At 47.8% G+C, this 287,190-nt stretch overlaps 3 protein-coding genes, 1 long non-coding RNA gene and 2 other non-coding genes across 12 annotated transcripts; 3 read left to right on the top strand and 3 right to left on the bottom strand.

The window, feature by feature from the left end:
- Positions 1-56,153: 56,153 nt before the first annotated feature.
- TCP11 (t-complex 11) lies at positions 56,154-80,222 on the top strand. 2 transcript variants are annotated; one of them, XM_047795560.1, is made up of 10 exons: positions 56,154-56,290; positions 56,790-56,927; positions 59,974-60,070; positions 68,134-68,254; positions 75,489-75,709; positions 76,933-77,069; positions 77,315-77,532; positions 77,618-77,799; positions 78,397-78,563; positions 79,798-80,222. In XM_047795560.1, the coding sequence occupies exons 2-10, from the start codon at positions 56,804-56,806 to the stop codon at positions 80,028-80,030; spliced, it is 1,500 nt and encodes a 499-aa protein (XP_047651516.1). In that variant the 5' UTR covers positions 56,154-56,290; positions 56,790-56,803; the 3' UTR covers positions 80,031-80,222. The 2 variants fall into 2 exon arrangements, with proteins under 2 accessions (XP_047651516.1, XP_047651515.1); XM_047795559.1 differs by lacking the exon at positions 56,154-56,290 and adding an exon at positions 56,433-56,499.
- Positions 67,387-67,493, bottom strand: LOC125137079 (U6 spliceosomal RNA). The gene has a single exon (XR_007137384.1). It is a non-coding gene; the product is annotated as a U6 spliceosomal RNA (small nuclear RNA).
- Positions 80,223-93,842: 13,620 nt separating the features above from the next.
- ANKS1A (ankyrin repeat and sterile alpha motif domain containing 1A) lies at positions 93,843-275,076 on the bottom strand. 4 transcript variants are annotated; one of them, XM_047794481.1, is made up of 25 exons: positions 274,746-275,049; positions 201,395-201,475; positions 199,163-199,319; positions 197,259-197,321; positions 189,915-190,211; positions 189,103-189,178; positions 188,714-188,815; positions 188,517-188,618; positions 186,289-186,485; positions 182,840-182,932; positions 176,745-176,862; positions 159,536-160,125; positions 124,780-124,846; positions 119,459-119,565; positions 104,248-104,346; positions 103,377-103,529; positions 103,191-103,298; positions 102,179-102,343; positions 101,030-101,155; positions 100,730-100,801; positions 100,500-100,586; positions 99,847-99,984; positions 98,240-98,410; positions 97,348-97,445; positions 93,843-96,024 (listed from the first exon to the last, which is right to left on the bottom strand). In XM_047794481.1, exons 1-25 carry the CDS (start codon positions 274,934-274,936, stop codon positions 96,021-96,023), a joined length of 3,462 nt encoding a protein of 1,153 aa, XP_047650437.1. In that variant the 5' UTR covers positions 274,937-275,049; the 3' UTR covers positions 93,843-96,020. The 4 variants fall into 4 exon arrangements, with proteins under 4 accessions (XP_047650437.1, XP_047650436.1, XP_047650439.1 ...); XM_047794480.1 differs by having other exon boundaries at positions 93,843-97,445; positions 274,746-275,050; XM_047794483.1 differs by lacking the exon at positions 197,259-197,321 and having other exon boundaries at positions 93,843-97,445; positions 274,746-275,076.
- TRNAE-UUC (transfer RNA glutamic acid (anticodon UUC)) lies at positions 140,891-140,962 on the top strand. Its single transcript has one exon. It is a non-coding gene; the product is annotated as a tRNA-Glu (tRNA).
- Positions 275,077-276,243: 1,167 nt separating the features above from the next.
- On the top strand, positions 276,244-285,140 carry TAF11 (TATA-box binding protein associated factor 11). Of its 2 annotated transcripts, XM_047794485.1 has the most exons (5): positions 276,245-276,524; positions 281,811-281,959; positions 282,401-282,488; positions 282,847-282,943; positions 284,503-285,140. In XM_047794485.1, the coding sequence occupies exons 1-5, from the start codon at positions 276,354-276,356 to the stop codon at positions 284,631-284,633; spliced, it is 636 nt and encodes a 211-aa protein (XP_047650441.1). In that variant the 5' UTR covers positions 276,245-276,353; the 3' UTR covers positions 284,634-285,140. The 2 variants fall into 2 exon arrangements, with proteins under 2 accessions (XP_047650442.1, XP_047650441.1); XM_047794486.1 differs by lacking the exon at positions 282,847-282,943 and having other exon boundaries at positions 276,244-276,524; positions 284,503-284,559.
- Positions 276,466-281,888, bottom strand: LOC125134917 (uncharacterized). Of its 2 annotated transcripts, none has more exons than XR_007136869.1 (3): positions 281,754-281,888; positions 279,337-279,389; positions 276,466-276,629 (listed from the first exon to the last, which is right to left on the bottom strand). It is a non-coding gene; the product is annotated as an uncharacterized LOC125134917 (long non-coding RNA). The 2 variants fall into 2 exon arrangements; XR_007136870.1 differs by lacking the exon at positions 276,466-276,629 and adding an exon at positions 279,184-279,214.
- Positions 285,141-287,190: the final 2,050 nt, after the last annotated feature.

The raw sequence follows: 287,190 nt of genomic DNA, 5'->3' as shown, positions 1-287,190 counted from the left end.
ATTCTTAGTCCATGTGAAAAGGTGTTAGCAGTTATCCTCTCCATCTTATTGCAAATGGCTTTTGAAATGAGTGCCAAAGGAATGAATCGTTAAGGGTGGAATTACAAACTACAAAATAAGTTTTAAGATATTTAAGGTGCCAGGGGCAGGTGCTTTCCCTCTCAAAGCCCACTGCCCAGGTGATCATTAACTCAGCCAAGTGGCCAGCTCTGGCCCCTGGAGTCTTGGAGGGAAGAAGCAGCTGTTAGTGCGACTGAATCATTGGTGCTAAAGCTTAGAACCAGGAAGTCTTGGGAGATGCAGATTGCAGATGAGGAAATTGAGGCCTAGGGAGAGAAATTTGCTCATGCATCTAAACTGGGGCAGCCTAGGACTCCCTATTGTGGCTCAGTGGATTAAGAACCTGACTAGTTTCTATGAGGATGCAGGTTCAATCCCTGGCCTCACTCAGTGGGTTAAGGGTCTGACATTGCCATGAATAAGGCGTAGGTCGAAGACGCAGCTCAAATCCCGTGTTGCTAGGGCTTGTGGTGTAGACCGGCAGCTGTACCTTTGATTCGAGCCCTAGCCTGGAAACTTCCATATGCCCTTAAAAAAATAAAAATAAACTGGGGCAGCCTGAGTAGAAAAGTAAGCAGGGGCTAAAATATCTCCAGGGGTGGGAGTGGGGGCCTGGAGGGGTCAGAAGCCATAGGGAACCAAAGCCAGGTGAAGGACACTGCCCTCTAGACAGTGCTGGACCCTCTCAGGGCTTTCCCTGTACCCATGCAGCACAGACAGATAGACAGCCCACTCAGCCCCTCACCCCACCGCTCTTTCCATGTGGAGCACAACCTTCCTTGCCTGGGGCCCCTCTGCCAAGGGGAGGCCTCCCATCCCGGCCCTTGGCCCAGGAGAGAAAGTCCGAGACAATGCCACTAAACTGAAAACATTTTTGTCTTTCTCCACGGAACAATGGCCATTAATAGCCATGGAACTGGAGCAGAAATGGAACATGAACTCCAGGGGCCTGGGAAACCTGGAGAGTTTAGGGGGATGGGATAGCCTCTTCCCACCACTTCCTCCCATCAGCCACCTGCATCGCTTTGAGGCACTTTCAGTGGCAGGTGACTTTTCCATTTGGGACACTGCTTGACCCCAACTCCTCAGGCTCTCATGGGGCTTTGGGGGGCCGCCCAGGCCACCCTCCCTCCCAGCCCAACAGTGTCCTGGACACACCGCACACCAGGAAGATGGGGACCTGCCACCAGGGGACAGCTTAAAGCAGCCCCCAGCACCCTGCATTGGGTAACCCCGGTTCCCTGTGAAACCCTGAAGCCCCCTGCTGGGAGTGGGCAAGGCTGGGTGGGGGGTGACCTGGATGCCGCTGACCGTCCCCAGATCCCTCACTGCGGAACCCCCAGCCTGGGCTCTTTTGAGGCAATGGTCCCCGTGGAGAGCGGGATGACGCATTTTTCTGCGCCCACAAGCCGCTGTTGTTGGGGCCGCCCCATCGGGGAGCAACTGAAACCTCATCCCACCCAGCACGGCTTTTGTCTGCACCACATATTTGTCTTATTTGGAAGATTTTTGTGGGTTTTCCCGTCTTTCTCCAGCACTCACTGCCCTGAGGGGGTCGGAGGCCGTGGTGGGGCTGAGGGAAGACGATCTTGGGCCACCGGGCCTGGTGGTCTTCGGCACCCTGGGAGGTGGGGGGAAGGGTCGTGCCCCCCTGCACCCTCTGCACCCTGAGTGGGTGTCCTGGACCCGCCACGCACCCTTCCCTGTGGGACATGCCCCTCCCCTGGTCCTTCCCAGGCCAGCTTCCTCTCCGCCTCCTCGGTTCCCACTCCAGGATCCCTTTTCACTCCTTCAGGGTCCCTTCCTCCAGCCACTTGGCACCTTGTCATTTCCTACCTCCTGGCCACGGCCATACCTTTCCTCCCCCTTGGGGCTCCCCCTCCACCTGGAGAATTCTGGAGTATCTCTCAGGGCCCGTGGCCACCTCACCTCCTCCTTGGTGCCCCCCTGGACTGCTCTGCTTCTTGGCAGGCTCTCCCGCCTCTGACCACAAACGCGTGTTTTGTAACTGTTGGGTGACTTCAGCGCCCCCTGCTACTAGACCTTCTGACCAACAGTGTGGAAGACAGAGGCCCCGGCTTCCTTTCTTTGGTTCCTCCCCCAAGACGCTCATAGAAAACGATTGCTCGGTTAATATCTGTTTGTGGCTTTTCAAGGGCTGGCCCTGGACATAATTAGAGAATCTCAGTGACAGAAGAGATCAAATCTAATGACCCACTCAGCTTGAATTCCTGCTTGAAGGTATCTGGCTTCAACTCACAAGCCTCTGGTGACAGAGGTCTCACTTCTTCCTCATGCCACTCATTCCCTCTCCTGAGAGCTCTGCCCGTAAGAAAGTTCTTTCTCGGGAGTTTCTATCATGGCTCAGCGGTAATGAACCCAACTAGTATCCATGAGGACCCAGAATCAATCCCTGGCCTCGCTCGGTGGGTCTGGGATCTGTTGTTGCCATGAGCTGTGGTGTAGGTTGCAGACCCAGCTCCGATCTGGCGTGGCTGTGGCTGTGGCTGGCAGCTACAGCTCTGATTTGATCCCTGGCCTGGGAACCTCCATATGCTGTGAGTTCGGCACTAAAAAGCAAAAAAAGAAAAGAAAAAAGAAAGTTATTTCTCTTATTGAGCTAATAGCTGCCACTTCCTGGCTTGCCCCGTCCCCCTCCCAGCTGGACCACGTAAAACTACCCCTTGCCTCACTGTTTGAAGGCAACAATCTCCTGCCTCCGCAGCCTTTTCTTTTGTGGGGGAAACACCTTTTGTCTTGACCTCTGGTGCCCCTATGCTCCGATGACCATGGACTTCACCCCAAACCCTTGCTGAATTCTCCTGACAAGATTTCCCCTCTTCCTGGATCAAAACAGATGTCATAAGCTTTCAGATGGGGCTTGCCTCCGTGTGGTAGTTTGAAAAGTCCTAAAGGAAAGAGCCTCCTTCCTCACTAGATTTAAACAGAAAGGAAATCAGAGGGAGTTCCCACTGTGGCTCAGTGAATTAAGGATACAGCGTTGTCTTTGCAGCAGCCTGGGTTCAATCCCCAGCTCGGGAACTTCCATATGCTGCAAGTGCGGTCAGAAAAAAAAAAGGCCGGAGGAGGGGAGAAGGAATCAGAAGACACCGAGCATCTAGCAGCTGCATTTTTTTTTTTTTTATGGCCACACCTGCAGCATATGGAGGTTCCCAAGCTAGGGGTCAAATCAGAACTACAGCCGCCAGCCCAAACCACAGACACAGCAACACAGGATGCAAGCTGCGTCTGCCAACTATACCACAACTCATGGCAACGCTGGATCCTTAACCCATTGAGCAAGGCCAGGGATCGAACCCACGTCTTCGTGGATACTAGTCAGGTTCGTAATGCTGAGCCACAATGGGAACTCCGCGAACAGCTTCTTTGTCTATGTCCCTGTTTCTCGGAGCAGCTCTACCCGCTCCTGATGCGGTAGCCAGCAAATCTGACTGCAGATTCTACATTAGTGAAGGACTGGCTTTCCACAGCGTCTCTTAGGTCATGTACATGTGTTTTAATACAGGTATTTTGGAGGGAATACCAAGTATTTTTAACCAAAGGTGACTCATCGTGGCATTTCAGGCTGGTGAGATATCTTGGGACCAGCGACTCAGGTGGTGCCCAGCCGGCCTCTCCCCTGAGCCTCTGTGGTGATGGAGAGCCTTCAGGCCCAAGTAGATTTGCAGGAGGACCAGGCACTTCCCAGGGGTTTCCCCCTCCAGCTCCCAGTCCGCATAACCTGCACCAGTTATGGTCCTTATGCTTTGCTGCCCTATATAGTTCACTGTCTTTCGTAAGTGTCTGTGTCTTGTTGCAAATAAGGACTCCTTGAGGAAAATGACAGGGATCTTAAAGTATTCTTATCAATGTTCACCTTGATCATGGCGACGTTTACAAAATTATATGCATTTATTGAAACTCATCAAACCGTATACTTAAAACGGTGGCATTTTGTTGTTTGTGAATTACCCCTGAATGAAGGTGGCTTTTAAACATTGTTTTCAAGTCCCCTAAGAGTCTAGAGTGGCGGTCAGCTCACACCTGAATCCATGTGCATTTGTGGATGGATTTATTTACTCAGTTAAGCTGTACCTAGAGCTATAGCCAAGGGCCACCTTAGCTTATATATCCAACCCCTGGCTTGGTATGGCTCCTCAAGCGACGTGGATGAAGTGACCCTCTGCCTTCTCTGATCTTGCCTCCAACTCGGTCCTTCTACCCAGTGGCTCAGGCCCAAATCGAGGAGACGAACTTAATTCCAGTCACCTTGCAGGACTGCTTTAATATGACCATTGCCATCAGTAGCATTGCTAGGTGGCCGTCCCTCGTACCCCCAGGTCCCTCGTACTCCAGGTCCCTCACCAGTCTTGCCACTTGCTCACATTGAGAGGGGAAGGCTCCTCCCTGAACCCTTGAATGGGAGGCACTATTACCCAAGGCTAATTCACAGGACCATGGCCGTTGCTCTGAGCTTCCCAGCCACCCTCTTCCAGAAGCCACATGGCAGCGTCCTGCCTCATGGGCCAAGGTTCTAGTCATCTCACCCGAGTTGTGGCTTAAGGTGTCTTGCCCTTGGATGCGGGGCCCTGTTCTGCCCAAGTGCCTGAATTCTTTGTCTTGTCCCGAGCTCCTGAGTGTGTCCTGAGATGGTGGCTGACTGTGGGTCACAGTTTGGGGTGATTTCTCTTTGCCTCTTTATGGTTTCTAGTTTCTCTCATGATTCTTGCAGGAGTGAGTCTGTCTTGCCTACCAGACCACAAGCTCGCTGAGGGCAGGGTCTGCATCCTACCCCTCCTCACTGGCCTCAACCCCTCACTGTGTGCCTGGCACATACGTGGTGTTCAATAAATATTTATGGCCTTGGAGTTCCCATTGCGACTCAGTTTAAGAACTGGACGTTGTCTCTGTAAGGATGTAGATTCAATCCATGGCCTCGCTCAGTGGGTTAAGAATCTGGCGTTGCTGTGAGCTGCAGCGTAGGTTGCAGATGTGGCTCGGATCGAGGGTTGCTGTGGCTGTAGATGTGGCTGTGGTTGTGGCGTAGCCCAGCGGCTGCAGTGCCAATTGACCCCCTAGCATGGGAACGTCCATGTGTTGCAGGTGCAGCCATAAAAAGAAAAAAAAAGAAGAAAAAATCATGGACTGATTAATGAGTTCAATTTAATAAAAACTGTAGGGACGATGTTGTGCACCCATCGAACAGCAGCAGGTGCTGCTGAGGAGGCACGGATGGGGAGGCCTCTGTGGGGCGTGACTCGATCCAGCCAATCTGGAGAGCTCTTTCACAACATCTCTTCAAGTGGAAACCACCCTCCGACGTCTTTATTCTTAGAAACGGTCTCTTGCATGTGTTCATGGCAGTGCCATAAATAATCACAAAAACTAGAGGTGACCTTTATATCCATCCACAGTGGATGGGGTGGGAGTCACACAGTGGACTTGGCCCAGAATCAGTCACAGCTTCACTCATCGATGTGGATGACTCAAACACGAAGTAGATCAAAAAAGAAAACTGCAAATGGGCATGTTCAGTATCTATCTGTCTATGTATTTATTTATGGCTTTTTTTATTTGACCCATAGCATCTGGAGGTTCCCAGGCTAGGGGTCAAATTGGAGCTGCAGCCATTGTACACCACAGCCACAGCAACGCCACAACTGAGCCACATCTGCAACCTACAGCACAGCTCACTGCAACGCAGGATCCTTAACCCACTGAGCGAGACCAGGGATCAAACCTGCATCTTCATGGATCCTAGTCAGATTTGTTTCCACTGTGCCACGATGGGAACTCCCAGGATCCGTATATTTAAGTGGACACCATTTATATGGCCTTTAAATAAATGTAAAACCATACTATATATTGCTAGTTATATACACTAGGCCTCAGGACAGGCTGAGGAGAGACTCAGGGCCCAGTTCCTCGGCAAAGGGTTTATGTAATCTGTGCAGTAAGAGAGAGAATGACAAACATCAGATTCAGGAGAGTGGGCACCTTGGTGTGGGAGGGTAGAGAGCTGTACTTGAGTCAGGTAGGCAAGGGCTTTTGCCGGTACTGGCAAGTGATATCTTCCAGGTTGGGTGGTGGTGGGTACCTGGTGCTTGTGATGTGATGATTGTTCACCAGACATTTGTGGCCCCTTCCCTTCTAAGCACATACTAAGATTGCACTTATTGTGGTTGGGAAGGACCCTGTGACCAGTTCTGGCCAATGACTTGTGAGCTAGACCATTAAACAGCCCTTTTGAGACCCTCCAGATTTCTCTGTTGTGTCTGACAATGTTAGCAATGTTGGCTGTTCCTTCACCCTGGGCTCCTGAGTGACTTCAGTCAGCAGAGCCCTCTGCTCATCCTTGAAGCAGAAAGCAGAAGCGAGAGGTAGCAAGTAGCAGAAGCAGAAATGCGTTGCCCCCTGAGACTCTGGGGTCGTTTGTTACTACAACATCCTCTAGACTCTTCTGACTGATGCATACCTTTTAATGTGCTCAAATATTTCAACTAAAAAATAAAAAGGCATGGAGGGAAAACATCCATGCCTTTTGGGCAAGTGCCAAAAAAATGTGTTTTGAATACATAACGCTTTTTCCTCCCTTTTTTGGCCACACCTGTGGCATACATAAATTCCTGGGCCAAGGATTGAATCCGAGCCACATCTGCAACATACACCACACAAGAATGGATCTTTAACCCACTGCCCTGGGCTGGGGATCTAACCTGCAATGCCACAAACACAAGCTGGATCATTAACCCACTGTACCACAGTGGGAACTAGGAAGTGCCAAAATTTGGCAAGAGAAGAGCATGGAGAGAAGAAGGCCTGCAAGTCTACATTTCCATGGCTGCTTCTAAAAGGGAGGAAGGAGGAAAAAGAAAAAAAAAAAACCTTTCCTAACACCCTTTTGCCTCTTGAGGGGTGGCAGTGGACAAGCTCGGCCATGAGTCAGGGAGGCTTCAGGCTGGAGCACTCCTGGCAGTTTACACCTTCCTTAGAAACCCATTTAGCACCACTGGGCTTTCCCTTGGCTGGGCCTCAGCTTCAGGAAACCAGTCCAGCCATGGGCATTAGACGCCTGCAGGGCAGACTTGGCCTGGCACGTTCTCCAGGCTTCCGAGTCCCCCCCTCCCCTAAGCTGCGGGAACATCAGCCAGAGCAGATAGATGAGATCAGAACAGACAGGATATGAGGGACTTCTTGCTGTAGGTGCTTGGCAAGACCGGAAGCCTGGGTTCCCAGGAGCTTGGGGCTGGCCGGCAACTCTATCATCCAGTCTGGAAACCACTGACACTCAAACCTGAGCCTCCTGCCTCCTCGCCTCCGCCTCCAGAGGAAGTGCTCCTGGATTACCTTGACTGGAGGGGAGGGGAGAGGGAGCTGCAGGTAATACCTGGATTTCGATGGTGCTTTTCTTCCTAAAGCTTCAAAAGATTCCCCCTTCTCTGATCTCCTGTGGCCTCCTCCCAAAACAGGGCAAGGAGACGAGGAGTCTCTCATTTCTCAGTCCAGGTGGGGACATGGGGGCCCAGAGAGGGTAAGTGAATGGTCTGCGGTCACAGAGCAGGACAAGGATATGATTCTGGTGGGTGAGGGTGTCTGTCTCCAGTCCCCATATCCCCCGCTCTGGCCCTAGGCCCATCCTGCTGGGCTGGCTGGTCTCTCTCTGTGGGCAGCTGTCTCCGTGCTCTCACGCTACCCTTGCAGAGGGGGGAGCTGGGCCCGAGGGCCCCACAGGCCTGTCCTGTGGCCTGAGTACAGAGGAGGAGGAGGATCGGGGAGAGGCCAACGTCAGCCCCCCTCCCGCAGCGCAGTGACGCCAGATTGGCCCTGAGCCCTGCGGTCCCACCCCTGGGAGGTCAGGCCAGGGAGACTGCCAGAACCCAAGGGCTAAAGCAGGTCCAGATAACGCAACTGGAGCAGCCTCTGTGGGTGGAAATGACATTTCTTGGCTTTAAATAGCTCCATCTCCAGAGCCCCGGAGCCTCAGCAGGGCTATTAATTTCTGGACTCCCAGGGCTGCTCTGCCCCGTCATTCTGTTTGCACAAGTTGTGTAAGATCTCAGGCATTTTTCCTGCCACCCGTCTCCCCGACCTCCCTTCAGTTTCCCTGCACGATTTCAACAAGGGGTTAGTTTATTTCTGGTAGTGGGCCTGGGTTTCCAGCTGACCGCATACATAGTTTGTCCTTCTTACAAGTGACATGGCTCAAGTCAACAGCAAACGCTTGAGGGTTTTCTTTGTAACCTGGTGTCTCCATAATGAAAGGTAATGTGTACACGCGTGAAAGGTGAAAATAGAGGCCATATCTACGCATGTCCACATGGGTATATCAAGTGATTTCAACAGTCGTTTGATTGTTCAACCAATATGTTTATCCCCCAGATATTTGTTTGAGTGCTTACTGTGTGTCAGGCACTGTGCTAGTTCTGGGTGCACAGGGTAAACAAGAGTCCTAACTGATAAAACTGCTGTTATCAGCTCCAGGCCCGCCACTAGCGGTGTCTCCTGCCTGGCTGGGCATCCCAGCCACTAGCTCCATGTGTCTCTAAATCTGGCTCATTGTTAGCAAACTTCCAACTGCGAATGATGATGAGGAAAAGACAGGCAGGTACAGAAGGTACTCAGCACAGAAAACTGACAGGTCGGGAGTTCCCCTTGTGGCTCGGCATTAACGAATCCAATTAGGATCCATAAGGAAGCCAGTTTGATTCCTGGCTTCTCTCAGTGGGTTAAGGATCTGGCATTGCCACAAGCTGTGGTGTAGGCTGCAGACAAGGTTCGGATCCTGCGCTGCTATGGCTGTGGTGTAGGCTGGCAGCTGTAGCTCTGATTTGCCCCTAGCCTAGGAACTTCCATATGCCACAGGTATGGCCCTAAAAAGCAAAAGGAAAGAAAACAAACAAAAACTTCAGAAAATTGACGGGTCAGAGTGACTGACTGGTTGGAGATATAGGGATCGATGGCAATTCCGAGGTATTCTGTAATTTTTTTTTTTTTTTTTGGCTGGGCCCCTGGCATTTGGAAGTTCCTGGGTCAGGGGATTGAACCCGCGCCACAGTAGTGACCTGAGCCACTGAAGTGACAACACTGGATCTTTACCCACTGAACCACTAGGGAACTCCCAGTATTGAGTAAATTTTTAGGACGGGGAGAACTGGACCATGGCAAAGACAGCTGCATGGACTTGGGAAGGGCCATTTGCCTCAGTTAGGAATTGTGTTTGATCACAGATACAAGACCATTTAAGCCTGGGAGTTTCTTCTCTCACATAAAAGTCCACAGTCCTCAGGCTGGTACAGCAGGTCCAGTTGCTAGGATCCTTCTATCTTTCTGCTGTGACATTCTCATATCCTTCTCATGGCCCAAAATAGCTACTGGAGTTCCACTCATTCCATCTGAATTCCAGAAAGAGAGAAAGAAGAAGAACAGTAAGACCAAAAGGTTATATGCCCTCCACCCTTTTAGGGAACCTACCTAGAAATCTCATCACCCTCTTCTTGCCTCTCATAAACTGAAACTTAGTCACATGGCTACACCAAGCTTCAGGGGAGATGTGGAAATGTAATTTTTTAGCAGAGCATGTGGCCCAGGGCTCTGTTATTCGTGAAGAAAGGAGGAGCTGACTCTGGGGGCACTTAGCAGTTTTCGCTATGGCATTCAATAAATGCGTGTTGACGTGAACTGAGTTGGGAGGAAAGATGAGGAATTGTGTTGGGGGCATGAAGAGTCTGCAGTGAAGATGAAACAGATGTGAAGGGAGGGTTGACCAGTTCTCTAGTCAGTAGCAGCCAGAGAAGAAAACTGTGGCTCTGCTGAAAGCCCATAGCTGAGTTTAGGTCAAGTATATAGCGTGCGGAGTTCCCACTGTGGCACAATGGGATTGGCAGTGTCTTGGGTCACAGATTTGACCCCTGGCCCAGCACAGTGGGTTAAGGGTCCAGCGTTGCTGCAGCTTTGCCTTAGGTTGCAACTGCTGCAGCTTAGGTTCCATCTGATCCCTGGCCCCGGAACTCCATATGCTGTGGGGCGGCCGAAAAAAAGAATACAGCAAGGGGTGGGGTGAGGGGGAAAGAAGAAAGAGCAGCTTGCAAAAAAACAAAAAAATAAAAAACACACAAAAAAACACAGCCCATCATTCATCCGTTACCACTCTGTGACTTCTCCAGGCTCACCTGGCCTCCCAGTCAGTCTGCAGGATCTTTAAGGGCACAGGCTGCAGCTCCTACCTGGGGGCAGCTTCAGAGGGCACCTGTTCAACCCAGTAACATTCTGTTAACCTGAGCTTATAGTCTCCTCTTCTGAAAGCTCATAGCTGGTATGACAAATGAGGGAACTCTCTAGTAACTAGGCCATTCCATCAACCCTAGCACCTCCTTCTCCAGCTGCTCCAGGCAAATGAGAATTTCTGTGTGCCCAGATTGAGCATTTCAAGGACACCCATGGGGAGGACCCCTCCATCTGCTTCTCCTCACCCAGATGCACCCTGCTCAGGGCTGGCTGACATTCAGACCCCATGTGGGGAATTCTGGAGCTGAAGAGTAAGGGGCTGCCCTGTAGAGAGGGAGCAGGGGCGTGGGAGGGACTTCTCCTCTGCTATGTAAACCCTCAAGAGATTTCTCCCAAGGATGATGTAGATCCCTGGTTCTCAACCCTGGGCAATTTTGCCCCACAGGGGACATTTGGCCAGGTCTGAGAACATTTTTGATTGTTATTACTAGGGTAGTAGGATGTCCTATTGACATTTAGTGGGTAAAGGCCACAGATACGGCTAAACATCCTACAAAGCACAAGACAGCTGCCACAACAAAGAGGTATTCTCTCCAAAATGTGAATAGTGATGAGATTGCAAAACCCTGGTTTATGTGAGTCTGCTTACTGGGCCCACAGGAAACTTAAATAATCCCCATTTCACCCAGACCCATGCAATGTGGATCAACATTCAAGCTAACCCTAGGCCTCTGAAAGGTCTACTTAACCACCAGAGGAGAGACTAAATCTATGCTTATCGTAATTGAAGACCCTTTGCTGACCACCTGCTATGCCCCAGGTTCTTTACATAAATAACTGCCAAGCCTTTCAACAATTATAAAAAGTTGGTAGAGCATCATTGTTATCCCTATTTCACAATTTAGATAACTGAAGCTCAGGGGGGGTTAATTGACTTAATACCACAAAGCTGGTAAGTGACCCCAAAGCCCAATCACTTGCCATTCCCCACATGCCTCTCATATTTGGTACAGTCCTTTTACTACCTATATAGCTTATAGTCTCCTCTTCTGAAAGCTCATAGTTGGTATGACAAATGAGGGAACTCTCTAGTAACTAGGCCATTCCATCAACCCTAGCACCTCCTTCTCCAGCCATTCTGGGCAAATGGGAATTTCTATGCTTAAAGCATATAAAGTTGTAGCAGGAGGAGGCAGTTCTTGGAAAAGCAAAGCCAAGGGGCTGCCAAGCATTTGAAAATATGCTCATTGTTCACCAACGAGTCAGACAAGTAAAGGAGAGGTACCTCGGGATGGTCCCGGGCAACTGGTCACCAAACACTGTGCCACATGCTACTGCTGGGTGTGGGAGAAAGAGCCTCCTCATTTATTGTTGGTGAGGATGGGGAGGTGGCAGACCTTTTGCAAAAGGAGTTTGCAATATCTTCTAAAATTAAAGCCAGGGATGCTTCCACCCAGCAATCTCACTTCTGGGCACGTGTAGATTTGTAACAAGAGTTTTTATCCTGCTGTCACTCACAGCAGCAAAAAGCTGGAAACACAGTGGATGACTGTCAGAGGAGGTCATCTGCTAAATTAATAAAGATGAATTTTCTTGTGTGTAAATAATATATATTTTTTTCTTTTTTAGGGCCACACCTAAAGTTCCGGGCTGGGGGTCAAATCAGAGCTGCAGCTGCTGGCCTGTATCACACACACAGCAATGCCAGATCCGAGCTGCATTTAACCTAGGCTGCAGCTGGCTGCAGCACCGCATCCTTAACCCACTGATTGAGGCCAGGGATCGAACCCACAGCTTCATGGATGCTAGTAGGGTCTCAACCCATGAGCCACAACAGGAACTCCAATAATAATAATCTTTAAAAGACTGCTCATGGAGTTCCCTGGGGGCCTAGTGGGTTAAGGATCCTCCTATTATTTATCACTGCTGTGGCTGAGGTCACTGCCATGGGGCCGCTCCCATCTCTGGCCTGGGAACGTCCACACGCCATGGGCATGGCCAAAAAGACAAAACAAACAAAAAACTGTTGTACAACCAAAACAGTTCCTATGATCCAGAAAAATGTCTAACAAGATCTCATTTACATGCGTTTGTGTATATGTAAATATATAGAGATATTTGCATGTGCTTATATGAACACGAAGAAAAATGTAGGGAGGTTCATTCCAGGTTCTTAACATGGGTTTCCTGGGGGTGGGGATGCTGCTAGGGTGGGGACCAACGAAGAGTCAAGAAAAAAAGGAAAAGAAAAAATGATTCCGACATTACGTGTGAGATGACCAAATGTATACACTCTTGCAACGTTTATAAAAGTATAGGTGCGTATTTGTTTAAATTAAATGTAAGAAATCTTCATTCTTAAACGGACCGAGCTGGGGAGGAGGTAGCTGGCATGGGCTGCGGAGCTCGCCGCGGTCCCCAGGGCAGGCGGCCTGGCGGAGGCTGCGCTCGGGCGGGCGTGGAGTCGCGGCGCCGGCGGGCGCGGGGCAGCTGCACCTCGTCAGGGGCGCGGAATCCCTCACCTGGGGGCGGGCAGACGCCGCCGCCGCGAGACCGCGCGGGGATTTTCCATGGGGGCGGAGGCTCCTGAAAGGCGCCTTGTCGGCGGGGCGGCGAGGCGCGGGGACCGCGGGCACGGCGAGGCCTGGGGGTGGGGGGACCCTGGCTGGTGCCCGCGGGCCGCACGGCCGCCCATTCTCCTGAAGCCCAGCGCGAGGCTGGAAGCGTGGAGGTGAGTGTGACCTGCAAGGGGGCTGGGAGCTCACGCCCAGCTCGCCGCAATAGTTGTGCTTCATTTTATGTATTTAATTTTCTTTTAGCCGCGCCCCAGACGTGCGGAAGTACCCGGGCCAGAGATCGAACCCGCGCCACAGCAGTGACAACACCCTATCCTGAATCCTAGGCCACCAGAGAACTTCAGTGCTTCATTTTAGAGACCAGGAGGGGCTTGGACCCGCCAGGTGTCCCTCCTCCCCATCTCCGGGCCTCACACCTTGCCTGGCACATTACAAACACCTTTTGCATGGGGAATGACAGGGCCTTCAGCGGGCCCTGTTAGGGAAGTCCCTGCCCCTGACTCCCGGCTGCACAGCTCTATGCTACCTCCAGGACCCAGCAGCATTCCAGTGCCATCAGCATCCCACGGGATGGGCTTGGTCATTTTGCTTCTCTCAGCAGGCATCCTGCTCCTCCCTGCCCCCACCCACCCCAGGGCTGCCCTGAGGACAAGTCTGACCAACACACAGTAGGTGTCTTTCACCAAAATTTACTGTGGCTGGGCAGAGAAAGAAGACATTTGATTAGATTTAGTGAAAATCTAATTATGTTGTAGCTATTCTGTTGTCTTTACCAAGAGTGGAACTTAGAAATGTAGCCTGAGGAGTTCCCATTGTGGCACAGTGGTTAATGAATCCGACTAGGAACCGTGACGTTGCGGGTTCGATCCCTGGCCTTGCTCAGTGGGTTAAGGATCTAACATTGCCCTGAGTTGTGGTGTAGGTCACAGACGTGGCTCAGATCCCACACTGCTGTGACTCTGGCATAGGCCGGGGCCTACAGCTCCGATTAGACCCCTAGCCTGGGAACCTCCATATGCCTCAGGAAGCAACCCTAGGAAAGGAAAAAAAAAAAAAAGAAAGGTAGCCTGAGCTCTGAGCCTGGTAGCAGGAGGGCTGAGGTGTGACAAAACATGTAGCTTTAAAGAAAAGGAAACTAGAGCATAAAGTTTAAGGGTTGAGTCAAGGGGCCAAGAAGCCTCTCCTGTTTCCTTGCCCTGGGCTGTTTGCCAAGAGAAAGGAAAATGCTTCAGAAAGCCCAAGTCGGTGTTTAGTGGGTCCAAGGGGAAGATTTTCTACCTGAAACTAAAGCAAGAAGTAAGTAGGCTGCAAACCAAAATCTTCTAACTTCTTCTGTGACCAAAGAATTGCAAGAGAGAAGTAGGGGTGGGGGTGGGGGGGAATGGAAAGAACAACAGATGCAGCATCAAGGCCTGGGTTTAAGCCATGGTCTCAGTCGCTTAGATTAGCCGCTTGGCCTTGGGAAAGTTCCTTGACTTCTCTTAACCTCAGTTTCTTCATCTCTAGCCTAATAGTAATAATAATACTCCATTTCATTCATATGACAATCCACTAATGGATGGTTGAGTACCTATCTCAATTCCCTATATACAGCAGGTCCTCAGCTAAAGGCAGTGGGTCAAGAAGATATCTGCATGGCCAAGTTCATTGCAGAATTATTCATATCAGCCTAAGGTGGAAACAACCCAAATGTCCATCAGTAGAGGAATAGATAAACAAAATGTGATGTATCCGTACAATGGAATGTTATTCAGCCACGAAAAGGAGTGAAGTTCTGATCTGTGTTACAACACAGAGGAACCTTGAAAACATTATGCACAAATAGAAAGGAACCAGGCACCAAAGGACAAATATTGTATAATTCCACTTATATGAGGTACTTAGACTAGGCAAATTCCTAGAGAAAGAGTAGAAAAGAAGTTACCAGGGGCTGAGGAGAGGGGAATTGGGGAGTTATTGCTTAATGGGTACAGATTTTATGTTTGGGATGATGAAAACATTTTGGAAATAGTGGTGATGGTTGCACAATAGTGTGACAGTAATTAATGCCAGTGAATTACGCACTTAAAAATAGTTAAAATGGGAGTTCCTGTCTTGGCACAGCAGAAACGAATCCGACTAGGAACCATGAGGTTGCCGGTTTGATCCCTCGCCTCACTCAGTGGGTTAAGGATCCAGCATTGCTGTGAACTGTGGTGTAGGTTGCAAATGAGGCTCGGATCTGGTGTTGCTGTGGTTCTGGCATAGGCTGGCAGCAACAGCTCCTATTAGACCCCTAACGTGGGAACCTCCATATGCCACGGGTGCGGTCCTAAAAGATAAAAGACAAAAAAAAAAAAAGAAAGTTAAAATGGCAAATGTCATATATATTTTACCATGACAGTCTATTTTTAAAAAGGGGGTGGGGGAGTTCCCTTCATGGCTCAGTGGTTAACAAACCTGACTAGGATCCATGAGGAGGTGGGTTCGATTCCTGGCCTTGCCCAGTGGGTTAAGGATCTGGCGTTGCCATGAGTGTGATGTAGGTTGCAGAAGCAGCTCTGATCCCGTGTTGCTGTGGCTGTGGCCAGCACCTGTAGCTCCGATTCGACCCCTAGCCTGAGAACTTCCATATGCCAAGGGTATGGCTCTAAAAAGCAAAAAAAAAAAAAAAAAAGGGGGGGGTGGTGGGATGGGGTGGGGGGGGGGAGGAAACCTGATTGTGAAAAGCACTTTTGTGATAGCTGCCAGCTGGACACAGCCCGAATGCCCATCTACAGTAAAATGGGTAAAGTGTTGTCTGTTCAAGTAGCGGAATGCTTGGCAGTTTTGAGAATAAGCAGCCGATATAGGTGGATCTGGCAGACGTGATGTTGAGTGACAGAAGCCACACCCCAAAGAGAAGGTCCTGTGTGATTCCATTTATGCAAAGTTCAAGAACAGGCAAAATCAATCTAGGAGTCTAGAGGTCAGGTTAGGGTACCCTTGGGGAGTAAGTGTTGGAAGGGAACACGAGGGGGCTTCTGGGAGCGGGCAGTGTTCTTGTTAACTGATCTAGGCTCTGTCACTTGGATGTGCTTCCTTCAGAAAAATTCTCCAAGCTGTTTTACACTTATCATGTATGTCCTTTTCTGTATATATGTTTACTTCAACAAGGCATTAAAAGTTCTTATTTGTGTCTTGAATGGGAACGGCGAACTAGAAAGTCGAGCTACAGAAGCCTGATTTATATACTTAATCTGTGCCAAGACAGACTACAAAATCAATTTATAATTCTCTATGCTGCCTGCAATTTGTCCTGCTCCCACCACCCCCACCCCCAGACTGCCATGAGCTGTAACTAATTAGTTTTGAAATCTAAATAGCCAACTTCCCATGGTTCACACTGCCAGGACCCTGGAGGGGAATGGAATACACCCCAGCACTAAAAGAGGCCCTGATCCCCAAGCTCACAGCCTCTGGAGCAGAATCCACCATCACCTTGGGCTCACAGGAGGATAGTAGGCATTCATAAAATGCTTGTGGATGAACGGTGTCCTAAAAATTCTGCAAGCGTGTCCCTGAGATCCCACTGCCCCCAACATCAGAGAAGGGCTGTCTGTAGCCCCTTGGGGAGCTGCCTGCAAGGACTGAGGGCCTGGGGGTCTAGAGAAGAGGTTTCCTCTTCCTCCGACATCAGGAGTCCTCCTCCCTGCCTCCCTACTGGACGCAGTAGGGAGAACTGATGCAAAATGCTTGACTTGGCCTTGGCCGACCCCAGGTGACTCCTGACACCAAGCAGCCTGGCAATGGGGGCCTGGGGGAGGGGATAATTTATATTTTTGCTTGGTGACAAATGGCTAAATAATAGATCTGGCTGGGGTTTCGGTTTCTCCCCCAGCAGCTTGACCGATGTGTTGGCCTGTTGACTCAATCGGCGTTATTTTGGCCCTGTGGGGACCCAGAACTCGGTTTGTGCTCGGGGAGGCCTTCCCCTCTCTCTTGGGTGTTTGGGCTTCCCCCAGTGTCGTGTTTGTTTGCCTTCCTGTCTGGGGCCCTGAGGGTTGAAGAAGGCGGAGGCGTGGGCCTTTGCCAGACTCCAAGTTTTTACGTGGCCTGTGGCACAGACTCTTGCTTGCATGGCTGGTGAAGCAGCAGCATCTCCGTCCTCTTTGGCCCGGCAAATGTGGTCCTCCCTCTCCCTCCAGCCCTATCTGCCTTTCTCCCCGCAGCCACTCTTAGTATTAATGACAGTGGTAGAGCAACGTAATTCCTTACGTGCAAATAGTGCTTTATGGTTTGTGAAGCCCTTTCAGGGCATCATGTCATTTGACCCTCCCACAGCCCTCTGTTTGGGGCTGAGGCTCAGGGAGGTTTGGGGACTTACCCAAGGTCATGGACTCATGAAAGTCAGAGCAGGTCTTTGGATTTTTGGTCCTGTCTTCTGTCCTCTGACCCAAGATGCCCTCTTGCCTTTGGAGACTGGGGAAGAGGCTGCCACCCTAAATCTATTCCCCTTTCTTCCTTAGCAATAGAACCTCAGTTTTATTCAAGGTAGCATTGTTCCCAGGCAAAAGAAAGATTCCTAGCCTCACTTGCAGCTGTGGTTTGTAACCAGGCGCTTCAGGAAAACTTAAAGAGGGGGCATGGACCCTTTTTACCTTATCTCACTATCTGGAATTCAGAGATAATGGCTGGAACTCAGCAGCCATTCTGGACAATGAGGTAACCTTGAGGATAAAAGCCATGTACTAAGATAGTAAGTCAGAAATACAGAAAGGTCCTGAGTCTCAGATGACCAGAGAACTACTATGCCAGCCAAGACTTCCTAAACCAAGACCTCTTTTACACGAAAGAGAAATAAACTTCTATTTTGTTTAAGCCATTGCTATATGGTTCTCTGTTTGCAGCCAAGTTGAATTGCTCCTGATTCAGGAGCTCATTTCCAGTAAGACACCACCTCTCCTGCACCCCTTCCTGCTGATTGAGCATGTGGAAGGCTCTCTTCTAGTGGTTCTCAGCTCTCCTTGTTGTATATTCTGGACCTGGGTCATGAGAACTAGCCCCTGTACATTTCTGGGTCCCCTGAACCTGAGGAGAGTTCTAGAGAATGACTACATATATTTCCTTCTGTTAGTTCTCATAGCCCAGTGACACTACTGATGGGGGGAGAACACATGAAAACTCCAAGCCCTCAGCCATTTGCATAGACTGGATTCTTCTGAGGGTTAGTTTACAAACACTTCCAACTACTCTTCATCCTCCGTATTGCAGAGGGTGGGCCAGAGGGTTTATCATTTGGGCCCTGCTCCTCATCTGCCCCACCCCCAAAGCAGAGAAAGTAGAGTCCTGGTGTTCATGATCCCTGCCTCCTGAATCCCTACCAGTAAAACGTTTGGAGCACATGCACCCCTGACAGCTGCATGTCTTTTGGCTAAAGAATTACAGACCTCCTCCTGTTGGTCTGGCCATGTGGAACTGTGAGGAACTGATGTACCTTGACTGATGGGGGGCTGGGCTCAGCCTTGTGCATCAGGTCACAGATGTCTTTAAGGGCTGGGCTCTCTCTAGCTTTCAGAAGTGCCTCTATCGTTATTGTGTTGGCTTCTGTTCTCAAGTCCGTCCCTTCAAGGGTATGTGTTAAAATCGTATCTGCCTTCTCAGCAAGAAAATGGGCAGGGGCAGTGCCAGCCTGCCATGCTCTGGCACTGTCGCTTTCTGAGAAGCAAAATGTCTTTTCCAGAACCCTTTGGTGAACGTGTCTTTCTGCCTTATTAGCCAGCCCTGGGTCACATGGCTTCACTGGTCACAGGAGTCTGGGAAGTTATCAGGTAACAAGGGGAAACGGAGGTGAGAATGGAATGGCTGTTGGGTGGCACCTCATAGGGTCTGCAATGCACGTTTACCACTGGCCAGTGTGTTGGTTACATGATAAAAGCTGCATTAAAAATAGGATTTTTTTTTTTTTTTTTTTTGTGCACCCGCACATGGAAGTTCCCAGGCTAGGGATTGAATCCGAGCCACAGCTGCAACCTGTGCCATAGCTGTGACAACACTGGATCCTTTAACCCACTGTGCTGGGCCGGGGACCAAACCCTTGGCTCCACAGTGACCTGAGCTGCTACAGTCAGGTTCTTAACCCACTGTAGGAACTCCCTCAGTACCTTTTAAGAAACAGTAAATATTGGAGTTCCCATCATGGCGCAGTGGTTAACGAATCCGACTAGGAACCATGAGGTTGCGGGTTCAGTCCCTGCCCTTACTCAGTGGGTTGGGGATCCGGCGTTGCCGTGACTGTGGTGTAGGTTGCAGACGCGGCTCGGATCCTGCGTTGCTGTGGCTCTGGCGTAGGCCGGTCGCTACAGCTCCCATTCGACCCCTAGCCTGGGAACCTCCATATGCCGCGGGAGCAGCCCAAAGAAATAGCAAAAAGACAAAAAAAAAAAGAAAAAAAAAAGAAACAGTAAATATTAGATAAGACATTGCCCTTCAATAACAGCTCCCCACGTCTGAGCAAGAGATGGGGTGGGGAGAGTTAAAGTATTGAAAGTGTGGAAAGCAATGGCAGTTCCCCAAAGAACATTTTAATAATGCCCATTATTCAAGTGTCCAGGTGTTTTTCATTTCTGTAGCAACCAAAGCCACATGCTGAGGATTCCTGCTGGGGCTAGAGCACAGGACCGGAGGCCGACCAACATTTGCCTGCTGTGGTCTCCGCCTACCGTAAGCCCCTGATCCTGCGATTCTGCTCTCTTGGCCTTAGTTTCCTCAGCTGGAACCTGGAAGGTTGGGCTAGAAGGTGTTAAGCCTGTCCCTTCCTCTTCTGTTTAGGGCATCCCTGTTGTCAGAGTCACGTGACGCCTCTCTGCCTGGTCTCACCGGCCCGCTCCCCTCCCCAAGCCCCTTGGACTATGGCCCGCCTTCCCTTTCTCCGACCTGCTTACTCACCGGTTCCCCTGCCCTCTGGTAACTCTGCCCTTTGGAAAGTGCTCCCATCCCAGCATCCTATGGGAGGCAGCATGGAGGTCTGGTCTCTGCTGGAGATTCGGCCGGCCTGGGATTTCAGATGCTCCCCCACTCCCCAGACAGATTCAGAGCCCTTTCAGTATGCAAGGACATGTCCTAGGGCTTCATGTTTTATCGCACATAACACTAGGAGCTTGCTACTCTTATTATCATCATTACCATCACCATTACCACTTTTAAAATGAAGAGAATGGGGCACAGAGAGGTTAAGTACCTTGCCCAAGGTCACACAGTTGGTAGGGGGCACAGCTGCATGTTTGCCCAGGTATTCTGGCTCTAGGGCCTTGCTCTTAACCATTATGGTAGACGGTATTAATTTCTCTGTCTCTGTGACTTTGGGTGCGTTTTTTAATCTTGTCATTTCTGTAAATGCAGAACCATTGGAGAGCACATTGCAGACATCACGCCACTTCACCTTAAATACTTCAGCATCTCTACCAGGTGTTTCTCTATAACCTCAGCACCTCATTGACCCAGGATATTTGACACTGACACAAACTATCATCTAATACCTTGTTTATTTTCAAATATCCCTCTCTCAAAAATATCCTTCATAGCTTTTTTTTCAATATAGAGTCCAATCAATGACCACACATTTAGCTATAATCTTTTAAAAACTTTTGGGAGTTCCTGCCGTGGCTCAGTGGAAACAAATCTGACTAGGATCCAAAGAGGATGCATGTTCGATCCCTGGCCTCACTCAGTGGGTTAAAGATCCGGCATTGCCATGAGCTGTGGTGTAGGCTGGTGACTACAGCTCCAATTTGACCCCTAGCCTGGGAACTTCCATATGCCTTGGGTGCGGCCCTAAAAAGTAAAAAAAAAAAAAAAAAAAAGGAGGGTTTTTAGTACATTCATAAAGTTGTGCAACTATTACTACTTTCTAATTCTAGAAAATTTTCATCATCCCCAAAGAGACCCTGTACCCATTAGCAGTCACTCCCCACTCGTCTATAGCAACCACTAATCTGTTTTCCATTGCTGTGGGTTTATATATTCTAGATGTTTCATATAAATGGAATCATACAGTCTGTGGCCTTTTGTGTCTTGCTTCTTTCACTTAGCATCAAAGTTTCAAGATTCACCCATGTCAAAGTATGGATTCATTCATTTTTAAAGGCTGAATAATATTCCATTGCACAGATATACCACATTTTGTTTATCCATTCATCTGTTGATGGATCCTTGGGTTGCTTCCACTTGTTGTCTATTATGAACAGTGTTGGGGTCCAGGCTGCTATTTTGCAGAATGTCCCTCCGTTCAGATTGTCTGATCGTTTTCCTCGTAGTTTCAGGTTCACTGCATCTATTTTCATAGCCTAAGAAATGGCTTTCTCTTTCTGCTGAGCCCAGCGATGGCCAGCGTCTCTGCCCAGCTACGTCGCTGGCAGGTGGAACAGCCTATTGGAGGCAGAGCTCCCTGCCTCCCCAACAAAGCAGTGCTGTGCTTATTGCCACTGCCCACAGTCCCTGCTGCTGCCTTCCCTGCCCTGTGGGCACAGAACCTCAGAGCTATTTCAAGCCCTTTCGTGGTAGACCTGGCCTGGGAAAGTCTGAGGTCCTGGCTGCTGGACACAAGTGCCTTCCTTAGAGGCATGAAGGTCATTCCCTGGGCTTGGCTTCTTTGGTCTGGTGGCCCAGCCCCTTGCTTCTGGTTCCCACCGACCCCCAGCAGTCACCCCCCGGCAACTGGCATGAGGGAACAGAATACACCTCACTGGGATGGGCTTCCTGTTGACAAATGCCAGCTTGTGGCATCGGGTGTGGTTAAGGCTCAAAAGAGCATCTCTCTAAAAATGGGCCCTTTCTGCTCAATGGATTTGGAGCACGTGTGTCTTTGAGTCATTGCTGTTTCCTTCATCCTGGCAAAAATGACCTTTCTTTCCCTGCTGGTTTCCTCTGTGCAGCCCCCGGAGTCCCACAGCTATGAGAACCTGGCGTTCTTCCTTCCTGGACCTCTTCCCCCCATAACAGCTCAACCTCCCCGGCAAAATCCACAGAGATGCTGGGGCCGCTGCTCCATAGCTGTTTGTTTTCTTGTTTAGAGCAGAATGAGGCAGGGCTTTTGAGTCACTTTCTGACTCGCTGTGTGGCTTTGAACAAGCCACTGGACCACTCTGTGCTCCTGTTTTCCCAGTGGGAAATGAGAGAATGGATGATGTCATTCTTTGCAGCATTTCTCCACAGACTGGGGTTTGTTTAGGGGTGAGACAATGGAGCAAGTGACAGAGATGGGGTGAACCTCCTTCCTTGGAGGTGCAGACATTGAACAATAGGTCAGATCCCCATTTGGCCATCCTGGAAGATAAAGAGGTGGCTGTGGAAAGAGCATGAGCTTGAGGACCAGACCCTCCCACGGCCAAGATGTATCTCTCTGTCTTTTACTAGCTGTGTGGCCTCAGGCAAGTTAATCTCTCAGACCCTCCCTATAATATAGCTCCTCCCTATAATATAAAGGTAGCTTTTCCAGGGGTTGATGAAGAGATTAAAGGGGGGTGATTCTGTAAAGTGCTAAGGACAGTTTCTAGAAGGTTGTAGAAGTCCATTAAACCATTGATTTTGAGAAAGTACAGTCACCTAAGATAGCAGTGGGCTAGTTTCTTGGGCTCTATCCAAATCCTTTCGCCTCTCTTTTGGCCAGTTTCTCATGCTGAGGTTTAAGCCAGATAATTTAGTGTCTTTGGATGGATGCTATACTGTGGGGTCGGCCCTGGAGATGAAGGTCCCTTATCTCTCACCCTCCTTTTTGCTCAGCCCAGTTTTCACCTCCTTGGAAAACAACCCATCAGAAACGGGTTGCAAAAGGTCCCAAGTTATCTCAAGGAACACCTTCTGGAGGGGGAATTGCTGCAGGGCGGGCTGTGAACCCCACCTGTGGGGCCGAGACTCCCTGGGAGGTTTGTGGGTTCCAGCCTCCCTGGTGGCCTGGCTCGGGTGGGCCACCCAGGGGGTGAGATTTCAGGACTGCCCAGCCACAGCTCCTCCCCATCTTGCGGGCTAATTCTTGATAGTCCTCGAAGCCCATTGATTTAAAGCTTTGATCCCTGCTGGAGAGAGATCCACCTGGGACAAGATAGCACTTAATCCTTCTCAATCATGTAGCCCTCAGTGTGTATGACTAGAGCAGAAATTGCTGGTTGTCTGCCTGTATCTCGTTGCTCAGTCAGAGCAGTTTCTCAGCCTCTATTAAACTCTTGGGGCTGGAGTTCCCACTGTGGCACAATGGGATCCGTGGTGTTTTGGGAGCGCTGGAATGCAGGTTCAATCCCTGGCCTGGCACAGTGGGTTAAGGATCTGGCATTGCCGCAACTGTGGCTCTGGTTGCAAGTGTGGCTTGGATCTGACACCTGGCCCAGAAACTCCATATGCCGTGGGGTGGCCAAAAAAAAAAAAAAAAAACAACCCCAAAAAACAAGCAACACTTGGGGCTGGATGATTCTTTCTTGCGGGGGGCTGTTCTGTTCCTTGTAAGATGTTTAGCAGCATCCCTGGCCTCCAGACCAGGGATGTCAAGTGTTGCCAAGTGTTCCTGGGGGTGGGGGCAAAATTTCCCCCATTGAGAGCTCCTGAGTTAGAGACTACATTTCCCAGCCTCCCTTGCAGCTAGGTGTGGCCACGTAATGAACTGCTAGCCAATGGCACGTGACTTAGACAGCAGAAGTGTTCCATGACAGCTGCCAGTTTTCCTTGAGGGAGACAGTGGGCCCTCTGCGTTCTTTCTCCCCTTCCTGCTGGCTGGAATGGGAACATAGCATCCGGAGCTGTGAGATGGAAGCTGTTGGTCCAGGTGGCAGAGCAGCTACACAGAGGGAGCCTGGGTGTCCAGCCTGAGAGCTGCCATGTCCACCCTGCAGCTTATGCTTAAGCTACTGTGTGAGAGAAAAGCTACCTTCTGTCTCGTCAGAGCTGCTGTCATTTTGGCCTTTGTCACGGCAGCCGAACTGTATCCTAATGAATATAATGCAACAAACCATCACCTCCTTTCCTGACTGCAGGGTGTGCAGGGGAAGTGAGGAGAACGTGAGGGCGTGAATAAGGAATGGATGACTAAACTGCCTCTGTGGAACCCCTTCCAAGTTCTAGGCACTGTGCCAGGGGTTTTCATGAACACTGCTTTATACTTAGGTAGTTCTCTGGCTAACTCTGCAGGAAAGGCACTATTATCCCTGTGTTTCTAGAAGAGGATGCCGAGGCTCAGAGAAGTTGAGTGACTTGTCCAGATCACACAGTCAGCCTGGTGTCCAGGATTCAGCTCTGGGCATGAACTACTGCCCCTGCACCCACATCATGCTGCTCCTTTGATTGAGAAACTGTGCAAATTCGAGGCTCCGGTAAGGATACCACTGTCTTCAGGTTAACCTGTCACACAAAACCCTGCTCCTGTCTCCACCCCAACCCTGTATCTACTCCACACACACTCCATGTTCGGCTTTGCTCGTCTCCAAGTGATCTCCAGACTTGCCTGCTCTTTCCTGCCTCTGTACCTTTGCTCAGGCAGCCCCTGTGGGCTGAGATGCCTTTAAAATCCTTCCAAATCCCCACCTCCTAAGTCTGCTGGCTCAGAGCCCTTCAGTAGGACTCCACTCAGACATTGCCTCCTCCAGGAAGCCTTCCCTGGCTATACCCTTCTTAGTCAGATGGGTCCCTCTCCTGTGTGCTCCCCCTAACCTGTTCCACCTCTGTTGGCACTTCCTGGTTGTTCAAGATGTAGTGTCTACGCAAAGGGCTCCTCGGGGCAGGACTCCCCTTTGTCTCTGCACAGAGCAGATGCTGAAACGTGGTGCTTATTCAGGGACGGGGGCACGAGAGAGGAAGCTGCAGCAGGAGAGACACCATCCCTTTGTGTGTCCACAGTGGAAATTAGTTGCCAGTTACTGTGAGGAGTCTCACAGGGGAAATGAACTGGATTTGCTCCTCAAACAGCTGAGACCCTGAGGGGAAGCTGAGAAGTTAAATAGGAAAACTACAAAACGACAAACCCGGGACACTGCGATTGTGGGTTGTCTACGGGGGGTTCCGCCAAGGCCCCCGGCAGACTCTGAGCTCTCTCTACCCCCTTGGCTCATAGAAACACCAGCTCATTCTAACAGGATCTGAGCTGGACATGAGGAGGAAAGACTGGCTTCCTGAGAGCTGTGCTGAGATTCCAAGGCTACAAAGATACTGGATCTCCCTGCCTCCCTGCCCTCCTTACCCAGGTGGCAGGACCCTTATGTTCTGTTCTGGGGGACCAGTGGCATTTGGGGCTGGGGGAGCCCTTTTCCAGGCTTTGGCTCCTGAGAACCTCCCCAGAGACCAGAGCGGGGTGGGGGTGGGGGGCATGTAGGGTAGGATCCCCTCCTCAGATGCTGTGAGAGCTCGGGGACACCCAGACCCCTCAGAACATGTAGTCAGGACCCCCCTTGTGGGGGCCACTCATCAGCCCAGAGTTCCCACGGGGTGCCCCACAGCCTCCAGTCAATGTGTTTGGAAGTCTGGGCAAGAAACCCAGCTGCAAGTCCACCTTTTGCCAGAATAGCCCTCCCCTACCCCCAACCTCCCTGGTGAGGGAAGAGGGGGGAGCTGGCCTCATAGGCTGAATCACCCCTGAGGGTGGGTGGGAATGACAGGTGTCCTGGTGATGGTGGGGGTGATGGCGCTGATGACAACCGCCAGCTCTACTGAGTACCTGCACGCGCTGTTTTAATCACTTGTCTGATCTTCACAACCACCTCATGAGATCGGGGGTCTCGGGGTGTTGTCCTATTCATTATCCAAGTGATCTGCAAGCCATTTCCCAGGGCAGTTTGCTCCTGGGGGACACCCGCCCTGTGTGGCCTCAGGCGGGTCACTTCACCCGTTAGCAAGACACCAGCCCCAACAAGACCAGCGCTGTGAGACCGACAGTGGGATGTGCTTTGAAGAGGTTGCGGGTGTTAACCAGGCTTAGCTGTTTCTCCTCTTATCCTCAGCCGGCTGCCTGCGTGCCCCAGACACGGGGCCTGGCTCCTGCATGTCTCTCTAGTCCTCTCGGCTTATCTTTTTCCTCACTGACCACCCACTGTTTTGCACGGCCTGGCCAGTGTGGATAAGGGTCCCAGTGCTAGTTCTGCCCTCCTCAGCTGTGTGACCTCAGGCAAGTCCCTTCTCCTCGCTGAGCCTCAGTTTCTTCATCTGTCCAACAAGGAAGGCAGACTGAATTACTCGCTGACCTCCTCACATCCTGTGATCAAAGGCCAGTGGGAGGGCGGGAGGCCCCAGGCAGGGAAGCTCAGGCCCAGCTCAGCTTCACAATTTAATGGCTTTGCCTAAAGGAGGCCCCGGTTGTGGAGGCTGCTTTATCAAAATGTGTTCCAGCTCACTTCGATTACACTTCACTCCACTGAACTTCAAAAGGGGCATAAGGGCACCTCTGCAGACAAAGCCGGTGGAACGTCAACAGGGCCAGTCAGGCTGGAAGAGGTCACGTCATTGGGCAGTGGGGCAGGATTTTATGGACCCTTGATGGCAGAAAGAAAAAGGAGGCAGGCTGGGGGCTCACGTGGTTGTGCCTTCGTGGTTTTCACATGGTTCTCGTCTTCCTCTGGTCTCTAAATGTCAGGTCCCAAAAGAGAGGCCTGAGGGGCCAGAAGGACAGGCAGCCTCTAATAGAATGAAATGTAATCTGAGAAGGTGCAAGCCCCAGGCTTGGAGGGAGGAAACAAAGCACATTTGTGAGAGTGACAGCTTCTGGGTGGAACGTGTTAGCAGCTTTGAGTGTGAAAAAGAGACCTGGGTATTAGTCATGATAAAAGTTAGGCGTGTGATGTGACTTCCAGGGAAACTAAAGCCTTGGTGCTGCATTTGGAGAAGTACAGTGTGAGGTCAAAGAAAAGCAAGAATGTTGTTACCATTTCTAAGTGCTTCCCGCGCTAGGAAGCTGTATGGATTATCTATATGGATTATCTCATTCGATCCTCACAATACCATCATGTGCTCCCTATATTTCCAGTGAGCAAACTGAAGTTCAGAGAGGTTAAGTGATTTGCCCAAGGTCACACAGCAGATAAAAGGCAGATGTGACCTTCAGCCTTGGGTCTCTGCACCTACTTTGCTACCAAAACAACATCATATGAGGAACAATCCAAATAGCAGTGGTTGTTGAGTCTTCAATTAGTTTAAGGATGTGTGGGAGGAGGGTTGAGACTTGCCCTGCATTGGGTCCTTGGGAGGAACTAAGACTGAAGTTCACCGTGAAGTGTGAGCAGAGACCATGGGCCACTCAGTGCAAGGAAGACATTTCCAGAAGCCAGCTCTCTGAAGACAGCAGGCAACCCCAGGGGTAGTCATGTCTTTGACATTGTGGGTATTTATGCACAGGGCAGGCAGCAAGCAAGGGGATTCAGCAGGCCATTGAGTGGCAGTCCCTACTCCTAACCCTGAGATTTGGGCAGAGTTGAGGGCTGAGGGACTGGGTCAAGCAGGCACATTTTTTTTTTTTTTTCTTTTTAAGGTTGAACCTTTGGTGTATGGAAGTTCCCAGGCTAGGGGTCAAATCGGAGCTGCAGCTGCCGGCCTACACCACGGACACAGCAACGTGGGATCTGAGCTGTGTCTGCAGCCTATGCCACAGCTTGCAGCAACACCAGATCCTTAACCCACTGAGTGAGGCCAGGGATTGAACCCACATCCTCATGGGTCCTAGTTGGGTTCTTAACATGCTGAGCCACAATAGGAACTCCATACAGCCCATATCCTGGGCTCTCGTGTCACCCTTACTGGAGGTACCTGGAGGCCCTTGGCTGAGAATGAACCTGAGTTGGAAGAACACTGGTCCTTTGACCTCACCTTTTGGCTCTGTGCCCTTGGGCAAGTCACTTGACGTCTTTGGACCTTGATTTCTTCCCTAGGAAAAACAAGCTTGGTTTGGATCGGCTCTGTGGTCCCAATCAGGTGTTACAGTGGACTCAGTAGGACACACCCTGCCTGTGTCTCCAACGTCAGGGTGGGAGGGCAGCAGGCTGTGGTGGCCCCAGGGCAGCCTTCTGAGGAGGGGGTCCTCTCTGGGGGGTGGGCTGAAGTGGTCCTGGCTTGAGGGTCAGGACTTGGGAGTGGGGCTGGAGGCCCCAACCTAAAGCTGGGTCCTGCGTTTTTATTGCGGAGGAGGCAGGAGAAACGCACTTGGCAGACAAAACAAACACACCAAGGTGGGTTGTGGGTGAAGATGTGTTTTGTCTGCTGAGCTCGTCCCATCATCAGACAGGCTCGGGGAGGCCCCTGGGTGAGAGAGAGGAGGGGCGCCCTTTGAGGAGCTGTCTGTGCTTTGCAGGGAATGCCCCGTCGGCCTTTGTTATTGTGGATGGGGTGGAACTCCCCCAGGGTCTGCTTTTCAAACGGAGAAAAATCTGGGTTCAAATCCCAGTGCTGCCGCTCGCTAGCCAGATGATTTGGGGGCAGTTCACTTAACCCAGGATGTCTGCATAGGATTTATTATTCAAACGGGGGCAATTCTGAGAATGGAGGGGAAAGCTAGGATTAATTATGCTGGTTCAACAGCGTAAACCAAGACAATCCGGAGAAAAAATGGGACAGAGGTCACCCTGCCTATCTTCCCCAAGCCCGTTTCCACACAGAGAGAAAGGACGCTGTGATAGAACGTGGCGTGGCCGTGCCGAAGCTGCAGTGAATGGACACAGCATTGAGGGCAGGCTCAGGAAGAGAAGGCGCCACTCTGCCCTTTCCTTCCCACCTTCCCCATGTCCAAAAAGGGCTCTGAAACGGGGCTAACTGGGGTCCCAGAGAAGCCATGCCAGGGCCTCCTTCGAATCTGTGTGTACTTTCCTGGAGGGCCTGTGCCCAAAGCCAGCTAGGACTTGGGCCTCCCTTTGGGATCTGTTTGCCGTTTCATAAACACAGACACAGGGTTTTTCTTGGCTAGGCCCCTCTGCTCACAGCTCAGGGATTGTACCTTGAAGCATTCGCTCCCAAGTGACTCGAATCAGGGTCTACCAGGAAGTTTGTTTTCCAAGGCTTTAGTCAACATGTGGGTGTGGAAACAGCAACCAACTTCACTGTAGAGTCAACTCCTTTTTAAATAGGGACTTTCACATTAGTCAGACTTTTCAAAACAACATAATGTTTAAACAAAATTCCATTTCCACCTTTCCATCACCAGGAGCAGTTGCTGAAGCTATTTCTGTTCCAACCAGAGGCTTCCCCAACCCACGTCTTAGCTGGTTCCCTTACGATGTCAGAGCCTGGGCTATGATGTCACATGCAGGGGCATGGGTCATTCTCTTTTCTTTTTTTAAAATTTTATTATTATCTTTTAATAGTTATTTCCCCAATACATTTTTTTTTCTACTGTATAGCATGGTGACCCAGTTACACATACGTGTACACATTCTATTTTCGCACATTATCATACTCCATCATAAGTGACTAGACATAGTTCCCAGTGCTACACAGCAGGATCTCATTGCTAATCCATTCTAAAGGCAATAGTTTGTGTCTATTAACCCCAAGCTCCCCAGCCACCGCACTCCCTCCCCATCCCCTTGGCAACCACAAGTCTATTCTGCCAGTCCATGAGTTTCTTGTCTGTGGAAAGGTTCATTTGTGCCTTATATTAGATTCCAGATATAAGTGATATCATATGTTATTTGTCTTTCTCTTTCTGACTTACTTCACTCAGTACGAGAGTCTCTAGTTCCATCCATGTTGCTGCAAATGGCATTATTTCATTCTTTTTTATGGCTGAGTAGTATTCCATTGTATATATGTACACAACATCTTCCTAATCCAATCATCTGTTGATGGACACTTGGGTTGTTTCAATGTCTTGGCTATTGTGAATAGAGCTGCAATGAACATGCGGGTGCATGTGTCTTTTTTAAGGAAAGTTTTGTCCGGATATATGCCCAAGAGTGGGATTACTGGGTCATATGGTAGTTCTATGTATAGATTTCTAAGGTACCTCCATACTGATCTCCATGGTGGTTGTACCAGCTTACATTCTCACCAGCAGTGCAGGAGGGTTCCCTTTTCTCCACACCCGCTCCAGCATTTGTTATTTGTGGACTTATTAATGATGGCCATTCTGACTGGTGTGAGGTGGTATCTTGTGGTAGTTTTGATTTGCATTTCTCTAATATTCAGTGATGTTGAGCATTTTTTCATGTGCTTGTTGGCCATATGTACATCTTCCTTGGAAAAATGTCTATTCAGGTCTTTTACCCATTTTTTAATTGGGTTATTGGCTTTTTTGCTGTTGAGTTGTATATAGTTACTTATATATTCTAGAGATTAAGCCCTTGTCCGTTGCATCATTTGAAACTATTTTCTCCCATTCTGTAAGTTGTCTTTTTGTTTTCTTTTTGGTTTCCTTTGCTGTGCAAATCTTGTCAGTTTGATTAGGTCCCATTGGTTTACTTTTGCTTTTATTTCTATTGCTTTGGGAGACTGACCTGCGAGCATATTTGCAAGGTTGATGTCAGAGGATGTTTTGCCTGTGTTCTCTTCCAGGAGTTAGATGGTATCTGGTCTTATATTTAAGTCTTTAAGCCATTTTGAGTTTATTTTTGTGCATGGTGTGAGGGTGTGTTCTAGTTTCACTGATTTGCATGCAGCTGTCCAGGTTTCCCAGCAATGCTTGCTGAAAAGACTTTTTTTCGGCACAGGTCATTCTCACATGGCCCTCGCTGTCCCCTTCTGGCCCCTCACATACATTCAAAGGACTGCTTGGGCCCAAGTCTTATTTTGCTTCTTCTTCTTCTTCTTCTTTTTTTTTTTTTTTTTAGGGCCGAACTTGCGGCATATGGAAGCTCCCAAGCTAGGGGTCAGATTAGAGCTACAGCCTCAGCAACACCAGATCTGAGCCACATCTGCAACCTACGCTACAGCTTGTGTCAATGCTGGATCCCTAACCCACTGAGCGAGGCCAGGGATTAAACCCACATCCTCATGGATACTGGTCCAGTTCTTAAGCTGCTGAGCCACAATAGGAACTCCCTTATTTTGCTTCATTCTGATTCTTTGGTTTGTTGATTGCCTGGAAAAGCAGCAATGCAACCTATACCTTCCAAGATACCCCTCCCCCTTTAAGCTTGGGTGCAATCCCAGGAGTTCCCATATTTCAGCATTCAAAGCTCAGAGCTCAGACTGCCTCTGAGGTCCCAGGATTTGGCATGAAATGCTTTTTGACAGAGTCTCATGGGCCCCACATGTGGTCACCCCGAGCAGGCTCAGCTTTACACCTTCCTGAAACCTGCGGGTTGGCTAGGTGCTCACACACCTGTCATCTTCCCCTGGCTCAGGGCCCCCATGGGTGTCTGCTCTGATTCCTTCCTTCCTGACTCCTACCTTCCCAGGGCCTGTCCTGTGTCACGTCTCCACGGCACTCTCTTCACTTGTTTGGCAAGTTAGACAAAGACAGAGAGCTCCTTGGCCTGCGTACTTCTGATGTGCTCAACTGCCTGACACTGCCCAGTGGGCAACACGGTATTTCACTTCCTGAGCAATGGCCGGTCCAGCTGGTGCCAGAACGTGGGCCTTGCGCTCTCTATCAAGTAACCCCCCTGTGCCTCCGTGTTGTCACTTGTAGAATGAGGATGACAGCAGTGGCTCCTCCCAGCTTTGACTGGTGTGAGCGTTCAGGGAGTTCATGAGAAGAAAGTGCCCAGAGCCCATCTGACATTTAACAAGTGCTTAGTTGCTGTTGGCCGTTTTTACCATAAATCCTCGCCACAACCCTGTGACATGGGGACTCTTGACTATGCCCAGTGGCAGACAAAGAACTGAGATTTGCAAAGATTAAGTAACTTGCCCAAGCCGGGTACTAGAATGACAGGCAGTAAGCATGCTTTGAGAAGGTGGAGGCCCTGCTCTCTGTGACATGAGAGTCTGGGTAAAATCCCAACTCAGTTGCTTTTGCATATATTTATAGACACCCCCTGCACCAGGCCCCGTGCCAGGAGCCAGGGGGCCAGCGGGGAGCTCCACCCAGTTTTCAGCCGGGCCCTGCAAGCCAGCTCTGGGCTAGGCACGGTTAATCTCCAGCCAGCCCCTCTGGCTTCACCTGGCTCGTTAAAACCAGACACGTTCCGCGTTCACTTAGCATCTGCAGACAGCGTCTTTCATCTTCAAAGGCTTCCCAAAGCACCAACCAATTAATCCTTACAACACCCTCATCTCGTCGACAAATATTTATCCTCACTTCATACCCAGGAAAACTAAGGCACAGAGAGGAGAACAGGCTGGGAGGGAGGAGGAAGAGCGAGTGGCTGAGCTCGGCAGAGAATTCCGAGCCCCAGACCCTGCTGGCGGCCCCGTCCGTCTGGAGGCTGCAGGAAAATTATTCCCGTAATACCTTTTTTTTTTTTTTTAATGGAAGCAAACCCTTTTGCAAGTTCAGAAGTAGATTTCTTTAATAGTAACCTGCAGGAAATACATTAAAAACACATTCTATCAGTTACAAATCTTAATGTCACCAGCCAAGGATGAGGGAATTAATGCCGGGCCCAAAAATACATATAGTCAGCAACGCCGGGGCAAGGGCCGAGACGATTTATAGAGTGCGAGGTCTGGACGTCTGGAGCAGGCCGGCTGAGCTCAGCGGTGAAATTGAAACAGGGCTGTTTTCAGATGGGGTGGAGTGGGGGGGGAGGCTGCCGAGGGCAGCTTTGATTCAATCACTGTTCCCCATTTCTTCTCAATGCAATGAAGAAAAAAAAGCTACTTTAAATGCTATAAAGGCCAGGTCCTGATCTGTCATGAGAAAACTGCTTTCATTAACATAAGCTCCTGTTAAGGGCACTTTAAAAGAATCAACACCCCCCTCCAGTAAGTACCCCCCCTCCCCAGAACAGTCCCTACTCTGATCATTTCTCTTGTCTACCTGGGTCAAACAAAGGGGAAATCCACGCAATGGTTCAGCTGGAGAATCTGTGTGACAAAGACAAAAATGTGTGTATAATTAATATGGTTTCCCTTCCATTAGCAGCAGATATATTTTTAAATCTTTATATTGTAAAATAAAATACAGTTATCGAAAACCACACCAAAGAAAGGTGTAGCTTAGTAAACTGCGGTAAGGGAAACAGTGCAGGTCTTTATTAAAATCGTTTTAATTTTTGGACTCAGAGCTCCATTTTGCCAAACTTGAACCTAACATAGTCTTGGAAAAGTTTTGAATCCCAGGGGTATAATGTGCTCATTTTAGCCTTTTTTTCTTTCTTTTTCGGCCTCCCTGAGGCATATGGAGTTCCCAGGCCAGGGATCAGATTGAGCTGCAGTTGCGACCTATACCACGATTGTGGCAACTCAGGATCCTTAATCCACGCAGGACTGGGATTCAAACCTGTGTTGCAGCACTGCGGAGACAACACAGATCCCATTGCAGCACAGCAGGAGCTCCAGATGCGCTAATTTTAGAAAGGAAAGTGACCTAAAGAACTAACTCAACTGTTAGTTGGGGGCTGCCAGGTCCACAGCCATGAGCTCACTGCTGAGAGAGAGAGGGTATTAAAATGGGTGCAGGGTAGGGGTGGGGGCTCCCTGAGGGTGGGGGGCTCCCCCACTGTGGGCGCAGCAGAATCGGCTGCTTCTCTGCAGCACCAGGAGGTATGTTCGATCCCTGGCTCTGCACAGTAGGTTAAATGATCTTGCGTTGCTGCAGCTGTCGCTCGGATCTGATCCCTGGCCGGGGAACTCCATATGCCTCAGGGTAGCCAAAAATGAAGAAAGAAATAAAGTAGGCATGAGGAGCAAAATCCACAGCAGAGATGGTTCCAGCGTATCCCCACCCCTCGTCTCTCTTGTTGGAAACCACATAGCATCCTCTGTGCAGCTGGGCTGGTGGCTGGGTGAGTCTCTGTGCCCTTGTCTCCTGGAGGAAAAGATGAGACGGCCTTGCATCTCACCTCCTCCCTTTGCAGGGGAGGAGACTGAGGCCCCGGGCCTGATCTGAGCAGAGCCAGGAACGAGAGCCAGTTGGTACGGCTCCCTGTCCAGTGCTCGTCTGCCACACTGCTGTGCCTCTCTTTCCATGACATGCCAGGTTGGCTCAACAGCTTCTCGTCAGGAGCTGGTAACCAGCACTCTCTAACCAGCCCAAGTACCCAGTAGGATGATTGACCATCCCAGTTTGCTGGAGGTTGGGGGTGTGGTTCCTGAGACACAAGGCTTTCAGTGCTAAACCTGGGACAGCCCCAAGCACAATGGGACGAGCTGGTCACCCATGGCCTGTGTCCATTGTAACTGACACCCAATCATCCTGATTGGTTAGTGGGCACTCAACATAGGGGTGCAGATGAAAGCTTAGCGAGGAAGGTGGGCTTTCTTATGCCAACTGAGTTGACTTGGAGCACAATTACCCAAATTATGAAGATTTTTTAACGTCACCAAAGGACATGTAGTGGTTTGTCCTAAATTGTAACAACTAACACTTTGAGCATGCTTTGTAACTTTAATGCACTGTCACATCCCACATCTTAATTATTTGGGCCCTTAAGGCAAGGGTGTCTGATGAAAATCATTTTTATGAAGTAGGGGACTGAGGCCCAAAGCTGGCCCAGTGACCCAGGCCTGTGCACCTTGCTGTGCACGGGGAGCTCCAGAAGGCCCCCCGTCCTTAACCCTTGGCTGGTGCTCTTCACTATTCCTTTCCGGTCAGGAACCCCGGCAGGAGGCAGATCTTGGGTTCTCTCTTAATCCCTGGGAAGCCTGAAGCCAAAAACTGGGGGTTTCTAAATTCAATTCCAAGGACCTTGGATTAACACCAAAATAATTCCCTTCCTGGAGGCTTGCTGTTAGAAAAGAAGCTTCAAGGGGCCAAAGAATGATCTTGGTTGGCTCCAGCAAGGCTATTTGTTTACCTTTTCTGTCCACAATCTAAAAGCCGAGTCCCTTCTGAGACAGCAGTAAGGCTCTCTGTCCTCTGATGCCACTCAGACAGCCCCCAGGCCCGGACCCTGCTTTCCACCTGCGCTGGGACTCTGCACTTCTGAAGCGAGAGTTGGAGGGGAAGCTCTTAGCTTAGCTGAGCCTTGCTTTCCAAGGCTTTCTTCTCTCTGGGGTTTTAACTGCTTTCTCTGGCCTCAGGGGCTCCCTTGGAAGTTAATAAAACTTAGGACATCAAAGGGCTCTTCAACAACGACCTTATTAAAACCCCCCACCACTTGGGCAACAGGTAAGCCCTATTAACCCCATTTTGCAGATGGGGAAACTGAGGTTTATGGGTTTGCCTCTGGCTACTTAGGAAATGAATGTCCCAGCTGGCGGTAGGACTGGGCTGTTTGTTCCAATCACCCAGGGGTGGTTGTTTCGGGGGAAATTCCGCTCTTCGAAGCACCTTGATTCTTAAAGAATTCTTTTTCCTTCCAGAAATGGATTCCTGGCTAGCTGCATAGAGGATGAGGAATTGCTGCAAAGCTGGCTTGTCAGAGAGCAGCGGCTCCTGCCTTCAGCCAGGAGGGAGCCATAAAAATAGATGAAAGCTAGGAGTTCAGTTCAGTCATTTAGGAGACAATTTGGGCCTTTCAGAAATTAATGTTATTTAAAGATGCAGATTCATCCACCCCAGGGGCCTCCAGGGAGTGCTTCCCGAACCTTCTGGTTCAATCAGCTCATTTTCTTTCGCCTAATCCTCCTGGCTCTGTGTGTGTATGTGCAGCGAAGGTTCCTGGGGAACTCGCAGCATAAATAAAAAGCAAAGACCTTTCTCTTTCACCAGCCACCTCTCCTCTTTTCCAAACAGCATTAAATTCCTAATCCTGTTTATTCTTAGTGGGGGCAGAAAACTCATGTTCCAGCAGACAATGAGGAGATCTGTGGAGGCCTCCGCCCAGGGTTCCTGTCCTCCCTGTCTGGGTCCCTCCGAGATGGTTGGGGTATCTTTACCTGGGTCTCTGAGGGGATCCGCAGAACCTGGCGGTGTTTGGGAGTAAATTCGCCCAGGCCTGCCGAAAGAAGAATTACCCCACGCCCCAAAGTGGGGTGTGTGTGTGTGTGTCTGGTTAAAGCTCTCCATGAACCACAGGGAAGATTTCAAAGGCTCAGGTAAGTGTTTTCAAAAGCAGGGTTTCCGCGAAGTCCCAACTGTGTAAGTCCCCACAAGATGCTGTTCAAGTCCAATTATAATCCACAAAGGCAGGATGCTGTGTTTACATAAATAATTACCAGATTTCGGATAGCCAGACGTGTTGCAGCACACAGAAGGCAAGCCCATAAATTACATTTGGGGAATTAAGGGTCAGATTGATCTTATCTCTCCAAATCCGGCCAGATTCCGGCAAGCTAAAGACACATCCGGTTGACTGAGCCTTGGGAGGCCTGGGCCCCAGAAACCAGTGATCCTGAGGTGGCGCTACCCGCACCCCCCCCCCCCCACTCCTCCCTTTCTGCTTCTCTCTGCTCCAGTTTGCTGGCTGGATCTGAGAGCTAGGGGGTGGCAGGAAGAACTGTCCCAACTTGCTCTTTGCCCAACCTGCAAGGAAGGCAGGCAGGAGAGGGGTGTGGGTAAGGTGAGTCTATCCCTTTCCTCCTGGACCACACAGGATCTCGGTCCTGAAACAATAGCTGCGATGTAGGAGTAGGGATGGGAGACATCAAAGTGAAGAGAGGAAGAGAACAGGGCTTCCGCTGGAGATTTCCCTCCCGCACAGGCCAGACCCCTGTGTTTTCATGCGGTCTGCAGAAATGCACTCGGCACCTACTGCATCCCCAGCTCGCTGCAGGGGTCGGGGGTCCTGGCTCTGGAGCCACAGTGCAGAACCTGAATCCTGGCTCTGCTGGCCACCCTGGGCAAGTGAACTAAACCTCCTGGCCTCGTCTTCCTTCTTTGGAAAGCGGGATAATGATGGCACCACTCCTTAAGAGTGAGGTGAGGATTAAGTCATTCATAAAGAGCTCTTAGAACAATGCTTGGTGCATAGTATGTAGGTTACTGCTATTATTATTATTATGACTGTGTATGGGCCTCTGTTCTGAGGGTGGTTAGAAGCTGGTTGAGACAGAATTCCCACATAAACACGAAGGGTATGACAAGGCAGTTGGGTTGATTTGATACCAAGTGAATGGAAAAGACAAGTTCTAGGGAGCAGTCGGAAGGGCGAGGTGGCTGTGACAGGAGAAGTCTTCACAGAGGAAGGAAGGCTTGAGCTGGGCTTGAAGGGTGTGCAAGTTTTGGCTGGGCCACAGAAGGGCGAAACAGATGTGGGGAGAGCTCGAGGCGGGGGGCTGGAGCCCCAGGAAGCCACAGGAATTAAGCTGGAAGTCAGAGTGTCATGAAAGTCTGATGCTTCCAAGAGTCCAAGCCAAACCTCTTCAGTTAAGACTTCCAAATCCAAATGTCAGCCCTTCTTATAGAGAAAGAAATATTGGTTTGGGTTAACTTCATCTGACAAAACCATGTTACAAAGTGGGGCAACAGAGTACATTGTGAAGCAATCAGAACCGGTATGGATAAATAGGCCTCAGTTTATAAAAGGAGGGGATCGGCGTATTGATAGAGACTTTTCTTTTCTTTTCTTTTCTTTTCGGCTGTGCCCATGGCATGTAGAAGTTCCTGGACCAGGGATTGAACCTGTACCACAGCAGCAAACCAAGCCACTGGAGTGACAATGCTGGATCCTTAACCCACTGCACCACAAGGGAACTCTGAAAGAGATGTTACGGAAATAAAACAATAGGATGTATTCTACCCCAAAAGTGTTCTGTTCATTCAGTCATTCTTTAGATACCGAGTGTTCACTATGTGTCAGGCATTCAGGGAGAGTCAGGTAGTGACCATAAATATGGTTTCTGCTACAGATGAATTGATCTCATATTTGTGATTTTCTCTGAGTTAGAAAACAATTTAAAATAAATGAATAAAAGCAGGTACACGTGAAGCCAGCATTTCAAAAAACATTTCTATATAGTGTGTTTCTAAAAAATGTTTAATCTGCCTCTGTCCAATTTCATAAGTGAATTTGGTCTTCATTTGAGTAAGGATTATACTAATTTATTATTGAACATTTGAAAAACTAATCCAGTCACTGACCATTGAATTTATGAAAACCTTTTGCTTGGATATGCTACTTATAAAGATGAATGAATTCTAGAAGCATTCAGTGAATGAACCAACCACGTGCCCAACACTTTTCTACCTACAACATAGGACAAGAAAGAATTTGAAGGGAAAGAAGGACTTTCACCTCCAGCCAAAGAGCAACAGGGACTGGATATACTCTCTATGAAACAACCAAAGAGACAAACAAACAGATAAAATGTATGGAACAGTGGTTTTCAAACCATTTCAGGCAGTGAAGGACAGTTACTGGGAGATGAAGTACGATTGCCCAAACTTTCTGCCTTATGAGGTTTCCAGGCTGCTGCAATGGGGAGAGGAAACCCAGGGAGGGCTCAGCCAGTTTAGCTCTTAGGACTGAGCTAAAAGTCTGAGGAGACCAAGGTGGCCAGATTTGTAGGACAGAGTCCCGAGGGTGAGAGAATGGCACAGATATGTATAGATCTGCAGAAGTTCTCCCTCCAGGATGCAGTGTGATTGACCCATGAGTGTGAGGAAACTATCCACAGCTGGGGAAAGAAGCATCTGAAAAGAGTAGAGAAAATGCTAGGTGTTCACACAGAGCTGGAGAAACAGTGTCCATTACCACCAGCCAGACTAGAAAACTTCATAAGTCATGGGGTACTGGGAAGAATACTCAAAGGGGTATTGCCTCAGTAATGGGGGATAATTAGCCCTACATTAAACATGGCTCTGGTTCTACTTAACAATTCTTAAAAGTAAGACCAAAAGAATCAAACTATGGCCACATAATCTAACCAGCTCTTATAACAAAGCTCAAGAGTATTTATAGAAATACCAAAATATCCAGCACCCACAAGTTAAAATGTACAAGGTCTGGCATGTAAACAAAGATTATCAGACATGTAGAATGTGACCCATAATGAGGAGAAAAAACTCAAAATTGACCCAGAACTAACATAGATGTTATAATTCCAGCCAAGGAGGTTAAACCAGCTATTATAACTGCATACCACTTGTTCAAAAACATATATGTTATAAAAAAGATGTACCCCAACTTTTAGAGATGAAAATTAAATGCACAAGATAAAAATCACACTAAGATTAGTATCAGATCAAACATCACAGAAGAAAATTTTGGTGAACAGGAAGACATAACGAAACTATTCAAAATTAAACATACAGAAAAAGTTTAAAAACTGAAAAGAGCATCTGTGCACTATGGGACAACTTCAAGCAGCTTAATATACATAATTGGGGTCCCTGAGAAAGGCTGGAGGACAGAAAATTTACTTGAAGAAATAGTGACCAAAAATTTAAAAATTTAATGAAAACTGTAGACTCACAGATCCAAGAACTCAATGAGCCCCAAGTACAAGAAACCTAAAGAGAACAACACCAATGCACAGGATCCAAATGCTCAAAGCCTCTGATAAAAAGGACATCTTAAAAGCAGCCAGAGAAAAATAACCACATTATTTACAGAAAAACAAATACAAGGAGAGGTGCAGATTTCTCATAGGAAACTGAAAGTAAGAAGACAGTGGAGCAAAATATTTCAAATCCTGAAAGAAAAAACCAAAAACCAAAACAGAACCTCTCAATCTAAATGCTATACCCAGTAAAGAATCTTCTAAAATGAAGGTACAGTACAGATCTTTTCAGACATTCAAAAGCTGAACGAATTCATCACCAGCAGAAAGAAGTATACTATAGAGGGAGTTCCCACCATGGCTCAGTGGTTAACGAACCCGACTAGTATCCATGAGGACTCAGGTTTGATCCCTGGCCTCGATCCGTGGGTTAAGGATCCAGCATTGCCATGAGCTGTGGTGTAGGTCACAGAGGCTGCTCGGATCCCTCGTTGATGTGGCTGTGGCTGTGGCCGGCAGCTACAGCTCCGATTGGACCCCTAGCCTGGGAACCTCCATATGCTGAGGGTGCAGCTCTAAAAAGACAAAAAAAAAAAAAAGAAGAAGTATATTACAAGAAATATTAAAGGCACTCCTTCAGGCAAAAAGATGATACCAGACAGAAACATGGATCTACCCAAAGGAATGAAGAGCACTGGAAAAGGTTAACTACCAAGGTAAATACGTAGGTTTTTTTTTTTTTTTTAAACCATATGTATCTCTTTCAAAGATAACTGTTTAAACAAAAAAAAAAAATTGTGTATTGTGTGGTTTATTATACATGTGTAAGTAAAAAGTCTGACAATGCTTAAAGGCCAGAAGGAACGAAATGGGCATATTCTATATAGTAAGGTTCTTCTGCGGTATGTAAAGGGGTATGATATCAATTAAACGTAGACTGTGTTAAGATATATGCCATAAACCTTAAAGCAACCACTAAAATAACAAAGAATTATAACCCCTAAGCCAACAAAGGAAGTAAAATGGAATCATAAAAGACACTCAATCCAGAAGAACACAGAGGAGTTCCCTGGTGACTCAGTGGGTTAAGGATTCATCATTTGCACTGTTCTGTGGCTCTGGTTACTGCTGTGGAGTGGGTTCCACCCCTGGCCCCAGAACTTCCACATGCCATGGGTGCGGTCAAACAAAAGCAAAAAAAACAAAAAACCACGAAAGAACACAGAAAAAGAGAAAAAAAAAAGAAACAAAAGAGAAATGGAACAAATGTAAAACAAATAGCAAAATGATAGACTTAGACTTAACCATATCAATAATTACATTAAGACTAAATGGTCCATACTGTATGGTTTCACTTACATGAGGTAAATAGAGCAGCCAAATTCATAGAAACAGAAAGTAAAATGATAGTTGCCTGGGAGGGGAAAATGAGAAGTTATTGTTTATGGGTATAGAGTTTCAGTTTTGCAAGATGAAAAAGTCCTGGGGATTGTTTGCAAAACAATATGAATAGACTTAACACTACTAAACCATATGCTTCGAATGGTTAAGATAGCAATTTTTATGTAATGTATATTTTATCACAATTAAAGGCAAACCACGCCAAACCAAACAAGAAAATTCACATATTTCTTTGAGGCAAGAAAAAAGTAAATGGTCTACCTGCTGTAATTAAAAGGCAGAGATTGTTAGGCTGGATGAAAAAGCAAGACCAAATTAGATGGCGCTTATAAGAAATACCTTTCAAATATAAAGACACAAATCTGTGAGCAAGCAAAAGGATGGTAAAGATATACCATGCTAACACTAGTCATGAGAAAGGTGGACCTGGCTGTGAAGTACCTCATGATGACCGTAACTGACAACAGCGCATTGTATATTTGAAAGTTGCTAAGAGGGTAGATCTTAAAAGTTCGCATCACCAAGAAAGAAAATTTGCAACTATGTATGGTGATGGATGTTAACTAGACTTATTGTGGTGATCATTTTGCAATATATACAAATATCAAATCAATATGGTGTATACACAAAGCGAATGTTTTATGTCAACTATATCTCAAAAAAAGATGTCTAAAACTTAGAAAGATGTCCATGATATATTATTCATTTAAAAACCATTGTCAAACAAACAGAAGACACGTGTAGTGGCTATATTAACATCAGACAAAGTAAATTTCAGAGCAACGAATGTTGCCAGGTAGAAAGAAAATCATTTGATAATCATAAAGTGAGTGATTCATCAGGATGACTTAATTCTAAAAATGTACGCACCTAATAACAGGGTTTCAAACTATGTGATGCAAAAGTTGATAGAATTGCAAGGAGGAATAGATCAGTTATAAGAGATTTTGATGCTCTCTCAATAATTAATATACAAGTATGTAGAAAATAAGGGTATAAAAGACAAACACCATCAATCAACTTGATCCAATTGACATTTATAGAACACCCCATCCAACAACAGAAGAATGTACATTCTTTTTAACCGCACATGGAATGTTTACCAAAATAGGCCAGATTCTGGACTATAAAATGTCTCAATAAATTTTAAAAGATTCAAGTCATAAAAAATATGTCCTTTCATCACAATGGAATTAAATTAGAAGTCAGTAACAAAAAGAGTCTTGGAAAACATCCAAGTGTTTGGAAACTAGATAACACACTTCTAAATAATTCATGGGTCAAATAAAAAATACAAAAGGGAAACTGGAATGTATTTTTAATGGAAAGAAAATGAAAACTCAGTGTATCAAAATTTGTGGGCTGCTGGAGTTCCCCCTGTGGCACAACAGGATTGGCAGCATACTCTGCAGGACCAGGATGCAGGTTCGCTCCCTGGCCCCAGCACAGTGGGTTAAAAGATCCTGAGTTTCTGCACCTTTGGCGTAGGTCACAACTGTGACTAGGATCTGATCCCTGGCCCAGGAACTCCATATGCAGCCAAAAAAGAAAACAAACAAACAAACAAAAAATCAAACCATGGGCTACTACTAAATTAACACTTAAAAGGTCTCTAATCAATAATTTTCAGTGTCCATCTTAAGGAACTAGAAAACAAAGAGCAAATAGGCATCCATACTGGCCAGGGAGAAGTAAAACTCCCTTTATTCAAGACAATATGACAGCAAAAGCATGATCCATAAAGAAATACTGATGGGAGTTCCCTTGCAATGCAGCAGGTTAAGGATCTGATATTGTCACTGCTATGGCTCTGGTCAGTGCTGTGGTGTGGGTTTGATCCCCAGCGCAGGAGCTTCCACATGCCATGGGTGCAGCAGAAAAAAAAAAGAAAAGGGGGGGGGGAGAAAATCTGATAAACAAGACTTAAGGAAAATGAAAAATTTCTGCTCTATGAAAGACACTATTAGGAGAATGAAAAGTGACAGACTGGGAGTTCCCGTCGTGGCTCAGTGGTTAATGAATCTGACTGGGAACCATGAGGTTGTGGGTTTGATCCCTGGCCTTTCTCAGTGGGTTAAAGATCTGGCATTGCCATGAGCTGTGGTGTATGTTGCAGATGTGGCTCGGATCCTGGGTTGGTGTGGCTATGGTGTAGGCCGGTAGCTACGGCTCTGATTCAACCCCTAGCCTGGGAACCTCCATATGCTGCTGGTTCGGCCCTAAAAAGACAAAAAAAAAAAAAAAGACTGGGAGAAAAATATTTGCAAAGCATATAACCAGTTAAAGAGTTATATGCTTTAATTGGTTATTAAAGCATAATAACCTGGTGGTCTAGGCACTTTAGGACTTGGTGCTTTCACTGCTGAGCTGAGGCCCCCAGGATCCCACATTAAGCCAATACACAGCATAGCCAAAAAAAAAAAAAAAAAAAGGTTGTACTTGGAATATGTAAAGAACTCTTACAACTCAACAATAAGAGCAGTAACATGGTTGGACCTACAGATTATCATACTAAGTAAGTCAGATAGAGAAAGATAAATATCATATATGTGGAATCTAATAAAAATGATACAAAAGAACTTATTTATAGGAGTTCTCATCGTGGCTCAGGGGAAACAAATCTGAATAGTACCTGTGAGGATGCGAGTTTGATCCCTCGCCTTGCTCAGTGCGTTAAGGATCCAGCATTGCTGTAAGCTGTGGTGTAGGTTGCAGACACGGCTGGGATCCTGGCAGTGATAGCTCTATTCAACCCCAAGCCTGGCAACTTCAATATGCCACACATTCGGCCCTAAAAATACAAAAAAAACAAAAAACAAAAAACCTTATTTATGGAATAGAAACAAACTCACAGATTTCAAAATCAAACTTATGGTTGCCAAAGGGAAAACGTGGCGGGCGGGGGCGGGGGATAAATTAGGGGGATGGGACTGGAATATACATTCTATTATGTATAGAACAGATAACTGGCAAAGACCTGCTGTATAGCACAGGGAAATCTACTCAATATTCCGTAATACCCTCATGGGAAAAAAGAATACATATATATATAGAGAGAGACACAGAGAGAGAGATTAGATAGACAGATAAACAGACAAAATTGAACTTAGCTGTACACCTGAAATTAATACATCATTGTAAGTCAACTACATGCCGATAAAATTTTTAAAAAATAGGAAAATAATTCAAGACAAGATATTTGAACAGACTCTTTACCAAAGGAAGCATCTGGATGATAAATAAGCACAAGAAAAGATGCTCACCATTATTAGTCATCAAGGAGATACAAATTAAGAACACAGTGAGAAACCACTACACCATTACCAGAATCTCTTAAATAAAAAGAAGAAAAAGATTGACAATACCAAATGTTGCTAAGTATGTGGAAAAATTTAAACTTTTGTACACTGCTGGTGGAAATATAAAATGAGACAATTACTTTGGAGAAATGATTGACAATTTCTTATAAAATTAAACATATTTACCATATAATCCATCAATTACACACCTAGGTATTTACCCAAGAGAAATAAAAACATACATCCACAAAAAGACGTACTAGAATATTTATAGAAGCTTTGTTCATAAAGTCAAAAGCTAGAAATAACACAAATATCCATCAATAGATAAATGGATAAACAAACTGGTATATTCATAGAACAGACCAATACTCTGCAATAAAAAGGAAAAAAAAAAACTACTGATAAATGCCGCAAAAATGGATTAATCATACTAGCCTTATGCTTACCCAAAGAAGTCAGACAGAAAAGACTACTGTTATGGACTGTTGTGTCCCCAGATTCATATGTTGAAGCCCTAACCAATGTGATTTTATTTGGAGGCAGGACCCTTAAAGAGGTAATTAAGGTTATATGGTCATAGGGGTGGTGGGGCCCTAATCCAATAGGGCTAGTGTCCTTATTTAAAAAAGAGAGAGAGAGAGAGACACCAGGGATATGCCCACACAGAGAAAGGCCCTGTGGGGGATACAGAGAGAAGCAGGTCAGGAGTTCCCACTGTGGCTCAACTGTAACGAACCTGACTAGTATCTATGAGGAGACGAGGGTTCTATCTCTGGCCTCACTCAGTGGGTTAAGGATCCGGTGTTGCTGTGAGGTCGTTGTGTGTAGGTTGCAGACACAGCTCGGATCCCGCATTGCTGTGGCTGTGGTGTAGGCCGGCAGCTGCAGCTCTAGTTCAACCCCTAGCCTGGGAACTTCCATATACTGTGGGTACAGCCCTAAAAAGACAAAAAAAAAAAAAAAAGTTATCTGCATGTCAAAGCAAGAGGGCTTAGGAGAAACCAAACCAGACACCTTGATCTTGGTCTTGCCGCCTCTAGAACTATGAGAAAATAATTTCTATTGTGGAGTTCCCTGGTTGCCTAGTAGTTAAGGACTTGGAATTGTCACTGCTGTGGCTCAGGTTACAGCTGTGGCTCAGGTTACAGCTGTGACTGGGGATCATCCCTGGCCCTGGAACTTCCACATGCCTCAGGCACCCCCTGCCCCCCCCCAAAAAAAAGAAGAAAAGAAAAGAATTCCTGTTAAGTCTCCTAGTCTGTGGTATTTTATGGCAGCCCTAGATGACTAATACAACTATATATTGTATAACTCCATTTATACGAAGTTTGAAAAGAGGCAAACTAATCTATAGTGACAAAAAGCAGAACTTGGTGGCGGGGCTTAGGACAAGGAAATAGGTATTAACTGCAGATGGCACAAGGAAATTTTGGGTGTGAGAGATGTATTCTGTTTGTGGTGGTGGTTACCTGGTATATATATTTGTCAAAATGCATCAAAATATATGCTTAAAACTGGTGACTTTTATTCATGGAAATTATATATCAATAAAGTTGATTTTAAAAGAAACAAAATAACATGTAAGGATAACCTGACCCCCTTGCTGTACAGTGGGAAAATAAAAAAAAATAAAAATAATAAAAAAATAAAAAATAAAAGAAACAAAATAGCAAAATATTATGTAAAAAGCATAGACAAGAATTCTTGAATGTGATGTAAGGGAGTTATGAAGTCTACCAATGCTTTACGGCTTTCATTTTGCAATTTTGTCCTCAGCAAAGGAACCTGGGTAGTTTCAGCCCTATATCCACACATGGGTGCAGCTGGAGCGCTTCATGTGAAAGGCCCATAGAGCTATAAACATATAGTTCCTTTCATCTGTTCATGAGAAACAGCCAATATTAAAACATTAACCAACTATTACATTCAAAGGTTTTTTTTGGGGGGGCCGTACCCCAGGCCTATGGAAGTTCCTAGGCTGGGAGTCGAATTGGAGCTGCTGCTGCCGGGCCTACACCACAGCCACAGCAACACCAGATCCGAGTCCCCTCTGCAACCTACACCCTAGATCCCTAACTCACTGAGTGGGGCCAGGTATGGAACCCACATCCTCATGGATCTTTTTTTTCGTTTTTCTAGGGCCACACCTGCAGCATAAGGAGGTTCCCAGGCTAGGGGTTGCAGCCGCCAGCCTACACCAGAGCCACAGCAATGCAGAATCCGAGCAGCGTCTGCAACCTACACCACAGCTTAAGGCAACGCTGGACCCTTAACCCACTGAGCAAGGCCAGGGATCGAACCCTCATCCTCATGGATGCTAGTTGGGTTCATTAACCACTGAGCCAAGACGTGAGCTCCGTGCGTCCTCATGGATACTAATTGGGTTGTTACTGCTGAGCCACAAGGGGAACTCCTCAAAGATATTTTGTACTTAATTTTTTTTTTCTTTTTTGGACCCCCTGCCCCCTTGGCATTTGGACTTCCCCGGCCAGGGATCAGATCTCAGCAGGCAGTTTTGACCTACACTGTAGCTGGACAGCTATAATGGTGGATCCTTAATCCACTCTGGGAGGGCAGGATCAAACCTGTGTCCCAGGGCTCCAGATATGTCACTGATCCCCTTTGCACCACAATGGGAAGCCCTGTACTTAAATTCTTAATATAAACATTATTATTATTATTACTAACTGAGTCCTCATTTCTGTCATCAAAGGATGATGACATTTTAGTAGCCTGGCGGCTCGCCCTTCCTGGTGTCTAGTTCTCCAACTTGAACTTGGCTTTGGGCGTGGCATCAAAGCCCCTCTAGGATGCTTGCCTTACAGAGACTGAAGATCCTTGCTGTGGGCACTAGAGGGTGTCGGCCCTAATGAGAGGGATAACAACCTTTTCAATAAAGCAACTCTGGCTTCTCTCACTATAGAGTAAAAACGGGAGAAGACTTGGATTTGATATTTCAAAAGTGTTTGCCAGCTATACTAGCCCTGAGTCTATGATATTAAGGTTCATGCTCTCTCACTCTCTCATTCAACTATATCATGAGTTCTCTTACCGTGCTTAATTCTATAGTAAGGGCTTGGGACACAGCAGTGAAAGAGACACATGGTTTGTGCGTTCATGCTGCCTGAATTCCAGTGGGAGCTGGGAGCTGCAAGCATCTCAAGTCAAAAGGGCTTAACTGATAAAGAATGTATTGGCTGGATGCTTGGGAATCTTAGGCAAGGGTTTCAGGGATTCCCCAAGACTCTCTCCACAGTGAGGCTGGTGGTCTTCAGGAACAGTTCCTGGCCTCCTACCTAGGAAGACAAAGTCAAAATCCAGTAGTGAGACTCTCCTTCCTCGAGGGGAGTATGATGAAATAGACTGATGGAGAACATGGCCCAATGCCTCTAGCACACCTCTCCTGGTGCCTCATTTGCCTGACTTGCCTCACGTGCTCTCTTTGAACCAATCACCATAATGGAGGTGGGGTTTCCCCTTAGACCAATCAGGCTTCTCCATGGAACTGGGTCCGGTAGGAAGGAGCTGGGAGTGCCTTCTCAAGGACCAGAAATTAGAGGTATCCTGTTATTCTAGTTGGGTGGTACTAATTCGAATATTCACTTAGTAAATTTCAACATTGGTTCAAGGCATCTGATAACTCTTTAGCAGCTTCTGGAAGCATTGACTTCCAATACCGGTTTCAACTATAAGCGAATTCAAGGGAATTCTACAAAACATAACAGAAATGTTCAGAGATTTCACTGCATGATTGTGGAGGGGCAGTCAGGTAAGACTGCTTGGAGGAGGAGGAGGCAACTCTAGAGCTGTCACCGAAAGCACACAGCTTGGCTTTGAGTTCCTTTGAGTTCACAGCTTCTTTGAGTAAGCTCTGAGACTTACTCGCTGGGTATGAACCTTAACTCTTGTGGCCTCAGTTTCCTTTCCTGTAAAATCGGCACTGTAACACCTTTGTAGGATTTGTGAGGGGACTAAATGAGAATATATGTGATGTATCTATGCTTAGTAGGGTGCCTGGCGTGTGGTGAATACTCAAGATAATTGCTTACATGTGCATAGCCAGTTTAATTAATTGACAGTGCTACTAGGTACACCTGGGTAGTCCTCAGTTTGTTTCTGACCCACATCTTCATCTTCCCAGAATCTGCTTTTAGGTCACAGCTGATCAAGAATAGGAGTACCATTTCCAGGTACTTTCAAGGTTCTGTCCTCCATCGGCACTGCTTTTCTTGATCTGGTAAAAAAAAGACTGGTCCAGGAGTTCCTGTCTTGGCTCAGTGGTTAATGAATCCAACTAGGAACCATGAGGTTTTGGGTTTGATCCCTGGTCTCGCTCAATGGGTTAAGGATCCAGCATTGCCTTGAGTTGGGGGTGTAGGTCTCAGACGCAGCTCGGATCCCACGTTGCTGTGGCTCTGGCGTAGGTCGGTGGCTACAGCTCTGATTAGACCCCTTGCCTGGGAACCTCCATTTGCCACAGGTGCGGCCCTAGAAAGAGACTGGTCCAGGGCTCTGAGGTCTGATTCCCCAAGTTCAAGTCCCTGTCTTACTACTTATTCACAGTGTGACCCTGGGCAGGATACTTAAGGTCTCCTCCTCTGTAAAGTGGGTGTGAAAACAACATCTTTGCTCTAGGGTTGTTGTGGGAATGATAGCTACTTATCTATGTGCAGGGCTCCCCGAGGGCCTGCCACATGGTAAGCACTTGATATGTGTTATCTGGTTACTATTATTATTTCCCCATCTATCAACCATAACTCCTAACACCATTTTTTTTAATTCTTGTTTTTAATTTATTTTTAATTTTTTCTTTTTGGTTGCCCTGTGGCATATGGAGTTCCTGGGCCAGGGATCAGATCTAAGCCACAGTTGCTACCTGTGCTGCAGCTACTGCAATGCCACATCCTTTAATGCACTGTGCTGGGCCAAGGATCAAAACTGTGTCCTGGTGGTGCAGAGACACCACTGATGCCTTTGTGCCACAGCAGAAACTCCTCCTGACACCGTTCTTGTTATCAGTAAGTCTCAGTCTCTCTCCTCACTCTGGCTGCTTATTTCCATCTGTCTTTGAATATTTTTTCACAAAGATCCAACCAAAACTTCATTCGCAACCTGTCCTAAAATACACCCATCCACTCTCCCCTTCCCCCCAAAGTCCTCCTCCACCTCTCTGAAGCCATTATTTCCATTAATATCAGCACCCATGGGAAACAAAAACTTTATTTCCTGTTTCAAGCATTCCAGAAATCAGAATGCCTTGCTTCTCTTGCACTTCCCACTAATTCTCATAGTTGGGGGCAACGGGCGCTTCCACCCAGCTTAGAGAAATGAGGTGGGAGCTGTGAAGTGACTTTACCCAGGGCCACCAGCACATGGGCAGAAGAAGGAACTCAGGCTTGCTGCTTTTGAGGGGATTCCCTTTCCACTGGACCACAGTTCCCTGTTCTCTGTGCCGTGGGATCACTTCACCCCATTGACTTCAGGAGCCCCAGCAGGCCCACAGTCCCAGGCTTGGGGAAGTGAGGCTGGGGGTCTCTATATGGTTCTTACAGTAATTAAAAATCAGATTTCAGGAGTTCCTGTCGTGGCGCAGTGGTTAACGAATCCGACTAGGAACAATGAGGTTGCGGGTTCGGTCCCTGCCCTTGCTCAGTGGGTTAACGATCCGGCGTTGCCGTGAGCTGTGGTGTAGGTTGCAGACGCGGCTCGGATCCCGCGTTGCTGTGGCTCTGGCGTAGGCTGGTGGCTACAGCTCCGATTCAACCCCTAGCCTGGGAACCTCCATATGCCGTGGGAGCGGCCCAAGAAATAGAAAAAAAAAAAAAAAGACCAAAAAAAAAAATCAGATTTCAGAAACAAAGTCTCATGTTATTGTGAGTTATGCCCTGGGGAAGGGGGATGGGCAGAGGAGACTAGGTCCTTTGAGACTTTCCAAGCATCGTGAGCAAAGTAAAACCCAAACTGAAGCATCTGAGTCATTCTCAGTGAGACTCTGTGGGCCACAGATGGGTACAAGAGACGTCAACTATGCAGGGGTTATGGGTGGTTTAGCCAGTGTTTTTCAGCGTCTGAAATGCTATAGCAGGGAATTTGAGGGTGTCCGAGGGAGCCCTCTGGGTCCCTTCTCAAATTCCCATCTCTTTCAGCCCGACAGCTCTCTGATACCAACTGTGTCACTGCAGGGCCCTGAACATGGGCCACAGACAGGCTCACGCAGGCTTCAGACACCCAAAAAGCCATCTAGTTCATCATGTTCTACTTCCTCAGATTCTGAAGTCAGAAAATTCTTGCCATTCCTGAGCTTGTCACAGAGACTCAGACCCAGTGACCTCCTTTTGTTCCCGCGGGGGGCTGCAGCCCCTCTGCAAGTTTAAACCATTCCAATGAGCTTGGGCTTCATCGCCAAGATGCTGTCAATGGAGGAATGGGGAGGGGGCGGCCGCGCTGGGAAGAGCCCACAGGGTGGAAGGAGGATGGCGCGACATCCCCATTCCCCTGTGGCGCCATGGGAAGGGAAAAGCCCCAAAATAAAACTGGACTGCAAAGCTGTTCTTTGCAGGGAACTATATCCAATCACTTGTGATAGAACATGATAGAAGATAATATGAGAAAAAGAGTGTATATATATATATATATATATATATATATGTATAATGGGTCACTTTGCCATACAGCAGAATTTGACAGAACATTGTAAATCAACTATAATAATTTGTTTTTAATTAACCTCAAAAGGACCTCAAGTGCAAGAAAAAAAAAAAGAATGTGTATATATATATATGTATGACTGGGTCACTTTGCTATACAGCAGACATTGACAGAACATTGTAAATCAACTACCCTTTAATTTTAAAAAATTAGAAGAAAAAAAGCTGTTCTCGTCTAGAGAGACAAAGTAGAATAGAGGTTACCATGAGCTGAGGGAGGGGGTGTTGAAGGAGAGAAGAGCGAGTTACTGTTTCAAGGGTACAGAGGTTTTGCTGGGGATGATGAAAGTTTTGGGGTAGAGATGATGGTGAAGGTTACTCAACATTGTGGATTTAATTTATTTGATGCCACCCAATTGTACACTCAACAGATGGTTAAAATGATAAATATTATGCTATGCATTCTACCACAATAAAAACAACAATAACTTTTCCAAAAAACCCTGTTCTCTGCCTTTCTTTTGAAACTGACTTCAAATAGACTGGTCCTCGCATCTGCAGCTGGATTCTTTGTCAGGAGAGCATTATACTTTATTTTAGGCTGGTGGTTCTAGAGAATTGTGGATGACAGGAATGATCGAAACTGACTTATTTTCCAAGTGTTTGAGATTCCTTCATCCCTGTCCAATAACGTCTCTTCAGGAAAGGCTTGTCTTTGTCCAAGTCAGAAAAATAAAAGGCCCATCTAAAGTGGGCCCCTGGTTTAAGAAAATCTCTTATGTAAAATCTCAGATTTGGAGAACAACTTGGTAGCTGATGATTTGCCTTTACAAAAGGCTGATTCGCTTAACAAAAGAGTCTTACTCAAATGTTCCTTTAAGAAGAGGGCCCCGTGGTACATTTAATGATATTATTAGATTAAAAAAAAAATCACCCTGATCATTCAAGGACACTGCACTGTAAATATGTGAATGCATTGTATTGTGTTGTAAGACTGGGAATAAAGAAGTCAGGACTCTTTGACAAATGGACCGTTTTGGCCCAAAGTAACACAAGTGGGAATCAGGATGAGGGTTCTTGGCCTAAGAACCCTGGCGGCTCTGGGGGGAGGCTTTGGGAGTTTGTGATTTACTTAAGACCAGCTAAGCCCAAGGCCTGCCATGTGTCCCTTTTGAGAACTTAGGGTCAAAGCTCTACGTCTGCTCCCATCAACCCCCGTCACCTGCCCTGATCATAAAGGCCCCTCAGACGTGAGCTCAACTGTGTCCTGCGATGGCAGAAAAATATATCTGCTGCCAGAAAGTGGATTCTCTCGGCTGATGAAGACCGATCCTTATTTATGTCTGCATAGGTACATTCTGGGGCCCATAAAGGTTTAATTGTCCCTCTACCTAGTTTTTAAAAAAAAACCCACAAAGAGGCTGCCAGCTTTCCCCAGAGTTTAAAACCAACTGAATGCGGTTCTGTGGAAACTGCTTTAAGTGTGTAACTCGCGCCGTGTCCTAGGGCACAAGGCGCAATTGTTTTGGGGGGAGTCGAAAGATGCAGCTCTTAGGAGGACTTTTAAAGTCAGTTTTTGTGGCTTTGGGCTGCTGCTGACCCTGGCTCTTGCTAGAGAGAGAGAGAGAGAGGGAGAGGGCCCCTCCCTCACCAGACTGCTGCCTCTGCAAGTTACTCCCAGGGTGCCACTGCCCCCTGCTGCCACTGCCCCCTGCTGCCACCTCCCGGTTCAGGGGGACCCCTATTGTCACAGGACCCTAAACATCCTCCCCTTTCTCTCAGATGGTGTCTTTACTGGTTTAAGAGACTCACAGGAAATCAAAGACAGAGGAGAGACAGAAAAAGAGGAAACAGGTCTGCGAGAAAAAAGCAGAAAGACAGTGGTAACCCAAACTGGGCCCAGAGACACACTGCCTGTCCCCCAACACTGCCTGCCCACCCCGCAACACTGCTGCCTCCCCCGTTTGGGCCCGCTTGTTCATTCGACAGTTGCCTACAGGCCGTCTACAATGTGAATGAAGTGCATATTTTTTCTCTCCGGAAGCTTCCAGCCTCCTGGTGGAGCTAGACATTCAGTCGAGGCTGATCACGCCTACAGACGTGTAATGCAAATGGCGCTGAGTCCACGAAGAAAACGTGCCCAGTGTGAGGGACAACTAGCGACAGGCCAGGGGAGGTTCTCAGAGGAGGTCAGGCCTTGTAAGCTAGACCTGAAGAGGGAGAGGAAGTCCGTGAGGCCATCAGAGGTCTGAGAAGCGCCCTGGAGGGAAGGGCCCGCATGTGCAAAGGCCCGCACATAGGCAGCGGCCGCGCGGCCACGTAGGTGGTCCGGGCTGCAGCGGCATCGTCTTTGCCTTCTCTCGCGGCACCTTTCCCCAAAAAGATCTGTGATGGTTTCCGAGTCCATCACACCTCCCTCTGAGCTTCCAGGGCCGTCCAGCCTGGCCCCAGGTTACCCCAAGCCTTCTCACTCTCCTCTTGGGTTCTGTGAAGAAAACACATTTGTCGAAAGAGTAAAGCAAATAGTTTTGACATGTGGCTCTGTACCATGACGGAGGCTATAATGAAGTCGGTCCCAGTTTACACGAGTCCAAATGTTTCCATTTAAATGTCCCAACCTGTATTTACGGTCCCTGCTGCTGCAGCTGACTGTTTATCTACTCTCCTTGCGGCCTTGGCCTCGATTTAACTTCATCTCTTACTTTTTCCATTCCGGGGCCTGTCATTTACATTTTTCTTTAGGAAATGTAAATATTTATTTACAGTATTAGCTTTTACTCTTGCTCAGCTCTATGTCTTATGGAGTAAACAGACTGCGATATGGGTTCTAATCCTGAATGTTCTGTTAATGGGTGGTGACCTTGGCTGAGTCACTTAACCTCACTGAGCCTAAGATGCTTCTTTGTAAAATGAGGTGTTCATTTGTGCCATTTTATCTTTGTTAGCAGATCCATAGTCAAGACTCCTCTTTTTGGGGGGCCTCATCCACCACAGGCAGAAATTCCTAGCCAGGGTTCACACCTGTGCCACAGCTGTAACCAGAGCCACAGCAGTAGCAATGCCAGATCCTTAACATACTGAGCCACCAGGGAACTCCCCAGGATTCCTCTTAAATTCTGTGGCTCTCTACCTCTTACAGCCAGCCACCTGGGAGTTTCTCCTACCTCCTTCTCTATTTCCACCCCTCTTTCAGAATGTCTCTGTGCTGGGATCGACCTGAGTATAATTTGCTTTTGGGGGGTAGCATACCCAGGATGGTATTTAACAATGAGAATAGATCATACTGTTGGGTCTGGGTTAAAATGCCCATGTGGGGAAGTGGCTGAGAAGTAGGGAAATCCTAGCTGCAGGCCTGAAATTCCCTTAGACTGCTTCTCAGCCTGGGGTGTGCACACTCTTGGGGTACAGAGATGTGCCAACAAGGACACCAAGCCCTTCCTCCTGGAGCAAGAATTCTACTCAAAGATATGATGAGAGCAAAGAGACGTCAGTTTTAAAACAAACATATGACATCTTAGTTTAAAAGGAGCACTGGGGTGGACAACTTTGGGCAAACTGCGATGTGAAAGGAAACATGGTTTGAGGTCTGTCCTTGAGTTGCTGGAGAAATACTTGCCTTGTGGGTCTTTTGAAATATGTGCACTTTAATAGGGTAAAGGTGTTAAGTTACTCAGGAGGGGCACCCCCCCCCCCCCCGAGAATGAACTTATGTGGAAAATCCAGTTTCACCCATTAGGAGAGTTGAAAGAGGGGTCCTGAGGTTGAGGGGGAGCCACACCAAACAAGAGACCCATTTCTAAAGACCAAATCAGTTACACAGTCTTGCTTAGCAGTCTGGCTCACAGCTGGGTTTGAATGGATCCAAACATCTGGGAGCTCTCTCCCCCTTTCTCTGACCTCCAGTAGCAATTCTTCTGTGTACTCCATTCTGGGACTTACTGTACCATTAAATGTTGGTTGTATTTTCTTGTTTATACAGCTTCTCAGCCGGAGGTGGTGTGAATTAAAGAGGTGCTATGAATTAAAGAAATACATATGAGGAAGAGTCAAGACCTTGCTTGCTCTGTGACTTTTGGAAACTCCCTGAAATCTCTCTGACCCCCATTTTGCTCATCTATTAAATGGTCCAGTCTAACACCTGCCTTGCCTACTGAAAGGCAGGGTTGTGTGCCGAGCATCTGGATTTGCGGTGTAAAAGCATTTTGTAGATCATTAAACAAAAACCAGTTATTATTAACTAAGACCCCAAAGGGACGGAGAGTTTATCTCTCACAGCATCTTTCTATTCCCCTCAACGTTTAATTTTTGCCTAGTTGGTTGTGATAACTACTAAAGATAAGATCATGAAATGCTGTCCCCACACTGACCCTGAGAAAACTCTCTCCCTCCTTCCCTCATCCTCTCCCCCTCTTCTGGCCTCAGTCCCCTCCATGTGCTCCCACACTGTGATTTTTTCCCCACTGTCCCTTTCAGAACATTGGGGTAAGAAGAGGCTGCTTAAAGCGGCTGTATACTGTATACGAAGGAACTGGTGGAGTAATTTCAGGTGTCACCAGGGAGTTTTATGGCAATGCCATTTTTGTGGGGACACGAACTGGTGTTGTTCTGGAAACTTCCCCCAGAAACAATAGTGTTCAAACAGAATTCTGGATTTTTTTAAAAAGAGAAATCAACAACCCAGCCTAAATATCTCCCTAGGTGATAACAAAGAATCATATTTTCATAGAACTCTTTGCTGAAGTTATATTCCTCCCTGCCTGACTCCTCCTGGCTTTGGGGTATAGGCCAACCTGCTTCACAGTTGACACCCCTGAGGAAAATACCAGGAAAAGGTGATGAGGAAGAAGCGTACAGGTTTAGCATGTATTGGTTTGAGATAGTCCCTGGCTAAACAGTAACTCTGTGAGGCTGTTCCCCTCATATCTGCCTGAACCTCAGAGTGGAGTGGATTTTCTTAAGCAGAAATGTTCTTGGACTTGTTCACAATTTTCCCCTTCAAAATACAGGAGTTGTGCAAGAAAAATCCACATTCCACACTAACAAGGCAAGGATTATAATGAGAACGTGGTTTCTCACAGGCAATCTTTCATCTTTTGTTTTATTTATTTATTTTCTAAGTAAGCTTTTGTGGTGAGAAATCAGAGTAATAAAGAAGGATGAGAGAATGCGGAGTGGAAACTTCTTTTCATTTTTTCCCTCCAAAGTGCAGGGATTGGGGAGGAGAGAGGGGTCACTCCAGGTCCTCACATTAGTCCAGGGGCAAAAGCATAGACCAGGAACCAAGAAGGGCCTGTAACCCAGGGCCTGGAGCTCAGGGATATGGAGTCACGGAGGAGCCCCAGGCCAGGAATTCAATGGGACGAGGCCCCACTGCCTCCCCACACCTGCTCTGCTCAGCACCTGGCCTGTGTTCTCAGTCGCCACACCTGCAGAATGGGAGCAGAGTCCTCCTCTCACAACCTGCCTCAGATGTGCCAAGGAAATAACCCGCCTGGGCGTGGTTTTGTGTTTCTCTGGTTTAGGAACAGGCAGAAGAGAAACAAAACCTAACGCTCCTTCCTTTCCTAAGTAATTCTAAGGCGATCTTTTTTGTAGGGAGCGGGAGATGCCAAGCAGGGACGCCCCCAAGACCGGGTAACCAGTGCCCTGGGCGGGCAGGGGGCTTCGAGCGCTGGAGGACGGGGTGGTCAGCAAGGGCCCGCACGTGCTCGGCCCCGTTGCCCGGAGACCGGCACAGGTTTGTCTTCAAATCCCGGACTCTCCCACCCAGCGGCCCCGGCGCAGCGGCGGGGGTGCGCGCGGGGTCGACGCCCTGGCCAACCGCGCCGCCGCCCCGCCCCGCCCGGCCGCCGCCCCCCCGCCGCCCCGCCGCGGTGGTACGGCCCGAGCCCGGGGGTGCGTAGCTGCCGGCGGGCTCCAGAGAGTCTGCGGGTCGCCGGGTAGGAGGTGAGAGGCCGGGAGCCGCATCGCCGTGGGCTCCCCCTGCTGCCGGAGCTGGGTGGCCCTAGGACGGGCATTTCGGGCGAGGAGGCTGCCCCTCTGGCCTCAGTCTCCTGGTTGCTGGGCCAGCGCTCGACCTTTGGTTGCCCATCCTCCCTCCTCCACGCGTCCCTTGAGAAACTCTGAAGCTGCCCACCCTCCTCTTGGTTGGTCCAGGTCGGGCCCCAGAACCCAGCTCGGGAGTTGGAGAGCCCCCTTCCCCACCACCCACAGCGTCCCATTTCTCCCCGACCCAGATTCCACCAGCAAGATGCCGGACGTGGAGGAAAAGGTGCCCCTGAAGGACCCTGGCAATGCAGAGAGCGGGCCCTGTAAGCCAGAAACCTCAGGACGGACCCCGGACGACAGGAGTAGCCCCAAGGACCACCCTTCCCGTAGGTGCAGCCGTGCCACCCGTAGTGGGCGTCAGATGGGAAGAAGTCCGCGGCCCCTCATTGCTCTCTCCACCTCTCTTGGTTTACCCTTCTCCTTATCTCCCCCGCCCCCCGCAACTATCTCCAATTTCAGACTCCCTACTGACCAGAAGAAAGAAGTGGCCCAAAAGTGATTGCTTAAACCTGGCAAGACTTGAGGCTGAGTCAGTTCAGAGACACTTTTGTTTTTGTTTGTTTGTTGTTTTTTAGGGCCACAACATATGGAGGTTCCCAGGCCAGGGGTCAAATCAGAGCTGCCAGCCACAGCCAGGCCAGATCCCAGCCGCATCTGCAACCTACTCCAGCAGCTCACCGCAGCGCGGGATCCTTAACCCACATCCTCATGGGTACTAGTTGGATTCGACCCTCGGCAAATGGAGGTTCCCAGGCTAGGAGTCAAATCGGAGTTACAGCTGCCGGCCTAGGCCACAGTAGCAGGGGATCCGAGCTGCGTCTGTGACATACACCACAGACCACAGCTCACCGCAACGCGGGATCCTTAACCCACTAAGTGAGGCCAGGGATCCAAGGGCAACCTCATGGTTCCTAGTCGGATTCGTTTCCGCTGCGCCAGGACGGGAACTCCACCTTTGCATTCTTTTACTTTGAATTTGTGGGTGGAACATGGCAGATACTTGGGGTAGATTTTAAAGCCCGGAAATGATCCCAAACAAGCACTGCGTTCTCTCCATAGGTGGTTGACTGTGTTAGTGATACTGCTCTGGCCTTCTATTCTCGCTCTGTACTATGGTTGATGTTCTTTTATGTTCATGTTGGAGCACAGTCTCACTGGACTCATCCTGCCTTTCTCCTGTAAAAATCTCTAGATAATTTAAACAGTCAGCAGTCGGAAGGTCTGCCACCATGCAACAGCCTGAGTTAAATTCCTGAAGACTGAAATGGGAAAAATTAGCTGGAGACCCTGCTCATATTACGTTCAATCGCATTTCTTTCTCTTGTAGCCACAAGGGGTCGCTGCTGGTTAACGAAAAGCAGCAAATTGGGTGCTTTGGAATCCTGATTTGGAATAGGTACCTATTCAGTAGTTATGAACCTGATGTGGTGGGGTGAACGTGATTTTTTTTTGGGGGGGGGAACAACTTAGGTTCTTGAGATTATTTAAGTGAATCCACAGGTAAGACAACTCTTTAACCTGAATAAGCAAAATTCTCTTAAAAATTTTTTGAAATTTTATATATTTCAAATTGGTTAAGTTACCAAATTATCTTGAAAATTTCTTTGTCCTTGAGGTCTGGGTTTTAAAAATCTAGTTTATTTTACCTCCGTTTTCTCTTTGAGCCCTCCCAATTCCCGAATGTTCCGGCTGTGGGAGGTTCAGAGTGCTGTGGTGCTTTCAAGCAACTCAGCAGTCTTGTCAGAGCAGGCTGTGAGCTTTGATTTGTTGTAGTTGGAAAGTGTTTCTGTGTATAGTATTCCTCAGTCCTTCAATAAGCTGCTAGAAGCAGCTGAAGCTCCCTTTGAAGATCTTCTCTTAGTTCTGATTTTGTGTTAGTGAATTAGCGGTAAGTCTGTTTACATATTTGAACTCTGCCATTTTGGTTGAAACTGAAGACTTCAGAGAGTCTATGAAAATAAAGGGAACTTCCTGTGCACCTGAGGTTCTGCTCACCTGTATGTTTACCAAGCAGAGACTCGGTCGGTGGCTTTTTAGTAAATTTTACAATCACCTTTTACCCTTATAACTTCAAACCTGTTGAAAAGTAAGAAAATAATACAATGAATGCCCACATGGTTACCTTTCTGCCATATTTTTTCCTCTCATGTTATATATATGTGTTTTTTTTCTTTCTTGAAGTTACAGAGTCATGACTTTAAATATTTCATGTGTCTTCTAAGAACAAAGACATTCTCTTATGAAAACATTTTTTGCGATAATTTCATTCAGCTTCAGCAATGATCAACCCGTGGCCAATCTTAGTTCATTTATCCCCCCCCACACACATCTTGGAGCCAAATGCTTTTCTGTGAACAAATTATGAGGCTTCATTGAAAGAGGGTGAGAGAATGTGGTTTATTGTGTGCATTAATATATACCAGGTAATCATTATAACTACCATGGATGCCTATTACGTGAGGCTGTTGTTAGCTAGGTCTGCACTAAGAACTTAGAACAGTGGTTCCCAAAGGCTAATGCTAGTTGGTGACCAAATTCTTAGCCATATTTAGTGAAATGAAATAAAGATATTGTATTGAGTTTTTCCTAAAGCCAAATTGGCTCAATTTTAAGGACTGTATTCCCTTTCTGCTTTTTTTTTGGGGAGGGGGGAGGTTAAGCTATCCTTTTTCTTTTATGAAATGATGGTTTTGGTGTTGGTAATGTTTTGTCTTTTAATTTGCTTATTTCATACTGTCCGTACTTAACACGACAAAAGTCGGCAAGTTGTCAGCTGCTCAAAATCTTTGGGGACATTTACTAGTTTGTGAAACCCTAAATTTTGGAAACTGCTGCTTTCAAAGACCAAGTGGCGTTGATGCCATTCAGTACCCTGTGTAGAGAATTTAACTTCTGTCAGAGGCAGGAAGAAGAAAGTGGAATCAGACTACCCCGAGAGAAACATTTATTTTTGCAAATCACAAATAATAAGAGTAAGAAGTAAAAATAATAAAGCAGCAATGAAATAACTTGTGGTTTGCAAAAATAAAGGCAAATATAGGCAAATAAATGCAAACAAAGCCTTTTGTTTTTTATAACTTCTTTCCTCCCTTATCCCCACCTGGGCTGCTCTGAGAGGCTCTGTCACAGATGGAGCCTGGAGTTCAGAAAACATGAACTCCTGGAGGGGTTGAGTGAGTTTGTGTAAGATCAGTTTGATGAATCTAAGTTTGGAGCCGACTCAGTAGAGGGGATCGCTGAATAAAATAGAAATGCAGACTTGTGTGAGTTCGCTGAGGTCCACCATACATTCTTTATTTTTCAGTTGAGGTATAGCTGACCTGGAACGTTGTATTAGTTTCAGGTGTACACCATCCGCTCTTTCTGTCACAGGTCTGATAGATAAAGTTAATGATGTTTCCCAGCTGAGCGAGAAGATTGGGATGAACCATGATTTCTACACAGAAGAGAAGGTTTTACCTCCAAGCAGGTACAGGCTCTTCTCATTTTCCCATTCGATGTATCCTGGTGTAGGTATTAAGCACTAATGGCTCCCAATCAGACTTGAAGTTTTTTTTTTTTTTTAATGGCTGCATCTGCGATATATGGAAGTTCCCAGGCTAAGGGCTGAATTGGAGCTGCAACTGCCACAGCAATGCAGGATCTGAGCCACATCTGCAACCTACGCCTCAGTTGGTGGCAACGCCAGATCCTTAACCCGCTGAGCAAGGCCAGGGATTGAACCCACATCCTCAGAGACAACGTCAAGGTCCTTAACCCACCAAGCCACAACGGGAACTCCCATTTTTATTTGATAATACAATCAGTGTTTGAATATAAGCCCTAAGAGATCTTAACAACTTACACAGAAGAGTAAAAAGTTATTAGTGTCAAAGGAGGGTCAAGAAGCAAATGTTATTGATCCAGTGAATAAACCCAAGCAATTGTCGTGATGTTGCTTTGGGACCTTAGTTAGTAATAAGTTAGGGTGGATTTCAGATCTCTGATAGACATGGAGGAATTAGCCTGTAGTAGCTATCTATTGCTGCATAACAAATTACCTCAAAATTCACCGGTTAGGAGTTCCCGTCGTGGCTCAGTGGTTAATGAATCCAACTAGGAACCATGAGGTTGCGAGTTCGATCCCTGGCCTTGCTCAGTGGGTTAGGGATCCGGCGTTGCCGTGAGCTGTGGTGTAGGTTGCAGACGTGGCTCAGATCTGGCGTTGCTGTGGTTGTGGTGTAGGCCGGTGGCTACAGCTCCGATTCGAGCCCTAGCCTGGGAACCTCCATGTGTCGAGGGAGTGGCCCAAGAAATGGCAAAAAGACAAAAACAAACTCACCCATTAAAACTGTTCATCATCCACAGTTTCTGTGGGTCAGGAATATGGGTGTGGTGACTGGGTGCCTCTGGCTCAGGGTCTCTCATGAGTCAACCTGTTGACTATTGACCTGAGCCTGAGCCTGCCCCCCACCCCATCCCATGTCTGTGCCACCTGGGCCTCTCCATAGGGCAGCTCACAGAGAAAGTAAGTGTGGGACAGCAAACAAGACACAAACCAGTCTTTTTGTTACCTAATCTCAGGAGTGACATCCCTGGCCTCTGCTGTATTTTGTTTGCTAGAAAGGAATCCACAAACCCAGGCCCCACTGGGTATAGGATTGCACCAAGGTGTGAATACCAGGGAGAGTAGATCTTTGGACTCAGTTTATCCACTGCCTGCCGCATTGCTCCTATCCTACCAGTTACTCTATTTTGTGATTACAGATTAAAGAGTCACAGATATGGATTAATTTTCTCATAGTGGTATTTTCACACACACACCCCTTGCCCATAAACCTGCTTAATTTATGAATCAGGATTAGAACCCTGTTGATAAATAATGCTTCCCTGCCCTAATCAAGCCTTATTTTTTATTCTTCTTTGTTATTTTGACATTGCAATAAATAAGAACCATTCACTAGGTATGACTTGCTGGTTTACTGTTAATTCAGTGGATAAATTCAGTGTCAGATTATACATTTTAAAGCAGTTCTAATTTGCCACCAGTGAACAGCTCTGTGGTGGCAGCTTGTGATTAGTCAATTTCCTTAAATGCTTTTGTCATGTGTCGGTTTTGGAGGGTCTGTTGCTCGCTCAGCTGTCCTGAGTTGCTGTCCCGGGCTTCGTGCTCTGCTCTTGCTGACCCATGTCCAGGCCAAGCACAGCTTCTCTGGGAACAGATTTTCACCAAGACCCAGGTCTTCTAGCAACTCTCTCACTGCTGAGATATGCTTTTTGTGGCAGGAGAGGAGAAAAACGTGTGGGAGAAATGAAGCAGGAGAAAGCATATTATTCAGAGCTGGGTTTTCAAGTAAGGTAATACAACATTTACACAAGGAAAAAGGTTGGAATAGAACTCGAGGTCACTTCTTATTGGAGTTGGCTTTACTTGGGGCTCATGGGATGACATTAATTACTACTGTAGGTCCCTAAGGGAAATTCCATGTTTAGCCATTTATTCATCAGGCATTTATTAGGTCCTAATTCTGTGGCAGGCAGAATGCTGAGTTCTAGCTGCAGTTATAAATATGTAAGGCACTGCCTTTGCTGTCAGGAAGCTTTGGGAGGAGGGACAGTTGGATAACAAAGTGACCGCTAAGTTGACTCAGCTGGTGTATAGAGTTTAATGAAAGTTCTCAGCTGCCTAAGGACCAGAGAAGGTGTGCCTGGGATGACCTGAGTCTTAACAGGTGGTCCCGCTGGGAAAGAGCCAGTGGAGGAAACGCTGGAGGACAGAGTGGTGGTTGAACGTGGGGTGCCATCTGCTGGGTGTGGTTGTGCAGAAGGTGTTAGGAGGTGGGAGGTGATAAGTGGGCAGGGAAGGGGGCTGCTCTTGGGAAGGGTCACTTAGGCCATTCATGCTGCTGCTGACAGGAAGCCCCTAAAAGACTGCAGGTGAGCATGACCTGATCAGAACTTTGTCTTGGAAAAACCATTGCTTTTAGCATGAAGGTGTGACAAACCAATTAAAAAGGGACAAGACTGAAGGCAGAGGGAGCAGTTAATGGCCTATTAGAATAGTCCAGGAGTTCCCATCCAACTAGGAACCATGAGGTTGCAGTTTCGATCCCTGGCCTTGCTCAGTGAGTTAAGGATCTGCCGTTGCCGTGAGCTGTGGTGTAGGTCGCAGACACGGCTCGGATCTGTCATTGCTGTGGCTGTGGCTGTGGCCGGCGGCTGCAGCTCCAATTGGACCCCTAGCCTGGGAACCACCATGTGCCTCAGATGCGGCCCTAGAAAAGAAAAAAAAAAAAAAAAGTCCAGGTAGGAGATGCTGGTAGGAGGGGATGGGTTCCAGAGACATTTAAAAAACTACATTTATGGAACTTGGAAGATGGATGGGATAAATAGGATGAGGAGAGAAGCTTTAAGAACAATTCCAGGAGTTCCCGTCGTGGCGCAGCAGTTAACGAATCCGACTAGGAACCATGAGGTTGCATGTTCGGTTCCTGCCCTTGCTCAGTGGGTTAAGGATCCAGCATTACCGTGAGCTGTGGTGTAGGTCACAGACGTGGCTCGGATCCCGCATTGCTGTGGCTCTGGTGTAGGCCGGGGGCTACAGCTCCGATTCGACCCCTAGCCTGGGAACCTCCATATGCCGCAGGAGTGACCCAAGAAATAGCAAAAAAAGATAAAAGAGAGAACAATTCCAGTGCTCAATAGACCATTAGCTTATAGTTACCTCTGATGATTGAGACTGGTGTGTTAGAGGAATTTTGATTTTTCTTTGATTCATCTTTATGTTGCTTGTTTTTTGTTCTGCACGAATCATGTGCTACTCCTGTATTTTTTGGGGAGGGGATATTTAATTCAAGAAAACCAATGACTATTTGGCAATGACTGGGTACAGCCTCAGAATTTTCAAGTGGCTTTTTTTTTTTTTTCTTTTGATGGTTGCACTTGTAGCATATGGAAGATCCTGGGCTGGGGGTTAAATCAGAGCTGCAGCTGCCAGCTTACACCACAGCAACACCAGATTTGAGCCAAGTCTCTGAACTTCACCACAGCTCGCAGCAATGCTGGATCCTTAACCCACTGCACGAGGCCAGGGAGCGAACCTGCATCCTCATGGACACTAGTCAGGTTTTTAACCAGCAGTGCCACAATGAGAACTCTTCAGATGGTTCTTTTTCTTCTTACTAGTCTAACTATAGGTCAGAGAAATAATTTGAAAAACATTCAGAAGAAAGTTAATTCCTTTAAAAATTAATGGACAACTTTAACATAGTTCACTTTTACAGAAAAGTGATAGAAAATCGAGTTCTCACATTCCCCCTCTTTCCCGGCATGCAGTTTCCTGTGTTATTTACGTCCTGTATCAGTGTGGGATATTTGTTACAATTGACGGTCCAGTATTAGTACATTATTATTAACTCAGGTTTACACTGGGGTTCACTTTTTGTGTTGCCTAATCTGTGGGTTTTGAAAAATGTATAATGACATGAATTCACCATTTCTGTATCACACGGAATAATTTCACTGCCCTGAAAATGCCCTGTGTTCTTCCTGTTCATCCTTCCCTCGCCCCCCCACATCCCCGAACCTTTGGGACCCATGCATCTTTTGACTGTCTCCATAGGTTTTTAGAATTTCTCATAGTTGGAATCATAGACTATGTAGCCTTTTCAGACTGGCTTCTTGCGTTTAGCAAAATATGCCTTTACGTTTCCTCTGTGTCTTTTGGGGGCTTGATAGTGCATTTCTTTTTTTTTTTTTCCATTTATAATGATTTTTATTTTTTCCATTGTAGCTGGTTTACAGTGTGTTTCTTTTTAGTGTTGAATAATATTCCATTGTCTGGATATACCACAGTTTATTTATCTGTCACTTACAGAACAACATCTGGGTTGCTTCCAAGCTTTGGCAATTATGCATAAAGCTGTTATAAATGTCTATGGGCCAGTTTCTATGTAGATAGAAGCTTTCTACTCATTTGAGTAAATATCAAGGAGCAAGATTATTGGATTATATGGAAAGAATACATTTAGTTTTGTGAGAAACTGTCTTCCTGGGTAGTTGTACCATTTTGCATTCCTACCAGCAATGAGTGAACATTCCTGTTGCTCCTCATCCTTGTCAGCATTCGGTATTGTCGGTATTTTGGATTTTCACCATTTCAATAGGTGTGTAGTAGTATCTCATTGTTATTATTATTATTATTTTTTTTACAAGTGGCTGCACCTGTGGCATGTGGAAATTCCCAGGCTAGGAGTCGAGCCACAGCCACTGTAGAAGCAATGCCGAGTAGTTATGTTGTGAGCCACATGGGGAGTCCTCTCATTGTTATTTTAATTTACAAATCTCTAATGAGAAGTGAGGTTGAGCATCTTTTCATATGTTTATTTGCCATTTGTGTATCTACTTTGGTGAGGTGTCTATTCAGACCTTTTTCTGTTTCGTTGTTTTTTTTTTTTTTTTTTTTTTTTTGCTTTTTAGGGCCACACCCAGAGCATATGGAGGTTCCCAGGCTAGGGGTACAATTGGACCTACAGCTGCCGGCCTACTCCACAGCCCCAGCAACGCAGGATCCGAGCCATGTCTGTGGCCTGCGTCAAAGCTCACTGGATCCTTAACCCAATGAACGAGGCCAGGGATTGAACCCACATCCTCATGAATATTAGTCAGGCTCATTACTGCTGAACCACAAAAAGAACTTCCAGGCCTTTTTCTGTTTTAAAATCGGATTTTTTTTTTACTGTTGACTTGTAAGAGTTCGTTGTCAGGTAAGTGTTTTGCAAAGATCGTAGCTTGTTTATTCTCTTAACAGTGTCTCTGACAGCAGTTTTTAATTTTAATGAAGTCCAATTTATCAGTTTTTTTCTCTCATAGATCTTGTTTTTGGTGGTACATCTAAAAGGTCATTGCTAAACCCAGGGTCACCGAGATTTCTCCTGTTATCTTCTATCCTCTAAGTTCTATGTTTTACATTTGGGTCTATGATCTACTTGTGGAAGGTATAAGGTCTGAATCCAGATTCTTTTTTTTTTTTTTTTTTGTCTTTTTGCCATTTCTTGGGCCGCTCCCACGGCATATGGAGGTTCCCAGGCTAGGGGTCTAATCAGAGCTGTAGCTGCTGGCTACAGCAACGCAGGATCTGAGCTGCGTCTACGACCTACACCACAGCTCACGGCAACACCGGATCCTTAACCCACTGAGCAAGGGCAGGGATCGAACCCGCAACTGCATGGTTCTTAGTCGGATTCGTTAACCACTGCGCCACGACGGAAACTCCTGAATCCAGATTCTTTTTTTTGCCTATGGATGTCCAGGTGTTTCAGCACCATTTGCTGAAAAGACTGTCCTTTCTAGTTGAGTTGCCTTTGCTTTTGTTGTTTTTTTTTAAGGGGAGAAAAAGACCTATTTTCCGGTTTCCATGACTGGCTACATGATAATGCCACAGAGATTGGAAATATAGGAGGAACAGGTTTGGAGGGGGAAGATAGTGAATTGAATATTATTTAAAAACTTTTTTACATTTTTCATTTTTAAAATTTTCGTTGATTTACAATGTTATGCCAATTTCTGCTGTACAGCAAAGTGACCCAGTCACACATATAAATATATTCCCTTTTTTTTTTTTTTTTTTCTTTTTAGGGCCACACCCATGGCATATGGAGGTTCCCAGGCTAGGGGCCTAATTGGAGCTACAGCTGTCAGCCTATGCCACAGCTCATGGCAACGCCAGATTCTTTACCCACTGAGCTTGGCCAGGGATCGAACCTGCAACCTCATGGTTGCTAGTCGGATTCGTTTCCACTGCGCCACAACAGGAACTCCTATTCCCTTTCTTATATTATCTTCCATCATGGTCTATCCCAAGAGACTGGATATAGTTCCCTGTGCTGTATAGCAGGATCTCATTGCTTATCCATTCCAAAGGCAATAGTTTGCATCTATTAACCCCAAACTCCCAGTCCATCCTCCTCCTCCTTCTCTCCCCCTTGGCAACCGCATGTCTGTTCTCCATGTCTGAGTCTGTTTTTGTTTTGTAGATAGGTTCATTTGTGCCATATTTTAGATCCTACGTGTAAGTGGTGTCATGCGGTATCATATTGTATTTGTCTTTCTCTTTCTGACTTACTTCACTTAGTATGAGAATTTCTAATTGCATCCATGTCGTTGCAAATGGCATTAATTTTTTTTGTGTGTCTTTTTGCCTTTTCTAGGGCCGCTTCCGTGGCACATGGAAGTTCCCAGGCTAGGGGTCCAATTGGAGCTGCAGCCGCCGGCCACAGCCACAGCCACAGCAATGACAGATCCGAGCCGTGTCTGCGACCTACACCACAGCTCACGGCAACGGCAGATCCTTAACCCACTGAGCAAGGCCAGGGATGGAACCCGCAACCTCATGGTTCCTAGTTGGATTCGTTAACCACTGAGCCACGATGGGAATTCCTAATTTGTTCTTTTTATGGCTGAGTAGTATTCCATTGTGTATAGGTACCACAGCTTCTTAATCCATTCATCTGTCAATAGATTTTTTTTTGTCTTTTTTTGCTATTTCTTGGGTCGCTCCCGTGGCAAATGGAGGTTCCCAGGCTAGGGGTCAAATGGGAGCTGTAGCCACCAGCCTACACAAGAGCCACAGCAACGTGGGATCTGAGCCGTGTCTGCAACCTACACCACAGCTCACGGCAGCACCGGATCGTTAACCCACTGAGCAAGGGCAGGGACCGAACCTGCAACCTCATGGTTCCTAGTTGGATTCGTTAACCACTGCGCCACAAAGGGAACTCCTTGAGTGCAATTTTAAAAGGTATTGTTAAAAATATGGAATGCTTCATGAATTTGTGTGTTGTCCTTGTGTAGGGGCCATGCTAATCTTCTCTGTATCATTCCATTTTTAGTACATGTGCTACTGAAGTGAGCACTGAATTCAATTTTAGACCTGCAGATTTGGAAGTATCTGTAGATATACAAGTGTTATCAGAGAAGGAAAATCCTTTTCTAGATTTTAGGTTTATAAGAAAATGATAAGATGGAGTTCCTGCTGTGGTGCAGTGGGTTAATGATCCAGCTTGTCTCCGTGGCGTTGCTGGTTTGTCCCTGGCCTGGTGCAATGGGTTAAAGATCTGGTGTTGCCACAGCCATGGCTCAGATTTGATCCCTGGGCCAGGAACTTCCACATGCTGTAAATGCAACTGAAAAAGGAAAAAAAGAAAAAAGAAAATGAAAGACCATTTAGTTCATTGCTAGATGCATATATAAAGAGACACTGAGTCACATCTTTTCTAGGCTAAATGCAGAATCAGTGCTGAAGCTCAGCGTGGCCTCTATTTGGGGAAGGAGGACTCCTGAGAGGAGGGTGCAAAGAGCCCACCTGAGAGGTTGTGCTGGTGCCCTTGACAGCCAAGTCGAGTCCAGCTTATTCAGCTCGCCAGAGTTCCCGGCCTTTCCCTGTCAGTGTAATGGTCTTTTGTCATATCAGACATTGTTTGGGGCTTAGGAGACAATGACCTTATAGAAATTTTTGAGTAGAAAAAGTAATTTGTTCATTTAACTCTCTTACAGTCTGGAAGGCAAGGTCAAGGAGACAATGCACAATGCCTTTTGGGATCATCTTAAAGTGCAGCTCTTAGCTACTCCCCCAGACTTCAGCTGTGCTCTTGAACTTCTAAAAGAAATTAAAGAGGTGAGTGACCTCCCCTTTGGAGGTGTAAAGTTTCCAGATATATCCCTTGCTCATTGCAATGTCAGTGACTAGCAAATCCTAACTGAACATGGCCCATAAATGAGAATCTAATTAGTAGACAGAAATCACACAGTAATTTTTTTTTTGTCTTTTTGTGTTTTTAGGGCTGCACCTGTGGCATATGGAGGTTCCCAGGCTAGGGGTCTAATCGGAGCTGTAGCTGCTGGCCTACACCAAAGCCACAGCAATGCAGGATCCGAGCCGTGTTTGTGACCTACACCACAGCTCACAGCAACACTGGATCCTTAACCCAGTGAGCGAGGCCAGGGATCCAACCCATGTCCTCATGGATACTAAAGGTTCATGACTAAGCCATGACAAGAACTCCTCCAACCTGGCCCTGAAAAAGCAAACAGCATGGAGAGGGCCACATGGTAAGGAAATGCAGGTGGCCCCTAGGACCTGAGGGCAGCATCCAATCAACAGCCAATAAGAAGCTGGGGCCTTCAGGCACACAGCTGTAAGAGAGTGAACTCTGTCAGCAGTTTGCATGAGCTTAGAAACAGATTCTTCCCCAGTCAAGTTTCCAAATAGAATGTAGCCTAGCCAGCACCCTGACTGCAACCTGAAAGGAAGATCTGATTAAACTTTGTGGACTCCTGACCCACAGAAACTGTGAGATAGCAAGTATATATGCTGTTTTAAGTCTCTAACATTTATGGTAACTTGTTATGCAGCACAGAAAACTAATATGCCATCTAACATGTCCCGCAATGTTCATAGTAGCTCTGTTCACAATAGCCAGGACGTGGAAGCACCCTACGTCAAACGTCCATTGACAGATGAATGGATAAAGAAGATATGGTACATATACACAGTGGAATATTACTCAGTCATAAAAAAGAGTGAAATAATGCCACTTGCAGTAACATGGATGTAACTGGAGATTATCATACTAAGTGAATTAAGTCTGAAAGAGACAAATACCATATGATACCACTTATATGTGGAATCTAAAATATGGTACACATGAACTTATTTACAAAACAGACTCACAGACATAAGAAGCAAATTTATGGTTACCAAAGGGGAAAGTTATGGGGATGGATAAATTAGGAGTTTGGAATTAGCAGATACAAACTACTATATATAACATAACAAGGTCAGATACAAACTACTATATATAACATAACAAGGTCTCACTGTATAGCACAGGGAACTATATTCAATGTCCTGCAATAAACCATAATGTAAAAGAATATGAAAGTATATATCTATGTGTTTGTATGTGCATAAATAACTGCATCACTTTGCTGTACAGCAGAAACTACCATACCATTATAAATCAACTATACCTCAAGTTAAAAAGTGCCATCTACAGATGAAGTTTAAAATTGTGCCATCAGGAAATTGCTCTCGTGGCTCAGCGGCTAATGAACCCAACTAGTATCCATGAGGTTGCGGGTTCGATCCCTGCCCTCACTCAGTGGGTTCAGGATCCAGCGTTGCTGTGAGCTGTGGTGTAGGTCACAGACTCAGCTGGACCTGGTCTTGCTGTGGCCGTGGTGTAGGCTGGCGGCTACAGCTCCAATTTGACCCCTAGCCTCGGGAACCTCCATATGCCTCAGGTGAAAGCCTTAAAAGGACAAAACAAACAAACAAACAAAAAAAAACTGCCATCTGGTAAAGGAAAATTATTTAAAGGACTTACTCCACTTTCTCAGAACAGAGAAGGCTGGATTTGGAGAGGATTTGAGAGGCGGTAAGTTGATAAATGTCACATTCTGTTCCTTTGGCTCCTCAGCTTCCTTCCATGTGGACCTTTCTACACACATTCGAATTCCAGAAAAGAGATCTGTTTTGACCTGAGAAGACATAGCTATCTGTCTTAGAAGTTTTCATCCTCACTCTGAGTTGGGGAACTCCCAGCAGTTGTGCACTCCTTGCCGTCTGCTGTGTTCCTCCAGTTCAGTCCTCGTCCCACCGGATGTCCTGCTAGCGACGGGCTAAAGTGTACAGTCAGCTTCCAACAATCCAGCTACAAAGTAATGTTGGGAAGGAGAGAGACGAGGATGGTTAGCTTATGCTAACAAACCTGTGCTTATAATAAGCAAAGAGAACATGTGTGGTGTTTGGTCATGAGGCTAGAGGTGATATCCTGTCTTCCTGTTCCTTCCATATTTCCCTTGTCCTCAGCCACTGGGGCTGCGTATCTGACGGAGCGACCCAAACTCTCGCTGCCTGAGTCTGAGTCCTCGTGCGTTTTGCTTTTGTTGTTGGTGTGCTGTGGTTTTCCACTGACCTTTAATATTGGGTGTGGAAGTAGCAAGAGGCCCAGAATCTTCTGGGTTCCAGACACAGCCTTCTTCCCCGCTGTGGAGCAGCACCCGTTTCTTCTTGGTGCTCAGGGGCAACCACTCTAGTCAGTAGAGGAGCTCTTTTTATTTTGGCCTTGCCCACAGCATGTAGAAGGTCCCAGACCGGGGATTGAACCCATGCCACAGCAGAGGCAATGCTGGATCCTTAACCCACTAGGCCACCCGGGAACTCTGAGGAACTCCTTTTTGACCTTGTTGGTTCAGTGGTATAAGGAGCCCAGAATGGCCAGGGGCAGTGTCATCTTCTGATCTGTTGGAACCAATGTAAGCATTCTTCCCAAATCAGCAGGGCCCAGAGTTGGCAGGATGGGAACCACAAATTCTGCATGTAGGTTCCTAGGTATAATAGTGAGAGGAACCAGTTCTGCTTCTGCCCCTTGATTCCTGGGACCATGCATTCTGGCTTTAGGGTACAGCACTGTACAATGGTTGAATCAAAGCATATGCTGCCTCTTGTAAGACATAACCTCTTCCTCTGTGGGTGCTCTGAGTGCCGTAGCAGCGTCTTCAGTAAGCCAGTCCACTTTTCAGTTCCGACCAGTTGACTCTCCACAAGGGGGATGTGGGCATGGACCCACCACTGTACTTTCTTGCCTGTAAGATGAGTTCCTTGATCAGATGCAGGGCCAGGGGGCGTGCTAGGGCATTCTGTGAAATTCTGCGAGAACATGGATGTTGGTGCCGACAGAAGCAGTGCAGACAGGGAAGACCCTGCCTCCCCTAAATGGAAGAGGTCCAAAGAAGTCATCTGCCCAGGGGGTGGCTGATGCCCCCGGGGGAAGGGTGCCACATGATGGACCTAGTTGTTTGTATTCTTTAGAGTTGTTTTTTTTTTGTTTGTTTTGTTTTGTTTGTTTGTTTACTATAGTAAACAACATTTTTACCATTTTAATAATTTTAAGTGCTAAATTAGTGGCATTGAGTACTTTGACACTGCTGTGCAGCCATCACCCTGGCCATTTCCAGGATGTTTTCATCTCCTCAAACAGAAACTCTACTCATTAAGCAATAACTCCTCATACTGCTCTCCCCCCAGTGCCTGCTAACCTCGGCTTCTTTACCTTCTGTCTCTGAACTTGACTATTCTGGTTGCGTCACAGACATGGACTCCCACAGCATCTGTCCTTTTCCATAAGACACATTTCCCTTAGCATAAGTTTTCAAGGCGCGTCTGCGCTGCAGTGGGGAGCGGAGCTCCATTCCTTTTCTGCTGAATCATTGTCCCTTGGATGGATAGACCACTTTTGTTTATCTCTTCATTTGTTGGTGGACATTTGGTTTGTGTTCACATTTTTGCTTTTTTGGGTTGTGCCGCTCTTCACTCTTCATGTGCAAGTCTTTGAACTTCTCTTTCCCCGTCTTTTGAATACATACCCAGGAGTGGAACTTGTGATTCATACGATAATTCTATGTTTAATTTATTGAGAAACCACTAAACGGTTTTCCTCAGTGGCTTACCATTTTACAGTCCTCCAGAAATGTATGACAGTCCCGATTTCTGCATATTTTCACTTATTTTTCAACATTTATTTTCCCTTTTTTAAAAAAGTTATAGGAGTTCCTGTTGTGGTTCAGTGGTAATGAACCCAACCATCATCCATGAGGACGTGAGTTTGATCCCTGGCCTTGCTCAGTGGGTTAAGGATCTGGCATTGCTGTGGCTGTGGGATAGGCCAGCATCTATAGCTCCGATTTGACTCCTAGCCTGGGAACTTCCCTGTGCTGCGGGTGCGGCTCTAAAAATCAGAAAAAAACAAGTTATAGACGTCATCCCTTGGTGCAGCCGTGAATGGAGTGGTGTCTTGCTGTGGTTTTGATTTGCCTTCCCTGGCAGCTGATGGTGTTGAGCATCTTCACGTGCTCAATGCCCTCTCAGTGTCATCTTTGGAGGGAGATTTACTCAAGTCCTTTGCCTTTTTTTTTTTTTTTTTTTTTGTCTTTTTAGGGTCATACCTGTGGCATTTAGAGGTTTCCAGGCTAGGGGTCCAGTTGAAGCTGTAGCTGCTGGCTGACGCCACAGCTCATGGCAACGCCGAATCCTTAATGCACTGAACGAGGCCGGGGACCAAACCCATGTCCTCATGGGTACGAGTTGGATTCATTACCACTGAGCTGCTTCAGAAAGTCCCTTAAAATTATGCTGTCTTTTGTGTTGAGTGGTAAAAGTTCCTTAAACATTCTGGGCACCTGACCTGTGTCAGATAAATGATTTGCAGATATTTTCTCCCATTCTGTGGGTGGTCTTTTCACTTTTTTTGATACTTGCCCTTGAAGCACAAAAGTCTTTGTTTTTTGTTTTGGCCACACCTGTGGTATGTAGCAGTTCCCAGGCCAGGGATTGAACCCACGCCACAGCAATGACAATGCTGGATCCTTAACCACTAGGCCACCAGGGAACTCCCAAAAGTTTTATTTATTTTTTGCTTTTCAGGGTCACACCCAAGTGGCATATGGAGGTTCCCAGGCTAGGGGTGGAATCAGAGCTACAGCTGCCGGCCTACACCACAGCCACAGCAGCAGCAACGTTGGATCCAAGCCGCATCTGCAGCCTACCCACAGCTCATGACAACCCACTGAGCGAGGCCAGGGATTGAACCCACATCCTCATGGGTACTAGTCAGATTTGTTTCCACTGAGTCATGATGGGAACTCACAAAAGTTTAATTTGAATGAGGCCCAATTTATCTAGCCTGTGGTGGTTTCTGCTCTTGGTGTCCTGTCTTGCCAAATCCAAGATTGTGAAGATAAGCCCCCTATTTTCTTCTAATAATTTAAGAAGTTTCACTCTTATGTTTAAGTCTTTGACCCAGTTTGAGTTAATTTTTCATTTGGTGTAATGTTCATTGTTTTGCATGTGGCTATCCCGTTTTCCCAGTACCTTTTGTTGAAAAGACTGTCCTTTTCCCATTGAATGCTCTTGGCATTGTTTTGAAAAAAATCATTTGACCATATATTCAAATTTTATTTCTGGGTGGGTTTTTTTGTTTTGTTTTTTGGTCTTTTTGTCTTTTCTAGGGCCACACCCGTGGCATATGGAGGTTCCTAAGCTAGGGGTCAAATCGGAGCTACAGCTGCCAGCCTACACCAGAGCCACAGCAGATCCGAGCTGCAGCTATGACCTACATGGAAGCTTGCAGTAATGCCAGATCTTTAACCTACTGAGTGAAGCCAGGGATCAAATCCACATCCTCATGGATACTAGGTTCTGAACCTGCTGAGCCGCAGCAGGAAGTCCCTCTGTGGACACTTGAGGTACATGGAATCTGGCGGGCAGAAGGCCTAAATGGGAGGGTGGCTCGTATAGCAGCCTGAGGTGCTGCAGACCCCAGCCTTGCTTGGGTCCACTTGAAGTTGGCAGCCTTGTGAATGACTCTGAATGAGTGTCCCAGTGCTGCTTGTTGCCTTGAAAACCCTGAGGCCTGTGTGCATTGTGCCTTTTCTTGCGATGGGTGGTCTGAAGTCCAGCAACTTTCACCTCGGAGGGGAGAGCTTGACAGGCTCAGGCCACTAAGACGCCAGCAGCTTCACAGAGGTGATGGGCTGCTCAGTTTTTGGAGGGATTATCTGCTGTCCTCGAGTTTGCATGTTTGTCTAAGGCATCCAAGTACTTGCTACTTCCCGCTCATCAGATCCAATGGGCATGTGGCCATGTGAACTCAAACCTCCCTTGTGGTACAAATTTTGCATCCATCAAGGTCCAGTCAGGCAGAAGAAACCACACAGTGATTTGAACAGAGAGAAGCTGCAGTGAGGCATGAGCTTGCTGAGGAAGCACACCAGAGCCAGCAAGGAAGACCTCTTCCCCTTGCAGCGTCTCTGTAGCGTCCCCTACAGACAGAACTTGGTATTGCGTGGGCCAGCAAAGGGCACATATTGAAAGGGCGCATCTCCAATTTCACGAGTAGGCACTGGTGGGTGGATTTGGAACTGAGAAGCTCCTAGTTGATCCCTGGCAGAGTTTGTCATCAAAATGGATGGTATGGAGCAACATTTACTTAAGATGAAGCTAAACTATTGGGATCTTGCTGTGGAGAACGTGGTACTCATTCCATTCAGTGAAACCTCCCCGTCCCCCCTGACTACCGTGTTCTCTGTGCTACAGAAGCACAGAGATGAGCCAGAGAGGCTCTGTCCACAGGGAACCTGTATTTTGGATTCATAGGAGCTCTTAACAGTTACTCTGTCTCCTTCATCCTTGCCCTTTTTTTTTTGTCTTTTTTTCCATTTCTTGGGTCGCTCCCGCGGCATATGGAGGTTCCCAGGTCAGGGGTCCAATCAGAGCTGTAGCCACCGGCCTACACCAGAGCCACAGCAACGTGGGGATCCGAGCCGCATCTGCGACCTACACCACAGCTCATGGCAATGCCAGATCCTTAACCCACTGAGCAAGGCCAGGGATCGAACCCGCAACCTCATGGTTCCTAGTCGGATTCATTAACCACTGCACCATGACGGGAACTCCCATTCTTGCCTTTTGAAGTACAGTCATCTCAACAGGGCCTGCTTTGGTCAAAGGCGAGTATCCATGATGATATTACGACCATGCGATGGTGGGCAGTATACGTTTGTTATAGCTGGCAGTTCTTCTTACTGTGCTCCTGGAGTTTATTCATCTCTTTATCTCATTCTGCGTAGGAAATGATACAGTCTTGCTGTCATCGATCTCCTAAAGCCTTGAACTGTCATTGGCGCCTGAACAAAAATAAATAATATCCTGTAGGAAACCTAGGTACCTGACTACTTGGTCCTCAGAAGACACAGGCTGGGATGTCTTTGGCAGAAGGGCTTGTCCATTAGGGAGAGTCTGCGGCTCTGAACCCGATACAGCTCCTTCCCTGACTTTCTTTCCTGGGTAGATCCTGCTGTCACTGCTCTTACCGCGCCAGAACCGCCTAAGGAGTGAGATCGAAGAAGCCCTGGACGTGAACCTCCTCGGGCGGGCAGCAGAGCAGGGCGCCCTGAATGTCCCTCATGTCTCTAAGTACATCCTCAACACGATGACTCTGCTGTGTGCACCCGTTCGAGATGAAGCCGTCCAGAAACTGGAGACCATCTCAGACCCTGTCCGGTTACTGAGGTTTGAACCTGACTACTGTACTACTGTTTCTTTTCTTTTTTTTTTTTTTTAAATTTATTCTTTGGTGTTTTTTTTTTTTTTTTCCCTTTTGGCTGCACCCACGGTATATGGAAGTTCCTGGGCCAGAGACTGAATCTGAGCCCCAGATACAGCAACACCGGATCCTTAACCCACGGTACCAGAGTGGGAATTCCTGGTGCTTATCTTCTTTCTGTAAATGTATTATTGAAGTCTTGTTGATTCCCAATGCTGTGACTGCTGTCCTCGAAACCTGCCCCAGGCCCTGGGCCGGGCACGGCTGGGATGGCACTGGATCCCAGCCTCCATCTTAGCCGGCTCTTCCCTACTGAAGGCCTGACTGGCTCCTCTTTTCTCTGGCGTGTTGGCTTTTCTTTTCCAAAGGTGGCCTTAGATTGACTGGGCCCCTGGACACCCTTCTACCATAAATCACTGGAGCATGGAATCCTTTCTTCCAAGGAATTCAAGCATTCCTTTCCCAGGCTTTCTCGTCACAGTTCACACAAGACGAGGGGACCATATGATGCAAGGTTATCTTTTTTTTTTTCCCAGAGCTATAGAGACCAAGACCCAGAAAGTTAAAAAAAGCAATGCCCAAAAATGACATCAGAAGTGACATCCCCTCTAAACACACTTCCCAGAGATTTGTTGGTGGGCTGGTGTTTCCTTCCACCGACAACCTTTTTTTTTTTTTGTCTTTTTGCTATTTCTTTGGGCTGCTTCCGCGGCATATGGAGGTTCCCAGGCTAGGGTCTAATCGGAGCTGTAGCTGCCAGCCTACACCACAGCCACAGCAACGTGGGATCCGAGCCGAGTCTGCAACCTACACCACAGCTCACGGCAACGCCGGATCCTTAACCCACTGAGCAAGGGCAGGGACTGAAACCGCAACCTCATGGTTCCTAGTCGGATTCGTTAACCACTGCGCCACGATGGGAACTCCACCGATAACCTTTTTTAAGTGATGCAGAATGGCCGTCGTGGCAAGGGATGGAGGCTTTCATACCCAGAGCCCTCTCTGTTCTGGTGCTGCCACTCCCTCACTCTGGGCCTTGGGTCCTGGGCCACAGTGCCATCTTTTGCAAATTGAGGAGGCAGGACCAAGTTTGTTTTAAAGCCCCTCCAGACTCCCGATACTGTGGCTGAGTGGCACCTGTGTAGGTTCCCCTCTCGCAGAGGGCACATCCTACCTCCTCCCGGGTCAGGGGGATCTTCCAGGTTCTGGGCCTGATGAAGATGGACATGGTCAACTACACGATCCAGAGCCTCCAGCCGCAGCTGCAGGAACACAACATCCAGTGTGAACGAGCTAGATTTCAGGAGCTCCTCAACAAGCAGCCGAGTATGTATTGCACTTGAGGGCAGGCGTGGGAAATAGGACTTGGGGGTCTGACTTTTCGGATGTGAGGGAGTCCTCTGCCTCTTCTAAGGAACAGGGGCTTCTCCCGCAGGTAGGGCGGCAGAAGGGACCGTGATCTAAGCCCCCCAAGCACTTTTCTATCCAGGAGGAGGATGCCTTGACCCTTAGTCTCAGAGCCTCAGGGTTGTAGATGCTGAAGAAGCGTCCACACCCCCTTCCTGTCCCAGGCCTCCTGGACCACACCACCCGATGGCTGACCCAAGCGGCCACAGACCTCGCCACGCCGCCTCCCCCCTGCCCGGACGCTCCCGACTCCTCGAGCGTGACCTGCCTGCCTGCAGGTGAGGCAGCCATCAGCCCAGAGCCCCTCAGCCCCAAGATGGTCCTGTCGCAGGGCTTCCTGAACCTCCTGCTCTGGGACGGTGAGGACGAAGCGTTCCCTGAGGTAGGACTGGCCGGGGGGCCTCGCCGTCGGCTTGCAGGACCCTCCTGGAGCCCCTCCTCTCCTGACGGCCCGCCCGCCTCCCCAGACCCTGCGGACGGACAGAGCCCGGCTGCAGGAGCTGGAGGCCCAGCTGCACCGGCTCACCGTCCTGGCCTCCGTCTTGCTGGTGGCCAACAGTTTCTCCGGCAGCGTCCTGTTTGGCTCGCCGCAGTTTGTGGACAAGCTGAAACGAACGACCAAAGCCCTGTTGGAGGAGTTTGGCTCCAGGTGAGCTGCACTGGCCTTTCACATGTTAGGGGGTGACAGGTGGCAGGAGGAGACAGCAGGAAATGAGCGCCTCGGGCCTTGGGGCTTGTAACAAAGAAAACACAGCTTTCTTCCGAGAGGGCAGCGTGGAGGATAGTTGACCTAAAATGATCCGTTGTCTTTGCTGCGGATGAGAGGCCATCTAGTCGATGGACTGGGCTGACACACCGGGAGTTGGCCAGTTAGTCAGTAGCACAGACTGAGTATCACTGAGGGCAGGGGTCACCCCGGAGGAGAAACAGGCGTCAGAAGGCCAAGTTTTTCATTGTAATTGGTGAGAGAGGGCACATGATCATGGAAAATGTCTAAGAACGTCCCCAAACCCCTGTATTTATGTCCGTGAATTCCATGGCGCGCGAGAGTGCTGAGTGGGAAGACACCCTTGTTCAGAGTCAATCCTGGGTCCATTTCGTGTTCTGAGAAGAAACACGGTGTCACGCGGAGAGAGTGGTCCGGACGTGGAGAGTGACCATGAGGACAGCGAGCCCACCCCTTGGGCTCTGCTCCCAGGGCCTGGGCTCCCGTCCTGGGCCCTGCTTACTCTCCTCCACCGTCTAGGCCTGAAGAGGAGGCCATGCTGACGGTGAGTGAACAGGTGACTCAGGAAATCCACCGGAGCCTCAAGAACATGGGCCTTGCCCCTCTGAGCAGCGACAACACAGCGTCTCTGATAGGACAGCTCCAGAACATCGCCAAGAAGGAGAACTGTGTCCGCAGCGTCATTGGTGAGCGGCCGTGGGGTGGTGAGGAGGAGGGGCGAGGCCAAGCCCGACCCTGGACGTCAGTCCCTGAACCATTTAGCAGTAAAAGGCATAGTGATTGGGCAAGTCATCGTGTAGGCTTTGGTTTTTGCAAAATGTCAGGTTGAAAACATACCCCTTTTATTTTATTTTATTTTATTTTTGTCTTTCTAGGGCTGCACTCATGGCATACGGAGGTTCCCAGGCTAGGGGTCCAATCAGAGCTGTAGCAACTGGCCTACGCCACAGCCGCAGCAACACCAGATCCAAGCTACGTCTGCGACCTACACCACAGCTCATGGCAACGGCAGATCCTTAACCCACTGGTGGAGGCCAGGAATTGAACCTGCGTCCTCATGGATGCTAGTCAGATTTGTTCCTGCTGAGCCACAATGGGAATTCCCCCCAACTCCTTTTAGTTTGAAGACGGACTCTGGTTCTAAGGAAGATTTGTGCCCAGGAATTTTTTTTTTTTTGTCTTTTTTGTTGTTGTTGTTGTTATTGTTGTTGTTGTTGTTGTTGCTATTTCTTGGGCTGCTCCCTCGGCATATGGAGGTTCCCAGGCTAGGGGTTGAATCGGAGCTGTAGCCACCGGCCTACGCCAGAGCCACAGCAACGCGGGATCCGAGCCGCGTCTGCAAGCTACACCACAGTTCACGGCAACGCCGGATCGTTAACCCACTGAGCAAGGGCAGGGATCGAACCCGCAACCTCATGGTTCCTAGTCGGATTCGTTGACCACTGCGCCACGACGGGAACTCCCCAGGAATTCTTAAGTCATCCCTGGCCTTCTAGGTTGTTGTCAGCTGCGGTTCAGGACTTATGACACCCACCCCCACCAACAAGAAACTCTAGAAGTAGGCTGGAACACAGGTTCCAAAGCAGGGACTTCCCTTGTCCCATGTTGGAAGGGAGGCCATGAACTTGACCTTGCTCTTAACCTCAGCCATCTGAAGGGTCAGTCTAAGATCCTCCTATTATATATATCAAATACAAGGATCTGACTGATGGACACTTAGGTAATCTTTTGAATAGGCATGGACTAGCCCAAAAGTTTTGGTCTTTGCTTTGTCCTTGCGAACTAGGTAGCAACCCCCTCCCCACATAAAACAAACTTCCTTACCTCTAGGTGAGTGGGTGGGTCAGCGAATAGCTGCGTTAACTTGGAGCTTGGGTGAGGAGAGCCTTCTGGCTTTTCACTGTCTTTTCCTGCTCACAGATCAGCGAATCCACCTGTTCCTCAAATGCTGTTTGATTCTTGGTGTGCAGCGGTCTCTGCTAGACCTCCCTGGAGGCCTCACCCTCATTGAGGCAGAACTGGCAGAACTGGGCCAGAAGTTTGCCAACCTAACACAACACAATCAGCAGGTGTTTGGCCCCTACTACACGGAGATCCTAAAAACCCTCATCCCCCCAGCCCAGGTGCTGGAGACGGAAGTGGAATCTCTCTAATGGCACCGGTTCCAAGCCCTGGCCCCTGGGACCCAGGAGAGAAGCCCATTGTTCTCCTGGGGTGACAGCATCAGTGGCTAGTAGAGCAGCAAGCCCTCTCCCCTTCTGTAGCCAGCACACCACACTGTAGTGACCACGCGTGTAAATACCAGCTGGCCCAGACGCATTCACTAATAAACAATTGAACTGCAAGCAAACCTCCGCTCTTGCTGCGCGGCAGCGCAGCCAGGCCCTGTGTCCTCAGCCCCCAGCTAGCTGGCAGCCAGCAGGCCCCAGTGTTTCCTCCACTGGCTAGGTGTTCCCTTCAACGCGCAGAGCTGAGGAGCCAAGATACGCAGGTACTCACGCCGTTTTCTCTAAGGGGAAAGCATTTCTCCCAGGGTTCTGTGGAATTATCCAAAACGTGAGTAGAAGGGTGTCTCTGGAAGTTAGAACTTTGTTCTTATTCAGCTCAGGATTGGGTGTGATTGAAAAAGTTATTAGGAACCTCATTTCCAGGACCCCATTCCCCAGAGGTTTCAAACGATGCAACAAGAGGTGGTGGTAAGGCCCTCAACTCGCTCTCCTGCTCAAGGGTTCTGAGGCAGGTGCCAGCTGGGGCCGGGTGAAACTGCCCATTGGCTGCTGGCTGGCACCTGCAGGCTGGCATTGGTGGGATGTCCCTCTCTCCCTCAGGGATCCAGCGGACAGGTGGGGCACTGCCGGGCTTGGCGCCTGCTTACCCTCGGTCCTGTTTTCCCACTGAGTGAGCCTCCTGTCCTCTCGTTGCCTGGCTTCTCCTCCCCGCCGCCCCCACCCCGTTCTGTTCTTCCTGACAGAGGTGACTGGGCATTCCCTCCCCCTCCCCAGTTTCCCTGGGGCCAGGGGGCTGGCGGTTGCAGTTGTGAAGCTCAGGAATGAGAGCTGATGCAGGAGGCTGGGCTTGGCTCCCGGGAGAGGAGAGGCCCAGCCCCTCGGCCTCAGGCTGACGGCAGTGGCCTGACCTGGTCGAAACGCTGGACATGAGGAGGTGTCCCAATCAGATTTGGTCTTCTTGGTAAGGGATCAGAGAGCAAGGGGAAATTCACTTGTGTGCCCTCACGGTCCCCCTCAAGGTCGGGTGAAGAGAAACGATGTCCCCACCACTCGAGGAGATGGAGGGCGTGGAGTCAGGGACCTTCGCCCAGGAAGAGCAGGGGGGCTCGAGGTCCCCTAGCCCAGGGCTTTCTCCCCATTGACCTCCTTTTAGAGGGATGAGCCCAGACCAGTGACAGGGCCAGGCCAGCAGTGTGACCTTCACCATGACCAGGAAAGCTGGAGGCCTGGATTGTTCGGTCTCTGATCTTGTAGCCAGACAGCCTCAGAAAGGGTTTAATCAACAATGAGGCTTGCCTAGATGGAGTCTCTGGTTTGCGACTATTTTCCCCAAAGTCCACATTTTGGAAGCTTTATTATCTTAAAGGAAAGTGCTGTGAAGGGCTTCCCACGAAGAGGACCGCCTGGTGGGGGCAGAGTTGGGGCTGATGGGGAACTTCGCTTTGTAATTAAAATCTGGAATGACCAATGTCTTAGCAGATTTTTTTTTTTTTTTTTGGTCATTTTAGGACTGCACTTGCGGCTTATGGAGGTTCCCAGGCTAGGAGTCTAACCGGAGCTGTAGCCCCTGGCCTACACCACAGATGCAGCCATATGGGATCTGAGCTGTGTGTGCAACCTACACCACAGCTCACAGCAACGCTGGATCCCTGACCCACTGATTAAGGCCAGGGGTCGAACCCGCGTCCTCATGGATGTTAGATTCGTTTCTGCTGAGCCACAACAGGAACTCCCCAGTTTCTTAGCGGTTTTGAGTTGATTTTCCTGTGCTTCCACATGGAAGGCAGGTATCTGGAGCCAAACGAGGAAAGAGCTCCATCCAGTCCTGCCTGCCGCCCGCCGTCTGAGGCTGTGCTCATTCGCTTGTGGTAAAATACACACAATGTAGGAATGACCACTGGTGGCACTTTGTGTGTCCACAGTGCGGTCCAACCATCTCCACGGGAGGAAACCCGGGCCTGCCGAGTAGTCACTGCCCACTCTCTGCTCACCAGCCCCTGGCAGCCACTCATCTGCTTTGTGTCAGAGGGTTTTCTGACTCTAGGTTAAGTGGAAGCGTGTAACATCAGGCCTTTTGTGACTGGCTTCTTTCAGTTAGTGCGGTTTTTAAGATTCATCATGTCGTGACCTGTGCCAGAACGTCATTCCTCTTTACGACTGAGTCACATCCCGTTGCGCGGAGGGACCACCTGTTGTCTCTCCCGCCAGCGGTTCATAGACACTTGGGTTTTCCCCACCTTTGGGCTTTTGTGAACAGTGCTGTTATGGATGTTTAGGTACAAGTTTTTGTTTGAACTCTTGCTTCCAGTGTTTTTGTGTATATGCCCATCTATCCAGGGGTGGAATTGGTGGGTCACCTGGTAATTCTATTTAGAAACTACTAACTGGTTTTCCGTAGTGGCTGCACCATTTCATATTCCTGCCAGCCATACGTGAGCCTTCTGAGTTCTCCATATTTTCACCAATACTCGTTGTCTTTTTCTCCCCCCCGCCCCCGTTCTTTTTCTTTTTCTTTTTTTAAATTATAGGCATCTTGGTGGTGTGAAGTGGGATTGCATTCTGGTCTTGACTTGCATTTCCCTAATGGCTCGTGATGTTGAACATCTTTTCTTACAGTTAATGGGCATTTATATATCTTCTTTGGAGAAATGTCCATTTTAGTCCTTTGGCCATTTTTGAATTGGGTTGGTTTATTGTTGAGTTATAAGAATTTATGTATTTATGTATTTTGGATACTAGACCCTTGTCAGAGACATAATTTGCAAATATTTTCTTCCATTTCTTCCAAAAGATAGCACTGTGGGTGGTCTTTTCACTTTCTTGTGTCCTTTGCACAAAAGTTTTAACTTTGATGAAGTCCAGTTTATCAGGTATTATTTTTGTGAATGATGCTTTGGATGTCAAGTCTAAGAACTCTTTAAGATTTTTCTCCTTTTTTTTTTTGCTAAAGGTTTTATAGTTTTATGTTTTAAGTCTGTGATCCATTTCAAGTTAATTTTTGTGTAAGATATGAGACTTAGGTTAAAAAGTCTGCCTTTCCTCCATTGAATGGTTTTGTACCTTTGTTAAAAAATCCATGCATGGGAGTTCCTCTTGTGGCTCAGAGGTTAACGAATCCAACTAGGAACCATGAGGTTGTGTGTTCCATCCCTGGCCTTGCTCAGTGGGTTAAGGATCCGGTGTTGCTGTGAGCTGTGGTGTAGGTTGCAGATTTGCGTTGGATCCCGAGTTGCTGTCGCTGTGGCGCAGGCTGGCAGCTGCAGCTCCGATTGGATCCATAGCCTGGGAACCTCCATATGCTGCGGGTACAGCCCTAGAAAAGACAAAAAAAAAAAAAATTCATGCATGGGTCTCTCTCTCTGGACTCTTTCTTCTGTTCCATTGATCTGTGTTTTTCTCTCTGCCATACCACAGTGTTGATTGCTATGGCTACATAATGTCTCAAAAATTGAGTAGCCAGATTCCTTCCAGTTTCTTCTTCTTTTTTCAAAGTTATTTTAGCTGTTCTAGTTCCTTTGCCGTCTATACACTAATCTTGTCTATATCTACAAAAAATCATGCTGGGATTTTGATAGGTATTATGTTAACACCTATGTATCAATTTGGGGAGAATAGACATCTTTATTCTGTTGAATATTTTAATCCATGAATATTCTCTCTTTCCAGTTATTTAGATCTTGAGTTCTTTTATCAGCATTGTGTCATTTTCATCATATAAATCCTGAACATGTGTTATTAGATTACACCTAAGAATTTCATTTGTTTGAGTAATTGAAAAGTGATGTTTTATTTTTATTATTTTAAAATTTTATCTATTTTTGGACAAAGTAGAAAAGCATAACTTTATTGCTTTGCAGGTAAAGGGGGCCACAGCTGGCTAATGCCCTCAAAAGTGTGTGTCTTTGGTGTTTTATTTATTTATTTTTTTATGGCCGCACTTGCGGCATTTAGAAGTTCCTGGGCCAGGGATTGAATCTCAGTCACGGCGGCAACACCAGATCCTTTAAACCACTGTGCTGGGCTGGGGATTGAACCCACACTTCTTCAGTGATCTGAGCCACTTCAGTTGGATTCTTAACCCACTATGCCACAGCAGGAGCTCCAGTGTTTTATTTTATTTATTTTTTAAATCATTATTTCCCCAATACAGTTTTTTTCCACTGTACAGCATGGTGACCCAGTTACACATACATGTACACATTCTATTCTCGCACATCATCCTGCTCCATCCTAAGTGACTAGACATAGTTCCCAGTGCTACAGTGTTTTATTTTTAATTGTGGTATTGACATGTGCATTTCTAATATACAGAAATACAGTTGATTTTTTTATGTTTACTTCGTATTGTGTTATCTTGCTTAATCAATTATTTTAATAATTTTTTTTTAGGTTCCTTGGAATTTTCTACATAGCCAATCATGTGAATTGGAAATAGGGACAGTTTTATTTCGTCCTTTCTGTTATGAATGCTTTTTATTTCCCTTTCTTGCCTTATTGCACTGGCAAGAATTCCAAGCATTTTTTGGCTTCTGTTTTTCGTCTTTTTTTTTTTTTTTTTTTTTTTTAGGGCTGCACCCATGGCATATGGAAGTTTCTAGGCTAGGGATTGAATCGGAGCTGCAGTCTCTGACCCATGCCACAGCTGCAGCAATGCTGGATCCGAGCCTCATCTGCGACCTACACCATAGCTCATGGCAACACCGGATCCTTAACCCACTAAGCAAGGGCAGGGATCAAACCCGTGTCCTCATGGATACTAGTTGGGTTCGTTACCACTGAGCCATGACAGGAACTCCTCCAAGCATCTTCAGGCTGATGATATTGGAATCCTTTCCTGTTCTCAGTCTTAGGGGGCAAACATTGTCTTTCATCATTAAATACAATGCATAGATTTTTATAGATGCTCTTTATCAAGTTGAAGTTCCCCTCTGTATTAGTTTCCTCTGGCTACTATAACAAAATATGACAAATTTAGTGCCCTGAGACAATGCACAGTTATTATCTTATAATTCTGAATGTGAGAAGTCTACAGTGTGTGTTAAGGGGTAAAATTAAGGTGTAGAGACAGCTGCATGAGGCTTGAGGTGTGTATTAGTTTCCTATGGCTGCTGAAACAGGTTACCACAAACTTGAGTGGCTTAACAAAAGTGGAAGTATGCTCTCTGACAGTTCAGGGCTGGAAATCAGAGATCAGTTCATGGGACTGAAGTCTGAGTGTCGGCAGAGCGATATTCCCTCTGGAGCTTCTAGGGGCTGCTGGTATTCCTTTTCCTGTGGCTGCATCACTCTAGTCTCTCCTGCGTGGTCACCTGAAGGTCTCATGGTCATCTTCTGGGTGTGTCCGATCTCCCTCTGTCTCCCTAAGGGCCCACTCACATAATCCAGGATCATCTTCCCCACTTTAAGATTGTTAACTTAATCACATAGGAAAAAGCCCTTTTTTCTTAAAAGGTAATTGTTGTGGACTGAATGGTGTCTCTCCCACTCCCCCCAAATTCACATGTCCTAACCCCTCAAGCTGTGACCTCTCCAGGGTCATAGATGTATTTGGTTAAGGTGAGGCTATCTTGGAGTTGTGGGGGCCCCCAATGCAGTCTGCCTGGTGTCCTTATGAAAAGGCATGTGTCATGTGGAGAGACAGGCGCATGTAGAAGTACAGCCCTGTGCTTGAGGCCACCAGCAGCTGGAAGCGAGGCAGGGGACAGATTCTCCCTCACAGTCCTCAGAAGCTGATACCTTGAGTTCAGACTCCTCAACTTCAGATAGATATGTTATTTGTTCAAGCCCCCTGATTTGTGGTGCTTTGTGACGGCAGCCCTGGAAACTAATACAGTAACATCTACCGGTTCAAGTAATTAGTACCTAATATCTTTGGGTGGCCATTATTCAGTCTACTGCAAAGGAAGAGTCTGTTTCCTTGACTTCTCCAGCTTCCAGAGACTGCACATTCCTTGGCACGTGGTCCCTTCCTCTCTCCATCTACTAAGCACGTCACTAAGCCTTTCCTTCCACCGTATCTTCTCTCTCAGACCCTCCATCCTCCCTTTTTAAAAGTAACCCTTGTGATTCCATTGGGCACTTCTAGATAGTCCCAGGATCATCTCCCCATCTTGATTTTAATTCATTTGTAAAGTATCTTTTGCCATGTAAGCTAACAAATTCACAGGTTCTAGTGATAAATTAGGATGTGGACATCTTTTTTTTTTTTTTGCCTTTTCTAGGGCCGCTCCCGTGGCATATGGAGGTTCCCAGGCTAGGGGTCCCAGCACTGTGGTCTAGTCGGAGCTGTAGCCGCAGGCCTACTCCACAGCCACAGCAACTCGGGATGAACCCGCAACCTCATGGTTCCTAGTCGGATTCATTAACCACCGTGCCACGACGGGAACTCCAGGATGTGGACATCTTTAGGGATCTATTATTTGTCCTCTGTTTCCTTTTTTTTTTGTCTTTTTGCTATTTCTTGGGCCGCTCCCGCAGCATATGGAGGTTCCCAGGCTAGGGGTTGAATCGGAGCTGTAGCCACTGGCCTACGCCAGAGCCACAGCAACGTGGGATCTGAGCCGCGTCTGCAACCTACACCACAGCTCACGGCAACGCCGGATCCTTAACCCACTGAGCGAGGGCAGGGACCGAACCCGCAACCTCATGGTTCCTAGTCGGATTCGTTAACCACTGCGCCACGACGGGAACTCCTCTGTTTCCATTTTTCTGGGAGTTTAAAACTTTTAAAAAGTCACAAATGGGGGATCCCACTGTGGCGCAACGGGACCGATGGTGTCTTTGCAGCGGCAGGGACACGGGTTTGATCTCTGGCCCGGTGCAGTGGGTTAAGGATCCAGTGTTGCTGTAGCTGTGGCATAGTTTGCAGTTCTGGCTCGGATTCGACCCCTGGCCCAGGAATGCCATGTGCCCCAGGGCAGCCAAAAAACAAAAAGGACGAAAGAAAAAAAAAGTTATTTTGTCAAATATTTTTCTGCATCAGTTGATAAGATAATGTGATTTTTCTTCTTTAGTTGGATTACATTGATCTTCAGGCCAGCCTTGGACCCCTGGGATGAACTTCCCTTGGTTGTGATATATAATAACTCTCTTTATATCTACCGGAATTTTATTGGCTGATATTTTGCTGTGGATTCTTTTTTTTTTTTTTTTTGTCTTTTTAGGGCCGCACCTGTGGCATATGGAAGTTCCCAGGCTAGGAGTCTAATCAGAGCTACAGCTGCCGGCCTACACCACAGCCACAGCAACGCTGGATCTGAGCCCCATCCTCGACCTACACCACAGCTCACGGCTACAATGGATCCTTAACCCACTGACCAAGGCCAGGGGTCAAACCTGCAACCTCATGGTTCCTAGTTGGATTCGTTTCCGCTGTGCCACGACGGGAACTCCTGCTGTGGATTTTTTATGCTTACATTCATGAGGGGTATTGGTCTATAGTTTTCTCATTTGGGATTTCCTTGATCTTGGCATCAGGGTGATATTAGCTCATAGAATGAATGAATGAGGTAGGATTCCTGCTCTTCTGTTTTCCGAGTCAGATTGTGTATAATTGGTGTTAATTCTTCTTTAAACATTTGGTAGAATTCTTCAGTGAAGCCATCTTGGCTTAGATTTTTTTTTTTTAAATTATGGATTCAGTTTTTGTAGTGCTCCTCAAATGATTTCACGTTGAGGGAGCTGTCTTAGTGTTTATAGTGGTTGAGGAACTGACCTATGTAGTTTGAGCTGTTAAATTTATGTGTTTAGAGTTGCTCATAGTATTCTGTTTTCATGTTTTTGATGTCTGCAGAGTCTATGGCAACAGCCAGTTTCATCCCTGAAACATCTGGTAGTCTTTTTTTTTTTTTCTTTGTTGGTTTAGCTACAGGTTTGTCATTTCATAAAACAAGCTCTTTGTTTCACTGATGTTTTCCTATTTTTGATTTTCATTTACATTTATTTCTGCTTTTGTCTTTATTATTTCCTTCTTTCTTTTTGCTTTGGGTTTATTTTGCTCTTTCTTTGAGGCCCTTGAGGGTAGAAGCGTAGATGATTGATTTAAGAGTTTCCTCTTTTTCAGGGTGTGCATTTACTGCTACGAATTTCCTTCTCAGCGCTACATCACCTTGTCTCACTAATTTTAATGTGTCGTATTTCCATTTTCATGCAGTTTTAACGTTCGTTTGGATTTCCCTTGAGATTTATTTCTCTTTAACTCATGAATTATTTAGAAGTGTGTGATTTCCAGGTGTTTCAGAGACTTTTCTATTATCTCTGTTACTGATTCTATTTGATGGAAGAACACAGGGCGTTAATTCTTCTGAATTAGTTGAGGTTTATTTATGGCCCAGGATATACGGTCTATCTTGGTATATGTTCCATGGGTGCTTGAAAAAAACGTTCACGGCGCCGTTGCCGGCGGAGTGTTGTTTCCCTGTGGTGGGATCCTGTTGGGTGACGCTCTTGAGCTCTGTGTCCTTGCTGAGTTTCTCTCCAGTTTTCTCCTGCTTGTTGATGGAGTGTCTGGCTGAGTTGAAGTCTCCCCTCTGCTGGTTGTTTGAGGCTGCTCGGGCTGCCGTAACAATAGACCAGAGACGTTTATGTCCCGCATTCTGGAAGCCCAGCCAGGGTCCAGCAGGGTCATTTTCTGGTGAGGACCCTCTTCCTGACCTGCTGGGTTTTCATGTGGCCTTTCCTAGGCACCCGTGTTTGGCGAGCTCTCTCTACGCCTCCTCTTATAAGGCCAGCAATACCCACCTTTATGACCCAGTTTAACTTTAATCATCTCCTAAGCTCTCTGTCTCCAAATGCAGTCTGATTGGGAGTTAGGACTTTCACCTACGAATTTTGGAGGGAACACGATCCAGTCCATGGCATTTGCGGATTTGTCTACTTCCCTTTTTAGGTCAGCTTCTGCTTCACATACTTTGCAGCTCTGTTGTTTGGCGCGTACACATTTAGGATTATGTCGTCGTCGTCTTTTTTTTTTTTTTTTTTTTTTTGCCTTTTCAGGCTGCACCTGTGGCATATGGAGGTTCCCAGGCTAGGGGTCAAATCAGAGCTACCGTTGTATCCACACAACAAGTACAGCAACATGGGATCCGAGCCGCATCTTCGACCTATGCCACAGCTCACGGCAATGCTGGATCCTTAACCCACTGAGCAAGGCCAGGGATCGAACCCGCAACCTCATGGAGAGTAGCTGGGTTTGTTACCACTGAGCCACAATGGGAATTCCTGAGATGTCTTGGTGCATTGATCTTTTATCACTATGTAGTACATAGTACCCTCTTCTCTCTGATAATTTTCTTTGTTCTGAAGTCTATTTTATAGGATATTAATATAGCCACATTCCCTTTCTTTTAATGTTTGCATTATATTTTTCCAACTTGTTATTTTCAACTTGCCTATATTATTGTTATTTGAGGTGGGTTTCTTATAGACAGGATATAGTTAGTTCGCATTTGTTAATCTACTCCTCTGTCTTTTAATTGATGTTTTTAGACCATTTAAATTTAATATAATTAAGATATATTAGGGGAGTTGTGGCTCAGTGGAAATGAACCTGACTAGTATCCATGAGGAGGCAGGTTCGATCCCTGGCCTTGCTCAGTGGGTTAAAGATCTGGCGTTGTCGTGAGCTGTGGTGTAGATCACAGATGCGGCTTTGATCCTGCATTGCTGTGGCTGTGGTGTAGGCCAGCAGCTGCAGCTCTGTTTTGACACTTAGCCTGGGAATGTCCATATGCTGTGAGTGCAGCCCCAAAAAAGCAAAAAAAAAAAAGTATATTAGGACTTAAGGCCTCCATTTTATTTTTGTTTTCTAGTTATTTGATTATCATTTTTCTATTCTTTTGCCTATCTCCTGGTGAATTACTTGAAAACATTTAAAAGTTCTACTTTTATTTATCTTACAGTGTTTTTATATCCTTGAATAATTGTTTGCTCCAGGTATTGCATATACATGTAAGTTGTCATAGTCTATTGCTATCATCGTTTGCTGTTCAAGTTAAGTATAGAAACCTATCTTGTTTTACATCCCCTAACCCTCCTCGTTTATTTTAGGAGTTCCCTGGTAGCTCAGTGGGTTAGAGGTCTGGCATTTTCATTCTGTGACTTAGGTTCAATCCCTGACCCTAGAACTTCTACATTGTCTTGGGCATGATCAAAAAAAAAAAAAAAACACACACACACACATAGATTTTTAAAACTATTTCCTCTAGAGAGTTCCCATCGTGGCTCAGTGGTTAATGAATCCGACTAGGAACCATGAGGTTGCGGGTTTGACCCTGGCCTCACTCAGTGGGTCGAGGATCTGGCGTTGCCATGAACTGTGGTGTAGGTTGCAGACGAGGCTTGGATCTGACGTTGCTGTGGCTGTGGCGTAGGCCGGCGACTGCAGCTCTGATTCAACCCCTAGCCTAGGAGCTTCCATGTGCCGTACCTTCGGCCCTAGAAAGAAAAATAAGAAGGAAGGAAGATATCCTCTACGTGCATTTAGAACATTAAACTGTTAGAATTTTGCTTCAACCATCAAACAGTATTTAGGAAACTCAGTGGGTGAAGGAAAGTCCATGGTATTTATCTAAACTTTTGCTTAATGCTTGTTCATCGTTCCTAATGTTCCAAGGTTCCTTTTTCCTTTCTAGATGCAAACTGTCACCATTGCTTTGGGGTAGGTCTGCTGGTGACCAAGTCCCTTGGCTTTCCTTCATCTGAGAGTGTCTTGATTGTTCATCGTTCATCTTCCCTGAAGAAGGGCTTTGCAGGGTGCACAGGTCTTCTCTTTCAGCGCTGGGGAATAATCACTGCGTCCTTTCTGGCCTCTACAGTTCTGGAAATCCGATGTCATGCAAATCACTTTTCCCCTCTAGGTTAGATGCCATTTCTCTCACTGCTTTTGGAGATTCTTCCTTTGTCTTTCACTTTCAGAAACTTAATTATGACGGTATCTTGGCATGGATTTCTTTCAGTTTATCTGGTGTGGAGTGTGCTTAGCTTCTTGATTCCATAGCTTTATCTCTTGCCAAATTTGAGAAGGTTTCAGCCATGGAGCACTTTTGCAGCCCCATCCGCTCTCTCCTCCTGGGACTCTGCTGACATTCATGTTTGATCTTTTGTTACAGTCCCAGAGGTCCCTGAGTCGCTTTTCATTGTTTTTCCAATCCATTTTCTTTGCTCTGTTGTTTCCAATTGGGTCATTTCTGTTGTTCTCTCCTCTGGTTTATGGATGCTTCTCTTTCTTGTTCACTCTGCTGTCGAGCCCATCCACTGAGATTGTTGCTTTGGTTATTGTATTTGTCACGAGCAGCCACGCTGCTGCTGGGCGATGGCCAATTTCCCACTAGGCCTCCTCTGACGCCACGGCAGTGGGTGTTGGGGCACCTGGCCGCCTAGGGAGGTGGACGTCTGGGTGCCCCCTCTGGCCTCTGCTGGCCCTCATGAAGGGCGGGGCCGGGGTGTTTCTCTGTGAATTTCGGCCGGAGCAGAGCAGTTTGCGTCTGAGAGCTTCCGGTCTCGCTGGCTGCCTGTTCCTGCTCTGGTCCTCTGGCTGGAGAGGGCAGGCTTTTGTTTGCGATCTGTCTGTGCCACTGGTGTTCCTGCCTGGGGTTTTAATTGTACTTGCCAGAATAGGGTAAAGTCAGTCTACTTCATCTTCTTGGCAGTTCGTTTCCTTTTGATAGCCATTGTCATGTTGTCTTTTGTTACATGTGGTGTAAACATTATTTTCAATTGTGTTCTTTAATGGTGCGTTTTGCTTTGCAGAAATGTTTGATTTTTAAATAGTTGAATATATTAACCCTTAAAAAAGTGGACCCAGAGTTATGTAACATTGTTTGGAAAGACCTTTCTTGTACAAAGATGATGAGGGGAAAAAAAAGTTTCTCATTTTCTTCTCGCTTTGTTGGGGTTTCTTTTTGTTTCTTTTTTCTAAACATTTAAATATGTGAACCATCTGGAATTTATTTTGGCATAAATAGGAATAGAAATCTCCCTGTGCTGTTCCCACCACCCCATGGCTACCAGCTTGTCCCAGCTCCATTTACTGGATAGTAACTATTTTATGGTGTGAGGGAAATTCTTTAATTTGGTACACGCCTGTTGATACAGTGTTCCTAAGAGCTGAGTCCTGAGAAAAGAAAAGCAGCCAGAGTTCTAGAGGCTGCTCTGAGCCTCAGGTGGAGCGGTCAGGCCTCTGTCCGCGTGGTGCGGGCTGGTGTGGATTTGTGGTCCCAGCCCGTCCCGTCCAGGCCTGGGGGGCCTGAGACACTCTGGGTGTCGGAAGCCAGGGATGCCGAGGCTGATGAGAGGGGGCCGGAATGAGAGAGAATGAATGAGAGATGAGAGAGTTAGTTGGGCCACCCTGGAAGCACTGAGCGGGGTGCTCTGCCCCCAGGGGCTGTGTCCCAGCCTGCAGTCCAATGTCCGTGAAGGGGGCACTGTGAGGCCGTCTGGGAGTATGACAGAACCGGGCCCTGCTGTGGGGGGGAGCGGGGTGGCAAGAGACCCCTTCTGGGCTTCGTCACCTCCTCCAGAGAAGCTGTGGCTTCTGCCTCCAAGCCGAGCCCGGTGTGTGCACACCGAGCGGAGGGCGGGCGGCGTGGTTCTGTTGAGTGAGTCCCATCCGGCCCTGCTGTGAGGTCCTGTCCCCTTCTGTCCAACTCTGGCTGTCAGGGCAGCACTGCCGGGGCTCCGTGTCCCCCCACGGCAGCCCCAGGGCAGTCCTGGCGTCGGCGGGGTGACTCTAATTACGATCAAGCCCTTTCACCGTAAGGTTTCTTCTGCTCAGAAGTGGGTGCCAGAGCCAGGGAGCAGAGGGGTGTGTGGTTACGACCCCTGGTCTAGAGCTGGGCGGGGGCCTCTGTGTCCCCGTGGCGGTGCCGTCTGGCCTCAGGAGCCTTCACGGCAGAAGCTTGGGTTTTGCTTCTCTTTCTGCTGTTATCTGCCTAAGAAAACCTTGTCCCTGTTCTGGGCCTTGTTTTCTCCATAAAAGCAGTCGGGTATTGGGGGAGATCAGTGCTTTCCTGTAAAGCCCTTTGGCAAATGGAATATTTCATGGAAATTCACGAGTAAGGGTGTTTGGTGCTCGGCTGCTCAGGCTGAAGTAGGCAGGGGCCAGGCCGGGGAGGACATCGTGACCCCCCCCCCGCCCCCAGCAGGATGGTTTCTAAGGTCCTCTCCAGCTGGCCCCTGGGTGGGGCTTTGACCTTCGCTATGGACAATGCCAGAAAGGGGTGAGGCTGTGGGGATGGTGGCCGGTAAAGCCACCAGCAGGGTTCGGCACCCAGGCCCTCACCAGTGAAGGGGTTAGGAGTGTTGCTGGTACCTTTCCGACCCGCCTCCTGGATGGCAACCAGGCACCACCCCTTCCTTCCTTCCCTGCCCCGCGGCGGCATGGCTTTGGGCCCGGAGCTGGTTGTGCTAAAACTCAGCCTCCACAATCAAACCGAGTTCCTGAAGGGAGACTGTGCTTCCGCAGCTCCAATCCCCACATGCCTTGGGCAGCGACGTTCTCTGCGCGAGACCAGGCCAGGCTGCGGCCCTGCTGCTGCTCAGACCCGCTGTTGCTAAGGAGCGGAGGGAGCCGCGGGCCTGGCACCGAGCAGGACTGGCGCTGCCTGGCCTTCCCGTGCAAGCCTGCCCACCCGAGCGGCTCTCCCACGCCTCCCAGTCCTGGGGCCGGCGCTGACCCACCCGCGCTCCCCCTGGAAAGACATCCAGAAACCTTCCAATTCAGATTCCACAAAGTGAGGCTGGTTTCATGTCGCTTCTCATTTATTAATTCAGTCTGTTCTAAGTTGTACAGTTACGAAAATAACAAAACCAAAGCTGAAAGCCCAGGAATATTTACACTCTCGTGTAGTGAGGTCAGTCTATCTTGTTGCACAGGTCGGTCATGTTTGGTACCACAAGAGGTTTGTAATTCAGACAAAGACAGATGAACAATTCTATGTACAGCAAAATAAAAGGGGAGTCATTCAAGTATCAAAATACAGAGACAAAGATTAAATAACATTTTATTACAACCAAGTCCCAGTGCCACACCGTTAGCAACGACACTTTGTGAACGGCGTCTGACACTCCCTCCGCAGGCCCGGCCCTGTCACCCAGGCCGAGGGCAGAGCAACAAGCTCCACAAGCTCCCCGTCTGCTCAGCCTCAGGCAGGCTGCTCAGGGCGGCTGCGGGCAGAAGCCGGGCTTCTTCGCTGGAAGCCTGTCCTTAACGTTATAATATTTCTCTCTAGGGAAGGGCGAGTACCTGTCCTGGAGGGTTCAAAAGAAAGAGCCATCAAGTCCTCTCCTTTCTTGACTGTTGAGAAATAAACCAATCTCAAAGCAAACCCAGAGCCAGAGCAGATTAGCCACGGCTTTGGCTTTGGCTTTCCGATACGAAAACACCCTGAATAAATAAAGAAGCTACAGCAGCCTCGGGGCAGGAGACAGCTGCCTACGACCTAAGAACGAGAAGACAGGTGAGGAACTCATCGTAGTGTCTAGTTTTCCTTGCAGACCCACCGCCCACCCAGCGAGAGAGGCTGACCTGGGGGGGAGTGGCCTTCCCCGGGGGGCGGGGGCGCAGCACTGCAGCGGCAGCCCCTGCCCACCCTGCCAGGTTCCTCGTGCAGCCTGGAGGGAAGAGGGCTGAACACTGCACAGTGAGGCCGCTGCGCCCTGGAAGCAGCCGGACGTGACGTCAGACTTCCAGGTGGGAAGGCCCTTGTTTAGTACCGAGAGGGGCAGGGTGCCTCCTGGGGCCTGCGGGGTGGACGACTCGGCAGAGAGGAAGCCACAGGGCCAGCCTCGGGCCAGCAAGGCACTCCCTGCAGGTCACATGCCCGCGCTGGGGGAGAGAAGTGCTGCGGGTCCCGGGCCCAGACCGAGTTGTGCGGCAGAGCAGGGTCTGCTCGGGGCCCGAGGGGGGACAGCTCCTCTCTGGAAGGAGCTGGAGGAGCATGTGCCCTGGCTCCACCGCACAGGAGCAAGGAGCCCCCAGTCTACCGCCTCCAGGAGGAGCCCCACCACCAAAGCCACCAGGCGGAGCAGCCAGCAGGGCGCACGTGGCAGTGTGCCCAGCACTTGACAGCGTGCCCTGAGGGCCGCACGGGGTGAACCAAACCTCTGCACGTGGAGCCAGGGAGGAGCCCAGCGGCTGAAAGGGCAACAGTCAAAGCAACAACTCAGAGAATCAAAGCTGAGTCCTAATCACGAGCCCTGATGGCAGGTGGCAGTCTCAGCTGCCCTACCCGTTAATGCCCCAGACAAAGCTGCTGCTTCTCCTGTCTGCCTCCACTCCGTCTCAGGCCACCAGAGAGCCTGGGGGCCAAGCAGCCCCGGGCAGAGCTCTGAGCACCCCTCTGGGTCTGGTGCCTCTTGGCTGTGTTCTCACTGCAGAGCCGTGTGCAGTCTGGCCGGGGACGAGAGGCCGTGCAGGTCATGAGGCACAGCCTCTAACTTGGTTGGGTCTGAAAAGCTGATTCTAACCCCCTAGTTGTTCCCCCGCTTTCCCTTCAGAGCTGCCGGCCCAGGCCGAGGCCCCAGCCTGAGGACAGAGGGCTGGCCAGGCTGGCCTCAGGTCTGCTGTCCTTTGGCCATTGTCTAAAGATGGGCAGTTTAACCTAGAGGTTTGAGCCAAGTGTTAAAAGTTTACATTATAAAAAGGATTCTGTTAAAAAATGTTTTCTGGACAAGTCACTTCTTGGCCCTCAAGAGTCCCAGTCTCATCTGCTAGAGGCCTGGAGCACTTCTCCACAACCAGGGCAGGGCTCCCTCTGCGAGGCCTGGCGGTGGCGGGTTCTGGCCACGCGGCCGAGAGGAGGTCCTGCAGGCAGAGGCGGGCCTGGGTCTTCAAAGCTGCAGGTGAGACGGTGGCGGTGGCGGGGGAGCCTGTGCTCCCCGAGTCTGTGTCTGCAGGACAGTTGGTTCCTCAGTGGCTCAGCTTGGCAGAAGCAAACACAACGGGGGGAGGAAAGGGTTAACCAAAGGGACCGCACGAGGTCGAGGAAACGGAAAGGAAACACAGAAGCAGAACAGAAGGTCCCTCACGGCCTCCCCCAAGCCCCCTGTGTGGCTCAGTGCGTCTGCTGGGGAAGCACAGGGACAGGCGGAAGGCCCCACCCTGGCTTGTCAACTTGGGCTTCACCGCTCAGGGACTGCTATGACGTGCTGGCTGTCCTGTGCACCACAACGCAGGGCCTGAGCTGGCCGCCCCCGCTGGGGACGGTAGCGCCTCCTCCACGCTCAGCTCCACGCCCCCCCCAACCGCTGAACTGCTCTGAGGTGACGGACAAGCCTCCCTTGGCAGAGGATGGAGGCCAAGGGAGGTGGATCGGGAAGGGACCGGAGGCCGGCTGACTGTCTCTGATCTCCGCCCTGTGGACAAGGGTCGGGAGTCCCCTGGAGGACAAGGGACATTGCTGGCCCAGGTGCCCGTTCTGTGAGGGCAGAAGGGGCACCCTGTGCGCAGGCACCAGCCTCCCCCTTGCTGGGCCCGAAGGAAGGCCTTCCTCTTCCGTGAGCCAGACTCCAGAGGCTGCCTGCAACTCACCAGCGGAGACACGAGGAGCCGTGCCAGTCGTGACAGAGGGAGACCCGTCAGGCCCAAGCACCTGCTGAGGGGAGCAGCCTGGGGTGTTCAGGTGCTCAAAGCCCCAGGCTGTGAGGTCGGGCGTGTGCCCCGGGCCTGGCGCAGACTGTTGACCCTCCCAGAAAGCAGTCTGACCCTGGTCAAGCCACATGGCTGAGTGCAGGGCTCTGGGGGAGGCCAGCACCTTAGAGCAGGAGGGGCAGGGCTGCAGCAGCTGCGAGCCGAGTGCGGGGGGGTGCTCTGGGCCCAGGTGGTCACAGTGGTTGGTTGTGTCAGGAAGGTGCAGGCAGGTAGCTCTCGGCAATGACCCCGCCAGGGCTCGGCCCAGAAGACGGGAGAGGAGGGCCCGATCCGAGGGAGCGGCCGCTGCTAGATACTGCCCGCCCCCCGCCAGGGTCCACAGCGCCCGCCTTCTGAGCCCTCCTGACGCCCACCTCAAAGGCACCTCGCCCCCCCCTGCAAGCTTTCCTGGCCCGGGGGGAATCACAGTGTCCATGGTGTTAGGTGTGAGCTGAGTGTGCAGTGTCTACAGCTGCTGCCGGGAGGAGAGGTCCCCGCGGGGACGCCTGGCACCAGCAGCGGGAAGGAGAGTTGAGAACAGCAGAGAGACTGGACGGCAAGGCACGTGGGACTAGTGGAGACGGGGCGGGTGCTTAGAAGATAGTGGTCTCATACTTGGTGCTGAGGCTCCGCTTAGGGTCTGGCTTGGGGTCCACCACCCAGGAGACGCTGGCGTGGGACTGGGCATCCGCGTCCATGTCGGGTGGGTCCAGCTGCCGAGGAAGAGGGGGGAGCGTCAGGGAGGGAGTGCTGCCCTGGGCCTGGCGCCCCCTCCCCGGGCCGTGCTGGCATCCGTTTCCTGTGAGGGGCAGCCCAGCTCTTCTCGGCCAAAGGGCCAACTCCCCGAGTGGGGTGGCCCCAGGGCCACCCTCCCTGGAGCATCATGGGAAGGCCACCTCTGGCCTCTCCGGGGCAACTTCTCCTCGGCGCTGCTCAGTTCAGGGAGCCTGCCCTGCCTGAGCATCGTGCTCTGAGCCCCAGAGCTGCGCACCGAGGCAGAAAGGGGATAAAGGGTCTGAAGTCTCTAAACCCCGGTCCCTCCTGTGGGACCGCAGAGCCCGCCCTGGGCAAGGCCCCAGCGTCACCCCGATTGTTGGCGAGAGGAGGACACACAGGTGGGAAACACAGGGCAAAAGCACAGACAGGGATGGCGGAGGGCAGCTCCAGAAGGACGGTCACACAGGTCGGGGGCACCAGAGCGAGCTCTCAGTCACGCCGGGGAGACCGACACACAGACAGCAGGGGTGCAAAGACCTTGACTCCAGGACTAACAGACGGCAGCGGTAGGTAGGGACGGTGGGTGGTGCAGGTGTGACAGTGACAACAGCGACTGTCGGGGGGCGGCAGCACCTGGGGTGCAGAGCAAAGCAGACACAGACACAAGCCACGTCACGGGCTCGCCTGGGGGCCGTGATCTGCAGCCCTGCAGGGCGAGGGCACGAAGCCAGGGCAGCGGCTGCCCGCCGTCTGCAGGGGAGGAGGCCCCCCACCCGCCGGCCCCACGTACTGCTGACTTCCTGGTGCCGACCCGGGGCTTGGGCACCGGTTTGGAAGATTTTGTCTCGATCATCTCAGTGCCAGAAACCCCCACCGGCCTGGACTTCTGGGCCTGCAGGGCCAGCTGATAGGCCACCTCGAACGCCTGCCCCAGCGTCAGGATGATCTCATAGGTCAGGTTCTGGGAGGAAAGAGAGCTTGACGTGAGGGACAGGCTGGCAGGGCTGCTCTGGCCTCACGCCCGGGGCACAGGCGATGGGGAGAGCCGTCCATCCGCTGGACACTTGCTTTGAGAGTGAAAGCTGGTCCCGAGGCAACTGATACGTTAGGGAAAAGTCTGAACAAAACCCGTGTCTTGTGTTTCCTCTGCATGATCTCCCTGGAAACACCAGCCAAACGTGACCACTGCCCAGCGACCGTGGTCACCTGGGAACAGGTGAGAAAACGTGCCACCCGCCCCTGGAAGCTCCACCTGCCACGGACCCACCGCCCGATGGTAATGATGAGGCGGCAGCCCTTCCGAGGGCCACTGGCTCTGGCCACTCTGCCCATGCGGCCCCTCTCTCTCCCCCCTGGTACATGGGGGCTCCCTGGGCCGGAGTGGCCCATGCACTGTGCTAGTTACGTATTCCTTAACCACGTGACAGGAATCAAATGTGCCCGTGCTTTTACTAGGTTTCCAAGGGTCGTGCCCTGGCCTCAGCATCCCAGGAGTGCTGGCGGCTCCCATGTGGTTTCACAGAGCGCGGTGACCTCAAAGACCACGTGCAACCTGCATTTTGGGAGAACTGACTGATGTGGGAAGGGTGAGTTCTGGCTGCATTTGCTCACTTCATCTTCCACACAACCGCGTGAAGCCGGTTACGTCCTGTCTCCCCCGTGCGGGTGAGGGGCTGGGAGGTGAAGTTTCTAAGCTGACACAGCTTCCGAGGGGACAGGGCCAGGAGGCTGGGGCCAGGCCCAGATGGGCACTGAGGTCCCAGAGCCGGGGGACAGGGAAGCAGCCACTCTCCCAGGGGCAGCACGTGTGATGGGTCTCCTCGGCCCCAAGGTGCCAGAGCCCAGTGGGGAGGAAAATGCCCCGACCCCAAGAGGGAGGTAGAGGGGTTTTCAGGGAGATGCCCAGCTGGAGGGCTGCCAGCCGGCCCAGGGAGATGAAGGCCTTGGCTGTGTTGGGACATACAACCAGCCAGAAGCAGGAAAACCGCTCTCTCTAGAACCCTGGACAAGCCACTGTCCTGGCTGAGCTTTAGTCTCAGTGTCATACAAAGCAGGTGGGGCTGGATGTTCATTCTTTCTGTTTTTTTTTTTAGGGCCACACCTGCGGCATATGGCGGTTCCCAGGCTAGAGGGTCGCAATGGAGTTGCATCTGTGACCTATACCACAGCTCACAGCAACACCAGATCCTTAACCCACTGAGGGAGGCCAGGGACCGAACCTGTGTCCTCATGGATGCTAGTCAGATTCGCTTCCACTGAGCCACAACGGGGACTCCTGGATGTTCATTCTCGAACCAAACATCTGCTAAGTGCCAGCCAGGCATGAGGACAGCACTGCACTGCGGCTGTCCTGGCTCAAGAACTCTCCAGCTGTGCCCCGCCATGGGGTCCACCTACCACATCCACGGTGCTGAAAACATGGCAATAGTGGTGGCTGGTCTGCAGGTCCTTGGTGATGTAGGCAAAGGTACAGAGGTCCTCTGGGTCCTGGGCCGCACAGGAAATGTTCCGGATCTCGTGCTCTGCGATGACATTCTGGGAGAAAGCAGGCTCTGGAATTCTCTGACTCCCCGAAGGCACGCCCAGCCCCTTCACTGTCACCACCTTTTTGTCCCAGCTGAGGGCCTTAGCCAAATGAGCCACTTCCTCATCTCATCTCTTTTGGGTGGGGGTGGGGGTATCTAACCTTGTCTGATTTAGGTTTGGGGTCGCCACCCTTGACCAGACAACTGAGCAAAATGTTCAAATCCAACCACCAGCTCTCCAGCCCCTTCTGCCCTCGGCGGCGGTGGGGTGGGGGTGGGGGGGCGGGGGGCAAGCTCAGAGCCTGGGAACCTCCTTTGCTTACTAAGCGCATCACAGAGCCTTAAAAGCCAGCGGAGCCCACGCTGAGGAAGATAAGCCATCATTCGGGCAGGGTCCCAAAAGCAAGATTTATGAGTGCGTGAGAGACAAGCAGCTGGGCTGGGGACACTAGGGAGGACACCCAGCTGGTGGGGTGAGGGATGGGGACGGGACGGCCCTCGCAGCAGTGCCTGTGGGAAGCACACCTTGTTGGAGGCATCGATGAACTTGACCCCTTTGTACGTGATGGACAGGATGATGGTGGGGACCTTCTTCATGTGCTCCGTGGATTTCTGCAGGAAACGAGGGGAGGCCCATGAGTGCCCCTGCTGGGGGCTAAGCCCCAGCCTCCCTGCCTTCATACTGGGGCAGGGCCCTCACATGCTGCCTTCCGCCCCGGCCGGGCCCCACTAAACCACCCCACGCCATAACCTACCCGCATCTTGGCACAGGCGTCTTGCGTGGATTCCGTCCCTCGCAGATCTTTGATCAACATGGACCCCAGGTACTGAGGGAGAGAGCAGTGGCTGAGAAGTCCTGTGTGATTACACAGGGGCCACCCAGCCAACCTGGGCCCACGGTCAGGTGGTTCCCTCCCTCCATCCTGGCCAGGAGGCCCCCTTCCCCCAGCTGCCGGGAGCGGCTGAGGAGATGGGAACAGCAGCTGCGGGCACTGGGCCTGGGCAGCGGGGCACACATAGCAGACTGGCCAGGCTGGGAGGGCAGAGCTACTCACGTTGGCTTCATAACCGCAGGACTCAAAGATGAGTTTCTCCGGCTGGTGTTGCCAACTCTGCACAGGGGCATAGGGGGCGGCCAGGCTGGGGGGCCGCAGGGTCAGCTTGGCCTCTCGATGCTCTTCCTGCAGAACACGAGAGGTCATGGGTCAGCTCTTAGGAGCCTGAGGGCTGGTGACACGCAGGACGTTCAGAAGCTCTGGGGCAGAGGCCCATCTATGCCAGAGAAAAGCTGGCTTGGTGGGGAGGGCTCTGTGGTGTCTGAATCTGGATCTGATCCTGGTGGGGGGGCGTCGGGGAGTAGCCATGGCCAGGTTGCACTTGAGGGGGTCCTCATGGCAGAAGCTGGGGTGTGTGGGGGGGCGAGGCCACTGCGGGCCAGGTGTGAGATGATGGGTCCGGAACTAGGGCGCTGGTGGAAGGAATGGGGAGGAGGGAAAAATCAGGAGATGCTTCTGACCGTTCCTTACAACATGCAAGACCTCTCGATACAGAGCAGCTACAAGTGCTGGACAACGTGTCAAATTCACAGCCATACTTGCAGAAAGAGAGGGGAATTTCCAGAGGCCAGAACGGAGAGAGAGAGTCCTGAGAGGAAAGGGAGCCAGGCTATGCCTCACCCCAAGGGGGTGAGGGGCACCCCCAGTCTGTATCTAATGGACCAGGATGGGGACGAGAGAGACAAAGCCTGCATGAGGCCAGGAGGGAGGATGGGAAGTGCTGAAAAGAGGTGGGAGCCCGAAGGCAGTGCCCCGAGCAGCAGGGGCTGTGGCTGCAGAGAAGACAGGCAGGAGATATGGGGGCTGTGGGGCAGCAGGAGGGAGCTGAGGAGGGGGAGACGGTCCAGCTGGGGACCAGGCTGAGAAGGGGCCGGAGGGGGAGAGGCTGGCGGCCTGCGGGGCTGGGCGAAGCGGCTGTGGTCAAAGAGGAGAGGGTGGGGCTGCACTTCTGAGGCGGGGACCCAGGGGAGGCCTCAGCAGTGACAGCTGCAGGGGGTCATGGAGCCGCAGCCGGGACACAGGCCGTGGGGGGCGGGGAGGAGGCCGGGTCTCCCGCCCCGACGCCAGCACAGCAGTGTGGGGCCCAGGGCCAGCGGGGGTGTCCGGGAGCCCCTTCCCGCCGAGACGAAGCCGGGGACCTTTGCCCACCTGGATCCGGAAGCGTTCCGCCCGAGCGGGCACCACAGGCTCGTGGAGGCTGTCATGCCGCCTCCTGCCTGTGTCCCCAGGGGGCAGCAGCAGGTCAGCCGACCTCGCGGTGCAGGAGTCGTTCTGGCTCAGGGGTGAGGATGTCTGTGAGAGCAGGTCTTGGCACTGCGGGGAGAGAGCCGGGGAGAGGCAGTCAGTGCGGGGGGCCGCACAGGGGAGCCCAGGGGAGATGCGGCGGCCTCTGCAGCCCGAAGCCCTGACACCGGGTCCTGAAGGGTGAGCACACCCCGTGGGGCCTGGGCCTCAGCCAAGAGGGCCGACTGGAGACCTGGGAAGCGCTCTCCAGCTACCAAAGTGACTCAGAGTATGAAGCAGGTTCTTTGGCTTCCACGTCTGTGTCTCAGAACCAGCAGGGCCAGTAACGTCTGCTCTGAGGCTGCTCTAAGGGCCTGGAGCCCAGGCACATCCCCGCCCACTGGCAGCACCACGGGATCCCCGTCTAACCCCTTTCAGTCAGAGGTGACCTGGCTTGAGCAACAAAGCATCTGTGAGGTTTTGAAAATCACAAGGATTTCTCTTCAGAAGACTTGGGGTGGGGTCGGGGGGGGGTGGGTGTCCTGTGTTCCAGGCTTTGTCTCTGGCCCAAGGGGGTCTCCTCCCAGCTCTGCCTGCCCCTTGTCCCGGGCACAGCTGAACATGACACTCAGACGTGGCCCTAGCCGTTTGGGATTCAGGTATTTGTCTTCCTGCTTTTCCCAATATTTGACTTGCTAACATTTACACTTTCTTACAGGCCATCTCGAGCTTCTCCAGGCTGATGGGAAGCATGTGATCAATAACCACCTCTGCCCACCGCCCCTGCGCCCCGGTTCCTCTCTCAACCTGGCCCAAAGGACAGACTTGGCCCCAACACGGTGAGGCGGGATGGCTATCTCTGAAGAAGCCCTGGGAGAAGCTCCTAGGCTCCTAACACCACAAAGCACACACACCCCTTTCCACCTGCCCGACTCACCCTCAGCTGGGAGAACCGTGGGGGCTTCTGGGGCGGCTCCTCATAGGGCCTGTCTGCCAGGGAGGCGATGATCCGCTTGCGATGGCCAAGCAGGTGGACCTTGAGGACCTGGGCAAGGGGAGGGGGGGGGGTTAGGGCGACTGGGCCCCCAGCCCCGTGGGCTGGGCCGGGGTGAGCGGTACTCACGTTGACAAGCTCGAGCTCCCAGAGGTTCTTCACAGTGTCGATGGAGCTGTAGCCACTGGCCAGGAAGGAGTGGACATAGTCCTGCAGCCCCAGGGAGTCTAGCCAGGAGGGCACTGAGGGGGGGCTGCTCCCATCATAGCCCAGAGCCTTCACCTGTGGGGTGAGGAGAAGAGGCAGGACTGATGACTCTCCCTGAGGGGACAAGCACCCTGGGGACCAGGGAGATGCACCCTGCAGGGGCCAGAGCAGAGGCTGAGGCGGGGGTAGGTGTGGGGCCCGAACACCCTGAGCCGTTCCCCTCACACAGTCCTCTCTCCCTCCCTCTCTTGGCTCTGGTCTCGCCTCCACCTCCACCCCAGGCTGGGAAGGCGCCCCATCAGGTAGGCCAGGCGGGGGGAGGGTGTGAAGGAGGCCTCACTGAGCTCTGACAAGAGGATGGCACGGGGCACTCGGGGCCGCAGAGCTGAGCAGAGGCACAGGGCCACCAACCACAGCTCCCCCAGGAACCACGGCCTCCTCTGCTGCCCCGGGGGCCCCCGGCCTCCTAGGGAGGGCCTGGCTGGGGCTCGGCACAGGTGACAGGCCAAGCCTGTGGGCACCAGGCTCTGTGCTGGGTAGAGGCCTGAAGCTGGTTCCTGAGGCAGGTGAGGTCCTCACTATCCCCAGTGCTCTGTTGGCTCTCTGTGACCTCAGGACTTGGCAGAGAAGTGAATAGGACCCTGTGCTCCCCACTGGGGCCCCCAGGGTGAGGGGGAGACACCCCACGGTGATCTGCACGCCCAGAGCCATGCCCCTTCTCTGCTCTGGGTCCAGGGGGCCTTGGGGAGGTGGCCCTAGCAAAGGCTGTGGGTGCAGAACTATGGGTGGTTACCTTGGGCAGGGACCGCGCAGCCTGCAGCAGCTTCCGCCGGTGCTGGGGGTCAGTGATGCCAATTTCCCGCAGGTCTTGCTCTTCCATCACGTTAGACCCCTGGGAGCAGAAAGGAGAATGTGAGGGCCTCCTGCCTGAGGACCCGTGCAAGCAGGACACTCATCCGCCCAGGCCGCCACCCCTCCTCCAGAGGTTCCCTGGTGGGCTGGGTGTGTCTTCCTGGGGAGCAGGTTCCATGACCACCCACAGTGGAGGACAGGAGGCCGAGTCCCCAGACTCCTCGCAGACGTGGCTGTGTGATTAAGGCTGTAAGAGCCTCCTTAGGCGGGCACCCAGGAACCTGCCTCGCTCCAAGGTGGAGATGAGTCTCAGAGTAGGAACCTGCCCAGGAGTGGAGGGCGAGCCAGGGCTGAGCCCGCGTGGGCAGCAAGCATGGCGGTGATGGTGAGGATGGCTGGTGTCTGCCGCCTACTCGCTGCGTGACAGTCTCGAGACCTTTCCTGGGCACTGTCCCACTTGCTGCCCACGTCCATGTGTGTTGGGTTCATCGGAATTACACATCAGGAGACTGAGGCACAGGGGGTCAGACACTGACACAGATCTGACTCCGAAGCCCTAGCGCGATGTCTTTCATTACTCACAGTGGTCTCATGAGATGGGTTTTCTGGATTGTGATACACAAAGTCAGGGGTTCTGCCCTGTCCCTCAGCCACAGTGCCCCCCACCAAGGGCACCTGTTACCACTTCCCTGGATGTCCTGGCCAGAGCCTGGCTGGGCACCTACACACATGTGCACACTTCATTTTCACACAAATATGATTCTAGTACACACTTCAACACCTTCATTTTACTTAGTCTGTATAGCAGATGGTTGCGCATCAGTGTGTGGAGACCTTTCTCCTTTTAAAGCTGCATAACCATCTGAGTTATGGACGTGCTGTAAATGATTAAACCAGGTCCCTGTTCAAGGATGACTGTTTCCAGTGTCTGCTTTTACAAAGAATGCTGCACAAATCCCCCTGCATATGTATTCTTCTAGGGCGGCTATCAAGACAGACTGCTGCCAAACCAATTCTCCAGAAAGAACAGAGCTGGCAATATCACACTCCCTGACTTCAGATGATTCTACAAAAGCTACAGTAGTCAGAACAGTATGGGGAGCTCCCTAGAGGCTCAGGGGGTTAAGGATCCGTACTGTCACTGCAGCGGCTTCAGTTGCTAATGTGGGGCGGGTTTCGTCCCTGGCCTGGGAATTGCCACATGCCACCAGTAGGGCCAAAAAAAAAAAAAAAAGATAAGACTAAATGTTGGCAGGGATGTGGAGAAAAAGGAATTCTCATTCACTGCTGGTGGGAATGTAAACTGATGCACTGACGAATAAATGATATGATGTGTGTGTGTGTGTTGTGTGCGTGTGTGTGTGTGTGGAATATCAGCCCTAAAAACAAATGAAATCTTGACATGTGTGACAAAGTAGATGGGGGTCTAGAGGGCATTATGCTAAGTGAAATAGCCAAATACCACATAATCTCACTTATACGTGGAATCTAAAAAACAAAATGAATAAGCAAAGCGAAATGAAGACAGACTCATAATACAGAGAACAAACAGGTGGTTGCCAGTTGGTTGAGGAGAGAAATAGGTGAAGGGGATTAAGAGGAACAGGCCTCCAGTTACAAAATAAATAAGCCATGGGGGTGTAATACACAGTAGAAGGAATAGGTCAATAAAATTGTAGTAACTTTGTATGGGGACAGGCAGCTACTTATCTTGGTGATCATTTCATAACGTATGCAGGAGTCCCAGTTGTGGCTCACGGGTAACGAAGCCAACTAGTATCTATGAAGATGCGGGTTTGATCCCTGGTCTCGCTTGGCGCGTTAAGGATCTGGTGTTGCCGTGAGCTGTGGTCCATGTTGCAGACGCAGCTCAGATCCCTGTGTTGCTGTGGCTGTGCTGTAGGCCGGCAGCTACAGCTCCAATTCGACCCCTAGCCTGGGAACTTCCACATGCGGTGGTGCAGCCCTAAAAAGAAAAAAAAAAAAAAAAAACCAAAAAACCCCATAATGTATGCAAACATCAAATCACTACGTAGTATACCAGAAACTAATGTAATATTGCATGTCAACTATATTTCAACTTAAAAATAATATTTTTCAAAAAAGGATAAAAAAAGAGTTTGGAGAAAGGGTGTGTGTGTTCGAAGTCTGACAGGTGTTTGCACTCCCGTGGCGCAGCACTGTGCAGGAATGGCTTCTCATGGCACATTTCTCATCGCAAGAGCATCCCAGTCAGAGGTGAGCTGGAGCAGCTTGTCACGAGCACTGCTGCCCTCTTCCATGTTCTGCATGCGCTGCACTTGCTGAACCATGTCATCATGGGGGAAGTCAGGAAGCAGAGGCCCAGAGAGCATCCGTAACTTGTGGAGGCAGGTTCAGCCTGGCGCTCAGGTCCACGTCAGCTCCAGGCCAGGTGAGGGGAGCTGCCACAGCTCCTTTGCCAGGAATTGCCTACTTTTTACCCTTTGTGTGTTTAATTATGGAGCTGTGGGTCTCTTCTGTATGTGATGTGTAGGAATTCTTCATGGGGTAAGGAAATTAACCCTTTATCTGCAAAGAGTCAGGCATTCATCTTTCCTGTCAGTCTCTTGATTGTTGTGCTGGCCCTATTCATACAAAACCCACATACCTGTACCTGGTCCTGATCCCCAGACCACCAGGGAACTCCCACCTGCCTGTACCTGGTCCTGACCACCAGGCCACCAGGGAACTCCCCACTTGCCTGGTACCTGAATGCACAGTTCTCTCAGGCTTAGAAAGCTCTCCCCTCCCCATGATTTTAAAAACAATCTTCCAATTTTCTTCCTGTAACTTTATAGTTTCATTTTTTTACCATAAAAATTTGATCTATCTGGAATTTATTTTGATATTAGATTTAAGGGTCAGGATCCACTTAATATTTTCCCTAGGCAGCAGGTTTTTCTGGCACCTGCAACACAAGGAAGTTCCCAGGCCAGCGTTTAAATCTGAGTCACAGCTGTGACCTATGCCACAGCTTCAGCAACACTCCATCCTTACCCCACTGTGCTGGGCTGGGGATCAAACCCTCGCCACCACCACAGACAATGCTCGATCCTTAACCTGCTGTGCCACAGTGGGAACTCCTCTATTTCCTTTTTCTTTTTTTTTTCAGGACCCCACCTGCAGCATATGGAAGTTCTCAGGCTGGGGGTTGACTAGGAGCTGCAGCTGCTGGCCTACGCCACTGCTCGCAGCAATGCTGAATCCTTAACCCACTGAGTGAGGTCAGGGATCAAACCCACATCCTCATGGATACTAGTTGGTTTTGTAACCTGCTGAGCCACAATGGGAACGCCCGCTCTTCTATTTCTTGAATGAGCTATCTTTTCTCCATCAATTTGAAATGACCTTCAATGTATCCTAAATTTCTATGTTCCTGGGGCTTTTTCTGGACTTTTTATTCTATTGAGGTGGTTTTACTTATGCCCACTTTACAGATGGATAAGTTAAGAAACAAGGCCGGCTCATGCAGATCATGACCTGGTGACCTCACTTCTGTACCCAAGCTGTAGTGACTGCTGATACAGAAGCACCCCCAGAGCCTGTGCATTGTGACAAAAATTTTGCCCCACGGAAGACAAGCCACAAACTCAAGACAGTTCAGGTGAAGACAGCTCTGAAGCCAGTTGGACACTCTGTCCATGCTGCAGAGCGCGCCCCTCTGCTGGCACATTAGGGAGGCCTGGGTGCCACTCCAGAGACGACCAGTTTCCAAGTCACCCCTGAGTCTGGGAGTCACCAAGTTCCTGCAGTGGCTCTAGGCAGATCTAGGGTGTGCCGACGGGGAAAAGCAGCAGAGGGGGTTGCCTGCTCGGACCTCCTATTTCATGATGACACCTCAGCAGGACTGACCTGGACCAAACCGTGACCCTCCAAGAGGGTGGCCTTGCAGTGAGGGCCTCAACTCCTACTGCAACCCCGAAATCTACCCAGATGCCTTCACAAGGCTCCAGGGTGACCACGGGAAAACCAGATCCACTGCAGACAGGCCTTTACTGATAGACCCTCAGGCAAGAGAACTGGGGCTGCACACAGCTCTGAGAAGAGGGACACGGAAACGAAACCAAAACAAAGGACAGACAGTCAGAGCCAAGAGCTGCCAGAGCACATCCTGGACGCAGCAGGGCCCTCCTGAGTTCTTGAACTTGCCACGCCTACATTCTGCGGGATTGGCCTGTGGGGTGACGAGAAGGTGCTTCAAATCCCCAAAGACAAGAACTGTTCTGGAAGTTACTGCACCCTCCTGACTGAGGGAGAAAGGGATCACTGCTCCCCGCGGAGGTGTGGGGGAAAGGGACTTGCCAGCTCATTTACCTTCTACTTGCCAGGCCCTGCTCGGAGGCCTGAGTGAGTTCACAGGGAGATAATGAAGCAGAACAGCCCACTGGCCTGAGCATTTCAGAGAACAGAGATTTTCTGGATTTTAATGGAAGTTCCTAAGTCTTAGCTAAATCTGAAACAGAACGAGCTGACACTTGGCATAGTTGCGTTTTGTCCCTGAGGGAGAGAGGCAAGAGAGTGGGGGCTTCTGGCTGCAGAGGTGGACCCTGTGCTGTCCAGCCATTGGCTCCTCATGACCACCTGGCGGGAGTCTGTGATGACCAGGTCACAGCTGGGGGGGGGGGGGGTCGGGGGCAGGACGTCTGCCTTTGGGGCCACAGCCTGCTTCCTAGATGCCAGGGGGTGAGCACAGCAAGCAGTGGCCCCCAGGTCCCCAGCTCTGGGAGAAAAAAGTGCTCCCAGAACAGCCCTGCTGGGCTTCAGGGGGGAGGTGACCCAAAGGTGCCTGCGGGGCCTGTGCTGGGGCTTCATGTTTGTCACCTGGAGAAGTTCCGCCAGCAAACCTTTGAGAATGGCCCAAAGACACCGAGGCTCAGAGAGCTAAGATGACCCAAGATCACAGAGCTGTGAGTGACAAAGAGACTGTGAAGCCTCCAATTCACCAGCTCCAGACTCTCTACTAGGGTAGGTGGGGTGTGCTGAGGACAAAGCAGGCGGCAGGCTGAGAATCAGAGCAGGGAGGCGGCTGCGGGGCTGGAAGCGCAGCCCCTGCCGAGTGGGGCTGCCCTGCCTCCTGCAGAAGCAACCAGGCACCCACCTTTTCACCTCTGGGGAAGTGGGCAGTGCTGAGACCCCTAGAGATAGTGGGTGGGGGTGGGGGGCTCTCAAAGGCTTCAGTGAGGGAGAAGCAGGTCAAGACTGGGGCTGGGCCCTGTGCCAAGGGTACCGCATCTGGGGGCTGGGAGCATGCTGACCGGGGAGCGGCCCGCTGGCCAGGGTGAATCTGCACTGTCACGACCGGTCCTCAATAATTGTGTCCTCAATAAGGCACAAATGAGAAGCAGTGCCAATCGCGGCAGCCGTCCTTGGCCTTACTTTCCATCAACCAATTCACCTGAGTGCTCTCTCCTCCCTGCCAGCATCTGCGCAGAAGGTGGTGCCCTGAACGGTGGCTCAGGGGCACCCAGTGGCATCTGAGGCCCCAGATCCCTGGCCAAGGCTCCATGGGTGTAGGGACATAGGGACAGAGGGATGTAGGGACAGAGGGAAGAGAGGGGCCTGCAGCCAGGGCCTGGCCTGGGGTGGGGGAGGGCACTGGAGAGCAGGGAGCCTGTGGCTGGAGGGACAGGGTAGGCTCTGATTCTAGAGGTGGACCCAGGGCTCTGATTATCCTCCGTCTTCTAGACCACAGGGTGTCAAGAGAGGAAAAGGTCCTTTTCCATCTTAAAAGGCATCTTATTTGTTAACTGGCTGGGCAGGTCTTCTGTCAACAAACAGTGGAAAAGGCCTCAGAAGGAGAACATGTGGGGGTCCTGGCCCACGGGTGGAGACCCCGTTCAACCAAAGGCAAGGCAGGTTGGGGTGCCAAGGCTGTTAAAGGCCAGAACCTGTGTCTGTCTCATTCACAACTCTGCCTCCTGTACTTACGCCTGGCGTGTTGGGTGTGATTAATAAAAATCTGTTTACTCACCAAGAAAACTTCCCATTGGAGGGAACACCACTGACAGAGAGAAAAAGCAGAAACCTTTTAAGTGACTTCACTTTGCATGCTCCTGACGTCACGACTTTGGACTTCAGGTCCTCTGTGAAGGCCAGGGTCTGGGAGAGGATGGGTAGGGGCGGGGAGCCCCATCTCTCACTGCACAGGGCCACACATGGCCAAGGAAGGGTGCTGGCCCCCAGTTGGCCCCGGGGGAGGTGAGGGCTCCTGTCCAAACCCATCGCTGAGACCTGAGGCCAAGGGACATTTCGGCCCCTCCTCGGGGAAGACTAGCCCTCGGCCTGGAGATGCTGGGCGGTCCCTGGCACCAGGTCTGGGTGTTCTTTTGCAGGGGACCTGATTCCTTGGCAGACTGTTGAGGGCAGCTAGGCTCCTCCAGGGCTGGCCAAACCCACCCTCCTCCCGCCAGCTGGGCATCTAGGCTCTGCAGGCAGTAGTGTGATAAGTCCTGGACTGGGCCCTGCAGGAGCCCTTGCAGGAACAATCCAGAGCAGAAGGGGAGGCAGGAGGCAAGGCCCATGGGTGGCCTGGAGGAGCTCAGGCTGCCTGCAAACAGCGGTGAGCACCCACTGGAGAGCGTGCAGTTGTGTGTTCATGACAGACACGAGGAGGTGTGTGAACGCAGTGTGACAGCAGGCCCCAGGGGATGCGGGGCCTCTCAGGGACCCAGCAGCTCATCTGTTAAGGAGCTTTTGCATTTAGCAGCTCACCCAGGCCCCCCAAATCAACACAGTAATGGGCGTGGCAACCATCAGCTTGCTCACCCCCCATCTCCCAGCCCTACCTCTGATTTGAGAAATCTACTCTTAAGATCTTAATCTGCATTTTCTAGACTGAGAGCCCCACTCCCACCCCAAGGTCCAGAAAAGGACAGAGAGGTGGCAAGAAGAGGGAGGGGCTACAGGGAGAAGTCCCAGGGCCAGGCCTTTCCCTGAAGGCTAAGTCAGCCCAGGACAATAGCTGTCTCATTCTTTCAGCCTTAGTGTTTTTTTAATGACTCCTGGCAGGAGAAATGACCAAGTGACTTCTGAGAGGAGAGGCCATACTGGGTGTGGAGATAAGGCTGGAGGGAGCAGCCCGTGGAAGTTGGAGACCCCCTCCTGAGGAGCATCCAGTCTCGTGCTGCTCTGCCCAGGGGTCACCCTCCCATCAGAACACAGGCTGTTGTGGAGGTCAGATTCTGCAGGGGCTTCACTGGCTGTGGTGGGGCCAGGGGGACGGCCCAGATGTCTTCCTTTGGCCTGCTTGTTCACAGGCTGACACACTGAGTGCACATGCCTCTCCGTGACACTTAACCTTTGTCATGAGCACACAATGACTGCACGCTCTCCAGGGCATGGCCATCCCATGATTTCACCCACCACTGGACGTCTGGCTCTTTCATGGCAGGCAGTTTTTTTGGCTGGCCCCAGAACATGGTACTGGCCACAGCGACTGAGCTGTCTTGGGCACGGTCATCTGGGGTGCGGGTCACTGAACACGGAACAGGACCCAGGCTGGGTGGTCGTGATGACAGGTGCGTGCTGGCCAGCAGGCTGGGAGAGGGGTGAGCTCAGGGTCTTCCTCTCCTGGCCTGCAGCTGCAGCCTCCAGGGAGCTGGGGGAGCGAGGGGCCGGCCTACGAGAGCAGGAAGGACCCTTAGGAGAGGGAGCAGGACTCGAGGAGGGGCAGGGCTCTGCTGTTCACTGCTGTGGCCTAAAAATCTTGATAAAGATAGAAAATGGAGGTCCTGCTCCCTGAAGCATCACGCACGTGCTCAGCCGGCTGGGCGCTGTGCATGTGTCAACGACCACGTGAGGCCGCTGTGCCACAAAGGGGCAGGAACTGGGGTCAAAGCCCTTATGAAGCCAGAACCTTATAAAGAGGAACAAAGCCACCTGCCTGTCTGGGTTAATCATGAATCCACATGCAGAGTGCTGGCTACTCCTCGATGGCTCCTCCTGTGTCATCTGCTCACTGCTGCCAGGCCCAGCTGATCCCTGCCTCCACAAGACTCAGTCACAGAAGTTCCCAAACTGACCCCTTCCCTGTAAAAAGCTCACCATAGAGTTCCCTTTTGGCATACTAGGTTAAGGACCTGGCACTGTCACTGCAGTGGCTCAGGTTCGATCCCTAGTCTGTTAACTTCCACTAGCTGCAGGGGCAGCTAAAAAAATAAACAATCTTTTAAAAGAGTTCAGCCGCCTCAGCCACAGGAACTGCTCAGCCCTGACCCACAGCCCCTGCTCCACTTAACGACCCCCACCCCCACCTCAGCCCGCCCTGTCCTCAGCCCAAGACAGACCACGATGGTGACAGCGGCTAGGGCCAAGATGATGGGGACAAAGCACAAATGCTCCCAGCCCCTAGTCCCTGAAGCCGGACGCCCTGTCCCCCGTCAGTCTCTCAGGAAGGGCTGTCGAGGGCGGCTCTCCTCCCAGGTTCAACCTCGCAATCGGAGGACAAAGCCCGTCTCCGCTGCTTGCGTCCACTGCAGACAACGCCACCTTCCCCCCACACATTCTCACACACGCCCGTGGCCGGTCTCAATAATCGCTGTTGTGTGTCACTGCAGTTAACACTGTGCCCCCTTCGGAGCTGTGCCCGGAAGCGAGCAGTTACACGGGGTCCCACGGGCAGGGGTGGGTGGGGAGGCCCTGGAGGAAACCCGGGTCTCCTGATTCCCAGCCTCCGTGCAGGTACGCAGAACCCTGTGTTTTCTCCTGAGCTTTTCTCCACCCAGTTGCCTTGACGGTGCCCTCAGCCAGTGCCCTTGGCCCTGGAGCTTCCCTGAGGGCAGAGGGCGGGAACGCCTGCCGCTGCCCTGCGGTGGTGGCAGCTGCAGGTCCAGAAGGGCCTTGGGCCCCCAAACCAGTGCCGAGAGGTTACCAGGGTCTGAGCCCTGCCGGCTCCTTTTCTGGCCATTTGTACAACACACGGTGCCCCACACATGGCAGGCGGATGGGACAGTCTGCCTGATGGGATGGGCACCCGGATACCGTGCTGGCCTAGCTCACTGGCTCCGACCGACTGCAGGGGACACACTGAGCATGCGGCCCAGACACAGCACCTTTCTGGGAAAGGGAGGCGTGGGACTAGAGTAGGGGGTGAGGGCACCCCTCAGGGCCCAGGAGGCCCTGCTCCGGTCACAGCTCAGATGTCTACTTGAGGAGCAGGCTTGAGCAAATGACTTAATCCGAGCGTCAGTGTGGTGTCCCAGGGGACCACAGATGGGCAGGGGTGCCCGTGGACACAAGCTCTCACTGACGTACGGTGAGGCGGGGGTCTGTGCTGTGACAGGGACACTTGGGGCCACTGCTCTGCCCGCGCTTTCTGCACACGGACATGGAAGCGACCAACCAAACACACACGGACACGCTGAGATGCCAGACAAGCCCTGCCACTGCCCACACAGGTATCAGCAACCAGAGGCTCCAGAATGGGATATGTTCACCATGCGATGCCATCCTCAGGGGCAGTTAGTGAAATCAGTGGGTATGAAAACAGTCCTCAAACTCCCTTCCCCTGTCACAGGGGAAGGGAGAAGCCAGAGCAGAGAAGCCAGAGCAGAGGGGGACACACAGAGCTGGATCCTGAACAATCTCAGCCCTGTCACTCGGAAGAACTCTGGGGAGGCAGGAGAGTGGAAAGGGGCGCAAGGAGGGCCTGGCTCTCATCTGGAGGTACAAGGGCCCAGCAGAGATGAGGTGACACCATCCAGCACTGGGACAGAGAGAAGCTTAAGTTCTTAAGTGACCAGAGAATCTTGTCAGTCCAGGAGGCAGGACCTGTCCCTGTCTAAGGCGTGCCTTTCAAAGCCTTAGCTCCCCACCCTCTGGGCCCTGCTGCACAGGACACCCCGGGAGCACGGACAGCTCCAGGAGCACTCTGAGGAGGGAGCTGAGGGCAGGGGAGCGACCTGACTATAGCACTGGTGGTGAGCCCTTGAGGACGGGAGGGAAGGAGGCAAAGGCAGGGTGAGGGGGCGGCAAGCTGAGGGCACAGCCCCGCTGCTTCTGGGCTGAGGAGTGAGACGAGCCTGGAGGACGGGAGCAGGGGCGGAAGCTCCGGGGTCTGGGGACCTGGCTGCAAAGCTGCCCGGAAGCCAATGAAGAAGGACCGCCTCGTCGTCGTCGTCGAGCTTATGCCTTCAGCTCTCATGGGGCTTGTTCCTTGTCACCTGCCAGCTCATCCCATGTGTGGAACCTGCCACCTCTCTCCAGCACGTGGGACAAGCTGGCACATTCTCAGAAAAGCGCCAGGGAAACGGGCCTGAGCTTGTGGAGGGGTACACTGTGGGAGGAGCACATCCCCCAAGAGGTGACGGGCTAGTCTCCACTTCCAGCCTCTCCTGAGCCTGCTGCCAGACCCGGCTCCACTGTCTGTTCGTCCATCCACCCAAGGCACTCTCAACCCCACCCAGCTGTCCAAGCACCTTGACGCCAAGGACTCGGCCTGGTGAGGGCACAACCATAGGACCCCCCGGCCCCACCACCACCCAGGGCTCAGAGATCTTGGGGCTCCCCCAGAGCTGGGCTTTTGAGGCCCCTCACAGTCAGGCCAGCCTCCCTGCCCATCAGGGATGGTGTCGGCCTCTCCCTGGAGTCTCTCCAACTCCCACAGCCTCTACAAAACCCCAGGACAGCAAGTGGAACCAAGGGTTCAGAGCTGGACAGATCTGGGCGAGCACCCCGGCTCTGCCACTTACTGGCAGCGCCTCCACCCTCTGGGCCTGGGCGGCCCCATCTGTGACTTGACTGACAACACCCGCAGGCTGGCCGCCAGCTCAGGGCCTGGCAGGCAGAAACCTCAGTGTGCAGGGCCTCCTCCCTGCAGTGCTTACAAGCCTCGCACAGCACTTATCGCTTGGCTGGTCTGCTGTTACCACTGCTTTACGTGCTCCATTCCCCCAGCTGGGCCATCAGGTTCCTCAGGACACCTCCGTTATTTGCTTTTCTGATTTCAGATCTATTCATTGCAGGCAATGCAGAAAATCTATCTCACCCCCAAAAGAAAATAAAGCCACCCATAATCCCCCTGAGATAACCACGAAAATCTTTGGACTTACTTCCTTGCACCTTTAGATGTTTTCTTTCTTTCTTTCCTTTTTTAAAAAAGAAAACCCTTTGTCTATGATCCAGGATGCAGTTTTTTCCCCCTATTGCATTTATCTTTTTATTTTGTCTTTTGTCTTTTCAGGGCCACACCCATGGCATATTGGAGGTTCCCAGGCTAGGAGTCTAAGCAGAGCTATAGCCGCCCGGCCTACGCCGGAGTCACAGCAATACCAGATCCAAGCCGAGTCTGCCACCTACACCACAGCTCACGGCAACGCCGGATCCTTAACCACTGAGGGAGGCCAGGGATCGAACCCACAACCTCATGGTTCCTAGTTGGATTCATTTCTGCTGTGCCACGATGGGAACTCCTAGATGTTTTCTTTTTTGAAAATTAAGACCATGTTGGAGTTCCCGTCATGGCGCAGTGGTTAATGAATCTGACTAGGTACCATGAGGTTGCAGGTTTGATCCCTGGCCTTGCTCAGTGGGTTAAGGATCTGGCGTTGCCATGAGCTGTGGTGTAGGTTGCAGATGCGGCTCGGACCCCACGTTGCTGTGGCTGGCAGCTGCAGCTCTGATTAGACCCCCTAGCCTGGGAATCTCCATGTGCCGCGGGAGTGGCCCAGGAAATGGCAAAAAGACCAAAAAAAAAAAAAATTAAGACCGTGTTGCATTTGCATTTTTTGTGTCTCAATTTCACTCAAGACTCCAAGACGAGCATTTCTCCACAGTCTTCTGACATGTGCTCATCACAACACCTCTGCACAGGGAGGTCAGACTGAGTCCCCAGAGGTGAAGACCTGCACCGGCCTGAGCTGCAAACCTGCCAACCACCAATTACCTTCCTTCCGCGCTGATTAAATGCATTTCCTTCCTTCGCCTAAGAAAGCCCATTTCCTGTGGATGAGATTTGTGGTGGAAAAAATGCAACTGGCTATGATGCCTGGGCCAGTGTGGCGGGGCCGGCAGGCGTGTGAGCCGGCTTCCCCACCCCTGGCTCCCAGGGTCTGGGGTCAACCCCATTAGCCTTGGGGGCACCTGGCTGCCCCCACTGCCCTGCCCCTGACCCCTGCAAATCAAAGCCCTTTCTGCCTGCAGGCAAGAGGGTGTGAATAAAGGTCAAGGTGCAATGCTTGCTGGTCCAGCTCAGTCTTCATGGCAGAGGAGGAAGAGCCAAGAGCATGATGAGCTTAGATAGACAGGACCCAGGGGGGTATGGCAGAGGTCCTCAATTTTCTAAAGGACTTAGGTGTGTTCTGTGTGGGCCCCAAAGGTAAACCTGAACCAAGGGGCAGAAGCCGCCGGGAAACAGATTTTGGTTCAGTATAAAAGCATGCTCTAAATCAGCGCAGGCAACACAGAGAGCGAATGGGCTCTGCCTTTGTAAGGTGGCGAAGGCCCTGGCACAGGGAAAGCATCATGGAGTAGATCATCTGGAAGGGACTCGGGCACAGAGGGGATGACGACGGCACGGTGCTAAAGCCCCCCATCCCCACAATGTCCTCTACTCCTCGCACAATAACCTGTGGGACCTGGTCACAGGGAGAGTCCACAGCAGCCCTCAGCTTCCAATGTTCCGACTCTATCTGGAGCCTGGCTGGCTTCCTGGGAACCACTTGGGCATCTTGCAGAAGAATCTCTGGGGTATTTCAGAACGAAGAGAAATGTTTATAGCCTATTGAAAAGCAAGCCACACAGAGCTAATACCACAGCTAATGTGATGTAAGCTATGCCATATGCAATGAGGGAATGTTTCTAAACAAAAATGCTCCCTTCTTGTGTGTCTTCTTCCTCTTTTTTCTGGTTGCTAAAACTTAATTAGCCTTGCAGCCCATCTGGCAACATGCAATTCCCCAGAATACTGTGCGTGGCTACTCAGACCACTAGAGGCACCAGAAGTGACATGCTGAGCTGAGCTGCAGTCTAGCACCCCTTCCTGTACTGACTTCACCTGCCAGCTGCCCCTCCAGACCTGAGAGAAGAACCGCTTGCTCCCAGGACAGCAGGAGGGGGCCTGGGAGCACTGAGCTGCTGGCTTCCCTAGATGAGCGCCCTTCCCAAATAGGAACGATCTAGCAGAGGCCCTGCATCTTGCATGGATGCTCAGCCCAGGGTCAGGATCCCCAGACGCCCATCCAGCTACTTTCTAGCTGGAGCACAGGGAGCAGCAGCAAAGTGGTTTTGAAGGAGTTCAGGAACTGGGTACCTTACGCCTCCCCAGACGAGGAGGAGGAGGGGTGGGATGTTACGAACTCGGCCTCTGAGATACCTAAGTACAGGGAGGGGACAATCTGTGACCGCCACAGCCACCCTCCCTTGCCCGCCTAGCCAGTCAGAGCAAGGGCTGTGCTTGGAGAGCGAAGGGCCTCAACACCCAGCGCCAAGGACCAGCTGTCCCCACTCCCTGGCTGGACCCCTACCTCTGTTTTGGGTTGTCAGCCTTCCCCAAGGAATGGGGTGTGTCAGGGACTAGGTTATAAGAACCATAACTATATTCAGTTCAACTTTTATTTTTTTTGTCTTTTTTGTCTTTTCTAGGGCTGCACCCGAGGCATATGGAGGTTCCCAGGCTAGGAGTCTAATTGGAGCTGCAGCCGCCAGCCTACACCACAGCCACAGCAATGCAGGATCCAAGCTGCGTCTGCGACCTACACCACAGCTCACGCCAATGCCAGATCCTTAACCCACTGAGCAAGAGGGATCGAACCCACAACCTCATGGTTCCTAGTCAGATTCGTTAACCACTGAGCCGCAACGGGAACTCCAGTTCAACTTTTAAAAAAAAGCTGAGAACTAACTGGCCCTAAGCTGATGGGAATGGGGGTGGGGCGAGGTACGCCATCCCAATCAGGGTCCCTCCCAGGCAGTCTGCTCTCAGGAGGCACAGAGTGCCCCCCAGCGAGGGCAGGGGGAACTCCGGGCTGACAGACCACCACCCCAGTGGAGGGAGCTGGGCGGTTAGCGATGAGCTTCAGAGTCAAGGCAACCAACGGAGCTGTGAGAGGCAAAGAGGAGCCTCAAAGAGACAAGACGTGCAGGGGGGTGACTTCAAGTATGTAACTGGTTCTACCCTCACGCCCCTCAGCCACAAGAGGGAAAGAGGCTGTGCATCACGGTGGTCAGAGCGTAATCCCCGGACCCAGAGGGCTGGGCCAAGTTGCTGCTCTGCCAATTACCCACGAGCGAGCGTGAGCAGGACCCTTAACCGCTTTGTGTGTGGAAAACAGAGGTGATGTCATACATGTCTCAGGGCTGCTGGGAAGAGGCCATGAGCTAGTAACACACGCAAACCACTTACACAGCTTCTTGCACACAGAGCACTAACAAGAAGTGTCAGCTCTCCTCGTCACTCCAGTGCTAAACGCCTGCCCTGGGGCTGCCTGGGCTGCCTCTGAGGGGAGCTGGGGTCTGGCCCATGAGGACGTCGCAGGAAGGGGTCCAGGACAGGGATGGGCATGGGCACCCTGCCCTGAGCTACTTTCTGAACCGACAGAGGGAGCCCTGGATCCGGAGAAAACACACCACGAGTTTTCTTTACTTTTTTTTTTCTGTTTTGCAAGAAGAGTAAAAACTATACCTGAGAAAAGCAACCAATCCTGCACACCGCCAGCTCAGCTTCTCCTCTGGGCACCTCTGAGCTGTAGGCATGTGAGGCAGCGCTGCCACAGCCCCAACCCAGACCCCGCCCGGGCAGAGGCCTGTCTGCCCCAGACAAGCTTGTGCTTCAGTGACAACAGGCTCAATGACAGCAAAGTTCTGGGGAACCAAGGGAACTTCTGGTACCCAGCACTGATGGGCTGGAGAGTCACCATAGGGACCTGGCTGTCCTGTCCACCTAAACTCCTGGTGTCTGACCCAGAGTAAGACACCTGAGGTCTGAGAGGGAGATGGGTCGGGGCAAAGGTCAGTGGCAGGGACACTCTTTCCAAAAAGCGCTCCCTCCAGGCTTCCTTCTTGAGCAGAGTTCGAGGGATGGAGAAGAGCAAGCACGCCCAGGACCTCAGCCCCCTCTGCCCCTGGATGCAGGTCTCCATCCTGTTTCCAACTCTGCCAGGGGCTCTGGGAGCCCCAGGGAACCCGCCGGCACTTACCAGGAAGCGGACATCGTCAAAGCCATTCAGGAGCAGCTTGCTCTCATACTGCTGCAGCCCCACCGCCTCCAGCCACTCCCCGACGCTCTGCTCCAGCGGCCGCGAACCTGACGAGAGAGGAATCGGCAGACGCTTGAAAAGGGAAAAACCATTAAGGCGGTAGCAGCGGCACTCAGACGACGACAGATGGCACTGCCACATCATAGTCATTACCATAAAGCAGCCAAACTATGTACAGACGCCCGAGGGCGGAGGCCCCTCGGCCCCTCCTCTGAGGCCAGGCCAAGGGCACACGGGGACCCCAGTGGCCGCCGCCCACACGCTCCCCCCCTGGTCCGGGTCCAAGCCGCTCCCGCGGCACATGCACGATTTCTGCCCGCAGGTCGGGAGGGGCGGGAGCCGACCCCCAATGATCTCTGGTCTCCGGCCTGCGCTTCGTCAGCCTTCTCGGAGGTATTTCAGCAAGTAGGTTCCCACGGCACCAGGAGGGGCCAGGGAGCTCCTGTCCTCCACAGCAGCCTGTCCGGGACAGTGGGCGAGGGACAGGTCCTGCGACCTTGCAGCACAGCCTGGTCAGGAGCGAGCGCGTCTTCATGCAGCTGAGGGACACGGGCAGGCAGCGAGGCTCCGGGAGGGAAGCAGCGGCGGCTGTTCACGGGGACCCAGCACATGCAACACAAGCAGCATGGAACCCGGCGGGGGCAGAAAAGAGACTTTTACTTGTTTTCCCCCAGCAGTCCCGGAATAAGCAAACCATGGCCACCAGCCCTTTGTGCTCAGAGGCTCAAGGCGTCGAGGGCTGGCTGGGAGCATGGGCCGAGGCCGAGAGCCGGCCCACAGCTAGACTCTGGCCGCCGGGGAGCAGGGCGTCTCCGAGGTCAGGCTGCCTTCCCGGGCTGGGCTGCTCCGCAGGGGCTGGGCGTTCATCTTCCTCTTGCAATCTGGCTGTTGCGGTGACTCGCCTGCCTGCTCAGGTGGAAAGCAGGTGGGCAGATCCAGTTCTTGGCTAAAGAAGACACAACCCAGCCAGGCAGAAGAGAGAGAAAGGAAGCGGTCCTGGGTCCGCTGAGCTGTGGTGGCTGAAGTCTATTCACGTCCTGCACTGTTCTCTCCGTGGCTGAGTGATGAAGGCAGCGACTGTCTTCCACGGTCTCCAGATCAGGACGTGCTCCCGGAGGATGAGCAGGGGAGGGAGGACACTGATCTGCGATGTTCCTCAGGTAGGACAGGGGAGCGTACGCTGGGGGGGGGGGGGGGGGCGGGAGGCAGGGAGAAGTTCAGCCCTTCCGGGCAGACCTTGGACGTTCTGAGCCTCAACCCCACCTCCTTTCTCAGGTTCTCGTGAGCAAGTACAGGTAAAAGAAGGAAAAAGGAGGAAAAGAGATGCGAGGAAGGAAAAAGAAGAATCAACTACAAAAACATCACCTCCAGAGAACTCCTGACACGGTGAAAGTCATTCTGCTGTTCCTGGCACTTTCTGCCCCCCGGACAGACCAAGGCCAAGTGGCTTCATTGTCTAGGAGACCCAGTGACCCACTGTCCCAGGCTTCCCCCTCTTCTGTCCTTTGCAGAGCGGACGGTGGCCAAGGGCCCCAGGCGGCCTCCCAACGCAGGCTGCAGCAGCACTCCAAGATGCCAAGGCTGGGGGATACTTGAGCTCCGTTGCCCTTGAGCGGGGCATCTGCTCCAGGAACCTAAGCAGCAGGCTCTTGTGCGCCCCTAAAGTCAAGTGTCCCCCGGCTGCTGATTCATTCCTGCTTGTAATCCCCCAGCTGGGCAGCTGTGGTCCCGCCTGCTGCCGGTGGATGTGCGCGCGTCCAGAACCGCAGCAGAATGCTTTGTCTCAAGGCTCCTGGGCTCCACGCTGCCTGCTGCCGGCTCCACAGTCCTTGCTCACTCCCATAACGTCTGGCCCTCCCCCTCCCCCGCCACCTCCTCCCTTCCACGCTCAGGAAAATACATCAGTGATCGGACATCGCAGCAGAAGCTGCTGCTGCTGCTGCCACCAAGGGAGGAGACGGCAGAAGCAGCATCGGAGCACAATGACAGATTTTCCAATATCTGATCTGGCCAATACACATGCGTACAAAAGGTAGAGACAGCAAAACTTTACCTCCAGCTCAAGGGGTGGGAACCAGCTTATCAGGGAGAAGAGGGAAGGAATGGTCCTAGAGTTTTAGCTGATGGGTTTTTTTTTTTGTTTTTGGCCACACCCGTGGCATGTGGAAGTTCCCAGGCCAGGGATCGAACCCATGCCACAGCAGTGAACCAAGCCTCGGCAGTGACAACACCATATCCTTAGCTCCCTGCACCACAAGAGAATTCCACTGGCTGACAACTTCTAGGACAGCCAGAGAGGGGCCAGAGGAGTGACCCTGTCCTGAGGGTACGGCCCCACACGTTAAGTGCCCTCCTCCACCAGAACCACTTCAGGAATGACTGTACCTCTCTGCCAGGAAGATAAGCCACTGGGTATCACAAAAACAGGTGACAAAATAAGGACATTACAGCGATAGTCCTCAAGCGAGCATACCCAACAACTTGGGAAGTAACTTCTCTCCAGACCTGTCAGAGCCCAGGGGAGAGGTGCTAGGCCCACAGCAGGCCAGTCACAATCTGGGGGACGGGATGAGGAGGGGAGGCACCAAGGACACAGGGACACCAGGACCAAACCCACGGTATAGCTGTGGAGACAAAAAAGGCGACAGGCACAGAGACATACACCCATGGACCGCACGTCATCCTCTAAACAACCTGCATCCCAACGGGCTGCTGCAGGGAAGGCCCTGGCAAAGGAGGGGCTCCATGTGCAGGGCCTGCCCTCAACAGCTGGTCAACAGCAACCAGCTGGCCTTAGCAAGAGCCAGGCATGCTCTTCAGCTGGTGGCACAGAACAGACCTTTGGTGAGGGCAGCTGAGAGGCCTGGCCCGGGGAGGCTCGTCCTCCCCGGATCCCTGACAGCGGACGGCTGTAAAACGTGCTGTCAGCGGCTCAGGCAGCCGGCTCCAGTGCCAGCTGCTCGGGACCCACGGCCCAAAACAGGAGTGAGAGTCAAGTGCCATCCTGGCATCGGGACACGATTCTCTGCAAAACCAGTCACACCAGGCAATCCCAGGCTTAGCTAAGGGCTGCCCATTGGCGGGCCTGTTTCTTTGCCCAGGATGGCAACCTGAGCCCAGGTCTCTTCTCCTAGATCCAGAAACCCAAGGACAACGTGAACTCTGATCCTGCTCATTCAAAATAAGCCAGAAATCTGCTCTGGCCTGAGCTGAAGGCCGGTGCTCCCCGAGGTCCTGGGGCGAGCCCCCTCCCCACCCGTCAGCCAGAAGCCAGAGTTCACAGGCAGGCACGGTGGACTCGCCCTCCACTCAGGGGGCACCCTTGTGTGCATGCCTTCAACTCTCCAAAGCTGTGGTCTGGAGGATGATTCAACCTGATCAAATGAACCAGTGTGTTGGGATCCAGCAACCCAAGGGGTAGCCGGACCAACTCTCTTGCCGTTCACATTAGCTTGTGGGGGGCAAGAACTGGAGGGTGCGGCCCAGAGGGTGAGGAAAGGGCTCGGTGTCACCAACTCCAAGGGGAAGAGTGTTTTCCAGAAATGCTGCCCCATCCCCTGATGTAGCAAAGCCGAGAGGGAACGGCCCACTTCTGCCTCAGTCTCCCTAGCACACACAAGTGGTGCAGGCCCCTCGGTGCAGAGGGTACAGGGAAGCAGGAAGCAGCCTCATGGGAACTGACTGCATCACCCCCAGTCCTGCTGCCCTTAAAGCACAGCTATGATTATAGCAACAGTGTTGGTCTTGGTCCTGAACATGTGTCCTCAACCAACACTTGCTCTCGGTAAAGCCTGCAAACCACGGCAGAGGGTCAGCTCACTGGACAGCATTCAGGCAAGTGCTGGAGACAGAGCCACAAATTCTTAGCAGAAGAGCCATCTCTGCAGACTCCCAGGCATGATCCAAGACCATGGACTAGCAAAAATGGGCCAGGCCCACCCAGGCCCTGCACTAGAATCCAGGGAAACAGGGAGCAGGAGAGAGGGTGCTCCAAGAACCCAGTGGGAAAGGGTGGTGGGAGACAGGGAGGCGGGGGTAGAGGCCCCTCCTCCCCAGGTTCTTGAGGTGAGGAGGTTATCATTTCACAGGCAAAAACAAGCAAAGCCACAATTTACTGAGTACCTCTTTAGCTCCAGCTTTTATATATACTACTTATTCCCAACAAACGTACAGAGAATTACTATTATCCAAATGTGGTAGACAGGAAACTGGGGGCTGGCAGGGACGGGGGCATGCTAAGTGACTCACCCTGGACACAAACGTATCTAGAATCAGGATTTGAACCTGGGGCTGAGGCTCCACAGCCCAGGCTCTCCCCAGCAACTTTCTCCCCGATGCGGACACCTGCTGGCCATCAGACTTCCTGCCAGGGCCAGAGGCCGTGGAGGAATGAGAGGTGTCCCTTAGGACAGGCCAATGACAGCGGGAGCTGCCCACCTGAGTGGACAAGGAACCCACCCGTTCAGCACAGAGAGGAAGGCGAGGGGTTGGGCTCCTGAGCCGCTTCCAGCCCAGGTGCCCAGGTGGCAGCTCTGTCTCCAGATGCTTGGGGAAGGGGTGTGACAGGTGCTCTGGGAGGCACCTTCAAGAATGTCACCTCACCTGAGCAAGTAACACAACCATAATTCTACTACCAAAGAGAACAGCTCAGGTAAGCCTCCCTAGCTCCGTTTCCAGCGAAGGAAACAGAGGCGGCCACCATCACCTTCAGGATTTAAAATGCAAAGAGTGCCCCAAGTAACAGTGGCCTGGAGTGACAACGATGAGTGCCTTGGTGAATGGAAAAGTGGAAAAGCAGACATAAGGAGGCAAGAGCAGAGCCAACCCTTCAGGGTGAGGCAAGCCAACAGTCTGAGGCCACCGGTCCCACTTAGCGCTCTGCCACCAACACGGCTTATGCAAATGAGCCACGTTCTCGGGACGAGGTGGTGCCAGAGCTGCCTGGAAGCTGGGGAGACCACAAGGGGCAGCACTCCGAATTTAGCCGAGGAAGCCCACTCATGAAAACAATTATGAGTAAGTGACAGCTGTTACTTTAGAAAAACACCAAACTTCTTAATAGCCTAAAATTCAATTTGTACACTTTATAAAAGGAATCATGGCTCCTACAATAACAGCCCGATGGGCTCTCTGGATATAAGAGTCTGAACTGTAAGAAATAAGAGTCTGACCTCTTTCACCCCCAAACGTCTTCCGTGTCAGAGAAAAGCCTGGGCTGGGAGGAAGGGGGCGCAAGGGCTGCGTCCCTCTTGGTACAATACCTGAGATCTTCCGCTGTTCCTGAGAAAAGTCGATCCCTTCTCCGATAGAGCTCATGATTTTCTCGATCTGCAGTGGAAGAAAGGAACAAAAAGGAGAGGCTGTCAGGCTGGAGACAGACACTGCCAGCTCACCGCCAGAGCTCGGGGTCAGGCCTCCGGGTCTCTTCCAAACAATTCCAAGGTCCGGAACCAACCTGCAAGGTTTCAGAGCCAGTTGCTGCTCAGATCAAGAAAGGCTCTTCTCTGGCCATGGCCCAGCTCAGTCTAAATACACACCCGGGAGGGAACGAGCAGGTAACAATCGGGGCTCAGCTGCTGGAAATGCCTAAAAGCTTCCCTTCCAAGGCCATTTATACATCCCTCCCCCCACCCTCCAGCTCTGCCAGACCCAGCAGAGACTGGGCAGAGGGTGCAAGACGGGCTAGGGCTGGCACACTCCACTGCTCATGCTAGAATCTAAATTCCATGAGGGCAGCAGCTCTGCTCTATGCACCACCCCAAGTGCCCAGGGCAGTGCCTGGCAACTCGTAAGCATTCAACAGATACCTGCTACTGGTGCGACCGCCAGCTCTGAGGTTTGGGGACAATTTCTAGAGCTGAAACCAGCAGAGCACCTGAACAGACACAGAAGTGCACAGAGCATCTTCTGCTCCCTGGAGGCCAGCAGTCCGGGATGCAGTTCTGCCTTCAGGAGAGAAGTGGTGTAGACGCTTTTCTTCCCTCTGGACCACAGCAGAGAGCTGGTTTCAGCATCCAAACGTCTCCAGTACTGCCCCCTGCATGGACCACCTGTCCCAGCCATCTGGCTCTGGTTACCCCGAGCCAGATCCAAGCCCCCGACTTCAGGAAACCTGGCCAGGGGCAAGACCAGGCAGTGAGGAGGAGGCTACCCACCCCTTTTGGGTTGCTTATTCATGGCTCTTTTGCCAAAGAAAGGGAAAGGGCACCTTTGGTACCAGGACTTGGAGGCTTTTTCCTCTAAGTGCAAGTAAAGAGCCTGGGTCTAATGATCAGAAAACAGCAACTCCAGCCAGCCTCGAGCTGGCAGACAAAGGCGGCACATTTGACACCCAGTAGAACAACACAGGGCAAGCCCCTCCCTCCCTGGCAGCCAGGAGCACAGGGCCAAGTCTCCCTCCAGCCACAGTGATACTGCTGGCTCAGGCGTCACCTGATTGCTTACGGGCGCACACTGCCAAGCCTGTCCCCTCAGCGAAAGCAAAGGAAACAACACGTCTGACTATGGAGTGAATGGGGGGTGTGCCTCTACTTGCTGGCCTGGCAGTGCAGGGGTCGGCATCAGAAGCAGGGAGCACCACAACAGGTCTGCAGAATCCCCTGGAGAAAATGCCTCCTACCCAGAGCATCCCTTTCTTCCACCCTGCCCGTGTCCAGAGCCGCCCATGCAGCCTGGTGCGCCAAGGGGACAACCCACCAACAAGTGAGTACGTCCCCTCCCAGTGCCCAGTGCATAAAGATGGGGCTGGATCTGGCCTCCTGTGAAGGGCTGTGCAGGTTTAAAGTATAGCATATAGAGAGTTCCCTCGTGGCCTAGTGGTTAAGGACTTGGTGTTGTCACTATTGTGGTGCCGGTTTGATCCCTGGCCCAGGAATGGCTGCCTGCCCCTAATGAGAATCTCCCCCTGACAAAAAAAAGTATGACACACATAAGTATCTGGCCAAAGACCTGGATCACAGTAGATGCTCAATAAAAGGTCAGTTTGCTTCCAACTTCCCTGTCCTCCACGGTGCTCTGACCAGCCTAATGCACCTTGTTTTTAAAGTTTTAAAACATATTTCTACTTTTTTTTTCTTTTTGCCATTTCTTGGGCCGCTCCTGCAGCATATGGAGGTTCCTAGGCTAGGGGTTGAATCGGAGCTATAGCCGCTGGCCTACACCACAGCCACAGCAATACAAGATCCAAGCTGCATCGGCGACCTATACCACAGCTCACGGCAACGCCGGATCCTTAACCCACTGAGCGAGGCCAGGGATCGAACCCACAACCTCATGGTTCCTAGTCGGATTTGTTAACCACTGAGCCACGATGGGAACTCCCTAAAACATATTTCTACTTAAATTTATTTTTTGACAAGGAATACATCCACATGTTTCAAAATTCAAAAGATACAAAATGTTATTCAGAGAGAAGTCTCCTTCCTACCTGTCTCCCAGCTGCCTCTGGAGGCAACAGGATAACCAGTTTTGCAAGTATCCTTCTAGACCTATTCTATTTACAAGTAAGCAAATATATGAATATATTCTGCCCCCTCAGACTGAGAGGCATTCCAGGTACGCTGTTCTGCATCTTTGTTTTTCCATTTAATGATATATCTTGGAGTTCTTTCCACAATTCATAAAGAACATTTTTTTTTTTAAAGGATGAGGTATAATCATCCATTGTAAAGCTATAAGATAATTTATCTAACCAGTCCTTGGTACCTGTGGAGTTTCCAGTATTTTCTCATTATTTTTTGGCCGTGCCCACAGCATGTCTAAATTCCTGGGCCAGGGACTGAACCTACAGCACAGCAGCGACAGTGCTGGTTCCTTAAGCACTAGGCCACCAGGGAACTCCCCCCCCCCCCTTTTTTTTTTTGCTTTTTAGTGCTGCGCCGGTGGCATATGGAAGTTCCCAGGCTAGGGGTTGAATTGGAGCTGCAGCCCCCAGCCCATGCCACAGCGATGCCAGATCTGAGCCATATCTGCAACCTATGCTGCATCTTGTGGCAATGCCAGATTCTTAAGCCACTGAGCAAGACCGGGGATTGAACCTTCATCCTCATGGATATTAGCTGGGTTCTTAACCCACTGAGCCATGATGGGAACTCTCTAGTTATTTCTTGAGAGTTCTTCCAGACACAGAATCTTGAGTTAGCAGCAGAGTCATATAATACCCAACTCATGTCCAATTTTGCTAAAGACCTTCCCGAGATGGGCACTTGCTATAACTCTCCCAGTCAGTTCTCCCAACTGCAGAAAGCACAGTTTTAACATTTGTCTTTTTACAGATTTAAACTTTTTTTCTAACTTCATCTCCTCTTCCACAGGGAAGGCTTAGGGATGTGTGAAGACAGCTCTTACCTTCCAAACTACTCCCCGCTCCCCAGGCCGCGAGGCCCAGCCTGGCATTAAATGACACACCAGTCACTGCATTCGGATTACAGAAGCCTGAGGCTGGGCGAGGAGCAGGGACTCAACAGATACCTGCTAATGTGCCTTCTTTTTCCTTTTCTACATTTATTGGAGAAAAGTAGAGGTGAGGAAACCTTTTCTTAGCTGGGGGATTGGGCCCTTATCCCTGGAATGGCTTTACCAGCCCTGGGACCCCTCCTCCAAGCCAAAGAGGGTCAGGGTGGGAGAAGCACCAGTGACTCCAGGAGGGATGGACTCGGCAGGTTTTACCTGCCATTCTCCCCTGGGCCTGGCTCATGGAAGCAGCAACTGACGACTGACAGACAGACAGAGCAGTTTTCATTACTTAGAGCCAGCAAGGAGAAAACCACGCAGTGTCAGGACAAGAAGAGCTGAAATGAGGGTGACTCCAAGGTGTCCTTTTTTTTTTTTTTTTGTCTTTTTGCCATTTCTTGGGCCGCTCCCGCGGCATATGGAGGTTCCCAGGCTAGGGGTCTAATCAGAGCAGTAGCCGCCGGCCTCCGCCACAGCAACTCGGGATCCGAGCCTCGTCTGTGACCTACACCACAGCTCATGGCAACGCCAGATCCTTAACCCACTAAGCAAGGCCAGGGATCGAATCCGCAACCTCATGATTCCTAGTCAGATTCTTTAACCATTGAGCCACCACGGGAACTCCTTCAAGGTGTCTTTTGAAATAAATGTCAAGTCACCTACATTGTGTATTTCATTATCATCGGAATCAGCTAACACTCAAAGCCCTGGCTGGCCTGTCCAATCACGATCTCCTGGCTGCCCAATTCAGGAAATTTCCCCAAAGGGCCCTTTGAAGTCACTGTGAGCAGAGGTGGACACACTGCTGGTTCTCTGGGGGGTTTGTTCCTGCTTGCCCCTAGGGTCACCCTCAGGCCAACTACAAAGATCCAGGAAAAATCCAGCTTCCCCAGCCCCCTGGGGGCGGGGGGAGGGCTCCCACAGGCCAGCTGGGAAATGCTCAGAACTACGTCATCCAAACTCGAAAGTTACAGTCTGTTTCTCTATGAACTGCGTCACTTAAGTCCAGCTGAGAAGGTTCTAGTTTATAGAGGAACTGAGAGCTCTTGAACAGCTTGCAAGCCAGGACCCCTTCGGGTCTTGGCGCAAGCGCCGGGCTAGCAGGGACGTGGAGGTGAAGAGGGCAGAGACTGGCAGGGCCTGGGCTGTGGACACTGGAGGGGGAGTGGGGGGTGGGGGAGTGGAGGGTGACCCCATCTCCTCTCCCTGCCACCCTGCCCCAGGCCCAGAACCAGCAAAGGGGAAATACGGTCGTTTCAGTCTAGACAAAGGAGGGGTCACAGAGCAGACATCATTCTGATCTGTGCACTTGGCCTGAGTTAAAAAACCACCGGATCAGGCTGCGTTCCCAGAAACACTGTGCATCTCAGGGGACATCAGGGGACGAGGCAGGGGGGAAGGGAACAGTTCCACACTCTCTTCTTTGTCTATTGTTTAGGATCCGTGACAGTTTTGGAGAGAGACGGGGGATGGCCATGCTTTAATACTGCACTGCACAGGAACTCTGCAGAGAGCTTGTATCTGTGTTTGGTAAAATAAGGTCTGAAAGTTATCACCATTATTCAAAAAATGCTTGGAAATATTCCATTTGCAGTGAATAATCAGAATTATTCCATTCAGATTTTTTTCCCTCCAGGGTTGTATAAAATGTGCCCCTCATGGTTGAAACAAAACCCAAAAGCAAACATTAGAGATACTGCTCTGAGGCGCCCTCACACCTGCTTTTTCAGATCATGGGGTCCTGGCTGTGGCAAGCGGAAGTGACGCTCCACTCCTGTCCCCATCCCTGGCGGCCAGGAGCAGCTCAGATTACACTAGTCTCTCAACGGACACTGGGAGGAAGGGCAGGAGGGAGAAGACAGCTTCTGGGGGAAGAAAACACTTCCCCGGGTTTTGCTGGGTCTCCAGCGCACCTTGGGCCTATACCACCAAGGCTGGAGTCACCGTGTCCCTGCTCCCTCTCCGTCCCCAACACTCAATACTTATTGGCCCAGAAACACACTGTCACTTCCCGATTAGCTGTCTCAGGAGCACTACAGAACCAATAAAGGTAAGGACCCTGTTTTATACTGTTTTACTCCTTCCTTCATTCATTATTTATCTTTCTGTGCACCCCTGGCATATGAAGTTCCCAGGCCAGGCACTGATCTGAATTGCAGCTGCCACTTATACCACAGCTGTGGCAATGCCAGCTCCTTAACTCACTGGGCTGGGCCAGGGATCGAACCCGTGCTGCTGCACAGACAACATGGGATCCTTCGCCTGCACAGCAGGAACTCCTCCTACTATTTCTTTTAGATGTCACATGGTGCCTTGCACAGAGTTGGCACGTGGAAGGGCCCGGTGACAAACAAGTTGCCATTTGTTAAGTGCCCAAGCCAGGCTAGTCACCTCACTGATACAGTAAGAGGAGAGAAGCAGCCCACACTTCCGCACCCCAGTTTGGGTTCTCTCTCCCTCGTTTTTATCTTTCCACTCTCTGGGCTCCCGGCATAGCAACCCCACACCCACAACTACCAGCTGGCCCTTTCTCTCCACAACCCTGTAGAGCCTCAACTCACTGCCAAGCACATGTATTATCCCATTTTTCAAATGAGGACCCTGAAGCTCTATTGCTGATGGCACAGTGGTCACCTGGGTGCTGAGCCCACTCTCTAGAGAACTGGAGCTTCCTGCTATGAGGGGCCAGGAGCCCAGGCTTGGACAGTGCTCCCCATTCCTGGGGGCACAGGGCTGAGCCCCCAAGCCTATGTCATCAGGCGACCGCTGACATTGGAGTCGGCTCCTGCTGACAGCCGTGCTCCAGGGCCCAGAAACCACATAGGAATTCCTCAGCACCTCTGTCTTCTGCCCTAGCAGCAGGCAGCCTCTCCTCCGCCTAGAGTGGGCTCTGATTCTCCACATTTGAAGAGGGGTCACTGACTGGGGCTGAGTGATTCCCCCCTCTCGCCCAGGCTGAACTGCACAAGTCCTCGGGAAAGACAAAGATGGATCGGAGTAAATTATTTGTCCTGATTTTCTAACCTTGTCAACTGCTTTTAGGAGAGGGAGGCAGGACAGGGTGGGGAGGGGAGAAGACAGCAGGGAATGAATAAACAAATGCCAGTGGGCTCAGGGCTGTCCCTTCCAAGGCAGTCGTGGCAGCGCCACTAAAAATGAGTAACTTCTCGGAGGTCCCTTCAAAGCTCAGTGGTTAATAAACCCGACTAGGATCCATGAGGATGCAGGTTCGATCCCTGGCCTCGCTCAGTGGGTTAAGGATCCGGCATTGCCATAAGCTGTGGTGTAGGTTACAGAAGCGGCTTGGTTCCTGTGTTGCTGTGGCTGTGGTGTAGGCCAGGGGCTACAGCTCCTATTAGACCCCTAGCCTGGAAACCTCCATATGCCACGGGTGTGGCCCCAAAAAGCAAAAAATAAATAAAATAACCATCCTTATAAAAAAATTGAGTAGCTTCTTTTCCAGAGAGCAGACCGTCAGTCTCCGCTCAATCTGTGTCATGGCTGCGGGGTGACCCAGATTGTTACCACACTTATTGTACCCCCATCGAATCCCCAATAAGTCACCAACGCCTTCCTTCTCATTCCCTCTTCTCCTACGAGACTGAGAGACCACAGAGCTGTTTTTTTGAAAGTCACTTTCTGTCTGACACAGTCGCAAATGAAAGCCTGCGGTGTGCTTGGCTCAGGCTGGACAGGCAGACCCCGCCCGACACCTGCTTCCCCAGCCCAGTCAGTCTAAGTCTCTAGCTCCCCTCTCCTCTCCACTGGTATCATCCCCACACCTTTCGGGTGGCGGACACCAGCCTCACTCCCCAAAGCAGTGCACACCCCATGACGACCTTTCCCGGACCTGCTGCTCAGGCCCCAGACCTGCCACTTGGCAGAAAGGGGAGTCCTACAAGCACACAGGTCTTGCCAAGTGGCCTCCTGGTACTAGAACAGCGATACCATGCGAACGCTCCTTAACTAAAAGCCCCAAGAAACTGCTGAAAGAGGAAACGAAGTTGGGAGACCCAGATTCCCATTAACTTTATTATTGCTGCCACACAACTCTGCGTTATGCTCCGGGTACTGGCTTTAATAAGTGGGACAGGAGTTCCTGTCGTGGCGCAGTGGTTAACGAATCCGACTAGGAACCATGAGGTTTCGGGTTCGGTCCCTGCCCTTGCTCAGTGGGTTAACGATCCGGTGTTGCCGTGAGCTGTGGTGTAGGTTGCAGACGCGGCTCGGATCCTGTGTTGCTGTGGCTCTGGCATAGGCCGGTGGCTACAGCTCCGATTCGACCCCTAGCCTGGGAACCTCCACATGCCGTGGGAGTGGCCCAAAAAATAGAAAAAAAAAAAAAGTGGGACAAAAATCTAAAAGATTAATGAGGATGATGTATTTGGGTTCCAGTCCCATCTACGCAGTCTACTCTCCATCCAGGAGCAGGCTGATCTGGGGGAGGAGCGGAGGAATGAGGAGGACGCACACTCAGGCTGCAGTTACAGCACTGGCTAACCTGGCTCTGGCCCTTCTGGTTTTCCTTTTACTACCAACAGCTTCCTAACCTTCCCAACCTAACCTTCCTTTTTGGTCCTCTTCTTCCATAATCTGAATTTCATCACAGTGCCCTGCACTGTTAGTCTGGCTGTGAATTAAAGTAGCCCAAAGAGGAGTTCCCGTCATGGCTCAGTGGTTAATGAATCTGAATAGGAACCATGAGGTTGCAGGTTCAATCCCTGGCCTTGCTCAGTGGGTTAAGGATCTGGCGTTGTCGTGAGCTGTGGTGTAGGTCACAGACGCGGCTCGGATCCCGCGTTGCTGTGGCTCTGGCGTAGGCCAGTGGCTACAGCTCCGATTCGACCCCTAGCCTGGGAACCTCCATATGCTGCGGGAGCAGCCTTAGAAAAAAAAAAAAGTAGCCCAAAGAGGAGTTTCCTGGTTGCTCAGTGGGTTAAGGACTGGCATCATCACTGCTGTGGTACAGGTTCAATCCCTAGCCCAGGAACTTCCACATGCTGAGAATATGGCAAGGAAGGAAAGGAGGGAGGGAGGAGCCTAAAGAAAACACCCTAAGTGCCCACTCAGAACTGATTTCCTCTGCCGGGCAGTCAATGAAAGAAAAGAGTCCTATATCCCTCAGCTCCTCAGATTCTCCAGGGGAACACCTGACTAATAGCAGCCGGGGAGTCAACTGTAGGATCTGGAGCACCAAATTATATATACTGAACACAAATACATCACCAGGGCCCCTCAGATGACCAGACTCTTGCAGTCTGCCACTCCTAACTTCCTCTGAATTTGTGAAGTAGGAAGAAGTTGGAAAGAAGCAGCTGACAGAGTCCTCAAAATTCATCTTAGGAGTTCCCATTGTGGTGTAGCAGAAATGAACCTGACTAGTATCCATGAGGATGCAGGTTGGATCCCTGGCCCCTCTCAGCAGGTTAAGGATCCGGCGTTGCCCTAAGCTGTGGTGTAGGTCACAGACAAGGCTCAGATCCCTGTGTTGCTGCGGCTGTGGTGTAGGCCGGCAGCTGTAGCTCAGACTCAACCCCTAGCCTAGGAACCTCCCTATGCCACACCTGTGGCCCTAAAGAGTGGGGGGGAGGGAATTTAAAGCACTAGTTAAAATCTTTCAGGTGAGCCTTACACGAAGGATAAGGCTCTTACTGCACCGATTCCATTTATATAAAGTTCGAGAACAGGAGGAACCAATCCACAGTATTGGGAAAATGTCCGAAGTGTGGCTGCTGAATGGGGAGAGACGGCTGACTGGGAAGAGACATGGGGGAGCTTGCTGAGGTCATCAATGGGAATGGCTGTATCTTGGGAGAAACTTGGGTCACATAAATGTATGTATTTATTAAAACTCAGGGAATGGTAAGCTCAAGATTAATGTTTCATTTGTATAAATTTCATACCCTCCCACGCCCAAAATAACTCTACATGAATACTGAACTTCCATTAACGACGCAGATGGTAACATGTTTAGGGATGAAATGTACTGATGTCTGTAAATTGTTCTGAAACGCATCAAAATGGAACGTGCATTGAAGGGGACTGAGAGATGGGTGGGTATGAGGTAAAGCAGGTACAGCAAAATCTACGTGGAGAATCCAGGCTCCAGGTGGTGGGTGCACAGGCATCCACTCACTATTCAAGTCTCTTTCAGGTTTTTTGTATGTTAGACATTTTTCAGAATAAAATACTGGGACAGAAGTCTCTTTCAGAGAATAATAAATTGTAAGATCAACACAGGTTTGAGTTTCCTCATTGGTACTGATCTCTGCTCAAGATGCTAATAAGCAGAGACAGGCCCAATGGGCAAGCGAAACAAAGCCAGAAATGTGGGGACGTGGACTCATTATTCCCGTCACGGCTTTCAGGGTTAAAGGTGCTCAGCGCCTCCTCTCTGTGTGGAGGCTTTTCTCTTTTCTGGAACCCAGGCTAACCCCAGTCTCTACAGTCAATCATCTGTGTTTCCAGGGATAACAGGCCCTGGGAAACGGGCTCCTACTAATCAGATGCAAAAGACACTGCTCCTCCATCTGTGAGTTACGTTAGCGTCGTAAGCAGCATGTCAGAATTCTTAGCTAGGAGAACACCTTTGTGTCCTCTGTAGCCGGAAATCAGTTAAAATGAGATCAAATCCACCCTCAGAGTTCTGCTGCCCTTCTTGTACTTTGGATCAACACTGCTAACACTCAAGCCTTCCAGGGGGGCTAGGTGCTAGGGCCAGGTCCTCTCAGTGGGGTTACTCTGCACTGAGCACCAGCTGACTGCCCTCCCAGAGACTCAGTTTATCCTCACAACCAGCTGGGGGTCTTCCCACTTTATTTATTTATTTATTGGCTGCACCTGCAGCATGCAGAAGTTCCCAGGCCAGGGATCGAACCTGAGCCACAGCACTGACAGTGCCAGATCCTTAACCTGATGAGCCACCAGGAACTTTTTTTTTTTTTTCCTTTTTCCCACTTTAAAGAAGAGGAAGCCAGGGAGTTCCCATTGTGGTGCAGCAGAAACGAATCTGACTGAATCCATGAGGATTCAGGTTCAATCTCTGGCCTGGCTCAGTGGGTTGGGGATCTGGTGTTGCCATGAGCTGTGGTATAGGTTGTAGATGTGGCTCGGATGCTGCATTGCTGTGGTTGTGGTGCAGGCTGGCAGCTCCGATTTGACCCCTAGCCTGGGAACTTCCATATGCCACAGATGTGGCCCTAAAAAGCAAAAATTAAAATAAAAAAAACCAAAATAAACAAGAGGAAACCAAACCTCAGATAAAATTTAACTTAATATGCTCGCAAGACTAGAAATATGTGACCACTGCCTGATTATCCTTCATGGGATCCAGCTTATTTAGGGCCCAACTTCTACTCAGTAAAGCTCACAGTACAATTTCAAATATGTGGTACTGAGAACAGTGGGAAGGCAGGTACAGTGACGGAAAGAACAAGGACTTCGGGATAAGAAACTTGAGTCCAAAATTCACTTCATTAGCTGGACAAGTCATTTTCTTCCTTCCTTTTCTTTCTTTCTTCCTTCCTTTCTTTCTCCTTCCTTCCTTTCTTCTTTATACAGCCACACCTGCAGCATATGGAAGTTTCCAGGCTAGGGGTCAAATAGGAGCTACAGCTGCTGCCTACACCACAGGCACAGCAACGCCAGATCGGAGCCACATCTGTGACCTACGCCACAGCTCACGGCAATGCCGGATCCTTAACCCACGGAACCAGGCCAGGGACTGAACCCCAGCCCCCATGGACATTATGCTAGGTTTTTAACATAATGAGCCACAATGGGAACTTCACCTTGGACAAATCATTTAATATCTCTTTCAATTTCCTTTTCTAGAAAGTGTGAAAAACCTCTTCAGTCAGGTGATCACTGTCACAGGTAAATGATTAGACCTCTCTTCTCTCAGCCTTATTTCTTCAAAGGCAAAGTGGCAGCATCAAGCCGGGGCTGCTGGGAAGACCCGAGGCAGGCAGGGCTGAGAGCGTCTGGGCGCAATGTCTGGTCGCAGACAGAGCTCTGATGAGATGATTTATGAGGACAGGAGTGAGAGCAAGCGCTGCACTGCCCGAACCACACAGGCTTCCCTAGATGACATCACCCTGGCAGTGGATGAGGTTCTTGCTGCTGTAAGCACAGACGTGAGATGTGCCCCTGTCCCAGGGAGATCTTGGTCCCTGCCATGTCCCAGGGCCAGAGGTACTCAGGTGCCTTCTTTCTTTTTTTTTGGCTGTGGAAGTTCTGAGGCAGGGATCGAACCTACACCACTGCAGTAACAACACTGGATCCTTAACCTGCTGAGCCACCAGGGAACTCAAGCGCCTTCTTAAATTAAATCCTTGGACAAAAACAGGGTTGAGCCTAAAAGTCATTTAGTTTTCACTCTGTAACCTGCTTGACCCGATGTATGCCTTCCTGACATTGAGAAACATCTGCAGTCTTTGTAAAACCAGAGATGCCAGCCAAGAGTCCACAGTCTTACTCATGATTCACATTCATCTGGTTCCAAAGTAAACAGAAGTCTACCTAAAAAACAAGTTAATCAAAACCCAGGTTCCTTTTTGTGTTTTGTCTTTTTTAAAAAAAAAAAAGGACAGAGGAGAGGGAGAGGGCTTCCTTCCGGCAGAGAATGTTTGGAACATGCTGTGTGAACAATAGCTGGCTTCCTGGACACTTGGCTGGAGGCTGCTCCTCCATTCAGGACAAAACGTTTCATGTGAGGGAGGTGACGCTGCTATGAGGCAGCTTCGGGGCAAGAAGGTGGAGGCTGATGCCAAAGGGAGGACAGGGGAGAGGTGAGGGCTAGAGGCGCGGTACAACGCCACCTCCCACGCCACAGAGAAGGCGGGGAGGCAGGTAGAGGAAGCAGAGTCGGCGGGGATAAGCGCCTACCCTGCACGGCTGTTAAGGGCTTCTACTTAACTGACTGACTGCTTAGGTAATCGTGAGTTATCTCTACCCTCTGTAAGCTAAACCAACACACGCCCGTGCCCACAGCAAAGGACTCGCTCATGCACACCTGTGGGTCTCCTGCTTCCACCCACTCAAGGGTCTACTTACCAAGAGTCAGGTGGCATCCCTTCCAAAGCTGTTTAAGATGGTTGTATTTGTTGTTTTTTTTGTTTGGTTGGGTTTTTTTTTTTTGCCTTTTCTAGGGCCGCTCCTGTGGCATATGGACGTTCCCAGGCTAGGGGTCTAATTAGAGCTGTAGCCTCGGGCCTACGCCACAGCCACGCCAGATCTGAGCCATGTCTGAGACCTACACCACAGCTCCCGGCAACGCCAGATCCTTAACCCACTGAGCAAGGCCAGGGATCGAACCCTCGACCTCACAGTTCCTAGTTGGATTTGTTAACCACTGAGCCACCACAGGAACTCCCTAAGATGGTTATATTTGTTGATAAAAATAAGAAATTAAGCACTACACAAATGAAACAAGTGCTAAAAGCTGTTGCTATGACAACCAAGCAGCTGCTTCAAAGAAACTCAACAACGGGATCGTTTTTTAAAATGGGCTCTAGAATTAAGCGCTGTGGGAGAAATAAACTTGCAAAAAATCCCAAAAGTCTTCTGTACTCAGACTGCTTCACAAGTGGACTGAATTCTTGCTTTACATTTAAGAAACTAAAGCTACAAGTTTACGTCAACCATGTATTACTGGGAGTTACCCTGGGAGTCAAGGGGTTAGGATTTGGTGCTTTCCACCACTGTGGCCTCGGCTCAATCTCCTGGCCTGGGAACTGAGATCCCACATCAAGCCACTGCACACTGAGGCCAAAAACACCGCCCCCCAACAAACAAACCAAATCAACGATGTATTACAGATGTGATTCAGAGGACAGAGAACTCCAAATTAGTAGGTTGACTCGGAAAGAAAATGCCTCAGCTCCACAAAGAGTAGCTTGCACATCTATGCACTTGGGGTTCAATTTAAATGTTCGTATTCTTTTTAAAAAATGACTTCCTCCTTTAACAGAGTTTTGTGATTAACCAAATAACCCCCATCACAACTGGCTGTGAAGAAAGCCTTCTGGGGGGCTGGCAGCAGTGTCCGAAGAGCTCCAGCCTCTGGTATCTGCAGCGGCTGTGCACGTGAGAATCCTCCAACCGCTGTCCTTATCAAGTAAGTCTAAACTCCCCCAGCACAGAACCCCCTCTGGCCACTTTCTCTGAAAAAGCCTCTCCACTGCAGGCTGGGGAACAATCCCAGGTGACCCCCCAGCCCTTCCTTCTTCCTCACTGCGGTTCCTGTCTGAACAAAGCACTATGCCTGCACTGATCACCACTGCTACGGTCCAGGGCCAGCCGGCCTGGGCTGTGTGATCTCCCAGGTTACAGAGCAAAGTCAAGGGCACTCATTCTACTAACTCAGAGGCTATCTCACACAAGTCCAACTTCCAGCTGCCCCTCACCGCATACAGCAGGCGGTGAACGGGAACGGCCCTCCGCCCACGCAGCTCTCCGGCTGGGAGCAGAGACAGAAGGTCACTTTCACTAAGACCCTTCCGCTCCACCTGGTCCCCTTTACCTTTCCTGGCAGACCAGGCGGCAGGGAGCCAAAGCAACTAGAGTGCGCCACGTCTACGTGTTCTGAAGCTCAAGGGCATCCAAGGGCATCCTAAACAAAAAGCCTGCTGGTAGGAACTAGTCTTTGCCCTGCCCCAACCCCGATCCCAACAGGCAGTGCAAAAAATTACAGCAATGGCATCCTTTCAGTCCCAGATCTAACCTGGGAGATAAGACACGGAAGTGCTCCACTGAGCGGGGTATGGGCAGGATAATTACTTTCTGGGTGGAAAGCAGAGCTCAGGGTGCGGACAATGGCAAACTTGAGATGCCTGACCCCTGGCTGGAGGCCTGATGTGGGGCCTATTGCCCAGCCCACCGCTCCCACCAACCCACCCTCCTGCTGTTCCCCAGACCCCACGCCTGAGCCTGACAGGGCAGGTCTCTGCCTCCTCAGCAGCCTCCACATCTTCATCCTCCAACCCCTTCCAGGTCCAGCTCAAGTCACCCATGCTCTTCCACACCCTGTGGGGTCTAATCTAAAAAGTATCCAGAGTCAGCACAAGGACAAGGCTTTATCTTTGGTTTGTAACTTGGGGAAACACACCAACCTACCTGCACCTTGTCTGCAAACAGGGCTGATGGTGCCTGCTTTGCATCAGGCATAGTGTGGGGATTAAATGAGGGAGACAGTGGGCACCCAGCACATGTTCAATCAGCTCTGGAGCACAGCCAGCGCCCTATGTGGATTGACTGCATCTGAGGGTTCTGGTTTTTATTTTTTGTTTTTTTTGTCTTTCTGCCATTTCTTGAGCTGCTCCTGCGGCATATGGAGGTTCCCAGGCTAGGGGTCGAATCAGAGCTGTAGCCGCCGGCCTAAGCCAGAGCCAGAGCAACGCAGGATCCGAGCCACGTCTGCAACCTACACCACAGCTCAAGGCAACCCCTTAACCCACTGAGAAAGGCCTGGGATCGAACCTGCAACCTCATGGTTCCTAGTCGGATTCGCTAACCACTGAGCCACAATGGGAACTCCTGAGGGTTCTGTTTTAGGATCCCTATGGCAGAGGCAGCCTGGCTGTTCTGTATAAGGCAAACGTGTTCACGGAAATGTGCTCTGAGGCTGGTTCCAAGCCCTTTGACAAGCCTGCCATACCTCTTCGCTTCTGTATTTCCCACTGGTGCTCCCAGCAGGTACTGAGCTTAGTCAATACCGGGGTGAGGGGGGAGAGCTTTTAAAGTGGTTACACCTGAAGCAATTCTTAGGGAGGCACAGGTTCAGGACCAGCATCTTTCTTCAATCAGAAATTTTTCCCGAAGAGGAAATGAGAGGGGGAAAGTGTGGCATCTCTCCTATAATCCGCCAACTGCATCCTCACTCGTCACTGCTAAGCTCCTGAAAACATCCTCTTCTCGTATATAGCCTGGTGCTGGCCTCAACCACAAGGAAGTGTGTTTTTTCCCTCTTTAAAAAAAAGAAAGAAAAAAAATAAATGAAATGTTTCTTAAATTCCAAAGAGTATACTTTTTAATAGTGTAATTTCAACAGCAATAACAAGTGACCCATTTGCATGCTCACCACCAGGTTCAGGAAACAGAACACAGCCTTTCCTGCATCTCTGCCCCGCCTCCCTGCTGGACCAAACGATGTCACCCTCTTGCTTTTCTGCAGTTGAACCTTCATGTCAGTCCTCCTGAGCCACACAGGTTCCTGTCCCTCTCTCTTGGCCTGGTGGACAGGAGCATGACTTGCTGTCCAATGTTCTGGGACCAAAGCTCAGGGGCAGGGGCTCCCTTTGGCTGGTGAGGAAGTGGGAGGCCACAGAAAGGCCCTGGTAAAGGGAGAGCAACAAGCCCTTGCTTCTCATGAGGCTGGCAGGGCGAGGTCACGTGCCTCTGGGGACTCCTGAGAAAACTCGCTCCCTATATGGGCAGCAGCAAGAGATGGCTGTGGGCTAGCAGCGCGTTAACGTACATAAGCACACTGCAGAGCCAGAACGATCCCAGGCTTTTCAAAACAGTCTCAGCGAGGACTGCCCTCCCTGGGAAAGCCCTGGGGACCCGCACTCTTGGGTCTGTTGGCAGGGCGTCTGGCAAGCTGCAGTTACAGAGCACATGAACTTTCTCAGGAGGCATACCAAGAAAAGCTGCACACAGGGAGAGGCGAGGCGGAAAAGCGCGCAGACCTTGGCACCAGGAGATCCCTGGGCCACCCCCTCTGCAAGGACCATCTCAGGCTTGGCCTGCACCCATATTCCAGAGTGACCACGGCCCACCATTCCAACTGTTTGGCACGCATTTACCACTGCCAAGAACTCTTCTCCAGGGCCCATGGGTGTGTGCCTCGGAAAATAAGTGGGAGCTACAGCCTCAAAACAATTTTAAGAGGGAAAGGTTAATCAGAGAAGCAAAGGAAGGAGTTCCCTGGTGGTCTAGTGGTTAGGACTCAGAGCTTTCACCACTGTGGCCCAGGTTTGATCCCTGGTCTGGGAACTGGGATCCCATGTCAAGCTGCTGCTGCACACCATGATCATCCCCCCCTCCCCCCAAAAAAATTACAGAGTCTATTTTTTTAAAAAAAGAAAGAAGCCAGGAGTTCCCATTGTGTCTCAGCAGGTTAAGAACCCAATTAGTATCCATGAGATGCAGGTTCAATCCTTGGCTTCACTAAGTAGGTTAAGGATCCAGTGTTGCCGCAAGCTGTTGCAGATGTGGCTTGGATCTGGCATTGTTGTGGCTGTGGTGCAGGCCGGCAGCTGCAGCTTTGATTTGAATCAACCCCTAGCCTGGGAGCCTCCACATGCTGCACCTGTGCCCTCCCCCCAAAAAAAGCCAAGAAAAGAGTGAGTTTATTCTTTTTTTTTTTTTTTAAATTTTAGGGCTACAGGTGTGGCATATGGAAGTTCCCAGGCCAGGGGTCGAATCAGAGCTGCAGCTGCTGGCCTACACCACAGCCACAGCTATGCCGGATCCTTAACCCACTGATTGAGGCCAGGGATCCAACCTGCAACCTCATGGATACTAGTCAGGTTCATGTCTGCTGAGCCACAGTGGAAACTCCGAGCTTATTCCTGTTTGAGTAAGACCCAGGACAATTATTTTTAATATTTCTTCTAACTTCATAACAAACTCTATTGTTGGCTATTTCTGCCAGCTTCTGTTTCCCAGTTTTGTTTGATAAGCAATAACAATTTAAAAGGGGGCTGTGTGCTTATTTCAGATACAGCAAAACTGAGACAGTTTCAACTGTGTCCCCTCCTCACACAGTTCTGGGTTAGAGGACGGGGGTGGGGGTACAGTGGGAGGAAGGCAGCCCGAACGGGAGCTCCAGTCCCTGAGGGAGAGGTTCCTCAGGGTGATGGGGAGGCTTGCTGATGCTCTCAAGAGCCCACAAAGGGTCAAGGGTCCAGGACGGCCTCCTCCGCCCCACTGTTAACCTCATCTTTGTTTTTTTGGACACAGCTGTGGCATGTGCAAGCTCCCGAGCCAGGGATTGAACCCAGGCCATAGCAATGACAATCCCGGATCCAGAGAACCTCGTCTTTTAAGATTACACCTGTTACAGAATCAAATGCTTGAAAAACAAATGGACTGAGAGAGAGAGAAGACAAGTTCAGACGAGGGAGCACAGTACTCAACGGCAACCATGATCGACAAGAGATTTGTTTTTCTCAAGTTATCTCTGAGCTCAGGCTGTGCGTGTGTGCGTGTGTGTGCATGTGTGTGTGTGTGTCTGCCTGCTTGCATACACATGCATCAGAATCTCAAATATGCTCCTACATGGTTGAAAATAAACAGGACGGCTCCAGTCAAAACTGTGAAAGACGAAACCTCTAACCTCCCCTCTTTCTCTTTATACTTTGCTCCCGGCTGGTTCCGGGATCGGCAGACTGGGTCCTCGGGCTCTCACCACTGCATGGATGGAAACGGAGGACAGGAAGGCGAGGGCTGCCCGAGGCAGGAAGCCACAGCCTCAGGCAGCAGGGCCCTGAGAGAGTATCCAGATGAAGCCGTTTTGCAGTTAAGGAAACAGGCAGCGAGGCGTGGAGTAACGTAAGCAAGGCAATGACAGACGCAACACAGGGGCTGCCCCTTGCCCCTTGCCCCCTGCCCCCTGCAGTTGGGGAAATGGCAGAATACGGAGCAGCCCTCGGGGAAGACACTCAAGCCTCCAGAGGGCTGAACCCTGACGGAAAAAGACCTGAGGCAAAAATGTGCCTTGTCACTCCTGGTTCTCTACCTCCTGGGGCACTTGCCTCTTTTTGGAAAACGGTTTCTGTGCAGAACACTGCGCTGTCCCACTTCAACAGGGGTCGCAGGGTGGTGGGCTCTAAACCAGCAGATGTATAGGTTCCCCCTCACTGGGATAATGGGAATGTCACAAGGATGCCTTTTCATCATGACAAACAAGGACTTTAAAAAATCAGTGTGATGGGGAATGCCCTGGTGGCTCAGGGGGTTAAGGATCGGGCATGGTCACTGCCGCGGCAACGGGTTCAATCCCTAGCCAGGAACTTCCGTGTGCTGCGGGTGCGGCCAAAAACAAAAACAAAAAACTCAAAAAACAAAACACGATGCAAATATGAGGGAGATCTTTGTGATGAGAGAACAATTCTGCATCTGGATTGTGGTGATGGTTGCAGGAACCTACATACGATAAAACCACACAGAATCACCCCCACACACACTCACAACTGGTGGACTGAGAACAGGGTCTGTGGATCATACCAACAGCCACTTCTTGGTTCCGATACTGTGCGGGAGTTACGTAACGCGTTACACCACTGGCAGAAACTCAGTGACCAAATAATGGACCACTCTGTACTACTTCGGCAAACTCCCTGTGAGTCTGTAATTATTTCAAAATAAAAAAATGAATAAAGACAAAAAATTTGCCATGACAACTATGCTCTTTGTTTTATAAAAGGACAACTGAAGTACAAAGGGAGGGTGGACATGATTAGAATAAAGGCGGCAACTGAGACACTCTTCATGGTCTGTTTTCTCCTTTCATCGGGGATCAGTCAAAACTGGGTTGAGACTATCTGAGTAAGAACACAAAATGCTGGTTCCCTCCATCCTTATGGGCCTGGCTAGCAAACTCAGTGTGTCACCAGAGCCACCTGGAAGGAGGCCTGGAGAGACTGGAGCACAAAGGTGGGGCAGGACAGGGTGCTGTTTGGGGCTGGGGTAAGGGCAGGTAGGTGAGGGATCAAACCTGCAACCTCGTGGTTCCTTGTCGGATTCGTTTCCACTGCACCACAATGGGATGTCCACTACAGCCATTTCTATGAACTGCTTTTCATTTGCCTAATTACTACCAGCGCAATAATAATCGCAGATATATTAAATGTGTCATAAAACTTGCATTAATTTGGTTACTAGTGTTACGCATCCCCACACTTAGTTCTCGTGTGCTTATAACCACGTGCCCCATTGCATAGTTCACTTGCAACTGGAGAAAACACACCTGAGACCTACTCTTAAAAGGAGAAGCTGTCAGGGAGTTCCCTTCATGGCTCAGTGGTTAATGGACCCGACTAGTATCTATGAGGACGTAGGTTTGATCCCTGGCCTCACTCAGTGGGTTAAGGATCCAGTGTTGCCATGACCTGTGGTGTATGTAGGTCACACATGTGGCTCAGATCCGTGTTGCTGTGGCTGTGGTGTAGATTGGCAGCTATAGCTCCAATTAGACCCCTAGCCTGGGAACTGCCATATGCTGCAGTTGCAGCCCTTAAAAAAAAAAAAAAAGCAGAGGCTGTCAAATTTTGGCAACCCAGTGGAATCAATCACCTGGGGAGCAGGCTATAGCCTTGGTTGCTGGGTTCCCGGAAGAGGGTGTCAGAGGAGAGGAGAATTCACATTCTAGCAAGTTCCCAGGCGAAGCGGATGCTCCTCTGCAATCACACTTTGAGACCGCTGCTTTAAAGGGCCATAATGAGGGAAAGAACCAACTACAAGGTCGAACTTTCTAGTTGGCATTTGCAACCGGAAAGGCTGACAGTCTGTCAGGAAAACAGGCGGCATTTTCTAGCACTCTAGATCAGTCGCTGAACCAAAATCAGATTTGGTATGCTGACAGTTTAAGCCAAAAAACGTAAAATTAACTCTGTTAATCAAATGAGTCTCAGGAGATTGAGGTTTGCTCCTTTGTTCAACCAGGAGCCAAAGACATCACTAGGCAACAGAGGTTTGGGCACTGCCAAAAGTCTCGTGAGACTCTGTAGGTCGCATCCCCCACGGGCCTCGGTTTACTAACCTGTAAAGGAGACAATGCATATTTAGGGAAACTTCTAGCGCTGACATTTTACAATGAATCAAAGCAGTTATTGTGGCTCGAAGCAAAAATATTCTTCCTGGCTGTGGCAGTGTGATGAGAAATGTGGATAAGATCCTGGTTGTTCCAACAGGCTGACTGTGACAAGGCAGGTGAAGCCCTGGCAGCAGTCCTGGCCCTGGTCAGTCCAATTTGAGTCAATGAATTGCCCCAATTAGAGGTGCTGCCAAGGTAGGTCAGTTCTATGCCCAAGAGCAACCCCAAAATGTAAAAGCACCCAGTACAAGATCCATGCTCATAACTGGTTCTCCCCTGATACATTATGACGTTTAATCACTCCAACTGCTGAAGGGAAAACTGGAGCTGCTCGCTAGAATTAAGGATGCTATGATAACCTCCTCAGCTGGGGTTTTAAATGAGCCTCGTGCTAACAGCTTGCCTGCTCTGAATGCAAAGCAGGATGCAAGTGGAAAAGGCGGGGCAGCCACCTGTGAAGGGCGGCCGCTGATGGCATGGCTCTATGTTTCTGAGAGGTCTGGCTTCTCAACCAACCTCCTGACGTGTCCCAGGCAACGCACTGACCTTCCAGATTCCACGGGGAACCTGAGGGAAACGCTGTTTTACTCTCTCTTACAGATAGCGAGATGGACACCCAGAGATGACCACAGTTTGCTCAAAATCACCAATAAGTCAGCTGGGGAACGGAGGACACCAGTTAGGCTGATTCCTGGCCAACCCAGGTTGGCAACAGCCAATCAGCATGTGGTAAGGCATGAGGGGGAACAAACTCAGTTAAAACATCTACCCTCAGACCCACGTGACAATGTGGCATTAAGGTGAAACAGGTGGAAAGAGTCCGGTGATGCTAGGGCCAAGGAGGGGCAGCATGGAGCTGGGGCACATTTACCCTCTGCCAAGCCAGGCCAAGGAAAAAGGCAATTCTTTTATATATATACAATAACATTTTCGTCTCACGTGAGATACTAATGAAAGCATTTTTGATCAATGCACACATAAAACTTAAGTAAAAACACTGAAGCACATTTTTAAGACAGGCCCCAGCCCCTCCTTCCAATCCTCCCTATCCAGGATTTAGGAGCCGAGGGTGTCCTTCACAGAAGCCACCCCACCCCTCAAGAGAAGGAACTATGTCCTCTACCTCCATCCCCTGCCCTCAGGCCCTAGCACAGGGCCTGACACAGAGCTGGCACCTAATAAATACCTGCTGATAAAGTGGGTGGTCTCCACCAGCCCGGACAGCCACCTGCACTGCGCCTGAGACCAGGGCTCCAGGGAGGCCAGCCAGCGCCTTTCCGCCTGGTACTCGTGGCGAAATGGTTCCTAAGTCAACCTACTCCACCTCCTCACAGGGTAATGGGTCCCCTAGGCTTACTACCGCCCGTGCACAGTGAGCTGCTTCCTCGATTGCTTCTACTACACCACCTCTGAGTGTCTGCAGCAGGGTTTATCTCATTAGGCCCTAGCATTCAGGAGCCAGGCTGTGCTTAGCCTACTTAGTCCTGCTGTGATTTCACAGCTGTCAATCATACTTCCCTTCTTCGCGCATGGAGCCCTCACCTTTGAGGATGTGATTGCCTCTAACCACACTCGCCTCAGATTTATGAAGTGGCATTTCCTTTGGTAGCTCAAAACTGAGATGACATAGACACAATTACTAGAAGACTGGGCACCTAATGCAATGACAGTGGCCCAAGTCATGCTAAGAATACAAAGACTTGAAAATGTGTTTAATACAAGTAGGAAGCGTTGTCTAAACGAAATCGAGTGAAGGGCACAGCCACCAACTTTGGTATACAATATTCCCAAAGGCAGCATTTCCCACAGGCCGGGTTGAGACCTAGTAAATGTCTGCTTTGCGGAATGACTGGCCAAAGGAACTGCGGGTGTTACCACCACTGGTGACTTCAAATAGAACACTTAGTGGAGCTCCGTCCCAGGAACGGGGCCTGGACAGGCTGTGACATCCAGCCTGCTCAGGTCCGTCAGTGAAGGCAAAACCCCTTCCATGGCACCGAGAGCCACATCTTTGCATGGGCTCGGCATACTCAAAGGTCTGGGAGATTTCTACATCAAAATCTTTGTCAGCAGTAAAACAAACTCATCCATCACTAAGCTCTGGCCATAGACACTGGCAATTCTCAAATGGTTGCCCAGGATGGAAAAAAAAAAAAAAAAAAGCCGAATTTAATTGAACCTTCAGGAGGAATTTAGCACAGAGGAACAGCTTTATCTGAACTGGAGCACAGCCAGACCTCTGGGTTAATACCCCAACAGGGAGATTCATCAAGGACCTTAACTTTGGATCAGCAGCAATATTTCTGATTTTTTAAAAAATGGACTTTGGAAATTTTCCTTTTTATTCAAATCAATTCTGCCAGCACCATATATGTCAGAGATGCTAATTCTTCAGCTCTATCAGGTAAGTGCCTATAAAGCCTGTAAATGGTTTTAAGCACATGGACCCAGCTGAGGATTCGTTTCATTACACATTCGCTCTGCTGCTGCAAGTCCCGCAGACCTCCAGGGGCAGACGGCGCTACCTGGGCGGGAGCGAATGTGTTAACCGAAATACAGGGGATCAGTTTGGTTCTTTTTCTCCCCGCAGTCTAATCTGAAAGACTGGGGGCCAAGAACTGGCCAAACCCATTTCTGTTTTTGACTTAAATACATGATACTTGAAAGTGGAAAGAGCTATAATACCCACTGTGACATTTGTGCAAGGGGGCTTTTATTTCTGACTTTCCTTATAAATGTTAACTATTTTACTCATGAGGGGAAGTGGCAGGCAGTAAGCAGAGTTGGCTTAAAACTTATTTGGCATTTAAATGTAAAACTCAACACCCCCCTCTCCAAATTAGAATGTTTTAGTAAAACATTTTCGACTTAAAAAAAATGAAGGGGGGGCTCATCTATCAAATTAAGTGAGAAATCCATAAAACACTGGTCATAAACCGTCCTGAAATCCATAAATTTCTATGCTCCCATCTGGAAGCAAATTATTCTGCATATTCTCTAGAATCTCTTAGTTGTGGTATAAAAGGGCAATTCTTATTACTAGAGAATGAAAAAGAAACTAAAATTCAAGATTTATGGGTGAACTGGAGACAGACGTAATTATTCCATCTCCCTCAGGAAGAAAAAGAAAGATAACCAAGCTCGGTCCTCAGCCACCCAAACCTTGAGCCCTCTGTGTGACCGCGCCAGCGCCACTTGAAGGCCTCGACATTCCGGCATCCTTCCGAGGTCCTGAATCACTGACGCGGTTCTGAGCCTCCCTTTTGGGCTGGGAGGCCTGTGGGGCTCGTAAAAATGCACTGTGATGACTATCCTTGAAACGTCTTTAATCTGGTTAGGGAGGCAGGCGGTGCACCAAAACCCAGTACCAACAGTGCCCTGAAGCGCAAATCCGTGCCTGGGGAGAGACGGCCTCTGCGCCTGTGCTGTCTCAGGCCGCTGCCGTCCCGGCCCTGAACTGGCCCCGCTCCTCACCGCCGCCGGCGGCGGGCACCTCCCTACCTCTCAAGCCACTTTATTCTTTTTCTTCAAGTGTACTTATCTGGTTTGTGACAATGTTTTTTCTTTCCTCTTTTTCTTTTTTGGCTACCCTACAGCATATGGAGTTCCCAGGGCCAGGGATCAGATCTGAGACACAGCTGGGACCTATGCAGCAGTGACACCAAATCCCTAACCCACTGTGTCGGGCCGAGGTGCAAACCTGCATCCCAGTGCTCTGGAGACGCTGCCTATCTCATTGCGCCACAGCTGGAACTCCTTCAGTACCTTTTTTTTCTTTTCTTTTTAGGCTGCACCTGCGGCACATGGAATCAGAGCTGTAGCTGCCGGCCTAGGCCACAGCAACTTGGGATCTGAGCCACATCTGCGACCCACACCACAGCTCACAGCAATGCTAAATCTTTAACCCACTGAGCAAGGCCAGGGATCAAACCAGCGTCCTCATGAATACCAATCAGGTTCTTAACCTGAAGAGCTGCAGCAGATGCTGCCTCCTTCAGTATCTTTTAAATATCAGCCACATGCACGTATTATAACTCAAAGAAGAAAAAATTCCCAGGATATAAGAATTTCGTTTCCAGAGTTGGCTTTGCTTAGACTCCTACCCACAGTTGGCTATGGAGGTTGAGACAAACATCCCCTCCAAAGGCACAGAGACAGCTCAAGGCCTCGGGTTTGCCCCCAACCCCCACCCCCTCTACCACAACACTCCGAGTTCCCTGGCATTCTCTCCTGTCCACAAGCCAGCACAGAGGGCTTGGCCTGCCCCTGATGATAAACCTCCCAGGCTCGTCCACCTTCTGCAGTCAGTGAGGGAAGCTATGTGCCCAACGGCAAAATGCAGGACAGCATACGCCCCGCTGCATCCCAGGAACAAGGCACTCACAGGAGGATGGGGAGGTTCAGCTGAAAATCACTAGCTCCAGAACATTTACACAAACCACGCCATTTCAGCTGAGTTTACAACAGCTTCCTGACTGTTTAAATCAGGGCAGGCAAGAACAGACTGCCAGACAAATTGTCATTTGGAGGCCCCTAGTGAGCTTAGGCAGTTTTCCACCTGTCCACATAGATAAACAGGCCGCTGTGAGTAATGGACAGGTTGGCCCTGTGGCGCCGGAGCCTGGGCCATTAGCCCTGCGAGCAAGACGGAGCAGGACGTCTGGAAGAGAGAGCTCAGCGCTGTGGCAGGGGTCTTCAGGCCACAGGCTTTCCTCTTACCCACTGGCTACTCAGCTGGGAGCATCAGAAAGAAGCATCTCTGCAAAGAAAGCAGGACAAGGGAAAGTAAAGGAACCCCGGGCAATGAGGGCAGTGTCTGTGAAAACACAGAGCTGAGAGATAGGAGATGACACTTTTTTTTTTTTTTTTTCCTGGCTGCACCCATGGCACACAGAAATTCCTGGGCCAGGGACTGAACTCGTATCACAGCAGTGACAATGCTGGATCCTTAACAGCTAGGCCACCACTCACATCTTTGAGGGTTCTAGCACAACACTGGCATCCAAAAAAGAGCTCTGCGTGGTTGAGGGTCACAGACTCCAAAGGAAGCCCAAGCAAAGTCCAAGTCAATTGCTTTCCAAGGGTCTCACATACGAAAAAGCCTGTCCCTCGCTAGCTGGCCAGGTAATTACTCAGCTGCCACTCTGGCCACACAGCACATCTCTGAACAAAATAAACTTCTCTGGGGCTTATTCATTTCAAGGAGGAAAAAACACAGAAACATAGTTGCCTTGTGAGAACGTAATGAAGCCAGCCTGCTTTGCTGCACCCCATGGGAGTCCATGGGAGCCAGAGGTGGTGAGGGCTAAAGCAGCGGCAGCAGGTTGGCTGGGCAGCTTTACCAGGAAGGAGAAGATCAGAGGCATCAAAACACTTGGCATCTCAACCTGAACCAGACTGAGGCCTGCATGCACTACCCACATACTAGCCAGGCAACCACACTCCTGGGCACGGCTGACCCCTAGGCAGACACGCCAGATGTAAGTAACATACCTGCCACCCAAAGTCCATTCAGGGTCAGAGAATGTCTGAGGCCAGCAGCATTTCACACACTAACTGAATGTCATTAACTGGAGGGGACCTGTGGTCTTGGCTCCTAAGAAGCAGCACTGAAGGTTGATCAGGCCACCCACCTTAAGATGCCTTTCAGGGCATCAGCAAGCTCCCCTCTGAGTTCCAAACCCACGCTCAAGTGTCCTGACTCCTTGAACACCCTGCAGCTGTCCTCCTCTCACAAGATCTGTTTTCAGCTTCCAGGGCATTTTCTGGTCTAAATAACTTTGAATTCCCTTCCTTTTGCCTTATAATCCTGGTTTTTAGATTTTATTTTTGCTTTGAGCCTGTGAGGCACCCACGGAAATGTATTTCTTAAGACAATGGCCTAGAACCCAACCCCCCTGCAGACCCCACCAGGATGATAATAAGGACAATGATCAACTTTGAGAAATTCTTAGAAATTCAGATTTCATTCTAGTTCAATAGCTAAAAAAAATGTGTGTATGTATAGAGGCATGTGTATACATGTACACAAGTATGTAGGTGTGTACATACATAGGCAGGTACGTATAAAAAGTCATCTGACACAGCTTAACAGAAAAAATCAAGGGGAAAAATGAGATGAGAAAAGCAGGTGGCAATAGTGGCGAAAGAGAAAGGAAGTTTAAAGTCAGGTGAGAAGGTATATTTGTAAGACAAAGCAAGTGTAGAATGGAATTTTTTTATTGGCGCAATGTCGTGTTGGTGTCATGTGAACAACAAAGTGATTCAGTCATACACACATTTGTCTACATGAATACCCATCTCTGTCTACAGGCAGAGACGGGAATTTTAAATTTCTCTCACAGGAGAAGTAACTGCGTACAAACAGAGGACGCTCAGGCGCTCTCTCAAGCTCTGCCAGTACCTGCCTGGCCCCCTTTCTCTCCTCTGAGGGGTCTCCCCAGGCTGCCCCCACAACTGTGGCCCCAGGCCCCACCCTGCCCTATCCCTCTTCTCAGCTTTATTTTTCTCATTAACCCTCTTACCAGCAACTAGCACACTACCCATCTGACTTATTGTCTTCTTTTGGGTCTCTTTCCTCGCTAGCCTTCTAGAAAGTTCCATGAGGCAGGGGATTTTGTCTGTTTTGTTCACTGCTCAACCCCAGTGCTTAGAACAGTGCCTGGAACATAGCAGGTACTCAACAAATTAGTTGAATGAATGAATACTGAAAATAAAAATATACCTCAGTTTTATATTATTCCCAATTATGTGACAATACCTCTACTTGCTTCTCAAATATAAGTATTTAAACTAACATAAGATTAACAACTATTTCCTAAATTATATAAAATCACTCAGTCTGTATCCTACTGATGCCCTTACTAGAAAAAAAAAAAAAAAAAGAAGAGATACAAAACCTGAACCAAAGTATATAAAGGATGTCCCAGCAAGTGTTTCCTTCTTTGATTCTCAGCATTTATATGCACTGGAATAAAAAAGCAAAGTGTAATGACACAAAAAAGAGGAAAAAAGGAAATTCTCATCTTGCTAGGCATTTTACACAGAGCACAAAGGCCCTACATGGTGCCTGATGGCACAGCTAGAAAGGACCAGGTAGTCTGTGAAAGGACCAGTGACAGATACTATGGGTGGTGGCATGTGGTGGGGGGCTAACACCACAAGCAGTAAAATGTTCTGTAGAATATACCAGTGGGTACACCCCAGCAAAAACAGTAAAAAGAACAGAAAAATCCTGGTGGAGAAGGCTAAGAATGAAAGGCCTCTCCTGGAGTTCCCATTGTGGCACAGCAGAAATGAATCTGACTAGGAACCATGAGGTTGCAGGTTCAATCCCTGGCCTTGCTCAGTGGGTTAAGGATCCAGCATTGCCGTGAGCTGTGGTGTAGATCGCAGACCCGGCTTGGATCCCGTGTTGCTGTGGCTCTGGCGTAGGCCGGCAGCTACAGCTCTGATTAGACCCATAGCCTGGGAACCTCCACATGTCACGAGTACAGCCCTAAAAAGCAAAAAAAACAAAAAAAAAAAACAAAAAAAAACAAAAAAAAAACACACACAAAAAACAAACAAACAAAAAACCAAAAAAAACCACAAACAAACAAGCTTCTCCTAGTGCCTCAGTGGGTTAAGGAACTGGCATCGTCACTGCAGTGGTGCAAGTTCTATCCAGGGCTCAGAAGCTTCCACACGCCAAGGGCTCGGCCAGAAAAAGAGAAAGAAAAGTCTCGATGCCACCAGTAAAAATAGGAATGAAGAGGAAATAGACATGAGAAAAGGAGGACGAAGGTAAAAAGAAAGAGCGTGGATGAAACGGGGAGAAAGAGCAGAGAGGACATAAAAGAGATGAAAATAAAAAAGCATGATAAGTAAAAAGACAGGAAAAGCAGCAATGAGAAGCACAGAAAAGCATGAAAATAAGGAAAGAAAACACGAAAATCAGGGTCTCAGATGCCTGCGATGTTAAAGTGAAGGGGTGGCAGCTGGGAGGGCCCCTTCCAGGCCAGGTCCCGGACACCTGGCCCTGCCCAGCAAGCTGTCCAGCAAGAGGCTGATGTTTAAAAAGACCAGGAGAGGAGTTCCTGTCATGGCGCAGTGGAAATGAATTGACTAGGAACTGTGAGGTTGTGGGTTTGATCCCTGGCCTCACTCACTGGGTTGGGGATCCGGCGTTGCCGTGAACTGTGGTGTAGGTCACAGATGTGGCTCTGATCTGGCGTGGCTGTGGCTGTGGCGTAGACCGGTGGCTACAGTTCCAATTAGACCCCTAGCCTGGGAACCTCCATATGCCTCAGGTGCGTCCCTAAAAAGCAAAACAACAACAACAAAAGAGACCAGGAGAGAGGGCAGGGGATCAGGGTGGGGCTGAACACACAATCTTCCTCACTAGCCAACTGCAGGGCCAGCTTATTCACCACACTGTGCTGTTCCTTCCCTTAGCACCCAGGCCATGGAAATGCCTGTAGATATGTATATTTTTTAATTGAGGCTAAAAAAATCACTTGGATTTACCAGCTGCAAAGGCCAAAATTGTTCATGCAGGACTGTCTATAAAAGAAACATGAAAAGCAAAGCAGGAGTTCCCGTTGTGGCACAGTGGTTAACGAATCCGACTAGGAACCATGAGGTTGCGGGTTCGGTTCCTGGCCTTGCTCAGTGGGTTAACGATCTGGCGTTGCTGTGGCTCTGACGAAGGCTGGTGGCTGCAGCTCCAATTCGACCCCTAGCCTGGGAACCTCCATATGCTGCAGGAGCGGCCCAAGAAATGGCAGAAAGACAAAAAAACAAAAAACAAAAACAAAAAGCAAAGCAAAGCCAAAACATCCTCAGTATTAACTAGACTCTCACTTAAATTTAGAGGTTCTAGGAGAAATCCTGTATATACCCAGAAGCAATGTCAACAGACACTCCAGGCTCCAATCTGCTCCAGAGTGTCACATTCTTTGGGGAGGGGGGGTGTTGCTCAGCAAAAATGACTACACAGCCTGCCTGTTTACATGGCAAAGAACAGGGCTTAAGGCAGAGCTGGTGTAGAAAGTTTAGCCATCTTGCATAGAAACTCAAGCCCAAATCTCTCTGTTTTACATTTAAGACGTTCTTCTTGCACACCCAACCCTCAAGGGTTAAAAGCAACTAAAACCTCTGTGGAATTGAACCAATCAGTGTTTCTCTTGATGACATCATGCCTCCAACTGGACAGCTTGCTGGAAAGGGCGAGGTGTCTGGGACCTGGCCTGGAAGGGGGCCCTCCTGGCTGTGGCCACTTCACGGCTCAAGGAGGGAAGGATTCAAGGGCCAAGGGTCCTCTCACCTACCATCTCAGACGAAACCAGGACATTCCCCAAATCCCTGACCAGAAATGATTCGTGCTTTGTACAAAATGCAGACAAACCATGTCCCTGCTCTTCATCCATTTCTCACTAGTTTAATATTTATGAAAGTTGATTATAAAACACAAATTTATCGCTTAAGCCTTCAGCCAAATTCTAAAGGACTCAAATGTTCATGCTAAGCAGACAAGCAGCCTTCTGCGGTTTTCTCTTTCCTAAGCTTCAATCTCATTCAAAGGCAGGTGCATGAGAGACCTATCTGACCCCAAAGACTTTTTATATGTTCACACCACAATCTGACCTGGAGCTTATTTTTGTTCTTCTTGCGTGTTTACTTCAGACGTGAGCTGTCGCTGTACGTGTCCCTGGGGGTGCACTGCGCAGGGATAGAGGCGGGCAATATGGGTAGGTTACTACCCTAGAGTTGGAAGTGGGAGAAGCTTCAAGGTAACTGATGAATTTTCCTGCTTCCCAGCACCCTGCAAATCCATGCCTTCTGGTTCATCTGCAAATGAAGATTAATTCACAATTCCATGCGAGAGCCATGTGCACTGCTCCAGCACACAGCCATCTACGCTTGCTTAGAGTGGACAGAAACCGTGCTGGGCGTGTCTGGATCACTCAGGGTCCCTGCAGGAGAAGAATGGCATATTCGAACTGGGGAGCTGAAGGAGCTTCATAAACAGATTATTTATACAGGTTTGGGTAGGGGACAGAGAGAGTAACCGGGATAGGATCTGGTCAGAGCCAGAGCCCCAGGTCCGGAATGCAGAGAGAATAGCTGTTGGAAAGGGTCTCTCACAGGCCAGGTGGTCTTCAGTGGAGGGACACAGCCAAGTCAAGATTTCCTTGGCCTGGTGATGCAGTCCACACAGGTCAGCCTCCTGGGACACAGAGGTAAGGAAAGAGGGTAGGAAACACGCTGAAGGGCACATGGAAAACTGGAAAACGCCCTACACAGGGTATAACAATGCCCCCCACGCCCCCGTTTTTTTTTTTAGGGCTGTACCTGAGACATATGGAAGTTCTCAGGCTACGGGTTGAACTGGAGCTGCAGCTGCCGGCCTACACCACAGCCACAGCAACATGGGATCCTTAAACCACTGAGCAAGGCCAGGGGTCAAACCTGCATTCTCATGGATACTAGTCGGGTTTGTAACCTGCTGAGCCACAACAGGAACTCCCTAACAGTTGAGGAATCATTTAAAGAACCACAAACAAACTTCATGATACAACCAGGGAACAGAATACTAGGCTTCTTAGGCAAATCCTGCAGGACATCATTTATATGTGGAATATAAAATACGGTACAAATCAAGTTATCCGTAAAACAAAAACAGACTCAGAGACATAGAGAACAAATTTGTGTTTGCCAAGGGGGTGAGGAGGGGGGGAGGACTGGGAGTTTGGGGTTAGCAGATGCAAACTAGTATATGGTGAACGGATAAACAACATGGTCCTACCGGACAGCAAAGGGAGCGCTCCTCAATACCCTGGGGTAAACCATGATGGAAAAGAATATGAAAAAGAATATACACATAGGTATAACCGAGGCACTTTGCTGAACAGCAGAAATTAACATATTGTAAATCAACTTCAATAAAATTTTAATTAAAAAAAACTATACCTTTTAGAATGAGGATCTGACTCTAGATCTTACTGACAATGCTGCAGTGAGATGTCCACAATATGCAGCAATTAGGTAAGAAAAGCAAATTAAAAATCAGTCAATGTACTAGTCAAATTTAGACCCCAATTGGAGTTGTAGCTGCCAGCCTACACCACAGCCACAGCAATGCGGGATCCGAGCCGCATCTGCAACCTACACCGTAGCTCACAGCAACAGTGAATCCTTAACCCACTGAACAAGGCCAGGGATCGAACCCGCAACCTCATGGTTCCTAGTCGCATTCGTTAACCACTGAGTCACGACGGGAAATCCTGGAACACTTTTAATTTAAAAGCAAACTCCATTCCTTCCTTGTTACCACAAGTATAGCAGAAAATAGGGAGACCGGAGTGTCACTAGCAGATATTGTCTTAGAGGGTCTCCCTAACCAGGCCACCTTGTCCAGGTTACTCAACAAGGGCCACAGGAACCCGCCGTGAGGAGCAGGCTGAGTTTGGAGAAAGGGAGTCGTGCCCCATCAGCTGTGCGCGGTCCCCAGCTACATCCAGAGTCAGCCCAACACCCACACCATCAAGTCCATAGCCAGTGCCGGCGGCGACGGAGAGGAGTTTGTCGGAACGATAAACAGTAGCGAGGGCTGCGGAGTGCCCTCTAACCTCTATTCTCTCAGGGAGCCGGCCAGAAAGGCTCATTAATTTCTCAAAGAACAATGGGGGGTGCCTGCCCTACTTTCCGGGCTCCGGGGGCTTTTCCATCCCGGGTGGGGCAGAGGGCTTGGGCTCTACTGCTTCCCGCTGCCCTGCCATGGACCGTCCCCTCAGTGCTGCCCTTTTAAGTTCTGAAGACACTCCGGGGCCCAGCTTTCTCTCCAAAGCTCTAGGCACGATAATAATATTAACACCGACATATTAGGTATTACACAGGTTAGGAACCACGCTGGACACTTGAACATGTATCTAATTGGTACAAACACAGCTTTGTCTGCCAGTTTCACAAACAAGGAGGACAACGCCGAGGCTTCCCGGGCCATCTGCTGATGACGGTGGACCCAGTGGACTCTGTGCTCCTTCCCTGAGCAGCCTGGCCCACTCACACACAGCTCCACCTGTGCTGGGGTCACAGCCGCCCAGGTCCCTGGAGCCTTCCTCTTCCTTCCAGGCCCCAAGGTCAAGAGCTGAGCTAGGCCCAAGCTCCTTCACTATAGGCCCGTCTACATCCTGGGGATCTTTGGAGGACAAAGGAAAAAATGGTCAAGCACAAGACAGAGGCAAAGCAGCCTTCAGGCACAGGGCGAGGGCGGGGAGCAGCTACTAAGACCCTGCTTTAGGGAAATCTGCTCAACCTTGTGTTTAGGGCCCACCAATGGGGGAAACTCTTCAGCGAGAGATATCCACAAAACCTAGTACATATGACTCAGAAACAATGCTGAAGGATTACACCTAAAGGACTCCGTTAATATTTACTATGCAAGCAAAGATTGATCCTCTGAATTCTTTCCAGTAAGACCTCAATTGCCTTTAGCTTTTTCAAATTTAAACTAAAACAGTGCTTCTGGCAGTCAGCCACAGGACAGCCTGGCCCAGGACACCTAGACCTCCAACAGTCCTGGGTTCACTGTAGCCACCGGCAATCTCTACCCGCAAAGGAAGTCTTGGCCTGTGAACCTCCTCTCACTAAGACGCCAAGAGACCACTGACGGACCAGCCCAAACAGCCAACTTCGACCAAGCGGGGCTGTGCCTTGGTGATTTCATGTTTCCTTTGCAGGAGGACATGGTGGAGCCTACACCGTAGCGTGGCAATGCAGCATGACGCCCTACCGACCTCCTGGGGTACAGGATAGGCTCAGGACAGAGCCATTCATTAGACTGGGAAGGCTGTCCTCCATCCAGCCCATTTGAAGGATTCTGACACACTGTGTTGACCGCAAATCAAAGACTCACTTCTCAGCCTCAGTTCAAGATCCTCTCACTGTCTGGTCCAATCTCACTTTCTGCCTGGATTTCTTTTTTTTTTTTTTTTGTCTTTTTGTTGTTGTTGTTGCTATTTCTTGGACCGCTCCCACGGCATATGGAGGTTCCCAGGCTAGGGGTTGAATCGGAGCTGTAGCCACCGGCCTACGCCAGAGCCACAGCAACGCGGGATCCAAGCCGCGTCTGCAACCTACACCACAGCTCACGGCAACGCCGGATCGTTAACCCACTGAGCAAGGGCAGGGACCGAACCCGAAACCTCATGGTTCCTAGTCGGATTCGTTAACCACTGCGCCACGACGGGAACTCCTGCCTGAATTTCTTATTCTCTTAAACACCACACTCTATAGAAACCAATGATCTAAACTCTCCCTGCTCCACGCCTTCGCTCATGCTGTTCTCTTCACCTCAATGCCCTTTCTGCACCCCAGCAGCTTCAATCCGGTTCTCTAATTCAATGTCTCTGTGACCTTTCCCGAAGCCCCGCTCCACCCTCTCAGACCCCAGGTCTCTGCCCACCCAACCCCGCTGAGAGTCTTCTCTATTGACCCCCCTGCCATGTGAGAGAGGACTGTGTTTATCTTACACTTAAGCTGCCTTATCCTATGCTTGGCTGTAAGTTAGTACAACTCTGTATTGAAAAACACAGGTGGAGCTCACCTTCCTACAAACACCCACCATGCTCTCCCAGGGCCCAGGAGCTCTGAGTGCAAAGCGACCTTCCTTAAGCGGCCTGCCATCTGGCAGAGGCTTGCCAACCTAAACAGTGAAAACCTTCTATTGTGCAGGATTTTCCTGTCCCTGTCCCTGGCCAAACAGAGTCCTGAGCCTCATCTTATCTGGAGATGAGTGCTTTAGGAATCGGCCCCATCCTATTCCCACTGGGAATGGGATTAGCTTTGGTTTATGTAACTTTGCAGCTGCGACCTGAATGAGCAGGGCAGGGCACTTAGCCTGGGATTGTTCAAATGGATATGTCAGCTGCGGTGGTCCCCTCCTCTCTGAGAGCTAAATTCATCTCTTGCAAACGTTCTAGGGAGACAGTCCAATTCAAAGTCAGCCTTCTCCTGGCCAGAAGCCTGCAAGGGTAGTCCTGTAACATTCCTCGGGTGTTTACCAATCTGTGAGAGACACATTCTTCTGCTTGTGTCACAGGTCACTGAAAAAACATTCGGACATATATTTCTAACTATTCTCTAACAATGGTTATGAAAGGAACCTGGACCTCAGACTCCAAACGTTTTCTCCTCACACATCTCTCTGTCCTGACTGCCCAGCCCCTGCCCTGCCAGGCTGGATGTGGGATGGGCAGGACGCTTCTGCCAGGAGAACATGCGATCTTCCGGGGAAACAAAGCAAGAGGAATCATGGAGCAGAGGGAAACAACACTCTCCCTCTGATCCCCTTTCAGCAGCTTCTCCCAAGGCCCTCCCCTTAGCCTGCCCAGCTCTCCTCTTCCTCCTGCAGGCCCTCAGGAGGTGCTCCAGCTTTCCCGAAGCATCTTCAGCATGAGCCCGGCTCCCGAAGTGGGCTGACGGGATCCAAATATTTCCAAGCAGCATGTCATTCCTAGGAAGTGCCCCTCCCTGGGCCCTGCTCTGCTGGGGCCCCCACCCTACAGATTAACCAAGAGTGGACCTGTCTTCTGCCAGCCAGGCAGGAAGAGCCCCTGCCCTGGATCCCTGGGGCCTGCCCCCCTCACAGCCGTCAGAAACACTCTGGTCTCCATGAGGAGGAGCCAGGGAGACCCCGGCCCACATCTTGGTCCCAGGAGTTGGCGCACAGCAGAGCCCGGGGGACTTGGCCTGTCCCGTGGCCTTACCTCATCCCACTCCGAGGCAAAGGAAGGCGACTTCTCCAGCCTCTTCTTGCCGATGCTGCAGTTGGATAAGGACTCGCTCCGGCTCCCCATCGTCGCGTCCTCTGTGGGTGAGCAGGTCAGCAGATCAGAGTCAGACTTGGACAAGCTGCGGCTGAGTTTGAGCTCCGCTTTGGGTCTGCTGGTGGGAGGGGCTCGGCTTCTGGCCCCGCTCCGGTCTCCTTCTTCCTCGGCACCGCCAGGGCGCGTTGATGCCGTGCGAGGCAGAGTTTCGGGATGTGTCTGGCGGTGGGTGGTGGGCAGACTCGTGGGGTAGCCCGCTCTCTTGCTCTGGTCCAGCACGCGGGCCGGGGAGGCCCCGGCAGCAGGCACGCCCGTCTCCTCCAGCTGCATGCTGGCCCCGGGGCAGGCGCCCTGAGCGGGGGACCCTTCTGAATGGCTCTGGCCAGGGGCTGAGAGCAGCTGGAAAGGGTCCTGCCCCACCTCGCACACGGGGGAGGAGCCGTGGAGGAGACCTGAGAACTGCTCAGGGACCTGCCCGTCCTGGCCCTCCGCAGAGTCCTGGCTCCGGCTGCCGCTGCTCCGCCTGCGGTCTTGGAGTGGACGGAGAGACAGAGAAACACAAAATTAAACGTGGCAAAAATCAACAAAGTTCCAACGCAGCGAGCGTACAGCTGGCCAAGCAGAGGAATTCAGAGGCAGCGGGAAAGAGAGAGGCTGGACAGGCTGGGGAGAGGCAGGGGGAGAGAAGAGGACAGAGGAAGGAAGAAAACAGTTTCATATTGTTCTTAATGTCCAATTTGTGCCCAAAGTCAGAGATTTATGAAATTCCAAACACTGGCCTGATAAACGCTAACTGGCAGCGCTCTCGCTGTTAGATTTCTGTTAACATTAACGACTAGACCTTGCTATAAAAGGCGAGAAGAGGTGCTAACTGCATCCTCCACAAGTGAGGGGAGAGAGAGTGAGTTCAAAGCGAGAGAGAGAAAGTGAGAGAGGGAGGGGGCGGGAGGGCGCCAGCCAGCAAGCACGAGGCGCGAGACTCACTCCTGGAACATCTGATACATTTCCATGAAGGCCAAGTGGTATTTAGAGCCGCCCGCCTGCCCGCCCGCCCTCCCTTCCTCTGGCAAGCGGCACCAGAGAGAAAAAAAATGGAAGTCATGGTCCACAACCTGCGACTTCTGGAATTCCTTAACCCAATGTGCAAAACAAAACAGAGAGAAATAACTGCTTCCTTCCTCAGACGGGGGCGATTCCGAGTTCCACGCCTCATCCTTCCTTCCTCAGGGAGCACAGGCTTCTCTCTTTTTTTTTTTTTTTTTTGGAGAATGTGCACGTCTTACTCCTTCCAAAGCCACCCAGCTGCTCCTATTTGTTTAAGTTTAACTTTAGTTGATCCACTGAAATCAAAATGGTCTGATCTGTCAGTGCCAAGAGACACGTGCAGTTCTCTCAGGCCGTCCTCATCTCCCAGCTACCACTGTCCCCTCACCCAAAGTATCAAACGCCTCTGCCCTGAGCATAAATAACTGACCAAATCAGAGTCCAACATCAGTATCACCCCGGGACACCCAAGGGCTCGCTGTGCATTGACTCCCAGACCCACTAGAGATTTAAACCCACATCAGCAGGCTAGGTAACAACCCTGCATCCAGCACGAGCACACACTCCAAGACTAATAATCAACTGTACTTTCTCTGAAAGTGGAATCTCTGGGATATGCACCAGATGATTCCTCAATCTGCCTAAAGTGCCCCAAACTGTTCATGAGATCAGAGAATCTCGGAACCCAAAGGGTCAAGTTCAACTATTTTTGCAAATGAGAAATCTCAGGCCCTCAGTGGTCTGTCTGAGGTGGGGCAGTGGGGGTGGAGAAGGCATTAACCCAGGCGTCTGGACACCTGGCTCTGGTCCTGGCTGTGCTGCTCTTGCTGTGTGGCCTTGGCAGTGATCTCAAACTTTGCTGGGCTTCACTATCTAAAATAAGGAGGTTGGCTGCGTGGTCCTTAAAAACCCCTTTTATGATCTGCTAGTGATGAGAATCCAAGGCTCCACCACCCCGGGCTGGCTCCCTTCCCTTTGGCGGTGCTAGAGAGCCCTGCCTAGGGGCCTCTCCCAGACTCCCTCTCACCAGGTGGCTGCAGCCCCCAGGACCCTTCTTGGAGTTCAATTCTGCCACTGAACAGGCAACCGGGCGGAGTGGGGCAGTGGCGCCATCCAAGCACAATGCTGGTGTCCCAAGACCATGTCGAAAGGACCCCAAGCACAAGCTTTCCAATGAGCTTGTCACCTGAGGCCTCAGCAGGGATGTGGCTCCATGCTGCCCACCCTCTCAGAAGGACCGGTTCAGTCTCCACAGCTCAGCTCTTGGCAAGTGTGCAGAGGCTGCAGAGGGGGCAGCCAGCTAGCTCTGCTTCACGGCTCCGATGGCTTATCCACAGGAGCCTAGGAGGATGAACTTTGGCATCTCCTTCCGCTACACTTGACTGCTTGAGGACTTTCACACCCCAAACTCGCAAACCCTGCACCCCAAAGGCCCAGTTCAGAGCAGTGAACAAGCACTGAACAGCCTGAATCACATCTCTAGGGAAGAAGTGATGCGTGCACGAGAGTTCCACACAGCTTAACTCAGGCCCCAGGAAGCCCCAACCTCAGGGCTCTGAAGACCACAGAAGACAGCTGACAGCCTGAGCAGAGCTGCCTTGTGCTGCTGCTCAGTGGGTCCACGTGACTGTCTAGGGGTGGGTCAGGCCAACAGGGCTTGCTAGGAGAAGCTGATGGGGAGCGTCAGCTAACGTGCAAAATTTGCCACCTCTAGGACTATATCCTTTTTTTCTTGGCTGCACCCGCAGCATGTGAAAGTTCCCTGGCCAGGGATTGAACCCTCGCCACAGCAGTGACCTGAGCCACTGCAGTGACAACACTGGATCCTTAACCCACTGAGCCACATGGCAACTTCCCTCTAGGGCTATGTTCTAATGGCCAACTTCCTACAGATTCTGGCCCACAGGGCCTTGTCCTCTGACTGCATTTGAACACAAAAGAGGACTTTGGTAACAAGAATACAGGCTTCTATTCCTTTGCATCAGCTTCTTAACAATTTTTTTTGAGGAGATGGGAGTCCAACAATGGAAACGAATCTGACTAGCATCCTTGAGGACCCAGTTTGATCCCTGGCCTTGCTCAGTGGGTTAAGCATCCGGCACTGCTGTGAGCTGTGGTGTAGGTTGCAGATGCAGCTCAGATCCCGAGTTGCTATGGCTGTGGCACAGGCTGGCAGCTGTAGTTCAGATTCGACCCCTAGCATGAGAACCTTCATATGCTGCTGGTTCGGCCCTAAAAAGACAAAAGAAAAAAAGAAAAACACCACAGTCCAGAACTGCGAGCCCGCCGGGCTCACACTGCCTGGGTGGACCTCAGAACCCAGGCCACAGGGAATGTTCTGACTGTTGCTGTGGGAGCCAACAAAGAAGGCCCTGTCTACCAGCCACGCACTCAATGAAGAAAGAGAGACAGATGCCAGGAGCTCAATACCAGACAGATGCTGGAGGAAGGAAGTGGGCAGAAAGAAGGAGTGGAAACTTGCGGAAGGAGGAAATATGCGAAGGGCAAGAATTTCTGAGGGTCATAATCCCATTAGAGAAACCACAATCCAGCAGAGAATGAGAAATCATGGAAAGGGATTCTTATAATGACACGACCTCCCCAGGCAACTCCCTAAGAAAGACACCTTGGGATTTGAAAAGCTTTTGTCAAGATCTAAGAGCCTCTGGATCTCAATAAGCTGGTATTGTCTTTCCTATAAAAATCAGTATCCAGAGCTAAACTAGATTTCCCGGGAAAGCAACGAGTGGGAAAAGATCTACTCAATGGTCCTTTTCTTCTGTAAAGTTGGGATAACACTAGGTCTCTAAGGGATAAGGTGTTAACAATACAACGCACTGATCAAAAGCTGGATCTTGAGCAAATTACTTAACCTCCCTGGGCCTGGTATTCTCTTCCATAATTTCAGGATTTTGTTTTGTTTGTTTTTTTAGGACAGCACCAGCAGCATATGGAGGTTCCCAGGCTAGGGGTCGAATCGGAGCTGCAGCTGCTGGCCTATGCCAGAGTCACAGCAACGCAGGATCCGAGCTGTGTCTGCGACCTACACCACAGCTCACAGCCACGCCGGATCCTTAACCCACTGAGCGATGCCAGGGATTGAACCTGCATCCTCACTGGATGCTAGTCAGATTCGTTTCTGCTGAGTCACAACAGGAACTCCAAATTTCAGGATCTTGATAATACTTATTTCACCACAGATTGTTATGAGGATTAAATGATCTGTGTAGAGCACTTAGAACCATGCCTGGCACATGCCAGCTCTCAATGGATGTTAACACTTGTAATTATCCTCCACACAGGATCCATCACAACTTTTTCTTCCCTTTTCTGGCCACATCCACGGCATGCAGAAATTCTGGGATCAGGAAGCAAACCCAAGTCACAGCAGTGCCAATGCTGGATCCTTCACCGCTGAGCCGCCAGGGAACTCCTACAACTTATTTTGCTCACAGATGAGACCAACTACTCCTCTGCTCCTCACAGGTTTGTCACAGGATCATCAATGATAATGTACAAGACAAGTGCCAACATCCATTGCCTTCATCATCCTTACAACTCTCAGTAGCAGGAGGGGACAGAAGGGGATCCAGTGAGGCAGGCCCCAGAACTGTCACTGTGACCACCCATCCCATCAATAAGCATGTCCAAAGTGCCTGTCTTCAGGAGGCACCAGAGACAGAGAGACAAAGACATTGGACCTGCTCCAAGAGCTTGCCAGCATCTAGAGAAATTCCTAGACTCCAAGGCAAAGATAGATACGTGCTTTAAGAAAAGTATAAGCCACAGGCACAGTGAGCAGAAAGGGGAGTATGATGGAACCAGGAGGCTTCTCAGAAGAGGTGGATTTTGAGCTAGGCATGGATAGGACGAAAGACCTTGACAGGCTTAAAGCGAAGTGGAAACACTAGCAAAATCAGAGACATGAACCCTGTGCCCAGGGACTGGTGGGCTGGCAGGCTCGCAGAAGAGAACCCTCGGGCCCACGGCCTTCCTTCAACTGAGTCCATGTGCCCCCACCTTGGAGGAGGGAGCCATAGGCTGCCTAGCCCCCTCCCACACTTCCCTTAGCCGCCTCACAACCTGCCCTTCGGAGGGGAACAGAGGGATAGGACGCAGGAGGCTGTCCCAACTCTCCGCGAGGCCAGGCACCCCCTGGGCGGCAGCAGCACACGGCGGCATGCTCACCTCCAGTCCCTTCCTGTTTGGTTCATTCTGGGTGGTGATCTTCCTTTCACCCTGTGAGCGCTGCAGCAAGGGGTCTTCTGTGCTGCATTTTAATCGCTCTGATGATTCAAGGTATCTCAGGGGCTTTGAGTAATAACATTTGAACATTTGCACATTTTCAGTCACCTCTGCCCATTTAAATTAGGGCTGAAAACTGTGGCTTGAGTGAGGACATGCCAAGTGAGACCAACGGTCAGACCCAGAGGAGAAGGCTGGGGTACTGTTTCCCAGACTGTCCTTTCTTTGTTCCCTTAGGACTGGAACCTTCCAGCTGTTTAGTCACTGTGGTGAGCATCACAAACCAGGTGTCCAGGAAACTTGTAAGCCCACGGCTGCTCTGGAGTCACCATGCTTTCCGTGGAAAAGATGTGATGGGTGAGCTGTGCAGGCGCTGGTTGGGGACAGTGATCTGACACGACTGACAAGCCAAGGGTCCCTGCTGGCCGGCGGCAACCAGAGAATCAGAACAAGAGCTGGACCAGGATTCAAGAGGCCCAGCCCTGTGACCTTTCCTCTCTGGGGCTCCTCGAAAAACTGAGCGGCTGGGACGCACTCTCTAGGGCTTTGAGACTTAGTACGGTTTGAACCTGTGATTAGACGCCCTCGGTTCCTTTCCAGCTCTGTGACGTTCAAGCATGAGCAGCAGCAGGGCTGCGGGGGAAATGGTTTAACCTCGTGGTTAAACAGCCTTTGGATTCAGCCACGCTATGGCTTAAGGGCCAGCTCTAATGCCTAACTTTTTCTTCCCTGTCTATTAAACAGGGATAAAAATAGCCTCTACTCGGAAGATCTGTTTTGAAATACTCAATGACCTAAGCAGTGTAAATGAACTCAGCACATGGCTGGCCCATAAGAAGCACTCAGTTAATGGAAGCTGCCATCATTACCATCATATTTCACTTACGACCAATTTCAAACTGCTCTTCAAGCTAACACTGCACACACAGTCTGGTTTCCTTTCTCCTGACTCCACAAGGGAGACTGGTTTTTCTAAGTGGCCCTGTAAACCAAGGAGACTAAAACGCAACTGTCAGAGGAGGCCCAGTCATCTTGCAAGTAGGCTCTGGGTGATGCATAACAGCACCATGGAGAAGCCTGAGGTTAGGACCCTCCTCCAGCCACAGCAGCACCCAGGAGTACAGCCAGCTTGGGGACTCAGGACTGGTCTACCTTGACTTGGTCCTGATTATCTCACATCTCCTGTCTTTCCTTAAACTCCCCCTGAAGAGTCTGGTGTGGACCTCTGGCCACCCAGACCCCTGATGCAGTGGTACCAGCTCCGCGTGGATCAGTTTCCAACCAGCCATGATACATAAGCAGGCCTGATTTAACAGCACACTTGCCATCTCTGTTTGCCTTGATCTTCTGCCAGTTCCTACACTGGGTATTCAAAACCATTTGCTTTCTCTTCTCCAGTTGCTGGAATGTTGAGCCCTGTTGAACACCCAAGAAACAACTGACTCCTCTACCAATTTATTGAACTCAGCTGTCTTCCAATAGCTGCAAAGTATTCGGTACTTTTACTCTGCGCCAGACACTGTGCTGAGCATATTCTTTAACATGCACAGTAATGGTGGGGGCAGGATCTGCATTTCTACTTTACCTGTAGGAACTTAAAGAGGTTCAAAGACTTCCTCAAAGCCACCAGCCAAAAGTGGTAGAGTAGGAATTCAAACGCGAGCCTGACTACTGGGCTCAGCCACCCTTTGATGCACCGCTTGCTTCTATTTACCTCTTGAAAACTACAATATCACCGTAAGAGCAACTCCTCATCTCTTCCATGCTTTTCACATTGTCATCTTGCTCATGTGCTTACACTCTTAAAGAGGTTCCCAGGCTAGGGGTCCAATTGGAGCCACGGCTGCCGGCCACAGCCACAGCCATGCCAGATCCGAGCCACGTCTGCAACCTACACCACAGCTCACAGCAATGCTGGATCCTCAACCCACTGAGCGAGCCCAGGGATCAAACCCACAACCTCATGGTCACTAGTTGGATTTGTTTCTGCTGCACCACGACGGGAACTCCATATGCTTACACACTTCAGGGAAAATTTTTTGAGAAGATTTAGCTCAAACTTCTTTAATATTCTCAACATTATGTCAAAACTGGGAGATAATCTCCCCTCTTCCCACTTGTCTCAGAGAAATACCTCCCCATCCAGGAGCACCAAGGGCCTTCTAACTCTCCAGTTCTCTTTAGCCTTTGACACTGTTTACCAATTATCCCCCGGGCACCCTCTCCCTCCTCCCTGGTCACAGGATTTTTTTTTTTTTTTTTGCCTTTTCTAGGGCGGCACCCACAACATATGGAGGTTCCCAGGGTAGGGGTCTAATCGGAGCTGTAGCCGCTGGCCCACGCCAGAGCCACAGCAACCCACTGAACAAGGCCAGGGATTGAACCCAAAACTTCATGGTTCCTAGTCGGATTCGTTAACCACTGAGCCATGACGGGAACTCCAACCCCAAGATTTTTAACATTTAAAAACAAAATTGTGGCCGCACCCACAGTATAGAGAAATTCCCTGGCCAAGGATCAAACCTGCACATGCCAGGCTGTAACCAGAGCCATCCGATGACAACGATGGATCCTTAATTCCATGTAAATTCTAATCTTGACTTCTTCAATCTCTCTAGTCCTTCCCTCAGCAACCGATTCTCTCTTATGTAAACCATCACCTCAGTGGGGATGCTTTATGAACCTGTATTTCTAGGCATTACATCTCTCTTGAATGTCAGACGCACATTTCGAAGTGTTTGTGGAATATCTCTATCTGGATATGCTGATACCTGAAGCACCTCAAACTTAACATACTCAAAACCAAATTTAACACAGTTCCTCAAATGCGTCCCTCCCTTGATCTCGTTTCTGTTCGCTGCATAATATTTCCCCAATAACCAGACTCAAGACCTTTTACTCCTCAGTACCCTCTCCTCCTCAGTCACCCATATTTGGCTGTAAGATCCTGTTGATGCTCCCTCTTCAATCCCTCTTGCTGTCCAGATCCTTCCCATCTCATCCCCTAGTTCGGGCCCTATTGCCTTCAAGAGATTCTTTGAAGTTTCTTGACTTCAGGGTATTCCTGACTCGAGTCTCCCAACTGCAATCCCTGACTGAAAATATTCAGAAAAAAATTCCAGAAAGTTCCAAAAAGCAAAACTTGAATTTGCCATGTGTCAGCAACTACTTAACGTAGCATTTGCAGTGTATTAGGTATTATAAGTAATCTAGAGATGATTTAAAGTATCTGGGAGGACACAGGCAGGTTACATACAAAATCTATGCCGCTTTATATAAGGGGCTTGAGCATCTATGGACTTTGGTATCTGTGGGGGAGGGTATCCTAGAACCAATCCCCCGAGAATCCCGAGGGATGACTGTCCTTAAAGTGGGGCTTCTAATCTGCCACCTCATTCAAAAACTTTCAACAATACTTTACTGTCTTGGGAATAAAGACTGACATCTGAGATCCAATATTCTGAGACCAGTTCTTTGTTCCAGCCAAACTGGATTATTTACCGTTCTCCACACATGCTCTCTATCGTCTCCCATCATCTGTTATTTATGCCCCTCCCTCTGCCTGGAATGCCCTCTTCTTCCTCCTTATTTCTGCTCATCAAGTAGAATTCTCTATTTTGGGGTTCAGCTCAAATGCACTTCCTCCATAAAGCCATCCCTGACCTCTCACACTGACGTAATTTAACCCTCTTTTGAACTCCAAAATTACTTTCATAGCACTTTATATGAATTTAACACATTCTGTCTTTTTATGATTATTTTACATGTCTTATATATACACTTGTACATAAGTGGCTGTTGATACATTTGGTGGAAGAAAATATAGACGCATAGTTCACAGAGCTTGGATTTGATCCATAATGGAAAGAAAAGTGAACTATTCCAACTCAGAAACATAAATTGACAAGAGCAAGCCAGTTACTTGGCTTCCGGCAGGAGCTCCTCTGTCGCAAGGGGTGAGAGAAGAGCAAGCTGCTGAAGAGGGAGCTTAACTGTTCCACTCTCTCATTTACATGTTTTGCTTTGGGAAAAGCACTCAAATTGACTCCTAGGCGTCTGCATGGAAGGCTAGCAGGGACTTCCAGGGAAAGATGGTGGGCTGTATACAGGCACTTACTGAAACCTTCTTCCTGAAGTCTTACTAAACTAACATAACAGTTAGACTTCTACTAAAAGGTGTGCAGATGAAAGCACACCTGAGAAAACTCAATCCCAAGCTGGCAAAGGGCAAGGCCAAAACTCACACTGTGGAATCCCCCAAAGGCCCCGAGACTGGCAGCACTTGGGCGGTGGGAGTAGAGGGAGAAGCCAAAGTACCATTTCCCCCCATCCCTGAAGAATAAGGTCTTCATACTCAAACTTCACACAGACCTAAATGCATGGCTCTCGGGAACACGAGACGGCATCTTAAACCTCAGAAGTACAGCTGTGAGTCCACACAGGTCCCTGTCTTCCCATCACTGTCCTAAGCTGAGTAGCCACTTCACCAGGACCTAAGCACCACAGTGGATGCTGCAGGAAAGCACCTCAGAAAACAATGACTCCTAGAGCCCCTGGCTACTTTCCTAATTGTTACCAATCCTGGGAAGTTGCCCTCTGTTTCTCTGAGCAGTAGCATGTTCTACTCTTGCAGGACTCTTTGCCCAACGTCCAGTGGGCAAAGGGTTAAACACTAAAGAGAAACGTGATTGTGCTCCATGAACCACTGCTTTGTTATGCTAGTCCTGCATAAAGATTTCAGAAGATTTTTTTTCCTACATTTGAAACAAGGGAAATACCAGAGGAATACCTAGTTGGATAAAACGACCATAAAACCATCTGGGCCTGGTGCTTTTGGGAGGATGGGCTTTCTAGTTGTTAGTTTTTGTCATTTCTACAGACACAACTGGCATTTATGGGTGGGAAAACCCTTCACTGTGAGGGTTTGTCCTGCCTGGTGCAAGATGCTTGGCATTCCTGGGCACCAGGCACTAAATACCAGTGCTAACCCCTCTTCAACTAGTCACTGTGATGGACCAATGACTCACCAGACAGTTCATCCCCAGAGGACAGTAGTAACTCCAACCAAATAAAGTTTATTCCTATATCTTCTTTCTATTAATTTAAAAAAACTCTAAATTTGTGGTTTCATATATATACACACACACACATATATATATATATATATATATATATATATATTTCTTATATTATTCCTACATGTTATGTTTCCCTTTTCTTTCTTTCTTTTTCTTTTTTTTTTTTTTTTGCTTTTTAGGCCCACATCCACAGCATATGGAAGTTCCCAGGCTAGGGATCGAATCGGAGCTGCAGCTGTCGGCCCACACCACAGCTCACAGCAACACCGGATCCTTAACTCACTGAGCAAGGCCAGGATCGAACCCACATCCTCACGGATCCTAGTTGTGTTCATTAACTGCTAAGCCATGAAGGGAACTTCCTACCATTAATTTCTAAGTAGGAAAATAGAAAGAAAAAAAGATAGGCAATTCATAGTCTAAATATAAAATACTAATCAGTAAGATAAGATGCTCAGTTTCACTAGGTGAGGCAAATGTCCATTTCAAAAGTCACGTTTTTTGCTTACCATGGTGAAAGACATTAAAAGATGAGAGCATTCTGTGTTGACAAAGGTGTGGGATGAGAGCATGCTCACGCACCACTACAAAGGACCCTGTGGCTCTACTGATTTAAATCTAGACATGTACCTACACTTTGACCTGCTAATTCTACTTTCTGTCAATGTCTTTTAATTTTTCTGTTGGTTTAGTTTATTTATTTGGCTGCACCCATAGCATACAGAAGTTCCCAGGCCAGGGATCGAACCAATGCCACAGCATCGACCAGAGTCATTGCAGTGACGATGCTGGAACCTTAACCTGCTGAGTCACAAGGGAATTCCTGTTAATGTCTTTTCTGGAAATACTCTTTTTTTTTTTTTTTTTAGCTTTTTAGGGCTGCACCCATGGCACATGTAGGTTCCCAGGCTAGGGGTCGAATCAGAGCTGCAGCCACTGGCCTATGCCACAGCCACAGCAATGCAAGATCTGAGCCACGTCTGCAACCTACACCACAGCTCACCGCAAAGCCAGATCCTTAAGCCACTGAGCAAGGTCAGGGATCAAACCCGCATCCTCATGGATCCTAGTGGGGTTCGTTAACCACTGAGCCACAAGCGGAACTCCGAGAAAGACTCTTATATGCATGTAAGAATGTGTTTCTGGAAGGACCACAGTAGCATTAATTTGTAACAGAAAAATAATACTGAAGGCTAGAATAGAAAAATGAGTCATGGGAGGAGCTCCCAGAGTGGCTCAGCAGAAACAAATCTGACTAGCATCCATGAGGATGCAGGTTCAATCCCTGCCCTTGCTAGGTGAGTTAAGAATCTGGCACTGCTGTGAGCTGTGGTGTAAATCACAGACGCAGCCGGGATCTGGTGTTTCTGTGGTATAGGCTGGCAGCTACAGCTCCGATTCGACCCCTAGCTGGGAACCTCCATATGTAGTAACTACAGGCCTTAAAAAAAAAAAAAAAAAAAGTTATAGGATATTTAACCACAAATGAAAAAGAATGCAGAATATTTTTAGAACAGTGGCAAAATTGTATTTATGATCTATAAACAAGGTAGACTGAAAAAAAAAGTTTGTAAAATGTGATCCTATTTTAGGCTAAAAACAAAACAATTTTACATGGTCGCTTTTACATAAAGACAGCCAATGGCCTGAAACATAAATATGATTCTATTTTAGACTAAAAACAAACAACAATCTCACATGGTCATTTTTTTAGCTGCATCCACAGCATGTGGAAGTTCCCAGGCCAGGGATCGAACCCCTGCTACAGTGTCACTGAGGAGCTGCAGTGACAAGGATGGCTCCTTAACCTGCTGAACCACAAGAAAACTCCTCACACGGTCATTTTTATATACAGACAGCCAACAGCCTGACTCATACAACACACTTTCAAACCATGGCCACTTCTGACAGCTGTGAGTAGCAGAGAGGTGAGAAGAAGCTGTGCATTTTATTTGTATTCGCTTTTGCATCATTTGAAAATTTTCTTTCCCGTGAGCTAAAGTAAATGTAATTTTAGAATGTAATTTTAAAAAAACTCCTTTCCCACCCTTCACATTGTAGTTTCTTGAATTATAAAGGAGGAGCTGAAAGCTCTGGAAGTCTCCTTAACATGGCCTTTTTGAAAACTGATGAATTCATTCATAAAAGCTGCCTAAGATAATGACACCAGTGAAAAGCAGGCGAAAGTTAATACGTACTAATGCACAACATCATCCGCTGACTTGCCTCACTCTGAGCCATCCTAGCAGCCACTTCTTCCAGGCTACTGGGAAACTGGCAAAGCCCATTTTCATATTTAATGTCTTGACTCTTTTGTCTGAAAGCTCTCTGAGTGATCCAAGCAGCTAGCCTGGAGGCAGGCACGCCTCACATGCTGAGGTTCAATTAAATCGGCTTCCTGTACCACCCACTCTCAACAGTGAGTCCAAATGGAGAGCTGAAAGAAACCAAGGCAAAGAAGGACTAGATGTGAGGTTGAAAGTCCTCCTTTGGGGTTCTCTCCTTAACCTGGAGATTTCTTTTTCTTTTTCGTTTTTAATTTTTTTGGCTGTACCCATGGCAAGCAGAAGTTCCTGGGCCAGGGACTGAATCCAAGCCGCAGTCATAACCAAAGCCACAGCAGTGACAACACTGAGTCCTTAGCCTGCTGAGCCACCAGGGAACTCCTCAACCTGGAGATTCCTTAACCTGAGGATAGAAAATTCCTATCAAGGGTACATGGTCCCATTTATGAAGTTCATCTGACTTCTCCCTTTCCTTTCAAAGGCTGAACCAGCAGCTCTCTTAGGTGTGGTTCCAGATCAAGCCTCTGAAGAGAAAGAATGAGAGTTCCCCCTCCATGAGGCTAAAGAACCACTAAGAACCTCACTAAGAACCACTTTCGAACAGAGCATTAAATTAACTGAGAACTTGTTCTTTAAGGTCTAATTTCAGTATGATTTATTATTAAACAACCAGAGAAGCCATCGGTGCTCTACTGCACTCTTTCTAAAGGTTTTAATTAAAAAACCTGCCAAATGTTACTGGAAGACACAATACAGTTAAGATATCAATTCTTCCCAAACTGATTCAACACAATTCCATGAAAAATCCCAGCAGGACTTTTTTTAGAGCCACACCCATGACACATGGAAGTTCCCAAGCTAGAGGTCGAATCAGAGCCATAGCCACAGCAATGTGGGATCCAAGCCTTGTCTCTTCTGTGACCTATACCACAGCTCAAAGCAACGCCAGCTCCCCATGCTGATTGAGGCCAGGGATTGAACCAGCATCCTCATGGATTCTAGGCAGATTAGTTTCTACTGTGCCATAATGGGAACCTCCCAACAGGACTTTTTTGTAGAAATCAACAAGCTGATTCTAAAATTTTGCATGGAAAGATAAAAAGAACTAGGGTATCTAAAACAATTCTCAAAAAGAATAACAAAGTGGCAAAGACAATTCCATGGAGAAAGGACAGTCTGTTCAACACGCAGTGCTGAAACAAGTGGACATTCATCTGCACAAAAATGGATCTGCACCCATACTGCACACCATAAACAAAAATTAACTCAAAATGAATCACAGACCTAAATGTATACCTAAAGCTATAAAATCTCTAGAAGAAAATATAGGAAAAAAAAATTGTGACTTTATCCATTAAAAAGGTGGGGGGGTAAACTGAACTTTATCAAAGTTAAGAAACTCTGCTCTTCAAAAACCACTGTTAAGGGAATAAAAAGACAAATCACAGGCTAGGAAAAAAATATATATCTGATGAATATCTTATATCCAAGATATGTAAAGAACCCTTACAACTCAATAGTAAGAAAGATCCAATTTTTTTTAATGAGTAAAAGATCTAAAGAGACATTTTATTAGATATAAGATGGCAAAGAATCACATTAATAGATGTCCAACATCAGCAGTCATTGGAAAATGCAAATTAAATCCAGAATGAAACATTACTACACATCTACTAGAATGGCTAAAATTTTTAAAAACTGATAATATTGAGAGCTGGAGAACATATATAGATAGCAATTTTAACTCTGATGGAAAAGCAAAATGGTAGCACCATTCTGAAGAATGGTTTGGTAGTTTCTTATGAAGTATATATTTACATAGGATCCAGCACGCTTGTTTCTAGTGTAACCCAAGAGAAATGAAACCTATGTTCACAAAAAACCTGCATGCAAATGTTTACAGTAGCTTTATTTGTAATTGCCAAAAACTGTAAATGGCCCAAATGGCCCTCAACTAGTGAATGGATAAACTGTGGTACATCCATACAATGGAACACTACTCAGAAGCAAAAAGGAACAAATTACTGATACGTCCAACCTCATAGATGAGTCTTTTTTTTTTTTTTTGGTCTTTTTGCCTTTTCTAGGGCCGCTCCCGTGCCATATGTAGGTTCCCAGGCTAGGGGTCGAATCAGAGCTGTAGTCGCCAGCCTACGCCAGAGGCACAGCAACACAGGATCTGAGCCACATCTGTGACCTACACCACAGCTCTCAGCAACACCGGATCCTTAACCCACTGAGCGAGGCCAGGGATCGAACCCGCAACCTCGTGGTTCCTAGTCAGATTCGTTAACCACTGCGCCACGATGGGAACTCCTACATAGATAAGTCTTGAATTATGCTAAGTGAAAGGAGTCAGACTCAAAGCGGTATTGGAATATTGTGATTTATAGGAAATATATATATTTTGCCATTAGAATGACCAAAATATATTTTCAGATGTATTTGGTCTTCATTCACAGTTCCTGGCTCAAAGCTCCCAAAACCCGTGGAACCCGAGGGTGACTTTAGGATCCTACCCCAGGGTGGGGGCTGGGTGCCAGGAGAACCATTCATGTGATTAGGGTGCTGGAAATTTTGGTCCCATTACCCTGATTTCCCATGGGAAGGGAAAGGGGGTCTGAGGTTGAATCAATGCCACTGGCAGATGATTTAGTCAGTCATGACTGTGCAATGAAGCCTCCATAAAAACCAAAGAAGACAGCTTTTTGGTCCTTTTATTTCTAAGAACTTCCACACTGGGGAAACCAGAACACTACTGCAGGCCACCGTGTCAGGCCCCATATCTCTTCATGTGGCTGTTGATTTGTACGCTTTACTATCCTTTTATAATGAACTGGTCATCTAGTGAGTAATTGTGTCCTCCTGAGCCCTGTGAGGCATTCAGGCAAATTAATGAACCTGAGGCGGGGGTTGTGCGAACCCCGGATTCACAGCTGGTCAGTCACATGTACGAGCAACAATCTGGACGTACCACTGGCATCCTGAGTTGGAGGGGGTCACTGCACCTCCAATGTGTAGCTGGTCTGAAACACAGGTATTAACCTGGGTGTGCGCCTGGCGTCTGAAGTGGAGGGTGGCCTTGTGGGCTGGTTCTCTCTCCAGGTAGATAGCGTCAGAATTAAGCATCAGAATCCTCAGACACCCCAAAGAGGTCAGAGAATTGCTTGTAGGTGTGACTCCTACACACACACACACACACACAGGCGCTGGGTCTAGGAACCTTTTTCTGGTACGTACTGTACGATTCCATTTATACAACATTCTGGAAAAGGCAAAATTACTGGGACAGACATTAGCGCAGCGGCTGCCTGGGTAAGGGAGGGGACTGACAGCAGAGGGACGGGGGAGGCCTTTGGTGGGATGAAGCTGTTGTGTGTCTTGCTTGGGGTGGCAGTCATATGACTGTATTTGCCAAAACTCACACAACTGTGCACAAAGAGGGTGAATTTTACTGTTTCTAAATCATAACTTTTTTTAAAAAAAAGCTCTATATGAAAACCGTTAAAACAAACCAAAACAAACTGCTATGAAAATCACCATAGAGTTTCTGCATTTAAGGAGGAGAGACCTTTCACGCAGGACCCTTAAAATAAGGTCTGCAAGGTCACACACTGCACACGGTCTCTCAGCCCCGACCCTGACAGGCTGTGCAAAGGGCGCTTTCAAAGGCACCATCGCGTCCCGCTTTCTTACCTGATCCACGGGTGGTGGGGGGACAGGAGGAGGCACTAGGGACACCCTGCGAGCTACCTTGCAAGCTACAGCAAGCTGGAACAGGCTGGGGTGGTCCTTCAAGTTGCACAGGGCATTTTCTCGGCCCCTCTTGCTCCCTTAGGAGACTAGAGGTTCAAGATTCAAGGTCCGGGTGCTGGCCTGGGATGGCAGCTGTGCTTCCCTATGACCCTGGATTAGTTATCCCAAACGCTCCAGCGGGGCACACTTACCTCTGCTGCGACTGCGTTTATGTCGCCTGGCTGAATCTCATCCTGCAGCCCTCAGCCCTCACGGAGGAAATGGAATCTCGCAGAGGCCATGAAAGTAGGCCAAGGCGACAGCACTCCAGTTACCAGCTGGCAGCCAATCACAGCCCTCCTTCCGAACGGCTCCCTCTGAGGTCAGGACTCAAAGCGGAGTCTGTGCCATCAGCCTCAACCCAGGGGGACTGACTTGTTGGGCTTGTTTTTCCACTGTATTAACTTGAGGGTTTGTGATCCGACACCTCAACTCAATCTCTGCCACGCTCTGGCGACCTCCCCTCCCTTGGTTCTCACCTAGTTTGACCCCACCTCTCCTTGCTTCACATGCAGGAAGGTGACAAGCCTACTCCAGCCCAAGGTACGGAAAATGAAAGGCCACAGCACACCCATGGCCCAGACCATGCTGAGATCCAACCTCCCCATCCCAGGACACACCATCTCCTTCCTTCCACCCAGGACCGCACTCATCAAGGGTCCCTCCAGCGTTGTTTCTGCCAGAGCAGGTGTCGGGCTATACCTTTCGTTTTTCCGTCCATGGACATCGGTTTCTTTGTTTCCGCCGTCAGCAGCAGCTCATAAGGATGCTCCTCGTCCCCAGCTGCGCTCCCTGGAGTCCAGGGTCTCCTGGCCAACACCTACGAGAGAAGAACAGCACAGACGTCCTCATGCAGGTGGCTAATGCCAGGACAGGGAGGTCGAAACAACCTGATCGCCCGATGGTGAGAGGAAGAGAGGAGGCGTAGGGAAGGTAACTAACCCAGGGCTGCGGGGAAGCGCAACCGTCTTCCTAGCTCTGCACCCAGACCTCACATCTCAATGGCCTCTGATTAGAACACTCCCCTGTCTGCCCTCATTTCATTCTTCAAAACACTGTAAATAAACTCCAAGATCCTTCCCTTCTTTCCCCTCCCACCTCCAGTGTTCCACACAATCCCTTTTCTGTGGACAACATTTCCCAAGTGGCTTTTGGCCACGGTGCATCATAAAGGCCTTTCCCCATGTTTCTTTCCTAATATGTGCATATAGCACCTCAAGGCTGGAATCCTTCCCAACTTCTCAAGACGGAGTCGAGATGGCTTCTTACTGACCCTAAATAACCGGTATTTGCTAGAACAAAGAGCTCTGAAGTCCTGCTCTATGTTTAAGAGCCTTGCTCCATGGGCCCTGGGCTTTAAGACAAGGATTTACCCCAAGGAGGCTTCCTGCCTCCCCTAGGAGAATACAATTTTAGGTGAATTCCACCTATCTGTTCTCAAGAGTCACGCGGAACTTGCGGCACGAATGTCAGCGGAGTGAGAGCAGCTCTGGGCCTGAGAACTCCCTAATCTGGGCAGTCAAGTATCTCCGATGAAACAACTGACCAGGAGTTCCCATCATGGCTTAGCGGTTAACGAACCCAACTAGCATCCATGAGGATGTGGGTTCGATCCCTGACCTCGCTCAGTGGGTTAAGGATCCAGTGTTGCCCTAAGCTATGGTGTAGGTCGCAGACGCGGCCCGGATCCTGAGTTGCTGTGGCTCTGGTGTAGGCTGGTGGCTACAGTTCCGACTGGACCCCTAGCCTGGGAACCTCCATATGCCTCAGGTGCACCCCTAAAAAAAGACAAAATAAAGAAACAGAAACAACTGACCAGAGGTGGCCCTACACCTGCTGTGTCAGTGGGGGCACAGTAGCCATAGCCACTTATAATACCGAGGAGCCAAGCGTCTTGAACCAGGGCAGGAACCACGAGTCCAGGCCAGGAACCTCAGTTAGTGCCACCATCACACTGAGAGCAACAGTGGAGATATTTGCTCTAGACATTTCTGGCTCCTCTGTCTTAAGGATCCAATGTGTTTCACAGACAAATTAAGAATTATCACATGTTAGCTCTTAGAACAAACCAAAGCACACAATCTCTTCCTGAGCATTTTGGCTGGAACAAGTAATATATTGTGAACGAGGGGTGAGAGGGAATTCACAAGCCCTGCTAACCAACCATGGTACCCTGCCCGTGACTCTTTAGCACACAGAAACTTCCTCCTTCACTGACCCGTCCACCAGCTCACTGGAAACCAGTCAGGTTTGTGATGCATCAGGGTCCTGCTCCTGCGAGGCACAGCTCAGTGTTCCAGCCCAATGAGACCCCGTGGACGCCAGCTCGCTAGCCGCCTCAGACTGAATGAGAGACTGCAGCTCTGGGGTGTCAGGAAGGCTGCCACTCCAAGAAGGACAGATTCTAGGAAATTCTGCTCAGCACAGCAGGAACTTCCACTTACTGAAAGCCACCTGGAAGCTAAAAGCTATTTCATTACAACAGTCTTTTGCCTGTATTACTTATTCCTTTGTCACTTCATAGGAGCACAATTAAGAGAACAAAGAGGGGCCATTAAGCAGTTCTTATGGTGTCAACTTTATGCCATAGGCTTTACAGACAGGAATTTGTCTTCTACAAGTTTACACACCCAGAGCTATCACTAAGGCAGAGCCCTGGAAATCCCATTCTGTGGGGCCCTGCACACAGCCGGAGCCGCCGCACAGCCCCAGGCGTGCTTCTCCGAGAAGGATGTGACAGCCTGGGTCCGGGCCTACAACATCCTCTCTTCTCAGGCGGGACAGGGCTGATGACTTCCAGTTGGAAAATCAGACCCACTGGACCCACATTCACTCGGGTCTCGGGAACGCCTGGCTCCTGTGCCTGACAACTGGAAGCAGAGAACTGGCAAATGCCAGAGCTGGAAGGGACCCATTACAGCACAGCTAGAGAGCACCTGGTTCCAGCCCTTTCATTCTGCAGATGGCAAAACCTGGTCCCCAGGCTCTAGAGACTTGCCCTGGGTTACACTGAGGGCTCCTGGCAGGGCCTGGGCCATCACACCCATTCCCCCGACTCTGGACCAAGTGGGCCTCATTTTTTTCAGGCAAGTGTGGTTTCTCCATCCAATCTGGAACCCTTCCCTCCTGCAGCTGTCTGATGTCTGATGTGAGCTGTATGAGCCCCCTGTTCATACCTGGACAGCAGGTAGGGGGATCTTTTCCTCTTGGTCCTGGCCTCTGCTAGCTGTGTTTTAAAATCTTACAATAAAGCAATAAACTGCTTTCCTTCTAGTCTTCTGAGCTCCTGCTCAAGAAGCCCCATGTCACAGTGACTACGACAATAACTGATTTTCAACAGAAAGGATTCCTCTCTTTACTCAATTACTCCTTAACCTTTTTTTTCTCCCTTCTTTGGGGCTTGCAATACATCAAAACCAAAAAACCCATATTCTATGCTATATGGAAAGTGAAACTTTTGCTGCAGAGAAAAGCTACTATCAGTCACAATCTAACTGTGACCAACAGAATGGCTAGTCAGGGTGTGGGCAGGTTTCCGGGGAGAGACAGCCTAGCAGCTGCCACTTCCCTCAAACACTCAGCACATCTGAGCACAGAGAAGACCCGAGGGTCTGGTGTAACTGGCAGCCCATCTGGTGGGGCAAAGAGCTCGTGTGTGTGCACGTGTGCACATGTGCGTGTGTGTGTAGGTTTAATTTTTCTAAGCCACTTCATGAGTGGGTCACTACTCTGAGCGGCCCTCTGCAGCCAGGCATACGCAGCTTCCCTCAAAAGCTTCCATGGGTCAGGAGTTTCTGTTGTGGCTCAGTGGTAATGAACCCAACTAGTGTCCATGAGACGTGGGTTCGACCCCTGGCCTTGTCCAGTGGGTCAAGGATCTGGTGTTGCTGTGAGCTGTGGTGTAGGTCACAGATGCAGCTTGAATCTGGCATTGCTGTGGCTGTGGTGTAGGCCTGGCATCTTCCATATGCCAAAGATGTGGCCCTAAAAAGACAAAAAAAAAAAAAAAAAGCTTCCATGGGTCATCTGACAAGCCTCAGGAACAGGAAACAAACACTGGGGCAGATCATGTATCAAATACAAAAGCCTAAACCTGGATGAAGCCAGTGCCTCCTAGGACATGAGGTTTAGGGTAGTAAAGGTTTGAGAGCAAAAGAAATGAATATGGTGAAGACTACAGCCCCTTCCCCCCACAAGTCCACTTCTGGAGAAGACCGATCCATTCAGACCACAGCAAACAATCCGTCTCAGTCATTAAAAGGATGGTAACCCCGACATATCAGCTCTATATTCATGTACTGAGAACTGTCCTCGAGAAGCAAAGCCAAGGTTCTCTGGGCCTTCCAAATACTGACTCTGCTTGTCCACCCGATCAGAATTCCAGGCTATTTCGAATCAAGTCCTAAAGACACATCTCCCAAGTTACAGAGTCTCCCAAGAAGGAGAGTAATATGGAGACTTCTCCACGACTGCTCTAGCACCACCACCACCTCTACTACCACCACCACCACCTCCACCTCCTCTACTTATACCACCACCCCCACCACCTCTACTTCTACTACTACCACTACCACTTCTTTTTTGGGGGCGGGGGGTAGCGGCTGCACCCATAGCATATGAAAGTTCCTGGGCTAGGGATCGAACCCCATGCCACAGTAGCAACCTGAGCCGCTGCAGTGACAATGCCACATCCTTAACCTGCTAAACCACCAGGGAACTCCATCCCTCTACTTCTTAACAAGGTATTAGTGCCAAATCGTATGCTCTAGAAAGTTCTAGGAGAATAGAAAGTCCTGCTTAGCTACTATTTCTTGAAGAGCCTTGCTCGTATCCTTGGGCATCAAAAATTTTAACTCAAGTCCTTGTTAAAGAGGTGGCATAACGCATTTATAGAGATCCAGCCCCAACTGAATAAGCTCCGTAATACTAGGTTTTTCCTTGTAAAAAGGGAGAAATAGAGCAAACCTCTATATAAAAACATATAGGGGAGTTCCCGTCGTGGCGCAGAGGTTAACGAATCTGACTAGGAACCATGAGGTTGCAGGTTCGATCCCGGGCCTTGCTCAGTGGGTTAGGGATCTGGCGTTGCCGTGAGCTGTGGTGTAGGTTGTAGAAGCGGCTCAGATCCCGCGTTGCTGTGGCTCTGACGTAGGCCAGTCGCTATAGCTCCCATTCGACCCCTAGCCTGGGAACCTCCATATGCCGTGGGAGCGGCTCAAGAAAAAGCAAAAAGACAAAAACAAACAAACAAACAAAACATGTAGGGATTTACTGCATGCACTTGTATCCGACAGCAATGTATTAGTATCCCGGAGCCTGAAGTTCTAGAGACCTCTTGGTTGAGACATGATAGTAGCATTTTGTAATTAAGGAATAGAAAGAAATAAGGACAGAATTTGTACCTGGCATAGAAATCATCCTCTCCCTCCAACATTGACTTTGACATTTTTAAAAGGGCATCCTTGTATCTGCACATTTTGTTAAACTAAGTCATTCTTCTGGTTGCATGTATTTACATTAAATAAAAGAATCTGTCTCACTGGATGGCCCATGGCCTACTGTGAAAAACTTAACTCTGACGTTTACAGATAAAGTGATGAGACTTAATTTACTAGTCTGTGTTAGCTGATTTTTAAAAATTTAAGTATAGTTAATTTACAACATTGTGTTTCAAGTATACAACTAAGTGATCCAGTTTTATACACAAACACATACACACAGGTATGTTCTTTTTTCTTTTCTTTTTCTTTTTATAGCCACACGTGTGGCACATGGAACTTCCTGGGCTTGGGGCCGAATTGGAGCTGCAGCTGCAGGCCTACACCACAGCCACAGCAATGCCAGACTGCAGCCACATCTGATATCTGTACCAGAGCTTGTGCCCACCCCAGATCCTTAACCCACTGAGGGAGGCCAGGGATCAAACTGGCGTCTTCATCAAACCTGCTGAGCCACAATGGGAACTCCCTCTATAAACATATTCTCTGAATGCTAGGAAGTATTAATGCTGTATTTGAAGAGCAAAATTAAGGAAAATATGGTTTTATTCATATACCTAAAGTGAGAAGGTTGAACTACTTGCCCCGTGATAACATTTCTTTTTCTAAAAGGTGCACTATTCTTTTCAAATAGCCTCCTCTGAGTCTTCTGCCCAAATGACCCCTATCTCTCCTCTCGCTGCATCTTCATGACACTGTCCTGGTTTGTCCTGGTGCAGATTCTTTATGTGAAAGGAAGAGAGAAAATGTAAAAGCGGGAAAAAGACGTTTGGGGCAGATGCCTCAAAGCTTGCTCATCTGACCCAGTCTGCAGAACAGCAACTAGGGGATATGTGGCACTTTGTGTCGGAAGACAGCACAGGTACAGAAGCCAAAAGTAGACTGTTTCTCATGAAGCCATGAGAAAAATGTCATGTTTTACTTTCCATGTGGCAAAGGAGATCAGTAACTGGCCTGCCTGCTAGAGAGCCCTAGGAAAATTCCTTGCTTAGTACTTCTTTTTTTTTTCCTGGCCGCACCCTCGGCATGCAGAACTTCCTGAGTCAGGGATCAAACCTACACCACAGCAGTGGCAACACCAGATCCTTAACCTGCCGAGCCACGAGGGAACTCCCCCTGCTTACTACTTTTGAGTGAGGGTGAAAGGTTTTGTATAGATTACCGATATCCCTGTTACAAATTTACTGATCCAAAGAGGTGATATGAAGATGGGAAAGCAAAGTCTTCTTTAAGCACATGCTTGATGTACTTTCCAAAAAATCATATTTCAGTGATGGGAATAAACCCTCAACCCTCTACCTCAGAAGCTGTCAAGGGAAAATACTTCTTATCTATGCGGTCTTCCTCCTCTTCATCGGGTGGCGGTTTTGCTGGAGGCGGTGGACGTTCCCTCTGGAGAAGAGCAAAAACAAGCATTTGACTATCTCTTTTTTTCGAGAATCTAACTTTTTGGTTTACTCTTATCTTAAATTTTGGAAATAAAAAAGAATGAGGTAAAGAATTCCCCTGAGAGATGAAACTCAAGGTTTCGAATCTGAACAGGCTGAGCACTCTGCACACACACAATTCAATTAGCTCTTTGTTTTTTGATGGTTCTAGTGGAGATTATAAATACCTGTCCTATCCTTGACCACACTGAGAAACAGCACTGAAAACATACAACTGCCCCGGCAGAAAATGTCCTTAATACCACTACGTACACTTTAGTGTAGGAAAACCAGGGGTTCAACTTCCAGTTCGGTCTAAAAAGAGGAAACAGTCAGTGTAAAGAATTGACTTGTCACAGAGCTCTAACAAACCCAAGGTTTTAAGGAAGCGATGAGGAGAGCAATCAAGGACAAAAACACCAACTCCTGCTCAAGCTTTAATGCTATTCCTATTTACTAGCAAGTGGAGGATGACACTTAGCCCTGGTCACCTCCTTTACCAACTACCATTCACCTATGGAAACCAGATTTCCTCTCAGCCCCTCTGAAAAGGGAATTATTTGCCAGTTGTCTGCCTTAGCAGGAGCTAGCAAGCTTTTTCCTAAAGGGCTATACAGTAAATATTTTAAGCTTTGTCGTCAATTTTGCCAGTGGAGCACAAAAGCAGCCACAGAAAAAATGTAAATGAGTGGGTGTGGCTGTGTCCCAAATACCAACTTTATTCACAAAAACAGGCCTGAGTTCACCCGCCCCGGCCCCAGAACAAGAAACTCCCTGAAGAGGGGATTATCTAGATCCTGGGGAGACAGCTGCAGGAACTGGGGAAAGGAAGCTGCCAAGAGTTTTGCCCTTGGCCCTGCAGTAGTTTAGCATCATTTATACCGCAAGGTCTTATTCCAGCCTGACAGTCCCTGCGGGGAAGGGAGTGTGCGCCCAAAACAGGAGTTGGCCTGCGGGCTCACTCCCAGGCTCGCAGGGTAGTTCACACAGCTGCTACAACAAGAGTATTTTTAAAGGCAGGGAAAGGAAGCTGAATTATGGGAGAGCCTCAGAGAGAGCTGCAGGGGAGGACGCGGCTCTTGTCTTAGAGGCTGCCAGGGTTCATTAGCGTTTAGTGTCCCTAATCTCTGCTAAAACACGCTTCACTGCTTGGTACCATATTGTGATAAATGGTCATTCCCAAAGGCCCTGCAGCCAGATGGAGGCCCAATGGCAACAACTCCCAGCTTGTACGGTCAGGCCACACAAAGCTCTGTAGGTCAGATTTCCCACCAAGTCCACTTTCTGCCTCCTCTTTGCTCCAGAAGTACAGGAACAAGCCGTGGCCCCAGTGCCACCTTGTAAAGAAGGGAACGGCAAAGGGCACAGGCCCATGCATAACCTCACCAGTTATCCAACCATGGGACAAAAGTAGCTGCGGAAAAACAAAATGAAACAGAACAACAACAAAAATGACACATCCTTAAAGCCTTCCCAAGGCTAAAGGAGCTTAGAAAGAACAATATGGAAGCCTTCTGTGGAAGAGGTTGTCCCCAGGGACACTGGAAGGAAAGAGAGGCAAGGGTCTTTTTTTTCTACTGTGAAAACTTTGGCCCAGGGGCCTGGAGCTACAAAGCTGATTTATACATACCATCCACTGTGTTTATAAGACACAGAACGGTCCCTGGGCCACAGTAAATTACCAAGGGCCAGGAAGGCAGCAAGGTCACAAGACACAGGTAAAAACTGCAAAGCATGCACCCCAAGATGCATCCATTTCTACTTAGCAGGACTGGACGAGGCTAGATTCCTAGAGTGGGATGAACAAAGAGACGGTAAATCAGTGGCTAAGCCCCACAGGGACTTGGTCATTCAAAGCTCACTGCAGTAACCTTGTGTTCCTCTTGCAAAGCCTCCAACTCCCTCTAATGGGCATCACCTGTAAGTGCCACTGAAAGCAAAGCTTTCGTTCAAAGATTGGAGTTGCCTAATTCACTAGTACCTAACAGTGGAAGAAGCAGAAAAACAAACAAACTAGAAGCACTACGGGATTGGAGGCCAGCACATGCATTCACTTTCACCACTGACCAGGAATTTTATCACAGTCCTTGCTAACACCTACTCTGGGGGAATGCTACGTGACTGGCAGGCCTTTCCAAAATCCATACTGAAATGCTGGGATTATTTCAGGGCAGGGCAAGGAGTCTAACAAAAAAGAACACCAAATGCATCAGGCCATTCCCAGGGCACGAATGAAAAGCCCAAGGACCACCTAGCAGCCAAAGGATCATCAAAATGGTCATAAGCCAGATTTACACCAAAAGGGAAGGGCCAGCCTTTCCAACGGAAGAAGTAATATACGCCTGAAAACGTGCCTCCAGGTGGGCTGGCACTGCACTGCGATCCTGTTAGAGCAATGACCTGTTTATTTAAAGTGCAATGCTCCAAACCTCAAGTCACTGAGTCTGGCACTGCAGGAAGGGCCATGGGACCAATGACTAGGCTTAGGCTCACAGTAAAACCGGGGTATAAAGTAGGGGTGAGGAGTCTGAAAAACCATGCACAGGGCTAGAAGCAAGTACCAGCAAAAGCAGCCATCAGATGGGAAGGCTGACCTTTAGAAGAAAGATTCAGGCTTTTCCTCATCCTACCATTTCAATGGCTGGAAGGGTTAACTGGGAAAAATAAGAACGTCACATACCAATACGTACGGGGTCTGATTAAGCCTTGCTGCAACCCTGCATGTGGACACAGAATCTGTCCACATCTAAATGGATCCTCCTTTGAGGACAAACGCAAGGTGAACATGTACTCAGGGCAGAAAGGAACTTGGTGAGCTCTTTCACTGAGGGAACCGCTCTCCAGAAAGGGGCAAACAATACACAGCAAAGACCTCAAAGACAGAAGCAGCCCTGAGGCTAAAGAGTAATAAATGCTCTCATTTGCTCTAAGGCCAAAAAAGTAACAAAGATGCAAACAGTTAACACTGACATTGGAAAAATGAAAATTCTTGGAGTTCCCTGGTGGCCTAGCAGTTAAGGATTCAGTGTTGTCACTGCTGTGGCATGAGTTCAATCCCTGGCCTAGGAACTTTCACATGTGGGGGCAGTAAAAAAAAAAAAAAAAGACATTGGAAAAATTAAAATTCCACCTCCCCGTGATCTGCATAGTTCAACCACACAAAGCGAGACGGATCAGGGTAGAGCCCCCAGGACAACACTGGGGGAGCAGGACGCAGGCCTGGGAAAAGCAGCTGCCACTGGAGCTCACACATCCTCTCCCAGCTCCCCACAAGGGCGCAGGCTGACAACACAACCCTGGAGTGGGGGCCCGGCTACGTACAGGCCTCACTCCAGCAGCTTTCACTCCGGCTGCCTCGGCCTCCCTGTTCACTGAGTCCCGGTCAGACGAGCGCCCGCTGGCCATGCTGTCCAACGAATGGCAGGAGGCAGCGTTATACAGCGCCTCGTAGGGACCCTCCTCTTCCGTGTTCGTGTCAAAGTCGATGATCAGTTCAGTCACTGCCTTCTCCACGTCACCTGCAGAGGGTCAGAGGCCAGAGGGTCAGTGAGAGGAGGGCAGGGTCTCCGATTTCCTGCCACAGCAATAACCCAAAGCCCCTTCGGCAACCTGAACTAGGCTGACATTAACACAGAGCAGGAAACTAAACAATGGCTTTCTCCACGGACAGGGATTAAATACAGACTTGCATCCGCCCTTCATATCCTGAGAACTGAACAGATTTTTCTCTAATTCAATATGGAAAACCTATGACATCTATGAAGAACATCTCCCAAGACCGTTATAAAGTCCCAAACACTTCAATACCATGACAGCATGAACTTAAACCATGAAATGTAGCAAAGTAAAGCTAAAATTTCAGTAATCCCCTAAATTCTTAATAAGAGCCTCCACGTGCTCCAGCAAAATAGAGGATGGTGAAGCCTTTCTGAGATGGAGGTGCTGTGCAGCTGTCAGACTCACTCGCTAGGTAACTAGGAACCTCAGGGTGCCCAGAATCCAAATTTGTGACTTTGCAAAGTAACCAACTGTTATAGACCAGGGACCTCTGGGTCACTTGCAAATAGTCAAAACTCTAACTGTAGGAGTTCCCTGGTGGCACGGTAGGTTAAGGATCTGGCCTTGTAACTGATGTGCTACAGGTTTGATCCCCAACCTGGGAACTTCCACATGCTGTGGGCAAGGCTAAACACAAAAGCAAAAACAAAACTACAAAATCCTTGAAAGCTAAGAGCTTAGTGAATTACTAATCCCATTACTAGATTATCAGGTCAAGAAAAAAAGTGTGACCAGGGGAGGGTGACAGGACCCCATAGTAAAGACAGGCTGGGAACCCCTTAACCCTTATATCTCCCTAGTCCTCTAAGAAATCCCTGCCCTTTTGTAGTATCTGGATTTGCTCTGTTTCTCTGACCTTCCTCAGTGTGACCTGGGTCTGGGGGAGGTGTCAGTGTTCCTTCTCATCCATCATACCTAGGACCTAAAAGGCCGCTCCACCAATCTGAAAGGGGAATTCTGGCTAATGATGAAGAGGCTGGACTGCCCAAGCTAGCACACAGACCACATCTGCTGGATAAATGATATTATTACTGAAATCTGCCACATACACTACAAACCAGATGACACTCATTAAATATTTACTCTGGGTCAACTATACTCAAGGCACTAAAGTGTGTATTAGAAAAGAAAAAAAAAAAAGGGAGTTCCTGTTGTGGCTCAGCGGTAACGAACCCGACTAGTATTCATGAGGACTCGGGTTTGATCCCTGGCCCCACTCAGTGGATTAAGGATCGGGCATTGCCGTGAGCTGTGGTGTAGGTCGCAGCCATGGTGTTGCTGTGGCTGTGGTGTAGGCCAACAGCTGTAGCTCCAATTAGACCCCTAGCCTGGGAACCTCTATATGCAGTGGGTGCAGCCCTAAAAAGACAAAAGACAAAGGGAGGGGGGCGTTCCCAGGTGGTCTAGTGGTTAGGATTTGGCACTTTCCCTCTAAGCCATGGCCAAAAAAATAAAATAAAATAAAAGTAGAGAATAAAATAAAGTAAGAAAGAAAAGATCCACAGTCAAGGATGCCAAATAAAACTTCATATAGTAGTTGGAAAAAAATGAATTTGGCTATGAATTAAGTACTCCCAGTCCCCGGAGGACTTTATGCTCAGGGTAAAAGGGACTTTATCCCCCCACTTAATCTTTAAATTAAGATTTTCCATTCTAGGAGTTCCTGTCGTGGCGCAGTGGTTAACGAATCCAACTAGGAACCATGAGGTTGTGGGTTTGATCCCTTGCCCTGTTCAGTGGGTTAAGGATACAGCATTGCCGTGAGCTGTGGTGTAGATCGCAGATGCAGCTCAGATCCTGCATTGCTGTGGCTCTGGCATAGGCTGGTGGCTATAGCTCCGATTCGACCCCTAGCCTGGGAACCTCCATATGCCACGGGAGCAGCCCTAGAAAAGACAAAAAGACCAAAAAAAAAAAAAAATTTCCATTCTATGGAGAAATGTTCAACTCTTTTTGGGCTGAGCCCCTGTGCTGGCAAAGAGCTGACTTACCCTGAGACTTCTGGGATGTGGAGTCCACACTGGAGACAGGAGGTGGCTGCAGTGTGGGGGTTTTATCTACCTCTTTCACGCTTCTTTTTCCAGTCATGTGATCTGCATGGAAAGACAAAACGAGCTGCACCAAATGCAAATGCCATGGTTCGGCCAGCATGTCCCCTGGTCGCCCAGGCAGGGAGATGGGCTGATACCTTCAATAAGCGCTGCTATCTGCTGGCTCTTCTGAGAAGGCAGCTCCCTGACAGTGTCCAGGGCAGTCAGGCCGCGGTTGTCTTTTATGTTGACATCAATTCCTAGAAAGGCACACAGATGGACCACAGGGTGATCACTTTCGAGCGGGCCTCAAAGGGGGTCACAAACTCCAGGACACCTAATGCTCCCAGCAGCACAACCAACATTTCCATCCAAAGCCATCTTATCCAGCTATTCGAGAACAACCCATACATTTGCAATCAACCAGTGGAGAGAGACACATAGTGGGTTCAAACACAGCCAGCAAAAATCCCCCTCTGGGGATCCTAGGGGGAAACAATCCCAACCCTGGCATGCTGTGTAGACAAGAGCGCTGCCGACCTCTCACCTGCAGCCAGCAGGATTTGCACCACATCAGTCTTGCCAAACAAAGCAGCCTCATGCAAAGCACTGCCTTTCTCCGTCTGGAAAGCAAACGAGAGCGCACAGCGGGATGTCATCAGAACAGCGACCCAGGTTTGGCGTGGCTTCACACGACAAACGGGACATAGACAAGAAGGGACAGGAAACTAAAATACACCACACAAAATCCTCTGTCATTATCTTTTCCACTTTTCTTGTCTGGATTCCAGAACCACAAGCATGGCCTGTGCTTGGTCAGGGGTGTTTAATATGCCACTGCATGGTTACTCGTGGTGGACACCCATGGGTGATACTCCTCCAATCGCCACCCTCCTGGGTGGAAGGAATGTGATGAGAAGAAAAGTACAAGGGGATGAAAACACCTTAATTTCAAATGTTCCTGGTGGCTGCAAAGCCCAGGGAATGGCAACTCCTCTGAGTGGGGAAAGCCACCAACAGGGGGAGTGCTCAGTCCCCTGCTGGCAACATCAGCTTGGCGGGACATCGGAGGTGATGTGGTGGCAGTGGGAACACACGGAGAGGAAGATAATGAGTTTCCTAACATCAAGAGAGAGCCCATGAGCGTGTCTTTCGGGGTGAAGGACCATGTATCACCCCTGAAAAGAAACAAAAATAACAGACTCACTTGAGAAGTTTCTTTGTAAGCTTCACGTTACAATGAGTGAGCAAACGGCAGCATCTGGCATGATGCTAAGGAGGAACACAGCCTGGCAGCCTGCACATGTGCCTTTTCCAAAATGACTAGCCCCCTGCGCCTGGTGGTATGCCCGGCCCTACCTGATAGTTGCTGTCCATGCCAGCGTCCAGGAGGACCTGGACCACAGCCCGGTGGCCATTCCTCGCCGCCAAGTGCAGCGGGGTGTGCTTCTTGGTGTTGCAGCTCAGGAGGTTGGGGTGCGCGTTGAGGAGCATCTTCACCACGTCCAGCCTCCCGTAGAGCGCCGCCAGGTCCAGCGGGGTCTCGAACTTGTTGTTGCGCATGGTAGGGTCGGTGAGCTCCTCGAGGAGGACCTTTACCACCTCCGTGTGGCCATACTGCGCCGCGCAATGTAGGGCTGTCTCGTTGTCATTGTTCTAAAGGGCCAACAGGCGGATGGCATCAGAAAGGTGACTGGCAGACTGGCACAGGATGAGGACAATCAAGTGTAAAACCACTGAAATGTAAATGTGAAAAATGGCAGCGACACAAGGGACTGACAGAACGAAGTCAGAATTCAGACGTGCTCTCCCGCAGACAAGGCTGACGCTCAATCACCTTGTCTCGCCCTGGTAATGCAAGCGGGGGTGGGGGGGGGGCACATCGTCAGCACCTGCAGACCCCTCGGTGCCTTGAAGCAGCAAGGAGCTCGGGCCAGGGAGCGCAGCAGGCCTCGGGCCAAAGCCTGGGCACGGGTGGGGGCCCAGAGCATCGCTGCCATGGATCCACGTTCAGCTTCAACTGGTTTTACAATTTCTATTCAGCCAACCCTGTGGTTCTGATTTGGGATCTGTCGACAGACAATCCTTGGCTTCACACACAAGCTTTTTTGAAAGAGTTGGTCCCCTGCATAGCTTTTTGCATGCAAATCAATCAGCCAACAATGAAAGTAACAGAGCAGAGCACCAAAAAGTCACCCTCGACACATAAGCCAACAGCCATTTCCAGAGGACGGAGGCATGTGAGCTCAGTCACAGGGGAACACAGGCCCCTGATGCCGCCCTGAGCCAATACAGGAGCCTGCGCCCAGCACTCGTGCATGATCTACGGCTATGCAGGGAGGTGCTGCTTAGGGAAGAAAGATCCGATCTGACACCAAATGTTTCGTGTGAGAGGTGCAGAATATTGAAAATTGTAACACTGCCCTTAATTTAAATGCTCAAACCCATGGTCGTCTAATGCCAATTTTGCTTTAAACCAAAGGTAGAACCTGAGATAAAACAGGAGAAGTTTGTGCTTTATCAACCATCAGAAAAAAATGTTAATCATTCCAATTACGCTCTTTCCCTTCCTGCTGACAATGTACGACTAGAGCAGGAATAAGGAATTCCCATGGCCTCTCCTTTCACAGAGGCACTAATGAAAAGAATCATTCTCCCACGAGATTTTGAGATTCCTAAATTTATCAAGGAGGCTCCTGCCACTTTGGAGAAACCAGCTTCTGAGGGCGTGTGTCCTTCAAATCAATATTGTGCACCTTTCAGTGGTCAAAAGGTAAAAAGTAAATGTTCCTACAATTGCTTTAATTCTGTTACTGATATTGAAAGTAACAGACTAGGTTACCCGGACACGCATGCAATTCCATCTGCTTTTGATCTGGCATTTGACTGCATCATTTTCTCCAGCTACACCAAGTGTATCAGAAAGGTCCAGAGCTACTGGGAGCAAGGCCCCAAAAGGCCAGACTGAGAGCAAAGAATATTTTTTAAATGAAACAAGGACAGAAAGGGTGGTAGCAGGAGCCACAGGCCAGGACAGATGCACACAGAGAAACAGAGGAAGCAGCAGCCCTGAGCTCAAACAGCTCTACGAGAGCAGCTGCCTGGAAGGTGCAGACAGACTTCCGGGCCACAGAACACAGCCAGGTGCCCACGGCCGCCTGCAATGCAACTGGGTCCAGGGGACCAATCCCATGTCATTATGAAAGTCTGGAGGGAAGGAGGAACGCCTGGCAGGAAGTAGACCCTCAGGGCTCCCCTTTGCCAAACAAACCCTTCGGGCCACCCATGTGTTCATTTCTTCTTAAGCTATGGCATAAGAAAAACTTAGAGCTGTCACTTCACTTCCTCATGAAAAGACAAGACAGCTACAGCCATGAAAACTCCCAGGGGCTTCCTGTAGAGGGACCCTGGGGCAGAGCTGCCACCCAAAGAAGTTTAAGAGGATTTTCAGGGTTTTACATCTCAAGATTAGCATGACAGCAAGGGCCATGAGAGTCAGCTTATTCTCATTAAAACCCCGGCCCAGAGGAACTCCCTGACTCTGAAGCACATACTGCTGCCTCCTCTACATCCAAGCTGTCTCCCCACAACCAGAATAATCTGTTGAAAATATGTCATTAGGGCCTGAAGAGCTGTAAAACTCTAAACTATCCAGCAGGGGAAAAAGCGTCTTCTCTGGGGTTTTGTCAGAACTAAAGCAGCCACCACAGAGCTGCCTTGCTAAAGGCGTGGCGGTGACCACCACCCGGCAAACCGCCTGTCTGTGTGAAAAATGGCCTAACCACATCTCAGCCATTTCTATTCACGGGGTAGGAAGTCGCTTTTTTATGTTTCAGTCTTGCCAGACATGGTCTGGTAACTATAATCTTCCTGAGTTCACGTCTGCGGCGACGACACCTCCCGACTACGGAGCGTGGGCCATCGCAACACGCTCCTACTACTGTCCAAAGTCTTTGCACAAACTCTCCATTCCTGCCCATCTTGAGATTCCCCTTCAGTTCTTCCTTGCTAGGTCAATACTTCTAAGGAAGAAAGGATCACTGCAACCTTCACATCCGGAGACCCGCTCAATGTATAAACCCATTACTTATGCATTTTACACACACACACAGCAGAAACCCATCTAGACGCATTTCCATGGCCTTTCTCCTCTGGGAACTATTCAAAACCATTACCTCCCAGTGCCTGGATTAGAGCCTAACTGCACTCTTGTCTACTGTTGGCAGACATCTAAGTTAGGGACAGCGGGGCTGCAGCTCTCTGTAGCAACTGTGTATAGGCTCTAGAAATACATCCAAATTGGAACAGACAAAGTGGATCTACTGAGATTTAGAAGATACAGGAAAAGCATAAGACCCAAGTCCATCATGTGGACGAAGAGTCAGACTTACTCTGTAAAGCTCTGAAGACAGAACTCTGGCCAATAGATGCAAGGTTTGGGAAAACAGATGTCAACCAAGAATAAAACCAAAAATCAGTGGAATCCAAAAAGAGGCTGCCAAGCAGTAATTCTGTTTGTTACTAGGAGAAACAGACAGACAAAGGAAATACGGGGTAGGTGGCTCGCTTTTTTAGGTGAGAAAAGAGGACTCCTGCTCTAGCGCAAAGTTAGCTTAGTGGTTCTTTCTTTTTTCTCCCCCTCGCACCCCTCTCCCGGCCCTGGCTCTGAGGCCAGCAGAAATTCTTGGGCCAGGGGACACTTAACAACAAGGGAATTCCAGGAAAACTATTATTAAAATGGTTACCAATCTAGCAGACACCAACTTAACCAAGCAATCATTCATCATCATTATCATCGAGAATGAAACAAACTGGAGTTCCTGTTGTGGCTCAGCGGGTCAAGAATCCGACCAATATCATGAGGACAAGGGTTCAATCCCTGGCTTCACTCAGTGAGTTAAGGATTGCTGTGAGCTGTGGTGTAGGTCGAGGATGAGGCTTGGATCTGGCGTTGCTGTGGCTGTGGTGTAGGCCGGCAGCTGCAGCTCCAATTTGACCCCTAGCCTGGGGAGCTCCATATGCCGCGGGTGCAGCCCCAAAAAAGCAAAAGAGAATGAAAGGAGCCGACATCACGAGCCCTGTGATGTGATGCACTAAAAAGGAGGGACAGAACATCGCTCTTGGAACTCCCTGGTGGCCTGGCAGTTAGGTGATGAAGGATTCTGTGTTGTCATATACATATACACATGAGAGAACATGTGCTCACGGAAAGGAGTGGTGTGAGTACGCGCAGTGTGACAGGACGTTAGCAGTTGGTGAATCAAGAAGTGTTCACTGTATTATCCTTGCAACTTTTTGTAAGCTGGAAATTTTTTCATGATAAAAAGTGTTATAAAAGTTTGCTGGGTGATGCTGACACAACCAGACAAGTTGATCAGCATGTGGAGACAGCTGGTCTAGATACTTCTAGGTCTCCTCCAGCTCTACAACTGCGGATTATTTTTAAGTGTATGGAAAATAGTCCTATGAAACTAAACTGACCAGTGCTCATCTTATGATAATCAAACCAAGTTAAAATTGTTTTAAAAGAAGGTAAGCGAACAATGTTAATAGTTCCACCTTACATTTGGACTAGTTTATGCTGACTTGCTGAAACAGGAGAGGCTTCATATGTTAAAGAGGAAGATAAAGGCTCATGAAAACTCTCTCTGCTCCCAGGAAAAGCACCTGCAACTTCTTAATTTCTCCAGGTGCCTGATGGGACTTAACACCGAAATGTACTTTAGCAAAAACAATTCTTAGATACACCAGGTCAATAAAGACCCACTGAGTAACGATAAAGCCTAGGGAGGTTAGCATCAAATCAGCCTAAGAAGAATTTGCACTCGTAGCACAACCCCAACAGTTTTATTCCTTAATGGAGTTTACATCATTTGGCCTTTGAGGCGGTGGTGGGTGGGGTAGAGGCAAAGGGTGGTACAGTTGGCCTCCAAACCCACAAGTTCTGCATCCACAGAGTCAACCAACCATGGACCAAAAACATTCAGGGGGAAAAAATCTAGGAAGTTTCAAAAAGCAAAACTTGAATTTGTAAATAGTGGCAACTGTTTACATAGCATTTACATTGTGTTAGGAATTAGTATAAATAACCTAGAGATGATTTGAGGTATAAGGGAGGATGTAAGTAGGTTTACGCAAACACTGTGCCATTTTATACAAGAGATTTGGGCCTGGTATCCAAGGGGGTCCTAGAACCAATACCGTCGTAAATACTGAGGGAAGGCTGTATTTCTAAAAAGAGAAATACGTTCTTATTCCTTTAGACTCAATTTCTTTTATGTGTGCAAAATCAAGGGATAGGAAAATGTGCTTTTAAGAACCAAAGTCTTACCCTTTAATCAGAGCTTTAGAAGCTAACCAAACCAACAACCAAATGGGAAAACAGTCGCTTCAAGGAGTCTCCCCCCAAAACAAAACCCCAAAGAGGCTGATGGAGAAATGTTATATTAAGCTTCACCACTAGTAACAAATAACAAACTCCCAAATGCCCTTTCAGAAATACCACATGGTATATACCTTTAAAAATCAGGACCTCGGGAGTTTCCGTCGTGGTGCAGTGGTTAACGAATCCGACTAGGAACCATGAGGTTGCGGGATCGGTCCCTGCCCTTGCTCAGTGGGTGAATGATCCGGCGTTGCCGTGAGCTGTGGTGTAGGTTGCAGACGCGGCTCGGATCCTGCGTTGCTGTGGCTCTGGCGTAGGCCGGTGGCTACAGCTCCGATTCAACCCCTAGCCTGGGAACCTCCATATGCCGCGGAAGCGGCCCAAAGAAATAGCAAAAAGACCAAAAAAATAAAAAATAAAAAAAATTAAAATAAATAAATAAATAAATAAAAATCAGGACCTCAAGTATTACTAGTAATCAGGTCTTTTTAGTTCATATCCATGATCTCATTTGAACTCCAAAACCATCTGGCAGAGTAGCTGGTATACCCCACTTTACCACAGAGGAAAGACGTTCAGGGAAACTGAGGAACTTGTTCAAGTCAACGCCAGTAAGTGGCGGCAGAGAAACTTGGGTCTGATGTGAAAGACCTTGACCTGTGAGGGTTTTCCATTCTGCCACACTACTTCCAAGAAAAACAGCTGGAGTAACTTCCCATTTTGAAGATTAGAAAACAGAACTGAAAGACTGGGCCAAAACAAAAGCTAACACGCTCCATCACCACAGGTCAAACTGCTTCTCCACCATCAGGGCCCAAGAGCTGAAGGATCCCCCGCCCCCGCAGAGCCTGCAGAGGTCCAGCTCATGGGAAGCACATGTGATAAACCAGTATTTCTCAAAGGAAAACAAGAAATATCTGCTTTGCACTTGGAAACTGACAGAAGGCCCTTAAATTTCCCTTCCCAGCGGCTGCTATATGCAGAGCAAGTGAAAGGTAGCTGAAGTGAATAATACTGTGACTCAAACAAACTCTAGGTTGGTGCCAAAAAGCAAAGCTTATCCGAATGACAACTCGAGTCAAAAACAGCAGGTGAGGGAGCAGAGGAGAGAGGTTGACGTCATGGCCCCACCTGCAAGTTCTGCCTCGGGTCCAGGCCCAAGGCCAGCAGGCTGGGTGTTTGTCACCAGGCCCACCAGTCTGCTACCTGGCCCAGCCTCACTGGGAGGGAGAGTCAAAGCCAGGCACCCTGCTGGGTCCTATTTCTGAGCCCTTCCAAAGGCCTAGAGCGACCACACATAGAGAGAAGCTAAAGGCTGCAAAGAAGGGGCTCAGGCTTGAAAGCCCAAGGAAATGAGAGGGGAGCTGCACCAGCAGCTTTTAAGAGGAAAATGGGGCTTTCCCTGGTGGCCTAGTGGTTAAGGATTCTGTTGTCACTGCTGTAGCTCGGGTTCAACCCGGGCCCAGGAACTTCTGCATGCCAAGAGCGTGGCCCAAAAAACAAAATAAAGTCAAATGGAGTTACCGATGCCCCTCTTCCCACACTTCCACCACAAGCTACTGAAAATCAGATTCCACTTCAAAGAAGTATGGAAAGCAAATTTTAAAAAATGTTTTAATCTAGGAAGTAGAATTTAATCATTTCTTGCTTATTAAAAAGTAAGCTAATCGGTGTGATATCTTTTACCTGCATTTTTTCCTTTTTTTTTTTTTTTTTTTTTTCTGCTTTTTAGGGCCACGCCACAGCATATGGAGGTTGCCAAGCTAGGGGTCCAATCAGAGCTGTAGCTACCGGCCTACACCACAGCCACAGCAACTCGGGATCCGAGCGGCATCTGGGACCCACATCTGCGACCTACACCACAGCTCACAGCAATGCCAGATCCTTAACCACTGAGCGAGGCCAGGGATCGAATCCACAACCTCATGGTTCCTAGTCAGATTTGTTTCCTCTGCGCCACGCCGGGAACTCCCACATTTTTCTTTTTTGAATTTAAATGATTTTAGAAATCATGATAGCAAATTATGCCTTGAATATGGTCCCTATTTCCCCATTTCTGCCACTTATAAGCTTTTCAGGCATTAAAGGAAATGTGCCCAACCTTTCCAGAACTGGTATGGGTTTTAAAAACAAAAACAAAACCACTGAAGCTCCATTTTCCCGTTCCCAGGCAAGCCAAAAGCAGATGGGCTGAAGCAGAAAACAGTCAGGATGACAAAGAGGAGCCTGAGTGGCTGAGAGTAGAATCCAGAGAGGACCAAAGAGCAAGTGCGGCTTGGAGAAATGATGCAGAGAAATCCTGGCAGCAAAGTACACACCTTGGCATTGAGATAAGTGTCAAAGGGGCCGTACTTTTTGAGTTCTTTGATCTCAAGAGCATTCTATAAAAAGGAGAGGAAAAGAAAATGTGATGATAAAATGGATAGAATATATCAAAGCAACGCACAGCCCCGAGGGGCCCAACACTAGAACGCTCGGATCTGCCCTCTGGGGTGCCTCAAAAGAAGTTAAAGAGGAAGACAACCTCCAGGGCACAGTGCCATCACCCCCTCCTAATTCCAGCATCCACGTGGGACAACATGAATAGTTTCTAGTCAATCAACGTGGTACTTGTAACTACTGCCTCCACAGGTTCCTCAAGCTCTGCAGCCCTTGTGTTCAGCCCCTGCCCGCCCCCCCCCCCCCCCCCCGCCTGCCAGACACTCAAAGCACTGGGCTGGGGTCCCCCCTACCACAGGTACCCCAGGCGAGAGGTGGCTGTGAGCAGAACAAGCTGGCATACTCAAGTGGCTCAAAACGCCAAGCAGCTGTGCTCCAAGGCAAAAGTGAGCAAAGACAGGCTTAGAAATGGTGGCTGAAAATTTCATAAATGAGGATTTTAATGGATGTCTAGATTTTTCAACACTGCAGAATATTAGTTAAAAGCAAACTTCCTTATACATTTCCTCCAGATAAGAGAAATTACCATCACTTTAGCCAGGAGGAGTCAAATTGCATTTAGATTTTAAAGAGACAATTTTTATGCCTAATGTTATAAAACAAACATCCTCGCTGATGATCTTAAATGTCGGTTGCTCGCCTATCCGGGAAATACAGCCTGAAAGGGGAAGGGAAGCTGATTAACAGCTACACACACACAACCTCCCAATTAGAGGTTTGGGGAGAGCGCTGCTGTGGTTTCCTCCCAACTCACAGCCAAGCTGCCCTTTTCTTGAATCAAAATCACGTTCTTAACAGCTCTCTGAGAATGTGCCCGGTCTTGTCAGATGGACCGGCAAGAACAGTTCCCTATTTTTGGAGGAATAACCCTGATCTAATCCTACAGGCAATTTAACAATCTCCTCTGAGTGAAGTCAACAGGAAAACAGTCCCAAGCTTGTCGAGAAAGGGAAGCATCCCTCCCTTCAAGCAGCTAAGAAACATTATCTGCTTCAGCTCAGAGCAGGGATGGCTTATCACACAGGGAGAGCCCAGCTCCTTTCAAATGGACCTCATCTCAGATGCAAACTACAGGGACTTGTGTTATAAAACACAAGGGAGGCTTGTCTTAGAACTTACATAATTCAAATAGAACTTTTCCCAAGGAAAAAAACATAAAGGAGAGGAGGTACAGTCTCATTGTACCTGAATTTATGGCCACCGGACAGCGTTTTTGCTCAAAAGCAGCCTTTTATTTTTTAAGAATTCTCTCTGCTTTGTCAGAGCAAGGTCAGCCTAAAATGGACACAAGAGGATGCCACAGAAATGATCTTCACTCAGTGGAATCACCCTTGACCTCCACTCGTGTGTCTTTGTGGGGTCACTTTTCAGCACTAGCACGAGGACTTCACTTCTGCGATTCCTGATGTACATAAACAAGAAGAGCACAGTTCAGAGAGGGCTGGCTGACCCACACTGGTACCTCTGCTCTCCAGCTAAGGCTGTACTGCCACACCGATGCCATCAGCCAGACAGCTGGAAACAAATTCTGGGCAATTTTGCAGGACTTGCATTATTTCAACGTCTGCACATGAGGTGAGTGTTGGGAATGTTATTACAGTACTCTGCCAGATGTGCATGACACAAACACACATAAAAGGTGCCCTCTGTGGTGTGAGGGTTCCCTGACGCTAGAAGGTTGGGTGCTGGGGAGAGGGAAGGCCCGCTCAGGCAGCTGCTTCCCTGAGATCTGGGCTGCCGTCTGGCTGCAGCTACATGGAAGAAAGCTTCCCTTCCTTCCAACCTGTTCATTGACTTTGGTGTGTGACGGCCCTTGATGGATGAGTAGCCGCACTATCTGGGCATCTCCTTTCCAGGCTGCCAAGTGCAGAGGGTAACAGCCTTTACAGTCAGCCACGTTGGTCAGCGCGTCATTCCGCAGAAGAACCTCGACCACATCCCTAGGAAAGCAAAAATGAATCATGAGTTTGCAGAATTCAAAAGTCTTTCCTACAAAGAGCTCTTTACACCTATAGAGCACGAGGCCCTTTCACAGAGATTATCTCCACCTGAGCTCATCACCCAGTCTTTCTCTTTTATTCCATGAGCTGTTGAGAGAGGAATGAGCCACCTTGAGCCACATCACACTGACTCATCACCTCCCAGGCTCCATCACCTCTAGGCTTTCTAGATAGTTCATCTATTTTCCATTACTTTGAAAACATCTGCCTCCCTTGTCTAAACCTTTCAAGGTTTCTTTGTTTGTGATGTTGAAACAGCATTTAGGGATCGAATTTACATAAAAGAAGTCATGTAAAACAAATATCATCCAGAGCACTTAGTGATGTGGGAGCTGGAAGTGATGTGCTCTGACGGGCAGAGCAGGATGCAAGTTGTTGCAGACATGAGCCAGACACATATGGTATCATTTGATGCATCCAGAAAGAAGGGCTTTCTTCTTGGTGACACCACTAATTAAGCAGACACAAATGTATAATTATCCCCACACACATGAGGTCAAAGAAAATCCCCACCGTAAATAAAAACAGCAGCTGAAGGTGAACTTGGCTAACAAGCTACAGTCACTCAAGTCTGAGATTCACTTTAATTCAGGTTACCCTACTATTTAAGAGGAACTCTCTACAGATTTTCTGTTAGCTTTGTCTACAGAAAAACTCGTTCGATGTATCTCAACAGAGTTTAACGCAGAAGGAAACAGCCTTCTTTCCTGCGCACCAGAGTCATCGGGCTGGGCCAAATTTCACACCGGGGGTACAGAGTACCACCAGGTGGCAGGGCCCTGCTCCCAGCTCAGAAAAATCTAAATGGTCCCAATAATCTTTCCTCACATCAGCTAAGCTTCTACTGCTTATCTCCTTTAGTGCTATGCTTCAAACTCTCCTGAAAACCCTCTCTTCTGCTACACTCTGGCTTCCAGTCTTCCTGGCAAATCTACCCATTATGCTCCACCACTGCGCCTGCTCCTGCTCTAAGCCATGGCATATTCTTCCTCACTTGAAGGGCAGTGCCCTCTGTGGGCTGCCTGATCATTTGAAACTGTGCCTTCTCTCAAACCCCGGCCCAAGTGCACCTTCTCCAGAAAACTTTCCACACAAATCCCACCCAATTGCTAAACTCTCTATACTTAAGAGAACTAAATAGGCCATGTTATTTATGTATTTTTCCCCTTAAAAATGGTGCTTTTGTCTACAAGACTACTTTTTCTTTTCTTTTTCAGCCATACCCACAGCATACGGAAATTCTTGGGCCAGGGACTGAATCCAAGCCACAGCTTCAACCTACACTGCAGCTCTGGGACACCAGACCCTCTAATCCACTGCGCTGGGCCAGGGATCAAACCTGCACCTCCACAGCGATCCAAGCCTTTGCAGTCGGATTCTTAACCCACTGCACCACAGCAGGAACTCCTGCAAGACTAGTTTTATGAGGAAAAAGTGACAAGTAGAAAGACAAAGCAAGTAAATAACTACTTAACGGAAGGAAAGTTTCTTATGACCCCTCCATTTATTTTCAGTTTATAAAGGGGCTGGTTACCTAATAAACTATCCAGCCCCTTTATAAGCTGGCTGCCCTAAACCTGAGATTCATATTCAGATCACTGTATCGTACTGTCCCATTTCAGAGGGGAAAAGAATAAGCAGAAGAAAAGGCAAAGCATGATTTCTGGTTCAAGGTTTTTTAGGGGAGGGGGTGGGAAAGGACACTTGTTTGTTTATAGCTATGCCCATGCTGCTCAGAAGCTCCTGGGCCAGGGATCGAACCTGTACCATAGCTGTAACCGGAGCCGCAGCAGTGACAACACCAGATCCTTAACCACTAGGCCACCAGGGCACTTCAGGAAAGATGTTTAAATGATACACTAAAGAGAGATTCACGAATTCCAGGTGGACTAAATTTAGGTCGTCTCTGTTCTTTAGCACCCCTGCTTAGGACACCTTTACAGGAAGCACAGGAGACAAGCCAAGGCCTGGATTCTGGAGCGGGCAGGGCAGGAACATGGCATGTTCATACTTACTTATGGCCATTCAGAGCAGCATGATGCAGAGGTGTATACCCAGTGCTGTCCACACAGTTCACATTGGGCCCTCGCCAGATGCTATGGGGGGGAAAAAAAGACTGAAGTCACAAACCAAACCTGGAGACAGCTAGCTGCTTGGAAAAGAAGTCTGTGCAGTGTTTACCCCAGCTGGTTCCTTCCATATGACTTCTGATGAAGGACAGCAATTATTTACTACAGAAATGCACGGCACGGAGGGTACACAATGCTTTGCTGAACAAGGAGTCAAGGGTCAAGACAACAGTGCCGTCCTTTCAGAGCTTGTTTTCCTGAACCCTTCTCCTCACTGGTGACTTCACTATTCACTCGGTCTGGAACTCACACCTCTGAATACTCCCAGGATTAGAAGAACAGCTCTTGGAAAGGTCGTCAAAAACATCACTGAACCAAACCACTCAGCCAGTTAGAGGTAACTGGTGACGGAAGGCTTGAGAGGAGCCTCAGTATAGCCTGGGTATATAATTAGGATGATTCAGCCACAGGGACCAAGAGAAAGAACCCACATTCATAAAAGCACCAGGATACATGTGTTAAGATGCAAGAGACAATTTTGTCTTTCCTTTGTGAATATGACTTACTGGTAATAAAAAGAATAACAAAGGAATCTACAATTTGAGTGCCTTATTTGTATCAGAAATACCATACTAAGAAGGTTGGAATGTCATCTCATTTAATCCTCAGAGCCTTAATTCTGACCTTACTACATTGGCCAGAACTTCTAAAATACCACTAAGTGGCAGAGAGCAGCCCTGTTTTGGTCCTTGTTTCTGCTGAGAAAGCCTCCAATGCTGGCAGTTGGTTTGAGGTAGACACTCTCTACCATGTAAAGGAATTATCTCATTTTTTTCCCCTTTTAAAATGTATCAGAAATACTGTTTAAGTACATTTTTGCATCTATGGATAAAACCATAGTTTTTTTCCACACTGAACCTACTAAAATTTTATCAATACCTTTCTTAATATTGAGCCATCCTTTCACGTCTGAAATAAATCTCATTTGGCCATTATCTGTTAAGGCCAGTCAGTGAATTCTACTTGAGAGTATTTTACTTAGGATTTTCACATCTGCATTCATAAGTGAAGCTGAGTGCAAGTTTTTGCTTTCTGTGCTATTGTTACTGGGTGATATCAGTGTTATGTTTAAGACAGATCACCTGGGCAGCTACCTACCCATTTGTATATTCAGGAATCACTGTCACAGCACTGAAATTATAAAGAACCACCAGTAAAACCATCTGGGCCCAGAGCCTTTATACTTAGATGTTGGAAGCAGTGTTTTTAATAACAATAAAATTCTAAAAATAGCCCAAAAGTTCACCAATAGAGAATTTATAATGATAACTAAGGTATAAACACATAGAATATTATATACTATTTATATAGCTATGTAATAAGACAGAGTAGAGATTATAATATAATGCTAAAGAGAAAAAAAACAAAATTAAAAATATTGTAAAGAAAAAAATTTATGAGAGACATTTTTCAGGATAGCAGATTGAGTGCACATGTTTACTCATCTCCTGTCTAAAGTTCTATGAAGTAAAACAATTCCTGCCTTTTTACACCACAGACAGCTGACAGAAAATAGATTCAGCCCAAGAAACTATGAAAAAATGTCATCAAGTTACTGGCAACTTTGAGCAATTCCTCGAAGGCAGAAATCAGACAAGGGCAGATCTACAGAAACACAACCTAGAAGGATGCAAATTAAAATAATCATATACTGCTTTTCACCTATCAGAGTGACAAAAATGAAAATAAGGACATTAAAAAGTGCTGGTAAAGATCAAGGAAGCAAGCACTCTTAAATACCACTGGTATGAGTTTAGATTGGTGAAATCCTCTGGGAGGACAATTTGGCAGCATCCACCAAAACAAGAAACAGGCCTTCACTTTGAGCCAGCATTTCCACTTCCGGGCAACTGCTCAACAGAAGCACTCGTACATGTGCACAAAGACATGTGCTTGTACAGGACTGCTTCACTATAAGAGTAAAAACTAAAAACTTAATGTCTACCAATAGGTGGGCAGTTAAATATCAGGAATACCCAGGTTATTTGTTCACTGTCCATTAAGGAAGCTGGTGACAAGGTCAGGAATTCGAGGCCCTTCCTGGTATCCCCATCCTCCACCAAGCCTGGGTTCCTATAGCACCTTCCAAACAAAGAGCTAAAAGCAGTTAGGTCTCTTTGTCACACCTGTACTTCATTTCCTAAACCAAAAAGCAGAGACCTGTGTGTGACAATGAACAGAATGATGGAAAGTGAAACAGATGTGGGAGTTCCCTTGTGGCACACTGGGTGAGGGATCCAGCATGGTCACTGCTATGGCTTGGGTCACTGCTGTGGCACAGGTTCAATCCCTGGCCCAGGGACATCCACATGCTGCAGGTGCAGCCAAAAAAAAAAAAAAAAGAAAGAAAGAAAGAAAAAAGTGAAACAGATCTGGAAAGGTATGAAAACCGGACCTCCTGGATTTTTTTTGTAGGGGGGAGCCACACCCACAGCATGCGAAATTCCAGGACCAGGGATCAAATCCAAGCCACAGCAGTGACAATGCCAGATCCTTAACCCACTTGGCCAACAGGGAACTCCTAGATTTATTTTCAATTGCTCCAAAAGGCCAAAAAACCATCATTCTATTATAAAATAGGTAACGTTAAAATCCAAAAACAAATTATTTGCCCCAAATTACAAGCCAATTCTGTGGCAGATCCCAAACTCCCATTTATGATGCTCTTGGCATTTGGCCAAACACAGACTTTGTGATCTAACCGGATGACAGGATGATGTGAATATGCAGTCACACAAGGCTATAACGGGACCACAAGACGACTGGACTAAACCAATGGGAGTTGGGAAAGAAAAAATACCCAAACAGGTAAAAGCAGTGGAGTTGGGAGCACAGGTATGTCAGTTCGGGTGCTCCAGCAGCACTACCTCAATCCAGGTCCCCAGGGAATCTTAACACTAAGGTGTAGGAATTCTTCTGTGGTGGCAGGAACTTCCACATGCTGTGGCAGCAGTCAAAACACAAAGCAAAACAAAACTAAGGTTTAAGCTGCCCTTGCTTTTAACAAAAAGGCAGGCAAGCCTCCATCATTTTCTAACTTGTATCTCCACATCTCCGGTTTAGAGGTTTTGACATTTGGATATCTCATACCAGCCCTAAAACCACCCCAAAACCATTGGAAAAGACAAGGTAGAAAGATAAAGACTTTGCTGCATAAAGCTGCAACATTTCCAGCTGGAGAGGCCCTTCCCCCTCCTCTTCCTCTAACTGGCATTTCTTCTCAATGCCCTTCTAGAAGTTTAGGGATGGGCAGTATATTAAATAAAATCTAAATGAAAATGGAGAACTGCAATCCTTCTGCATGGACTTTTAGCTTCAGAAAGGATGGTAGTGACCTTCCCTCCATTCAAGTTTCTTCCTTTCTGGCAGCCCAAGGAAAGTACTATTTACCATCCTGGTCTTCCTCGCTATCACAGCTGCCCTATTAGCTTCATCTACAGCACCACGTAACAAAGGGCTGCTCACCGATGGAAAAAAGAACACAGCACACGGGAGAACCAGGGGAAAAAAAAAATCAAAAGAAAACAAAAGCTGGTCCAGGAGATTCCTAAACAAAGTCTAACCTATAGAGATCGTGCAGAAATGCAAGAGCTGCCTTGACCCGCAGAACAACCCTCAAAACAACCCTCAGGCTAATCTTTTTTTTTTTTTTTGTCTTTTTGCCATTTCTTGGGCTGCTCCTGCGGCATATGGAGGTTCCCAGGCTAGGGATCTAATTGGAGCTGTAGCCACCTGCCTACACCAGAGCCACAGCAACAGGGGATCTGAGCCATGTCTGCAACCCACACCACAGCTCATGGCAACGCCGGATCGTTAACCCACTGAGCAAGGCCAGGGATCAAACCTGCAATCTCACGGTTCCTAGTCAGATTCATTAACCACTGAGCCATGACGGGAACTCCCCTCAAACTAATCTTAATGGTCCCTAAATTCAAAACTTGCCTCTGCCACTTGCCAGTTATGTGACCTTGGTCAAGTCACTTAATCCTTCAAATATTTCTGCCTTTGGACATTCCGCTGTGATGGGCTCCCCAGGAATCAAATGGCTCAGGGAAACTGGAACTAAACTGGCTTGAGCTGGTTTAATTGCACTAGGATTAAGAGGCTGAAGACATGGCACAGCAACCCAGCTGCAGGGACGTGGTCTTGGAGCACAGCAAACCTTGCCTCTCATGCCTCCGAAGCACCTATGAGACAGCGCCAGGCAGTGACAAGTGCCATAAAGGAGCAAAGCAAGCAGATAAAGCAAAGAAGGGATAAAACATGACAGGGGTAACGTTTCAAATAAGGTCCGCAAGACCTCTTCTAAGAAAGTGCCTTTTGAGAAGCAACTTGAATAAAGTGAAGAAATAACCAGTGTGGGTGTGAGAGAGCATCAGTGCAAAAGCCCTGGGAGGGAAGATGCTGGCCGAACAGCTGGGGCACCGCCTGCAGGGCTGGAGCTTACAAAGAACGTGGAGGCGAGCTCAGTCCACCAGCGGCCACAGGGCGCCTACTGTGCTCTGGGCTGGATGTCAGCGGTACAAAACAGAGGAAGATGCGAAGTCCATACTGAAGGAAAGGCGGAGCACTTTTGAATCAAGAGGAAGAGGCACAGACTCTAAAGTCCAAACCAGGGTGGTCAACAGTCAGTCCCTAAAAGGGCATCAGGGCTCTTCCTGCATTTTTTTTTTTTGGTCTTTTTTAGGGCCACACCCAGGGCATATGGAGGTTCCCAGGCTAGGGCTCAAATTAGAGCTACAGCTACTGGCCTACACCACAGCCACAGCAACACGAGATCCGAGCCACATCTACAACCTATACCGAAGCTCATGGCAACACTGGATCCTTAACCCACTGAGCAACGCCAGGGATCAAACCTGCGTCCTCGTGGATGCTAGTCAGATTTGTTTCAGCTGAGCCACGGCAGGAACTTCCTGCAAGTACTTTTTTGAAAATTTTTCACAGTCTCTTCATTTCTCTTTAATACTTAATGGTATGCTTTATTCAGTTATAACATGATTTCAAGAGTAGAAGTAAGAAATATTACTGATCGACTTCAGGGTGTAAAAAACATCACTGTTAAAGATGGCTAGGTGAGGCTTTTTAAAATGCAAGTAATCTTTTTAAGTTTTCAAGTTTCTAGTTCATCAAACTGTGCTTAATGACAGGAATACCAAGTACTCTGGAGTGGCTGGAGCCTGATTGTCAATGTGTGGATGGAGAGGCAGGCAGAGCCCCATCATGAAGGGTCCTGGGAAAGTTCTGAGCAGGGAATGATCAGACGTATGTTTGGAAAAATCCTTCTGTTGACAGCTGGGAGGTGGAAATCTAGGCGGTGAATTTATTATTCACTATACCGTTATGACGGCCTGAAATATTTCAGAATTTGAAAAAAAAATCATTATGCTGAGCATTTATGTAGATGATCGACTAGAAAAAATGAGCAACTAGATCCAGGGAGACCAGTTCGAAGCCAGCAAGTCAAGCATGAAGTGAGGACCTGAATGAGGCCCGTGGTAAGGAGGACCAAAACAGGATCGATTCAACAGGATCTGGTGCTAAATGGGGAGAAGGGTAGGTGAGAATAATTCAGTGGACAGAGAGAGTAAACTGAGGAGGAAAAACAGTGCTGCTGTGTTTGTGACTGTGGTAGTGAGGAGCGGGGGAGGCAGGTGGCGTTTTGGTTTGGATTAGCTGAGCTGGGCTGAATTTGGACACCCACCTGTGTCCAGTCAGCAGGTACATATGAGGGTCTGGAACCCCATGGTTACCCGGTCAGTTTAAAATGACAATGCTCACAGAGAACTATATTCAATGTCCTATGATAAGCGATAATGGAAAAGAATATTTTAAAAAGAATGTATACACACACACACAACTGAATCACTCGCTGTACAGCAGAAATTAACACACTGTAAATCAACTATACTTCAATAAAAATAAAATAATAAAATGACAATGCTCAAATGTTTACATGCACATATGTGACCCTTGCTTGACCCTTGCAAACACATTATGCAGTAGGAAAGCACATGTTGTTATCTCCACCTCACAGGTAAGAAAACTGAAGTTCCAATGACTTACTGATTGTCATACAGTTAATTAATGTAGAACCGAAACAAAAATGCATGTCTGACTTCTAATGCATGTTCCTTCTAGTTTCTTCAGGCTCTTGACCTGGGCTGTTAAGAAAAAACAGCTTGGAGCTCTGTGGGTCTCCTCCTCCATTAGTTCTCAGACGTCAAAGACCCTCAGAGCACCAAGTCACTGACTCTGTGAAGAGGGAGCAATGGCAATGAACTTGAGGGGGAAGAGACGTTCTGGGCAGCTCTCCATTAATTCTTCATTAAATCATTCAGGTCTAAACAGGAGTTTGTCTCATCAGCCTTCTTCTGCCAAAGGTCTTCAGTGTTTTCCCCTTTTGGTTGGTTATCCCTGCAGAGGCGGATCTGTCGCTGAACCTCAGGAAGGCCTGGTCGTTTTCCAACACAATGAAACACTGTCCAAAGCCAGCCTAATTTTAAAAAGACTTCATCTTACTCAAATGGATTTGACACATCCTTACTAAAATGCTTTCTACATACTTAACCATTGAGGGTAAAAGGAGAAAGAACATGGAGCCAAGGAGACCCTTCCCATTGTCAGATCTTTGCAGAAAGACAAAACTTACGGACATGAAACAATCAGATAGGAAAGCCCCAAAAGACCATGCCAAAGGAATTCTGGCTAACTGGGAAAACTGAACATACATTTTTAAATTTCTGCTCACTCCTGAAACCCATTAAAGTGAGAGTGAAAACAAACAAAAAAGGATAGGAGACAGATAACTGTGACCACAAAATGCCAACATTTTTTTGGAAGACGAGAAGTAGGTAAGTTAGTAATGCTGGAAAAGTGAATCCTTGTAGCTGGAGAAGGAGATGCCAACTCACACAGGCACCCTGGGAAGGCTCCAGGACTAGAGGTACCTGATGGCACAGGAGACAGGGATGAGGAGGGGCAGAAACCAAGGACTTGGTACAAACTCTGTATGAGGCGGTGACAGACCACATCCAGGGCAGCCAGCAGACGCCTGCCCTGCGCCCAGGCCGGGGAAGGTGGAAAGAACTGAACCTGGTGGGCTCTAAACCCGCGGACATCAGGAAGGGCAGAAGCCAGGAAGAGGCTCTGTGCTGAAAACAAAGGCTCTAAGAGGAAGTCAACATCCTGAAGGATGAGATCCCAGACCTGCTCACCCAGTTGGCTCCCAAAATGCTGAGAGCCCTGCCCTCCACCCTCAAACAGAAGGTTGGAAGGTTCTTTCCCGTAGAAACCAACTGACTCCACAGGTAGGTTCAACAGATGCTGACTTCGGGGGATTCCTCACAAAGCAGGTGGGGTCCCCCCCAAGTCCCCCAGGATATACCATCCTTGACAGGTTCCTCTCACCTCTGTAGAGACCATCCCATCGGCTTTTTAGTGTCTCTTTCTTTAGTAAAAATGACAACCAAGGATCAGCATACATTTGAGGGAAGCATTCAACATGGAGAGAGAAAGCACAAAACAAACAGAATAAAGGGAGAAAAAGCAAAAGAAATAACCAAATAAACCTCAACCAAGAAAAAAAAAACCCATTATCACACAAATACAGGATTAGAAAAAATTGGATCAGTGCACAGATTACAGAAATTTTTAAAAATTTATAGAAGAAATAAAAATATAAAGAGCTAGATGATAAAGCTGAGTAAATCTGTCAGAAAGTGGAACAAAAAAGAAATGGAAAATTTGAAAGAAAGGATAAGAAAATGAGAGGACCAAGAGTTCCAGAGAAAAGGAGAAAATTATCAAAGAAATAACTTAAGAAATGTTCTTAGAACTGAAAATATGCACTGCCAGTTCAAAGAGTCCATCCTGTACTTAGCACAAAAAATACTTTTTAACAAGACCCAACCTCAAGGCACACTGAAATTTCATAATACCTACAATAAAAAAACAATTTCCAGAAAGAAAAAACAGTCTGCATACAAAGGACTGAGAGGCATCATAATTTTCAATAATTTCAAGATTTTCAAAAAGTCTTAACGGCTTTTGTCTTTGGAAGCCCTAAGACAAAGGAACATTGCTTTCAAAATCTGAAGGTGAAAAGATTTCCAATCTAAAATTCTGTAGCAGATAAATGATCAGGCAAGTATAAAAAGAGAATAATGATATTTTTAGACATGCAGAGTCTTAAATTCTACCTCCCACACGCCCTTTCATCAGGAAGTGACTGGAGGATGTTCTCTACCAAATAAATGAGCAACTCAAGAAAGAGGAAGACAGGCATCCAGGAAACAGGGCAAAAAAAGGCAAAGAGAATCAGCATGCAGCAAGCCTCAAGAACACCCACCCATCGCTGGGGGACACAGGGCTTTGACATCTGTGGGAGAAAACGAAACGGACAAGACCAACTAATGCCTCGGCATGGCACATGGAAGAGAATATTTAGAGATTTAAAAATTATGGAGTTCCCGTCGTGGCGCAGTGGTAAACGAATCCGACTAGGAACCATGAGGTTGCGGGTTCGGTCCCTGCCCTTACTCAGTGAGTTAAGGATCCGGCGTTGCCGTGAGCTGTGGTGTAGGTTGCAGACTCGGCTCGGATCCCGCGTTGCTGTGGCTCTGGCGTAGGCCGGTGGCTACAGCTCCGATTCAACCCCTAGCCTGGGAACCTCCATATGCCGCGGGAGCGGCCCAAGAAATAGCAACAACAACAATAACAACAACAACAACAACAACAACAAAATTATGGTTGTAATTGGGGAATTAAAAGTGAGCTGGGAGTTCCCTTGTGGCTCAATGGGTTAAGGATCTGGCATTGTCACTGTTGTGGCGAGGATTCAATCCCTGGTCCAGGAACTTCCCATGCCTCGGATGCAGCCAAAAGGAAAAAACAAAACAAAACAAAACAAAAAAGAGTGAGCTGGACATAAGAAACTCAGAAAACCAACAAGAGAGGCGGTACAAGAAAAAAAAAAAGATTGTCATATGCTAATTAGTTCAGCAGGTGAATACTAACGTAATAATAATAAAAACAAAAACATCAGATACTGAAGTAACTAAAAATTGTGACATATCTGAAGGGTGAAGGGGGGAAGCAGTGAACTGAAAGAGTACAAGAAAGCTACACCCTCCTCTTTCATGACAAAGACTGAAAAAGGATGTCTAACATTTTAAATAGCAATACTCAGAAACACTGAGGAAACACCTGAGGAGAGCGAAGAGCTGGAAGTGGCTGTTATCCCAGAGAAGAACTCAGGGCTGCAGAAACTGCCCCCTGGTAAGGACCATGCAGAAACGATTTGACACCACACGTCAGGCTGGACAAGCCCTTGTCCACTAGGACATGTATAGTTCTGGTCACCTTGGCTTTGGTGGCCCTGTGTTTTTTTGTGTTTCAAATATGTGTGAAAGGCCGTGACTTTGAAAGGTTCACTCCCTCATGAGAGAGGAACACAGTAGAAGGCAATGCCCCATTTTACTTTCACGGGTGACACAACTCACACAATGAACCTGGAAGGATGGCCTCCTTGTGCCACAATGCCAGCAAGGAGCTCTCCCCTCTCCTGCCAAGGACAGCTGTCTTCTGCTTCTAGTCGGGAAGCTGCACTCATGCATGTACGCACACCCACACACACCGCCCACTCGCAAAACCTTGTACCTTCACTCAAATACCTGCTATTTTCAAGCACCACTACCCTGGGCAAAGGTAGCGCTGCCTCCCCAGTGATGCTGTCACAGGAGTGGGCATGAGGACGGCGGCAGGAGGGCCAGGGACACAACAACCTGCAAAGTACACACCCGTGAAGCGAGCACGGCTTCGGGAGCGCTCTGCTGTTACTGCAATGTGTTCACACCGACTAACATCTAAACTGGCCTCTTCCGAGCTGTATTTCCTTCCTGGTTTATGCGGATACTCTGCGGGCCTCATCTTCTACTTGATCCAGTTTACCTCAGCCTGGCTTCTCAACACTGAAGCACACCCTGCTTCTATCCCACACCTCCGAAAAAGGCGCCCCAGTGTTGAACTGCGTGAAAATGGTCTCTGGAATTAAAATTCTGATTCCTGTCACACTGCAGGCTCCATGACAGCAGGGACCGTGCCCGTCTTGTGCCATCTTCCCAAAGAGCAGGCCCCCCATGCGGGGCACAGTAAGCGCTCAGATATTTTCGGGGGGGTGGGGAGGACGGGACAGGAAAGGCCCTGTACCATCCTAATACCTGACGAGAAGAGCGAGCGAGCCCCTGCCCTAGAGAACCCCAGGGGCACAGAAACAAAAGATGACGCGCGGTGCCCCGTGAAAGAGCTGGGGACGAGCCGAGGGAACACAGGGGAAAGCGCGCATGAACGGCATCCCAAGGGCAAGAGAAAGGCACGAAAGGTCTTGGCAAACAGGGACAGTGTGTGATCACCTTGGCCATCACCCTGCAGCCAAGGTCGTCTTTTTTTTTTTTTTTTTTTTTTTTTGCTTTTTAGGGCCATGTCCACGGCATATTGAAGTTCCCAGGCTAGGGGTCCAATCAGAGCTGTAGCCACCGGCCACAGCCACACCAGATCCTTAACCCAGGAGGGATCGAACTCACCTCCTCATGGATACTAGTCGGATTTGTTACTGCTGAGCCACATAGGGAACTCCAAGGTGGTCTTCTAAAAACACACACTGCCTATTTTCCGCATGCCTTCTACAGAGTTCTCTTTCCTAGAGACCACGCTCCCTCTGGCCTCCTCCCCGGCGCCCCCTTCAGTCCGGCCTCTCACCTCCTCTTTAGAGGTGAGCAAAGCTCTCCTCCTCAGGGAACCCTTTCCTTTTCTTCCCAGGCCAGGCAGGAGTTTCTATGAGCTACTTGGAGAGCTCCTTGTATACGGCCTTGGTTACATGATCTCAGTTCAGAGCCCTACATTGGTTATTATTTGATTGTCTTTCTCACTAGACCACAAGCAACTTCCAGGCAGATCCAAATATGTGATGTTTACCACCGTGCCCTCAACTGTCAACAAAGTACTGCACGTGGCACGTGCTGAGAGCTCTGCAAGAAAAAGAAACGGACACCTAAAGGCATGAGGGGCCGAGCTACTTAAAGAAAGTTACCATAGATTACTTTTTTAGGTTATAGAAACTATAAGAACTCAAATATCCTCTGTCCAGTTACTTCCTGAGTAAAAAATAGTGCACAAATTCTTCTAAATATATGTACAGATTCATACTACTTTAAGGTAACATGTTACCTAGAAAGAAAAAGCAATGTTTCTTGCATTGTTTAGTGAGCATGGTGCGTGCCTGCCTGCACATACAGGCTTTTTTGTTTTCTCTTCTCTTTTGACCACCCTGAGGCATATGGAGTTCCCCCATCAGGGATGAGATTTGAGCCGCAGCCATGGCAAGGTCAGGCCCTTTAACACACTGCACCAGCCTGAGGACTGAACCTGTGTCCTGGTGCTGTAGAGACGCTGCCAATCCTATTGCACCACAGCAGGAACTCCCAGAAAAGCTTTTAAGAATAATTAGCTCCCTGGCTAGTCAAAGTCCAGAGCCTAAACTGAGCTGAGTAGGAAGGTGACATGCCTTAATCAGTCACACGTGGGGGCAAAGACAACTCCACCTTAGGAAAACCATAAACCCTGGCTTGAATCTGCTGTCCCAGCACAATTATTCACAGTATTCTGGCACGGACAATAAATTGTACGGTCACTTACTTCATCCAGACCGAGACTCCTTTCTTGGAATTCTGAGTCTAAAAGGCTTGGGAATATTAAACATTAAAGCCAATAGTCAATGTTTACTATGAGCCAAGTATACTTCAAGTGCATTTAATAACTATTTACTTCTCACCAGAGCCCCATAAAGGAACCTAGGAAATTGACAAGAATGGAGGTGCATAACTTGCCCAGAGTCACGGAGCTGGAATAAGTGACACTGGGTTTAACTCTCAAATCGTAACACTGTGCCATATGTATATACAACTTCTTGAAACCACTCTCTCCTGGCTAGTTTTTCTCATTCCTAAATAAGATGAATTCCCCACAGCTCACATACATTCATTTCCGCCCTGCTTCACATTCCTCGCTCCTCATTCATCCTGTCTTACTCTTTTTCTTTCTCTCCAGGTCATAGGAAACCCAGAGGGTGCAAAGAGAAAAGCACTATATTCTAGGTAGGAAGCGAGTCCCGGAGGCAAATGAACAGAGGTAGTCAACTGAAGACTCCCATTAGCATTTCCAGAAATCCAATGAGCTGACAAACTTGGTTACTTAAGGTTAAACTAGGGAAAGCATCAGCTTTATAATGAAAGCTACAAGCTGACTGAATTCATTTAATCGCAAGGTATTTAAGGTGATTATTTTGTTGTTTTTAGCAAACTGAAATGATAAATTTCTAATATAGAAAGTAATAACGCAAAAGTGATGTACCTCGCAAATGGACTTTATTATCAGATTCTACATATGCCATGTAGGTCCTACATAACACCACATATTATTTCCTAAATGTCCCAAGCACCACACACACACACACAAACAGTATTCTGAGTGTGGTTAATTTGTAAGCTAAATGTCAAAGATCTCAATTTTTTTGGTTACACATGCAACTTACCCGTGTGAGTGAATCATGGACTTGACTCACGGTATTACCTACGAAACCTCCAGGACATCATCTAAACTTTATATAAAATAGAGATCTCGGAGTTCCCGTCGTGGTGCAGTGGTTAACGAATCTGACTAGGAACCATGAGGTTGCGGGTTCGATCCCTGGCCTTGCTCAGTGGGTTGGGGATCTGGCGTTGCCGTGAGCTGTGGTGTAGGTCGCAGACGAGGCTCGGATCCCGCGTTGCTGTGGCTCTGGCGTAGGCTGGTGGCTACAGCTCTGATTGGACCCCTAGCCTGGGAACCTCCATATGCTGCAAGAGCAGCCCAAGAAATGGCAAAAAGACCAAAAAAAAAAAAAAAAAAAGGAGATCTCATTGGCCATAACCCTACCCTGAGAGGGTTGTTTCAGGGGAAGAAAAGGGATAACGTGACAAAAATTGTAAACTGGAATCTAAAATACGAGGGCTTGGCATCAATATCAAAAGTGAGGCAAGACATTCTAAAGAATGAGACCAGTGTATAGGTGCTGACATGGAAAAACATGTAAGATGTATGAAGCGGGAAACACACCTGCATGACAGTATGTAGAGTGTGATCTCATTTCTCTAAGAACAGTGTATTTTTCTAAGCCTGTATTAACAAATGGAAGGCTATATACCAAACCACTAAGACTGACTGGTTCTAGGGGCATGCGCAAGAGCACACACACACAAAGACAGTACTTGAGCAACTTGAGTCAGGCTCCTCTGAACATTCCTTTCAACTAGGCTTTGACTTTGGTCCCATCCAATCTTTGACCTGCTCAGACCAGTTTAGGCAAGAATCCTGTTAAGTAAGTTCACCAAGAGTTCTCCCACACTCAACATCTGATCAAGTTCCTCATCCCCACCTTGGACGTTTAAGTCCTTGACTTGCCTTTCGCAAGAATACCCCTACCCTTGAAATCTCCTCTTAGGTCATTTTCCACCCCTCTCTGCTTCTTGGCCACACCCCACCCTCATCCTTGCTGTAGCTGAAGATGAGCCCAATCTCTCTCCCCTACTACAATACTCCGACTGCAGTGGTCTTAAAGCTTCCTTACTGTTTGTTTTTCCGGTCATGCCCAAGGCACATGGAAGGGCCTGGGCCAGGGGTTGAACCCATACCATAGCTGTGACCCGAGCCACTGCAGTGACAATGCTGGATCCTTAACCTGCTACCAGGGAACTCCTTCCCTTACTGTTTTAAACAACTGTCAAAACAATTTTTTTTTAACAACACAGTCACTTTCTTTTCTTTTTTAAGTAAAAACAAATCTATTCCAGAGAGATGGGCTTCCAGTTACAAGAGAATTCTTTTAAAAAGGGGTTATGGAGAAAATTTATTTCTAGGTTTGGCCTCTTAATAAATAAATAAATAATTTCCATGGTCTTTTATTTTTCCAGCCTCTGGAGGATGAAAATCAATTATTCTCATTTGCTTGTGAATGGAGCTCTCAATTACAGAGGCTACGGACAAGCTCGCCCAAATGACTGCAGTACCAGTCCCCAGGAGAGGAGACCAAATAGGTCAGTGATTTCAAAGGCTCGTGTATTTTAGAAGACATTACAGGAATTATACAAAATGATTGTGTACTGCTACTTTAAGTGATGGTGAGATTAGAGGAAGTGAATGAGTCACCTGGAGGTTACCAAATCCAGCCAATTTGTCCCTTCTGCTTCATTTCCAAAGTCACTGCCTTATGCCTGAAATAACCTCCAAAATGATCTTGACTGCCTTAAGTCTCTTCCTCCATGGACAAAATCAGTGTTTCTACTATTAACTTTCTTAAATGTGTATCCAATCATGTTTTTCTCCAAACAAGCTTTTGCTGCTCTCTCACACCTACAGGAAAAATGTCTCAGCTTGCCATGTAATACGGATCTTCCCAAGCTGTTACTTTTGGCCTCACCAAACCCCACACCCCAATGCACCCTCTGGGTGCCAAGTATACACAGCCTCACTGTTTCTGCTTTTCTCTGTTTCACCTCATCTTAATCTCTGCAAAATCTCAAATACCCTTCCAAGCCCCCCACTTTCTAGGCTGCATAGACTTTATCCGCAGTTCTTCTTTACAGACTTCTATTTAAAATATTTGCAGGAGTCTGTTCCTGCTTTGGTGCAATGGGATCGGCAGTGCCTTGGGAGTGCTGAGACACAGGTTTGATCCCCAGCCCAACACAGTGGATTAAGGATCCGGCACTGCCGCAGCTGTGGCTTAGTTTACAACTACGGCTTGGATCTGATCCCTGGACTGAGAACTCCATATGCTTCAGGTGGCCAAAAAAGAATAAATAAAGAAATAAGGAGTTCCCGTCGTGGTGCAGTGGTTAACAAATCCGACTAGGAACCATGAGGTTGTGGGTTCGGTCCCTGCCCTTGCTCAGTGGGTTGACGATCCGGCGTTGCCGTGAGCTGTGGTGTAGGTTGCAGACGCAGCTCGGATCCCGCGTTGCTGGCGTAGGCCGGTGGCTACAGCTCCGATTCAACCCCTAGCCTGGGAACCTCCATATGCCGCGAGAGCGGCCCAAGAAATAGCAACAACAACAACAACAAAAAAGACAAAAGACAAAAAAAAAGAAATAAAACATTTATAGGAGTTTCCATATGGTGCAGTGGGTTAAGATCCAGCATTGTCACTTGCAGTGACTTGAGTCTCTGTTGTGGCATGGGTTCAATCCCTAGCCCAGGAACTCGTGCATGCCTCAGGCACAGTCAAAAAAAAAAAAAAATTTTTTTTTTTCTCCTCTCTCTCTCATTCTCAAAAAGAAAAAAACAAACAAACAAAAGAGCCTTGAACATACAGCCCAGAAGACAGATAAATACTGATTGTTAAGGCTTGGAATCATTTGCTCAGGGGTAAGTCTGTAAACGCTGGCGTGAGGGACAGTCTGGTACTGCAAGGTCAGGTGAAAGGAGAAGGAGTGAGGTTCGGTCTATGAGTCTGCAAAGGAAGGGGACTGAAGCGCAGCAAGTAACGCCCCGCCCGGGGATAAGCCCTGGCCTGCCAGCATCGAGTCCACAGTGGAGACCGCTCATTCAAGTGCCACCATTTACTCAGAACCACGCAAGCTAGGAGATAAATAACCATTCCCTTCCCAGAAGTATTTTATTAGTAACCTCCTCTCTGCTTTAGTTCTGTGTAGCCAAGGTGACTTCTCCAAGCAGATTACTTCCTTCCAAATAATCACATACTCTTCTTAAAAGAAGCATGGCAATTATTTCTAAACATATATACTTAACAAGTTACATTGATTTTTGCTCCCTTAAGCTTTTCTGCTTAAGCTCATTTTTAAAAGTTATTTCTCCACAATTTAGTAAGCACTGCAGCCACTCAGTTGCAACTTCCGTTAGTACAAATAGCTGAATAAGGCATATTACTTGGGAAAAAAAAAGGGTTTTTTTTTTTTAGGTTTTCTTAGGGCTACACCCACGGCATCTGGAGGTTCCCAGGCTAGGGGTCAAATCAGAGCTGCAGCTGCTGGCCTACACCACAGCCACAGCAATGCCAGATCTGAGCAGCATTTGCAACCTACACCACAGCTCAGGGCAATGCTGGATCCTTAACCCACTGAGCGGGGCCAGGGATTGAACCTGCGTCCTCATGGATGCTGGTCAGATTCATTTCCACTGAGCCACGACCAGAACTCCTACTTTGGAAAAATTTTTTAAAAAACAACAAACAAAACCAACCACAAACAACAGAAAGCTGGCTTTAACTAAGTCCAGGTTTTCTCACTTTCTTTGTCTCTATCTGTAGTATGTTTAAATTTCGTTTAATCCCAGAACCTGTCTCAGTGATTCTATTGAGATCTATATTTAATCAGCCTCCCAAATCCGCTCTATCTGCCAAATTCCTTTTCTAGCTTTCCCAAAAGGCACCCAGTATCCTGTCCCTGGAGTCAATCCGAATATAAGCACGCACTTTGGATGACTAAGAACCTTGGCAAACACCTGGCCAAAATGTAAGGCCATGCTTTGTTGCTTAGCATGCTCAGCATCTATCAACTAAGGAAGAAGAGCCTTGATTAGGAAGTTTTATAAGGATAACGGTTTCTCAAACTGGAGCACGTTCCCACAAACAGCTTTTCGCTTCTCAAATTTTAAATGCGAAAGCCAAGAGGCAGCCATTTACAACAAACAAACCTCCATATGGGAAGAAATACAGCTTCATACATCAAAGAACAAAAGAAAAGCCCATCACCTCCTTATGGCCTAGAGTATGAAGAAGTCCAGAAAGTCTTTAATGAGTCTAATAGATGTGTCTTTTAGTACAAGAGCTACAACAGAGTCTACTATGAACTAAGTATCATACTGGATACCTAATATGTATTACCTCCGTTTTTCATACTAAATAATTAAATGAGAACTTGCATTTTATAAACTTTAACATGCTCAGAGAGATGAAACTAGAGAGGTGACGCCACTTCCCAAGGACACAGGCAACATGAGGAGCCACATGCTCCTCACTTTCTGTCAGACCCTTAAATCTACATTACTCTAGTTACCAACTACTAGTCTGATAGATTTAAATAACTATTGGTTCATTTAACCATTCTATTTATCATGAAAGCCTTAAAAGTTTATGGACTCTGGAGTTCCCGTCGTAGCGCAGTGGTTAACGAATCCAACTAGGAACCATGAGGTTGTGGGTTCAATCCCTAGCCTTGCTCAGTGGGTTAAGGATCGGGCGTTGCCGTGAGCTGTGGTGTAGGTCGCAGACGTGGCTTGAATCCCACATTGCTGTGGCTGTGGTGAAGGCCGGCAACTACAGCTCCGATTAGACCTGGGAACCTCCATGTGCTGCGGGAGCGGGCCCAGAAAAGGCAAAAAAAAAAAAAAAAAGGCAGCACATGATGTGTGGAACACACGATGTATAAATAACAAAGCCCAGTGAGTAAGATTGTTTATAGATTTTCATAATTTAAAAAAAAAGTATTAGGAGTTCCTGTCACTCAGTGGTTAACGAATCCAACTAGGAACCATGAGGTTGCGGGTTCGGTCCCTGCCCTTGCTCAGTGGGTTAACGATCGGGCGTTGCCGTGAGCTGTGGTGTAGGTTGCAGATGCGGCTCGGATCCCACGTTGCTGTGGCTCTGGCGTAGGCCAGAGGCTACAGCTCCAATTTGACCCCTAGCCTGGGAACCTCCATATGCCATGGGAGCGGCCCAAGAAATAGCAAAAAGACAAAAAAAAAAAAGTTTATGGACTCTAAAAAGTTCTAACAACATCTCTCTGTTGACTCCTAAGACGTAGGCCTTTGTGCACACATACTGCTAATTACTTAACAAAAATTTAGAGACTGGCACGAAGCCAAGCTCTAAAGTGTAATATGAACTAAAAAATACTACAGTCCAAGCTGGTTCTTTGGAAAGATAAATACAACTGACAAATGTCTAGTTGGGCCAACCAAGAAAGAAAAAGAGAAGACACAAAAATGAAAGAGAGGCCATCACTACTAATCTCATGGGCTTTAAAAGGATAGTATTATAAAAACACTGTGACCACAGATTTGGTAAACTACATGAAATGAACTAATTCCTACCAAAATTCACACAAACAGAAATAGAACATCTGAATGAGCCCATATCTATTAAAGAAAGTGAATCAATAATTAATATCCTTACAAAACATAAAGCACCTTGCCTAAAAGGTCATATGGTGAATTCTATCAATTATTGAAAAAATAATACCAGATTCTCCACAATCTAGTCCAGAATACAGTGGGAACACCTCTTAACTCATCCTATGAGGCTAGAATTACCCCAACACCAAAGCCACACAGACGTTAAAAGAAAGGAAAATGACAAACCAATATCTCTTATCCAACATTTGAAAATCAATTAATGTAATTCATCATGTCAACAGGATAAAGAAGAAAAAATCATAGGATTGTAGCAATATATGCAGAAAAAGCATTTGACAAAATCCAACACCCATTCATGATAAAGATTCTCAGAAAAGTAGGAATGGAAAGGAACTTCCTCAACTTGATAAAGAACATCTATAAATAAACTTACAGCTAACATCACACTTAATGGTGAAAAACTAGATAGTCCCCCTGACCCCGCATCCAAGATGAGAAACCAGACAAAGATGTCCCTTCTCAATTCCTATATAACATGATAGTGGTAAGTTCTAGCTAAAGCCATAAGAAAAGAGAATTAAAAGTATTCAGATTGGGAAGAAAGAAATAAAACTGTTCACAAATAATATGGTTTTCTATATAGAAAATTCCAAAGAATCAACAACAACCAAAAAAGCCCTCCTGGGCCTAAACAATTATAGCAGGATTACAGGATACAAGGTTACTATATAAAAGTTAACTGTTTTCCCATAAACTAGCAATGAACAGTCAGAATTTGAAATTTAAAACATACCATTTACATTAATTAGCACCAAAAAATGAAATACTTCAGTATAAATCTAACAAAACATGAACAAGATCTATGTGAGAAAAATTACACAACACTGATAAAAGAAAACAAAGATTTAAATAAAAGAAGAGGGATTCCATGTTCGTAAATAGAAGACTCCATATTATTAAGATATCAGTTCTTACCACTTTGATTTACAGATTCCACACAATCCCAATCCACATCCCAGCAAGTTATTTTGTGGATAACAACAAAATGATTCTAACGTTTACATGGGAAAGCAAATGACCCAGAATAGCCAAGACAACTTTGAAGAAGAACAAAGTTGGAGGACTGACACCACTGGACCTCAAGATTAACTAAAAGTCCAACGAATCAATGGAAGAGAATAGAAGCCCAGAAATAAACCAACATAAATACACTCAACCGATCTGTGACAAAAGAGCAAAGGTAATTTAATGGGGAAAGGACAGGTTTTTCAAAAAATGGGGCTACAACAACTGGACATCACATGCAAAAAAATGAATCTAGACATAAACTTTATACCTTTTGCAAAAATTAACTTAAAATGGATCATACAGCTAAACGTTAAATGCAACTGAAGAAAACAAATAAATGCAGAGATATCCCATGCTCACTGATTGGAAGAATTGATATTGTTAAAATGTCCATAGTGGAGTTCCCGTCATGGCTCAGCGGTTAACACAACTAGCATCCACTAGGATGTGGGTTTAATCCCTGGCCTCGCTCAGTGGGTTAAGGATCTGGCATTGCTGTGAGCTATGGTGTATGTCACAGACAAGACCTGGATCCTACATTGCTGTGGCTCTAGTGTAGGCTGGTGGCTACAGCTCCAATTGAACCCCTTGCCTGGGAACCTCCATATGCTGCAGGTGCAGCCCTAAAAAGACAAAAAGACCAAAAAGAAATGTCCATAGTACCCAAAGCAATCTACACATTCAATGTAATCCGTATTAAAATTCCAATGGCATTTTTCAAAAGAATAGAACAAACAATCTTAAAATTTGTATGTAACAACAGAAGTCCCAGAATAGCCAAAGCAGTCTTAAGAAAGAAGAACAAAGCTGGAGGCAACACAGTTCCTGATTTCAAGCTATATTTCAAAGCTATAGTAATCAAAACAGTAAGGTATTGGCATAAAAATGACTCACAGATCAATGGAACAGGAAAGAGAGCCAAAAATAAAGCCACACATATGGTCAATTAATTTACAACACAGGAATCAAGAATATACAATGGGGAAAGGCCAATCTCTTCAATAAATGGTGTTGGGAAAACTAGACAGACACATACAAAAGAATGAAATGAGACTACCTTATAAACTATATACAAAAATTAACTCAAAATGCATTAAATACTTGAATATAAGACTTAAAACCATAAACTTCCTAGAAGAAAACACAGGGGTTAGCTCCTTGACATTGGTCTTGATGATGATTTTTTGGATCTGACACCAAAAGCAAAGACAACAAAAGCAAAAACAAGTGGGACTACAGCAAATTAAAAAGCTTCTGGGGAGTTCCCAGTGTGGTGCAGTGGAAACAAATCCGACTAGTATCCATGAGGATGCAGGTTCGATCCCTGGCCTTGCTCAGTGGGTTAGGGATCCTGCATTGCTGTGAACCGCAGATGCAGCTCAGATCCTGCATTGCTGTGGCTGTGGCATAGGCTGGCCCCTGTAGCTCCGATTCAGCCTCTAGCTTGGGAACTTTCATATGCCATGGATGCAGTCCTAAAAAGCAAAACAACAACAACAACAAAAAACTTCTGCACAGCAAAGGAAACCATCAACAAAACAGGCAACCTACCGAATGCGAGAAAATATCTGTAGAGCATATATCTGATAAGGGGCTAATATCCGAAATACAAGAGAACGCATACAACTCAATTGCAAAAAAAAAAAACCCACAAACAAACAAATTAAAAAAAACCCACAATCCAATTTTTAAAATGAACAGAAGAAATGAATAGGCATTTTTCCAAAGAAGACATACAGATGGCCAACAGACACATGGGAAGATGTTCAACATCACTAATCATCAGGGAAATGCAAATCAAAACCACAATAAGATATCACCTCACATCTGTCAGAACAGTTATTAACAAAAAGAAATATCAAGTGTTGGTGAAGATGTGGAGAAAAGGGAACCCTTGTGCACTGTTGGTGGGACTGTAAATTGGTGCAGGCACCATGGAAAACAGTGCAGAGGTTCCTCAAAACTTACTGTGGCAATCATTTCACCATGTGTATGAGCACTGAATTATTATTTGTACACATAAAGCTAATATAATGTTATGTGTCAAGTATACCTCAATTCAAAAACAAAGAAAACAACTCAATTTTAAAACAGGCAAAAGATCCAAACAGACACCTTACCAAAGAAGATATACAGATAGCAAAGCAGCATAGGAAAAGTTGTTCAACATCATATATCATGAGGAAAATACAAACTAAAACAACAATGAAATACAAACATGAACCTATTAGAATGGCTAAAATCCAAAACACACCACTAGAAGTTCCCGTCGTGGCTCAGTGGTAACAAACCTGACTAGTACCCATGAGGACTTGGGTTCGATCCCTGGCCTCGCTCAGTGGGTTTAGGATCTGGCGTTGCTGTGGCTGTGGTGTAGATTGGCCACTGTAGCTCCAATTCAACCCCTAGTCTGGGAACTTTCATATGCTGAGAGTGCAGCACTAAAAACAAACAAACAAACAAAAAAACAAAAAACACACCGCCAAATGCCAGCAAGCATGTGGAGGAACAAGACTCACTGCTGGTGGGAGTGCAAAATGAAAGCAGCCACTTTGGAATCTTGCAGTATGCCATGTGATCCAGTAATTGTGCTCCTACGTATTTACTCATACGGGCTGAAAATTTATGTCCTCACAAAAGCCTGCACAAAGATATCTACAGTAGCTTTATTCATAATTGCCAAAACTTGGAAACAACCAAGAAGATCTTCAATAAGTGAATGGATAAACTGTGGTATATCCAGACAACAGAATATTATTCAGTCATAAAAGGAAATGAGCTAACAAGGCAAAGAAGTTATGGAGGAACCTTCAATGCATATTCGTAAGTAAAAGAAGCAATCTGAGAAAGCTACGTACTGTACAGTTCCAACTACACGATATTTTATTAAAGGCAAAACCAAAGAGACAGTAAAAAGATCAGTGGTTGTCAGGAGTTCAAGGGCTGTGGAGGAAGGATGACTAGGTGAAACACCGGGCATCTTCGGTCAGTGAAACTGAGTGTTATTGTAATGGTGGATACATAACATTACATATTTGTCAAAACCCACAGAATGGGGTACAATGTGCAATACAGAGTGACTCCTCACAGACTCTAGTTAATAGTAACATATTATCACTGGTTCATCAATTACAACAGATGTACAGCACAGTCAAGATATTAGAATAACACATACAAAACGTTAATCACAGGGAAACTGGGGGGAGGGAGTGAGAGAGAAAAGGAACATACAGGAACTCTCTGCACTTTCCGAGACATTTTTCTATCAACCTAAAACTGCTCTAAAAAAATGAAGTCTATTAAAATATCCCATACTCCCTAGGACTCAACACTAATGCCAGAAATAACAATGTACAATGTATAATCCAAAACATGGGAAGAAAAAGTCAATACCAGAATGGAAAGAGGCATGACAAGGGTGGCACAATTTAAATACAAATCAGGATCCTAGCTTCCCATCCTCTGCCCACAGGCTTCGAACCTCAACTCAATCAGTCTAAGGAGAGTGGATGCAATTGCACAAAATCAAAATACTATGGAACATAAATTGTAGAGATCACCCACGCACTCGCTCTTCAGATTGGGAGCGTGAAATCTAAAGGCCTGTCTTAGCTCCTGGAGGCCAATAATCTCATCCCTGTAAAGCTACTCGCCTCCAATCTAGACCATAACCACGAGAGAGTATTTGAGCTATGGCCACTTTCAATGTCTGTTCATAGCCAATCTCCAATTATTCTGTAATGTGCTGCTAAGCCAAAAGTTGTCCTAGAGAGAGCTGGTGAAGTAGAGAAAAATTTCTCTTGGAATCTAGTTCCTCAAAAAAACAAGAGATGGCCAAGGTGTGGCCTAGTGCTCAGAAGACATCAAAATATTTTAACTGGAGGATGGCATGAGAAATCACACCTGACTGCCAAGCTACTCCCAAAGGACTATGAAAGGAAATAAAATATGATGAACTCCAAAAACTTAAAGGCAACCACAGCGCATAAAACCCCTTTGTATGTAGATTCCTCAAGGTCACAACCAGGACAACGTTACTCAGAAACTAATACTTGATTAATCTCTTATTTCTAACAATCACACCTACACTGAGGACAGCTCATGGAGGTGCCGGATCTCAAGGCAATTCCCTGAGACTCTGAGCCACTCCCAGCACAGGCTGACCACATCCCTCTCAGGTTTCCTGGCCCAGGTCACACACTCCGCTGCTTCGTGACATCTCTGAACTGTCTTTAAAGAATGAGCAGCTAAGCTGCTCCCTGGTGGTCTAGTGGCTAGGACTCAGTGCTCTCCCTGCTGCAGCCTGGGTTTAATCCCTGGTCTAGGAACTGAGATCCCCACAGTATGCAGCAGCCAAACCAAAAAAAAAAAAAAAAAAACAAGAATGAGCAGCTGTCCATTTCAAAGAATGACTAAAGTTACACCAGGAATGTCAGGAGTATTGAACAGCAGGGAATCTGATGTAGCCATTAACAGATTAAAGAAGAAAGCCATATGTCTCTTTCATTAAATATAAAATATCTGATGATTCAATGCTCATTCACAATAAAAAAAACTCTTTCAAATTAACTAATGTCAATAATATAATAAACGGGAAAAAAACAAGTTGCAGATTATATACCACCATTTAAACAAAAATGGAATTTGTATAAGTATGGTAAAAAAAAATCTGAAAAAAATATAAATAAAACTGCTAGAGGGATTGAAGGGAGGAAGAGACACCATGGATTTTTATAATATTTGACTTTTTCCATTGTACAATTTATTAGTCTCACCATTTTTAAATGATATTTTTGTTTTAGAAAAGTTAGACTCAACAGCACTCCTAATCATGGCCCATTTAATTTATATCAAACATACAGAAAAGACCAATTACTAAAAATCATCAGAAAAAATTATTTCTCCATTTACATAGGCTGGTGCAAATTAAATCACCTCTCATTTCCATTTTTCCTCCAAATTCTCATCCTCATCTTGTGTGTCACATGCAGATCCCCATGTGTGCCTCAATGATAAAGGTCATACCAAGTACACTGCCCTGAACACTGCACATTAATTAAATTCATTCTTCAAAAGAAACGATGTGAAACAGCACATTCCAGGCTTCTTGGATCCCTCTTCAGGTCAGTGAACTACACCGGTCAACTCAGAGGGCTCAGCAAGGTTCAGAATGTGTAATTAATCTTTTCACTATCTTTCAAATTTATGGGTGGTTGTTTTCCAGAACAGAGAGTGCAAAACACTCTGTTCTTAAAACCACGTAGCTGCTTATCTTACGACCATTCTTAGCTCAAAAGACAAGTGAAAAGTGCCTGAGAAGTGGAGTCTGCGTTTGAGAGCATCAGTGGCCGCCTAACCAGGACCCACATGACTGACAGGCATCATGCTACACCACTGCACTTCCCGCCACGCCTGCTCAAGTGGCCTCAGCCACTGCCCACAAGGGCTGGGAGCTGCAGTCCTATTGCTTAGATGAGCAAGATGTGAAAAGGCCCCAGCTGCAGCCTACACTGCAGCTCACAGAAACGCCAGATCCTTAACCCACTGAGTGAGGCTAGGGATCAAACCCAAATCCTCATGGATGTTAGTCAGGTTTGTTACCACTGAACCACGATAGAAACTCCAAGGAGAGGTATTCTTTAACTGGCTCATAAAAGCTGCCTCTGAAAGAACCTAAAATCAGTGCTCTAAACACTAATATAATCTACAATGAAATGTTTTTAGAACAAAAATTCCTAATTCTTGGGAGTTCCCTTGTGGTGCACTGAGGGAGGGATCTGGCGTTGTCACTGCAACAGCTTGGGTCACTGCTGTAGCATGGGTTCAGTCTCTAGCCCAAAAACTTTCACATGCTGCAGGCGGGCTCCCCTCTCCTCAAATTCATAATTCTTAACAGAACCATTTTATAATACTGTAACTACTTATGAGGTGAGTTTCAAAAACACACTCGCTTGTCAGGCTCTTTAAAACTAGGAGAGAAAAATCAAAATACAACAGCAATGTAGGAATAACTAGAGAACCCCAAAAGTCAGAAAACAAAACTATGTAAAAACTACTATTCAAATGTGACAAATATCTGAGCACTGAGGGGCAGAGGTCTGTGCATGAGACAGAGGGACACTGACTCGGACCTTCACAGAGGGGAGAGGACAGCTCTAGGGGGAAGACAACGGACACCCACTGCTGCCCCTAACTCTGAAGAAGCCTAATAAGATTGCTTTTTTGTTTTTAAGGCTCAGTTGAATAGGCCTAAAAGGATTGTCCCCAATCTGCTTGATGCTTGAAATTCTTCTAAGAAAAAGAAAAGCCTTTTAAATTGCAATTAGAAATAAATGGCTTAAAATGTGCTTTAAAATGGCTGAGAAGTAATGCATTTGCTACAACTACATTTTATCTAATTATGAGTAAATGACAGCAGAGCCTTCCTAGCTGAGACGGAGGGAAGAAGAAGGGAACACAAGGTCAATAGGTGCCTTAAGTGGGAGAGAGGTCACTGCAGAGGGAGGCGTAGGTTGGGGTGGGAAAGAAGGATGTAGAACCATTATTCAAAATGATGATGTACTAGAAAATTCAATGCCAAAGGAAAGTGCCCATGATGCATACTGGACCAAGTCATAGAAGAGTAAAAGCTTGCAGCCAACTTAGTTGAGGCCCTAGGACCTTGTCCTATTAAGTTTCCCCACCATGGACACCATAAAAACCGTTGTCAGATTAATTTTCCTGAAGCTGGAGTCTGATCATTACTCGTCCACTCCAAAACTTTCAGAAGCATCCCTCATCCTCCAAAACGAGGTCAAAATGATTCAGTGAAAGACTGATGACGTGTGTTCCAGACGCAACTTATTTTTCCCAATCTTATTTACTTCTTTATACCCCTTGCTTCAGCATAATTTAACTTTTCTCCAAAAAATGCAGTTTCTTCCACTTCAATGCTTTCTTCATGGCCCCTCACCCCAGACTGCCCTGTGCACGCCTCAGTTCTCCTCCTTCAAAGACGACAGCCTCCGCCACAGCTTCTGTGGTCCTCCACCCACAGAATAAGGCCTACCCATGCATCAGGCACCCTGCTGAGGCTGTACCTAAAATTATGTTTCAATCTTTACAACTACCCCGTGAAATAGGTACTCATTGTCCCTAAATAGCAGAAGAAGAAACTGAATCTTAGAGAAATAAAATATTTAGGTGCGCCCTTAGTCATGGCAGATACATTCCGAGCCTCCAGTGGGTGCCTGAAATGGTGGATAGTAATGACCTCAATATTCTATGTTTTTTCCTATACACACATACCTGTGATAGAGATTAATTTATAAATTAGGCACAATAATAGCCCAACTGCCAGCATCACTACTCTTGCACTTTGGGGCCATTATTAAACAAAACAGGGGTGACTTGGAGTTCCCGTCGTGGCGCAGTGGTTAACGAATCCGACTAGGAACCATGAGGTTGCAGGTTCGGTCCCTGCCCTTGCTCAGTGGGTGAACGATCCAGCATTGCCGTGAGCTGTGGTGTAGGTTGCAGACGCGGCTCGGATCCCGCGTTGCTGTGGCTCTGGCGTAGGCCGGTGGCTACAGCTCTGATTCGACCCCTAGCCTGGGAACCTCCATATGCCGCGGGAGCGGCCCAAGAAATAGCAAAAAAAAAAAAAAAAAAAAAAAAACAGGGGTGACTTAAACCCAAGCACTGTGATACAGCAATAGTCGATCTGACAACCCAGACAGCTTCTGAGTGACCACCAAGCAGGCAGTGTACAAGGCGTGAACAGGCTGGATGCAGGCAGGATGGAGCAGGATGGGGCAAGATTTTATCACATTCCTCAGAACAGTGTGCAATTTAAAACTTAAGAATTCTTTACTTCTAGAATTTTCCACTCAATATTTTTGGACAGCAGTTGACTATAAGCAACTGAAATCACAGAAAGCTTAACCACAGATAAGGGGCAGGGGGGGTTATGTAACTTGCCCAAGCACCTACAATAATAAGCGCTAAATCAGGATGTGAATTCAGGCATTCTGACTTCAGAGCCCAAAGCTACATCCATTGTGCCTTTCAGTACCACGTACCAGAAGGACCCTCTTCTCTCCTCCCAGCTTTCATTGTACTTTGTTTACATTAGTTAATAATAGACTAAAAAGTGGTATGTATGTATCCAGAGGGATGTACACACGTCTGTCTGCAGTATGTGAGTATATGTGTCTCTCTAGACTCTAAGGTTCTTGGGATCAAGGCCCTCGCATCCATTTTTGGATACCAAACGCCTGGTAGGTATTGGATACCACACACAGGTAGGTACTAGATAAAATGTTTGATGAATAAATGAAGCTATGTTATCAGTCCTATGCTTTGTTTTTCAAGTGAGTAGTTTCTTACCAAAGTTTGGCTCCCAAGGGATTCACTTACCTCAGTGTCAGAGGGATATTTTCACATTAACTGACAGCCGTGAGGCCATCAGTCCTACACAAGCTGGGGACAGAGTGAATGAATAGTAAAGGAACTAAACATCCTTTGGAGCTCCTGCCTCTGGTAAAATGTATCAGAGACTTGCCATAGGGATCGGAAGGCCCAGGTTGGTGTGAAATTATGGTAGCGCTGTGACCATTACGGGAGGCAACGCAGTCTGGGCACTGGGAGCAAAGGAACGACTGAAGGGGGATGTGAATTGTTTTCCACCTCGCTCTGGAAAGAATATAGAGAACCGGATGTCAGGCTAATGACCTCAATATTATATTCGGAGGCATCAACAGCTGGAGGCCCTTCACCAGCCTCCCAAGGAAAGCCACAGACCTGGGTGGTGCCGTCTGCTGCAGAGGCAACAGGGGCTCTTCAGAAGAAAGGCATCGGACACTCCAGAAGCTCCACCCTGGCCTGAATTCCCCCATGGAGAGAAGGGTTCCCGATGTGATGCGTATCCTTCAATGCACACTACAGAGAAGGGGTGCAGAGCACTCTAAAGTAAGCCTCTGAGGCCCCCTGACCAGTTGCTAGGCCCATGCTAATCCCATCACCACTTCATCAGGGGAAGGTATTTTGGTTTATTTATTTATTTATTTGCTTTTTATTCTTAGGGCTGCACCCAAGGCATAGGGAAGTGCCCATGCTGGGGGCGAATCAGAGCTACAGCTGCTGGCCTACACCACAGCCACAGCTACACAGGATCTTATCCACGTCTGCAACCTACACCACAGCTCACGGCAATGCCAGATGCCCAACCCATTGAGCAAGGCCAGGGGTCAAACCTGCATCCTCATGGATACTAGTCAGATTCATTTCTGCTGTACCACAACAGAAACTCCAGAGGAGGATATTTTAAATAAATAACTTGCAGAGATATTTAGGAAGTATCAAGGAGCTTTTAATATTGAAATTTAACCCTGTGGTGCTTTTAACAATATATATTAATTTTAAATGTTTACAGGAGAGGGGATTGGGAAGGGATAGGTTGGGAGGTTGGAGTTGGCGATATAAGCTATACTAATACTGGAGGGGATTAAACAACAAGGTCCTACTGTACAGCACAGGGAACTATACCCATATGTCCTATGATAAACCATAATGGAAAAGAATATTTTTTAAAAGAGTGCATATATATATATATATATATAGTTTTATACATATGTATATATAACTGAATCACTATTGTACAGCAGAAATTAACACATAAATCAACTATACTTCAATTTTTAAAAAAGATTTAAAAATAAAATGTTTACACCTGTGAATTTGCTTCAGGATTTGCTTTAAAGATAGGAGACAACTAAAGCTACAGGAAAAAGGAGCCCCGAATTAAGCAGTTCCCCTTCTCATATTCGAGTACAAATGACAAAGTCCAACAATGTCAGCGAGTCCTGGCTCTACCTCTATTCCCAGTAGTCTCACTTCTGATTCAGAAGACAGGGCATTAAAATATATAAACCAGCCCAGCTCTGCGCAGAGAAGCATGAAAACATTTATGTCCAAAGGACAGAAACCAAAGATTTTCTATTAGAGTGAATGCAAATGGCTCACATGGCTGGTCCTCTAAGAAGGGAAATAACAGATAAAAGAGGAAACCTGAGAGGCCTGATGTTTGAAATACCTAGAAACAGTGATTCACAGCAGTCCTATAAAATCCAGTGGGAAGGAAGAAGAGGGGAGAAGGCTGAAGAAGCGGGGTGTGGAGAGGGGAGGAATAAGATTGTTTTAGCCAAGATGAGGGCGGTTTTTTTCATTAAGAGCCTTGGCCAAAAGAAACAGGTTTCACATGTGTAGGAGCAAGAGAAGTTTGGTTCAGAGCCAAGCTGTCACGAAGCCCAGTTTCCAGCACTTACTAAGAGGCCAAGTTGCAAGGATGTTTGTTCTGGCATGGGGTCCGGGGGAGGGGATGTGGGGAAGCCCTTAAGACATATGCAAATGCAAATGAGAAAATGGACAATAACTAGACAAGGCTCTTGAGTCAGGCCAAAATAATTTACAGCTAACCAAGCTCTAGGCAAGCTCCTAGACTTCAGAGAATAAAAAAACCAATTCCACCCAGTGTTATAGGTATCCTGGGAGCTAAAATGAGGGCTTCCTCGCCTCATCAGCTCTCCGGAAAAACGCTTCAATTTGTATGGAGAGTAAAAGAAGAATCTAAGCTTTCAACTCTCCAACATACATGGTTAAATAGGCAGGTAGGTTCTTCAATTCTTTTCTCTTTCTACAGTCGCCCCCTGAAAACCATGGTATACTAGTCTATGGCTACAATTTTTAAAATAATAGTCAAAAAATATCAGCTACTGACTGCCTTAAACACACACACACAATATGCTCAAATGAAAATAATATTTAATTACATTAATTTCCATCTAATTCATTAGTATTTCTGAAAGGCATCAGCCCTGAAAACTCTTTTGGAAGACGTCAGTCAAATGCTGGTATGATATCAAAGGAAGGGTCTGAAGGAGGGGCAGCTGCTTCAGAACACTGATGCTGTTTTCCCGCATATAAATCCACAACAGTCTTTTTCCCATCACTCTGTGCATGACCCCTCTGCCACCTTGCATTTAAAATCTTTTTAAGCTTCCATTTTTAATAGCTGACTTCAAAAAAATCTGCTTAACCAATGACCTTCAGACTATAAAAGCAGTGATGGAATGATCAGTGACATAAATTAAAATTCCAGACTGCCAAACAAACTTTCAGAGAGGAGCCACTCTTTTAACTCAAAAATAAAAAAGACAAATAGCCCAATTCAAATATGGCCAAAGGATTTAGAAAGACATCTCTCCAAAAAAGATAAAAAATGGCTAATAAGTAGCATGAAAAGTTACTCAATAACATTAGCCATGAGGACAAAGCAAATGAAAAATCACTTTATACCCAGTAGGATGGCTAAGATAAAATAAACAGATAACAAGCGTAAGCAAGAATGTGGACAAACTGGTGTCCTTGTTCTCTAATGGTGGGACTGCAAAATGGTTCAGCCATGGAAAACAATTTGGCAGGTCCTCAAAAAATTAAATATAGAGTCATCATATAACTCAGCAGTTCACTCCAAGAGAAATGAAGGCATATGTCCATACAAAAACTTGTACATAAGTGTTCAAAGTAGCATTGTTCATAATAGTCAAAACAATCTAAATTTTCATCTACTGAGGAAGGAATGAATAAAATGAGGCATACCATACAATGGAATATTACTTGGCAGTAAAAAAAAGAATGAAGTACTGATTGCTACAATACAGATGAACCTTGAAAACATTAGGCTAAATAAAAGAATCCAGTCACAAAAGGCCACATATTATATGATTCTATTTATGCGGAATGTCCATAACAGGAAAAGCCATACAGACAGAAATGAGCTACCTGGGGCGATTGAAGAGAAATGAGAAATTCTAATGTGTATGGGGTTTTTTTTGCGGGGGGTGAAGAAAATGATTCTCTGGTATACTATAAACTACTAAACTGTACACTCTAAATAGGTGAATTTTATAGCTTGTGAAATACATATCAAAAAAAAAAAAACCTACTATTTGGTAGTTATGACCAGGTTAAGAACACGAATAACACACACTACGGTATAGAAATGCCTGCCTATCTTGTCTGTTATATAAGCAATGCTAGGAATCAGAAGCTTTGGAGCTCAAAGGGATCTGAGAAAGCATGCAGACAAATTGCCTCATATTCCCTTGTTACATGTGGAACGAGCTATAGTCAAAGTGGGGAGATGACTCTGTCTAAGGCAGATTTGAGGCTAGAACTGAAGTCAAGGCCCTACCCCATGCCAGACCCTACAGTTTCTCTCTGTACTTCAAAATTAGCCAGAACTACCCCAAGGTCTTCCAACTGGAGTCCTCAGCCTCTAAGAGCCCCCCTCCAAAGGCTATCAGTTGTTCTAAGGTAACTCTCTCTTGTCTTTGTAATATATGTTCATCAAATTCTGAATACGGAAAAAGCCAGTCACACATAATCTTTTATTATTTGTGCTTCTCATTCAATCCTGGCCATTAGCTCTTTGGAAGTGTCCATAATAGAAAGAGGTGTTATTTACTGAGCCACCTGAGTGTGGATTTTTCCCAGGTTTATGCATAGATTAAAGCGGACACATCTGGATGAAGGAAAGAGGGTTTGGCAAAGTGGCTTCACTCCTTGCCTCGGACTGACTGGAAGAAAAGGTACAACAGTTCTCTCCTCTAGCCATCGTGAGTCCACTCAGGGGTTTTTTGTTTGTTTTGGCAGTGCCCGCAGCACGAGAAAGTTCCTGGGCCAGGGATCAAATATGCGCCATAGCAGCAACCAGAGCCACAGCAGTGGCAATGCCAGATCCTTAACCTATTAAGTTTAGGATCCTGGGAAACCATCATATCAGATGTGGAAAACAACATCCTGTGCTGGAAACTACCCACTGATAGGTGTGATAAGAAGACCAAAAACTTTCATTCAGTTAAAATTCATCTTCTGGAATCCATCATGATGGAGGAGAGAGGGAGAGAACTATCAATGAGAGGTAACTAAAAAGAAAAATACCATTCATGAATTTCAAGAAGTCATATAGCAGGAATGCGGAGATCAAGCGAGAACTGCAGGAGAAATATAGGATAAGTGAGACCAAGCAGTTTTAGGGGTTTGGGTATTACAACTAAAAGCAATGGTTAACTATGATCTTAAAAATAAAAAGAGAAAAATATTTCAAAAAGGTGAAGAAACAAGCAAAGCAGCAAATGGCTAAGTACGCCAATGACAATGATGAAAATCAAAACTGCCCTACCAGGACAGGTCCCCACACGCTAAGGCCAGCCAAGTCACCTGTCCGCGTGTACATACACTTAATTACGCTCAAGAAAAATAGGACCCTTCCCCCAGAAAGACAGCAGCTACACAAGAAAATCAAGCATGGGCGAGATATATTTACTCATCTATTTATTATAATATTTATTATAACATTATCAAGTGCCTACCATACAAGGTTTTTTTTGCTTATTGAATCAAAAGTACACGAAATCTAACCAAAGAGGCCTAAATGAGCCTAATACCATACCAAAAAATAGTACTGGTTAAAAACGAGTGTTGAGGACTTCCCTGGTGACTCAGTGGGTTAAGGATCTGGCGTTGTCACTGCTGCAGCTCTGGTTACTGCTGTGGCCAAGGGTTCAGTCCCTGGCCCAGGAACTTCCAAATGCCGAGGGTGAGGCCAAAAACAAACAAACAAACAAACAAACAAACAAAAAACACCAGGAAACAAAAACCCAGGTATTGATAAATGTACTGAAATTCTACTAGTACTAATAGTATTGAGTGTTTACTATATTCCAGATATTATTTTAAGTGCTTTACTGCAAAGCCTGTGTGGAGGTAGGAATTATTATCATCATTTTACAGAAGGGGGTTTAATAACTAACTAGCCCCAAACCCCAAAGTTACTAAATTCTAGGCACTTTACACAATCACTTCATGACCACTCTTATATTCATTACACACGTTTAGAAACTGAGGCTCAGAGAGGTTAAGTAACTTGCCCAAGGTTACACAGCAAATAAGTAGGTACAGCCAGTGTTCAGATCAGGTCTATAGGACTCAAAAAAACCCTGTTTCCTCTTATGTTACCATGTGACATTCCTAAAACAGATTCTTGAGTAGAACTGAAAAGAACAGAAAATGCCACCTTCAAATTGGTGGCTCCAACTAACAGGAGAGAGGCTGCGAAACAAGATGATTAAGGGCCCCAGAGCCAGCCTGCCAAGACTCAAATCGCAGCCACAGTAACTAGATGTGCAACTCTGGGCAAGCTGCTGAGCCGCACTGTGCCTCAGTTTCCCCACCTGGGAAATAGGATCACAACTGTACCCCTTCATAGGAGGTAGGGGTGGGGGCTAGTAGGGTGAAAGAAAGAAAAAAGACCACTCAAAAGAAAAAAAAAAGAGAAAATCTGAAACAAAGCAAACACGGATAAGGGCCTCGGCGCAATCCACTCTGCTGTGATGAAGCTTTGGGGCTAAAACCACAGCAGAGGAGAAGCCAGGGCTCCTCCTTATCGCAGCACTGCAGCTCCCCTGTGACAGCGCGCTGCTGACAGGGTGATTCCAAGCATGAAAATCTGAGGCCTTTTAGAGGACTCGGAGACGCTGGGGGCTCTAAAAAGCTACTCTCTTCAAGCACTGGGTTTCTCCCTCTGCAATCTCAGGAGCAGTCGCGTCACCAGCAGTGCCTGAACAAGGGGGCTGAAGCTTTACAGGGATTTGAAATGGCAGAAGCAGGTGCTCGGTGAGGGAAGGGAAGACGGGCCCCCAGCCTCCTTCAAAGTTCAGAAGTTCCCTATGGAAACAGTGTGGACCCCAAACACCACACTGAGAAGTTCGTGGCTCAAGAGGGTCTGGAAGAAGTGGGGTGAAGCCTAGCAGGAGCCTCTCAGGAGGGCCAAGTCTGGGCCCCAAATAGGGGGATCCCGGGGACTGGACACTCGGTGAGTGACTGGGGAACATGCCAGCTTGGCCTCCTCCTCCAGAGTTCAAACTGCAGCCCAAAGGAAGCCACCCAGTTTGGGGGACCGGGCTGCTCTCGGGGCTCCTCTTGGATGTAAGGGGTAACTACTTTCTTGCTCGTCACGAAACCTTCCCCTCCTCTCCACGCTCCTCTCTCTGAAGACTTTTTCGCACAGACACTCATTCAGGACTGAAGGCTCAGGTCACCCTGCACTTGCTGCCCATGTCTCCATCAGTCATCAAGCCCTATGTCACAGCACTACTGCCACACCACCCACGCCTACCCCTACTCCTGTCCCCACGGCCATCACTCAGGCCCGACCAACTTGGTGAACTGTCAGAGCAGCTCCCTGGTGGGCCTTCCAACCCCTGGCGCTCTCCTCTCTCCAACCCACGCTGCAAGTCGCCAGTTGACTCATCTGCTGGAATTTTAGGGTTTTTTTTTTTCTCTTTTTACGGCTGCACCTGCAGCATATGGAAGTTCCCACGACAGGGGTCAAATCAGAGCTTCAGCTTATGCCAACACTGAGTCCTTAACCCACTGAGCAAGGCCAGGGATCAAACCCGCATCCCCACAGGGACAACGTTGGGTCCTTAACCCACTGAGCCACAACAGGAACTCCTGGAGTTTTAGTTCTTATGTCACTCCACAGCTGTGTCATTCCCTAATGACCTAAATAGCTCCTGGTGCCCTCTCCAAAAGCAACCTTTAGATCCATGTGAGAACTCGTGAATCTCTCCTACCTCCCACACCCAAATCACGTACCTGTTCTAATTTCCCACAACCCCAAGCAGTTTCCTTACAGATTCGAGAACACATCAAGTCCCCTACTGTTTCTACATCATTATCCACACTTCCCTTAGCCTGACTCAAGCCCCGCCAAGGAAGCCCCTTTGACCCCACCTCCCTGGCTGGCTCCCTCAAGTGCCCGTACCCCACACCTCATCATTTGGAGTATCCCCACCACCTCTGCCGACTGCTGACTGTGCCAGGCACCACTCCCAGGGTTCTACCCTCATTTAATCCTGCCAACAACCTGACAGAATTGTTCTCATTTCACAAATGGACAAAGCAAGGCACGGAGAGGGGACATGGTCCAGGGCTCATGTTGGCACACACTCACTAGCGGGAGCCATGCCTTAGTCCCCACAGCCCATGCTCCAAGCTGCCCACCTGCTCATACCCCACAACTGATGGGAGGAGACAAGGTCAAGCCCTCAGTCGGGGACTGGTTCTGGTTCCCAGCAGTACCTGAAAGGGGAGCGATCCTCCTCCCGGCAGGCTGGGGGTGTGTGGGCCGGAGTGCCCTCTAACCTAGCCCCTGGCCAGCAGGAGCGGCCCAGTACACAGGCCACGGCAAGCTCCGAGATTTTGCCTGCACACTCTGCACCTCGGGCTACATCTCTGGGCTCCGGAATTCTCCAGGGAGAAACACTGGTTTTAAGGAATTCACATAAGTTACGTGACGCAAATTAAAAGGGGTCACAAAACAAAAGAAACTCTATGAATAGGCTCTGATCCCGTGTTGCTGTGGCTGTGGCGCAGGCCAGCGGCTACAGCTCTGATTCGACCCCTAGCCTGGGAACCTCCATATGCCGCAGGTGCGGCCCTTTTAAAAAAAAAAAAAAAAAAAAAAAGGAGTTCCTGTCGTGGCGCAGTGGTTAATGAATCCGACTAGGAGCCATGAGGTTGTGGGTTCGGTCCCTGCCCTTGCTCAGTGGGTTAACGATCCGGTGTTGCCGTGAGCTGTGGCTGTAGGTTGCAGACGTGGCTCGGATCCCGCGTTGCTATGGCTCTGGCGTAGGCTGGTGGCCACAGCTCCGATTAGACCCCTAGCCTGGGAACCTCCATATGCCGCGGGAGCAGCCCAAGAAATGGCAAAAAGACAAAAAAAAAAAAAAAAACAAACTATGAATAACATGATGATGCCTCGTTAGAGAAAGGGTCTTTGGCTTCATCAGCACCCCCAACCCCCATTCAACAAGTCCATGGACAGAGATCATTTATCTCTAATGTCATTAACCCAAGGAATGGCTCTAAGATGTTGGGATCACTGTACTTCCAGAGGACTCTAGAAGGTTCTGAGACTGTCTTTTTCCCTTAAACACATCCAATCAAAGGCATGGATGGTCAAGGGAGGCCATGGGTGGTCCTCAAAGAAGCTTCCCAATTATCACAGTTAAGTTCCCCATGCTGCCACCACCCAGGGAACAAGGATTTGCCTTGGAAAGCCCAAGACCTGGGTCCTCTGCAGGGTAGCACACCGGTGACCAGGAACGTCCAAGCTTTCTTTACCATCAGAAGACACAAACCATACCCTATAAACTACACAAATACAACCTGAGTCACAGTTCCTCATGTTAGCCTGGGGCACGTTAATTCAGTCATCCCTCAGCAGTCACAGGGGATTGGTTCTGGGACCCTCTCAGATGTCAAAATCCACGGATGCCCAAGTCCCTTATATAAAATGGTGTCATGATGCATATAACCTACCCACATCCTCCTGTAGACTTTAAATCATCTCTAGATTACTTATAATACCTAATACAATGTAAATGCCATGTAAATAGTTGTAAATACAATGTAAACAAGCTGCAGCAGTGACAACACCAGATCCTTAACCCACTGCACCACAGGGGAACACCTAAGAATTTCTTTCTCCAAATATTTTCAATCTGCAGTTAGTTAAATCCGCAGATGCGGAACCTGCAGATAGAGTCTGTGCATATAATAAGAGCTGAGCCTTTTTACAGTCTCCTCTGGTTTTACTTCCCAATTCTAATCCACTCCTGATGAAAATTCCACAAGATTCTCTAAAGAAGGGCTTCTCACCTTTAGCATGACTGACATCTGGGGCCAAATAATTCTTGGTTGTGGGAGGCTGTCTGGTGCCTTGTATGATGTCTACAGCATCTCTGGTCTGATGCCTGTAGCACCACTCCTTGCCCCCACGCTGTGACAACAGCCATCGCCAAGTTCTGGGGGAGGGAGGATCACCCCTGGTTGATAATCACTGCTCTGAAGAACCTGAAGAAAGCTCCCTTTGATCTGAATCCCAGAGAGCACCCCACCCACCCAGTTTCAAGCTGAAATTACTCTTCCTCTGGTTTCCTAAACGCCCAACACTGCTCCCCAGGATTCTACTGACAAAATCATCCTGAATGAAGAGTCTCCAACTCTTGGCAAGAAAGTTCTTCCTCCATGTCTGTCACTTAAGCCTTCCTCATGGCTTCTCTAGAAAGGTTGTAAGGTCCTACTCAGTCACCCTTCTGTCACAGAGTGTGTGATGGCCTTTGCCCCCAGGCCCAATTACTTGTTCCTTATCTGGTCACAAACAGGGGCGACCCAGACTCTTTCTCAATACCCTTAATGTCACTTGTCATAGAGGAATTCCGGAAACCTATCCCGTGTACAGAAACTAGAGGGAGAAAAATTGTACTGAAAGAGGGTTGGTGAAAGACCCAAACAAATGGTTCCATTAATAATCATTCACAGTCGACAGGAAAGAAATCAAGAATCTGTTAAGACAGTCAAGGCTTCTGAGAAAAAGAAAAGGATAATGTGAAACTATAACTAATACAGACCAGAAAGGACCAATATTTAAAGGCCCCGTGTAAATACATGTAAGAGAGAAATATGAGAACACCTAAAAGCCCAACTGAAATAAACACTGGAGTTCCCAATGTGGTGCAGTGGATTAAGGATCTGGCTAATCTCTGTGGAGGTACTGGTTCGATCCCTGGCCCGGTGCAGTGGATTAAGCATCTAGCATTGCTGTAGCTGTGCCACAGGTCGCAGCTCTGGCTCAGATTTGATCCTGGCCTGGGAACTTCCATATGCCGAAAGTGCAGCCAAAAAAGAAAAAAAAAGGAAACTTAATAGTAACTGCTGAGTTGCCAATTCAAAAAATTAGTTCTCAACAACAAAGAGGCATAATTAGGCAGGAAAAACAAAAATGATACTAGAGGCAATGAGACCTCTAAGATCAGGTAATATTAATAAATGTACTAACAGATTCGTACGCCTTTGTCTCTCTAATCATTTTGCCTCCTCCTCCACCTCCTCAATCATTGCAGACAGATTGGAAATGGCAGGGACCACCTATTTGTAAATCCAAAAGTCACTGTGCCAATAGCTGCCAAACCACATACGGTAATAACAGTGCTGCCGAGAAATACGACACTCAACAAATTACTCCCAAAGAATGTCTCCTTTGAAAAGGGTTAAAGGCTGAGACAAACAGGAAACTGCCCTTGTAGAAGCTTTTCTGGAAGGCAACTCTGCTCACCACTGTAGAAGCTTTCTTTCTGTAGGAGAAAATGTATACACATCTTCAACAATCTTATGAGGACTACAGTGAGTACTGAGGGCACAGGTCTCCACGACCTATAACTAATAACAAGAAATCTGAAGCGAGAGTAAAGTGTATCTAAAAGTCAAACCCTGATGGATTTTTATCAGACTTTGTAGACTTGGCTGAATGGTTCATATTAACACCCATAAATACAAGAGAAAAGAAAAACACACATACCAAAACCCCCTCTATTCAATGCCAAGTGCAAACAGGTCCTGGGAGGCTGAGCCAACATTCCCAGTGCACTCACTGTCCACAGAGCTGACTTTTTAAAAAACTTCGAGACGTCTGAAGCCCCTGACTCTGCAAAAAGGACTTGGATCATCCAAAACAAAAACAGAACTTGGCATCCTTCAAACAGGTGGCAGGAGGGGCCCAACACTGGGCACAACATAGATGCTTAATAAGGATCAAAGAGCTGATCCATCTTCCTCTCCATCTGAATTCAGGAATCCTTTCTGGGGGGTCTCAGAGGAAAAACGCACCTCTCGGACTCCCTCTCTCCTGTAATCTGTCCTCTCTATCATACTCATGATGTAGCTTGACAGACTCAGTTTCAAACTATACAACTTAGTAACATTCTGAATTTGGCAAGTGCCTTAAATCGTTTCCTCATCTGGAAAAGAGGTGTTTACTCCCTACCTCCCAGGGTTGCTGTGTGAATTAAATAAGACACAATAGGAAATGTGCTTCCCCCAGTACCTGGCACACAGGAAGTATTCAATAGGTGCCATTAACATGATCCCAGCATCTTCAATTGCTCCCTTCCCACCAGGTTCCTCCATTGCCTTCAGATACCGTCAGAACACCGGAAAAAGGCTTCACTGGGTCCCAGTGCCCCTGAAAGCCATCCTATTCAATTCTTCCTGTCCTGGTCAAACTCTGCAGTCAGTGATGTGCACACAACAGCCTCCCTACCCATTGGCTGCAGGAAACCATCAGCTCAAGGAAACTATCAGCTTTTCACCACTTTAATGGAAAAAGCAACTCACACAATCCCCGAATCCAATCTCTTTTCATTTTCCATGATCTCTGAAGCACTCAACAGCTGATCAAACTCTCCCTCAAATTTCCTCTCTCCTTGATCACTGAGTCATGGCCTTGCCAGCCTTCCCCAGCTCCTGCTGGTCCCTCCCCTTGGTCCAGGGGTGGACACGCTGGGATTTAGCACTCTGTACTCTCCTGTCCTGCACAGGCTTGCCCTCAGGGGATGCAGGCACCTCACAGTCACGCCTCGCCATCTTCCATCAGGATGAACCCCAGGGTTACAGTGAGACCGTGAGGGAGCCTAGGAGGAGTTGTGACTGCATGTAAAGGAAATCCGCCAGGACAGATTTGATCTCTGCGAATCTGCTGTCAGCAAAGCCAGGAGTGCTGATCAAGGCGGGAAGGCGATGTTTGTGACCAAAATAATGTGTGAAAACAACAGCTTGAATTGGTAGGTTTACAGAATATCTAAATTTCTCAGGACATCCCCAGCCCTGCCAAGGATAACATGGTGGTTACAAAGGTGGGCGCTGGAACCACACCGAATCCTGACTCATCCACTAACTAACTCTCTGATCTTGGTCAGGTTACTTAGTTTTCTCATCTGTAAAATGGGGATAACGGTACCTATTCACATGGCTTTGTGAGGATTCGACGTAAAGCACCAGCACAGTGTTTAGAATCTAGTAAGTGCACGAGAATATTTAGCTGATGTTGCCACCTTACTCCATGTTCAGTCTTCGTCTAAAAAGATGCTGGGATCATGTCAATGAGGATGTCCCATCACAGCCAAGGGGGAAGAACCCACACAGGAAACAGAGTAAGGAACAATGCTTTGAATTATCTGCTTATAACAACCCAGAGGAGGGTATCAATTTATTCAGTCTCCCCCAAAGCCTCTAATGTCCTTAACATTTGTTTCCCCAAAAGGCCCTGGCTCTTGAACCAGCCAGCAGCTGCTGACAACTCTGAGCTGCAGGCTGGGCTAGACAGCCTCTCCTCCAAAAAGGACTTCAAGATTCTGTGGCTCAGGTTGCTGTGAACTCCAAACCTCTGTTGCTTTAATAAATCATTACCTATACCACCTTCTGATCAGAAAGCTTCAAGTTACACTTTTTTTGGATATAATTCATCGCACATATGCTTACATTAGAAAAAAAAAATGTAACAGGAGTTTCCTGGTGGCTCAGCAGTTTAAGGATCTGGTGTTGTCACTGCTGTGGCTCAGGTTTGATCTCTGACCAAGGAACTTCCACATGCTGTGGATGTGGCAAAAAAAAAAAAAAAAAATTTTTTTTTTTTTTTTTTAATTTCTATAGGACTTAGAATCAGCAACAGAGTCTCTCTCCTATCTCCTGTTTCTTCACAGAGTTCTTACAGAATTTCAGAGCGGGAAGGAGCCTTTGATATTTTTGAAGCTGAGGCTTTCAAGCAGCTACATTTGGAAACTGAATCCTCAGCTTGGGTGAGGGGCTGCCAACAAACCAGAAGAGGAAGAGAACCCTGTGCTGCCACAAGAGTCCACCAGGCCTACTGCGCTGGAAACAGCTCAGCCGTGGGCGCCAATGAAGCACAGGGAGCATTGCTGCTCCTAGGCTGGGTTTTTGCTTTTGCTTTTGTTTTTGTTTTAGCCAAGGCCAGAGTATATGGAAGTTCCAGGGCCAGGGATCCAACCCGAGCCACAGCAGAGACAACACCGGATCCTTAACCCACTGAGCCACCGGGGAACTCCTTGGCTGTTTTTTTCAACATGCAAATAGAAAATTAAAATGTAATGATATTACAAAAGGCTGGTACTCTAATGATTCTTAGAGTAAAAAGCAGACATTGTATTATTCTGATGCTTCAGCTTATCTCCCTACTTGTGAGGCCAACTCTAGCACCAATAAACCTTAGTTTCCAAGCCCATTTGTGTTTTGTTGTTTAAAAGAACAATTTCAGGGAGTTCCCTGATGGCTCAGCAGATTAAGGATCCAGCACTGTCACTGCAGCAGCTCGGGTCACTGTTGTGGCATAGGTTCAATCTCTAGCCTGGGAACTTCCTCATGGCGTGGGCACTGCCAAAAAAAATAGAATAAAATAAAATAAAATAAACAACTATAATCTGAAGAGAAGAACCTACGCTCTGAGGAATGGTTTTAACAGAGAGGAAGCCTTTCACGGACTGTCCTTTGGATTCACTGCGGTTTTGTGCACCACCAGGTCCAGGTGGACTAAAGGGCAAGATTCGTTCTATTTTTAACTTCTGGACAAACCAAGAAATGAAGCTATAAAAAGATATTTCTCTGCTCTCTCCTCCCCAGTGTTCCCAAGCTTGTTGTTTTTATCCATAATCCTTATCTGCCTGCATGAGTCTCATTGTTTTGTGCTAGTAAAATATTACAGTTGCACAATATAAGATCGTATCCAACTCAGCATCTTCCCCATGGAAAGAACCAATCCCTTTAATGATCACTTCTGAAGTCTAATTATACAGCTCCCCAGAGAAGAGGCGTAAGGCTGCAGGCAGAGGACCAGCCAACAAGTCCCTGGCAAGGCAGGGAGCACAGGACAAAAATATTACGTGCCATGAAGCCAGACTGGCCCAGGTTTAGAGTCAGACCCTGACACCTGCTAAGCTGGATGACGCTGAGCATGTTACACAATTCTAGCCTGTGGGTCTATTCACCACCAACCTCGGAGCCGAGGGTGAACTCCATCAGAATGTATCTAAGGGCCTGCTGTAACACCTGCCACAAGGAGGCTGAGTGCCTTTTTTCATCCACAAATCATGATGATCTTTAAAAACTGTCCTAGTGAGGGCAAAGGAAAACACCTCTTGGCTCATGATAAAACAGGCAAGCAGAACTTTCATCAAAAAACCAACAGCAACTTACTAAGGACTCTTTAAAAAGGGGGGCGGGGGAGAAGAAACACCTACTTTAACAGCCCAGAGTGGGCAGAGGAAGGAAACAATGTCTGCCAGGCAACGGGGACACAACTGTGGCCAGGAGAGAGAACTTAACTACCTTCAAGAGGCTCGCAGTCTAGGAGTGAGGAGAAATAGCAAATGGGAATTACTACACAGCATGATAAATGCAACCTCAGGACCCTCAGAACAGGCTCTGGGAGCACACAGAAAAGGCCCCCATACACAGAATCAGAAGCCAGCCTGCAGGAAGTTACAAAACACAAGGAGAATAAGAGCTAACTAGCACTTGCTGAGAAGCTACTCTGTGCTAGGAATATGCTAAGTGCACTTGTGGATCACATCCTGTAATGCTTAGACCACCACTGCAAAACAGCCACTATTATTACTGCCATTGTTTTCAGCTGCGTCCACGGTATGAGGAAGTTCCCAGGCCAAGGTTTGAATCCACTCCACAACAGTAACCAGAGCCACAGCAGTAACACCACCAGATCCTTAATCTGCTGAGTCACCAGGGAACTCCCTGCTGCCATTTTAGAGATGAAACAAAGAGGTTATTAAGAAACATCCCCAGGGATGTACCACTACCAAGCAGATGGGCTGGGATTTGAACCCACCTAGCCTGACCCCAGAGTCTGGGTACTCAACCTCCACACCTATTGCCTTTGCTAAGATGAGGCCAGAATCCATCCAAAGTTGGAGCCTGGGAAGTTCTGTAGCCACAGAGGCATGAGGTACAACTCCAGGTGCAAGTCGGCATAGGGCCCAGGTTCAAAGGAACTGCACATGGGCACTTCACATTTGTTAAGTGATGCTGAAGCCTCCAGTGCAAAGCTAATGCTGGTGAGCAATAAGGAAAGAGGAACAAGCCAGACTGCAAAGCCTCAAAAACACATTAAGAAGTTTGGACTCAAGTGAAACCACACAACTCAGATCAGGACTAGAACCCACAGGCTGGTACTCTATCCCAGCCAAGACTTAGACTGAGACTTGACACCCGGAGTTCCTGTCATGGCTCAGCGGAAATGAATCCGACCAGGAAACATGAGGTTGCGGTTCGATCCCGGGTCTCGCTCAGTGGGTTAAGGATCCGGCGTTGCCACAAGCTATGGTGTAGGTCGCGGATGCAGCTCCGATCTGATGTTGCTATGGCTGTGGTGTAGGCCGGCAGCTACAGCTGATTCAACGCCTAGCCTGGGATCTTCCATATGCAGCAGGTATGGCCCTAAAAAGCAAAAAAAAAAAAAAAATTCACACACCTGGTCTCAGGACTTACTGAGGTTCAGTTTCTTTAATGACTCAGTGCAGAAAGCAATCAGTGAGAGGCGAAGTGGTGGGTAAGAAGTAAGGTTTATTGAGAAAGAGTGTGGGCAATCTCAGAAGGTGAAATATGGAGCAGGGAGTTGCTACGGGCTGGGTAATTTCATAGGCTAATGAGTGGGTGGACTGTTCCAACTGTTTCAGGGAAGGGGCGAGGATTTCAGGAACTGGGCCACCACCCACTTTTTGGCCTTTTATGGTTGGCCCAGACCGGTTATGGTGCCTGTGGGCATGTCCTTTAGCTGCTAAGGCGTTAACAGTGAGGAGCCTATAATGTGGTTCAAGGTCCACTGGAAGCCAGATCATCCGCCATCTTGGTCCTGGTTGGCTGTCATTTTGTAAAGGTTGTACCCTGCCCCCTTCCCTCCAGTTTCACAAGGACAAGCCAGGACCTTGAAAAGGTGCTCTGAGCCAATATTCTATTTCCTCTTAGAAGTAACAGTCTCCTGGGGACACCTTCCCAAAGGACTAACTTCCAACTTTTTGCATAAAGAACTAGAAACATTACAGTTCACCAGTCATAACTTAGACTCATTCAGGATCAAGTACTATAAAAAGTCCAAAATGTAAACAGTAACTTGTCATATTCATATTTAACATGTTATAATTACACGGTGTTCTGTTAAAAAACATTTTTTTTCATGCTTGCAGTCATTTCCTTCGACAAATCAGAAGGCCACAGAGTACCTTTAATTAAACTATAAAATTCAGGAAACAGATTTAGGAGCCATCTTTAAGGAGACCTTGAGACCATGTGCTAATAAATGTGATGGCTTTTTGCAGAACTGACCCTGATCCAAAAACACCTTCTGCTGCCCTCTTTTCCCCACTGAGATGGTCCACGGAGAAAGCGCAGGGGCGCAGCAGGATGAGTTTGCTGGTGGCTACTTTATTGGCCCCGAAGCTTCACCAGTCGCAAAGCTCTCAGTGAACAAGCACACACCCCATGCCTGGTGCTGTTCAAAACATGTTATCCTCACACAGACTCTCCGAGGTACAAAGGTATGATTGTTCTTCTCATTGTGGAAGTAAGAGAGCCGAGGCACAGAGAGTTTACGTAAGCAGAAAGCTGTCATCTGAACCCAGGCCAACTGGCTCCAAAACCTACAGGGCCTGCCCATGACCCTCCGACCTTCAAAGGGCATCACCAACCCCAATCCACATGTGCAAAGAACTCAACACCTTTGGATTCTCAACTGGAGGGTGTTCCACACCCACAAATTCTCAAGGCTTTGATTTCAGTGACGGCTAAACTCAAGTCTCTGGAAGGAACAAGTGGGGCTGGTTCTCAGGACAGAGAAGAGAGGGTGGAATGAGAAAGGACAAATATTTCTGGAGTGAGCCGGAGGCAGCAAAACTGAGGGGAAAATATGTGCTACCAGGTTCGGGGAGGGCAGTTGATAACAAGAGATAGCTTCTTCCTCTCTTCAGAGAGTTCTGGAAGCTGCTTATCTGCTCCCATCCACAGCTCCACCCTCATCAACTGCTGTGACCCTGGCCAGAGCAGAAACACCTGGAATTTCCTAAGCAGGGCAGCCAGGGTGGGGGCTGGGGCCCAGCTGGGCCAGGGGCCTCTGGCCTCAGGCTGGAAGACGAAGATGAGCAAGGAGGGAGGCCCAGCAGCCCGCAGCGGGTTCTCTAGGGGACAGGAGGTCTGCTCCCCTCTACCCAGCCGGAGGAAAGCAGAGACCCTTCCTCAAAAAAGATCTTTTCCCACAAAACACCAACAGATTTGTGTGTGAATTAAAAAGACACAGAGTGAGACAGGACAGACTGCCACCTCATTTGCACGTCGGTGTGAATTCTCTTACAAAAACTGACTTTCTTACATCAGCCTGCATCTAGCTACACAGTGGTTATAGGAAAGCTGAGCAGTAATGCGGAACATGTGGGGCGGGGCAGCGAGCAGGGGAGCCTGGCTGGACGTGAAGAGGTCACAAATCTGAAAAGGGGAGTTCCCGTCGTGGTGCAGTGGTTAACAAATCTGACTAGGTTGCAGGTTCGATCCCTGGCCTTGCTCAGTGGGTTAAGGATCTGGCGTTGCCACGAGCTGTGGTGTAGGTCGCAGACATGGCTTGGATCCCACGTGGCTGTGGCTGTGGCATAGGCCAGCGGCTACAGCTCCAATTAGACCCCTAGCCTGGGAACCTCCATATGCCGCGGGAGTGGCCCTAGAAAAGGCAAAAAAAAAAAAATCTGAAAAGGTGCCCTCCAAACCCACTACTGACAGCTCAGTCATGGAGACGGAGTGAAACCTGCCTCTTGGCTCAGCCACTCCTTCATCAGCAGCTCTGTCCCTCATGAGGGGTGGAGGGAGAGCTGCGGGCAGGTGGCTGGGGCTGGTCCCTGAACCCCCTTCTCTCTCTCCTCCTTGCTGCTCCTCTGCAGGGAGAGCTTTCATGGTGGACCAAACAAAGGAATTGCAGAAGTGCTTTATGCTGTCCTCTCCTTCCCTAAAAAGATAGATACCCATTAAAAGAACCTGCATCTCCACTTGGAAAAGGGAGAGCCCCCCTGGGTTGTTACCATCTGACCCTGTTACTCCACATAACGCAGGGCAGCTGGTGGGTGCACCCTGATGCACCAGCAGTGAGGTGGCTGCTGCCTTAGCGAACAAGGAGCAGTGTCTGTTCACAGCGTGTGCTCAATAAAAGGCAAGTCACAGGGGAAGAGGGAGGACACTAGATAACTTCAGAACATTTCCCCAAACACTATGGTCCAATAATGGGGTATTTTTGGCCTTTATTTTTATGCAATCCATTCTCAGCTGAACCACAGAGCCCTGAACAGATGAGATTTGGAACATGCTGAAACATTTTATTTTTAAGTTAGACGGGGGCAGAGCAGATTTCATAGTCAGAAGGAAGATTTACAAGAGACCAAATGAGGAAAAATTTCCTTAAAATAAAGCATCTGGCAAACCTGGAGATTCCGTTTTTATTTGTTGATGAAAATTTCTTGGACCTGGGTCCCTCTCTGAATCATTCTTCCTAAAACAGAGGCTTTGATGGAAAGCATATTCTGTCTGACTTCTCTTCCCTAAGAGGCTCCATTGAGAACACAGAGGAAGCAGCAGTCTCAATGCAAAGCTATTCCAGTCTCACACTAATTAACACTCCCACTGCGACTCAGCAATATGTGCTGATAAGTGTACTGTAGCTGAGACGCTGGGCTCATCCTTTCCTAAATCTCCACCTCCAGATTTTCCTCTGTGCTCTTAACAAGTAAGATGCTCTGGTAGCCCAGGTCCTTCAAGGGCTCTACGCTGGCGACAAGGAAAACAGCTCTGACCTGGAACCAAGTACTTCCTCTGAGAAGCTGGGAATAGAGGGAACCAGCTCTGCCGCAGGCTAGGAGTGGACCCCAAATGAAACAGAGCGGCTCAGAGACCAGGGCTTCAAGAACATGCCAGCCTAGCACAGAACCAAGACACGGCCAGCCTTTCCTTTCACTTCATTATCACATTGCATCAGTCAAGCTGAAGGAAGAAGGAAACCCTCTGAAGGAAATACTGGAAATATAAAACCCCAAACTGCACTTAATTGATAGGAAACACAGAAAACAAAAACCCCACCCAGGAGTTCCCATTCTGGCTCAGTGGAAATGAATCTGACTAGGAACCATGAGGTTGCGGGTTCGACCCCTGGCCTTGCTCAGTGGCTTAAGGATCCGGCGTTACTGTGAGCTGTGGTGTGGGCCAGGCAGCTACAGCTCTGATTTGACCCCTAACCTGGGAACCTCCATGTGCCGCGGGTGCGGCCCTAAAAAGACAGAAAAAAAAAAACCCCCAAACCCCAAAACCTTACCCAAACCTAAAGCTCCATGATGCTGACAGATATGGATCTATGCTCATAGGAAGTGTGAGTGCCTCCAGCAGTAAGGGGACTCCTCAAGTGTCTGAGAATCCACTAAGCTCAGTGCAGGGACACACATGAGCAAAAACACAGGCACGGCCTTTACCCCCAGGGAACTTACATTCCGGTGGGCGAGACAGACTTCACCGAGCCCAGGAAAAATGTCCTTAAAGAGGTGGCTAGTGTTTCCCACTATAAACAGATGATGAGACTCCCAAATTCCCTTTTAGAATAAAATATCACCCCACCTCATAGCTGGGAAAAAAATGAGATACATGACACAACGTGCCCAAGACCCCACAACTTTCAACCTAAGTATATATAGCGAGACCTCGGGTCCACACCCTTGAGCCATGCCGGGTCTCCGCGGTCCCTCTTCCTGCCGCCTCCAGAGCCCTCAGGAAGGCCACCAGAGAAGCAAGGCTGCGGCAGGTCCTGCCTGGCACTCAGAGCCCTCAGAGAGTCTATGTTCAGTGAACACTGCTCGGGGAGTCACAGCGCAATATTTTGATACTTTCTCACTTCACTCGGCAGGGAAACTTTCCTTCTTAAGTTCTCCAGAAATGGAAAAGTCACTAACACGGGGAGCCCAAAGGCCTTTTCCACAGAAAACCTTAAAACGGCTACTGGGCCTTGGAGGATTTCTAGGTGCCAAGACAATGGGCCGGCACATGATTTGAACTCTCTGTGGCTCCTGTCCTGGCAACTCAACACTGGCTAAGAGGATTTTTAAAACCATCTCCTCCTCAACCTTAGAAAACTCTTACCCTCTCTCAAACCAATGTAAAAACACACCGAACAGCATCTTCCTTACAAACACTGTCAAAGTCAAATGACGATGATTAAATCATTCTAGGCCCTTTAGGGTGATTTACTAAGTGATAAATAAGTTTGTTGAGCAAACTGAGCCCTTAACTGATACAGTGTAAATTCTGATGTTTTTAATTACCAGGTTGTCATAAAGAAGCACAGTCCCAGAATCACTTGAATATTTTGAGTGTGTGTATAAACTTTTGGCGACGATGCCATCCTTCCTGACTAGCTTTCGCTTCCCTAACTAGAGAGGAGTTGGAGGTCATGAGACCAAGCCTTCAGCTCAGCCGCTACTTCAATATATGTCCTTAAACACGTCTGTTCATCTCTCCCTGACTACTTATTTGTATTGTGGGCACATGAATCGTCTTTCTCCATTTTATAGGGGTGGTGAGGCCAAAGGAGATGACAGATGCAAATGCGAAACATATGATTTAATGTTGGGACATTTGACCATCTCTCTGTACCTGGCTCCTGGCACAGGGCCTACAGCAGAGCAGAAACTCAGCCAATGTTTGAAGAAAGAACAAAGTTCACCTCTGCAGAAGCTGACAGCATTCATCGTGTACAGGAAAGGAAACTTAAGGTTAGGGAACCAAATGGTGGGTCAGCTTAACCACAATAAAAAAAGGCAGTACAGGAGTTCCCGTCGTGGCGCAGTGGTTAACGAATCCGACTAGGAACCATGAGGTCGAGGGTTCGATCCCTGACCTTGCTCAGTGGGTTAACGATCCAGTGTTGCTGTGAAGTGTGGTATAGGTTGCAGACGCGGCTCGGATCCTGCATTGCTGTGACTCTGGTGTAGGCCAGGGGCTGCAGCTCCGATTTGACCCCTAGCCTAGGAACCTCCATATGCCGCGGGAGCGGCCCAAAGAAATAGCAAAAAAAAAAAAAAAAAAAAAAAGAAAAAGGCAGTACACACTCAGCCAGTGGGACCACAATAAAAGGTTCTGCATCTTATCGCCAAAACAGAACCACCCGTCACCTTATGCCCCACAGAGACATAAGAGCAGGTCAGAAACATCACTCAAAACCAGTTCTGGGAGTTCCCGTTGCGGCCACCAGGTTAAGAATCCGACTAGTATCCATGAAGATGTGGGTTCAATCCCTGGCCTCCCTCAGTGGATTAAGGATCCCACGTTGCTGTGGCTGTGGCATGGGCTGGCAGCTGCAGGTCCAATTTGACCCCTAGCCTGGGAACTTCCATATGTAGCAGGTGCAGTCCTAAAAAGAAAAAAAAAAAATTTGCGGTCATTTCAGTCTCTATTCTTAAACAAAATGTACTGCCAAGTTTCCTAGGTGGTGAAGGGGACTCTCTCTCCCAGCCTGGGGTGAACTACACGCTGTGAAGACCCCAGACTCCCAGGATACCTGGGATTGGGGAGAAGCCACAGGAGCTACTCTGAGGTCAAGATCAGGTCAGGAGAGAAAACAGGGCTGAGGACCACCCTCTCCCTCCAAAGGGCTCTGTGCTTTATGTTTAAACACAGGGGAAGCAGAGCGTGCCAGCGAGGAGGATCAGACCCGTGAGGTATCAATGGAAAATGCTGACATTGATGCTAATTATAAATGCTGGAGAACCGACAAATTAATAAACAAGAAACCGTGAAAATTTGATTTGGCCATGTAAAAATTAATACTAATTATAGTCACTTATATGAACTGCTTACCTAATTACCATGCAGCACAATAATGATCATGCACATCAAGAAAGGTGTCAAATGAGCATATGAATGTTTGATTTCATCACAACACTCAACTGAGGTCACACTTGGTCGGTCCACTTTCATAAACTGTTGCACACCGAGCATATGCTTGTTTACCCACAACTTAAGTGCCAAACTGAACGTCCCTTGGTGACAAGAACTGGCATTGTGTAAAAAGCATCACCACTCCCTGGGCATAACCTGAAAACTGGAACAGCAGAAACTATGCGGTAGCTCAGAACACCACATGGAGCGTCCAGGGGCAAGAGATACATCTTGCATTTTATTATCTATGACTCTATAGCCAAACTGCCCTTTCCCTGCCATTCATCTAATGAGGATTCTCTGTCCCACAGGCCACCATCCTTCACTCTAAACTGTCAAAGATTTATAGTAACAGGAAATTTGGAGTTGGGGCTGGCAGATGACTAGATTTTGGCTGACTGGGGAGAAAAGTTTCCTTTCAGCATAAAGGGTGCGGTCTGGGTTTCTTGATGACCATTCAGGGTTAGGACGCCAGATGCTGCCAGCCCAGGAAGCTATTTTTTGCCTTTTCTAGAAGTTTCTAGCCCTAGGTACATGGTTCTTAAGCTCCACAAGGACACATTCTCAGAGCAAAAGACCAGGACCATGAGTGAGGAAGTGCCAGGCACCTAGATAACAGCCCTGAGGGTTAAGTACCTCCCTCACTGCTCTCCAGTGCTTGTCCAAGGAGGTTATTTCAGTTGATATACTGAAATAACCTCCAAAGCAAAGACAGGGTTAGATTTCAACTTTACAAAAACCTTACAATCAAACCCATACACCAAGAAGTGCCGGTTTGGCTTTCCATACACATCACGGGAAACAACCATCCTGAAAGAAGTAAGAAGCCTTTCCATGTCACCAGGCCCCCATAGCGGGAAGCCCCGCGGGTCTTCTCTGTGGGGATACCCACCTGGAGGTTTAGCTTTTGCTACAGCAAAGAAAGAAAGGTTAAAACAAACCAAAAGACTGATTTATCTGCCTGATTTAAAACAAAACAAAACAAAACAAAAAAACTGCCTATGCACACCAAATTAGTGGGGCTGTTCCAAAGCCAACACTCCCCTTCTGCTGAAGATGCAAAAAAGTATTTCCTTTCAGCTACAACTTAGAAAAATCCAGTCCTTCCAAAAATTCCACTCTCTCACTTTACATTGTCAAATCCTATTTAGTCATAAGAGAGAGAACCTCTTGCTTATAAATCAGCCACCAAGTCCTATTCACTGCACCCCCTGAATGTCTTTCCCATCCGGCCTTCTTGCCACACCCACTGTACTAGCCCTAATCATTCTACACTCCAAGTCAGTTTCCAAAATGTAAAGTGACCAGGTCCTTCACGTGGACATGCTGGTCTGGCCCCGCCTCCCTCCTTCACACTAGACAATCACCTGCAGTCTCTGTTTTTTTTTGAAGGGGGCCATATCCAAGGCATGAAGAAGTTCCCAGGCCAACGATGAAACCTGTGCCAAGATCCTTAACCTGCTGAGCCACCAGGGAACCCCTTACCTGCAATTTTCTGACTGTGCCCTGCCTCCCCTCTTTGCACGCACTGCACACTCTCTTTTCAGCACCCATGAGCCCTCATGTTGCCCTCCTTTGCCTGTATATACACAACTCATATTCTCTCAGGCTCAGACATCACTGCTTCAAGGAGAAACATTTCCCCCCACTGGAGTGCCCCCACATCACCTGTCCTTCTGTGACCCTCCAGCATCCCTGTGTTTCTCAGCACTTATCACACCCCTCACTAGTCTCTCTCATCAGAGCAGGGGAGTTCCCATCGCAGCTCCGCGGTTAACAAATCTGACTAGCATTCATGAGGACGCAGGTTTGATCCCTGGTCTCACTCAATGGGTTAACGATCCGGCGTTGCTGTGAGCTATGGTGTAGGTCACAGACACGGCTCAGATCCTGCATTGCTGTGGCCGAAACACAGGCCAGCAGCTGTAGCTCTGATTTGACCCCTAGCCTGGGAACCTCCACATGTTGCCCTAAAAAGCAAAAAAAATATATATATCGGGGGCTGGGATGGAGACTTCCTCTCTCCAGCTCTGCTCATTTACCCAAGGTCTGGTACTCATTCAATGAAGAAACAAACACCATCTTTGGTTCCAAAATAGCACAACTTCCTCTACAGGAGAGTTATACATGGAACTATTGGGGGGGGGGGACTAAAGACCTAAGGAGACTTTTCATGAAGGATGGTAATTATTATGGTAAATATCAGGTGAAGGCAAAGAGCATGGTCCAACTGGAAAAACACAGCAGTCAGCGAGCAATGGGATTGCATTTAGGTAAGTAAAATAAGCCTAGGTCTGTGGTTTTATGGGGAAATTTACTTAAGTCTGAGTATGTGTCGAGTGTAGTATTTGGCACTTATAGACCCATCCCTGCTCCTATCCCACCGTACCACATGGGCCTGGGTGTATGTATGGTGGATAAAAATATTTCCAGGCAAAAATGTATAATGATAAAGGTCAAGGAGGGGCTTTTGGGGCTGGGAAGTGATGAGAGCCTTCTGGAGTGTTGGAAATGTTCTGTCTTGATCTTGGTGATGACTACACAAATGCATACATAGGTAAAAATACATTGCTCTGTACACTTAATATCCATGCATTCACTGTATGTAAATTATATTTCAATACTCTTTTAACAAAGAAAAGAAGTACACTGTCCCTATGATAGAAGACAACCCCAAAAATGAGGCCTGAAGTCAAAGCATGTTTGCACACTGAAAGCTCGTGGTCACAAATCCCAGTGATTCTTAACCCTGGGACTACAGTGTTATTATAAAGGGTCAGCAAATTCATTTGTACACCAGGCATTGGCAGCAGGCAGGATAAATGTCACACACATGCATCATAATGTCTCAAAGGTACAGAGAAGCTACCATACTTAATAAAACACATTTATTTCAGAGTGTTACTAACTTCAGAGTCACTCTGTTATGCCATAGTTTCTCAATCAACAAGTCCTCAAAGTAAACCACAGCCCTATTGGGACTAAAACCATCTTTTGAAGTGTTATCTCTCGGCTCTCTCTAGCTCTCTCTTCTCTCAGGCCTAGAGATAAAATCTAAACTTGATCCAGCCGGCAGCCAGGCTGCCACCTGCCCACTTTATCAGCCTCCCCTTCATGACTCCACACGTGGCCTCCATGCCCCTGGACAGCCTTATTCACCGCTCGGCAAACAGGGCTTTCCTACTGCAGCTCCTCTAGTTTTGTTTCCAGCTGGTCCCTTTCCTCCTTCCACGCCATCTCCTATCTGAACCTTTGGCATTCCTCAAGGGCAGAGCTCAAGCCCACCTCCTAGGGGTATGTGGGGTGGGGCAGGGGTCTCCAGACCACCCTAGCCCTTTGCCATCTTCTCTCCTTCCCACCTCCGTCAGCCCAGACTGTTTATATCCATGGCTAAAAGGGGGATAGACTTTCTTTGTATAAATATTAATATCAGCAGCTGGCATTACTACACGCCAGCCACCATCCTAAGTACTTTACACGCATTATCTCATTGAACCTTGGCTCACTCTTGTTATATGGCAGCTACTTTTATGAGGAAACTGAGGCAGAAAAATTAAGAAACTTGTGTACTACCTCTCAACTGGCAAGATCCAAACCCAGAGAACTTGACTCCAGACACTATCTGATTTGATGCTTGGCTGTTTAATTTTGAATAATTTTAGGCTTACAGAAGAGCTGCAAAGACAGTAAAGAGTTCCTGGGTACCTCTCACCCAGCTTCCCCTTACGTTATCATCTTACCTAACCGTGGCACGTTGATCAAAACTTAAGAAATTAACACTGGTGCAGTACTATTACCTAAACCACAGACTATTCAGATTTTCACACTTGTGTCCTTTTCCTGGTCCACTTGATATTTAATAGGGGTAATTCCTTAGTCTCCAGTCTGAAACAGTTTCTCATTCTTGTCTTTCACAGCCCTGTGATGCTGAAAGAATACTAGTCAGATAATCTTGTTGAATATTCTTCATTCTGAGTCTGTTTTCACATGATTACACGGAGGTGATGGATTTAGGGGAAAGAACACAAGAGGTGAAGGCCCTTCTCATCATATCCCATCAGGCATAAGTGATATCACATGACTGATAATGTTGACTTTGACCTCTTGGATAAGGCAAGTACGTGGGTCAAGTTCTTCCACTGTAAAGTTACTGTTTCCCCTTTTCATTGTCTATTATTTGGAAGCCAGTCTCTAAGTCCAGCCCACACTCAAGAGGAGGAAAATAAAACTCCATTCCCTGGAGAGAAGAGTTTTGAAGAATATGCGGACATGCGTTGAAACCACCACAGGAATTAATAAACTTTTTCAGAAGACGCTTCAAGACACGCAAATACTCTTGTTTCCTCTTAAACTTTCACCCACTAATTTTACCCTTCATTGGTAGATCCTGCCTGCAGCAGTTCTTACTGTGGTGTGCTAACGGCGATTTTCTATTCCTCTCATTCCTTCTACATGTCTTAAATGCAGTTCTTCAGAAATGAAGAGCTCTCTCTTCTCTTCATTTATTTATTCAATCATTTATATCATTAACTCACAGATGTATCTTTCATTTTTTGGCATTTACTCCATTATCTTTTCCTCCCACTTCCTCATCTAATAATGGACTTTTTTAAAATTAAAATACAGTTGATTTAGAATAATGCGTTAAGATCTGCTCTACAGCAATGTGACACAGATATATACACACACGCATTCTTTTCCACTTTTTTTTTTTTTTTTTTTTTTTGCGCTGTGCCCTCGGCATGAAATTCCCAGGTCAGGGACTGAACCTGGGACACAGTGTGACTGGAGCCACAACAATGACAAGGCCAAGTCCTTTACCCATTGAGCCACCAAGGAATCCCAACACTGCTAGAGAATGGCTGACGTGATCCCAGACCCAGAGGGAGGCCATGCCCCTCTGGAGAGGCGGAGAGCTCTCTGAAGGAGGCAGGCAGGCTCCTGGCAACAGTGTTTCCTAGGCACTGATTTTCTATCTAATCCATGTCCTCTTCCCTTCAAAGTCCAAGCACACAGAGAATGAATAAAGAATAAAACTGAGAATGCTACGTAGTTTCCACACAGACCTAGATCAACTCTGCAGACAAGAACTTAAAAGTCTAGTTTAAAGATTAAAAGGCTAGATTCAAAATCAGTGATGGAGGGAAAGGCAAGATTTAGATTTTGCTCCATTCAAACCCGGATGGCCACACAAACTCAAAGACCAATCCTAAACTATTAGTATAAAGACTAAGTGGGCAATGAGAAACAAATTAAACACACTAAAACAAATGCGAATCACAATCAGAACAATGTTGAAAAGCAGTAGACTGGAGTTCCCGTTGTGGCACAGTGGTTAACGAATCTGACTAGGAACCATGAGGTTGCAGGTTCCATCCCTGGCCTTGCTCAGTGGGTTAAGGGGTTGCCTTGAGCTGTGGTGTAGGTCGCAGACACGGCTTGGATCCTGCGTTGTTGTGGCTGTGGTGTAGGCCAGCAGCTACAGCTCTGATTCGACCCCTAGCCTGGGAACCTCCATATGCTGCGGGAGTGGCCCTAGAAAAGGCAAAAAAGACCAAAAAAAAAGGCAGGAACTTAAATGTATATATATGTATATCCATAACTGGGGCACTTTGCTGTTCAGCAGAAATTAACAGAAGATTGTAAATCAACTACAAAAAAACCTTTCTTTTTTTCTTTTTTTTTTTTTAAAGCAGTAGGTTAAGCCTATAGATGTCAAATTTTTACAAGTCCCAGTACCTGGTAATGAGGAAACCTGATGCCAGCCAGATTCATCACATGGTAACTCCAGTGACATCATCATTTCACCAAAAGTCAGATAGTACCTTAAGCAACAGGAAGCATTTTTTAAAAATACACACACACATATGGCGATAATAGTGGTTATTATATCATATTTACATTTTTTCAGATATATAGTTTTCTAAAGAGTAATAAAGAGAGAGGGAAACAAATGATGGTAACTAAAGATAATGAGTCTAAGATCATGATGGTTATAAAAAAAGACAGGTCTCTCAGTTTGGCTGAAAAAACTTAAGTAAAAGTACTCGGATCCTGATTTAATATCCTCTTTAAGAAAGAAAAACTGTTTAAAGTGAGACATTAAGCCCTCGACCATTTTCTTAAACCCATGAAAGTCGGCTCTGGGTCTGCTGAAGATGGTGAAAAGGCTGCTACTAAGTGATGAGCAAGAAAACTGTTCTCCAGCGAGGTCTTAAACATATAATTACGGAGATTAGCAAAAGATTAAAATGTAACAAATCTGGAATTTCTGCCAACAACAGAGGTATTTTCATTTGTAGATAGAAAGTAATAGAGCTATTCTATTATTGCTAAGCATATAGGACCCATAGGTGTTTTCAGCTAAAATACTGTCTTTTCCTTCTACAACCTGGAGACTCAGACAATTTCTTTGCAGCCATGATCTACGGCCACATAAAACACACCCCACAGGCCTCGCGAGTGAAAAACCTGTCTAGGGCAAGTCACTTAACCTTCTCTCTTCACTAAAGTGGTCACTAATACCTGTATCACAGGATTGTGAGGATTAAAGCACCAAAGATTATGGAAGGAACATTTCCTATCCCATAATCCCAGCTTCGAGCCAGTATCAACAATCATTTGAACCAGCCAGATAACACTCTCTGAAAATCATTTTATGGACAATCTAATTATTGTTTGGGAATGTGAGACCTGGTCATAAAACACCAATGAGGTAGGGGAAGGGGAGAGAACTGTAAAAAAGAAAAAAGCAGAATGGGCAGAAGGGTTAGAAATAATTTTATATATATATACAAGCCTCTGGTCTCTTGCCAATTGTTTAGATTTACTTCCCTTACACACACTCTGGCCTCTGTGGTATGTCTGGTAGTCAAGTGTCCAAAAGAAATCTTTATCACTTTAAAATCTTGGGGGGTGAGGAGAGAAGGCCTGAATTTTCTCAGGTGAAATTCATGACCATATTAACCTACTTAAGCAGAAGATGAGAATTTCTAGAAGTGTGAAAAAAGCAATATGGGAGGCTCCTTCCTCTTCATGAGCTGCAGGGCTGCCCTGATATCAATTAAACTAATTTATTATTTGGTGTAAGGTTGTTGTTGGGTTTTGTTTTGTTTTGATTTTTAGGGCCACACCTGCAGCACACAGAAGTTCCCAGGCTAGGGGTCGAACTGGAGCTGCAGCTGCCGGCCTACACCACAGCCACAGCAATGCAAGGATCCAAGCTGCATCAGTGACCTACACCATAGCTCATGGCAAGGCTGGATACATAACACTCTGAGCCAGGCCAGGGATCCATCCCGCATCCTCATGGATACCAGTCAGGTTCATTACCACTTCACCACAATGGGAACTCCCTATTTGGCGTAAGTTTAAAGACAATCCCCTCATCTAACTTTCCTATATTCCAAAGAAATTGCCAATGATGTAAAAAATAAGCCTCTAATTTTATGGAGTCCAAGTGTTCCAAAGGGATGTTATGTTACATTCTTACTACAAGGAAGAATCCCCCAGTTGCATAAAAGCGAAGGCTAAGGCCTCAGGAGCCAATTTGCCTGGGCAGGGACCCAAGCCCTGGCACTTACCTGCTTACTACCTTGGGCAAGTTATGTAATGTTTCTGTGCCTGTTTCCTCATCAGTAAAATGGAAATACTACTAGTGCCTTCCCCAAAGTGTTGTTATGAGGACAAAATGAGTTAACATTTATAAAGTGCTTAAGAACTGAGTATGACACAAAGTGTTATAGAAGCAGCTACTGAAGTTCTCTTGTGGCTCAGCAGGTTAAAGATCCAGCATTGTCACTGCAGAGGCTTGAGTCACTGCTGTGGTATAGGTTTGAACCCTGGCCCACAAACTTCCACATGCCGCAGGCATGGCAAAACAAAAGAAAAAAGGAAAAAAAAATCAGCTATTAAGTTAAATAAGTAAATCCTTAATTAATCTTTTTGGTAAAATTTTACCTCAGCATAGAGTAAGTGGTGGTTTGAATCTCATCCAAAGACACTGAGTTCTCCAAGTGATCAGACGCAGGGCTTTACAAGCAACAGTTTTGGGGTCAGAGATTTCCTGGCTGTGCCTCCTCCACACGGCCCTGAGCTGGTCACTTTAACTTCTCCCCAAACCTCTGCCCGTCATCTGTAAAATGGGGATAATACCAAGTATCTAGAGGGGTAGGCTGTGAAGATAGATTGAGGAAATACAGATATAAGGTAAAAGCTCTTGGCACAAAGTATTAAGTGCTCAAGAAGCAAAGCTACCCTGCCCCCCACAACGTGTCCACACCCACCTACCATCTATGGTGACAGCTCAGCACTGCTATGAATTAAACTGTGAGTTAAATACATCACATACTGCACTAAGGGCTGGGCTTTCATCAACATTTTATCAGGGCTGTAGGGGAGCCCGGAGAAGCAAGAATCAGTGGCTGGACCCAACCAGGATCCCGAATCAGGATCCCGGCGAGTCAGGCTGGGTCTGACGAAGAGTAGAGAACATGACACCAGGAGTCACAAACAAAGTCAGGAGCAGGTTCCTCTCCAGGCCCAGCAAAGAGCTACAGATCTAAAAACAAACACCAGAAAGTCTAAGAATCTTCCAGATAAACAGGCCTTAAATGATCTGTTTTGAAAGCTTTCCCAACCACTTCTCAGAAACAAGTCTCAACTGTTATTCAAAAGGAAAAATAACTTGAGAAATTGATCGTTTTGAAAGGAAGCTGAAAAGAAAATCACCACAAATGCTTATTCAGGTGAAAGGAAAACAAGTCAACACATTGGTTCAGTCAGACAAAGGGGGCCGGGGTACAGGCAGAAAACTCCTTTTCTAAAAAAAAATAATAATAATATTCCTATATTTGAAAAGTTACAAATGAGTATGGTTAAATTGATATCAGTAGTATTTTGTGGTATTTTAACATAAATGTATTTATTTATTTTTTCCCCAGAAACTCCCTTTAGGAAGAATCCTCCTGGAGTTCCCTGGTGGCCTAGCAGGTTAAGGATCTGGTATTGTCACTGCTGTGGTGAAGGTTCAATCCCTAGTCGCAGAACTTCTGCATGCTATGGGTGCAGCCAAAAAAAATAAAAAGAAGGGAGTTCCTGCCATGGCGCAGCGGAAACAAATCCGACTAGGAACCATGAGGCTGCAGGTTCGACCCCTGGCCTCACTCAGTGGGTTAAGGATCCAGCGTTGCTGTGAGCTGTGGTGTAGGCCAGTAGCTGTAGCTCCAATTTGACCCTTAGCCTGGGAACCTCCATATGCCACAAATGCGGCCCTAAAAAGCAAAAATAATAATAAGGATCTTCCTAAGATTAAAGTACCACCTCCAAATAAGCTAGTGTGTATTTTCTTTTTTGTTTCCTTTTCTTTTTTATGGCCACACCTATGGCATATGGAAGTTTCCATACCAGGGACTAAATCCAAGCCACAGCTGCAACCTACGCCACAGCTGTGGCAATGCCAGAAGCTTTAACCCACTGCTCTGGGCTGGGGACTGAATTCTCGCCTCCACAGCGACCTGAGCCACTAGCTTGTATTTTCTAAGTATCTGATGCCTCGAGTAACAGCACCACTGTTTCTACCTTTCCACAGGTAAGAAGAGAGAATTTCCAATTTTTTTCTAATTGAGAAAATTAAAATCCCTGGGATTTTAAGCTTTTGCTATAAGTGAAAAGAATTGTAATGAGATTTGACTGTACACACACAAAGCTGAAAGTCACCCAATGAATAAAAGGATGAACAAACAATAAAAAAATGCTACTTTCTTAATCCTAGTAAGGACAAGCACTTAATAATGCCCTCCAAATTAATGTTACCAATCCAATATTACTGAGTGCCCAATAAGGGCTGACTGCTGGTCCTAGGATTAGTGGACTATACATCTGGAGGTGCTTTTCCAGTCCCAGTAGAGGAAAAGACTGTTCTCCATACAGCACATCTAGTCATCACGGGCCAGAATAAGCAACAAATGACGGACCCCGTCACATAGAGGCAGAGCCATGACGTCAGTCTGGCAAGAATTAAGCACCATCTGACCCAAGAACATTAACTCCTTGACATTATGAAAAGCTGAAGTGTTTTAAGACAACTTTTCCTTTCTCAGTAAATGAAATCCAAAGTATTTCTTCTCCTATTTTTATTTTTCATCTGAACTAGTGACAGTGCTCTTTAAAGAACCTGAGAGTCTAACATGAAAGTGCTGTGACGTCAGTATGATGGAACCAGATGCTGTTATTACCTAACAGAGGCCAATCTCTCTTTCAAGTAGAACCTTGACTGTCCCAACGAGTGTCCAAAAGAGAAACAAATAAGTGGTTTCATGTGCTGCTTCGATCACTTTTAAATGGACTCTACAGATATTGCAATTGTATGGCTGGTCAATGGGGGAATCTGAGCCAAAGAAGGACTCTGACCCAGACCTCCCACCCCAACTCCAAACACCTAAAAATGATGGATAAAATATAGCAAAAGAAATGCTTTCATGTATAGATGAGCTCCAAACTAAGAGAAGAAAATAGACAGATGGCAGAACAAGAACTCAAAATCAGACCCGGGAGTGGGAGCTCTGAATGCAGTAACTCAGAAATCAATGATAAAGAGACAAAGACCTATGCTTAGCACACATAATCAAAAACAATTCAACTGACTCTGCAATATTTATATAAAATATGTGACACCACAGAGTTCCCATCATGGCGCAGAGGAAACGAATCCAACTAGGAACCATGAGGTTGCAGGTTCGATCCCTGGCCTTGCTCAGTGGGTTAAGGATCCGGCGTTGCCATGAGCTGTGGTGTAGGTCACAGATGCAGCTCAGATCTAACGTTGCTGTGGCTCTGGCATAGGCTGGCATCGACAGCTCCGATTAGACCCCTAGCCTGGGAATCTCCATATGCCGCAAGTGCAGCCCTAAAAAAACAACAACAAAAAAAAAAAAACCAAAAAAAAAAGTGACACCACATATATACAATGGAATACTACTCACCATAAAAAAGAACAAAATAATGTCATCTGCAGCAACATGGATGCAACTAGAAATTCTCACACTAAGTGAAGTTAAGTCAGAAAGAGAAAGACAAATACCATATGATATCACTTGTAGAACAGGGCACAGAAGGGAGTTCCCGTTATGGCCCAGTGGAAAGGAATCTGACTAGTACCCAAGAGCATGGAGGTTCGATCCCTGGCCTCGCTCAGTGGGTCAGAGATCCAGCGTTGCTGTGAACTATGGTGTAGGTTGCAGATGAGGCTCCAGTTCCATGTTGCTGTGACTGTGGTACAAGCCAGCAGCTGTAGTTCCAATTCAAACCCTAGCCTGGGGACCTCCATATGCCTTGGGTGTGGCCCTGAAAAGCTAAAATAAATAAATAAAATGAAATAAAATAGGGCAAAGGTGTTCCCGTTGTGGCTTAGTGGTAACAAACCTGACTAGTATTCATGAGGTGGTGGGTTCGATACCTGGTATCACTCAGTGGGTTAAGGATCCAGCATTGCCACGAGCTATGATGTAGGTCGCAGACACTGTTTGGATCCTGCATGGCTGTGGTGTAGGCCAGGAGCTGCAGCTCTGACTCAACCCTTGGCCTGGGGACTTCCATGTGCTGCAGGTGCAGCCCTTAAAAAAAAATTTTTTTTAAGCCTAAATAAATAAATAAAATAGGGCACAGATGATCCCATCTATAAAACAGAAACAGATCATGGTCATGGAAAGCAGACTTGTGGTTGCCAGGGGAGGAAGTGGGATGGACAGGGAGTTTGGGGTTGGTAGATGCAAACTATTACATTTAGAATGGATAAGCCATGAGGTACTACTGTACAGTACAGGGAACTATACCCAATCTCCTGGAGCAGAATATAATGGAAGACAGTATGACAAAAATTACGCGTGCGCGCGAGCAAAGACAGGGTCACTACGCTGTGCAGCAGAAATTGACACAACACTGTAAATCAACTACACTCTAATAAAAAAAAAGTGACACCACGAAACATATTCAGAGTAACATATGCGACTGAATAACAACTCAGCTTGACACATATAGATTCTTATCTGGAGCAACCCCATAAAGCCGGTGGGAAAACACCATTTTATATGGGTCTTCCATAATCACAATCTAAAGAAATCTGGTTACTCAAGTCCCTAGAATATCTTATTTAAGGCTTTCTAACCTATAAAGCCTTGAATGGCCAGTAGAAAACTTAAATAAATACATAAATAAAAAAGATTAGAAGCCAGCTGGGATAAACCATACTGTGCAAGATGAGAAGGCCTGATGTGCCAGGCATTGACAGATATGACCAGATGAACCAGCCCAAACTGGGGGACTTGGAGTAAAAACAGCACTCAATTAAACTACATGCAATACCACTTCATTACAAAACAATTCAACTGCTTTACCTAATAAAGTAAAACTCTCAAAGTCTAAATGTCTCACATTTTGAAAAGGTTATTACTGAAGCACGCCTATGTTTAAATGAATGAATTCATAATGATTATTCACAAGAAACTCAATGGACACCTCTGAGACTACTAAGAAACGAACTTGATCTGAAAACTGGTGAGTAAGGGGAAAGAATCATGCATTTGGTCATCTTTCCTGCACAAACTGTACCTCAGGGTAACCAAGCAGTTGATAGCATGAGGTTTCTCTATAAAGGTTCTCTCTAAAAAGTATTCCAGTTAATAAATGAAGGAGGAAAAAGAGAAATGAAAATATCACCATTTTGCAAACTCAATAAATCAAGGGTCTCGCCTATGATTGTATTCCAATGGCTGCTGACATCAATGACTGAATAGAGGGACATATACCACATCCCTGGGAAGAAATGCTGCCAGAAAATGTGAACTTGCATCAGCCCAAGTCTCCAGATCTGACTTCCAGCTCACAGGAAATACAGGAGACAGATGAACAGGCTGAATGACACCTCGGAGATGCAAGTGGCAAAATCCAGACTGTGGGAAATGGGGCAAATGACCTTTTTTCTTCAACAAATAAACTGGAATGAAAAAAATGATAAAAGAGTTCTCTGGTGGCTCCATGAGTTAAAGATCAACGCTGGGGCTCAGGCTGCTCTGGCTTGATCCCTGGCCCAGGAACTTCCATATGCTGCAGGAAAAAATGACAGAGATGAAACCCACAGCTTTAAAAAAAAGATTTATCAAGAGACATATCAAGCTAATGAAATGTATGGGCCTTGTTTGAAAACAGATTTGAACAAACCAACTGCAAAATATAACAGAAAATATTTTAGACCATGTGGAAAATTTGAACTTTGACTAAATAGTTGACGGTTTTAAGGAACTGCCATTTTTAGGTGTGACAATGGTATTTTGAATGTTTTTTAAAGAGTCTTTATCTTTTAGAGATACATACTGAAATAATATGACATTTAGGTTTTCTTCAAAATAACTGAGTTGGGGGAGGGCTGATAAAAAGAAACAAAATTGGCCATCAGCTGCTACATGTTTTATGGGCACTTGAGGTATGTGAGGATTCATTTTTAATCTCTCTACTTCAGTATGCTTGAAATTTCCCATAATAAAAAGCTAGAACAACAAAAGGCAAAAACAAAATGGTTTTTGTCTAATTTTGCCTGGAGCATACTGCTCCACACATTTGTATTATTAATGGCCCTCTTCTACACATTTTGCCTCTGAAGAGGAACCCAAGAGGCCCCAAAGTGACCATGAAAAATCCTGTGCCGGCACAAAGGCAACTTTCTAAATATAAGTAGCATTTAGCAGCCATAGATCAGTACATTACTTTCTAATCAGAAGGACCTAGGAGATATAAGGGACCCTAGAATTATTATGAGTCCTTGAATTCAATTGCATGTATGTGATTTTTGCAATGGCTGAATACTCAAATTACATCTTCTGTCCTACTGAGTATATGAAATATTATAAGCATAAGCATGTACAAAAGCTTAGCTACAAGGATGTACATCACAGTGCTGTTTCAATAGAACAAAACTAAAAGCAAACACGTGTCTAATGGCAGGGAAGGGATTAAATAAATTACAGTTCATACACGCTATGGAATAACACCCATTTAAAATGAGGCTGAGGAAAACAGAAAATGATAGGGAAATGTTCACAATTTAGCCAATGGAATTTGAGACAAAGTTTGTATAGAACAATGTTATCTCTGTTTGAAAAAAAAAATTTTTTGCATAAAAAAAGACCGAAGTATGAACACCAAATTACAACAGTTCATTTTTTTAGGTGGTGGAACTATGAATGATTTTCTTTTCTCCTTTGTGCTTTTATATATCTGGCAATTTTTCTTTTATAAAGGCAGAGGTCCAAAATCCCTTACCTACAATTCAGAAACCCCGAAAATTCTGAAAATTCATTTTTGAATGTTAGCAGCAAACTCACTTAGTTACAAATCTGATGTGGAGCTGCTTCATATTTATCCTACTTAGTGTGACAAAAGGTTTCACTACAAAAATATGTTTCAGAGTGCTGTCCCAGCTCCCAGTACAGGCTCAGTACCACCGTCCAACAACCTCCAAATTCTGGATTCTAACCCCAAAATTTCAGACAAGAGGTTGTGAACCTGTATCAGTATGTAACTGCCATCACTACCATTTTTAGATTTTTAAAAATGGACTTCATATTTGAAAATGTTGGGAGTTTCTGCTATCAATTATTACACATTTTTATTTTTACCATAAATTTTTAGGAGTTCCTGTTGTGGCTCAGTGGTTAACGAATCCGACTAGAAACCATGAGGTTGTGTGTTCCATCCCTGGCCTTGCTCAGTAGGTTAAGAATCTGGTGTTGCCGTGAGCTGTGGTGTAGGTCCCAGATGAGGCTCAGATCCCATGTTGCTGTGGCTGTGGCGCAGGCCTGTGGCTACAGCTCAGATTTGACCCCTAGACTGGAAACCTCCATATGCTGCAGGAGCGGCCCAAGAAAATGGCAAAAAAAGACAAACATAAATAAATAAATTTTTAAATAGGAAAATCAATTTGAAAAAATATCCTTTGAGTTCCCGTCGTGGTGCAGTGGTTAATGAATCCAACTAGGAACCGTGAGGTTTCGAGTTCGATCCCTGGCCTTGCTCAGTGGGTTAAGGATCCAGCGTTGCCATGAGCTGAGGTGTAGGTCTCAGAAGTGGCTTGGATCCCGAGTTGCTGTGGCTGTGGCATAGGCCAGCGGCTACAGCTCCGATTGAACCCCTAGACTGGGAACCTCCAAATGCCACGGGAAGCGGCCCTAGAAAAAGAAAAAAGACAAAAAATAAAAATAAAAAAATGTCCTTAACAAACAGGGTTATCATGCCAGATTCATCAAAGGTGGCCAGCACTGGGCTCCGAACAGATGACTGTAGCAGCCCAGGTTTACCACGCTGTTGACCCGTGCTAAGCATTATGTACATATCTTAGCTCATGGGATGCTGCTTCAGGAGGCAGGGACTGTCCCAGGCCACATATGAAGCAGCAGATGTTCAGAGAGGTTATGTAATTTGCCTACGTCACAAAACAGAGTTAGGTCAGAGCCTAACCCTTAGCCACCATGTTAAACTCTCACCAGTTAAGTAAGTCAGAGGGCAGTTCAGCTTCCTGGATCACCTCCGCCACTTTAACGGGGTTTTTTTCCTTTTTCTTTTTTTTGCTCTTTAGGACCAGCCTACACCACAGCCACAGCAACCAGGATCCAAGCCACACCTGCAACCTACACCACGGCTCACAGCAACACCAGATCCTTTAACCCACTGAGTGGGGCCAGGGCGTAAACCTGCATCCTCATGGATACTAGTCAGGTTCGTTACCCACCGAGCCGCAATGGGAATTCCTCCGTCATTTTTAATAGTGGTAATAACATCGCAAGTAAAGCAAAGACAACTGGCTTGTTTTAAAAACTCTTTTTTGATTTGTAAACTAAACAAACTTGATCTACAAATTACTGAGAAAGGATAAATATGAAGCCAGACCATATAATTTCTAGCATTACTACCATCCACTCTAACCACACCAAAGTTATTTGAAGATGTTCTATGAGTGTAACAATATAATTTTCTATACCACACACGCACACAAAAATCTCCCAGTAATTTCCTGGAAATCAGTGTGGGGAACATTTTCTGAGAGCTCTCCAGAAGAGACCCAGTTCCCATCCATAGGAGAGCCCGACATTTCTAAGAACAAACCCTCCACTGTCTACTTTTGGGGTTTTCTTGGTATCTCCGGGCTATAAAACCCAGTCATTTACTTTCCCTACTGAAGACTAGGGCAGAAATAGCCCTGACTTCCTTTTGTAAACCAAAATTCACAGCTGTTTGTTTGAAGTGAACAAACTAAGGCAAGTGGGGTCAGGATTGGGGCAGGGGGGAGAACCTTCTGGAGGGATTTTTCTGGCCAAGGATGCCACTTTCACTGGGACCATACCCTCTTAGGACAAGTGAACATGCTGAAGCTGACATGATACAAATCAAACTCTTCACAAGATTGTCTCGTTTCTTGTCTCAAATTTTGAAATTAAGACAGTAAAAACTTCAATGGGATAATTCAGAAAAAGGGAGATCTGACTTACCAAACTTCTTTTATCTTTTATTACAAGTAGATGCCTTAACACAGTTTAAGATTAGATGTTCAAACATAAAGTAACCTCACAGCAGTCATTTCCAGGCACGCTACCTTTTCTGTTTTGTAGTTTAACAAGGGCCACGTTCCGCTTTAGAGAAAGCAAAAATGTACAGCAATTTCAAAGTAAAGAGCTGGCATCCCAATGAAATCATGCCTAAAGAAGTACTTCAGTAAGTTATTTTAAAACTACTTTGAATAAATTAAGGAAGTTTAGCGGAAGATGCAGAAAACTGCTATCCTAGTAAATAGCTGGGTTTTGGCTTCCTTGTTTTGTTTTTGCATTCTCTTAGAAGAGTGGGAACCCAGCTCAGACAAATTCATGAATTCCTGCTTCGAAGCCCTACCAGTCTATAATCCTTTCATGGCCAGTGTTGCCCTCTTCCTTAGGATGTTAAAATCCTCTTGCTCAAAATAAGCACATTCAAAAGAAATCTGGCACAGTAGGAGGGCAAAAGTAAAAGGGTGGGCATAAGAAAAAGCTGTCAGGTCAGTATAATTTCCAAGCAACAGATTCATTTGGGGGAGGGGTGAATAAAAGGGCCATTTCAATAGAATGGTTAATCACTCTTTATCTTCTGACATTTAGGGGGAAACTGTTACTGTCCCCCAAATGGGATTCATTTTTCAAAACTTTCTTCATTCCTCATTTCAGAAGATTTTCATATCTTTGGGAAACTCATGACTGTTTTTGGAGAGTCTCCTCCCAGCCCACCATAGAGTAAAATCTATAACAAATTTATTGCTACTGTCTATAAATTTTCAGGTTTCTCCAGCAAGCCTCCTGGGTTTCTTTTCTTCTTGACTCTTCTCACACTTAAGAAATTAGGTATGGAGCTTTCCTAGACTATGACACAGTTTACTCAGTTGCAGCCTCTGGTCCGCTTTCTCTGTGCTCCCAAACCGTCAGGAGGGAGTTTCGCTTTACATCATTCACATACGCCCATTTTCACGAACATCAGCATCTGGCTCATAATCCACTTTATAGTTTTAGGCTAATATGTAATGTTTTCTCTTAAAATTTCCTTTCCTCAGAACTTTTTGCCCCTTCGCTGACAGAATTCACTTTTAATCAAAATCTTACTGCATTCTTTTTTTTTTTTCCTTTGTCTTTTTAGGGCCACACCTGCTGTATATGGAAGTTCCCAGGCTAGGGGTCGAATCGAAGCTGCAGCTGCCAGCCTGCACCACAGCCATCGCCACGCCAGATCCGAGCCGGGTCTGCAATCTACACCATAGCTCAGGGCAACACTGGATCCTTAACTCACTGAGCGGGTCCAGTGATCTAACTTGCGTCCTCATGGATACTGGTTGGGTTCATTACCACTGAGCCACAATGGGAATTCCCAAATCTTACTGTATTCTTACAGAGAATTTGCTGTCCTGAAAACCAATAGTTTCACTATAACCATAAACATGTCAAACTCTCCATTACATGAGAATTTGAGTGCCTACTATGTGCCCAGGGCTGAAAAATACCATGAGATTAAAAAAAAAAAAAAAAGTTTAATACAGTGCCTGTCTCAAGCTACTGACTAAAGGCCACATGTCTATTCAACAGTCAAAAAAAATGTGACAAAGATTATATAAAGTAAAATCCATGCTATTCAGAAGTTCGCCTTGTGTTCAGCAGTTAATGAACCCGACTAGGATCCATGAGGACTCGGGTTCTGTTCCTGGCCTCGTTCAGTGGGTTAAGGATCCAGCGTTGCTTTGAGCTGTGGTGTAGGTTGCAGATGAGGCTCGGATCTTTCATTGCTATGGCTGTGGTGTAGGCTGGAGGCTATGGCTCCGATTCGACCCCTAGCCTAGGAACCTCTGTATGCCGAGGGTGCAGCCCTAAAACAGACAAAAAGACCAAAAAAAAAAAAAGAAAGAAAGGAAAAAAAAAATCCATGCTATTCAGAACCTTTGGAAGACTAGGCATTTTAGATTACTATGCTTTCTAGGTAATCTACTGCTTGTCCTTTGAAGTAACAAAAATTATGTTTGAGTCATTTTGGAAAGAACACTAAAATGTTTTTTGGACTTATATTAAAAAGCTATAATGGGAGTTCCCGTCATGGCGCAGTGGTTAACGAATCCGACTAGGAACCATGAGGTTGCGGGTTCAATCCCTGCCCTTGCTCAGTGGGTTGATGATTTGGCGTTGCCGTGAGCTACGGTGTAGGTTGCAGACGCGGCTTGGATCCCGAGTTGCTGTGGCTCTGGCGTAAGCCGCCGGCTACAGCTCCAATTGGACCCCTAGCCTGGGAACCTCCATATGCCACGGGAAGCGGCCCAAGAAATAGCAAAAAGACAAAAAAAAAAAAAGCTATAATGAACATAATTTAACCTTTACTTGATTGGCTAAGAGTCACAATAAACCATATTAAAGAGGTGAGCTACAGTACAATGATGCTTGGGGCCCAATCAGGTGTGTAGAGCTATATACATCTGTGTTAACAGTCTCAAATTACTGGGCATGGGAAAAATTATGCTAGACTTCCATTGCTTTTTCTGTCTCTTATTTTGTCGATCTGTCTCTGTCACACAGACATATCATACTACTATAAACACTATAAGGGAACAGACCTTGTTTGGGAGAGGGAATAATTTTCATAGAGCAGCTACCATGTACCAGGTCTGAGATAAACTCTGCAATGCGTCGAACAATTGGCCTAGTACAAAGCAGACGATGGGTAAACATTTGGTGAATGAATGACATTAGTGTACCTGCCTGAGCAGGGCCTCTCCCTTACTTACCATTTCTAATCTGCCATGGTTTGGAAAACAGATACCCAAGTGTGAAAGAACACCATTTAAAATGTGTTTGGGAGTTCCCGTCGTGGCTCAGCAGTAAAGAACTTGACTAGTATCCATGAGGACGTGGGTTTGATCCCTGGCCCCACTCAGTGGGTTAAGGATCCACCATTGCAGTAAGCTGTGGTATAGGTCACAGATGTGGCTCGGATCTGGTGTTGCTGTGGCTGTGGCATAGGCTGTCAGCTACAGCTCCAATTCAACCCCTAGCCTAGGAACTTCCACATGCCGTAGGTGCAACCCTAAAAAAGACCAAAAAAAAAAAAATTGTCTGGCATACTACCTTGCACATAAGCAGGCACAGCATGGTAAAACTGTTCATGCTCAGCTGAAATGAGGAAGCCTAACAGTGGGCACTTACAATGTGCCAGAAACTGTGGTAAGTTCCTTCCACACATTATATAAGACAACATCTGTAAGGCAGATGATATTACCCCCATTTCACAGATGCAAAAACTGAGGCACAACGTGGCTGAGTAGTTTGCAGAAAGTCAAGTAGCTAGTCAGTGGTGGCAGCAGGATGTGAATCCAGGCAGCCTGACTATAGAAAAATGATTGTAAGCATAATACCACACTGCCTCTGAATAAATTACAGTAAATAAGTGGAGATCAGAAGGACAGAAGTTCATAATCTAAGTCTTCTTTGCTGACTTTCTTTCTGATTCTCAGCTATGTTCTCAATTGGTGATGGTTACTATATGCAAAGCAACACTTTGTGAAAGTCTGTGTCGATGAGCAACTGTACACTGCAGATAATGGCTCCAGAGAAGTAGAAGCCTGCGGGATCTGTGCGTATTAGGGTCATTAGGGAGGGCTTTAAGAAGTTAAGACCTAAGCCCAAGCAATATAAGAGAAAAGGGATGGGTGAGAGAGGAGGCATTGTGCAGCCTAAGAATAAGCAAAAAGAATAAGCACAAAGTCTTTGTGGAATGGAGGAGGGAGGTTTTAAACAAATGAGTAGACAAACACACGTGGTCTGGAACACTTACATCCACTGCAGCTGTAAGCTCCTATTCCCATCTGCTTTACTTGGTCACTCAAACAGCTGGACAAACGTAGGCTGCAATTGGCAATACTAGTTGGGTGGGATGTGGCAGCTAATGTAAAGGCCAAATCTGAAGCTATGATCCCACAGCTCTTATTAAACAACCCAGGGTCCTTGAGGTGGGGAGTGTGGGTACAAGAAACCTACCCTTTACTATTTCTAAACCTAAAAAGGGAGGACATGCTGACCTGGGGATTATCTAAATGTACGGTCTCATTTTCTCTGAAACCTTTGACTAGGTTGAACCAAAGTCACCTCTAATTAATGACACACCTAGTGTAACTAGGGCCTGCAGATCCTCCCTGCCCCTGGGAGTCACGGGAGTGAGGGGTCAGGGCAGCTCTAAGGCCATCTGCCATCTCTACAACAGATACCGGAGCAAGTCAGGAGTCAGCTCTCTCCCACAAGGGAGCGGAGATGCCAGCCATACTTATAACCACGACTGGACATACTAGCGTGAGGCCCAAAGTGAAAACACAAAAAGCAAAGAAGATTTTCTAGTCTTGATTAACTACAGGGCAGCTAAATCCTCAGCAGAAGTTCAACAATCTCTGAGCAGGAGCACTGAGAGTAACTTGACCTGTACCTGAAGGCAGGAGAGATGGGAAAGTTTCTCACATCAGCAGGACGTACTGGGGGTTGACGTGGGCAAACTGCCAAATGCTACAGCATTCAACTCATTAGAGACAGGCACCACCTTCCTCTCTTCTCTCAGACATCAGAAGTGCAGAAATATCAAAGAAACCCAGGTAAGATTCAAAACCCAATTTATGCATTCAAAGTACATGTACTAAACATCCGTGTCAGGCTCTGATATGGGAACAGGGAATATAAACATAAAGACCAAGTCGCTCTGAAAGGTGCAAAGATCCTCATCCGTTATTATTTTCTTTTCTCACACGCAACCACTTAAGGCTCCAGGCAGTGACCCACTAGCACCAAATAAGTCTCCTTTCCCACCTCAGTGCACCTGATCATGGTGTGCCCACCTGGAGTTCTCTCACAGTACTTCACCTATCCAAGTCCTCACATCCTTCAAAGTCAGCTGGTGCCCTCCCCCCGCCCCTTTCCTAGAAGCCCTGATCTCCATTTCACCCCAAAGTGACTTCTCACTTCTCTGAACACAGAGTCCCACCATCAGTTACGTAGAAATGTATCACTAATTTATTCATTCAACAAATCCTGAGTACTAACTATGTGACAGCATTGTTCTAGGGCCTGGGAAAACTGTAGCAAATGGTACTGGGTTTTGTCTCCCCAGAAGAACTCCCTGGGAGTGAGTTCCCATTGTGGCTCAGGGGCTTACAAACTTTACTAGTATCCATGAGGATGCAGGTTTGATCCCTAGCCTCCCTCAGTGGGTTAAGGATCTGGCGTTGCTGTAAACTGTGGTATAGTTCACAGATGCAGCTCAGATCCCATGTTGCTGTGGTGTAGGCCAGCAGCTGCAGCTCTGGTTCCACCCCTAACCTAGGAATTTCCATATGACGCACCTGAGGCCCCAATAAAGCAAAAAAAAAAAAAAAAGAAAAAAAGAAAGAAAAAGAAAAGAAGAAAGAAAATGAACTCCCTGGGAGAGTTCTCCTCTTAAACTGCTTTTTAAAATCTTCCTGTGTAGACCTGGGTTTGCACTCAGTGCTTAATACCTAACAATTTATTTGAGCCTTGGGCTTCTTTGGTCCAAGCTCACTCAAATTGAAGTTACATAAACTAATGTGGAACAAAAGCAAACCAAGCCATTTCTAAATGAACTTCCACTTCTTAAAAACCTCAAAAGAACAAGGAAGGAAAAGAAAACAGGCTATGAAAGTGCTGCTGAAACAACACATTTTACTCACAGTGACAAGGCACCTCCAATCCCCCCTTCAAGATGCACAAAAGTGACCTTTTTTTCTCTCAATCCTTACAGCTCCAGATTCAAGTGTTTAACAACAGTCCTTGGAAAAGTTTAAAGCACCCCTCAGTTTCCTAAACAAGTTTTCCTAAACCTTTATTTTTTGATGAATAAACGCCTTGATGAACACTACATATGCCACTTAACAGACTAATCCAATGAGGTTCGCTACATGGAACCAGAATTTAAACTCCAAGCACAAAGGGGGCTGAAAGAAGAACATTTTGAACCTGATAAACCCAAAGACAATTTTAATATAAACGACAAAAGCCACGTCCTGCAGAGCCTGGTGGAAGATTCCAAGTTCCCAAAAGAAGGGAATCAAGAGAATTTCCTCCAGGGGAACCGCGAGATTCTGCAAGGCGTGGGAGTTTCTGCAGGAGATGAGGGAGATTTAAAACACATTTTTTTTTCTCTAAAGTGGCTTGTGAGATACAACAGCTGGCACCCGCCAGCGGGCGAGGGTGCAGCCGGGCTGTGCCATGCGGCGGAGGCTGCCACCTGGGCACTCCCACCATTCTTCGCAGCTGGGTCAGGAGGCGAGATGAGAGGAACCCGAAGCCGCGCGGACCCGCACCGGTGCCCCCTGCCCCTTGGGCCGCCTGCCCTCGCCCTGGGGCAACCCGCAAACCCACCCCGCTAGGGTCTCTGGAGCCCCGATCTCTCTGGGGTCCCAGGAGACGGGCGGGGGAAAGGGGATCTCCAGGCGGCTGCCCGGTATCGGAGCGTTACTCACCTGAGCAGACTGGACAGAGGATGGCTCGAGGAGCTTAGACCGCCGCCGCCGCTGCTGCCGCCCCCGGAGCCGCCTCCACCGCCGCCGCCGCCCCCGAAGCCTGAGGAGAGCCGCTTCCCGGACAGCAGCTTCTCCACGGCCGGGAGGTGCCCGGTGCGGGCGGCCTCCAGCAGCTCCTGCTCTTTCCCCATCCCCAGGGCCGCCGCCCCCCGGACCTCCTCCCCGGGGCCGCCGCGGAGCCTGCTCTGGCTCCCAAACTTTCCGTCTCCGGGCAACGCACCCCCCAAACCGGCCGGGGACGCCACCCCCCTCCCCCCGCCTTTTCCCCCAGGAGTGCGTCACTTCCGGGATCCGGCGTCACGCGTCACCGCGCCCCTGCGCCCCGCCCCCTTGCCCACCTAGCTGGGCGGGGCTCGGAGGGCGGACACAGGTGGCTGGGGTCTGCTCCAAGTGGCCTCGGTTGAGCCGAGATTGTCCTCTCTGGGCAAGAGGAGGGTGTCGTGTGGTCACCTGCTGTACAAGTGGAAAGCTACAGATTCGCTCCACCTGTGCGCGCCTCCCGACGTGTTCTTCTTCCTCAAAGGTTTTGGGAGCACGCGGGATAGGAAATACGGTAATTCATCCAGGCAATGTAGAAACAAAGAGAGAAATATGGCAACGCGCATCTACATTTCCAAGTCCATTCATTCAGCACGCATAAATTAAATACGTAATAGATGTGGGAACCTAGTAATACAGAGGTGAATAAAATGCCCCCTTCCGTACTTCAATGAGGGAAGAGAGGGAACTTTTAAAACAAAAATATCCTAACTTAATGCTCCCAACTCTGAAACGGTTCGTTAAAGCTAAACATTCAAAGGGAAGGCTTCTCTCCCAGTAGGATGTTTCCTCTTTCGATGACGTTAACCAAACTGATATTAAAGTCAAATTTGTGAAACCGACCCCGACCTTGAGTACTGGAGAATTGGAAAAATCATTCAACTGGGTAGAGATTATGTCTTTTGTTTCTGGTACTAGCATTGTTCCTGGCTCGAAGTAGGCGCTCAATCGTTGTGGAGTGAATAAGGAATTGGATAAATTCTGTTCAAGCTATAGGACTTTTTTTTTTACGTTTTTGAGGAACAAAAGAGAAATGCTGGCAATTCAATGTAAACACAGGACCGCCGTCTCTGTCCAATTGTACTGCCTGAGTTTACCCGGTAGCCACAGGGAGTACAACGGAATTGAGTTTCCTCCCGTCCCCAAGATTTACTCTGAGGAAAGAGGATGAAGGACAAGAGTTAACTGACATTGCGTTTTTAGAAAGATGGAAAGGAAAAAGACGCCCTTCAGTAAAAAGCGCAGCTGTCCTTTACAAATACTGGTTTCCCAGGGTGGAAAATACACAAACTGAGTTCAGTACCCTCAATTTTCCCTCTCCCCACCGCCACCAAATCAAAACGGAGCCCTGATGTCCTCTACACGCGCCTGTAAATGACCCCTCGGAGGAGCGGTGTGGGTGACGTCATCGCAACGCGACGACAGGAAGTGAGCTCCTGGGCTGCAGTGCTGCGCGGGGTCCCGAGCTCCTAAGCCCTCGGTCTCCTTTCCCCTCTCATTCTGACCGCGATGGATAATGCTTGCGAGTCGCCCGCGGAAAAAAGTGGAGAAACAGGGGAGTCAGATGAGATGGCTGCTGCTCCCGGGGCTCCCGGGGTTACGGACACGGACGGAATCCCGGAGGAAACGGATGGAGACGGAGATGGGGACTTGAAAGAAGCCGCGGCTGAAGAAGGCGAGGTAGGGAGAGATGTATCCATGAGGCCGGAGTTGTGTCACTGGCTTCTCGACAGGCTTCCTGGTTGGTCCCAAGCTAGGATAGTCGAACTCACCCTGACTCTTTAGCTGTGCAGTCGCGGGGTTGCGGGGAGAGAGAAGACAAAATCTTAGTACCACCGCTTAGGTTCTAAAGACCGAATACTGGATCAGCGTTTTTAATCTCTGCCCTTAGACATTTAAGCTTCTTCCCCACCACCAATCTCCTGACCCAGCGGCCGGAAGTTCCCGGGCCAGGGATCGAACCGTCCCAGTGACAATCGCGGGATCCTTAACTTGCTGAGCCACCAGGGAACTCCTAAAGGAATTTCAAATAGCCTCTTGGTCTTCCTGGTGATGAAAATGGGGTTCATGCCACACTGAGACTTAAGACGAGAGCTAGAAGCCAGGCTTCCTAGAACCCTTTTCACCACAATATAGTTTCTCTAAGGTATTGCTTAAGCGTAGTTATCATTATAGGCTACAGAGTTGTTAAAGGGAACTTGGAGGTAGTTACTACTTTAGTCACGTTGTTACCCGCTTGGGACATTTAACTCCTACCAGTGACCTTGGTGCTAATCTCCAAGGGTCACTGTGGCATAAACACACCAAATCTATCAATTGGGCCACCCAAGAGTTCAGCAGTGTTGCTTCCTGAGCATCAAAGGACCAGAATCTCAGTGTTCTCTGGGTTTCATTTCTAAAGATAGAATCTTGAGGTCATAGAGCTAGAATTCCTGGATGAAGTTAAGTGTGAGGTCATGGGTTAAATGAAAACAGCCTTTCAGGGCATGAAGTTGCATCAAAATATATAAAGTTGAGAACTTTTAGAAAAATATGGAGTTCCTTGGTGACACAGTGGTTAAGGATCTGGTGTTGTCACTGTAGCAGCTCCGGTCACAGCTGTGGCACATAATCAATCCCTGGCACAGGAACTTTCACATGCCATGGTTTGGCCAAAAGGGAGAAAATTTTAAATAAGTGGAAATGATATCAAAGACAGAATTTGAGTAATAATTAGCTTAGGACAGTAAAGAGCTCACTGCATACAGAAATTTACACCCAGCAGAAGATAAAAAAAAAATTTTTTTCTGGAGTTCCCGTCGTGGCGCAGTGGTTAACGAATCCGACTAGGAACCATGAGGTTGCGGGTTCGGTCCCTGCCCTTGCTCAGTGGGTTAACGATCCGGCGTTGCCGTGAGCTGTGGTGTAGGTTGCAGACGCGGCTCGGATCCCGCGTTGCTGTGGCTCTGGCGTAGTCCGGTGGCTACAGCTCCGATTCGACCCCTAGCCTGGGAACCTCCATATGCCGCGGGAGCGGCCCAAGAAATAGCAACAATAACAACAACAAAAAATTTTTTTTCATGCTTCTGAAACACTTTTAAAAATTCGTCATATACCATACCACAAAGAGAAGCATAATTTTTTTTTTGTCTTTTGTCTTTTTAGGGCCACACCCGCAGCATATGGAATTTCCCAGGCTAGGGGTTGAATCAGAGCTGCAGCTGCCAGCCTACACCACAGCCATAGCAACACGGGACCCTTAACCCACTAAGTGAGAACAGGGATTGAACCCACATCCTCATGGATACTAGTCAGGTTCGTTAACCACTGAGCCATGGCAGGAACTCCAGAAGCATAAATTCTTAAAAGTAGAAATCATAACAGGCCATATCCTGTTAGTACAATGCAATAAACCTGAAATTAACAATGCAAACTTCTCCCACCCCCATCCCATCCCGCCAAAAAACTTAACACCTGAACACTTTAAACTATTTCTTAAAAGCCAGTGGGTTAAAGAAATTAACAAAGAGAATACCACATCAAATCCTATGGGATTTTACCAAAACTTTATTTAAAGTTTAGTCCATAGCCTTACATATTTTAACTAGCAAACAAGAGATATTGAAAATAAGCACCTAACTCAAGAAATCATAAAGAGAACAAGATAAATCAGAAGGATGTAGCAGCAGGCAGATATTAATGAATAGTTATTAAAAAAACAAACACTAAAATTAAGACGTGATTATTTGAGGGAGTTCCCATCGTAGCTCAGCAGTAATGAATCCAACTAGGATCTGGGAGGATGAGGGTTTGACGCCTTACCTCACTGAATGGGTTAAGGATCCACCGTTTCTGTGAGCAGTGGTCTAGGTTGCAGACTACACCATCGGATTTAGCTTTGCAGTGGCTGTGGTGTCGGCTGGCAGCTATAGCTCCAATTAGATCGCTAATTTGGGAACTTCCAGATGCCACAGGTGTGGCCCTAAAAAAGACAACAACAAAAAAGACCTGATTGTTGAAATGTAAAAGTACAACATTACGAAATAAGAAAGGGCTGTATGGACTGATATGGAGATCTTTAAACTCTAAGAAAACTGAATGTTCAAGTTTAGACCAAGTAATTTTGAAAATTTAAGAAAAATAGCTCATTTTTAAGAATATTGGAGTTCCTGTTGTGGCTCAGCGGTAACAAATCCAACTAGTATCCATGAGATGTGGGTTCGATCCCTGGCCCTGCTCAGTGGGTTGAGGATCTGGCATTGCCGTGAGCTGTGGTGTGGGTTGCAGATTCGGCTCAGATCTAGTGTTGTTGTGGCTGTGGTGTATGGTCGGCAGCTGCAGTTCCGATTTGACCCCTAGCCTGGAAACTTCCACATGTTTCGAGTATGGCCCTAAAAAGCAAAAAAAAAAAAAAAGAATATAAACCACCAAAATTGATGCACAAAGAGGTTAGAACATTTGTATAAATCAGTAACTAGAGAAGAAATTGAAAAGGTTATTAAAGATTTACTACCTTCACTCTCATCTACTTCTCGTATTCCTGTATGAGTTGAATTGTGAGTTCCTCTGTAAGGAAAATAGAAGTTAAATCCCATTAGTGAGGTTTGTTGTATCCTTAGATTCTCTATTAAGTTGGAGAGGATGAAGTATGGATTTTGATTTTGTTGTTGTTTTATTAAACACACATTAAACATCTAGTATGAGTAAAAAAACAATGTTAAATGCTTATGTGGGTAAAGAATGGCCATCATTAAAAAGTGTACAAATAATAAATGCTGAAAAAGTGTGAAGAAAAGGGAACCCTTCTACACTGTTGGTGGGAATGTAAATTGGTGCAGGCACTATGGAAAACAGTATGGAGATTGCTCAGAAAATGAATAATAGAGTTGCCATATAATCCAGCAGTCCCACTCTGGGGAATATATCCAGACAAAACCATAATTTGAAAAGATATATACACTGGTATGTTCATAGCAGGACCATATACAATAGCCAAGACATGGGAAAAAACCTAAATGTCCATCAACAGATAAATGGATAAAGAAGATGTAGGGTGTATATACAATGGAATATTACTCAACCATAAAAAAGAATGAAATCATGCCATTTGCAGCAACATGGATGGATCAAGAGATTATCATACTAAGTGAAGAAAGAGAAAGACAAATACCATATGATATCACTTACATGTGGAACATATTATCAAATAGAAACAGACTCAAAGATACAGAGAACAGGCTTATGGTTGCTAAGGGGAAGCGGGGTCAGGGAGGGAAGGATTGGTAGTCTGGGATTAGCAGATGCAAACTATTATATGTAGAATGGATAAACAACAGGGTCCCACTGTATAGCACAGGGAACTATTCGATATCCTGTGATAAGCCATAATGAGAAAAATATGGAAAAGCATATATATATATATATATATATGTATATATATATGTATATATATATGTATAGCTGAGTCACTTTGCTGTACAGCAGAAATTAACACAACATTGTAAACAACTATGTTTCAGTAAAATTTTTTAGATGCAAACTATTGCATTTAGAATGAATAGGTAATGAGTTCTCCTGTATAGCACAGGGAACCATCCAATCACTTGTGATAGAACATGATAAAAGATAATGTGAGAAAAAGAACATAGGTCACTTTGCTATACAGCAGAAATTGATAGAACATCATAAATCAACTATACTAAAAATTTTTAAATTTTTTTTGGTCTTTTTAGGGCCGCACCCCTGGCATACAGAGTTTCCCAGGCTAGGGGTTGAATTGGACCTGTAGCCACAGCAACACAGAATCTGAACCGCCTCTGTGACCTACACCTCAGCTCACAGCCACACTGGATCCTTAACCCACCAAGTGAGGCCAGGGATCAAACCTGCGTCCTCATGGATGCTAGTCAGATTCATTTCCACTGAGCCACCATGGGAACTCCAAAATTGTTTTAATTTTTAATGTTTATATGAGGAGAGATAAATAGACAAAACTGTCTTCAAGGGAGTTCCTGTTGTGGCGCAGCAGAAACAAATCTGACTAGGAACCATGAGGTTGCAGGTTCAATCCTTGGCCTCACTCAGTGGGTTGGGGATCTGGCATTGCCTGAGCTGTGGTGTAGGTCACAGACTCGGCTCAGATCTGGCATGGCTGTAGCTATGGCGTAGGCCAGCAGGTACAGCTCCAATTGGACCCCTAGCCTGGGAACTTCCATATGCCATGGGTGTGGCCCTAAAAAGAAAAAAAAAAAAAACCATCTTCAAAAGTTCTCAGTCGGAGTTCCCTTGTGGCACAGTGGGTTAAGGATCTGATGTTGTCCTGGCAGGGGCCCAGGTCGCTACTGTGATGTGGGTTTGATCCCTGGCCTAGAGAACTTCCATATGCTGTGGGTGCAGCCAGGAAAAAAAAAAAAAAGTTCTCACAGTCTAGTAAAGGGAACTTAGTATTTGCATGATACAGAAGAATTGAGAGATAGCAAAGAGTACTACATGTGGGAGAAGCGCACTTAAAAGTTCCTAATTCAAAGAAACACTGCTTTGATGAGAAGGTGCCTCCTTTTTAGTATTCTTTCCACATGGAATCATCATCAGTAAAGAGATCTATAGATTTAGAGGAAGAAGAGCTGGCCAGATGGCAAGCACTTTTCTGATACGCCCTCTAAAGAATGAGGTCAGAAGAGTAGATTCAGGGGGAGAGTGGTTTTTCATGATCCTTGGCATTTCATTGCCCTTGTAAACAGACACTAGAACTATGATCATAGCTAACCTGGAAAACTGGATTATTTGGGTTTTCTTTCCACAGCTGGTCTATAAACTCCTTTAGGAGTGATAGTGTATCTTACACTTAATGGTACAACCAATACCTGGAATCAAAAAAACTACGGAAATAAATGCTTTCGTTGTGTTGTACTGAGAATGATGTCTTCTTACCTTACCCAAATCTGGAAAGTAGGCCAAATATATAAAGGGTTTCTTTTGTCTTCTTAGCTCAAGAGTCAGGATATCTCAGATTTAACAGCAGTTGAAAGAGAAGACTCATCGTTACTTGCTCCTGCAGCCAAAAAATTGAAAATAGATACCAAAGAAAAGAAAGAGAAGAAGCAGAAAGTGGATGAAGATGAAATTCAAAAGATGCAGTAAGTCACTTTCTGATCTTTCCCCTTTCCAGGGACTTGTGTTTCACTTATTGTCAAATTCCTTAAGAGTAGAGCTAATGTCTCTACCTAATATTTTCATAAGCAGTAAGCCTGATACTACTGACCCCTTGAAAAATACGTTTTCTAAATATCTGAAGAGGAGTTCCCCTTGTGGCTCAGCGGGTTAAGAACCTGAGTAGTATCTATGAGGATGTGGGTTTGATCCCTGGCCTCGCTCAGTTAGTTAAGGATCCAGCATTGCTGTGGCTGTGGTGTAGGCTGGCAGCTGCAGGTCCAATTTGACCCCTAGCGTAGGAACTTCCTTATGCCACTGGTGCAGCCCAAAAAAGAATATCTGAGACTAGCTTTTATTGACATAATAATATGTATCTTAAGCATTCATTCTTATAACCAAACTTAATTACCTGAATCTTTGTCTAGAATCCTGGTTTCTTCTTTTTCTGAGGAGCAGCTGAACCGTTATGAGATGTACCGCCGGTCAGCCTTCCCCAAGGCAGCCATTAAAAGGGTAAGGGTGGACTGCGTATTGCACTTCACTTCCATTAGCTGCGAGACCTGAACTAGACTCAAGAGCTATGCTCATTGGCGTTTTAAAGGGAGGTGTTAAGCAAAATGGTGGAACATTTAGGCGGGAAAATAAAAATAACATGCCCCTCAATAACCTGGACAGTAGTGGTATTGTGTTCTAGGGATAGTGTCTCAACAAACAGAACAGGCCATTATCCACCTGAATCCTTGTTTTTTTAATCTCTATTTCAGCATCCAGCCTTTAGTGAACTCTTTTTCAGTGCAGCGCTCTTATGGGCACTATGTTCCAAAGCCAGTCCCTGCCTACCTTAACCGCTGATCTTTGTTCTTCTTTCAAGCTGATCCAGTCTATCACTGGCACCTCTGTGTCTCAGAATGTTGTTATTGCAATGTCTGGTATTTCCAAAGTATTCGTCGGGGAGGTGGTAGAAGAAGGTGAGTGGTGGTGGTCTAAATACTGGATTGAACCTGTGGTCATCTCTTGTCCAAGACTGTCTATACGGGGGGGGGGGGGGGGGGGGGAACAGACTTATTAAGGCACCAGTGGTAGTTTCCATTTACATTAGAAGTTGACTAAGGTGGGGGAGCTTTGTGTTCAGGAGAGTGTAAACACGATCCCTTGAAAGTTTCAATCTTGGGAGGCCTGGAAACACCTAGGACATACCCCTTCCTGATTCCTGTCCTCAGCCTAGGGTGACAGAAGCAGACTTTGTATTTTTCTCAAATGGATTTTGCTCATTTCTAAAGCTGCCATAATTAGATTAAAAAAAACAAAAACAAAAAAAAAAACGAATCACTAGGGAGTTCCTGCTTTGGCATGGTGGGTTAAGAATCTGACTGAAGCATCTTGGGTCACTGCAGATACGCAAATTTAATCCCTGGCCTGAGACAATGGTTTAAAGGACCAGCATTGCCACAGTTGTGGCACAGGTCACAGCTGCAACTCGTATTCAATCCCTGGCCTGGAAACTTCCAAATGCTGCAGCTGCAGCCACTTAAAACAAAAACAAAAAGCAGTCACTGGGGCTGACCAGTGTGGTATGGTGAATAGTTGTCACTGATGCAATGACCCCTGGGAACTGCCCTCTTCCCTGGCTGCTGCCCATGCTCATCTCTTGCTGGCGAAAAGTTTATTTTTTTAAGAAGATATGTTTTAGACTGTTGCCTGTAATAAAGCCTGATGTGGGATATTATGCTAAAGCTAACATGATATATTTTAGAGCATTCTCTTCAGAAGGGAAAATGGGGAGTTCCTGTCATGGCTCAGTGGGTTAAGAACCCGACTAGTATCCATGAGAATGTGGGTTCAATCCCTGGCCTCACTCAGTAGGTTAAAGATCCGGCATTGCCATAGGCTGTGGTGTAGGTCGCAGATTCGGCTCGGATCCAGATTTTTTTTGTTTTGTTTTGTTTTTTAACATTTTCTAGGGCCGCTCTTGCAGCATATGGAGGTTCCCAGGCTAGGGGTCTAATCAGAGCTGTAGCCGCTGATCTACCCCACAGCTCACGGCAACGCCATAGCCTTAACCCACTGAGCAAGGCCAGGGATTGAACCCGCCACCTCATGGTTCCTCGTCGGATTCTGCACCACAATGGGAACTCCCCGTATCCAGCTTTGCTGTGGTTGTGGCATAGGCTGGCAGCTGCAGCTCCAGCTCTGATTTGACCCCTAGCCTGGGAACTTCCATATGCCACAGATATGGCCCTAAAAAGACAAACATAAATAAATAAATAAATTAAAGAAGGGAAAATGTCTTGGTTTATTTCTTTAGCAAGCCTAAGAAGAGTTAATGAGGTCTCAGTGAGTTAAGGATCTGGCCTTGTCACTGCAGCAGCTCTGGTTGCTACAGTGGTACAGGTTCAGTCCCTGGCCCGGGAACTTTCATATGCTGCGGGTGTGGCCAAAAAAAGAGTTAATGAGAATTAGACTCAAAAGAATTGTGATTAGGAAGCTCGTGTGTAATAATGACACTTTCTCCTTGACCTCTGTTCAGCACTGGATGTGTGTGAGAAGTGGGGAGAAATGCCACCACTACAACCGAAACATATGAGGGAGGCTGTTCGAAGGTTAAAGTCAAAGGGGCAGATTCCCAACTCAAAGCACAAAAAAATCATCTTCTTTTAGACTGAAGTCTAGAAAGACCTATTACTGACGGAAGAAGTGCTGGTTCCAGGCTTCGTATTGCATGAGACTTTCTGCACTGGTGCTTTAGTATCTCAGTCCTCCAAGGATTCCATGATGTTTTAATGTCTTTCTCAAACTCTGATATTCATTACACCTAGAAGAAGGCATGCAGCCTGTTGCCTTGACTTGGGACCCCTGAGGGCCGTTGAAGGCATCCAGCTCTTACTGGCTAGTTTGAAGAAGGGTACATGGGCCTTAAGCATCTTCTGGATGAAGGTGCTGCTTTCAGAAAGAAAACCTTTCCAAAACGGTTGGACGGTTTCACATTGAAGCCTGAAGTTGCAATGACTTAGGTTTTTCTTACATCTGGTTTTAAGTAAATGAAGCATCCGGAAACCCTGGACTTGTGATTCTACCATGAAGGATGTGGTGAGAGCACAAGTAATGGATTGGTTTAAGATTCTTCTGTGAATTTTGGCGAGTGGTCATTAAACTGTTTTCCTCCTTGTTGTGTGTATGTTCATTTTCTGTCTAGCTGGTTGGAATGGGGAGGAGTTCATTGTCCTTTTATGGAATCAAAACAAGTCTTGGCTTGGCTTTCTTTGTGTGTGAAAATTTGAGCCCTCCAGATTTCCTACTAGAACCATTAAAATGTTATCTCATAAAAGAATACTCAAAGTACTTAATGTAAAAGCCTATATGTTTTGATTCCTATAAAGAGATATACCAGAACCAATACTGTTTAATAAGTTTAATTTGCTTTTTTTTCAGATGGTTCACAGAACCAGTACACTCAAGGTTTGATTAGATATTGCAACATTAAAATTTCCCAGTACTGACCAGTATTCCAGTTCATCAAATACATTCTTATTGTTTTCCTCAAATAGAGGGGAATGGAGTAACCTTTTATTGACAGTGATTAGCAGTAATAAGGCTACTGTACTATAATTGGCAATCCCCAAGAATTTTTTCCTCTCTATCATTCAGTGTCATAGGGAGAGGGGTTTTGAGGCTGTTCTCTTTTGCAGCTTTCCTGAGCATGTCTTAGTAAAGATTCCAATTCTCTTTAGCACCCTGAATGGGGGAAACAGCTTGGACACATAGAGTTGAGCAAATCTGGATTTTAGTATCTTACATTAAAACTCATGGCTTTAAGCCAATGGAGAAGATACTTCAGTGGTGCATTCCACAAAGAAATAAGACTGTAAGACTCAGGCTAAATCACAACCAAAAGGTAAAAGGGGTGGCTGAGGGGGGGGGGGGGCGGGGGGACCAGCTATTCTCTCAGTTCTAATAGGAAACTTTTTAACTGGTTATAGGAACTATACCTATTGTAATTTGAGATACTGGATACTGAAATTTAGAAATAATTAGGAAGAAAGTTCACATCCCAAGTCTAGACACTGAGCAAAGCCTTACAGTTGAAGGCTCTAAGAGTGCTTCCCCTTGTACCTGTTGTAAGAGAAGGAGCTACTAGCCATACCTCCCCGAAGGTGAATGGGAATAATCCTATTCTAGCAGAAGGAGGGGAAAGCTACTGGGGAAGGCTGCTGTCCTGGAAGGATGGTACATCCACACCAGAGTCTTGAAACATGATGACTATGGTAAACCACAAGGCAATGACCCAGCTTTTACAGTCCTCAAATACCCAGATGTCATCCTGCAAGTTTGTGCAGCAATGCTGCTTCTGTAGTTTTGTGATATTATAACTGACTCTAGAAGTTTATCCACGTATTAAATAAGGGAGAGAAAAAACCAAACCCTTACTTTAAAGTTTTGGAATGGAAAGTTCCCGTATCACTATGTTCAAACTACCTTCTTTCCACTACCCCTTGAACTAGCCTGAGGGGAAACTAATGTAAAAGGGCTAAATGGAAGCATTTAAGTTATGGGGTGAGGGGTGGTTTACTGCTTGTACACTCCAGACGCAGAACCATTCCTTCCAGAACAATGACAAAGGTTGAGGCCCATGGCAAAATGAGGATCAGGCTAAATATAAAGCAAAAAGCAGCCATCATGAGAACAGAACCCATTCGTCTTAAGTCTAATAAATGAGGTTAATAACTCCAGTGAGTTGAAAACAGAATTTGAGATTGAAAACCACCCCTGCAGCTCAGCTAAGGGAGATTTCACCGGTCCACGTGCACTGACACGCATCTTCGGTGCATCCATGTAAACAGGAAATCTGGACAATCAGATGATACGTACTTGTAAATGCTTCACAGCCGAAGTAGTGATGTGCGGTGCCCGAAGTTTTTGAGTGATAGTGGTGCTATCACACCAGACATTTTCTTGAGGTATTGTTATTTCTTGTTCAGAGTCTTAGAGCTCCAAGGCAGAAATCGGAAGCAGTCCAAAGGAGATGACACTAGTATTTTTTCCCTCCATCTTTCTCCTTTATATTTATCCTAGGGACTACCAACCAGGTGCCATTTCTTCATTATGAAAAAGTTTTCCTTTCCCCAATGACCAGGAGTATGAAGTTATACAAGATGATATTTACTAAAATTCCATGGGACAATGACTCCTACCACATTTCCTGACAAAGGACTTCAAG

The sequence above is a fragment of the Phacochoerus africanus genome, chromosome 9 (genome assembly GCF_016906955.1).
Source record: "Phacochoerus africanus isolate WHEZ1 chromosome 9, ROS_Pafr_v1, whole genome shotgun sequence".
In the NCBI taxonomy this organism is placed as follows: Eukaryota; Metazoa; Chordata; class Mammalia; order Artiodactyla; family Suidae; genus Phacochoerus; species Phacochoerus africanus.
Note: the sequence above shows the minus strand (reverse complement) of the source record. Positions and strands in the feature narration are given on the sequence as shown.

What these genes read in the sequence shown, in the direction of transcription:
- TCP11 (XM_047795560.1), top strand. Translation starts at nt 56,804, where the DNA reads ATGCCGGACGTGGAGGAAAAGGTGCCCCTGAAGGACCCTGGCAATGCA. An exon ending in CCCCAAGGACCACCCTTCCC is followed by an intron (nt 56,928 to 59,973) that starts GTAGGTGCAGCC and finishes TTTCTGTCACAG; the next exon opens with GTCTGATAGATAAAGTTAAT. An exon ending in CTGTGTCCGCAGCGTCATTG is followed by an intron (nt 78,564 to 79,797) that starts GTGAGCGGCCGT and finishes TCCTGCTCACAG; the next exon opens with ATCAGCGAATCCACCTGTTC.
- ANKS1A (XM_047794480.1), bottom strand. Translation starts at nt 274,936, where the DNA reads ATGGGGAAAGAGCAGGAGCTGCTGGAGGCCGCCCGCACCGGGCACCTC. An exon ending in AAGCTGCTGGAGTGAGGCCT is followed by an intron (nt 182,933 to 186,288) that starts GTACGTAGCCGG and finishes GCTCTTCTCCAG; the next exon opens with AGGGAACGTCCACCGCCTCC. An exon ending in CTGCGCGGTCCCTGCCCAAG is followed by an intron (nt 103,530 to 104,247) that starts GTAACCACCCAT and finishes CTCACCCCACAG; the next exon opens with GTGAAGGCTCTGGGCTATGA.
- TAF11 (XM_047794485.1), top strand. Translation starts at nt 276,354, where the DNA reads ATGGATAATGCTTGCGAGTCGCCCGCGGAAAAAAGTGGAGAAACAGGG. An exon ending in CCGCGGCTGAAGAAGGCGAG is followed by an intron (nt 276,525 to 281,810) that starts GTAGGGAGAGAT and finishes TTGTCTTCTTAG; the next exon opens with CTCAAGAGTCAGGATATCTC. An exon ending in CCAAGGCAGCCATTAAAAGG is followed by an intron (nt 282,489 to 282,846) that starts GTAAGGGTGGAC and finishes TCTTCTTTCAAG; the next exon opens with CTGATCCAGTCTATCACTGG.